We start from the raw sequence: 288,358 nt of genomic DNA, 5'->3' as shown, positions 1-288,358 counted from the left end.
CCTGCTGATGTAAACAATCAGCTCCTTGGTCTTGCTGATACTGAGTGAGAGGTCATCGTTCTGGCACCATAGCCAGATGTTCAATCTCCCTCCTATATGCTGACTCATCACCACCTTTGATTCAACCAATGGCAGTGGTGTCATCAGCAGGCTTAAATGGGGCATTGGAGCAGTGCTTAGATACAGAGAGTAAAATAAGTAGAGCAGAGGGCTAAGCACACAACCCACAACCTTGTGATGAACATGAGCTGATGGAGATCGTGGAGGAGATGCTGTTGCCAGTCAAAACTGACTAGGGTCTGCAAGTGAGGAAATCACAGATCCACTTGACAAGGAGATATTGAGGCCAACTTCTTGAAACTTACTGATTACTTTTGAGGGATGATATTATTGAATGGCAAATTGTAGTTGATAAAGAGCATCCTGAGGTAAGTGTCTTTGTTGTCCAGATGTTCCAGGGTTGAGTGAAGAGCCAATGAAATTACATCTGCTGTGGATCTGTTGTTCTCACATGCAAATTCAGATTAATCCAAGTCACTTCTTGGGCAGGATATGTTTCATCACCAATCTGTCAAAACACTTCACTGCGGATGTAAGTGCTACTAGATGATTGTCATTGAGACAGGTCATCACGTTCTTCTTAGACACTGGTATAATTGAAGCTTGCTTGAAGCAGGTGGATAACTCAGATGAGATTAAAGACCTCAGTGAACATTCCAGCCAGTTGATCAGCACAGGTCTTTAATACTCGGCCTTGTATCCCATCTGGGCCAGATGCTTTTTGATGGTTCACCCTCCAAAAGGATGCTCACACATCAACCTCAGAGATGGAAGTCACCAGGTCATTGGGCGCTGTTGGAGTTTGTGAGTATTGACAGTCAAAGTGAGCCTAAAAGGCGCTGAGCAGATCTGGAAGTGAAGCCCTGTTGTCACCAATGGATTTGGTTTCTCTTTGAGAGAAGTAATGGCATTCAAGCCTGCCACAGATATCAAGCATCCTTCAGTGATTCATGTTTAGTCTGGAATTGTTACTCCGCCACTGTGAAGGCTTTCCTGAGATCATACCTGGACTTTTTGTATCTAACTGAATGCTTCTGATCTGGCCCTTAGCAGTTTTCTCATTGCTCATTCTGAGCTCCTTGTTAGGGAAGACTCTGAATGATTTTGTCAGGACACACTTGTCTATGACTTTTTATAAATGTGTGATGACTGTGGGGTATTCATTCAGACCCACAGATGAGTCCTTCAACACAGCCCAGTCCACCGACTCAAAGCAAACCCATAGACGTTCCTTTGCCTCCCACAACCACCTCTTCATTGTCCTTATTTCTGGGGCCTTACTTTTTAGCCTCTGCTTGTATGCAGTTAAAAAGAGGACAGTCAAGTGATCATATTTCCCAAAATGTGGTCTGAGCATGGAATGGTAGGCATACCATATCATAGTATAGCAGTGGTCTAGGGCGTTGGAACTTGATGCTACAGATGATATGCTGACGGTAACTGGGCAGAAAATTTTTCAAGCAAGCCTGGTTGAAGTCCTCTACTATAATTTGAAATGAGTTGGGGTGGACTGTTTATGGTTTGGTGCCAGCAGCATGCAGTATCTCAAGCACTTGATTATAGTTGGTTGCTTGTGGTATGTTAGCTGTGGTCAGGATCAAGGAAGTTAATTCTCTTGGTAAATAGAATGGTCAGCACTTGATCATTAAGTGTCTCAGATCAGAGGAACACGAGTATGACAAAGCTGCCACATTGGAGCACCACAGACAGTTTATCATGAAACACAGACCCCCACCTTTTACTCAATGTTTTTTACTAAATAATATATACTACTATTTAAGTCAATGTAATTCAAACAACCCATGGGGCCAAAGAGATACAGCACATGGTGGCCTTTGACCACCATCCACATCAACCATAGAGTCATACAGAGCAGAAATCAGCCCTTTGGCCCTACTGATCCATGCTGAGCACAGGATCATCCTGCTAGTCCCAGTTCCCTATATTCAGCCCAAAACTCTCCAAACTCCTCTTCTCCATGAACCTATCCAAATGCTTCCTAAATGTTGTAATGATACCCACCTCGACCACTTTCTCCAGCAGTTCCTTCCAGGTAATCTCTGCTCTCTTTTTGTGTAGAAGTTACCTCTCAGGTTTCTATTAAATTTTTCCCTTTGTATCTTGCACATGTGTCCTCTAGATGTGGATTCTCCAGTCCTGGGGAAAAAGCTATGACTACCCCTCAGGATTTAGGAACTTCTGTGAGGTAACTTCTCACTCTCCTGCACCCCTGGGAATAAAAATCCAATGTGGCCAACCACAAATTTACACTAACTTTGCATTAAACTCAATGCTTTTAGCCTTCCCACATTTTCACCAACAACCCCACACTCCACCTCACAAGCAGATGCACTTACTATACTCTAGTGGCTAATTAACCTACTAGCCTGGTGGGAAACTGCAGCTTCCAAGAGGAACATACAAGGCAATAGGGAGAATATGTAAAACTCCACAATAAGAGGACCCAAGATCAGGATCAAACCCAGGTCTCTGGTGATGTGAGGCCACGGCTCTACTACCTGGACTAGTTGTGTCACCCAAAATGGCCCACAGGTATAGCCAAGCATGTTAGGCAATTAATTACCCATTAATGTGGGTCATATTGAAAATATGGTAAGTTGCAATATAAATGCATGTTCTTCTTTATTTTTGTGGAATTATAGTATGCAATAATCTAATATTCTTTGTTAAAGAGGAAAATAAGAAACAGTTTCTTCCCCCAAGCCATTAAGCTTCTGAGTTTGTATTTGAAGTTAATCTGTTCCATGCCTTACAATATTTAATATTAACATGCTTTAGTTTGTTATTTACTGTATGTGTGATTCTTCTGTAGATTTTATCCTTACCTTCATAAGTTATTATGTGCAAAGTGTGCTACTGTGCTTTACACCCTGGTTCGGAGAAACATCTCATTTCTATTTACGTTATATATGTTATATACATGTATATACTTTGTAATTAAATGACAATAAACTTATCTTGACTTGATCAGTATTATTTCAGTGATGCTGAGAAACAGTAAGTTCTGAACAGTGTTTTAAATGTAATGTGAAAATACTTACCCTTGTAACAAATGGCAATTTTCCTTTAGGACTTCTGAAGATGGAAGTCTCTCCTGCGGTTGTTCATTATAATAAAAATTTTACGGTGAACTGCATCATTAGAGACTTAGCTGAAGAATCAACGTGGTTCATCAAGGCACCAAAAGATGAAAAAAAAGCACCCATTTCTAAACGTCTCTATCAATTTCAGAAAAATGATGAACAATCTACAAGCAGATTTGAAGTGCGTGCAACTTCAATTTGGGAAGGTAAGTTGAATTAACAAAAAGTTTGAATAAAGTCTAAGACTACATAGTAGTTTTCTATGATTGCTCTAGCTTTTGCAGCTTTGGCCAACTGAATGTTATTTTCTTAATAGGGAAGGGTTTTGGCTGTCTTTATTGCAAGATGTTTGCTACAGGTTATTTTTCCAGAAACTTAGGAGAAGTCTTATACAAGAAAACAAAGTGGCATTCACTGAAGTAGTAAATTGACCAGGTATAAATAATGAAAAGAAATAAAATATCAAAAGCTGAAAATCCTAGAGATAAGCAAAAATAAGTATTGAGCAAACTGGGTTTCCTCACTATTTTAGTGAACTTGCAAAAATCTGAATGAAGAGCTCAATCAGAGGCAGGATACTTGGTAGTGTGGAGGAGCAGAGGGATCTGGGGGTACATGTCCACAGATCCCTGAAAGTTGCCTCACAGGTAGACAGGGTAGTTAAGAAAGCTATGGAGTGTTAGCTTTCATAAGTCGAGGGACAGAGTTTAAGAGTCACGGGGTAATGATGCAGCTCTATAAAACTCCAGTTAGGCCACACTTGGAGTACTGTGTCCAGTTCTGGTCGCCTCACTATAGGAAGGATGTGGAAGCATTGGAAAGGGTACAGAGGAGATTTACCAGGATGCTGCCTGGTTTAGAGAGTATGCATTATGATCAGAGATTAAGGGAGCTAGGGCTTTACTCTTTGGAGAGAAGGAGGATGAGAGGAGACATGATAGAGGTGTACAAGATATTAAGAGGAATAGATAGAGTGGACAGCCAGTGCCTCTTCCCCAGGGCACCACTGCTCACTACAAGAGGGCTTTAAGGTAAGGGGAGGGAAGTTCAAGGGGGATATTAGAGGAAGGTTTTTTACTCAGAGAGTGGTTGGTGCATGGAATGCACTGCCTGACTCTGTGGTGGAGGCAAATACGCTAGTGAAATTTAAAAGACTACTAGACAAGTATATGGAGGAATTTAAGATGAGGGGTTATATGGGAGGCAGGGTTTAAGGGTCTACACAACATTGTGGGCCGAAGGGTCTGTACTGTGCTGTACTGTCCTATGTTCTATATGTTCATATACATGATCAAAATAATGATATCAAAAACAGTAAATGAGAATAGTTCTAATGAATATCATAGCCATTACTTCAGGTACTGTATACACAATTTGTTGCTGAGGTGTTATGGAGTTACAGAGTCATAAAAAATTACAGCTCAAAATCAGGACTTATGGCCCATCCAGTCCATGTCAAGCTACTTAAACTGCCTACTCCCATCCACCTGACTGGGACCATAGCCCTCCATACCCCTACCATCCATGCACCTATCCAAACTTCTCTTAAGCATTGAAATCAAGTTTGCTTGCACCACTTGCGCTGGCAGTTCGTTCCACACCCTCATGACCGTCTGCATGAAGAACCACCCTCCATGTTCCCCTTAACCTTTTCACCTTTCACCCATAACCCATGACTTCTATTTCTCATCCCAACTAACATCAGTGGAAAAAGCCTGCTTGCATTTACCCGACTTATGCCCCACATAATTTTGTATACCTCTATCAAATCTCCTCTCAAGCTTCTACGTTCCAAGAAATAAAGTCCTAGCCTATTCAATCTTTCCATATAACTCAGGTCATACAGATCTGGCAACATCCTTGAAATTTTTCTCTGTACCCTTTCAAATTTATTTACATCTTTCTTGTGGATAGGTGACCAAAACTGCACACAATACTCCAAATTAGGCAACAATGTCTTATGCAACCTCAACATAACATCTCCTTTACTCAGTACTCATTTATGAAGGCCAATATGCCAAAAGCTTTATTTGTGACTCCATCAACCTGTGGCATCATTTACAATAAATTTTGGATCTACACTTTGGTGGAAGAAATAAACGGGCAGATTATTATTTAGATGAGGAGAGAATTCAAAATGCAGAGATGCAAAGGGACTTGGGAGACCTTGTGCAAGATACCTGAAAGGTTAACCTCCAGGTTGAGTCAGTTGTGAAGAAGGCAAATGCAATGTTGGCATTCATTTCTAGAGGTACAGAATATAAGAGCAGGGATGTGATGTTGAGGCTCAATAAGGCATTCGTGAGACCACACTTGGAGTATTGCGTGCAGTTTTTGGCTGATTATTTTAGAAAGGATATACTGACATTGGAAAGGGTTCTGAGAAGATTTACGAGAATGATTCCAGGAATGAAAGAGTTACTGTATGGGGAACATCTGGCAGCTCTTGGGCTGTATTCCCTGGAGTTCAGGGGAATGGGGGGAGATCTCATAGAAACATTCAGAATGTTAAAAGGCCTGAACCGTTTAAATATGGCAAAGTTATTTCCCATGGTAGGGGATTCTAGGACAAGAGGGCACGACTTCAAGGTTGAAGGACATCCATTTAGAACAGAGATGCAAAGAAATTTACTTTAGTCAGAGGGTGGTAAAACTGTGGAATTTGTTGCCACAAGTGGCTGTGGAAGCCAAGTCATTGGGTGTATTTAAGGCAGAGATAGATAGGTTCTTGATTAGCCAGGGAATCAAAAGGTATGGGGTGAAAGCAGGGGAGTGGGGATGACTGGAAAAATTGGATTAGCCCATGATAGAATGGTGGAGCAGACTCGAGGGGCCAAATGGCTTACTCTGCTCCTATATCTTATGGTCTTGTGGTATTCCCAGATCCATTTGTTCTACCATGCTTCGCAGTGCCCAACCATTCACTGTGTAAGACCTACCTAGGTTGGTCCTACTGAAGTGCAAAACCTCACTCTTGTCTGCATGAAATTCCATCTGCCATTTTTCAGCCCATTGCTCCAGTTGGTCCAGATCCTGCCACAAGTCATGAAAATCTTCCTCACTGTCCCCTCCACCATCAAATTTGCTGATCCAGTTAACCACATTATCATCCAGATATATATGACAAAATCCAATTTACTAGCTCATCTTGAATGCTCAGTAACTGAACCTTCTTGACCAACCTTCCATGGGGACCCTGTCAAATGCCTTATTAATGTCTGTGTAGACAACATCTATTGCCTTGCCTTCATCAACTTTCCTGGTAATTTCTTCAAAAAACTCTGTAAGCTTGGTTAGACACGGCCTAACACGCACTAAGCCAGGCAGACTATCTTAAATTAGTCTATGTAGAAACATAGAAACACAGAAAAACTACAGCACAATACAGGCCCTTCAGCCCACAATGCTGTGCCAAACATGTACTTGCTTTAGAAATTACCTAGGGTTACTCAGAGCTCTCTATTTTTCTGAGCTCCATGTACCAATCCAGGTGTCTCTTAAAAGACCCTATGATATCCGCTTCCACCTCTGCTGCTGGCAGCCCATTCCACTCACTCGACACTCTCTGCATAAAAAACTTACCCCTGACATCTCTTCTGTACCTACTTCCAAGCACCTTAAAATTGTGACCTCTCGTGATAGCCATTTCAGCCTTGGGAAAAAGCCTCTGGCTATCCACACAATCAATGCCTCTCATCATCTTGTACACTCTATCAGGTCACCTCTCATCCTCCATCGGTCCAAGGAGAAAAGGCTGAGTTCACTCAACCTATTCTCATAAGGCATGCTCCCCAATCCAGGCAACACCCTTGTAAATCTCCTCTGCACCCTTTCCATGGTTTCCACGTCCTTCCTGTAGTGAGGTGACCAGAACTGAGCACAGTACTCCAAGTAGAGTCTGACCAGTGTCCTATATAACATTATCTCTCAGCTCTTAAACTCAATCCCATGATTGAAGCCCAATGCATCGTATGACTTCTTAACCACAGAGTCAACCTGCACAGCTGCTTTGAGAGTCCTATGGACTTGGACCCCAAGATCCCTCTGATTCTCCACACAGCCAAGAGTCTTACCATTAATGCTATATTCTGCCATCATATTTGACCTACCAAAATGAACAACCTCACAATTCTCTGGGTTGAACTCCGTCTGCCACTTCTCAATCCAGTTTTGCATCCTATCAATGTCCCGCTATAACCTCTGACAACCCTCCACACTTACACAACACCTCCAACCCTTGTGTCATCAGCAAACTTAAGAACCCATCCCTCCACTTCCTCATCCAGGTCATTTATAAAAATCACGAAAAGTAGGGGTCCCAGAACAGATCCCTGAGGCACACCACTGGTCACTGGCCTCCACGCAGAATATGACCCATCTACAACCACTTTTTGCCTTTTGTGGGCGAGCCAGTTCTGAATCCACGAAGCAAGGTCTGCTTGGATCCCATACCTCCCTACTTTCTCAATAAGACTTGCATGAGGTACCTTATCAAATGCCTTGCTGAAATCCATATACACTACATCTGCTCCTCTTCCTTCATCAATATAGACTCAATGTGTATGTCTAACCAAATACTCATATACACGGTTCCTTAAGATAACTGCCTATAACTTCCCCAAAAGTTATGTCAGGCTCAGTGACCGATAATTTTCTGGCTTAGTTTTAGAGCCTTTATTAAACAGTGAGATAACATTGGCTATCCTCCAGTCCTCCAGCACCTCACCTGTCGTTAAGGTTTATTCAAATATCTCTGCTAGGGCCCTGATAATTTCTCCCCTTAAATTCCACAGGGTCCGAGGGAACACCCTGGCATATCATTCGGATTTATCCACCGTAATTTGTCTCAAAACAACAAGCACCTCCTCCTCTGGAACCTATAGAGTCCATGGAGTTGATGCCATTTTGCCTTAATTCAGTAGACTCGCTCTGTGTCTCCTGACTAAACAAAGGTGAAAAAATGCATTAAAGATCTTCCCTATCATTTTTTGACTCTATGCATGGATTACCAATCTGATCCTCCAGATGTCCAATCTTGTCCCTTATAATCTTTTGCTCTTAACATATCTGTAGAAAATCCTTCAGGATTTTCATTCACCTTGTCTGCAAGGGCAACTTAAAGCCTTCTTTTAAACCTCCTGATTTATTTCATAAGTGTTCCCTTGCAGTTCTTATACTCCATAAGCACCTCATTAATTCCTATCTGCCTATACCTGCAATGCACCTCTTATTTTCCTAATCAAGGCCTCAAGATTTCTTGAAAATGAAGGCTCCCTAAACCTGTTACCTTTACCTTTTATTCTGATAGGCACATACTTTATATTCTCAAAATTTTATTTTTAAAGGCTTCCGACTTACCAAGTACAACTTTGCCGAAAAACAGCCTATTCTAATCCACATTTACCAAATCCTTGCTGATACCATCAAATTTGGCATTTCTCCAATTTATAATCTCAACCGGTGGATCAGACCCATCTTTTGCATATTTACTTCAAAACCAATAGCATTGTGATCACTAGTGCAAAGTGTTCCCCTACACAAACTTTTGTTACCTGCGCTGCATCATTCCCTACCAAGCAGAACCAGTATCGCACATTCTGTCTTTGGGACTTCTACTTACAGATAAAAGAAACTTTCCTGAACTCATTTGACAAATTCTATCCCATCCTGTCCTTTTACGATATGGGAGTCCTAGTCAATATGTGAAAAGTTAAAACCACCTACTAAAACAACCTTATGTTTCTGGCAACAGTCTAGGATCTCTCTACAAAACTGTTCCTTTAAATCCCTCGGACTGTTATGTGGTCAGTAATATAGCCCCATTAGTGTGGTCATATCTTTCTTCTATCTCAGTTTCACCCATGACGCCTCACTAAAAAGTTCTCTAGTCTGACTGAGCACTGCCATGACATTTTCCTTGACTAGTAACACCACCCTTCCTCCTTTAATCCCTCCCTTGCTGTCACATCTAAAACAACCCTGGATCACTGAGTTACCAGTCCTGCCCCTCCTGCAACCAAGTCTTACTACTGGCTACAGTATCATAATTCTAAGTGTTGATCCATGCCCTGAGATCATCTTTCTTTCCTGCAATACTCCTTGGATGGAAATATACACAGCCCATGACATTAGCCATACTACACTCAAACTTTTGATTCCTAACTTTGTCCAAGATCTGCCTCCACAACCTTGGGCAACGTTACAAAATTTCTCCCCACACCCTCCTTGACAGTCAAAATATAATACACTCTGAATTCTTAATTTCTTTCCGTTCCTTCACTTTTTTTTGTAATTTATTTTTTATTGAAGCTCACCATCAAACAAACATTTCCATAAAATGTATTTCAGATATTGTACATATATATCATAGTCATATATGCCACAGATCTCCACATAATATTTATCTGAGGTATACACTTATAGAAAAGAGAGGAAAGAAAGGACGAGCAAAAGGAGAAAACTATGTACAAGTAGGGAGTGATCTTTTTTTTTACAACATATTCATTGATTTGTGAGGATAAAATCAGGCCTATGAGGTGTTATGTAGTTAAGCCATTTTTCCCAGTATGACTCAAATTGTTCCAACTTATGATTAACAGATGCTGTTATTTTTTCCATTTTGTAAATGTCCATTGTAATTTCCATCCATGCATTTAAGGTTGGGCTCTCCTGTGATAACCACTTCCTAGTAAGAGTCTTTTTACCAGCTACCAGCAGTATATTCATTAAATATTTATCTCTTTTTAAGTATTCTTGAGGTATATACCCAAAATATATAGTCTTACTTTCTAAGGGTATTTCACATTTAAAGATGTCTTGTGTGGCATTGTATATCCCACTCCAATAATCTTTGATAATGGGGCAGTCCCAGAAAATATGATGGGTTGCATTTTGATTTCCACAATTTCTCCAGCAAACAGGGAGGTTACTATCATAATGGGATTTCTGAGAGGGTGTAAGTTTTCGGAAGACAGTCCTCACCCCCTCCAGAAGGGCCTTCCCTTCACTTTCAATGCCATTGATATCTTCCTTGTCCCTACCTACCATCCCCATCCATACCTTTACAGGAATTGGTCCAATTTCATTGTGTTATCCTTGAAGGACAACAGGACATTGCAGCACAAACTTTACTTATGTAGTGCTTTTAACATAAGAATGTAATCAAAGGTCAGGGAGGAGATTTTAATGTGGACATTCTCCTTGGCGAAACAGGTGCTTTTAATGAAGTTTTACAGAAAGAGAAGGTGGGTGGAGCCAAGAAGCTAAGCAGTAAGGTTACAGCAAATTCAACCTAGATAGCTGATGACATCGTCAGTAAGAGTGGGATCGAAGAAAACATTAATACTCAAAAGGCTGGAACTGGAGAAGAGCTGTACAGCTTATTGTTTATAGTTGAATTATAGTTTATTAACTTATTTACAGTGAATATTTTGCCTTCTGTGCTGTTGTGTGGACTGTATTGTGTATCATGGGTGGACTGTGGCCAGAGGAGTGTTTTTTTCATTTGTTTGTATATATATACAGTCAGAGGACAACAAACTTAAACTTGAAGAGAATCAGAAATAACAAAAACTGTTGATAAGGGACTCAGAAGTAGTCGTGCATATGTATACGTTAATGTGTGTAAGGAAGCTGACTGGCACACTTTCAGAAGACGTTGCCATGAGGCAATCAGAGAGTAGAAAATCTTTGCAGGATTTCAGTGTTATGGTGTGGGATAAGGGAAAGAGCAGATATATGCCCAAGCTGTTTTAGCAATGGAATTAAACAGGGAAGGTAAGACCATAAGACATAGGAGTAGAATTAGGCCATTCTGGCCATCAAGCCAGTTCTGCCATTTCATCACGGTTGATCCCAGATCCCACTCAATCCCATACACCTGCCTTCTTGCCATATCGTTTGTTGTCCTGACTGATCAGGAAACGATCAAGTTCCACTTTAAATATACGCACTGACTTGGCCTCCACTGCAGTCTGTGGCAGAGCATTCCACAGTTCACTACTCTCTGGCTAAAAAAATTCCTTCTTACCTCTGTTCTAAAAAGGTCACCCCTCAATTTTGAGGCTGTGCCCTCTAGTACTGGATATGCCCACCATATGAAACATCCTCTCCACATCCACCCTATCTAGTCCTTTCAACATTTGGTAGGTTTCAAAGAGATCCCCGCACAGTCCTCTAAATTCCAGTGAGTACAGGCCCAAAGCTGCCAAATGCTCCTCATTTGTTAACTCCTTCATTCCTGGGAGGTGACTGGAAGGCTTCAGTTTGGAAGAGACAATTTGATGCCATGAAGAGATTTAGAAGAGTCATTATCATCGTTATGTATTGTGTCATATGATGCGGACAATCACGATCTTTGACCTTGATTGTTCTTGGCAAATTCTTTTACAGAAGTGGTTTGCCATTGCCTTCTTCTGGGCAGTGTCTTTACAAGACAGGTGACATCAGCCATGATCAATGCTCTCCCAAGACTGTTTGCCTAACCTCAGTGGTCGCATAACCAGGAATTGTGATATGCCAACCACTCATTCGAGCATCCTCCACTGGCTCCCATGGCTTCACGTGGCCCTGAATTGGGGGGCTAAGTGGGTGCTACACCTTGCCCAAGGGTGACCTGCAACGAATGGAGGGAAGGAGTACCTTACTCCTCCTCTGGTGGAGGCATATCTCCACCCCACTACTCATTTAGAAGACTGGGGGATGTAAAATAGAATAGAGTTCAGGTTTGGAAGCCCAGTGCCAACTGAAAAGTGAATAGTTTTTCTTGACCCCCCCCCCCCACCCCACCACGTACAACAAGGTTTACTTTTCAAACATGTTGATGACAGAAAGCCCAGAGGTTTAGCTATGTAGTGAGGAATAAAGTCTTGAATTGAAACATTGTTCGGCCTATGAGGTATCTTAACTATGGGTGGAAAGGAAAATAAATTTTAAAGGGACCCAAAGGGCAAGTCTTCCCCACAGGGGATGATGAGTATATGGAGTGAGGTGCTGGAGCAAGTAGTGGTAGAGACAGTAATAATTACAACATTTAAAAGATATTTGGCCAGGGACATAAAAAGGCAAAATTTAGAGGCATAAAGGCCAAATGCAAGCAGGTGGGACTGGCTCAGATAGTCACCTTGCCAACGGCACTGTTCCTTGCCCTATGACACTATGATTCTATTACTCTACCCAATGTAAGCTCCAAACAGTCCTTTATTTTTCCTTCAATTTGCATCAAGGTGGATCAATTAGAAAGATGTTCACATTCCTAACCCTTCACGGACGAAGGGTCTTGGCCCAAAACATCGACAGTGCTTCTTCCTATAGATGCTGCCTGGCCTGCTGTGTTCCACCAGCATTTTGTGTCCATTATATTGGAGCCTACATAAGCCTGTAGCTCACTGAAAATGACAATGTAAATCTAAGTTTTGAAGCCCTGTAGTTTCCTATTTTAGTTTCACTTTCAATCTCCTTTGCATGGAACTATGAAGCTTACTTGCAGTTTACAAAATGAAGACCAAATTATTCTCATGTTCTATATATAAATGCACCACTTAGCTTCTAGTCATTCTCAAGTATATTTCTCTTGTGTGTTGTATTATGTAGGAAGTTATACCTGTATGCTGACTTTTGAAAATGGATCAATCACACATGAAGCCAATTCTAATGTAGAAGTCCATCTTCTCCCTGAGGAAATAGTAGTTAAACCATTAAATTACACAGTATTGCAAGAAAGTGGTCCTAAAGAATCTATTAAGTTTCAATGTTGCATCAAGAACGACAGTGAAAGCTATGATGTTTCAGTGAAACAAGATGGTGACACTGATGCAAAAGGTAAGTTTTTATTCATATTTCTGTGGAGTTTAAAGTTCAAATTCAAAGTAAATTTATTATCAATGTACATGCATGTTACCATAAACAAACCTGAGATTCATTCTCTTGTAGGCATTCACAGTAAATGCAAGAAACACAATAGAACTAATGAAAGACTGTCCTCAATGGGACAAACTATCAAAATGCAAAAGGAGTAAAATATTAAGATGATCCATCCCTCTGTAACATTCTGAACTTGCCATAATGCAACCAATTGCATTATTTAAACAATTTGCTCATTGACTAATGTGAATTATGGATGCCTTTTGTTGCTTACTATTATCTGACACACACCTAGAAGTCCATGTCAGGCTCAGACCCCAAACAAACTGAAATGTTGCCAGGGTCCGGTTTAGTTTCTCACTCGACGATTCAGGACAGCTTGTTGCCCACTGCTATCAGATTTCTGAATGGGCATTGAACTCATGAGCACTATCTCACTACATTTTTCCCCTATATTTTGCACTACTTAGTGAATTTAACTATTTAATATAGATAATATACTTACTATAATTCATTTTTCTTTTTTCTCTTTATTATCATGTATTGTATTGTACTGCTGCCGCAAAGTTAACAAATTTCACAACACATATTGGTGATATTAAACCTGATTCTAATTCTGATTCATAAATTAGTTTTATTTACCTTTCGTTCATAGTAGTTTACGGTCAAAGTGGGACACTTGACGGAAACACATGTTGGAGCTTTGAAGTGAATTCAACAGGAAATAATACTGTCTATAAATGCATATTTCAAAATGATGGAAATCAGAGCAAAGATGCAAAATTCTCTATTTATGTCCTAAAACGTAAGTAACGACTTTATTGCTTAGTTACAATTTAAAGTGATAAGACTAAAAGAAGTACTCCAGCACAATGATTTGTAAGATAACCTGTGCATTATCTGCTTCAAGTGCATTTATTTTTGCAATGTCTGTCCTCTTTGTTTCAATTTTGTGGATGAGAAATCTCTCAGATGTGGGAACTGCTGGACACATGACTGTTTCTTCTAAAGGTCTCTTCAGATGGATTCAGCAAGTGTTTGTGGATAATTGTAACAACACAAAAAGCAGGTGATGCCGTTTTTAATGAGATAGAAGTGTTAAAGCTAAGGCTTCAACACTCTTTAACAAGAGTTAAAGTTAACTCTTTTACGGTTATCACTAAATACAATGCATTGCTTGGCCTTTTAAAAAGAACTCACAGATAAACGGCTTTATATAAACGTACCTGTGTGTATGAATCACAGGTTGGTCTCTCTCTCACACACACACACACACACACACACACACACACACTGGTGTGCCTAAGGGATCTGTACTGGGACCCCTCCTGTTTGTGATTTTTATAACTGACCTGGATGAAGAAGTAGAAGGGTGAGTTGGTAGGTTTGCTGATGACACAAAGGATGGGAGTGTTGTGGATAGTCTGGAGGATTGTCAGATGTTACAACGGGACATCGATAGGATGTAGAACTGGGCTGAGAATTGGCAAATGGAGTTCAACCCAAATAGGTGTGAAGTGGTTCATTGCGGTAGGTAAAATTTGAAGACAGTATATAATATTAGTTGTAAGACTCTTGGCAGCATGGAGGATCAGCGAGATCTTGGGGTCCATATCCGTAGGACACTCAAAGCTGCTGAGCAGATTGACAGTGTTGTTAAGAGGGTATACATTGTGTTGGCATTCATCAACTGTGTGATTGATTTCAAGAGCCATGAGGTAATGTTGCAGCTATATAAGACCCTGTTCAGACCCCACTTGGAGTACTGTGCTCAGTTCTAGTCACCTCACTACAGGAAGGATATGGAAACCATAGAAAGGGTGCAGAAGAGGTTTACAAAGATATTGCCTGGATTGGAGAGCATGCCTTAGGAGAATAGGTTGAGTGAACTTGGCCTTTTCTCCTTGGAGCAACAAAGGATGAGAGATGACTTGATAGAGGTGTACAAGATGATGAGAGGCATTGATCGTGTGGATAGTCAGAGGCTATTTCCCAGGGCTGAAATGGCTAACACAAGGGGGCATTGTTTTAAGATGCTTGGAAGTAGATACAAAGGGCTTGTCAAGGATAAGTTTTTCACACAGAGAGTGGTGGGTGTGTGGAATGCACCATCGGTGACAGTGATAGAAGCAGATACAATAGGGTCTTTTAAGAGACTCTTAGATAGGTACATAGAGCTTAGAAAAATAGAGGGCTATGTGGTAGGGAAATTCTAGGCGGTTTCTAGAGTAGGTTACTTGATCGGCAGAACATTGTGGGCCAAAGGGCCTGTAATGTGCTGTAGATTTCTATGTTCTATGTTCTGTTTTCCTTTCTTTGTTGATGATCTCCTTCAAACTCAATACTCGTAACAGAAAAAACAACTGAAGGATTCAATCAAATACTTCTTCTTCAACTGAACCTTGAGCAAAGCAGGTTTCTTGAAGAACAATATTCTCAAGTGGTGCTCTGGGCCTTCCCGATATTGCTTTCAATCTACCTTTGGATTCTATGACTATGCAGTTATTTTTACCTCATGCACTTTGATGGAGCCTAACCCCTTGTGGGTTTTGTTTCCTTTGGTACCTGTGATTTTCATTGTTACTTTGACTGATTTTATAGATGAGAAATCCTGTGAGTTTCTAGAATTTTTACCTTGTTTCTACAGCTTTTATCTGTCATGTTCTTGGTGCTCCCGTAAGCTTTGCATTTAGAGCTCTTTCCTGCTTTGTTAATTTCCATTAGAGTGTTGTCAATCTTACCAGTGGAAAGATCATGATTAGCTTGTCTTGCTGAATCCTATGTCAATATTTTATCCAGGACTTTGCAAATGCAAATTCATTGTTCTCTAGTCATTTTGGATATCCCTGTAACTCTACCCTGTACCTTTAGCGACTTCAGCTGAGTGAAGGCAAACAATTGCAAATCTTTTGTGGCTGATTTCCCAGTATTTTGATTTATGATGCCTCTCTAAGAATATGAGAACAGAGAACTCAGTACAGTGCGGCACAGGAACAGGCCCCTCAGTGCACAATTTTGTGCCAAAGCAAAAAAAAACAATCAAATGGTCAACTAAAGTAATCCCCTCTGCCTACATATCCTTCCATGTTCATCACATTCATGCCTATCTAAATGTCTCTTCCAAGTCCCTAATGTATCTGCCACTAATCAGGTGGTTCCTGGCACACACCACTCTCGGTATTAAAAAAAAACAATTTACCCCCTCTCACTCTAGATGCAGGTCCTCTGATATTAGACGTTTCAACCCTGGAAAAAAAAGATTCTTTCCATGCCTCTCATAATTTTATCAACCTCAATGAGGTCTCCCCTCAGTCTACACCGCTCCAGACAAACCAACCAAAGCTTGCCCAGCCTTTCATGGTAACACATGCCCTTTAATCCAAACAATATCTTCTGCACACTCTCCAAAGCTTCGATATCCTTCATATAATGAGGCGACCAGATCATATACAATACTCCAGATGCAGCCTAATTTGAGTTTGATAAAGCTGCAACATAATTTCCTGACTTTTGAACCCAATGCCTTGACTAATAAAGGCAAACATGCCAAATGCCTTCTTAACCACCCTATCAATCTCTCTAGCCACCTTTAGGGAGCAATGAACTTGGATTCCATGACCCTTCTGTTCATCAACACTGTTAAGGTTCTTGCATCTTGAAGCCTGATATTCTGAAGAAAGATTTCTGCTGATGAATGTACCAGTTGTTTAATACACAAGTATTAATCCCATGTTTACTTCTCCACATTTTACAATAAATAAACTTTTGTTGCCAGCTGAGACAGCAATAATGGACTGAACCTCTTTTGGTTGCAATCTTGTTTCTGAATCATTTTGCTTTCTGATTCAATATACAGGATGCCTTAAAATCCTGGCCCTTTACTAGAAACATGAAATCTAATATTAATAGCATGTTCAAAAAGTTTGAAACATCAAGGATCAAAGACAACTTTCTTTACCACATATATTTATATATAACCATATAACAATTACAGCATGGAAACAGGCCACCTCAGCCCTTCTAGTCTATGCCAAACACTTACTCTCACCTAGTCCCATCGACCTGCACTCAGCCCGTAACTCTCCATTCCTTTCCTGTCCATATACCTATCCAATTTTACTTTAAATGACAATATTGAACCTGCCTCTACCACTTCTATGGGAAGCTCGTTCCACACAGCTACCACTCTCTGAGTAAAGAGGTTCCCCCTCATGTAACCCCTAAACTTTTGCCCCCTAACTCTCAACTCATATCCTCTTGTTTAAATCTCCCCTACTCTACTCTCAATGGAAAAGTTGAGGGGGGACTTGATAGAGGTATTTAAAATTATGAGGGGGATAGATAGAGTTGACGTGGATAGGCTTTTCCATTGAGAGTAGAGAGTAGGGGAGATTTAAACAAGAGGATATGAGTTGAGAGTTAGGGGGCAAAAGTTTAGGGGTAACATGAGGGGGAACTTCTTTACTATATAATATATATATATTAATATTTCTATATAATATATATATATATTAAGAATTTTCTGGGTGCGCTGGTCAGGGTGTAACATGGAAAAAAAACAACATTCAACAACAGCACAGGAAGAAGACCTTTACCCTGTTGGATCCATACCAACCCTAAAACATTCACGTTTACACTAATCCCACACTAACCCATTTTATTCTCCCCATATTCCCATTTATAGAAACATAGAAAACCTAGAGCACAATGCAGGCCTTTTGGCCCCACAAAGCTGTGCCGAACATGTCCTTACCTTAGAAATTACCTAGGGTTACCTATAGCCTTCTAGTTATCTAAGCTTCATGTACCGATCCAAAAGTCTCTTAAAAGACCCTTTTGTATCCACCTCCACCGTTGCCAGCAACCTATTCCATACACTCACCACTCTCTACATAAAAAACTTAGCCCTGACATCTCCTCTGTACCTACTTCCAAGCACCATAAAACTGTGCCCTCTCATGCTAGCCATTTCAGCCCTGGGAAAAAGCCTCTGACTATCCACATGGTCAATGCCTCTCCTCATTTTATACACCCAAGAAATATTACATTATATCATAGCCAAGAAATTCCAGGGGTCTGTTCTCTCCCAGCATTGTGGTGGGTCATCATCTTATACACCCCAGATCTTACTAACACACACAGGACAATTTACAGTGGCCACCAACCAATACATTTCAGTTATGTGGTAGGAAACAGGAACAGCCAGGGGAAACCCAGGTAATCAGAATGAGGATGTGCAAACTCTACTGATGCAGTCAGGTTTGAACTCAGTCACTGGAGCTTGTTCAGTAGATGTAATTTGTGTCATCGTGTATCTTTTTTAGAATGTACTTTATTAAATTAGATATATGTATATTCATTACTCAGTAAAAAAAGGGACTGGATGGAAATATGAGAATACTTATAATAAGCAGAAAGCAGACCAGTGTTGTGATGTAATACATGGGACAACAGAATCATACAGTACAGAAACAGGCCCTGCAGCCCATCCTCTCTACACTGACCATCAAGTGTACATCTATACTAACCTACCCTAATGGGAAAATAGGGAATTGATCATGGTGATTTTAAAAAAAACCAAGCAGACCACCAAGGACAGAAGCTTCCCAGCAAGATGCAGCTCAGATGCAAAACAATTTAGAGATGATCACCAAAGAAGGAAATGCATTGTATAAAAATATGATGCAAAGAGAACCGGTCCTTCACAGGTTACTCAACAATGTCTCTTCCCTTCCTTTGAATATCTCTCTAGAGAATGCTAAAGCATGCATCGAGGGGACGTTGAGTGACTACCATTGGAACCGTAGCAAACCCAACTCGTATATGGAAACTAACGTATCCTGTCCACCAAATACTTCTGGCAAAATATTAAGATTTTGCAAGGAAAATGGCGAATGGGACGAAGTGTTTGAAAATTGCACATCAAATTATTTGCTGAATTTATTGTATATGGCAACGGTATTAGCTTTTAATTCATTTTGATAGAACAGTACTGTTTGTGGGGTTGTTAATAAATTCTGGAAAATTGAATATTATCGTGAAGAAATTCCAGGAGTCTGCTCTCCCCCAGCATTGCAGTGGGTCTCAACTTGTCTCTCTCTGACTCAATTTGTAATTCTGAATATATGTCCAATGAATTGTAGATACGGGAAGCTACGTGCTTCCCCTCCCCCACCCCGTTTCCTCTTTAGAATCCTTGATTATGTTGGAACCATTGAAAACCTCATAATTACTGACAGAGGAGATTTACCAAATGCTGCCTGGATTAGAGAATATGTTTTATGAGGAAAGTTTGAGCAAGGTAGGGCTTTTCTCTATGGAATGGAGGAAGATAAGAGATTCCTTGATATAGGGATGTAAGATTCTAAAAAAGCACAGATAGAATGGACAGACAAATTCTTTTTCCCAGGTGGCAATGGCTAATACCAGAGGGTATCCTTTTTAAGGTGAGTGGAGAAAAGTTTGGAGAAGATGTCAAAGGATTTTTTTTACCATTTCCACATGTGATAGTACAGGTTGATATTTAAGAAACTCTTGAATAGGCATATGGATGAAAGAAAAATGGTGGCTTATGGGTTATGTATGAAGGAAGGTTAGATTGTAACCCTAGTGTTTGTAGTAGTGTTAGGTTGATTGTGGAGTGGGTTAAAAGGTTAGTACATTTTGGTCAAAGACACTATTGTACTGGACTGATCTGTTTTATGTTCTTTTATTTTAATTATCTCCACCTGAGCACTGCAGCAATCATAGAAATAACCTCTACGTCTATAGGTCCATTCTTTTCTAAGTCTGTCTAGAAACATTGATAGAGTTGATCTCACTGTCATCCTCCAAAGCTTCTCCATTGTCACCGCCTGCTTCTATTCAAATCTATCCAGCTGTAGTCCAAGAATTACCTGTAATACCTTCTCTTCCCATTCTCACACTGCTATCTTCAGAGAGGCAAGAACACTTTTGATAGTTACATTGTATTTCTCAAGCATTGATTTTAGAACGATGGGGCTATTGCTATTCAGGTTGGAGGAAGGCCCTTTGGTCCACTAGGCTGACAAAGTTAAATACACAGGATCCAAGATGAGAAAGCAACTTGAATATAGAGGGTGGTGCTGGGTCCTATATATAACTAATCCCCTCATCAAAAATAAATACTAATCAGAGTCTTGACACAACATCTACATTTTGTTGGAGCAAAAATTTTCAGATTTCCTTTCTTTTGTGAGAAGTACGTCTTCCTGATTTCTCTTCTAAGTGACCCAAAACTAATTTAAAGATAATCCCAATGTTTCTGCTATTTTGCAAGAACCAATTTTTACGTATTTGTGCTATTGCATTCTTTGAAATAGCTAAGCTAGATCACTCCATATTCTTTGAAACATAGAATATAGAAATCTGCAGCACATACAGGCCCTTTGGCCCACAATGTTGTGCCAACCATTTAACCTACTCTAGAAATTGCCTAGGAAATTTCCCTACTGCATGCCCCTCTATTTTCTAAGCTCCATGTACATACCTAAGAGACTCTTAAAAGACTCTATTGTACTGTCACTGGCAATGTATTCCATGCACCCACCATTCTGTGTGTGAAACTGAGCTCTGACATCCCCCCTGTACCTACTTCCAATTACCTTAAAACTATGTCCCCAAATGTTAGCCATTCAGCCCTGGGAAAAAGCCTCTGGCTATCCACACAATCAACGCCACTGGTCATTTCTCATCTTCCATCGCTCCAAAGAGAAAAAGCCAAGTTTGCTCAACTTATTCTCAGAAAACATGCTCTCCAATCCAGACAACGTCCTCGTAAATTTCCTCTGCACCCTTTCTATAGTTTTCACATCCTCCCTGCGGTGAGGTGACCAGAACCAAGGACAGTATTTCAAATGGGGTCTGACCAAGGTCTTATATAGCTGTAACATTACCTCAAAGCACTTGAACTCAATCCCATGGTCGATGATGGCTAACACATCATATGTCTTCTTAACTAAACTGACAACCTCCACAGCAGCTTTGAGTGTCCAATGGACAAGGACCCCAAGATCTCTCTGATCCTCTACACTGCCATATTATATTCTGTCTTCAAATTTGACCTACCAAAATGAACCTCTTCACACTTATCTGGGTTGAATTCCATCTGCCACTTCTCAGCCCAGTTTTGCATCCTAGTGATGTCCCACTGTAACCTCTGACAACCCTCCAGACTAACCACAACATCCCCAACTTTTGTATCATCAGTAAAATTACTAACCCACCCTTCTACTTCCTCATCCAGGTCATTTATAAAAATCACAAAGAGGAGGGGTCTCAGAACAGATCCCTGCGGAACACCACTGGTCACCAACCTCCATGCAGAACACGAACCAACTACAACCACCCTTTGCCTTCTAAGGGCCAGCCAGTTCTGGATCCAAAAAGCAAAGTCTCCTTGAATCCCAAGCCTCCTAACTTTCTCAATGAGACTTGCATGGGGAGCCCTGTCAAATGCCTTACTGAACGCCATATACACTGCTCTACCTTCATCAATGTGTTTTGTTACATTCTCAAAGAATTCAATCTGGCTAGTAAGGCATGACATGCCCTTGATAAAGCCATGCTGTCTAACCTTAATGAGATAATGTGTCTCCAAATGCTCATAAATCCTGCCTCTCAAGATCTTCTCCAACAACTTGCCCACCATTGAAGTAAGACTCACTGGTCTATAATTTCCCAGATTATCTCTACTCCCTTTCATGAATAAGGGAACCACATTTGCAAACCTCCAATCTGCTGGTTCTTCTCCCATCCCTATTGATGATGCAAAGATCATTGCTAGTGGCTTGGCAATCTCCTCCCTCACTTCCCACAGTAGCCTGGGGTATATCTCGTCTGGTCCCAGCAACTTATCTAACTTAATATCTTTCAAAAGCTGCAGCACATTCTGCTTCTTAATGTCTATACACTCAAGCATTTCAGTCCGCTATAAGTCAACCCAACAATGGTGACTACTTCAGCAAAATATTTGCTAAGTATTTCCGCTACCTCCTCCAGCTCCATGCTCGTATTTCCACTATCACAACTGATTGGTCCTATTCTCACACGGCTCATCCTCTTGCTCTTCACATACTTGTAGAATGCCTTAGGGTTTTCCTTAATCCTGCTCCCTTAAGCCTTCTCATGGCCCCTTCTAACTCTCCTAATTTCATTCTTAAGCTTCTTCCTGACAACCTTGTAATTTTCTAGAGCTCTAACAGTATCTAGTTTCTTGAACCTTTCTTAAGCTTTTCTTTCCTTCCTAACTAAATTTTCTATATCCTTTGTACACCATGATTCTTTTACCCTTCCATCCTTTCTGTCTCAATGGAACATACCTATGCAAAACACCATGCAAACATTCCCTGAACATTTGCTGCATTTCTGCTGTGCATTTCCCTGAGAACATCTGCTACCAATTTATGCTCCAAATAGCATCATACTTCCCCCTACCCCAATTAAATGTTTTCCCAAATTCTCCTCATTTCCCTTTCCAGTGCTATATTAAAGGAGACAATTTTTGTGATTACTATCTCCAAAATGCTCTCCCGCCAAGAGATCTGATCTGACATCTGACCAGGTTCATTTCTCAATTCCAGATCAAGAACCACCTCTTCTCCAGTTAGCTTATCTACACATTGCATCAGGAAACCTTCCAGAACACACCTAACAACCCCACCCCATCCAAACCCCTTCCCCAAGGGAAATGCCAGTCAATATCAGGAAAGTTAAAATCACCCATCGCAACAACCCTATTATTATTACCAACTCTGCCTCTCTATCTGGTCCTCGATGTCTCTGTTACTATTGGGGGATCTATAAAAAATGTCCAGTCGAGTTCCACCAACACAGACTCAGTAGACAATCCCTCCAAGACTTCCTCCTTTTCTGCAGCCATTATACTATCCCTGATTAGCAATGCCACTCCCCACCCTGACCTTTTTGAAACATCTAAAGCCCGGCACACCCAGAAGCCATTGCTGCCCCTGAGCCATCCAAGTCTCTGAAATGGTCACGTCACAATTTCAAAAATTGATCCATGCTGTAAGTTCATCTGCTTTGTTTATGATACTCCTTGCATTAAAATCGACACATCTCAAACCATCATCTCCCTCTCCTTCCTCACAATCCCTCACAAACTGCCCCATCATCTCACTCTCCTTCCTCACAATCCCCTACAAACTGCCCCATCATCTGCCTCTTCACTTCAGAGCCCACCACATTGCAAATGTAGTTTACATAGAACATAGAATAGTACAACACATTACAGGCCCTTCGGCCCACAATGTTGTGCTGACCCTCAAACCCTGCCTCCCATATAACCCCCCACCTTAAATTCCTCCATATACCTCTCTAGTAGTTACTTCACTAGTGTATCTGCCTCCACTACTGACTCAGGCAATGCATTCCATGCAACAACCACTCTCTGAGTAAAAAACCTTCCTCTAATATCCCCCTTGAACTTCCCTCCCCTTAACTTGTACTCTTGTACTGAGCAGTGGTGCCCTGGGGAAGAGGCGCTGGCTGACCACTCTGTCTATTCCTCTTAATATCTTGTACACCTCTATCATGTCTCCTCTCATCCTCCTTCTCTCCAAAGAGTAAAGCCCTAGCTCCCTTAATCTCTGATCATAATCCGTACTCTCCAAACCAGGCAGCATCCTGGTAAATCTCCTCTGTACACTTTCCAATGCTTCCACATCCTTCCTATAGTGAGGTGACCAGAACTGGACACAGTACTCCAAGAGTGACCTAACTAGAGTTTTATAGAGCTGCATCATTACATCGCATCTCTTAAAATCTATCCCTCAACTTATGAAAGCTAACACCCCATAAGCTTTCTTAACTACCCTATCTACCTGTGAGGCAACTTTCAGGGATCTGTGGACATGTACCCCCAGATCTCTCTGCTCCTCCACACTACCAAGTATCCTGCCATTTACTTTGTACTCTGCCTTGGAGTTTGTCCTTCCAAAGTGTACCACCTCACACTTCTCCGGGTTGAACTCCATCTGCCACTTCTCAGCCCACTTCTGCATCCTATCAATGTCTCTCTGCAATCTTCAACAATCCTCTACACTATCTGCAACACCACCAACTTTTGTGTCATCCGCAAACTTGCCAACCCACCCTTTTACCCCCACTTCCAGGTCGTTAATAAAAATCACAAAAAGTAGAGGTCCCAGAACAGATCCTTGTGGGACACCACTAGTCACAACCCTCCAATCTGAATGTACTCCCTCCACCACGACCCTCTGCCTTCTGCAGGCAAGCCAATTCTGAATCCACCTGGCCAAAAACCTCCCAAAAGCATTAGCAAACCTCTCTCCCAGGATACATGCCTCTCCAGTGCAAGTGCAACCCATCCTACTTGTACAGGTCATCTCTTCCCTAGAAAGCGTTCCAATGATCCAAGAACTTGAAACCCTGCTTCCTTCACCATCTCCTCAGCCACTCGCTCGGCTGTGCTATCTTCCCATTCTGACCTTCCCTAGCTCATTGCACTCATAGGAGTAATCCGGAGATTACCACCTCGAAGGTTCTGCTCTTCAGCCTCCTTCCTAACTCCCTAAACTTACCGCACAGGACCTCTACCCCTCTCCTGCTTATGTCATTGGTACCAAAGTGTAGCATGACCTCTGGCTGCTCAGCTTCTTCTTCAAGAATATTCTGGAACCACTCAGAGACATTCTGGACCCTAGCACTGGGGAGGCAACACACTATCCTGGAGTATCTTTTGCTACAGCAGAATCTCCTATCTGTCCCCCTAACTATCGAGTCCCCTATGACTATTGCTCTGCCTGCCTTCACCCTACCCTTCTGAGACTCAGAGCCGACCACAGTGCTATTGGTCTGGTTGCTGCTGCCTTGCCCAGATAGGTCACCCCCTCGTCAGTATCCAAAGGGGTCTACCTGTTGCTGAGGGGTTTGGCCCCAGGGGACCCTGCACTGGCTTCCTTCTCCCTTCACCTCTCAGTATTCACCCATCTACTCCCTGACTTCTGCTCCCTGGGTGTAACCACATGCTCAAAGGTCTTATTTATCAATTGCTCTGCCTCCCAGATTTTCCTTAGTTCATCCAACTCCAGCTCCTTAATGCGGTCTTTCAGGAGCTGGAGTTGGCTGCATTTCCCACAGGTGTAGACATCAGGGAGACCATCAGACTTAATGATTTCCCACATCCTACAGGAGGAACATACCACTGCCATCCTGCAAGAACTGTACTATGCGCAACCAAGACTAATCAGCAACAACGAAAGGAAAAACCTACCTTCCTTATCTCTTTCTTTGGCTTCAGGCTCTTCTCAATGAAACCCCTTGAGTCAAAGCCTCGAAGTTTCCATTTGGCTCTAGCCCCCACTCTAATGATGGCTGCTCCACGTGCCTTCTGCTGCCGCAGTCAAAGAAGTCTAAATCAAGCTCAACTGGCCATTCTCAGGAATTCAACTCTAATCCCATCTAGTATCCTAATGAATCTACAATTTATTGGTTCTGGATGCAATAGCTTTCCCTGATATTTTGTGCCAATAATTAGACAAGATTCTGGATATAATTTCTGCTTCTCTCTGCATCTGCACTTCTCATCCAGTTTCCTTCCTCCTGCCTGTGTCATTGTTCCTTCATGCTGCTTCTCCTAGCCTTGCATCCCTTTGTCACCTCAATTTCTCCATGATCCTTTTTGTTCCTCTCCCGCTTTCCTTATTGCTTCATCTATTCACTTCATTGAGGCTAATTATATTTTATCTTTCAACTGGATTATTGTGCTTAGCATTGATGCCAAGGTTGTATACTAGAGGCATCAACTGTATTTTAATACAGACTACTTACTTTCATAGAATATTGGAATTTACTTACCAAAGACATTTTTTTAAATCCATTAAAGAAAATGAAATTTTACTTCATTACTCACAGCAAATCATTGACTTTCTTGTGATCTTGGACATGAAATTCATACTCTAATTGCTTAAAAAAAATCACCCTCAGAAAATCCAAAACAGATCTTCAAACAAAAAGGTATAAACTAGAATGTGGACCAATACAGAATGGCTTTAAAAAAATCTAATTTCAGTGGTTTGTGTTATCTCTCAGGAGATCAGGGAAGGACGTGGTGATGTGATAAAAGTGCTGACGGAAGTGCTGACGGAAGTGCTGACAGATATAAAGAATGAAACCAGCAGGTTTGCTAATCCAAACTCTCGAGTTTCTGTTACCATTCTAGATACACTTTCCGAAGCTTTAAAGAGAGAAGATGTTCATGTTTCTAACCAAAATTTTTTAGTAAGTAATTTTATTCAATTTTTAAGAATAAAAATTCTAATTAAAAGTAAAAATTTCAATTAAAAATCCAAATGAAACATTCTGCTGAGTTCATTATTTGAATGCCTGCCTGTGTCCCAGTATAAAAAGATTAGTTCAATATCTCTTTAGAAAATGCAAAGAAATCTGCTGGCAAATACATTATTTGATTGATATTAATAATTTTGATTGAAAAGGAATGGTTACTTTTTGAATTGTTGCAGTCATCCCAGTGAAGATCCCGATTTTAGATGAAAGGTTGGTAAATTAATTCAAGGTCAGGACGGTGACAAGGAGGGGCAGTGTAAGGCAGTGCTCCCATGTGCTCCCTTGCCTTTCTTTGTGGTAGAGATTTAAGGTATGACAGTTGCTGTCAGATTAAATTGAAAAGTAACTACGAGGATTTTGTAGAGGGTATACATTGTGGTCACAGTAGTGGAGAAGGGAATGAATGTTTAGACTGTGAATGGTGTTGGAACCAATTACTCTGTTTTGTTCTGATTCTGTTTCCCAGCGGTAGGATTTGCAGTGGAATTCGTATAAAAATCCAAGCAATGTGATTTCCACACATTCCAGTCTGGCTGTAAACCAAACCAATTTCTTGGCTTACTTTTTTTTAAAGTCATCCTTGCTTAGAAACAGGGCACTAAACCATAAGACCATAAGACATAGGAGCAGAATTAGGCCATTCAGCCCATCGAGTCTGCTCCATCAATCTCATGGCTATTCCACAGATTCACTCGGTCTCCACTGCAGTCTATGGTAGAGCATTCCACAAATTCACTACTTCAAGCTAAAACATTCCTCTTTACCTCTGTTCTAAAGGGTCACCCCTAGTTCTGCCAAGTTTTTGCCCATTCTTCCAATTTGTCTAAGTCCTGCTGCAATTTCCAGCTACACCTACACCTACACCTCCAGCTATCTTCATATCATCTGCAAACTTTGCCACAAAGCCTTCAATTCCATTATCTAAATCAGTAACAAAAATGTTGAAAAGCTGTGGTCCCAATACTGACCCCTGAGGAACACCACTGGTCACCGGCAACTAAGTAGGAAAGGCCCCTTTTATTCCCACTCACCGCCTCTTGCCTGTCAGTCATTCCACTAAATATGCCAATATCTTTGCCGTAACACCACTGGATTTTATCTTGTTAAGCAGCATCTTATGTGGCATCTTATCAAACACCTTTTAAAAATCCAAGTAAATGACATCCACTACCTCCCCTTTGTCCGCCCTGCTTGTTACATCCTTGAAGAGCTCTAACAGATTTGTCAAGCAAAATTTTCCTTTACAGAAACTATGCTGATTTTGACTTATTTTAGCATTAGTCTTCAATTAGCCCGAAACCTTAGTCATCATTAATAATAGATTCCAACACATTCCCAGCCACTGAGGTTAGGCTAACTGGCCTATAATTTCCTTCCTTTGGCGTTCCTCCCTTCTTAAAGTGAGTGACATTTGCAATTTTCCAGTCATCTTGGAGAATGCCGGAAAGATGTGATTCTTGAAAGATCATGACCAATGCATCCGTTATCTCTTCAACCATCTCTCTCAGGACTCTGGGATGTAGTCCATCTGGTCCAGGTGACTTATCCACCTTAAGACCTTTGAGTTTGCCTAGCACTTTTTCCTTTGTGATAGCAATGGTACTCACTCCTGCTCCCTGACACTCACAGACATCTGTTCGTGTCTTCCATAGTGAAGACAGGTGCAAAGTATCTATTAAATTCATCTGCCATTTCTTTGTCCTCTATTACTCCCTCACCAGCATCATTTTCCAGTGGTCCAATACCAACTCCCACCTCATTTTACTCTTTATATAATTGAAAAAAAAACTTCTGGTATCCTACTTTACATTATTGGCTTTTCCCTTCTTATAGCTTTTTTAGTTACCTTTTGTTGGATTTTAAAAGCTTCCCATTCACCCAACCTCCCACTCATTTTTGCTACATTATATGTCCTTTCCTTGGCTTTTATGCAGTCCTTTATAAGCCACAGTTGTAAGCCCGGCCATTTGAGAACTTCTTCCTCTGTGGACATATTTCTTCTGTGCCTTGTGAACTATTCCCTGAAACCTCCATGATTTCTACTCTGCCGTTATCCCAGCCAATATCTCCAATCCAAATGAGCAGGCTCCTCTCTCATATCTCTGTATTTCCCTTTATCCCATTGCAATACTGATAGACGTGACTTATGCTTCTCCCTCTCAAATTGCAGTATGAATTCAATCATATTATGATCACTGCCTCCCAAGGGTTTCTTTATGTTAAGCTCCCTACACAAAACCAAGTCTAAGATAGCCTTTCCCCGAGTAGGCTCAAGCACAAACTGCTCTAAAAAGCCACCTCATAGGCATTCAACAAATTCCCTCTCTTGCAATCTGATACCAATCTGATTTGCTTAATCGCCTTGCATATCGAAGTCCCCCATTACAATTGTGTCATTACCCTTATTACATGCCTGTTCCAGCTACCTTCACAATCTCAAACCAACATCCTGGCTACTATTTGGAGGCCTATATATGATTCCCATAATGTTATTTTCACCCTTGCAATTTCTTAACTCTACCCACAAAGACACAATATTCTCTGACCCTATATCTCTTACCAACTGAACCACACCACCGCCTATGCCTTCCTGCCTGCCCTTTCAATACGAAGTATATTCTTTGGTGTTAAGCTCCCAGCTATGGCCTCCTTTCAGCCACGACTCAGTGATGCCCACAATGTCAAACCGACCAATCTCTAATTGCTCCATGAGTTAATTCACCTTATTCCAAATGCTATGCGCATTTAAATACAGCACCTTCAGTCCTGCATTCTTCTCCCTTTTGAATTTTGCCTCTGTGGTACAATTTAACTCTTTGTGCTGTCTGCATTTGATTGGCTTGTCCTTCCTTACATTCATGTTACTTGTAACATGTAATATTGATACTTCCATCATCTACTTGTAAATCTGCTGGCTCATCGGCAGCTCTATTGCACTGCTTCCCATCCCCCTGCCATATTAGTTTAAACCATTCCCAACAGCTCTAGTAAATCTGCCTGCAAGAATATTGGTCCCCTCGGATTCAAGTGCAACAGATCACACCTGCCCCAGAATAGGTCACAATTATGCCAGTGCGAGAGGGTGCAGTAAGGGATTGTTTCTGAAGAGTACGGGGCATTGTCTGTGAGGATGATTGTCTCAGGCTGTTTTTTTTGATTAATCTGTAGGATGATCCTACCTAGTTGGATACAAGTAAGGTGGACTTTACAAAGTTGACAGTGTGGAGATTGATTTTGCAATGTTGGAGTCCCATGCGTAGACCATTTCTGGGTATAATTATATTGTAGACTTGTAAAAGGAAAAATGCTAGCACACATTACATTGGGTCCCTTGAGACAAAGGATCAGCCTTGATCGAATGGGCCAAATTGCCTAATTCTGCTCCAATGTCTTAAGATCTAAAATGAAAACTTTCTGATCCTGGTTGCTCTGTAAAGGCCCTGTCACTACTTCTGTGCTAGTTCCTCACAGCCTTTAATTCCCTGATTATTCAAAAATTTATCTACTTCCTCTTTATATATTTCCAATGATTGAGACTCCACAGCCTACTGAGATAAAAAGAACTAGACATTCAGAAGGAAGTTCTGTCATGCCACAGTTTCAAATGACACAACCTCACCTCCAACCCTGCCCTAATATTGCAACAATATCCCTTTTTTGAGTTTCTCCCACTGGTGAAACCATAGACCGAACCTTGAGAATTTATACTGGGGAATAAAGTGACAGTGAAATTAAACATACCTTTCATTTATGTCTTTACTGGAGTAACAAGCAAGGAAGGTAAGAGGGCAAGTCCCCAGTTAGTTTGACATAGGGAATAAGGAAAATGTAGAAAAATATTATTATGAAAATGATAACAATTCCCTTCTAACATAATAATAGGACTAAGCAGAGCTGATATGGATTTATGGACAGGAAATCTTGTCAGATAAATCTGTTGTAATTTCTAAAGCTTTAACTAGCAGAATGGATAAGTGAAATGAGATCAGGTGTATTTCAGCTGACCGTTGATAAGGTGCTGCACAAGAAATTGTTAAACAAAACTGGATCACACAGTATCTGGAGTAATATACTGGCATGGACTAAAAATTAGTCAACAGAAAATTAATAAATGAGTCATTTTTGGATTAGGAGGCCATCATCAGTGAAGAGCCACAGGGATCAATTCTGTGGCTCCGGCTATTCAAACAGTATATCAGAGGTGTGTGACAATGTGACAACTGCAACGTATTCATGCCTGATGATTGATACAAAACTAAGTGAAGGGTGAGCTGTGAGGAATATGCAGAGATGCAGGTGTTGTTAATGGTGGAAAATGTGAAATCAATCATTTTGATGGAATTTCACAGTGAAAGCAGTTCAGGTGAGAAACTAAAAGTCTCACTGAAGACAGTCTGACGCCTTGGTCAGTTGTGTTGCTTCTGAAGGTTCTTTTAGAGTATGCTCTTACAGATGGCATGCTTTCCCTTCCTGCACGAGTTTCATGTCCTTACCTTCCTGTGACCACAATGATTCATCCAATACTGGAACTCTGCCAATGACATCAGTACTGAGTTCCACCCAACTTGCCCCATTCAAACACCTGCCATTTTTCACCACCACCATGGGATGTGTACCTCAGTAACTACATGCTGGAGAAGCACTCCATTAGCTGTGACCTCAGAAGATACTTGAACAGCATGTAGTCACTTGTGTCATTATAGAGGCAACTGTCCAGCTTTCATCAGACCCTCTCCTTAAAAAGCAAAGTAAGTGGCAAATCTGAACAAATATGCTTCAGAGACTAATCATCAATTGCAGCCAATTTATGTAAGAGTGGATAAAGTGAGTGTGTTAGATGAATAGTAAAGTCATTGAGAAGGTCCCTAATACCTGGTAAACATCAAGGATGCTAATGTAAATAACGCATGGTAGTGCCTGGCTCACTTTCATTGTGGCAGCAGTTTTATCTCAAAGTGACTGCCAGCACAATCTATTTCGGATTAATTCAATCTTTACATGAATAGAGATTAAAAGTAGGCTCAGATTGATTCAGATACTTGTCTTATATTCACAGTCAAAAGTTAACCATTATAATCCTGATGTGATAGACTTCCCCTGTGTTCTATTATGATGGCACTTGTGCTTTTTTGTTTTTTTTACAGGATTTACTTAACATTTCAGACTTCATTCTTCTTCAGAAAACAAAAAGTACTGACACAGATCTGAACTCCAACACATTACTGATGTCCATTGAAACATTTGCTGCAGCTTTAAAGCCCGGTGCTGATGTCAATAGCACTATGGACCAGATTACAATAAGTACAGAACAGTTTAATACTACTAATCAGGATTATTACTACCAGATGATTTCTAACAGCTCTACCACAATAAATCTGACTGGTTGGACACCACAGGATAATGTCACTTTCCAAGTACTGAGTGTTCTCTATCAAGATTTGAATGAGATTTTAATTCCAAAAGGACAAGAAGCAGAGCAGTCAAAAGAGCAGCTCAAGGCGCAGACCAATATTTTAACAGTAACAATGAATGTCGTTCAAAACAGAAGCCAACTGAAAATACCAAACATTACAATTACATTCCTTCCAAAAAATGCACAAGCTGATCTGAACACTGCAAAGTGTGTGTTTTGGAAACAACAAAGCTGGTCAGACGAAGGCTGTGAGTCCAAGAGGATTGGGGATAAAATACTCTGCACATGTAACCATTTAACATCCTTTGCTGTGCTAATGGCAACAAAGGAAAGAGACATCCCATTTCTTGAAGAACTGACCTACATAGGATTAAGCATTTCCATTCTATCACTATTAATATGGATCAGTATTGAAAAAATTATGTGGCAGGCAATCACTAAAACAAGCATTGCCTATTCCCGGCACATTACTCAGTTTAACACTGCTATTGCTTTGTTACTTGCCCAAATTTCATTTGTAGTTGGTGCAATTGAGCTGGTTAAAAAAGTTAAGTTACTTTGTATAGCGGCAACCATTCTCACTCATTATTTCTTTCTCTCGATGTTCTTTTGGACATTAAATCAAAGTCTAACTCTCCTCCATCAGATTATCTTCGTTTTCCATCACATTAGAAGGGTACCCTTTCTGTCATTTTGTTTCATCCTCGGCTATGGTTGCCCATTGGTAATAGTAATTTCTGCAGCCTCAATATTCCTGAAGAAAAACAATTATAAGCATAAAACTTACTGTTGGCTAGCTGTTACTCCATCCTTCTCATTCATCATTCCAGTTGGATGTATTGTTAGCATCAATATGATTATCCTGACAGTAGTCATTCTGAAACTGCTGAGGCCAAATATTTCGGAAGGATTAATGGAGCAGGACAAAAAAACAATTAAAAAAATCATTAAAGCTGTCCTTATTCTCACTCCATCTTTTGGATTGACCTGGATCATTGGATTTGGCCTGAATGACAAGTCTCATGATTTTCTACATTATACATTTGTCTTGTTAAACACATTGCAGGTAACGGAGAGCATACCATTTCAGTTATGAAACATTCTGAAACTTGACAAATGTATCCTAATGCATTGTATTCATTTTCTCTTCAAGGGTTTCTTTATGTTAGTAACTGCTGGATTCACAGAGGCAAAGGTGAAACCTTTGAACAACATTTTGAAATTTTCAGCATTTGTTGCTGCTTTCGTGCCCAACTGTTTTTAAAACTTACTTATTTCATTATTTTTAGATGCGGGAAACATTCTTTAAAAATTTCAGGTCAATGGTGAGTACAGTTTCTAAATATAAAGTTACATTGCAGATAATAAGATTTACTTGCAATATTATTGGAGAAAAATATCAATTGAGGTCCCACAAGATCTATCAATAAATAAGCCTGTTATCAGGTAACAACTGAACTGAGGTGATAACACTGCCTTCCACTTAACAGGACACTAAACAATGTCCACCACAGTAGCAATGGATGAAATCAAAGTTGGGTTTATTTTCATATTCCTGAATGCAAGTATACACAGATGTAATGAAAAACTTACCTGCAGCAGCATCACAGAGACATAGCAGCAGATTAGCAGAATCCACAAGAAAATCAGAAATGATACTGCCGTCTGGGAAAAGGCTCCGAAGCATTCGGGCTCTTATGACCAGACTTTATAACGGTTTCTTCCCCCAAGCTATCAGACTCCTCAATACCCGAAGCCTGGACTGACACCTTGTCCTACTGTCCTGTTTATTATTTATTGTAATGTCTGCACTGTTTTTGTGCACTTTATGCAGTCCAGTGTAGATCTGTAGTCTGGTATAGCTTTCTCTGTGTTTTTTTTAATTATGTAGTTCAGTCTAGTTTTTTGTACTGTGTCATGTAACACCATGGTCCTGAAAAACATTGTCTCATTTTCACTATGCACTGTACCAGCAATAATGGTTGAAGTAACAATAAAAAATTGACTTGACTTGATTTTACAAGAATGATGCAAGTGAAGCTCAGCAAGTCAAAACAACCTTCTGGAAATTTCGCAGCTCTCACGCAGGGAAATTTGTCTGCTGAACCTGTAACAGATTAAAAAGTGAAGAAAAACATGAATGGAGAGAAATAGACTCAGATTTATTATCACTGACGTGCATGACATGATAGGTGTATAGTGCAAAGCATAAAATTACTCTTAGAAAAGCAAACATAATAGAAATAAATTAAGAACAAGGTAATGTTCCAGAATCTGATGGCAGAGGGGATTCTGAGTTGTTGATTGTAGGCCTTTCAGCTCCTTTACCTCCCTTCTGATGGCAGCAATGAGAAGAGGGTACATCTAGATTGGTGGGGGGGGAATCATTAGTGATAGATGCCACAGTCTTGAGGCACCATCTCTTGAGGATGTCCTTGATGGTGATCATAGTTGTGCCCATGAAGAAGCTGACTTCACTTATAACCCTCTGCAGTCTCTTGCTGTCTGTGCACTGGAGCCTCCACACTGGGCTGTGATGCAACTGGTTGTATTGCTCTCCATTGCATATTTATAGAAAGTTGTAAGTCGTTGATGACATACTGATTCTCCTCCATCTCCTAAAAAAATAACAAGATAAACTGCTGGGAGATAGTTCTGTTAAAATTCCTATTGGATTTAATTAACTTAGTTTCAATGTTAATACTTTAAGTCTATTTGTAGTTTTAGTCTTAAGTTTTTTTAAATTTTTATTTAACATATTTGTAAACAAGGTCCCAATAACTTTAAATGCTTATGAACTTCAAAATTTTCCACAAATATTTTGGATCTACTGTCAGTGTCTCATAGGCTGTCATAATCTGTTGATGGAACCAGCCATTTATGCTGGGAGATTAATTGGCTACAGAGGTAATTTTCTCCAGCCAGTCATGCTACCAGCAAGCTATTAGGATGTGGGAGACACCTGCAGCAGCCACAAGAAACTTGTGCAGTCACAGGGAAAATGGGCAAACTGCCCGCAGACACACCCAAGGTCAGGAAAATAACCAGGTTCAGCAGAAGCATTAAATGCAACATGGCCTTCTCCAATGAGAGGTTTCAAAGAAAATGACACATTTGTACAACTCATAGAATTTTTGAAGCTCTGCTACTTAGCCCCCTGAGTCCATGCCAGATCCTTGCAGAATAATTAATTCTATTTTCTCCAATGCCCGACCAATGATCAAATTGCAATTAGTTTCTGAGCGTCAATACTTGCACTACTATTTCCACCAGCCTTATAGTATTAGTTTCAGATCATAACTACATTGCACAAAAATGTTTTTCCTTACATTCCCCCTCATTCTAGCTTATCAATTTTAATTGGTGTTCCCTGCTCCTCAAACAAACCACCTATGGCTTAGCACTTAGCAATTTGCCAAACATAATCAAATACACCTCCATCGTATCCCCTGTCAGTCTTCTTTGCTTGAAGAAGAACAGCTCCAGCTTCTCCAGTCCAGCCACAGATGGAAGGCATCATCCTTAGAAAACACAAAGTACACTGCAGATGCTGTGGTCGAATCATGACGTACAAACAAGCAGGGTGAACGCAGCAGGTTGAACTTGTGATTCCTGATGAAGGGTCTTAGCCCAAAACGTTGACTGCTCCTTTCAACGGATGCTGCCCGACGCTCTGAGTTCATCCAGCTTGTTTGTACGTCTTGATCATCCCTAGAATCTTTCCATTCAATGTCCTGAACATTGCCCAGCATCTCCACAACTTCCATTAGAAGCAATCACCCAATTTACAAGTCTACATTTTTAGCCTATATCACTGTTTTGTTAAGTTGCAATATAGCTTCCATGCATTATATTCAATGACTATTTATAGAGTCTATGAACATATTTCTGTACAAGTTTTTCCCTCAACATTCCCTGCAACATATAATGAATTGTAAAAATAGATCAAGGGCCCTCAGTTCCTTTAGAGCTGCTCCCATTTAGTTTATACTGTTCTTGTACTATAATCTTTTCATTCCTTTTGCCAGAATGCATCACTTCATATTTCTCTGTAGTAAATTACACGTGTTTCTCAACTGTACATTCTTCTTGGCTGAATATGTTCTTCTCAATGACCAATTTCAGTATCTGCATACAATGAACCACCTAATGCATAAGTTTTATCCCATATGCTCTTATGCAAGTCACTAAAACAATTGCCTGCTGCTGAACATTATGTCATCTTGGGTTTTTTGGGATAAAATGTTGGTATAGGAAGTTACCAATATTTTATCCCAGAAAATCTAACAATATCAGCTGTTCAACGCACCAGAGGAGAAGTAATTAAAATCTATTTTGCTGACAGAGCAATCGTTTTTTTTCTGTTGGTGAGATGTATGCTGTTCATAGTCCTATATTTAAGTTTGAAAGCAAACATTCAGTACCCTCCTGAAGCAGGACCCAAGGAAAGGCTTCAAAATGCCTGCTGCCCAGGCTGGAACATGAAAAAAACCTTAGAAAACGAGTACACAAGGCTATAGTCATTAATATTCTCAAAAGCTTACTACAGTTACCTCCCTTTGCCACCTTTTGCTAGTCTTTCTTTTTAAAGTGATTTTTTAGCTATATCAGCTGGCTTTGTGAATGAGTGGAGAGGCAGCAATCTATTCTTTTTATACTGGAACACAAATCATTGAACATATTCAAAGCAGAGTTTGACAAATGTTTGATCTATAAGGTGGTCAAGGGACAAAGAGAGAACACAGTAATCTCATGCTGAAACCAAGTTACATAAGAACATAAGATCATAAGAAATAGGAGCAGGAGTCGGCCATCTGGCTCATTGAGCCTGCTCCACCATTCAATAAGATCATGGCTGATGTGGCCATGGACTTATTTCCACCTACCTGCCTTTTTCCCATAATACTTAACTCCCCTACTATGCAAAAAATCTATCCAACCTTGTCTTAAGTATATTTACTGAGGTAGCCTCCACTGCTTCATTGGACAGAGAATTCCACAGATTCATCTCTCTGGGAAAAGCAGTTTCTCCTCATCTCCTTCCTAGATCTACTCCCCCTAATCTTGAGGCTATGTCCCCTAATTCTATTCTCATGGACCAGTAAAAACAACTTTCCTGCCTCTATCTTATTTGAAATAGGACTAGGAATTCTTGGCCCTTTCATAATTTTTATTGTTTCTATAAGATCTCTTTTCATTCTTCTGAATTCCAGCGAGTACAGTCCCAGGCGACTGAATCCTTCCTCACAGTCTAACCCCCTCATCTCTGAAATCAACCTGGTCAACCTCTTCTGCACCGCCTCCAAAGCCAGTATATCCTTCCTCAAATAAGGAGACCAGAACTTCATGCAGTACTCCAGGTGCGGCCTCACCAGTACCCTGTACAGTTGCAGCATAACCTCTCTGCTCTTGAATTCAATCCCTGTAGCAATGAAAGCCAACATTTGCCTTGTTGATACCCTGCTGCACCTGCAAACGAACCATTCATGCACAAGCACTCCCAAGTCCTTCTGCACAGCAGCATGCAATAATTTTTTTACTATTTTAATAATAGTAATAATACATCAGACATGACTGGAACTGCATGCTTGAGTGGAAAACTAGCTATCCCTGGTCCTATTTGAAATGCTTTTACGTGTGCTCTTAAAAGAACGGAAAATACACTAGAATGTAAAATAGGGAGATAGTGTCTAAGACATGTCCAGAAAATAAATATTATAAATGGATTAGAAACAATGTTGAAGTTTTAAATCAAGTTGTGTTTATTATCATATGCACAGATAAGGTACAAGTACAATGAAAAACAGTACCCTTATATTTCAGCATCATAGACACATAGATTCAGACAAAATACAGAGCATACTGTAAATACTGTGAAACGCAGACATCTCTTTCTTTCTTATTGGGGGAGGAGGGGGGAGAGAGAGAGAGAGACTGTTATGTCAAATACCAGGTGAACGAGTAGTCTTTGGGGGACAGCAAGTCTGTGTCTTTGCTGTTGCTTTGCTGCACAATTGACTGCTCAGTGGTGCGTGCCGATGCTTTTTTTGCTGGTGAGGGGGAGGGGGATCGTTGCTCGCTGCTGCTTATGTGCGGGAGGGAGGGGAGCTGGGCGTGATCTTTGAGGTTCCTACATTTAACTGTCATTCATTCTTCGGGGGCGCTCTTCTGTTTTCATGGATGGTTGCAGATAAAAAGTATTTTGGGATGTATATTATATACATTTCTCTAACATTAAATCTAACTTTGAAACTTTGAAGCATTTATGCATAAATTATACAAGACAGTTAAGTGCAAAAAAGACTGTACAGAACAAGATATTTGTGCAAAAAAATATGCTCAGAGACAAGTCCATGGTCATGCAAGAGATGGTCTGATGTTTTCTGTTGCTGAAGGAGGATTAGAAACTATAGGTTTCACTATAATGAAATCACAAAGTGAGTTCTTAATAATATACAGGGTCTGGAGAAACAAAGCTACAGAAAGGACCTGGTAATCTGCTTTTTAAAAATGACTTTTTAGGACAAACAATAAGATTCTTTTTTCTTTCAGGTCTCGCGAAGTACATCTGAAGTTGTCACAACAAAGCAATCCTTTCAATCAAGCACAAAGTAAGGCAAGTGAAATTGGTGAGGAAAGGTGCTTTGATTAAGAGTAGGCCATTTGTCAGAGTTGTTTCTCAGTTTGTCAATCTACCATATGTACAGCAGCAAACCCATTTCGGGTGAATTCAGCTTTTAATGAAAAATGTAGGTTTGAGTACATTGAATGAAAATGACGGCCAAATTAGCTGGATCAGAAGGAAATAGGTTCACTGAACTAAATGGAGAAAACATGGAAAGAAAGGACATGATATAACGTGAGCTAAAACGTTTACAGAACAGAAAATCATTATCACAAGAAAACCCAAAAAAAAGATCAAGAGTCAATATTGCAAGATAATGGGAGTCACGAAAACAGAAATTAGATTGGTCCTGATGAAGGGTCTCAGCCTGAAACATCAACTGTTGACTCTTTTCCATAGATGCTGCCTGGCCTGCTGAGTTCCTCCAGCATTTTGAGTGTGTTAGTTGAATAGGTCAGTCAAATGGATGTATAACATTATACATTTTGAAACAATAATAGTTATGAAGGGGTAAAGATAAGATAACTGAATTTGATATATTGCGGAGATTTCAAACTGACCCAGAATTTACAATTAATTTAAACATAAGCTCACTGCTTGATGAATGTAACATTTGGAAAAGGCTGCAGCAATCGCAATAGAAACAATACCTGCTGGAAAGCTCAGATGGCAATTAAGGGTCAATTGCAATCCACAGTATTGAATCTCTGATTGGCTGAAGGGTTGATTAGTCTTTCCTCACACTCTCAAACAAGAGAAAATCTGCAGCTGCTGGAAATCAAAGCGACACAAGGGTGTGTTCCTCACACTCAGTTACTTTACAGTCTTGTACAATTCAGGTAACCATAATGGTACCTGTTAGGATCAAGGTTGCTCCAGGGAATTCTCTGTGGTGACTTGAGTTTGTCATGGAAGTGAAAAAAAATAGGATGAAGGGTTGAGGCAGGAAAAAGAGCCAGGGGTGGGGAGATTAAGAAGGGTTGGGGAGATGAAGGGATAGAAAGCAGGGGGTGGGTGAAATTTGGTGGGGACATAGGGAGTCATAGGGAGTTCAATAGCTTATGAAAGTAGGACAAGTAGGAGAAAGTATCACAATTCAGTCGGGGCAGTGTCTGCACCTTCTGGCATAGGTAGCTGCATTGAGGATCACTGGGCAAAAAGCATATACCTTATTAATTATACAATCAACATCCTAATGATATCAGGGTATTACTAACAGTATATAATTAATGTCACTCACTATTAATGTCCCTCTAAATCATGTTTGATTCAAGACTTCTGGCATGAAATGTCCCTTGTTGAACAGAATGTTAATAATGTGGGCAATTGATTGCAGTTTTCCTACTTATCTGCCATTCAGCCAAGAAAATATACTTCACAACATTCCCAAAGAACCATAGTCATGCAAAATGTATCAGTAAATATGGAAGAAAATAAGTTTTCTCTAATCCAATTTCTAAGATTATCTCTTGCGAGTTATAATTTTCTCTAAGACTTATGAATTCAAGGTGCAAAGTAAATTTATTATCAAACTGCATGTACGTCACCATATACCACACTGGGATTCATCTTCTTGCAGGCATTCACAGTAGAGCCAAGAAGTACAATAGAATCAATGAAAAACTACACAAACAAGAACTGACAACCAATGTGCAAAAGCAGACAAGCTGTGCAAATATAAAAAAGCAAATAAAAATAATAGTAAATAAGTAAATATTACTGAGAACATGAGTTGTAGAGTCTTCGAAAGTGCCTCTTTGTGGAATCAGTTCAGTGTTGAGGTGAGAGTAATTATCTACACTAGTTCAAGTACTTGATAGTTGAAAGGCAATAACTGTTCATGCTTCTGATGATGTGGGACCTAAGGCTTCTGTACTTCAGTCCCAATACAAGCATTGAGAAGAGAGCATAGCCTGGGTGCTTCTTATTTATAGCAGTGCTCTCCTTGCAGATGTGCTAAATGGTGTATTAATATATTACTTTATATCTTAAAGTGCATTACCGTTATTAATTTAAATGAATTACATCCCCAACAGATAATGAAGAATGGAAAACAAGAAATTCTACAGCAAATCATTTACTCAAATCTTTGATGATTATCTTAGTACAGTTCTTAATAAAATTCTTAGCTTCTGTATGTACCAGCCTTCTAATATGGTTTTTGTAAACTATATATTTCAAAACTAGGAACAAAACAAAATGTCAAGCATTAGTTAAATTTGGTTTCTTTAAATACTGTTTCCAAGATGAGATTGAAATTGTTTTGTTTATCTTTCATCATATTCTATATTTAACTGTTATAACTCATTGAGAATAGAATCATAAAATGACTTTAATTACATTATTGGTGTCTGGGGATACATTTATTCCCCACACTAAAATGCACCTGAGAATTTGGTAATTACTCCTTAATCATGTGGATTGAAACAAAACTCAACACTAGTTTTGATTAGTTAAAGCTGTATTAATCTATAAACATTTTCTAGAGTTAGGAATTACCTTTTGATTATTTACTTCATATTTATTTGTCTGATAATAGGATTGGATATTTGCCTCTTTACCTTTTAGAGGATAAAGAGAGGAGAACAAGGTTGTGGTGAAGGATAATAGTTATTGAAATGTGCAATGTTGTACCCAGATCTAATTCAAAATTACAAAAAAAATTACCAATAGCTTTCTTACAATACACAACTTGGTAGCTTTTCCCATTAGGCTTTAAATGGAGTTAAGGATTTTAAATCAGCAAATCACAAGTGATGAAAAACTGAGTTAAAAAATAGATATCCATTCAAATTGCAGTTCATCCTCAAATTCAGCCAAACCTCAATAAGGACTTCCATTTGTGATCTCAAAGGTGCGTTTGAAGCCTACAAAAAATTCAATCATTTGTGAGCCTACACTGAGTTTTGCTGAAAATGGAAATTGGCTGCTTGAACATTTTTCTGCCTATTTTAGAAAAGTAAAAACATATAACACTTTTGTGTACTTTTAGATTGAATAGGAATAGGATTACTGTAACTGATAGAAATGCCTTATGTAATCGTGTGGAGTTGTTTTGGTTGTTATTAATATTCAAATAAAATACCTTCCATTAAAAATTTAATGCAAAGCGTAATGCTTCATTCTTGACATAGAGGATTAAAATAAACAAATAACTTTGTGAGATAATAAACTTACTATGTATTTCTTTTATTATTATTATGCATTGAGCAGAAAGTTCCATTTAAATGCAATATATTAATTTTAAAAAACAGTTGCAAGAAAAACTATCTTCTAAAGGCTGTCATTTTTTTCTACCACACCTTACTATAGCTGATGGAATATTTTCAGTCATGTAGTAGTTATGCCTTTACAGAAATCAGCCTATTATCTAACATCTTAAGCAAATAAAATAACAAAAGAACATACTTGGGAGGAGAAATTTGTCTTTTCCTGATCGTACTGCACAGTTTGGGATCTAATTCTAATCAGCTCCGCACACATGCCATGAACATAATTTTCATATAGTCAAATATATTTGCCACAGCTTTGACTATCTTATCAAGCAACTATCTTATCTGTAATTGAATGCTCCCTTCACACCATTCACAATGGCACCTCTGAACATGACATTGTATCCAATACTGGGTGTCATTCCTTGTTGCATTATAGCAGAATTTTTCCAATTTTTCCACGTGACATAATCTTCCTATTGCAAATTAATGTAGTACTTTGACAATGTCCATGATCAGAAAGAATTGTGGCAGAGGACAATATTGATTTGAACTCAATGTCAGGATCTGAGTCTCGGTCTGAAGTTTCATCTCTCATTCATCCAACTTGTTATTGCCATGTTATGCATTCTGGCCTCTATCTGTAAAGGTGACCATTATTTGGCAAATGATGAACACAAGAGGTACTACAGATGTGGGAAGTCATCAGAAATATATACAAAATGCTGGAGGAATTCCAGTGTTTGGCAAATGTGGTAGAACTGTTACTTTAAACACCCAGCTGCAATTTACCTGGTACTGTAACCATGGGGAAATAGCACAAAACTCTTTAGAACCATAGAACATTACAGCACAGAAACAAGCCTTTTGGCCCTTCTTGGCTGTGCCAAACCATTTTTCTGCCTAATCCCACAGACCTGCACCTGGACCATATCCCTCCATACCCCTCTCATCCATGTACCTGCCCAAGCTTTTCTTAAATGTTAAAAGTGAGCCCACATTTACCACTTCATCTGGCAGCTCATTCCACACTCGCACCACTCTGTGTGTGAAGAAACCCCACTAATATTCCCTTTAAACTTTTCCCCCTTCACCCTTAACCCATGGCCTCTGTTTTTTTTCCTCCCGTAGCCTCAGTGGAAAAAGCCTGCTTGCATTCACTCTATCTATACCCATCATAATTTTATATACCTCTATCAAGTCTCCCCTCATTCTTCTATGCTCTGGGGAATAAAATCCTAATCTATTCAACCTTTCTCTGTAACTCAGTTTCTCAAGTCTCGGCAACATCCTTGTAAACCTTCTCTGCACTCTTTCAACCTTATTAATACCCTTTCTGTAATTAGGAGACCAGAACTGCACACAATACTCTAAATTCGGCCTCAACAACGCCTTATACAACCTCAGCATAACATTCCAACTCTTATACTCAATACTTTGATTTATAAAGGCCAATGTACCAAAAGCTCTCTTTACTACCCTATCTACCTGTGATGCCACTTTTAGGGAATTTTGTATCTGTATCCCAGATTTCTCTGTTCTACTGTACTCGTCAGCACCATAGAACCATAGAACACTACAGCACAGTACAGGCCCTCCATGTTGTGCCGACCCAAATAATCCTTAAAACAAAGTACTAAACCCACACTACCCCATAACCCTCCATTTTTCTTTCATCCATGTGCCTGTCCAAGAGGCTCTTAAATACCCCTAATGTTTTAGCCTCCACCACCATCCCTGGCAAGTCATTCCAGGCACTCACAACCCTCTGTGTAAAAAACTTACCCCGATGTCTCCCCTAAACTTCCCTCCCTTAATTTTGTACATATGCCCTCTGGTGTTTGCTATTGGTGCCTGGGAAACAGGTACTGACTATCCACCCTATCTATGCCTCTCATAATCTTATAGACCTCTATCAAGTCCCCTCTCATTCTTCTATGCCCTACCATTTACCTTGTATGTTCTACCTTGGTTTGACCATCCGAAGTGCAATACCTCACACTTGTCTGTATTAAACTCCATCTGCCATTTTTCAGCCCATTTTTCCAGCTGGTCCAGATCCCTCTGCAAGCTTTGAAAATCTTCCTCACAGTCCACTACACCTCCAATCTTTGTATCATCAGCAAATTTGCTGATCCAATTTACCACATGATCATCCAGATCATTGATATAAATGACAATTAACAATGGACCCAGCACTGATCCCTGTGGCACACCACTAGTCACAGGCCTCCACTCAGAGAAGCAATCCTCCACTACCACTCTCTAGCTTCTTCCATTGAGCCAATGTCTAATCCAATTTACTACCTCACCATGTATACTGTGTATGTGTGTGCGTGAGAGGGAGGAAGGAATGGGGCCTGGTTTGCTGTTGTTCATTTGTTGCTTGTTCTCTTCTGTTTTTCGTGTTCCGTGTTGTCCGGCTGAGCATTGCAGGTACACTACGTTGGCGCCAGAATGTATGGTGACAGTTGAAGACTGCTCCCTACACACCCCTGGGTATTGTTGGTTGTTAACACAAGTTATGCATTTCACCGTGTGTTTCTACATACACATGATAAATATGAGGCACCCTATTCAAGGTTGAAAATTCCAGATCTAAAATTCAAAGTTCAAGGTAAATTGATTATCCAAGTATATATATGTCACCATACACAATCCTGAGACTATTTTTTAATGAATTCATTGAGAATAACTACATACTCAATAAATCCATTTAAAAAAAGTATCTCAGGTTTGTATATGGTGTGTTGACATATATATTAATAAATTTGCTTAGAACTTTGAATTTTGAAGTTCTAACCTTGAATAGGGTGTCTGATTCAGTTATATGACATTGTTCATGCAAGTAAAGTGGCCTACCTGTTGGACCTAAATTAGGCCTCTATGTTGGGGCTGTTAACTTAGAAAATGATGCTGTCATTGGTGTGCTTGTTCTGCTAACTAATTTGGATGATTTGTAGAAAGAAAGTTAGAGATAACTTTCTGTTGCTTTGAGGTACCTCCTGTAAATTAACCAGGTGCACAGAAGCATAAGAATCACTGTTCTCTCATAGATCATTACCTTTTTTCCACCTTTAAGATCTAGATCTTCACTTTAGACCTCCAAACACTGTGCTAATCAATAAAAGAAATAGCAAGTTCATCAGCACTGTGTACCCATTGTTAAAAAGTGGCTCCCATGGAATGGGAAGTGGTCCATGTCTCCCAGAATCTTCCAAAACCCTTTTTTTGTCAAGATGCATTGTTGTACAATTTGACGTAAAGAACTTCTGTTTAAAAAAAATTTTTAAGTGTTATAAACTTTTGATTGGTAAGTTTTAAGTGTTTTAAGTGCAAGGCTTGTCCTCTAGTATGCTTTAGAAATTGATTAATTGATAATTTGGAGCTGCAAATGTGTGAACATGCAAGATTGCCTGTGTACTGCAAGTAAATGACTGGAGTTGGCATAAACTTGCTTCTCAAGTGAAAGTGACATAGATTAAACATTTTTCCCTTTGTCCTGCAGAGTAGATCCACTTCAGGGGAAAACTTATTGGGCAAAGTGGTGAGGAAGACTGAGAACTGTGCTGGGAGAATAACAGAGTTTTCCTTGATACCTGTCTGTAATGAAATAAGATCTTCTTTGGTCCAGTTGATTGGTCCAGCAGGGGAGATTTGATCGAGGTCTACAGAATTATGAGGGGTATGGATAGGGTAAATGCAAGCATTTACCTGAAGTTGGGTGGGACTACAATTAGAGGTCAAGGGTTAAAGGTAAAAGGTGAAAAGTTTAAGGGGAACATGAGAGGAAACTTGTTCACTGAGAGGTCATGAGATGGTGGAACGAGTTGCCAGTACAAGTAGCGCATATGAGCTCAATTTCAATCCTTAAGAGAAATTTGAATAGGTACATGGGTTCTATAAAGGAAAATCTTACCTGACAAATTGTTAGAGTTTTTCAAAGAAGTAATGGGCAGGGTGAACAAAGGAGAGGCAGCGGATGTTATTCACTTGGATTTTCAGAAAGCATTTGATAAGGTGGCTCACAGGAGGCTGTTTAACGAGATAAAATCCTATGGCACTACAGGAAAGATACTGGCATGGAGAGAGGAATGGCTGACAGGCAGGAGGCAGTGAGTGGGAATAAAGGGGGGCCTTTTCTGTTTGGCTGCCAGTGACTAGTGGTGTTCTTCAGGGGTCAGTATCGGGACTGCAACTTTTCACATTGTTTGCCAGTGATTTAGATAATTGAGTTGATAGCTTTGTGACAAAGTTTACAGAGGATATGAAAAAAGTGGGAGGTAATGCTGAGGAAACAATGTGATTGCAGCAGGACTTAGCAAATTGGAAGATTGGGCAAAAAAGTGGCAGATGGAATACAGTGTTGGGAAATGTATGGTAATGCATTTTGGTGAAAGGAATAATAATGCAGACTGTTATCTAAATGGGGAGAAAATTCAAACATAAGAGGTGCAGAGGGATGTAGGAGTCCTCGTGCAATGCTCCCAGGTTGAGTCTCCGGTAAAGAAGGCAAATGCAATGTTGGCATTTATTTCAAAGGGAATAGAATTTAAAAACACACAGGTAATGCTGAGGCTTTTAAGACACTAGTCAGGCCACTGAATGTTGAAAGGACTAGATAAAGTGGATGTGAAGAAGATGTTTCCTATCCAGAATTAGAGGGCGCTGCCTTAGAATTGGGGGGGAGGTGGTGCCTTTTAGAACAGAGGTAAGAAGGAATTTTTTTAGCCAGAGAGTGGTGAAGCTGTGGAAAGCTCAGCCACCGACTGAGGTGGAGGCCAAGTCCATGGGTAAAGTAGAAGTTGATCATTTCCTGATTGATCAGGGCATCAAAGGATATGGGGAGAAGGCAGATGTATGGGGTTGAGTGGGATGTGGGATTAGCCAAGATGAATTGGCAGAGTAGACTCGATGGGCTGAATGGCCTAATTCTGCTCTATGTCTTATGGTACATGGCTGGTAGGGGTATGGAGTTCTGTGGTCCTAGTGCACATTGACAGGAGTAGGCAGTCTAAATGATTAGACACAGAGTAGATGGGATGAATGGCCTGTTTCTGTGCTGTACTTTTCTATGACTATATGACTCTATAGTTAAGATTACAGCAAATTTCTGTGTTCAGTCAATTTTAAGAATGATGTCCCATAGTGTCTAACAACTGACATTGTTAAAGGCTTCTGAATGGTGAAAGAACACTTTACATGGTGGCCAAATGCTCCTTCTGGAATTTCACGCAGCATAATAATGTTATCATGCTGCATAAATAATGTTCAATGTGGGCACGTTCCTGGTTGCTTCCTGAACTTGTCCCCTTGTGGCAAGCTTGTACCTGCAACTGTTGTGACTTACTAGTTCTAACTGACAAACTCTAAATGAGCTGGGTTGGGTGGCATAGCAACCTTACAATGCTATCAAAGTTTCTCACGCATCCCCATCCCTGGCTCCCAAGAATTTTCTGCCAATGTACTTTTTGCACTGATTGGCCTAAAACAAATCATTCATCCCTGAATCTCCACACCCTGAAACTCTATTGCATTCCTTGAGGCATCTCCAGTTCTGTATATACTTTCAAAGTCATATTATGGTGTATTAAGGTACTTTGTTTAAGTATATTATCAATGAATGCATGCAACTTGCAAAGACTACAGAATGTTTACAGGTACAAGGCATGCTTTAATTTACTAATATGATCACTGATCTTCGGGGGCAGAGTAGAGATACGTCTCTACCAGTGAAGGTGTAAGATGCTGCTTCCCTGTAGGTCACCCTTGGGCAATGTGTAGCACCTGCTTACCACCCCGCCCCCCACTGATCAGGGTCTCATGGGAGTAGATGGTGCATCATTGTATGAGTAGCTGGTATATAAGAACATAAGAAATCCTGGTTATGCAACCACTGACGCCAGGCAGACGATCTCTTTAATAATTAATAGTATTAATAATGGCTGGAGTCACCCATATTGAAATGACACTGGCCAGAGGAAAACAATGACAAACCACTTCTGGAATATCTTCCAGGAACAATCATGGTCAAAGATCGTGATCGCCCTCATCATACGACACAGCGCAAGATGATGATGATGACGATGGTGATCTGCCTCTTTTGTGCTTGGCAAAGTTCCAGAAATCCCTGGCGATGTTCGATTAAAGTTACTGCATAAATTCTCAACACCTCTGTTAAAATAGAACACTAACTGTCCTACTCAGCGGCATTAAATTAACTAAAGATGTATAAGACTTCAAAACCCATTTCTCTTTTTTGCACCTTATATGTTTGATTATCATTCCCTCCTTAAGATGTCCCTGGCACAAAAGACAGTGCTCTAAGTCAGTGCTGAATACTTACTGGACCTTCCTATGCTCATTGATCTTTACAAAGTATCTAGTATGTTGTTGATCAACCATTTTTCACAAGTTCTTTTTGCATCTATTTCCTTTTAAATCAGTTTCCTTGTAAGGTGGCTACTAGATTGTTTTCTTACACAGTTCCCCATCTCATCTGAGCTCACTTTCTATAGACCAGGAATCCCTTGTCTGCTTTGTCTGTTAACTCTTGAGTTATGTTAAAGAATAAATTCACACAGAAGGTTCAGGAAATGTGAACAGGTATAATGATTTATTGTAAAGGCTCTACAAAGCAATACTGCAATCCATTGAGTGCTTAACAGGTTGACTCACTTACTTATTATATGCTTTATTACCCATAATACAATTAGAAATAATAGTCATGTTTAATGTGAGGAGATACAAATACGACTAAACTTCATGAAATTACGATTGAACACAAAACTCATGCAAGTTCTTGCAAGACATTTAAAGATTTGTAAACTAGTGAAAATTTCAATTTATAATCTTGCATGGAATGGGCTGCTGGCAACGCTGGTGGAGGCGGATACGATAGGGTCTTTTAAGAGGCTTTTAGATAGGTACATGGAGCTTAGTAAAATAAAGGGCTATAGGTAAGCCTAGTAATTTCTAAGATAGGGATGTGCTTGGCACAGCTTTGTGGGCCAAAGGGCCTGTATAGTGCTGTAGGTTTTCTATGTTTCTATAATCCACCTAAGAGCATTATGATGATTTAATTTCGTTTCCTGGCAATCATGTTAATAACAGCAATAGTCAACACCAGCACACCTGCAATTGCACCAACCAGGACTCCCAGGAGAGTGCCGTGAACCTGTGCTCTTTCACAGCGATCACCAAAGTGCTGATGAGTTTGGGTTGAGGCACACCTAAAATGAAACAACATTGCAGAGTATTACATAATAAAATCGCATAAACAACAGCCTTTCCATCCAACAGTCTAATGCTGGTGCTTACAGTATGTTCCATACAGATCCCCCCATCTAACAGCATCCAAATTCACTAACACATCTATTTACAGCCTTCATGTACGTACCTAGGTTCCCCAGTGAGTAATAGCTCTCTGCCATACCAATAGTGCAAACTATGTAGAGCCATAACAAGCAGGTGTGAGAATGTGTCATCAGATAATGGCCAGGATAAGTTGTCAGGAGCAGTTCACCCAGTTGCCCTGCTCTATATGAGCAACTTATGAAGTTACAATTAATTATTTTTGGTCATACTAATTTCATGTTCTGCATTTTGTTTGAGCTTGATGATGAAATTGGAAAGTGATATAGGACAGCAGGGAGAATGGTAGTTAGGGCTGCGAGGGCTATCCAAACAAAATGGATTGCTTAGTCCTCCCATTTTACTCTTTTCCACAGATGCTACCTGACCTGCTGTATTCCTCCAGCATATTGTGTGTGTTGTTTGGATTTCCAATCTCTGCAGGCTTTATCATGTTTGAATCTTGCCCATCTTCTATCAAACACAAATATAGGGAAAATTCTATTCTTGCTCTGAGTTGCACCTCTCCCTAAAGATTATACTGAGTTACAGGTTGTTGCATGGGACTAATGGGCCAGATAGGCAATATCTATCAATAAAGTTGAACTAATGCTAGCGTTGTGAATTCAACGTGGGCTTGATGACCATCAATATTCTCTTGCCCAGCAGTGTCATGCATTTGTATAATGTTTTGTTACAATGTTTATAATCATGTCATTATTACAGGTATAATTACAATATTTAAAAGATATTTGGACAGCTCCATGGAAACAAAATGATAAGCGGGAAAAGACAAATGCAGGCAAATAGCATTAGCTTAGATGGGCAACTTGGATAGCATAGACAAATTGAGCTGTATGGACTATTTTCATACCGAATAACTCTATCAACTTAGTAGGACATGTGTCCTATTGTCATGTGGTGTAGCAAATTCAAATATTATTGAGGTTGGCTTTCAACAAAAGTAATTTGCATTTCAGAAAAGGGTAGATCAGTTCTTACTAACAAATAGACATCTGTGGTTCTGGAATCAGAGAAATCAGATTTCACAGTGCAAACCGAGATGAAACGTAATCGAAATTTCCTCAGTAAACCCTGCAAAATGACTATTTTGCTCCTTCAAAGTACCGACACATAAGTTGCAGAAGCTTCACCTACCTGCAGCTTGCTTTCCCATTCACAATAACACATATTCCACCATTCAGGCAATAGCCAGGACTGCACTCCTGGTGACTTTGTAGCTGACGCTCTGCTGCGTATCCAGACTGTTCTGCTGCTCGCCGCTCCCTTAATGGAGAACTCTTGGGATTAATCGGCACCTCTGTATAAATCAGTGGAGTCAGATCTTTCAAAAAAAAAAGAATAGTTAAGTTCAGTGATTAATTTTTGCTTTTTGATAATTGTTTCTTTCCTGTTTTCTTCCATAATCTCTGAGTTAATTCCCTTGGTCTTCTCTCCAGAGCCTCTCTCCAGTGTCTTCTTCAAGCATCAGATTAGACATAACTCTGGATATGGAAAGTATGGCATTCAACCACATTCAACCATTTCTGTGCCATTATCCATTAAGTTGTTCATGAGTGTGAGAATTGAGTCTAATCCATCCCTCTCCATCCTAGGACAAGTGCAAAAACCACTTGAGGGTGCATGTGCCCCCAGTCCATAGTTTAAGGACTATGCTACATTGCATATGGCAATTGTTGCTGCTAATGTCACCCCAGTGGCCCTGATTCAGGAACCACATGGTTGCAATTTTAGCACCCAATGAAATTCTCAGTGTAATACAAAATATCCTGGGAGTGATTGTTACCATTTAAAATGAAGGGCAACAATACGTGTTAGGTGTGAGGGTAACAGCATGACCATATAGGATCAGGATGTTCCTTAAAGTGGCAATGCTCCAAAACAGCACATTGCATTGAGCAATATTGAGCAGAGAGTTGCTTTCAGGATCACATTGGGAGTCTGATACTCCCATCAAAGAAACCATTTGCTTTACAAAATTTAGCCAAGTTTCTCATTCATGTGTCCCTGCCACAAGCTCTCCTTATAACTGACTGTTAATCACCTTGTTGACCAATCATATTTATTTCTCTGCGAAAATCCCTAAACAACTTCAAATCACATGAAGTTAACGATAAAGCGCAGAACTCCACTTTCTAAACCCGACTTTGAGTCTGCAATGCAAAAGTAACAACAACACCAAGAGAAAACAGGAGAAGAAACTTTACCATTGAACTCAATAAAAATAATGAGGTCATCATTTTTTAAGAAACTTCTGCGGTGGAGCTGCTTGTGTGATATGAATCCTGCCCATCCCATGGAGGAACTCCGGTAACAGTTACATGCATGATCATATTTTCCAGTTAATGTGGGCTTGTCCCAAAAGTTGTTCTTTTTGCCTGTAATTAAATTCACACAGTAAGTCATTTCAATGCTACCCTAAACATTAAAACAGACTGCAGAATCATATTTGTAGGAAACATGAAGCATATCTATCAACTTAATAGCATAATAACCTCAAATTTAACAATTCCAGTTGAGTTTATTGTCAGGTGCAGAAGGACAGTGAGGTACAGAAACGATGAAAAACTCCTTGCAACTTCATCATAAGTACAAAGGTTTAAACAAATACAGAATAAAAATTCCACATATATAGCAAATCTAATTATACCATGTTTGCTAAAGCAAGACCATAATATCAAAAAGCAAAGGTGCAATAGAAGTCCATGGCAATGCAAGAAGTAATCTACAGCATTCCGCTGCTGAGGTAGGGTTAGGATTGTGCAAGTATATTCAAGAGCCTGATGGTTGTAGGAAAGTAGTTGTTCCTGAACCTCTGGTGTCGGACTTCAGGCTTCTTATCATCTACTTTGATTCGATTGATGTTGACCATGAGGTTGTTATAGTGGTCCCGCTAAACTAGATGCTCTATCTCACTCCTGTATATTCACTCATCACCACAGGTGATCCAGCCAACTGTAGTTGCACCATTGGCAAATTTTTTAGATGATATTGGACCTGTACTTAGAGACAAAGTTATAGACATAAAGAAAATGGTGCAGGGGGCTAAGAATGTCACCTTGAGCTGTATCTGTCTTGATGATCAACAAAGAGGAGATACTGTTAACATACTGATTGGAATCTGCTGATGAGGAAGTCAAGGATCCAGTCGCAAAAGGATCTACAAAAGCCCAGATCTAGAAGCTTGGTGATAAGTTTGGAGAGGATGAAGGTGTTGAACGCCAAACTGTAGTCAAACAACAACAGCATACTAACATGTGCATGACTGTTGTCCAGATGATCTAGTGCTAAGTGATGACCTAATGAAATAGCATCTACTGTTGACCTGTTGTGGCAATAGGCAAACTGACGGGAATTCAGGTCATTTCTGAGTTTAGAGTCAATTTGTGCCAGAAGCAAACTCTTCAATGGGTTTGGCATTATTAAAAAGTCTTATATAAATTTCCGAATGAAAAATATGCTGAACTATTAGGTTCTTCAATAGTGGTTGTTCATGATCTACAGGTTCAAGAACATTATTGCATTGATAGCAGTACATTTTAGTCTTCTGTCCGTAAACTGTATTAGAGAAATAGTAAGTGAAACTAATCTTAGAAAAAGAATACTTTAATTCAATTTGGTATTTTATCTTTTATGACATCCATATTTACTTAGTCCAGATATAGGATCCAGTTACAATAGTTCTCCATATCACTTAGTCTACTAGAGTGCTCTCAACTGCAAAAAAATTATGTTTTCATTGTAAACACTAAATTAGAAAAATCAATTAAAATGGTTAAATACATCTAAAATATTCAAGTAGTTTGTAATATTATAAAGAAATTTTAAAACTAAAGGAATTTATCTTTGAATGTCCTTCCGCTCCTTTGCCCTGAGATCTCCAATGAAATCAAAGCAATGTCAAATCCAGAAGTGAGTCAGCAACATTGCAGAGTAGAGTTCAGGAGCAGAATGAAGGAAGTCAAGTCAAGTCACTTTTATTGTCATTTTGACCATAACTGCTGGTACAGTACATAGTAAAAATGAGACAACAGTTTTTCAGGACCATGGTGTTACATGACACAGTACAAAAATTAGACTGAACTATGTAAAAAAAAACCAAGAGAAAAAAAATACACTAGACTACAGACCTACACGGGACTGTGTAAAGTCACAAAAACAGCGCAGGCATTACATGAAATAACAAACAGGACAATAGGGCAAGGGGTCAGTCCAGGCTATGGGGATTGAGGAGTCTGATAGCTTGGGGGAAGAAACTGTTACATAGTCTAGTTGTGAGAGCCCGAATGCTTTGATGCCTTTTACCAGATGGCAGGAGGGAGAAGAGATTGTATGAGGGGTGCATGGGGTCCTTCATAATGCTATTTCCTTTGCGGATTCAGCATATACTGTAAATGTCTGTGATGGCAGGAAGAGAGACCCTGATTATCTTCTCAGCTGATCTCACTATCCGTTGCAGGGTCTTTCGATCCGAGATGGTGCAATTTCTGAACCAGGCAGTGATGCAGCTGCTCAGGATGCTCTCAATACAACCCCTGTAGAATGAGATGAGGATGGCAGGTGAGAGATGGACTTTTCTCAGCCTTCGCAGAAAGTAGAGACACTGCTGGGCTTTCTTTGCTATGAAGCTGGTGTTGAGGGACCAGATGAGATTCTCCACCAGGTGAACACCAAGAAATTCGGTGCTCTTAATGATCTCTACCGAGGAGCTGTCGATGTTCAGTGGGGAGTGGTCGCTCCGTGCCCTCCTGAAGTCAACAACCATCTTATCTGGGTGTCTGATTAAAGCCAAGATATACTGAATTTTCAATGATGTACCACCTGCAGTTCTATTCCTTGCACTTCTCTCCAGACCCACCTATTGGTTCACTTCCTGATCACTGAGAACAAATTCCCTAAATACCCTAATAATCTCCACCCTAACAAATGGTATTTCTAGGCATGTCTTGATCTCCACTCTCTGCAATGATATTCTGACTAGCAAGTTCCTCTAATCCACATCCTTTATTCACTTGCCCCAATATATTAAATGTGCCAAACCACCTGTATGTTCTTTAACAATATCTCCTCAAACTCAACTTTGATTCTCTGATGGCGCTGCCCCAAAATCCACACCTTATCCAGGCGCCTATCCAATGGGCCCCTGTAACTCCAGGCCACCCCTAATTAGGAAGGCTGCACGAGTCTTTGCTATATAGTGAAATAACGAAGGCATGTAGCAAAGTTTAGTCTGTGGCTTTAGAGACAGAAGGAAGAGTGAAAGTTCAAAGTAAATTTATTGCAAGTACACATATGCTGTATGTTACCATATACCACCTTGAGGTTCATTGAAAGAAGGAATGCGTGAAGTTAGAATGGTAAATAATATTTAGAAGGGACTTCAATTCCCAGGTTTCAAGAGGAAAACAGTACTAAAAACAAACATTAGTAATGATTGTGAAGTTATTTGATTGTTAATAAATACTCACCTACTTCATTAAGGCCCATCTGGGAAAGTGAAACCAATTCTTACCCTGGCCTGCATTGTAGGTGACTTCAGTCCCATAGCAAGGTGTTTGATTCACTATGTAAGTACAGATGGGCAATAGATGGCACCCTCACAGAGTTTGTAAACAAATAAATAACAAAGAGAGACCACTAAGTGGTTAATAGTTTGGGAAATAGGTTAAGAAAAATGGAGATAAGACCCATAGAAACTATGAACATGGTGTGTGTATGGCACTGAGAGATTTAAAACTAGAGAATGAAGAAAAATTCAGATTCTCTGTGAAACAAGCACAAAAGATATTCATATTTCCCGGTATCTAATTATTTTCTCTCATGGGGCACAACTCTCATGTTTATTCACCTGTGTCCATTCTGCATATGGTTTATACTAACTGAAAACAAGGGGAAGCAGTTTGACCAAAGTTCAAGCTCTTTCTTATAGAATCCATTTCAAACAGATGCCAAAATTGTAACAGAGAATGTGCATTTATTTTCTCACCTGGTTTAAAAAGTCTTCCATTTGTAGTGAAGCTTCGAGTAGACGACATTCTAAGTTTCACATCAGGATGCTGGTCCATTATTGTAACGATAGCTTGTCTGTTCCCAGCCGGCCATTCAAGCCTATCATCATTTTCACCACTGCACAGATGGAAAAAGATTCCTGTATAATTTTTCACAAAAGAATGAGGTCTTAAGATTAAGCCATATCTGTATCCTTCTGGGCTAAAGAAGCATGGACTGAATATTTCGTTTCTATCATTGTTCTCAAGCTCTTCGGTGAAGTTCCTCAGGTGCCAGACACCATGAGGACACTTGGTCTCCGTAAGGGTGACATCATCCAGGAAAATACCACCTGAAGAATCACGGGAGTTACCAATTACTCCTTGGAAAACATAACGAAACTTGGCTGTCGCATTGAAGGTCACATGGGCAATGTTCCATGACTGGCTGCCATCCGCTGTAGAGAAAGAAATAAATGATAAAAACATGAAATATTTGTCAAAGTTTTAACAATCAGAATGATTTACCACACAAGGCATGGAATTTAATGTTGTTGATGAAATCTCCAGGTGTACCAGGAGTAAAGCACGTTCAGATGAAGTGAAGTGGAACAAAATGTACCAATCTGAAATGAATAGTTTCATGACTCTTAAACAACTAAACATAAAAGTGTTATTTTCAACCAGCACATCAACATATGCTCAGAGTATTATTTTGTTGTAATTATTTATTGAAAATAGTGACAAATTTGGTTTCTAGGCTACTTGGATAGTTTCTGTTATTAGATTTTAAAGTTTCACCCGCCCTCCAGATCAAAGGTGTCAATATGGAATAAGTAATTGTTATGGATGCTAATTTCACAGAATGTTCTCTTATCCAATGATACTCAGGTTCCTCACACTGATCACTATAGCTGCTGTTTCCTGTTCACACCCTGAAATGGAAATTTACATCAGTTTTACTGGCAATTTCCACTCTATCCTAATTTACACACTGTTCAAATCAGGTTCTTCCTTTCCCTACATTAGCTTCCCCTTCTCTATTTCAGGGATAGATAGGTATTCAACATTTATGAAGAACCAACAATCCCATAACTTTCTTGGCCACACACCCACTCTCACCAGTTCCTGAAAGGAGCATAGTAGTTTCCAATTTCCTCTATCTTTGTCATATCTACTCCAATAATGTTACTTTCCACAACCGTGCTTCTGATTTCCTTCATCAGTGATCATCCTAAATGAGCAGATCTTCGGCTACATCCATCCCATTCACTGCACTTCTCCATTTGCTACTCTCCTGAATCCATACTTTTTGCAAAACACACAAAGTTCTCAGTGAACTCAGCAAGAGCGGCAACATGCCTGAATAGGAATGAAAGGTCAGCATTTTGGGCTAAGACTCTTCATCAGGACTCAAGATCAGGCCTTGTGAAGGGTCTCAGCCTCCATTTGGTTCGAGTTGCTCAAGATTTCTGGCATCTAGAGAACTCGTTTCCCCGTTTAATCATTGTCTTCATTTTCCATATCATCAACTCCACAATTAACACTATCTCTGCCACCTATAGTGTGGCACCACCTCTAAACATATGAACCCCTTAATACCCCAAAATGCTTCTTCAGGACCTGATGAGTCCTGAGGAGTGGTGTCGGCCTGAAAAAGCAACTGCTTACTCTTTACCATAGATGCTGCCTGACCTGCTGAGTTCATCCAGCATTTTATGTGATACGTTTAATATATCCAGTTTGGTGATGATACATAGCAATGTGAGCCATTAGGAGGATGTACTGAAGCTGTAAAGGGATTCAGAAAAGTTGACAGATTGGATCAGACATGTCAGATGGAACACATTGTGGAAATATATGAGATCAAGTGGTTTGGTAGGGAAAACGGAAAGCTAGAGTAATTTTTTTAAACGGTAAGAGATTGAAAGTTGTTGATCTTAAGGGGGATCTGGGCATCCTTATGCACAAAACATTGAAAATTAGCATACAGGTACAGCAAGCAACTAGGATGGCAAACAGTGCATTGAGTTTTTTTGCAGGTAGACTAGAGTACAAGCGAGGAGTAGAGAGCATTAGCTCTGATTATATGCATCACTGATGAAGCTACATTTAAAATATTGTGAACAGGTCTGTGGCTAAAGTGAGTGCAAGCTTGGCATTTGATGAGGGATTAAGAAGACTGGACCAAGAATTGAGAGGGACAACATTAAGAAGTAGGGTACTTGACTGGGTAGATGTGGGATAGATATTTCCCCTGGCTGGGATATCGAGACCAAAGGTCATAATTTTTAAATAAATGCTTTGCCAGACTGGATAGAAATGAGAAGGATATTCTTCACCTAGGGGTACTGAATATTTGGCTCAAGCCCTGAGCATATTCAAGACAGAGATGAATAGATTCTTTGGTATCGATATTAGACTTTTGGACAAATATTATGGATAGGAGAGATTTGAGTTTAAAGTAAATTTTCCCTAGAACCTTGAGGGAAGTTAGTGTAGAAATAGCAAGGGCTCTGACAGAAATATTTCAAATGTCATTAGAAACGGGGATGGTGCCGGAGGATTGGCATCTTACTTACGTGGTTCCATTGTTTAAAAAGGGTTCTAAGTGTAAACCTAGCAATTATAGGCCTGTCAGTTTGATGTCAGTGGTGGGTAAATTAATGGAAAGAATTCTTAGAGATAGTATATATAATTATCTGGATAGACAGGGTCTGATTAGGAACAGTCAACATGGATTTGTGCATGCAAAGTCATGTTTGACAAAACTTATTGAATTTTTTGAAGAGGTTACGAGGAAAATTGACAAGGGTAAAGCTGTGGATGTTGTCTACATGGACTTCAGTAAGGCCTTTGACCAGGTTCCACACGTAAGGTTAGTTAGGAAGGTTCAATCGTTAGGTATTAATATTGAAGTAGTAAAATGGATGGGAGATGCCAGAGAGCAGTGGTGGATAACTGTCAGGTTGGAGGCCGGTGACTAGTGGTGTGCCTCAGGGATCTGTACTGGGTCCAATGTTGTTTGTCATATACATTAATGATCTGGATGATGGGGTGGTAAATTGGATTTACTAAGATGATACTAAGGTATGTGGCATTGTGGATAATGAAGTCGGATTTCAAAGTTTGCAGAGAGATTTAGCCCAGTTAGAAGAGTTGGTTGAATGACGGCAGACAGAGTTTAATGCTGATAAGTGTGAGGTGCTACATTTTGGTAGGACTAATCCAAATAGGACATACATGGTAAATGGTAGGGTTTTGAAGAATGCAGTAGAATGGAGTGATCTAGGAATAATGGTGCATTGTTCCCTGAAGGTGGAATCTCATGTGGATAGGGTGGTGAAGAAAGCTTTCGGTATGTTGGCCTTTATAAATCAGAGCATTGAGTATAGGAGTTGGGATATAATGTTAAAATTGTACAAGGCATTGGTAAGGCCGAATTTGGAGTATTGTGTACAGTTCTGGTCACCGAATTATAGGAAAGATGTCAACAAAATAGAGAGAGTACAGAGAAGATTTACTAGAATGTTACCTGGGTTTCAGCACCTAAGTTACAGGGAGAGATTGAACAAGTTAGGTCTTTATTCTTTGGAGCGTAGAAGGTTGATGGGGGGACTTGATAGAGGTATTTAAAATTATGAGGGGGATAGATAGAGTTGATGTGGATAAGCTTTTTCCATTGAGAGTAGGGGATATTCAAACAAGAGGACATGAGTTGAGAGTTAGGGGGCAAAAGTTAAAAGGTAACACGAGGGAGAATTTCTTTACGCAGAGAGTGGTAGCTGTGTGGAACGAGCTTCCAGTAGAAGTGGTAGACACAGGTTCAGTATTGTCATTTAAAGTAAAATTGGATAGGTATATGGACAGGAAAGGAATGGAGGGTTATGGGCTGAGTGCAGGTCTGTGGGATTAGGTGAGAGTAAGCGTTCAGCACGGACTAGAAGGGCCGAGATGTCCTGCTTCCATGCTGTAATTGTTATATGGTTATATGGTTAAATTGATTATCAAAGTAACACACTCAAAATGCTGGAGGAACTCAACAGGCCAGGCAGCATCGATATAAAGAAGTACAGTTGACATTTCACGCCAAGACCCTTCAGGAGTAAATTACTCTTATCTTTACTCCTACAATCTACTCCTCATCTTCTTATCTCCAGCCCTGCTGAAGGGTCTCGGCCCAAAACATCGACTGTACTTTTTTCCATAGCTGCTACCTGGCCTGCTAAGATTTTCTAGCATTTTGTGTGTGCTGCTCGAATTTCCAGCATCTGCAGTTTTTCCCTTGTTTATTATCAAAGAACTTATTTGTCACTATATACAATCGTGAAATACATCTTCTTGCAGGCATACTCAATAAGTCCAATAAGCATAATCAATGAAAGAGTGCACCAGCAGGTGGTATGTAGCCCACAGAATGTCCTCATAGTTCACCTGTGCCATCATACAGATTTAGAGAGAAATGGACAAAACATAGACAAATGTGACTGTCAATGTTGTATTACTCTACGAATGTATTAAATAAATCAAGGGATATGAGGTTGGTGCTGGGGAATTGTGGTGAAGTAATAGTTTATCAATCTAAAAAGATCATACCTTGAAATGTATGAAGTTTGACTAGTCTTCTGACAGTTCCAGTTCCATCATCTATTTTCATCCATATAACGAGCTTATCCATTGGACTGCCTGTCATCTTATAGAAAAACTGAAGACACTGCTCATTCCTTCTGGGATACAGAATCCTGGACTCCAGAAAAGCACTTTGACCAGTGTTGCCATTCTCAGTATCAAAGTACATGAAATATCCAGCATCTAGAATTTCAAAAATCTGTTAGAAACTGAAGAAAGTGGAATTATTTTTGTACGTAGTGAAAAAAAACCTCAGATTCATTCATTGTTTTAAAACAATGCAACAAATTAAGATGTGGAAATTATGAGTGACAAGAGAAAGAATAATTTTAGTTTCACACATCTATGTCAAATGATAGACTTCAGGATGAAGCATGCTTCAAATCAAACTCTAAGTCTGAAATTAAAGAAGTAACGGAAGATATGATAACCAGTTATTTCTAATTGGATCGAACAAAAAGGATCTTTGATTAAGTTGATGTTTACATAACTGAGTGAAATATAGTGGTAGATGTCTGTCAGCCATTGCTCAGCAATTTAGTGGCTGCTGATTAAACAGTATTCCTGAAATAAGTTTCTGATGTGCCAGTTATATTTTGTTCCAGTCGTGGTTTGTCCATTGATATGTCATTGATAATAAGTTTTGTTTCTTTCTTCTTCCAGCAATGCAATCAATCCCCTTTGGCATCATTCTGTGAACTTTCATTTTTTTCAATAGGTCATTCAAGCTATCACATGTCAGAAGTTACTTGTGTAGCTTTTCACATTTGCCAAGTTCCTTTACTAACATAGAAACATAGAAAACCTACAGCACAATACACACCCTTCAGCCCACAATGCTGTGTTGAACATGCACTTACTTTAAAAATTACCTAGGTTTACCCATTGCCCTCTAATTTTCTAAGCTCCAAGTACCTATCCAAGAGTCTCTTAAAAGACCCTATCGTATCCACCTCCACCACTGTTGCTGGCAGCCCATTCCACGCACTCACCACTCTCTGCATAAAAATGTTACCCCTGACATCTCATCTGTACCTGTTTCCAAGCACCTTAAAACTGTGCCCTTTTGTGTTAGATATTTCAGCCCTGGGAAAAAGCCTCTGATTATCCACATGATCAATGCCTCTCATCATCTTATACACCTCTATCAGGTCACCTCCCATCCTCCATTACTCCAAGGAGAAAAGGCCAAGCTTGCTCAACCTATTCTCATAAGGCTTGCTCCCCCATCCAGGCAACATCCTTGTAAATCTCCTCTGTACCCTTTCTATAGTTTCCACATCCTTCTTGTAGTGAGGTGACCAGAACTGAGCACAATACTCCAAGTGGGGCCTGACCAGGGTCCTTTATTGCTGCAACATTACCTCTCGGCTCTTAAGCTCAATCCCATGATTGATGAAGGCCAATGCACCGTATGCCTTCTTAACCACAGAATTAACCTGCGCAGCAGCTTTAAGTGTCCTATGGACCCCAAGATCCCTCTGATCCTCCATACTGCCAAGGGTCTTACCATTAATACTATACTCTGCCATCATATTTGACCTACCAAAATGAAACACCTCACAATCATCTGGGTTGAACACTATCTGCCACTTCTCAGCCCAGTTTTGCATCCTATCATTGTCCCGCTGTAACCTCTGACAGCCCTCCACACTATCCATAACACCTCCAGCCTTTGTGTCAACCTTATTGGAATCTACAGCAACAGGTACTGGTCATATTCTTCCTATTTTCCATTCAGGTTCCTGGATTAAACAGCTTGTTATATGAAGAACATGTGATGCTCTGGGCCTGTAGTCACTGGAATTTTGAAGACTGAGACATAACCTCATTGAAACCTATCAAATGGTGAAAGGTCTTGATAGAGTGGATGTGGAAAGGATGTTTCCTGTGGTGGACGAGTCTAAGACCAGAGGACACAGCCCCAAAATAGAGGAACATCCATTTAGAATGGAGATGAGGAGGACTTTCTTTAGCCAGAGAGTGGTAAATCTGTGGAATTCATTGCCACAGGCAGCTGTGGAGTCCAAGTCTTCATATATATTTCAGGCAGAGGTTGATAGATTTGTGATTGGTCAGGACATGAAGGGATATGGGGTGGGGGGGAGAGGCAGGAGTTTGGGGCTGAGGGGGAAAATGGATCAGCCAAGATGAAATGGTGGAGCAGACTCATTCGGCCAAATGGCCGAATTCTACTCCTATCTCTTATGGTCTTGTGGTCTTATTACCGCTTCTCTTCATTTATTACAAGGTCAAAAACTTTTCGCTTCAGCAGGAAAGCCATCCATAGTGAATAGAATTCTAAGTCACAGTGCTGTAGAGTTGTCTGTTCTTTGATTTCAATTCTTATTGGACATACTTAGATAAAAATAGTTAAAAACACAGCATCTCAGAACTGTTATATTATGAAACAATTCTTCACACTTTCGCAAAATCTTTAGTCATATTTGGACAAATCAATCTACTGGATTTTCTCTGCAATTCATATCTGAAGCCCAGATGTCATTTGATACCAGGCAAGCAAAAGTAATGTTACCCTATTATCTTAGTGTATGGGCACTTGAAAATATTATGGCTTCACCTAGAATCAAATTCATATTTAATAAGATCCAAACTGTATCATTATGAATGTTGTTACATGCTAAGTATAAAATGTTAACTAATATGCAACAGCATTTCTTAAATAAAACTCAGTCAAAGATAAGAGTTTTAGGGAATTAAAACATTTGATAGCATATGTCAAGAGATATCAATCCAGAACTAAGGGGAAAATTGTTAAATGACAGCTTTCTGATATTTGGCTGTAATATCAGAAAGTTTTTCATCACACTAAAGGTATTGTAAATCTGAAACGCTTTTTCAAACTGCTTTTGAGGAGTAGGCCAAGCTGAAATGTCACAACTGAGATTTCTTTAGTCAAGTTTATTTGAGGTTATGCAAACAAGGCAGGTAAATGTTGTTAAGATCCAGGTCTTCCCCAATTACAGAACTGGCTCAAGGATCGGTATGGTGGATTAGGTGATCGTGGGAAATCGAAAGGACTTGATTGTTCACACTCACCGCTACATTTTCCACTTGTAGTATGATCCTCATTTCCAGGACTGCTCTTCACATGAACCCAATCAGCAACTTCCTGTTCTCCCTGGATCATGCCACAGATATTAAGAAGCTCAAATGCACATTGGTCCAACATTGTGAGAGTGGAATCTGAGATAAAGGTTTATGTGGAAATCAAAATCAATCAATATCCCTGAAGAGGACCATAGTCATCAAGAAATGAATTGAAAACTGAACTTACTGCAATTATACATTCGATTTAACCTTAGCAGATCAAGAGCACTGAAGTCTAATCGCTGTCCAATAATGTCGTTAAACGCTGGTATCTTTGCAGTGATGGTTGGCTCTCTAGCGTTTTTGTTGAAGGAGAATGGTGGATAATGCATCACAGATTCATAATCATATGGAGTATTCAGGTCAGTAATGTGGTCATCACCAAGCAATTTAAAATTATTCGTCTTATCTGAATAGAAGTACAACATTGACATTCAGCAGCAGTTAAGGGTAATTTATTTTCAAAATTAGATTTTATGTCAAATTCATTTAATTAGATTTACAGATTTTATACCAACAATCAAGCAATCCAATTATTCTCTTGTAACTTACAGGTATTGAAGGGTCATTTGAAAGGAATTACAAATACCTGATGTATAATTTGATACTGAAGGGTGCCATTTGGCCCATTGGTTCCCAGTATAGTAATCCAAATAGTCCCTGCATTTCCCTGCATACTTACTCCCCATACACATGCTCATCAATTGCCCTTTGATTCTTCCTACCTTCATGCTACATTCAGAAGTCATTGGCATGAGCTGGTTACTTTACCAGCAAGTTTTTACCATGTGGGAGGAAGCCCATGTGTTCATGGAGAAATCATGCAAACTCCACACAGACAGCATCCTAGAACTGCGTCGATCCCAGATTCCTTCAAATTTGTGTCAGTATGCTCAACTAAACCAATATACCTATGGAATTGTTAACTTGAAACCTTACCAGGAATAATTTCATTCCACCGAATGTTAACATAGTCATCACGGTCTGTTCTTGCTTGCTCATGGTAAAATCCTAGAGCATGCAGAATTTCATGCTCAACAATATTTTTTTTGTCACATTTTTTACCAATGGACAATTCTTGGCCTTTTTGGCTATTACCAACATAAGACCAGCACCTGTTCAATGAAGACAGTATTTCGACAATTACATACAAAGAAGAAAAAATATGGTTGTTTAGAAACTAGTAGATATGCTTGAAATATGGTTATCTTAGCAATGTACAGGACATATTTCCATATTTCCATTGAATAGCCAGGGAGGAGTCATGTTGGTGCTAAATTGTGACTCCTTTGTGTTTGTCTGTGAAAACTTAATTTCTACCTTTCATGTCCCTCCTTTTCCCTTTCAGGGTGGATGGGGTTCTGTTAAAGACCCTGACCTGAAGCTACACACAGATCTCGGTTCTTTGCTGTGGCGGGAACTACTCCCAGGAGCTCACAACCGGCCGCTTTTCGAAATCTCAAGGGCACAGCCTAGAAAACGAGCATGCCTTCAAGGTTTCAAAGTTTTGCAGCCCTGAGGATGGGCTAATTCTAAGCCAGTGCCACAGGCTGAAGCGTGGCGGGAAAGAATGGAGCATCAGGAACAGTGGATCAGCTGTCGGAAGCTGTGTACTCAGCGAGTGGAGGGTGCTGATGTTTATTTTTGCAGAGGTGGGTAGGGGTGGGGGAGGATCATTGCCTCGCTACTGCTTGTACGTGGGAGGGAGAGTGAGGGGGCTTTGGGGTTCTAACTTTTTAACTGACTCTTATTCTTTGGGGGTCCCTTCTGTCTTTGTGGATGTCTGCAAAGAAAAAGAATTTCAGGAAGTATATTTTATTCATCTCTGGTATTAAATGGAATTATTGAACTATATTGCTGATATTAAAATAGGATCAGAGCATTGGTGTTGTTGTTGTGATGTCAATCATAAATAGTGTGCATGTCAAGTTCATGATTAAAATAAGCTGCAGAAATATGCAAGGATTCTTTCCAGGTACCATCAGAACAACCACAAACTCAGCTATACTTCAAATATTTAATTTGACTGTCAATGTATACTGCACAATATTAACAAGACAAGCCTCCAACCATCTCCAAAGGTAGCTTGAAATGAGGTGCAGTGATCTTCTTCCTGATCTTGGTGTAGACAAATCAAGTTATGAACCACATTATACCTTACATTATGGGAAAAAATGAGTAGGATAGGGAGAATAAAGGGAAGGGCTGGGATATGGTGTAGGCCAGGACAGACCAAGTGAGATTAGTAAGTGGTGGTGTGTCAGATCTGTCCTATTTCTCTTTCAGTCCCTCTTCTCTTTTTTTTTGTCAACTTAAACATAATTTCTTTCTAAAATTTCCCAGAGGTTTTCCAAGGATTAACTTAGTTTTTGTCTCCACATTCAGAGTAGATTTTATTTTACTGTCTCTTTTGAACAATATCAACAATATTTCTTCTTTGTACATCATGCTCAATGCAGCAAGGCCAATCAATATATGGAAAGGGATAGAAAGAAAGATAACTCACTTATCTACTATCAATTAACCATAGAGAATTAAATACAGATATTAAGTTTAAATAGTTATGAAAAGAATTTCAGAGTGATCAGATGAGGACTCTTTCAATGAGAGATAGAGATTAATATGCAGAAGATAAATCTGGGAAAATTAAGAATGCAAACGTGGGAAGTTGTTAAAAGAAAAGGTGGAGCAAGGGAAAATCAAAATGTACAAATGCTCGAAATCTAAAGCATTGGTTAACATTTACAGATGAACCTGCTATATTGTTTAATACTTGCAGAGAGAAAGGAGATAAATAATAGTTGGCTCCGTTCTTTCACAGTCACAACAGCACGCAGTTTGTACTATTTTATGAAACTCAGAATCTTTGGTGCTGTCTATATACAAAATATCATTATCAAACTGTGTAGTTTTATACATTACCCTTTTAATTTTTTAAAAGATAGGTAAGATTTCTCTCCTTCGTATGGTTTAAAATCAATGCACGACTTTAAGCGAAACTGCTCAAACGCATGCAAGATGACACCCTTGGCATTTAAATCTGAAAATCAAAATTGAAGCAATTTGTTTCAAATATCTTTACACAATAAACCAACACTAGCAAAATATAACAGATGAAAGAGTTTGACCATCAATCTTTTCACTTGTAATGGTCAGAAGCTACTTAAAATGTGATTTAAAATGATACCCAAATATCTCTACTTCATGCTTATGAGATGATGAGAATGAATTTTGCTAGATTCTCCTGGCAGTTTGCAAAAGCTCCTGGAAATTCTCAGTATAAGTGCCAGTATGTCTTTCAACTCCTGAGCATATGCTCACTGACATGTTTCTGTTGTGCTCTGTGAATGGGCTCTGCATGGAGCCCAGCCACTGAGTGGAAACTTGCTCAGAGTTGTTAGGAATCAAGTTCCAGGAAACAATTAATTTGAGTTTGTTTTGTGCTTCTGTTAGAGAAAAAGGTAACAATATCTTAATTTGATTTTTTAAAATTATTATTTATGTTTATTTTATGCTTTCAAATATTTAAAATGGTTTGAAGAATCAACTTTGTTTTCTATTAAAACATCATTCAGAATTCTGGCAATATTGACCCCTCCTCTGCAAAACACTACAGAGAAATTACAGATGTGCATATTATGCATTTGTCTTTTACCATCCCATGATTTAATTTTGGGAAAGTATATGATTGTCATATGAGCAAAATGATCATCATCTGGGCTACAATACGTGCACTAGTAATTACCTATCATTCTGGGTCAAAAATTATTCTGCTTTGATTTATTTTACAATGAGCAACAACAGTGAATAAATACAATATATTAATCAACACAATAGTGAAAAAGTGCTCTCTTCATTTAGCATTATATTTCACTTTTGAATTCTGATTGCTTATCTTCAATAAGTCACTAAAGTTGTCAATGTAAACATTTCAAATTGCCCTGTTTTGACAAGTTTGTCCACTCTTCTGCAAAATGCTATCAAGAAATTTGAAATGTGCACATTATACATTCGCATAATATTAGATGCTTAAATCAGGATATTAATAATGAGTCTGAAAACCTCCATATTATTAATAATTTATAAATAAAACTTTACCAAGACTATCTGTTAGAATATATGGAACTGGCAATTTCCATCTCCTTGTTGGGTCTTTAAGAGCATTCCGCCGTCGCTGAAACAAAGTAATCAATAGTCCATAAAAGATGAAAGCATGGTACAACAAATGAATCTATTATGAATCAACATAATGTGTATCATACGTACAGCCACTGCAATGTCTCCCTGAACCAAAAAGCTCTGGGATTCTATAAGAAAGGTAAATGGAAAGACATATTATAAGGAATTCTACATGTTGATCAAAGACGCTATGAAAATTTTCAATAATCCAGAGAAATTTAGAAGGATATACTAGTAAATTTAAGAGACTTAAATTTCAAGATAGTAGAGAATGCATTCTTTGACCTAAGTCTTATAAATTACCTGTATTTATTTGTGGGATATCCTCTTCTAAATTCCCAAAATCCACTTCATAATCTAATTAATGAAGAATTAGAAACGAATGCATTAAATATTAAGAAAGACATCGTGTGAAAGGCTTTTAAAGCATGTAACAAAAGAAAGCAACACTTACAATCCTCAGAAGGAACCTTTCCAATCTGGAAAAAGAAATATTTGATTTTAAATGGTAAAAGTATAATCGAAATAATTTGAAAATGAACGTAGTGTATCTTACCAGCAAAGTTTCACAGTATGTCAACAAAACTACTAAAGAAAAGGAATACAATGCAGATGAGTGCATCTTTATTCTACTCAGCAAATGCGTTAGCTGTCGATATATGGACACACTAACATTCAGGTTTCACCATCATGACATTTATAGCATGTTTGGGACATAAATCTACATCACGGGGAATATGAGTGCAATAGTCCAACATCCTTTCTTCTAATAACAGCTTCATGGTACAAGAATGTTACTGTATTCCTAGCCTTGTGTTTTTTTTTGGTAAGTTATTAAGACAATTCAGAAGGATAGTGAATAATTCACTTAAGTCTAATTACTACCTCTCAAAAGAAAATTTGCTGATGTTCAAGGGGTGATTGATAAGCTTGTGACCTAGGGTAGAAGGAGATGAGTTATTAACTTCAAACTTTCTGCATAATCACTCAAAGAGTTGACCTGCATGTGCATGTAATGAGAGCTGTATAACTCATCTCCTTCTACCTTGGGCCACAGACTTATCAATCACCCATCCGTGGACACTTTCTGGAGGTCCAAGATCCGGATGCTCCACGACCACTGGACGAAGTGGGTAAATGTAGGATGGATTATGATGAAAAATAAATGTGCTAGGTTTTCTAAAATTGACTCCTTCTACCTTAGGCCACAAACTTATCAATCACCCCTCATGGGTTTAAATATTGTTTATGAAGTAATACAATTAAGATTCCATATCTGCAACATGAAGAAAACATAAAATTCAGAGTTGGGGCATGGAGCTGATATTTCCATTAACTTTAAAGTAAGTACAGAGATAGGAACAAATTTCTTCACCCAGAAAGTATTGATTCTTTAGCATTCTCTACTCCTAAGAGTATGTGGGCTGACAAGATGCAAGACGGGTGATCAGGGGTTTGGGTCAAGTGTGCAGTTAGCTCTGGGTGAATAAGAGCATGAATAAATTTGTCACGGAAGCCAGGAGACTGGAACGCAGTGAATCAGGTGTAAGGGCAGAGTCAGTAGCCTGGAACATGAACAGTCTCGTGGGCAGAGGCAGGGGTCAGGTGCCTTGCTGGAACTTGGGTTCAGATGTTTAACCAGAGTGAGATGAGAATATAATCAGACGAACTGAGAACCAGGCTAAGGAACGTAGGGAGATGTGTAGCCAAACCCAATTACCTGGAACAGCTTGTCACCATTAACGTCTTCACTAATCAAAATTATCAACTAAATACAGTTTCAAATGCACAGTACTGCTCTCAGTAGTCACTTTTTTAGGTACCTCCTCTCCCTAATAAAGTTGCCACTGACCATATATTCATGGTCTTCTGCTGCTGAAGCCCATCCAGTTCTTCTGCAAGTACATCACGGGACAAATTTGGCTAAGTATGGAGCAGGCTTTCATTTATATTTAAGAAAAGACAAATTCTATACCAAGATCACATTTGTATGAATATTCAAACATGAGGAAATCTGCAGATGCTGGAAATTCAAGCAACACACACAAAATGCTGGTGGAACGCAGCAGGCCAGGCAGCATCTATAGGGAGAAGTGCTGTTGGCGGTTCGGGCCGAGACCCTTCGTCAGGACTAACTGAAAGGAAAGATAGTAAGAGATTTGAAAGTAGGAGGGGGAAGGGGAAATCCAAAATGATAGGAGAAGACAGGAGGGAGAGTGATGAAGTTAAGAGCTGAAAAGGTGATTGGCAAAAGGGATACAGAGCTGGAGAAGGGGGAGTATCATGGGACGGGAGGCCGAGAGAGAAAGAAAGGGGGAGGGGAGCACCAGAGCGAGATGGAGAACAGGCAAAGAGTGATTATGTAAGATGGAAATGTTGTAAATTAAGTCTTTTTTAAATCAATAGTCTTTTATTTAATCAGCTGAAGAATTCAAATATTTCTCCCTTATCCTTCTAAATATTCTGTCAATTGTTTTACTTTGCATTGTTTGCTAATTTTTGTCCTTAGTAATCAAATCTGAACATATTCAATGCAGCACAGAAGTAAAATGTCAGTATAAATAATGTAGATTACTTTTTTTCGAGAACACTGAGTCTCCATTGAGGTCACAATTCAGATTTAGTTGTTTTGTTAGTTTTTAGGGATGATTTTGGGGGTTGAGTGGGAAGTTAGGGGTCAGATTAGGATTTACAAAGATCTGGGGGGAATTGAAGTTTAGGCCAGAGATTTACCTCTGCGACACAGACGATGGACAACTACGGTTGATGTCAGGCCGGCAGACCAGAGTAGACAAGGGTTGGTGACCCCCCCCCCACCCCACCCCAACCTGCAGAGTTAGAGAATTGTCGGAGGGATCAGGAGATAGTGAGATGTAGAAAGGATCAGGAGACAGTGAGGTGTCGGAGGGTTTCAAGCTAGTGAGTTGTTGGAGGGATCTGGAGTTAGTGAGTCGTCAGAGGGATTCAAGTTAGTGAGTCATTGGAGGGATCTGGAGTTAGTGAGTTGTTAAAATATTGCTTAAAATATTAAAAAATGTGCCATCTTTAACTTTATGCCTTTTGGAAATCAGGTCATCTTTTACTCGCTTAGCTATTCAAAGTAACAGAAATTTTGACCGGAGTGCCCAAACTTTTGGATGCCACTATATACTGAGTGAATTGAGAAGTATTTTAAAGCACAAGAAATAGCCAATAAGAAACAAATATCAGTTTTGCTGAGTGTGTTGGGTTTAAAGGCATACAGTTTACTTCGAAGTTTAGTTACTTCATGCAAATAAGCTCTACTGATACTGTGAAAATAATATAAGAACATTTAGAACCAAAACCATTGTTAATTGCAGAACTCTTCATACTCTATAAGTGGAATCAAAAGGAAACCTTTCGGTATATGTTGCTGAATTGAAATGATTGTCTAAGTATTGTCAGTTCAATGAAAGGCTTATATAAAAGAGAGATCATGCAATTTGTGGAACCTTACAAAAAAGCATTCAAAAACAGCTCAAAGCCAAAGCACTATTTACATTTAAAAGAGCTGTTGCTATATCAATGGAAACAGCAGACAGAGATGCAATTGAGTTGCAGTCCGGAATGAAAGTGAGCAAGAACAAAATTGCAACATCTAAAAAGAAAGCGGCCTGGCCAAAGAAGTATTGTTGCCATTGTGGCAGAGACTCACAAACATCTGACCAATGCAGATTTTGAAGGTGAAACTTGCAGAAGATGCAACAAGCAGGACACATACCAAGGCCGTGTTGGGCAGACAAAAATAAATGGACTGCACACGGTTGAGGAAAAGCTGGAAAGTCAAGTTGCAGCTTTGAGAAGAACACGAATTTGTCTGCTGTTGCTGAAAAATCAGATAATGATGAGAGTGACACAGGACTGAATGGCCTTAAGATTTACAATGTGAAAACTAACATTAGCCAGTGATATGGTGGACAGCCGAAGTGAACGGCATATTAATTAAAATGGAATTGGACACTGACTCAACTTTTTCCTCATTTCACAAGATGAATTTGAACCGCATTTCAAAGGTACTGAACTGAAGCCTGCAGATATCCAGTTAAAAATTTATACTGGAGAAATGATAACACCTGTAGGAATGACATTTGTAACAGTGAAATACAATAACCAACCAGCCACGTTGGGCTTGTATGTGGTATAAACAGGAGAGCCAGCATTGTGAGAGTGAGACTGGCTGATCCAACAACAACTTGACTGGAGATCCATCCACCATTTCAGAATCCGACTCAGAATCAGAATCAGAATCAGGCATGTGTCTGAATTTGTTAACTTAGCAGTAGCAGCAGCAGTACAATGCAATGATGATAATATAGAAAGAAAATAAGTAAATAAATACATTACATTAAGTATATATATTTACTGTAATTAATTTACTTATTACTATATATATATTACTATATTTGCACACGTGTGCGCATGTGTGTATGTATGTATTTAAGTAGTTAAATTAAAAATAGTGCAAAAACATAGATAATAAAAGTGAGGTGGTGTTCATAGGTTCAATATCATGTAGGAATCAGATGGCAGAGGGGAAGGAGCTGTCTGTGAATCGCTGAGTGTGTGTCTTCAGGCTTCTGTATCTCCTTGTTGATGGTAAAAATTAGGAGGGTTTGTCCTGGGTGATGGGGGTCCTTAATAATGGATGCAGCTTTTATTAGACACGGTTCCTTGAAGATGTCTTGGACAATATGGAGGATAGTACACAAGAGAGAGCTGACTAATTTTACAGCTTTCTGTAGCTTCTTTCAATCAAGAGCAGTAGAGTCCCCACTCCCACCAGGCAGTGGTGCAACCTGTCAGAATGCTCTCCAACAACACACACACAAAATGCTGGTGGAACACAGCAGGCCAGGCAGCATCTATAGGGAGACGTGCTGTCGACGTTTTGGGCCGAGACCCTTCGTCAGGACTAACCGAAAGGAAAGATAGTAAGAGATTTGAAAGTAGTGGGGGGGGGGGAGAGGGGGAAATGCTAAATGATAGGAGAAGACCGGAGGGGGTGGGATGAAGCTAAGAGCTGGAAAGGTGATTGGCGAAAGTGATACAGAGCTGGAGAAGGGAAAGGATCATGGGACGGGAGGCCTCAGGAGAAAGAAAGGAGTGGGGGGGAGCACCAGAGGGAGATGGAGAACAGGCAAACAACTAAATATGTCGGGGATGGGGTAAGAAGGGGAGGAGGGGCATTAACGGAAGTTAGAGAAATCAATGTTCATGCCATCGGGTTGGAGGCTACCCAGCCGGTATATAAGGTGTTGTTTCTCCAAACTGAGTTTGGATTCATTTTGACAATAGAGGAAGCCATGGATAGACATATCAGAATGGGAATGGGACGTGGAATTAAAACGTGTGGCCACTGGGAGATCCTGCTTTCTCTGGCGTACCGAGCGTAGGTGTTCAGCGAAATGGTCTCCCAGTCTGCGTCGGGTCTCACCAATACATAAAAGGCCACACCGGGAGCACCGGACGCAGTATACCACACCAGCCGACTCACAGGTGAAGTGTCGCCTCACCTGGAAGGACTGTCTGGGGCCCTGAATGGTGGTGAGGGAGGAAGTGTAAGGGTAGGTGTAGCACTTGTTCCGTTTACAAGGATAAGTGCCAGGAGGGAAATCGGTGGGAAGGGATGGGGGGACGAGTGGACAAGGGAGTCGCGTAGGGAGCGATCGCTGCGAAAAGCAGAAAGGGGGGGGAGGGAAAAATGTGTTTGGTAGTGGGATCCCGTTGGAGGTGGCAGAAGTTACGGAGAATTATATGTTGGACCTGGAGGCTGGTGGGGTGGTAGGTAAGGACAAGGGGAACCCTATCCGGAGTGGGGTGGCAGGCGGATGGGGTGAGGGCAGATGTGCGAGATGCGTTTGAGAGCAGAGTTGATGGTGGATGAAGAGAAGCTCTTTTGTTTAAAAAAGGAAGACATCTCCTTCATCTTGGAATGAAAAGCCTCATCCTGAGAGCAGATGCGGCGGAGACGGAGGAATTGTGAGAAGGGGCTAGCCTTTTTGCAAGAGACAGGGTGGGAAGAGGAATAGTCCAGGTAACTGTGAGAGTCTGTAGGCTTATAGTAGATATCAGTAGATAGGCCGTCTCCAGAGATGGAGACAGAAAGATCAAGAAAGGGGAGGGAGGTGTTGGAAATGGACTAGGTAAATTTGAGGGCAGGGTGAAAGTTAGAGGCAAAGTTAATGAAGTCGACGAGCTCAGCTTACTACTTACTTACTCTACTTACCCTTCCCAGCTGAGCCTCAGAGCTGGCCACAGTGCCACTGTCCTGGCTGTGGCTGTTGTACTCTGATAGGTCATCTCCCCCCTCCCCCAGCAGTATCCAGAGGGGCATACTTGCTGCTGAAGGGAATGACCATCAGGGAGCCCTGTGTGACCACCTCATTGAAAGACACACCTGTGAAGTTTTTAGCCCCCAAATGGTCCTGAGTTTATTCAGCTACAGCTCTAGTTCCTTGACCTTTTTCCTTTAGGACCTGAAGTTGTGTACACTTCCTGCAGAGGTAGGTAGTCATCAGGGAGACCGTTAGGTACCCTGGAATCCCCCATCTCACAGGAGGAGCATTCCACTGCCTGAATTATCATCATGCTTACACTTGTTATACCTCTAATTTCTCAAGCTTAAGTTCTGGCCTGTGCTTCTTCTTGCCCAAGCCTATTAAGCCAAAGCCTGACCACTCTAACACTGTCCACTTACAGAATGGCCACTCCAATAATGGCTGCTCTGTTTATACCCACTCCTCTTTATTGACCCTAGTTACTATTAACCCAGCAATCTCCCACACGACAGATAGTCCCAACAAGCCCTGCTCACCTTATAAAACTGGCATGTGGAGTCCACAAGGAGCTGACTCCAACTTACTCTGTGATCTCCCACTCTGCAGGCTCCACTCGCTTTTTCAAACTAGTGCGTACAGTCCACGTGGTGCTGTCTCCAACTCACTCTGGGAACTCCCGCTCCGCAGACTATAGTGTGGTGAAAAGGCATGAAATCCTTCCTATAATGTGCAATACACAGTTTCTAACTGTGCTCTAGTCGCTGTTATAGAAAGTTGTACCCTAACTTCCTTTTTTTTTATAGTCAATTCCTCAGTTAATAAAAGCAAGAATTAACCACCTATTTACCTGTGTTGCCAACTTCGGGGAACTTTGGACACTTGCACTTACTATACCTCTGTTCCTCAAAACTCCCTGATGTCCTACTATACATTATGTATAACTATGCTGGATCCTTTTAACCACACATTTCTCCAAATTACACCCTGCAGTCAGGACTGAGTTACCTTTTATTCTGTATTGGACTGTACCTTCCCATCTGCCACACCATTGTACAAACACCGTGAGTATCATTCCTCTGCCAAATTAGTTTCAAACCTCCTCAAAAGGATGAGGAAATGTCCACACAAGGGAGAAGTCTTATTCCAGTCTAGGTGTAAACTATACAATGTTTTGCTTCTCAAACTGAAAAGTCAATTATGCCATAAGACCATAAGATGTAGGACTAGAATCAGGCAATTTGGCTCATTAAGTCTGCTCCACCATTCCAAGATGGCTGATCCTTTTTTTCCCCCAGCTCAGCCCCATTCTCCTGCCTTCCTGTATCACTTCATGCCTTCACGAATCAAAAATCTATCAACCTCTTCCTTAAATATACAAAAAGACTTTGCTTTCATGCCTATCTGTGGCAAAGAATTCCACAGATTCACCACCCTCTGGTTAAAGAAATTTCTCCTTACCACCATTCTAAAAGGATGCCCCTCTATTCTGAGGCCGTGCCTTCCGATCTGATTCTTGCACCACAGGAAACATCCTCTCCACATCCATTCTATCAAGGCCCCGCCATTTTCCTTAATGTTTTGTCTGTAACTCCAAAACATTAAACTAATTGAAAGGAAAAGATGGGATTGCTACTCTAACTTTGTTTTTACTTTAAGGGAAGTGCATGCGTATGACATGGTGGCATAATGACATATGGCATTTACGTTCTTTTACATATGAAATGCCCTGGTTTCCTTGGCTGCGTAAGTCTAGGGAAGACACTCTCCAGACCTGCCAAACTTGTGAGAGTGAGACGGCTCGTCTCGGTTTGTGTAGATGCTACGTATTGTGCTACCTTGTTACAAATTAGTGCCACGAAATAACAGACAGGACACTGCATATGATTAAAGGAATTATATTTATGAATCTTAGCTAAAGGGTTAGTAAAGAATAACAAAAAGGAAAGGGCTTATTCTAATTAAACAGTCAAAAGTGCCATAACTCATCTAGAACTTCCCTGTCATTCACGGGCTGGGCCCTCGGTCAGCGTGGAAGCTCACACCACCTTCCGAACGACGCTTGCAATCCGTCTCCACGAGGTCGGATCCTCCCACCAGTTCTCCCCAGCGTCTCCTCTCTTCATCTCCCGCCAAACACCAGACCAAGGCCAACCTTATTCCCTCACCGGAGAAACCTCCCCATAATTCAACCACCCTAATCGGATGGCATCTTCAGCAGTAACCCACACAGGCTGAAAACAGAACAGCTAAGTGAAATGCATACAGCATAACAGTAAAAATATGAACCAGGGCATTACACATATAACCTGCAGTGCATTAGGTAATCAGCAAAGAATGCTTAATCAAACAATACGACTGAAATATTAAATACACAACGTTCCTCCCTGCTTAACTATTACTCAATATAGAATGCATTTCAACTCCCAGGGAATCAGATTCAGGTTTAATATCAGTGACATGTGTCTTTGCAGCAGCACATTGCAATACATTGTAATTGAAATGGTAAATTACAATAAGAAATAAAAAATATTAACAATGTTAAATAAGTAGTGCAAAAAGAGAAAAAGCCTATATATATAATATACTGTATATGGCATACTATATAATACAACTATTAGATAGACATCCACAGCATAGCACATTTTACATTGTCCAAATCAGGCCTAAAGCCAACCACTGTGAAGGATTTCTTCCAATATGCTTTCCAAACAGAGGCCCAGAGTTTGGCACCAACACCTGTTTGCCTTCTGTTGGGCAAATATTCATGATGTACAGCATGGAGATGGTTTGGACATCTTTCAGTTCCCTTCTTAATTCGCTTTCAGTTGAACCATTACAGGAAATGTAGCATGCAACACAACGATGAAGGCAAGACAGTGGCTATATTTCATTTGGAGTTTGAACGGATTAGGCTTGTCACCCAAAACACTCTGGAGAGCAAACACGAGGAAATCTGCAGATGCTGGAAATTCAAACAACAACCCACACAAAATGCTGGTGGAACACAGCAGGCCAGGCAGCATCTATAGGGAGACGTGCTGTCGACGTTTCGGGCCAAGACCCTTCGTTAGGACTAACCAAAAGGAAAGATAGTAAGAGATTTGAAAGCAGCTCCTTTGTTTTTGCAACATTGAGGGAGAGGTTGTTTCCTTGACACCATTGTTTCAGGGTGATGACTTCTTCCCTGTAGGCTGCCTTGTTTGAGATTAGGCCAATTGGGGTAGTGTCCTCGGCAAATTTAATTAGCAGATTGGAGCAGCATTCCTCTCTTTTCTTTAGCATTTTTGTCTGATTTTTATGAGTCCATGATCCCTAGCTCGATGCTCAACCCAGCACAGATGGAAAGCATGCAAGGAGACAGCCGAATTCGTACCTGGGACCACTCGCCTCAAAGTCCAGTGAGGATGCATCTACACTGCTGGCTAGAGCTTTTAGGAAGAGCTTAAACTAAGTTGACAGGGGATGGGAACCAAAGTGACAGGACTAAGGATGGAGTAGTTGGTATACAAGTTGATGCAGTGTGTTGTGAGACTGTGAGGAAGGACAGGCAGATTATTGGTCAAAATTGCAGTCAGTGGGATGAGGTGAAGTGTAACATGGGGGCAAAATCGAAAAGGGGGATAAATACAGGACCCGAGGTGTGATACTTCAATGCATGCTGTACACAGAATAAGGTTGATGACCATATAGCACATTAGAGTTTGACAGGCATGATGTTGTTAACATCACTGAGCTATGGCTGAAAGAAGATCATAGTTGGATGCTTATCATCCAAAGATACACATTGCAATGAAAGGACAAGCAGGTAAGCAGAAGGGATAGGGTAGCTTTGTTTGTAGAAAATGAAATCAAATCCTTAGAAAGAGGTGACATAGGATCGGAAGATGTAGAATCCTTGTGGTAGAGTTTTAAAATTGCAAGGTTAAAAAGACTTTGATAGGAGTTATATTCAGGTCATTGTCCAGTAGCCAGGTTCTTGATTGGACACAAAATCAAAGGTTACTGAGAGAAGGCCAGGGAGTGGGGCTGAGGAGGAGAATAAAGGATCAGCCATGATTGCAAGGCGCAGCAGATTCAACAGGCCAAATGACCTAATTCTGCTTCTATGTCTTATGATCTTATGGTCTTACAGAAAGTAATGGCATGTAAACCCTCCCACAGCTGTCGTGCATCCTCTTGTGACTGTGAGCTAGGTCACCGGAGGGATACTGAAGCCAGCGATATAGAAGTTTTATTCATCACGACAAATAGGATTCTTCTAGAGACCCTCTCTGTATGGTGCCACAAACTCAAAGTACATCACAATTTTATACCTTTAGATCAAAGGTAATGCAATACAATTTCAATAGTTACAACATTATTCACTTCAATATATTCGATTGACAATGCTTCATATATACAGTGACAAACACCTCTGAATGTTCAAACACCTTTGCTGGGACAAAGTAATTGACGCAAATAGTCCAAAAACTGGGGACAAGGATCCCAGGCACCCTAAGGTAAAGAATCAGATTCAGAATCAGGTTTATTACCACCGGTATGGGACGTAAAATTTGTTAACTTAGTAGCAGCATTCAATGGAATGCATAATATCGAAGAAAAAAATAAAATAAAATAACAATAAATAAATAAATAAATAAATAAATAAATAGATCTTATTCAGTATATTTTATACAGTATACGTAAATTGAATAGATTAAAAATCATGCAAAAAATAGAAATACTATTTATTTTTTAAAAAGTGAAGTAGTGTCCAAGGTTTCAATGTCCATTTAGGAATCGGATGGCAGAGGAGAAGAAGCTGTTCCTGAATCACTGAGTGTGTGCCTTCAGGCTTCTGTACCTCCTACCTGATGGTAACAGTGAGAAAAGGGCATGCTCCGGGTGCTGGATGTCCTTAATAATGGACACTGGCTTTCTGAGACACTGCTCCTTGAAGCTGTCCTGGGCTAGTACCCAAGATGGAGCTGATAAATTTACAACCCTCTGCGGCTTCTTTCAGTCCTATGCCCTCCCCCCCCCATACCAGACAGTGATACAGCCTGTCAGAATGCTCTCCGTGGTACATCTATAGAAGTTTTTGAGTGTACTTGTTGACATACCAATTCTCTTCAAACTCCCAATAAAGTATAGCTGCTGTCTTGCCTTCTTTATAACTGAATTAATATGTTTGACTATGTTAGATCCTCAGAGATCTTGACACTCAGGAACTTGAAACTGCTCACGCTTTCTCTACTTCTGATCCCTCTATGAGGATTGGTATGTGCTTCTTTGTCTTACCCTTCTTAAAGTCCACAATCAGCTCTTTCGTCTTACTGATGTTGAGTGCCAGGTAGTTGCTGCGGCACCACTCCACCAGTTGGCATATCTCACTCCTGTACGCCCTCTCATCACCACCTGAGATTCTACCAACAATGCTTGTATCGTCAGCAAATTTATAGATGGTATTTGAGCTATGCCTAGCCACTCAGTCATGAGTGTATAGAGAGTAGAGCAGTGGGCTAAGCACACACCCCTGAGGTGCACCAGTGTTGATTATCAGCAAGGAGGAGATGTTATCACCAATCCGCACAGATTGTGATCTTCTGGTTTGGAAGTCAAGGATCCAATCGTAAAGGGAGGTACGGAGGTACTGTAGTAAAGAAGCTTGGGCTGACTCTCTGAGTGCACAAATCTCCCAACTACTGATAGGTCAGCTCTTTGATGTGCTAAGTGACAATATCAGCCTGATCCTCAAGTTTCCTTGAACTTGTTTACAATGCTGCAAATATCTTAGCCCATTGTCTGATTTGATGTAGGCCAATTGACATAACCCCATTGTCTTACATTGCATCTCTTGAGCACCCATCCCCCTACTGTGCTCCACAGACAGTATTGTTCATTTGCAAAAAGCATGCTTTTAACTTGCTTGCAATTTAAAATTTACATTAAGAACTGAAGACTGGTTCTTCTTTGAATTATTATCTGCCATATTCACATATTTCCAAAACAGTCCCTAATACCGCTGACTGGGTCAGTGACTTCACACTAACTTCAGTCTTCAAGCTCTCGTGATGGCTCTCTGGAGGCCATAGCTCGACTTCCTGTAAAGCTCTGGGTTGCTATGCTTGTGTGCCAAGGATCTAGCCCTCAGCAGACTGCTAATCTCCTGTCTTCACTTACTTTCCATAAGGCCTCAACCAAGTACTGACTCCTTCATTATTCTTTTTGCACATTGATCTTTCTATATATCTGGCATATTGCTAATCTGCCATTTTATACAAGTTCCTTTCCCCTCTATTTTTTTTAAATCCAATTTTCTGCTTTGTGGCTTTGAGATTGACTTCTTGCACAATCCCTCAACTCAGCTAAACTGTTTTTCTATAGTCCAGGACTTGCCTAGTTAACCATCCTTGGTGTCTGGTTTGTCTGTTAACTTTGCAGTGGGGGCAGGTTGCTGAATAAAAACACACAAAGTACAGGAACTGCAGACAGGCATAATGATTTATTATAAAGCATCTACAAACAACACTACAAACCACAGTGTGATTAACAAATTAACACAATTACCTTTTATGATCAATACTACAGTTAGAGAATACAGTAGTGTTTAATGTGATTAGATGCAAAATACATTCAAACTTCATGGAATTACTATAAAAAGCAAAACTTATTGTTTTCCAGCAAGTTCTTGCTAAACTTTAAAACATTTGTAAATAAGTGGAAAAGATCAAGGCCTTATAATGCTTTTAGGTTTTAAATTTGTTTTCTGGCAATTATATTAATAACAGCAATAGTCAACACCAGCACACCTGCAATTGCACCAACGAAGACTCCCAGGAGAGTGCCGTGAACCTGTGTTTTCTCACAGCGATCACCAAAGTGCTGACGTATTTGAGTTGAGGCACACCTAAAATGGAACAACAATGCAGAGTATTACATAACAAAATCACACAAACAACAGCCTTTCCATCCAAAAGTTTAATGCTGGTGCTTACAGTATGTTCCATACAGATCCCCCCATCTAACAGCATCCAAATTCACTAACACATCTATTTTACAGCCTTCATGTACGTACCTAGGTTCCCCAGTGAGTAATAGCTCTCTGCCATACCAATAGTGCAAACTATGTAGAGCCATAACAAGCAGGTGTGAGAAGGTGTCATCAGATAATGGCCAGGATAAGTTGACTGGAGCAGTTCACCCAGTTGCCCTGCTCTATATGAGCAACTTATGAAGTTACAATTTATTTTTGATCATATAATTTTCATGTTTTGCATCTTATTTGAACTTGATGATGAAATTGGAAAGGAATATAGGGCAACAGGACAGAGTGGTTATTTGGGAAGGGGAGCTAAGGAACCAAAATGGATCTTGTCCGTATTCTATCAAACACAAATTAAATGGAAAATTCTTAATTATCTATCCTTATGTTATTAACCAATTTCCAAATTGGGCAGGGTAATAGTGGGACAGGAAAAAGACATATTTGAATGTTTTGATATTGCCAATAAAGCTGTGAGCTTTCAGCAACCTAATGTGGTATTCATTTATGGCTGTGAGTGATACTTCTCCCTGAAGATTATACTGTGCTGGAAGTGGATGCAATGGACTAATGAGTCAGTTAGCCAATATCTATCAATGAAGTTAAATTAACACTACCGTGATGAATGTAAGGCAGGTGTGATAACTGCCTGTATTCTTCTTCTTCAACAGTTTCATACATTTGTATGCTTTTATGTAAATTATAACATTTATGATAAACCTGGCATCATTACAATCTTAAAATTATGTAATTATATCAACAATTAAGCTTAGCATATTTATGACTCCTATGAGAGTATCATGAATTTCCAACATCCAGTTACCTATTCTCATCCATCAATCTTCCCATCTTAAACACACACATAAGAATTTTCTTCCTGAATGCATTTCCAGTCTGATTGGCTAAGGAATGTGAGTAATGCTACATTTTCTTTTTCTCTCGAGATATACAAGCAGTAAAGGAGCAATATACTAGTGCCTATGGAGCAAGTTAAAGGCCTGCTTTTGGAACAGTTGGTTCACTGACTGTACTAAATGTGTAGTTTTATTTTTCTCCGACTTTCCCATAAGAATATGCCTGGACTCTATTCATCATCCATGCATAATCATAACTAGAAGAATATCAGTTTTCATTGCCACATTGTAAGGAGTATGTGACTAAGTTAGAGAGAGTGTCGAAAAGATTCAGAGCAATGTTGCCTGTACTGGAGGTTTTGAGTTATAAGGAAAGATTAGTTCGACCAGGACTGCTTTTCCTGGAGACAGGATGGTTGAGGGGAGGGGGCATAATTACAGTATTCAAAAAGACATTTGGATGATGGAATTGATGGTTTTGTGGCTAAATTTCTGAATGAAACAAAGATTGGTGGAGGGAGAGGAAATGTTGAGGAAGCAGGGAATCTGCAGATGGACTTGGGCAGATTAGGAAAATTAGCAAAGAAATGGCAGATGGAACACCATGTAGGGAACTGTGTAAGGTCATCACAGGAGAATGAATTTGAGAGGGATAATAAATCAGCCATGGTCAAATGGTGCAGCAGAAATTATGGACTGAATGGCCTAATTCTGCTCCTATGTGTTATGGTCTTATTGTCTTATAGCTGTCTTTTTCCCAATATTCATGCCAGAGTTCCATAATTCAAACCCACTTCTCCCACACCAATCTTTAAGCCTGGCTTTTAACTTGGTGCCAATTTGCATGTGGCTCAGTAACAATCCTGAGATTATTACCTTTTTGGGTTTGTGTTTTAATTTAGTTCCTAGCTGCTCAAATTTCCTCAGCAGAACCTCTTTCCTTGTTCATCCTAAGTCATTGATACCCACATGGATCACAACATCCAGATCTTCCTCCCCCCATCCACCCCACCCAACTCCAAATCGCTCTGCTGAGTTGTTCCAAACCCAGACACCGGGCGGACAGCCCTCAGTTCTCTCAATCCTTACGGCAGAGAACTGTGTCTATTCCCCTAACTATACTATCTCCAACTGCAACGACATTTCTATTCTCTCCCTCCACCCTGTTGAATGGATCCCTAAACCATGGTGCTATGGTTTTCTTGCTTGTCCTTCCTATAGCCCCCACTCTCATCCTCACAGGGAGTAACAATCTCAGAACTGTTGGGCAAGCTCAAAGGCTGAAACTCCTCTGGCACAACCTCTTGGATACCCCTACCTGCCTCACTCACAGTCACACCCTCATGTCGCCGTCCACAGACCGAATTTGGTCCCAATATTCCCAATGCTAACGGGTGTACTATTCCTGAAGCACAGTATCCGGGAAACTCTCCCCCTCTCTGGTGCAGCGCAGTGTTTGAAGTGTAGATTCCAGGTCATCAGCTTTAAGCCTGACTTCCTCAAGCAGCTAACACTTGCTGCTAATATGATCACCAGGAAACACCAGGTCTGCCAGCCCCCACTTCATACAGACACAACATACCATCTGATCCTGCATCCCTATTTTATTTAATTAATTTGGTATCAGGTGCAGTATATTCAAATATTATTGAGAGAGGCTTTCAACAAGAAATAATTTGTGATTCAGTAAAGAGCAGATCAGTTCTAAGCAATAATTGTATCCTCAGTGGCTCTGTATACCATAAGTCAGAGTGTCAAATACCAAACTGCGTACTGAGACAAAAATAGTAACTGAGTTGCCTCAATAAACACTGCAAATTAACCGATGCACTACACTCCAGTGAGATGATAAGTACCCAAACTTAAGTTGCAGAAGCTTCACCTACCTGCAGCTTGCTTTCCCATTCACAATAACACATATTCCACCATTCAGGCAATAGCCAGGACTGCACTCCTCTCTGAGACCGTGTGGCTGGCGTCCTGCTGAGAATCTAGTCTCTTCCACTGCTCGCCGATGCCTTAAGGGAGAGCTTGTAGGATGGATCGGCACTTCTGTATAAATCAGTGGAGTCAGATCTTTCAAAAAACAAGATTAGTTAAGTTCACTGGTTGATTTATGCATTTTGATAATTATTCCCATTTCCTGTTTCCTTCACTGCTCTCTGAGTTAATCTTTTTGGCTTTCTCCCAATCATTCATAGCCTCTCTCCAGTGTCTTCTTCAAACATCAAATTACACCATACTCTGGATATGAAAAGTATGGCATGGATCATTTCCAAGCATTACTCTGCCATTAATCAATATGCAAATCCATCAGGAGACTGAGGATTATGAACTGTGCCTAATCCATCCCTCCCCATCCTAGGACAAGTTCAACAAGCACATAGAGGTGCTCTCTGTTCCATGGCTTGCAGGGCTACATTGCATATGGCAATTTTTGCTGCCAAAGTCACCCTAGTGCCTCTGATGCAGAAACCATACGGTTGCAAGTGTGGCAAACAGCACTGGCACCCAGTCAAACTCTCGATGCTGTACAAAGGCCTGGAAATGGTTGTTACTGCTTCATTTTGGAAAAAAAATATAATTACCGGTACTTTATTTTATGCTGAAAATAGCAGTATTATGACATAAGAGTCAACAATCAGGAATGCATGATGAAAATTTTGTAGGATTACTTTTTAACTGTAACTAATTTCAGTGTCAGGATTTACAAGATCATATTTTCCTGTATTTTACTGACTATGGCATTGCTCGCCAATAGCAACGAACAAGTTTGTGTATTGTGCCATTACAATATCTTGACAACATTTATGAATTCCCTTCTGAGTGTGCATCTTTATCATTATTTGCTTATGCTGGTCTCTTCAAAGACTTTATTCATTAGCTTATGCCTGTATGCCTCTGTTTTGCTGTTGCTTTCCATGCAACATTTTGGTAATTGTGTTGAACTACGGTCTTCAGATGCAACAAACTCCTCTTTTGGAGGCACTCAGCAGATGGAGCAGCTTCTGTGGGAGGAAAGGAATTGTAAAGGTTTTTGGGTCGAAATCCTGCATAAGGATATGCCCATTTAATGTTATTAATTAGTACTGAATTAATACTTTTTACAGAATATGCTTCTCACAAGTGATAACATTTGCTTCACATATTACAAACAATGGTCTACACATTTATCAACGCTAGCTTTAGAGCATTTATATGTTGACTCCCTGATACTGTCTCAAAAAGCTCCTAAAAATTGTGAAGTTCATTAGGAGTTGAAAAATAATGTTGTTGAGCTGTTGTACGCAATGCAACACTGCCCAGGAACAATACACATCACTGGTCCAACTTCTCAGTCCTGCCAGCACTTAGATTTGCATAAGAACTCATCATCTAGACCTCAATGGCAGACTTAGTCTTCCAGATTAGAAGACCATTGCTCATTTCAACATGACTGCACCATTGACTCCTGAGGGTGGGACCCTGCTCTAGAATTACTGAGAGAGATCTTTAGAGGATCATGGATCTCATTGCCTGCAGCAGAAATGACTTCTCTTCAGGGAAGTCTCAGAGCCCTGAGCACCCAACACTGCATTCTGGCAAATGGTTTTTGATCTACCATGTTAATCCTGCTTCTCTCTCCACCGACATGATGAGTGTTTCAAGCATGTTCTGTTCCACTTATAGATTTTCAGTAAGAGCTGTTTTCTTTATTATTTATGATAACATCAATACTTCTGTGAAGAAGTGCAACATTCCTGTTGAGTCCTGAGCCATGACAAAGAGGAGAGGGTGCATTCAGGATTGTAATCAGAGTGTTAAAGTCTTGTATGAGGAGTACTCAAAAGTCCTGGTGTAAGAAGAGGAAGAACCACATAATACTACACTCCTCATCAGCCATCTGCTATCTCACATGTCTGTAGTTCCCTATTATCTCATTAGCCACCTCAGAGGTAGTAGAAGTCCTAAAGGGACTGAATATGAAGAAGCAAAGATTTCCCTAAGGGCTGCTGAGATATCTCTTATCATCATGTCATCAGTGAAAAGGATTGGTGACATGAGAGAGACTGCCGATTCTGGAAATTTGGAGCAACACATGCAAAATGCTGGAGAAACCTAACAGGATTAACAGCATCTATACAGGGAAATAGGGTTGACATTCACCATGCCCCCCCACACCCTTTTATTCTGGTGTCTTTCTTTTCAGTCCTGATGAAGAGTCTCAGCCTGAAATGTTGACTGATCATTTCCTTCTGTAGATGATGCCTGACACATTGAATCCTTCGAATATTTTGTGTGTATTGCTGCAAGAAGATTGTGATCAAGATAAAATGGGTGATCTTTGATTGGCATGAAGTGTTTAAAAGCAGAATCCAAGATCATTGTATGCAGCAAACTGATTATAATTACAATTTGGTGTGATTGGAACTATAAAGAATCTTCAGCTTCAAAAAAAGTTAATTCTTCATTGAGTGAACAGCAGTTTCCATATTGCATGAAAACAGGCAAACGTTTTAACAACTGGAATTAAGGCATCTTATCTTTCAAGGCGATATTAATGAAATTTGTAACTTTGAGGGATTGTTTCTTTAAGGAGACATGCTGCCAGTTTTCTAAGCTCTTGTTCCTATTTGACCCTGCTTTCTTTTCAATATCTCTACTCTTCAGTCATAGTTGACAGACAGACAGACATACTTTATTGATCCCAAGGGAAACTGGAATTTGTTACAGTCGCACCAACCAAGAATGGTGTAGAAACATAGCAATATAAAACCATAATTAAATAATAATAGGTAAATGGGTTCACACCTTGCACAGATTGCTGTTCTTCATTTTTAACTTCCATAGTTGAAGATTGCCTGAGTCTTATGAGTCAATTTAGGCCAAAAGCTAACCAAAGGATTGGATTTGCAATGCACTAATGACGTTAGTTAATTAGTAATAACTTAGTAAAATACCCACCTATTAATATTTATTAGGCAACATCTTTGAATAAATAACTTCACAGAGAATTTAGGCTGACTCCACGACCAAAGCACAGAGAGCTGCCCACCACTTGTTTCTCTGGAACGCTCTGCATTTCTTTATAATTCGGTCTAATGAAAGTGGCCAGATTTCAAAAAGTACTGTAAATCATTTAGAAACTTTCTAATGTAGTGGAAGTGACAACATCTACAGGTACTTGGATTCTTGACAATGCAACCTCTTTTATACGTTGACTATTCTCATCTGATGAAAAAATAACACTTGCATATCCTTACCCATTTAGAGGTATCAGAATTTACCATAATGTCATTGGTGCCCATTAGAAAACTGGCCATTTTATTGGCATCCAATATTACTGTTATTTATCCAGGAAACCTTGAAAACAATTCTCCAATCTGCAAATTCTATCTGATGGCCAAGGCAATAGATGGGAGAATTGAAGGTCAGTGTCAAGTGCTTGTAATTTTGCACTGATTCATTTTAATAGAACAGTTCTCCAATCCATACTTCCATCTGACAATACCATTTGCTTTATAAAATATACCCAAGTTTCTCATTCATGTGTTCCTGGCATGAGCTCATCTTATTGACCAATAACATTTATTGGTTTCAAATGTACCAAATTTCCCTGCAAGAATATCTCAACAACTTTAAATCAAATGAGTGATTTCTCACTGTTAATAATGAAGCACAGACCCAAGCTTTGACATCGGGAAGGAAATTTAACAACCAAACTAAGAGAAAATAAGTGAAGAAACTTTACCATTGAACTCAATAAAAATAATGAGGTCATCATCTTTTAAGAAACTTCGGCGGTGGAGCTGCTTGTGTGATATGAATCCTGCCCATCCCATGGAGACACTCCGGTAACAATCGCATGCATGATCGTAGTATCCAGTTGATGTAGGCTTGTCCCAAAAGAATGTATCATTTCTGTCTGTAATTAAATTCACACAACATTATATGTTGTAAATCAGTTTCATGCTACCTTAAGCATTATAGCAAAGTGTAGAAACCTATGTGCATGAAACTAGAAGCAAATGAAGCAACTGGCTGTGTCACTGTCTGGTATGAGAGGGAGGTGGGGCACTTCACAGGATCAAAGTAAGCTGCAGAGAGTTGTAAGGACAGTCATCGCCCTCAAGAGCACTAGCCTTCCCAGCATCCAGGGCACCGTCAAGGAGTGATGTCTCAAAAGGCGGCATCCATCATTAAGGACCCTCATCACTCAGAACATGCCCTCTTCTCAGCCTCCATCAGGGAAGAGGTACAGGAGCCTGCAGACATATACTGAATGATTCACCCCTCTTCTCTGCCATCAGATTTCTGAATGGACATTGAACCCATGAACACTACCTCACTAATTTTCTGCACTATTTATTTAACTATATACATATTTACTGTAATTCACAGTTTTTATTACTATGTATTGCAATGTACTGCTGTCACGTAACAACAAGTTTCATGACATATGACAGGACTGTCAAACCTGATTCTGATTCAGTCCCATAGTGGTGTTTGATTCAGTGTGTAAGTACAGATGGGCAATAGATGATGCCCTTGCAGAGTCTGTAAACAAATAAATAACAAGGAGAGACCACTAAGTGGTTAATAGTTTGGGAAATAGGTTAAGGAAGATGGAGATAAGTCCCATAGAAACTATGAACATAGTGTATGTATGGCATTGAGGTTTAAAACAGGAGAATGGGGGAAAATTCAGATTCTCTGTGAAACGAGCACAGAAGTTATTTTGTTTCATATTTCCTGGTGTTGTCTGATTATTTTCACTCATGGAGCACCAAATTTATCTTTTGTTTATTCACCTAGTGTCCATTATGCATACATTTTATACTAACTGAAATCAAGGAGAAATAGTTTGACCAAAGATCAAGCCCTTTCTTACAGAATCCATTTCAAACAGATGCTTAAGTTGTAACAGAGAATGTGCATTTATTTATTCACCTTGTATAACTAAACTTCCATTTGTAGTGAAGCTTCAAGTAGATGACATTCTAAGTTTCACATCAGGATGCTGGTCCATTACTGAAATGATAGCTTGTCTGTTCCCAGCCGGCCATTCAAGCATATCATCATTTTCACCACTGCACAGGTGGAAAAAGATCCCTGTATAATTTTCATAACGAGAATGAGGTTTTAAATTTAAACCATATCTATATCCTTCCGGGCTACAGAAACATGGGCTCAATATGTCCTTGCTATAATTGTTTTGAAGCATTTCGGTGAAGTTCCTCAGGTGCCAGACACCATGAGGACACTTGGTCTCCGTAAGCGTGACATCATCCAGGAAAATACCACCTGAAGAGTCACTGGAGTTACCAATTACTCCTTGGAAAACGTAACGGAACTTGGCTGTCGCAGGGATGGTCACATGAGCAATGTTCCATGAATGGCTGCCATCCACTGTAGAGAAAGAAGTAAATGATAAAAACATGAAATATTTGCCAAAGTTTTAATCAGAATTATTTATCATACAATAGAGCTGAAGGCAAGGAATTTAACGTTGTTGAAACTTCAAAGGAGTAAAACGTGTTCAGATAAAATGAAGTGAAAGTTAATGTACCACTCTGAAAATAAATAGCTTCATGACTCCTAAACAACAAAACTTTAAAATATTATTTCCAACCAGCTCTTAAGCATATGCTCAGAGTATTATTTTAATTGGGATTATTTATTGAGTAAGAAACTTAATTTCTACTCTACTTGGATGGCTTCTGTTATTACATTGTAAAATTTCCCTTGCCTTCCAGATCAAAGGAGCCTCAGAAACTCGTAGGAATTCTATTTTTTGCAGAAAATTCTCTTAACCATGTTTCTCACTAATCTCCCTCCCAACACATTGATTATTGCTGCCATTTCCTGATCAGATTCCAAAATGAAAAACTACATCAGGTTAGCCAGCAATTTCTACTCTGCCCTCAATTTCACGGAGCACAGATCAGGTTCCTCCTTTCCCTTCTTCAGTTTCCCCTTCTCCATTTCAGAGATAGACTGGTATTCCACATTCAGGAAAAGCCAACAATCCCATAGTTGCCTTGACTACACTTCCTTTCACCCCAGTTTACTTAAAGGACGATATTCATTTCCTATTCTCTCCATCTTTGTCCTATCAGCTCCAGTTCTGCTACTTTCCACACCTGTGCTTCTGATTTGACTTCACTTTTCCTTCATTAATGATAATTCTTAATGAACAGATCTTTAGCTGCATTCAATATATTCACTGCGCCTCTGCATTTGATACATTCTCCTAATTCTGCGAGAGTTTTTTCTTTGTCCACACTTTATATACAATCAGCTTCCATGTCAACCTTGTCCCTGCCACCTATAGTGTGGTACCACTTACACATTTATCAATGTTGCCCTATAATAAAGTTGCTTATTTTTAAAGTTGCTTTAATTGAATTTAATTTTTCCTGAATTTTCCTGAATTCAAATGATTATCTTTTCATAATTTCCTACTATCTCCTTACTTTTCCATTTTTTCCCAGTTTATCTCCTTTATTTACTCCATCAATTCCTTCAATTTCTTGTCTTAATAATATCCCATAGACATGTAGTCAGACAGCTTACCCACCAAGTGACAGAAACAAATTTTGGATTCACTGTAAAATTATGTCTTTTTTTTCCCCTCCGTATTTAGCTTTCAGTAGTTTACATTAGTTTTATATGGTAACTCAGTATAAGTGATATCAAGGAAATTAGCACATGAAAAATCAATGGAGTTTCCTGTTACATCATTGAATTTGACTGTGGTATGAAAATTATTTTGTGGAGGCTACAAAGGACATTGTATTTCCATTCCCCTTCCCTTTTCTTCTCTTCTAAATACATTCGACTGAATTTTGTCAGCTGATACCTGCAGTCCAAATTAGAACCACTGGCATTCAGCCTTGTTACCATTAAATCCGATTTGTGGATAGGGTGGGAGTCTGGGGCTTTCTCGGTGGTATAAGGGGCTGAATCTATCAGCAAACTTTGGGATTCTCCAGTGTTACACTAGGTTTCAAAGGCTACCGAGTTAGTGAACAGCACACATTCACTGTACATGGACATGATAGATATGTCCTATATATGTGAAAGGCTTAGCTTGTAGTGTATAACTATTTAAATCTAAGACTCCATGACTAGGAATCATCACTCCAGTCCACTGAGAGGTCAGATTTAGCACAGGAAGTTAAATTCCATTTATTTCAATAGGGATTCTAGCCTTGGGTTTAGCTATGCATTACCTTAATGTTTTAATTATTTCTAAATGTTTTTAAGAACTTCAATATATTTTTTGATTTAAGTAGTTGCTAAAGGTCTCCAAATGTCATGTAAAAGCTCTTAAGTTCAATAATACTTTTCACAAAAGGTTAACTCTTTTAGTAATTATAATACTTTTAATGTCTGTAACTTTTGGTTTTCTAAGTTGTTCTTATTTATTCCTGTAATTTGTGCTTTGGACTCCTATCCAGAGAATTTGTCAGGCTAATAGTTTCTTGTAGTTCCATTTCAAGCTGTTATCAGTGTAACACATGATTTACAGACCTAGTCACGCTTTTCACCTTCTCCCTGGTGTTTGCCTGGTTCTGTTGCAATCCAGTTTAGCTTCTTCCTATGAAATTGGTGTTTCTATACCATTTCTTTACTCATGTACTGCCTTTCATGATCTTTTCTTTCCAATGTCAATTGCCACAGATTTGTGTAATAACCTCAAGATTGTACAACCAAAATAAATCCATTTTTTCAATTTAATATGAAGCCTTTGATTTTCTTTCACTTGAACCTCTTCCCCCAATTTTCCTATCCTAGTATTACCAAAATTTAGAACAACAATTGAATGCCTCTTTCCAATTCCAGATTTCTTTTCTCTAATTTCCGGATATGCTTCTCCTGAATCTGAATGGACATTTGGACCAACCTTCCTCACATCTTTTCCCTTTCAGGGCTTTCAATTCTGACAAAATGATAATTGCATCTAAACATATAATAAAGAAATATCCAATAAACAGTAACTTGTTGCTTGGCACTTCCTTCCCATTGGACAGTTCTATGCACAACAGTACCATGGTTGACATTCTGCCTCTCATTGATAGTCTTTTTCCTTATTCTCAAAGTTATTGTATCCACTTGGCAAGACAAAACATTGACTACTTATTCATTTCACAATCTGTCTTATATTCCATTTAACCAACTGAGCTATGACTAAGCTATGAAAAAAATAATGAGATCAATCAAAATTAATGTGAAGCCCTCACTGACTGAGACGGGAATAAGGGAATCAAAGAGAAATTAGATAAATACTTTGTATCTACCTTAACAGAAGATGAGAAAATCTCTCTGAAATTTGTAGCACTACTGGTCCAGGTTAAATAAAAAACTCAGGGTCATTATTAGCAAATGAGTCATCAGTAAAAGTTATTATTGTTGATCTTGGGGGGGGGGGGGGGGGGCTCAATGGCTACAGGCTCCCAAGGCATAAAAATCTGCAACTTTGTATTTAGAAACTGGTGGCTATGGAGGTACAGGCTATCATTTTCAAAAATTCTATAAATTTGGGAATAGTTTCCACAGATAAGAAGATAGCAAAAGTAAATTGCTTCCTAGTAGTTACCAAGTGAAAGAGAAAACAAGGAACAATATGTAATTAATCTAATATCAGAAAGTAAAAATAATGCTGGAAAAGCTGGACGAGATAAGGATAAAATAAATATAATCCAAGGTAATGGTCTGTTCAAGAACTTAATGACAGCGGGGAAGAAAGCTGCTTAGTGTACACAAGGTACTTAGAAAATAGATGTGGCTGGAATAAAGATAAACTTATGACAGCTAAAAACGTTTGATTAATCTGTTAGAGCTACTTGAGATGGGAGTTAGCAAAATAAGTAAGAACAAGCTAGCTAATGCAGTGCATTTGGCTTTCTAAATCGGCTGCCACATTAAGAGATAATTAAACAAAATGAAAGTGAATGCACATGGGAACAATAGCTTGCATGGACTGAGGATTACTTAATCAACAGTAAACAGATTACTTTCTAGCTTGAAATGATGTGGAGAGTGGTTGACCACAGGGAATGCTGCTGTGCCTCCAGATGTTCACAATGTATACCAATGAAACGGACGAAGGCAATAAGTGTAATATATCCAGTTTGGTGATGATACAAAGCTAGGCGGCAGTGTGGGCTGTCAGGGGACTGCAATGAAGCTGTAGAGGGATATAGAAAAGGTGACAGATTGGATTAGACATGTCAGATGGAAAATATTATGGAAATGTATGAGATCAATTAGTTTGGTAGGGAAAACAGAAAGCTGGAGTGTCTTTTTTTTAAGTGGTGAGAGATTGAAAATTGGTGGTGTTAAGGGGGATCTGGACATCCTTACCCTTAGACATTGAAAATAAATGTACAGGTACAGCATACAACTGGGAAGGCAGACAGTGCATTGCCTTTAATTGCAAGTGGAGTAGAGTACAAGAATGGAAAGGTTTTGCTCCAATTACATTGACCCTGGTGAGACTACATTTGAAATATTATGTACAGATCTGTGACAAAGCAAGAGGAATAAAAGTGAACCAGATATGGCATTTAATGAGAGATTAAGAAGTGGTGTAGTGGCATCAGCGCCGGGCTTCAGGGTGAGAGGTCCCGAGTTCGAATCCAACCAGCTCCCTTGCACGCTTTCCATCCATGCTGGGTTGAGCGCTGAGCTAGCAACTTGTCCTTGTAAAAAAAGAAATGCTAAAGAAACACCATATGATGAGCAATCACCAAATGAGCGGTGCAAAAAGCTTGTTCTGATGGCACCTCGCCCCATCAGGAGGAGTTAAGGGGTCCCCCCCTTTTAAGAAGACTAGACCAATGATTGATAGTGACGACATTAAGAAGCATAGAACTTGACTAGGTAGATGTTGGAAAGATATTTCCCCTGGCTGGGATGTCTAGAACCAAAGGTAATAATTTTAAAATAACTATTTGGCCAGACAGGCCAGAAAAGAGGAGAAATTTCTTCAACTGGATGTAGTAAATTTCAGCTCAATCCCTGAGTCTATTCAAGTCAGAGATTAATAGACGGTTAGATATTAAACATTCAGACACTAAGGTAACTAGATAGATGGGGGGTATTTAAAAGGTTATGGGCCAAATGCAGGCAAATAGGACTAAATTGGAAAGCACCATGGGCAGCCCATTTCCTTTTTGTATTTCTCTAGGTCTCTAAATGTGAGGTTGGTGTCGGGTAATAGTGGTGAAGTAAAAAATTGCAGTCTCATTAACCTCAAAAGTTCATACCTTGTAATGTATGAATTTTAACTAGTTTTCTAACATTTCCAGTTCCATCATCCATTTTCATCCATATAACGAGCTTATCCATTGGACTGCCGGTCATCTTATAGAAAAACTGAAGACACTGCTCATGCCTTCTGGGATACAGAATCCTGGACTCCAGAATAGCACTTTGACCAGTGTTGCCATTCTTAGTATCAAAGTACATGTAGTATCCAGCATCTAAATTGAGAATAATTTGTTAGAATGTGGAATTACTTTGAATGTAGTAAAAAAAAACACTCTATTTGATGAATCTGCAGCAATTTGACGAATTAGGATGTACAAAGTGCAAATAACAAAAAAAGTATAATTTTTAGTTTGACACATCTAAGTCAAATCAAGTTTGAGGTTGAAGCATGTTTCAGATTAAGTAATTAAATAAACAATTGAAGATTATACTGATTAGTTGTTTCTCACTGGACAGCACTGGATAAAACAGGAGCTCTGCTTAAGTTAATAATATTTATATAACTCAACTTAAAAATGTGGCAAATGCCCATTAGCAATCAGTTGACCATTTAGGGACTGCTAATGTTAGATCAATACAGAAATAAGTGTTTGTATACCAGTTATATCTTTGTTCCACTCCTGGCTTGTCCATTGATGTGCCACTGCAAGCAAGTCTTTCTCTCTCTCTCTCTCTCTCTCTCTCTTTTACTCTTTTTTCTCTTTCTTTCTCCAGCAGTGCAATCAATCCCCTTTAGAGTTACCCTGTTAATTCTTTACTTCTTTTTTTCAAACTAGGCCAACAGGGATAGATGACCTTCTTCCTATATTTTTCTTCAGCCTCTGAATAATCCAGTGGAGTTCTCTGCTCAACTTCTCACTGCTATGGGCAGAAGTTCCCACTTGTTTCCAAAAGGCAACAATTATACCAGTGTCTAAGAAGAATAATGTGAGTTGCCCTAATGACTATCACCCAGTAGCACTCACATTGACAGTGACAAAATGCTTTGAGAAGTTGGTCATGACTAGACTGAACTCCTGCCTCAGCAAGGACCTGAACCCATTGTAAATTGTCTATTGCCACAATAGGTCAACAGCAGATGCAATCTTAGTGGCTCTCCACACAGCTTTAGACCACCTGGACAACACAAACACCTATGTCAGGATGCGGTTCATTGACTATAGCTCAGCATTTAATACCATCATTCCCACAATTCTGATTGAGAAATTGCAGAACCTGGGCCTCTGTACCTCCCTCTACAATTGGATCCTCAACTTTCTAATCAAAAGACCACAGTCTGTGTGGATTGGTGATAATATCTCTTCTCTCTGGCGATCAACACTGGTGCACCTCAGGTGTGTGTTCTTAGCCCACTGCTCTACTCTCTATATACTTGTGACTGTGTGGCTAGGCACAGGTCAAATACCATCTATAAATTTGCTGACGATACAACCATTGTTGGTAGAATCTCAGATGGTGACGAGAGGGCGTACAGGAGTGAGAAATGCCAAAGAGTGGAATGGTGCTGCAGCAACAACCTGGCACTCAATGTCAGTAAGATGCAAGAGCTGATTGTGGACTTCAGGAAGGGTAAGACGAAGGAACACAAACCAATCCTCAGAGACAGATCAGAGGAGGAGAGAGTGAGCAGCTTCAAATTCCTGGGTATCAGGATCTCTGACATATTGAGGCAGTTATAAAGAAAGCAACAGAGCAACTGTACTTCATTAGGAGTTTGAAGAGATTTGGCACATCAACAAGTACACTCAAAAGCTTCTATAGATGTACCATGGAGAACATCCTGACAGGCAGCATCACTGTCTGGTATGGGGGGGAGGGGCTATTGCACAGGACCGAAAGAAGCTGCAGAGGGTTGTAAATCTAGTCAGCTCCATCTTGAGTACTCATCTACAAAATACACAGGACATCTTTAGGGAACGGTGTCTCAGAAAGGCAGTGTCCATTATTAAGGACCTTCAGCACCCAGGGCATGCCCTTTTCTCACTGTAACCATCAGGTAGGAGATACAAAAGCCTGAAGGCACACACTCAGCAATTCAGGAACAGCTTCTTCCCCTCTGTCATCCGATTCCTAAATGGACAATGAACCTTTGGACACAACCTCACTTTTTTTTAATATACAGTATTTCTTTTTTTTTGCATATTTCTTAATCTATTCAATATAAGTATATTGTAATTGATTTATTTATGTTTTATTATTATTTTATTTTATTTATCATTTTTTCCTCTTCTATATTATGTATGGCATTGAACCACTGCTGCTAAGTTAACAAATTTCACGTTGTGATGGTGATAATAAACCCAATTCTGATTCTGCTGCATTGTAGAGTTTTCCCTGGACCTCAACATTATTGCATTGCTTTTTCCAGCCATTTGATCTGTGGATGGCCACTGCTGCTGGAAATCCAAACACTAGTAACCTCAATCTGTCCATCTGGCCTTCACTATGCTGCTCTTGGCTTGACATGGGCTGTTTATGCTCAAACTTCATGCAGCTCTGGGATTTATTCTTCACGTCCTGCCTTCGCACCTTGCCAAATGCTGCATACTCAGTTAAAAGAATACCTCAGACTCTTCAATAAAATTAGAACAAACAGGCTAACTCAGCAGCAGATTCAAGTTTAGCCAATGTCACAAATATTCTTTGACTGTCTCCAAGTAAGAAAGGGTCCAAAGAGGACACATGAATTAAGTGTAATGAAAGGACAGCTATGCAATACATTACAACTTCACTATTTTGCTTTCAAAATAATAAAAAGATCACTTCAGCATGAAATCAATCAACGGAAAATTCAATTCTAAGTCAGAAAGTGACAAGCTTCAGACCCAGGATATAGGGTCAGCTCACTGGCTATTTGGGAGTAAGGCCAGCCACTCAAGGTCAGAAATGACCTCTAATCTGACGGAGGTGATCTCTGGTTGGAATAAACTGTGTGCTCCAAATGTCCTGCAGCTTGTGAACACAGTAATATGTCATCATAATATTTACCCCAGAATTTTCACTACCCTTCCCAATAGTGCTGAGTCTATAGACTCAAAGATGTGCTCAGCAAAATAGATCAAAGATTTTTTTTCCAATTTCTGTTCCATTAAAAAATAAGTCACCAATTAAACAGAGTTAACCCAATACCCTTAGCTCATCATTAAAAATAAAACAGTATCCAGGAAGTCTTTATATTGTTAATAAAGCATATCAAAGACTCAGTCTTCCCCATGTGGGGTTCAGAGATCTGATGCTTGGGAGGATGAACCAAGTAAAATGCTGACTCGTGAGGACAATGTTCAAGGACCTTTTAAAAGATTAACATAATTCAACAAAGTTAATGAGTAAACTATTTTTGTTTTACTTTAATGCTATATATGATTGAAAATACAACCACATTTCAGAACTTCCATAGTTTTTATTTTAACACAGAACAATTCTTCAGTCTTTTGCTAACCTTTTTATTTATAATTGACAAAATACTTAATAATCAGTATTCTGGGTTTTCTCTATCTCCTATTCATATCTGGTCTAGATGTCATTTGTAATCATGCAAGATAATTTGATAAAACCTTATCATTTTGGTGTTGGGGCACAATGATATGATGGCATCACCTTGAATCAAATCCATATTTTACAAAATTCAGCATTTATCTTCATGACTGCTGCTATGTGTTCAGTATCAAACAACTAGTTGTAACTCATATGCGACCACAGTTCTCAAAGTAAAACTCAATCATAGATAAGACATGCAGGCAATTAAAGTATTTTTTATAAGACAGGTAAACAGATATTAGGGTTTCCATCATGAAATCCAGAACTAAGAAATGCAAGCTTGCCCATTTGGCTGTAATATCAGAAAGCTCTTCAGCACACTGTAAATCTGAAACTCTTTCTCAAACTGCTTTTGAGGAGTAGGCCAATCTGAAATGATGCAACTGAGATTTCTTTAGTCAAGTTTATTTGTGGTTATGCAAACAAGGCAGGTAAACATTATTAAGATCCAGGTCAGTCATTATCTTCCCCGATGATAGAACTGGCTCAAGGATCGGTATGGTGGATTAGGTGATCGTGGGAAATCGAAAGGACTTGATGGTTCACACTCACCTCTGCATTTTCCACTTGTAGTATGATCCTCATTTCCAGGACTGCTCTTCACATGAACCCAATCTGCAACTTCCCGTTCTCCCTGGATCATGCCACAGATATTATTGACCTCAAAAGCACATTGGTCCAACAATGTGAGAGTGGAAGCTATAAAAACGTTTAACTAAAAATCAATTTATTAAATCAATACAGAACCTCCAGAAGAGGCCACTGTCATAAATAGAAAAACAGAAACTGAACTTACTGCAATTATACATTCGATTTAACCTTAGCAGATCAAGAGCACTGAAGTCTAATCGCTGTCCAATAATGTCATTAAACGCTGGTATCTTTGCAGTGATGGTTGGCACACTATCGTTTTTGTTGAAGGAGAATGGTTCATAATGCATCACAGATTCATAATCATATGGAGTATTCTGGTCAGTAATGTAGTCATCACCATACACAACAAAATTATGCTCTTTACCTGAATAAAAGAACAACATTTGACATTCAGCTGCAGTGAAGGACAATTTATTTCAAAATTAGATTAAAAGTCAAATTTATTTCAACATCTTGGTCATTATACCAGCAACCAGGCAATCCAATTCTTCCCTTACAATTTTCAGGTATTAAAGGATCATTTGAAAAGAACTTATCTTATGTGTAAATTGATACTGAAGGATGCCAGTTGGCCCATTGGCTCCAGATATAGTTATCCCAATTGTCCCATCAACTCTCTACTTCCCTGCATACTTACTCCCCATACACATGCTCATCAAATTGCCTTTTGATTCTTCTTACCTTCACCCTACCTTCAGAAGTAATTGGCACGTGCTAATTACTTTATCAGCAAGTTTTTGCTATGTGGGAGGAAGCCCATTTGTTCATGGAGAAATCATACAAACTCCACACAGACAGCATCCTAGAACAGCATCAATCCCAGATTCCTTCAAATTTGTGTCAATCTGCTCATCTGGAGCAATATATCAATGAGATTGTTAATTTGAATTCTTACCAGGAATAATTTCATCCCACCATATATTAACATAGTCATCACGGTCTGTTCTTGATTGCTCGTGGTAAAATCCTAGTGCATGCAGAATTTCATGCTCAACAATAGCTTTTGTGTCACACCTTTCACCAATGGACAATTCTTGGCCATTGTGATTATCACCAACATAAGACCAGCACCTGTTCAATGAAGGCAATATTTTGACAATTACATACAAAGAAAAAAATATAGCTAAGAATCTAAAATTACAAAATGCTGGCAGAACTCAGCAGGCCAGACAGCATCTATGGGAGGAGGCAGTGACAACATTTCGGGCCGAAACCCTTCATCAGGAGTGATCCGATGAAGGGTTTCGGCCTGAAACGCCATCACTACCTCCTCCCATAGATGCCTCCTCCCATAGATCAGAACAGCCACAAACTCAGCTATTGCTCGCATACTTAATCTGACTGACAATGTATACTTTACAATGCTAAAAAGAAGAACCTCCAAACATCTTCAAAGGTAGCTTGCCATGTGGAGTACAGAGATCTTCTTCTCGATCCTGATGTAGGGAAATCAAGTTACAAACCACACTATACCTTATGTTATGGGAAAAATGAGAATAAGGAGAATTAAGGGAAGGTCTGAGACTTGCTGTAGGCCAGGAAAGGCTGAGTGATATTAATAGTGGTGGTATGTCAGATCTTTCTATTTCTCACTCAGTGCCTATCCCCTGTCTCCATAACTTGATACTTATTTTCATTCAAATATTTCCCAGAGGTTTTCCAAAGATTAAATCAGCCTTTACCTAAATCTTTAGATAAAATGTTTAAAAGTAAGTTGCTGTTACTTTTGAGCAATTTCAACAGAATTCCTTTGTTATATGCTAACTTTAACATAGAAAGCTCATCAAAGCATAGAGAGCATAGAGGAGAACTGTAACTCATATATCTTCTAACAACTAATCATTTAAAAAAGTTAGAGAAGGTGACACAAAGAGTTAGATACGTAGACTAGATTTAGATAGTTGAGAAGAGAATTTCAGTGTGATCAGCACAATACTAGCTGAAGGGTCTGTTCCTGAGAGATAAACATGCAGTAATTTAGATTTAGGATAATTAAGAATGCAAACTTATGAAGATAACAGGATGATGTTGCAGATAAATGCCTGGCTGAGGAACTGGTGCCTTTGGCAGAGGTTCATATTTCTGGATTATTGGGATTTCTTCTGGGGAAGGAACAACCTGTACAAAAGGGATGGGTTACACCTGAACCCAGGGGGGACCAATATCCATGTGGTCAGGTTTGCTCGAGCTGTTCAGGATGGTTTAAACTAATTTGGCAGGAGAATGGCAACCAGAGTGATAGAGCTGAGACTGGGACAGTTAGCTTACAAATAAATGCAGTGTGTCGTGAGACTGCTAGAAAGGACTGGCTGATTTTAGGGCAAAATTGTGGTCAATAGGATGAGTTGTAATGCAAATGGGGGCAAATCGAAAAAGGTGATGAATACAGGATTGAAGGTGTTATATTTTAATACACACAGAATACAGAATAAGGTAGATAAAATTGTAGCACAGTTACAGATTGTCAGGTATGATGCTGTGGGTACCATTGAATCATGGGTGAAAGAAGATTATAGTTGGGAGCTTAATGTCCAAGGATACACATTGTATTGAAAGGCCCACTTCTTCATTCAGGTCATTTATAAAAATCATGAAGAGTAGGGGTCCCAGAACAGATCCCTGAGGCACACCACTAGTCACCGATCTCCATGCAGAATATGACCTGTCTACAACCACTCTTTGCCTTCTGTGGGAAAGCCAGTTCTGGATCCACAAAGCAATGTCCCCTTGGATCCCTTGCCGCCTTATTTTCTCAATAAGCCTTCCATGGGGTACCTTATCAAATACCTTGCTGAAATCCATATACACTACATCTACTGCTCTTCCTTCATCAATGTGTTTAGCCACATCCTCAAAAAATTTGATCAGGCTCGTAAGGCACGACCTGCTCTCGACAAAGCCATGCTGACTACTCCTAATCATATTATACCTCTCCAAATATTCTATTCCCCTTGAAAGAAAGTAGTGTCTTCTTTGCTCAACCTGTAAATTAACCTTCTCGGAGTCTTGCACAAGTCCCTAAATCCCTCTGCACCTCTGCTGTTTGAATTTTCTCCCCATTTTAGATAACAGAAGGCACTATTATTTATTTTACCAAAATGCATTATCATACATTTCCCAATTGTATGGTACTCCATCTGCCACTTTTTTGCTTATTCTTCCAATTCGTCTAAGTCTTGCTGCAATCGCATTGCTTCCTCAGCACTACCTACCCCTCCACCTATCTTCATATCATCTTGTGGTGAACTACATATACCTGCCTGGACACACCCCGCCCCCCTGCTGACTGCTCCTGTGGCTCCTCCCACAGACCCCTGTATAAAGGCAATTGGAGACACAGCCCCTTCCTCAGTCTCCAGGATGTAGTGTGGTGGTCAATTGCTGCTTGTTCTTTCTTCCAGCCAATAAAAGCCTATATCTCGCCTCACGTCTCCGAGAGTTACTGATGGTGCATCACATCTACAAACTTTGTCACAAAGCCATCAATTCCATTATTTAAATCATTTACAAACAATGTGAAAAGTAGCAGTTCTAATACTAACCCCCGAGGAACATCACTAGTCACTGGCAGCCAACCAGAAAAGGCCCCTATTATTCCCACTCACTGCTTCCTGACTGTCAACCATTCCTCTTCCCATGCTAGTATCTTTCCTGAAATGCCATAGGATTTTATTTTGTTAAGCAGCCTCGTGTGTGGCACCTTATCAAACGCCTTCTGATAATCCAAGTAAATGACATCCACAGCTTCTTTCTTGTCCACCCTGCTTGTTAATTCCTTGAAGAATTCTAACAGAGTTGTCAGGCAAGATTTCCCTTCACAGAAACCATACTGACTTTGACTTATTTTTTCATTAGTCTCCGAAAACTCATCCATAATAATGAACACATTCCCAAACACTGAGGTTAGGCTCACTGGCCTATAATTTCCTTTCTTTTGCCTTCCTCCCTTCTTAAAGAGCAGAGTGACATTTGCAATTTTCCAGTCCTCTGGGACCAAGCGGGAATCAAAGTGATTCTTGAAAGATTATGACTAATGCATCTATTATCTCTTCAGCAATCTCTCTCAGGACTCTGGAATGTAGTCCATCTGGTCCAGGTAACTTATCCACCTTAAGACCTTTGAGTTTGCCTAGCACTTTTTTCTTTGTAATAGCAATGGCACTCACTCCAGCTCCCTGACACTCATGAACCTCTGGCACACTGCTAGTGTCTTCCACAGTGAAGACAGATGCAAGGTACCCATGAAGAACATCTGCCTTTTCTTTGTCCCCCATTAGTACCTCACCAGCCTCATTTTACAGTGGTCCAACTCGCCACTGACTTTTGCTACCTTATATGCTCATTCCTTGGCTTTTACACAGCTCTTACCCTTGTCAGCCACAGTTGCCTACCCCTGCCATTTAAGAATTTCTTCTGTGGGCCATATCTACCCTGCACCTTGTGAATTGTTCCGAAAAACGTCAGCCATCTCTGTTCTGCGCTATCCCTGCCAGTACCTCCAATCCACCTGGGCAAGCTTCTCTCTCATGTCTCTGTAATTCCCTTTATTTCACTATGATACTAAGTCAAAGCAAACATAAAAGATTAGTGGGAAGTTAAAGGATTGGGAAGCTTTTAAAAACCAGTAGATGACAACCAGAAAGTCCATAAAGAAGAAAAAGAGAGAATACAAAGGTAAGCTAGCCAATAATATTAAAGAGGATACCAATCGTTCCTTCAAATATATAAAGTGTAAAAGAAAGGTGAGAGTGGATATCGTACTGCTGGAAAATGATGCTAGACATGTAGTAACAGGGGTGTGGAAGTGATGGATGAACTGAGTTAGTATTTTGCATCAGCCTTTACTGTGGAAGATATTAGCAGTATGATGCAAGTTTGAGAGTGTCGGGGGAAGAAGGAAGTGAAGTTGCCATTACTAGGGACAAGGTGCTTGGAAAACTGAAAGGTCTGAGGGGGAATAAGTCACCTGGACTAGATGGACTACACACCAGGGTTCTGAAAGAGGTGGCTGAAGAGATTGTGGAAGCATTCATAATGATTTTTAAGTATCAGTAGAGTCCGCCATGGTTCTGGAGACTGAAAATGTCACTCCACTCTTCAAGAAGGGAGAATGACAGCAGAAAGGAATTTTCTTGGCCAGTTAGTCTGATCTCTGTGGTTCAGAAGATATTGGAGTTGTATGTTAAGGATGTAGTTTCAGACTAGTGGTGTTCCACAGGGGTCTGTGTTGTACCTCTTCTGTTTATGTCATATGTCAATGATTTGGATGATGGAATTGATGGTTTTGTGGCCAAATTTTCAGATGTTACAAAGACAGACGGAGGGGCAGGTAGTGTTGAGGAAACAGCAAGGCTACAGAAAGATTTGGACAAGGGGCAAAGAAGTGGAAGAAGGAATACAGTTGTGAGAAGTGAACGGTTATGCGCTTTGGTGGAAGAAGCAATAGTATAGACTATTTTCTAAATGGAGAGAAAATTCAAAACTCTGAGGTGCAAACAGACTTAGGATTCACAAAAGTTTAATTTGCAGGTTGAGTCAGTGGTGAGAATGCAAATGCAATGTTAGCAGTCATTTTGAGAGCACTAGAATATAAAAGCAAGGATGTAATGCTGAGGCTTTATAAGGAAGTGACAATGCCTCACTTGGAGTATTGTGAGCAGTTTTGGCCTCCTTGTTTAAGAAAGGATATGTCGACATTGGAGAGGATTAAAAGGAGATGCATGAAAATGATTTCAGGATTTAAAGGCTTGTTGTATGAGAAGGGTTTGATGGTTCTGGGCCTGTACTTACTGGAATTTGGAAGAATGAGGGACAAAATTATTGAAGCCTATCGAATGTTGAAAGGCCTCAATTGAGTGGATTTAGTGAGGATACTTCCTATGGTGGGGCAGTCTAAGACCAAAGGACACGGTTTCACAATAGAGGGATGTCCACTTAGAATGGAGATAAGGAGGAATTTCTTCAGCCAGTGAGTGGTGATTCTATGGAATTCGTTACCAAAGGTGGTTGTGGAGGCCAAGTCACTGGGTGTATCTTAGAGAGAGGTTGATAGAATCCTGATTGGTCAGGGCATGTAGAGATATGGGGAGAAGGCAGAAGATTGGGGCTGAGAGGAAAATAGATCAGCCATGATGAGATGGTGGAGCAGACTTGATAGGCCTAAGGACTCAATTCTGTTCTTATATCGTCTGGTCTTATGGTCTAAGTTAAGGTAAAAGACAATGGGGATCAAGGAAAAATCAAAATGCTGGAGATGCTAGAAATATTAAATTTACACTATGGATCTGTCATATTTCCAACATTACTAATGGGAGAAATAATGTTTGCGTCTCTGTTTTCACAAACACCAAGTACTTTGCACAACATTCCCATCTGCAGATTAATAGTGCACAAAATAAATTTGTCTTTGTGTATAAAGTACATCAGTTTTTTTAATTTACTTTCAAAATGTAGTACAATTGTTTGATTTTATACATACCCATCTAACTTTTTGAAAGATAGGAAAGTTGTCTCTCCTTCATACGGTTTAAAATCAACACATGACTTTAAACGATACTGCTCAAATGCATGTAAGATGACACCCTTGGCATTTAGCTCTGAAAATCAAAACTGAAACAATTCATTTGAAATAATTTCACACAATAAAACAACACTAATTACATTTCCCAAATGAAGAACTATGAATCTCTCAGTCTGTAGAGGTTAAAAGCAATGCAAAATGTACCTGAAAATGCATAATGCCCAACACTACTATGGTATGCTTATGAGATCTTGAGCAAAATTTTGCTGGATTTTCCTAACAGTTGCATACTGGAGGAATTTCTCAGTAAGAGACCGCAGTGTCTTTTGATTCCTGAGCATATGCTGAAATAAACTCACTGACATTTTATATCTGGTTGTGCTCTGTGACTGGGCTCTGCAGACAGCCCAGCAACTGGAAAGAAGCTTACTGAGCCTCACCCTCACTCATTGGGACATTCCCTCTTCTCATTGTTAATTATGAATTAAAATTGGACATTGCAGTTATGATGTTGTGGGCATCACTGAGTCATGGCTGAAAGAAGATCATAGTTGGGAGCTTAACATCTAAGAATACACTTAACATCAAAAGGACAGGTAGGTAGGCAGAGGAAGTGGGGTAGCTCTGTAGGTAAAAAATATAATCAAATCCTGAGAAAGAGGTGACGTAGGATCTGAAAGTGTTGAATCCTTGTGAGTAGAGTTAAGAAACTGCAGGTGTAAAAGAGCCTGATTTACAGGCCTCCAAATAGTAGCCAGGATGTGGCATACAAATTACATGGAAGATACAAAAGGTATGTAAAGGGGCAATATTTTGATAGTAATGAGGGATTTTCAATATGCTGGTAGATTAGTAAAATCAAGTTGGTGCTGGATTCCAAGAGACGGAATTTATAGAATGCCTATGAGATAGCATTTTAGAACAACTTGTGGTTCAGCCCACTAGTGTGAAAGGCAATTCTTGATTGGGTGTTGTGTAATAAACCAAATCTGACTTGGGAGCTTAACGTAAAATAACTATTTGGAAGCAGTGATCATAATATGTTAGAATTCACCCCACAATTTGAGTGGGAAAGATATGGTCAGCTTTATCAGCACAACAGTGGACTAAAGGGAATTACAGAGGCGTGAGAGAGAAGCTGAACAAAGTTGATTGGAAGGAGATACCAGCAGGGATGACAGCAGAACAACAGTGGCTGGAGTTTCCGGAAACAATTCAGAAATGCAGGATAGATATATCCCAAAGCTGAAGAAGCATTTTAACAGGAGGATGAGGCAATCATGTCTGACAAGGAAAGTCAAAGACAGCACCAAAGCTAAAGAGGGGGCATAGAATTTAGCAAAAGTTAGTGGGAAGTTAGAGGATTGGGAAGCTTTTAAAAACCAAAAAAGCCATAAGGAGAGAAAAGATGAAATACGAAGGGAAGCTAGTTAATATAAAACAGGATACCAAAAGCTTTTTCAAATAAGAGTAACAAAGAGACAAGAGTGGATATTGGACTGCTGTAAAATGATGCTGCAGAGATAGTAATGGATGATAAAGAAATGGCAGAAGAACTGAGGAATAGTAAGGCAAAAGGACCCAAATGGGTGTTGTCTATAGGCCACCAAACATTAGCATGGATATTGGGTGCAAGTTGAATAGGGAGTTAACATTGGCATGTGGCAAAGGTAATGTCGCAGTAGTTATGGGGGATTTCAACATGCAAGTGAACTGGGAGAATCAGGTTGGTGCTGGACCACAGGATAGGGAGTTTGTAGAGTGCCTACGGGATGCATTCTTGGAACAGCTTGTACGAGAGCCGACTAGGGACAAGACTATTCTGGATTTAGTGTTATGTAATGAACAGGATTTGATAAGCGATCTTGCAGTAAAGGAGCCATTAGGAGGTAGTGATCATAATATGATAAGTTTTTATCTGCAATTTGAGAAGGATAAGGGCAGCTCGGGGGTGTCAGTGTTGCAGTTGAACAGGGGAAACTATGGAGCCATGAGGGAGGAGCTGGCCAAAGTTGACTGGACGGATAGCCTAGCAAAAAAGACAGTGGAACAGCAATGGCAGGTATTCTTGGGAATAATGCACAAGGTGCAAAATTAGTTCATCCCCCAGGGAAGGAAGGATTCAAAGGGGGGAAAGGGGCCACAGTGCCAAAGGGCCAAAGGAAGTCAGAGATTGCATAGCATTAAGAAAAGGAAGTATGACAGAGCTAAGGTGAGTGGGAGGACAGATGATTGGGAAGTTTTTAAGGAACAACAGAACTTAACTAAAAAGACAATACAGGGAGAAAAAATGAGGTACGAACGCAAGCTAGCCAGGAATATAAAGGAAGATAGCAAAAGCCTTTTTAGGTATGTGAAGAAAAAGAAGATAGTTAAGAACAATGTTGGGCCCTTGAAGAATGAATTGGGTGAAATTGTTATGGGAAACAGAGAAACAGCAGAAGAATTTAATGAGTACTTTAGATCTGTTTTCACTAAGGAAGACACAAGCAATCTCCCAGAAGTATGGATGGGCCAAGGACATAGGGTAACAGAGGAAATGAAACAGATTGACATTAGGAAGGAAATGGTGATGAGAAAACTGATGGGACTGAAGGCTGACAAATCCCCAGGTCCAGGTGGTCTGCATCCTAGGGTACTAAGGGAGGTGGCCCTGGAAATTGCGGATGCATTGGTAATCATTTTCCAATGTTCCTTAGATTCAGGATCAGTTCCAGAGGATTGGAGAATGGCTAATGTTATCCCACTTTTTAAGAAAGGAGGGAGGGAGAAAACAGAGAACAATTGACCTGTCAGCCTGACATTGGTGGTGGGGAAGATGCTAGAGTCCATTATTAAGGATGAAATAGTGGCATATCTAGATAGCAGTGATAGGATTGGGCCGAGCCAGCATGGATTTACCAAGGGTAAATCATGCTTGACTAATCTGTTGGAGTTTTTCGAGGATGTAATCAGGAAGTTAGATGGGGGAGATCCAGTGGATGTAATGTACCTCGATTTTCAGAAGGCATTTGATAAGGTCCCACATAGGAGATTGGTGGGTAAAATCAAGCTCAGGGCATCGGGGGGAAGACATTGATATGGATAGAAAACTGGTTTGCAGGTAGAAAGCAAAGGGTAGCGGTGAATGGGTGTTTCTCGGAATGGCAGGTGGTGACTAGTGGGGTGCCACAGGGCTCGGTATTGGGACCACAGCTGTTTACGATTTACGTCAATGATTTGGATGAAGGCATTGAAAATAACATCAGCAAATTTGCGGATGATACTAAGCTGGGTGGCAGTGTGACATGTGATGAGGATGTTAGGAGAATTCAGGGTGACTTGGATAGGCTGGGTGAGTGGGCAGATACTTGGCAGATGACGTTTAATGTAAATAAGTGTGAGGTTATCCACTTTGGGAGTAAGAATAGGAAGGCAGATTATTATCTGAACGGTGTAGAGTTAGGTAAGGGAGAAATACAAAGAGATCTAGGAGTCCTTGTTCATCAGTCACTGAAGGTGAATGAGCAAGTGCAGCAGGCAGTGAAGAAGGCTAATGGAATGTTGGCCTTTATTACAAAGGGAATTGAGTACAAGAGCAAGGAAATCCTCTTGCATTTGTACAGAGCCTGTTGAGACCACACCTGGAGTACTGTGTACAGTTTTGGTCTCCAGGGTAAAGGAAGGACATCCTGGCTGCAGAGGAAGTGCAGCGTAGATTCACGAGGTTAATTCCTGGGATGTCTGGACTGTCTTACGCAGAGAGGTTAGCAAGAGTGGGCTTGTACATGCTGGAATTAAGGAGATTGAGAGGAGATCTGATTGAAACATATAAGATTATTAAGGGATTGAACAAGATAGAGGCAGGAAATATGTTCCAGATGCTGGGAGAGTCCAGTACCAGAGGGCATGGTTTGAGAATACGGGCTAGGTCATTTAGGACAGAGTTAAGGAAAAACTTCTTCTCCCAGAGAGTTGTGGAGGTGTGGAATGCACTGCCTCGGAAGGTAGTGGAGGCCAATTCTCTGGATGCTTTCAAGAAGGAGCTAGATAGATATCTTATGGATAGGGGAATCAAGGGATATGGGGACAAGGCAGGAATGGGGTATTGATAGTAGTTGATCAGCCATGATCTCAAAATGGCGGTGCAGGCTAAAAGGGCCAAATGGTCTACTTCTGCACCTATTGTCTATTGTCGATTGTTTAAGAACTTGAGTATTTTGTGTCCTGGAGGGACTTGTTCTGGAGCAGCTCCAGACTATGGTTAGGCCACACTTAGTCCCCCTCCAGTTCGCCTACCAGCCCCGACTAGGAGTTGAGGATGCCATTGTCTACCCGCTGAACCGTGTCTACGCCCACCTGGACAAGCCGGCGAGCACTGTGAGGGTCATGTTTTTTGACTTCTCCAATGCGTTCAACACCATCCGCCCTGCTCTTCTGGGTGAGAAGCTGACAGTGATGCAGGTGGATGCTTCCCTGGTGTCATGGATTATTGATTACCTGACTAGCAGACCACAGTATGTGCGCTTGCAACACTGTGTGTCAGACAGAGTGGTCAGCAGCACTGGGGCTCCACAGGGAACTGTCCTGTCTCCCTTTCTCTTCACCATCTACACCTCGGACTTCAACGACTGCACAGAGTCTTGCCATCTTCAGAAGTTTTCTGATGACTCTGCCATAGTTGGATGCATCAGCAAGGGAGATGAGGCTGAGTACAGGGCTACGGTGGGAAACTTTGTCACATGGTGTGAGCAGAATCATCTGCAGCTTAATGTGAAAAAGACTAGGGAGCTGGTGGTGGACCTGAGGAGAGTTAAGGCACCGGTGACCCCTGTTTCCATCCAAGGGGTCAGTGTGGACATGGTGGAAGATTACAGATACCTGGGGATACAAATTGACAATAACTGGACTGGTCAAAGAACACTGAGGCTGTCTACAAGAAGGGTCAGAGCCGTCTCTACTTCCTGAGGAGAATGAGGTCCTTTAACATCTGCCGGATGATGCTGAGGATGTTTTACGAGTCTGTGGTGGCCAGTGCTATCATGTTTGCTGTTGTGTGCTGGGGCAGCAGGCTGAGGGTAGCAGATACCAACAAACTCATTCGTAAGGCCAGTGATGTTGTGGGGGTGGAACTGGACTCTCTGATGGTGGTGTCTGAAAAGAGGATGCTGTCCAAGTTGCATGCCATCTTGGACAATGTCTCCCATCCACTCCATAATGTACTGGTTAGACACAGGAGTACATTCAGCCAGAGACTCATTCCACCTAGATGTAACACTGAGCATCATAGGAAGTCATTCCTGCCTGTGGCCATCAAACTTTACAACTCCTCCCTCGGAGTGTCAGACACCCTGAACCAATAGGCTGGTCCTGGACTTATTTCCACCTGGCATGATTAACTTTTTATTATTTAATTATTTATGGTTTTATATTGCTATATTTCTACACTTCGTTGGCTATAACGAAACCCAGTTTCCCTTGGGAACAATAAAGTATGTCTATCTGTCTGTCTGTCTTCACTATGGAAGACACTAGGAGAATGCAAGAAATTCGAGAATGTCAGGGCGCACAAGTAAATATTGTTGTTTTTACTAAGGAGAAGGTACTTGGGAACCTGAAAGGTCTGAAGGAAGGTAAATCACCTAGACCATTTGGACTAAAACCCAGGCTTTTGAAAGAGATAGTGGAGGCACTAGTAATGATTTTTCAAGAATTACTAGATTCTGGAATGTTTTAGCAGGACTGAAACATTGCATTCCATCTGCCCTGCTCTTCTGAGTGAGAAGCAGAGCAATGTGTGGTTAAGTCCCCTGCTCAAAGACACAATGCACTGACTTAGCTGAGGCTCGAACTAGCGACCTTCAGATCACTAGATCAACGCCTTAACCACATGAGTGGGAAGGTGGACAGGTGGTGGTGGGGGGAATGAAATAAGAAGCTAAGAGGGGATAGGTAATAGAGGTAAAGACTGAAGAAGAAGAAATTTAACAGGAGAGTTCCGTGGACCATGGAAGAAAGGGAAGAAGGGGGGGGAATCAGAGGGAAGTGATGGGCAGGTGTGGAGATGTGAAGAGTTGAGAGGGTAAATAGAGTGGGGAATGGAAAAAGAGAGGAGGAGGGAGGGGGGAGAATTCAATGCTGGTGCCATCCAGTTGAAGCTTCCCAAGCAGAATATGAGGTTTTGCTCCTCAAACTTGACTTTGCTCTCATCATGACAGTAGAGGAAGCCATGAACAGACATGTCAGAACGGGAACGCGAGGTCAAATTAAAATGGGACTCCACTGGGAGATCAAGTTTATTCATCTCCTTCGGTACCACCTGATTTGCTGAAGTCAGCAAAATGACCAGCATTTTGTATGTATTGCTCAAGATATCCAGTTTCTACAGAATATCTTGTGTTTATGATTCTGATTCTGTTAAGGAAAAGCATAAGGATAAGGTAAACTGCCCTCTTGTGAATTATTTATGTTTGTTCTAACGTTTTCAATTACTTTAAAATGTTCTGAGTTTGATCTGATTTTCTTTTGAGACTACATGCAGGATTCTGGCTGAAATTTGAATGTAGAATAAATGGTGGAAATGTTTACTAGGCCAGGTAGCATCCACATAGTGATACATTGTTCTGAACTGAAACTTTGATGTTGTTTCATTCTTGCTGAGACTTTCCAGATTTTTGATTTTTCAATATGAAGTCATATGCTTTAGATTTCTTGGAATATTTCTAGAATAACTTTTATAGTTTATGTTATATAATTAGCAAATGTTTTCAAACACTGGATTTCAAACCAATGGATTATCTGTCCTTTTAGTGAGGAATACCAGCTCTAAAAAATGAATAGACATGTGCACGATGGAAATCTGATCAGACAAAAAGAAAATCAGCACTTGATGAACTTGGGCTTTGAAAGTAAAGTGTGCACCTCCTCCTGTTTTGTGGCAGGTGTAAAAAAAACACTTTCCTGAAAATAGCATGGAGGATTTTCAAATGAGCATATTAAGCTTGGTTGGTTGTAATCCTATAATTCAATGTAACTAAATGCAGTTAATAAACCCAAATGATTGCCCACTAGTCTAAGGCATGTCCTCTAGTAGTTCCCTTTCACTCTAGGTCAAAAAATTATTCCACTATAAATGCTTATAGTAAACAACATTGAATATATAAATGTTAAATGACCATAAAGTTAAAAGATGCACTGTTCATCTGTTCATTGAACAATATTTGACTTTTGATTTCAAATAGCTTATCCAATATAAGTCATTAAAGTCATCAATGAAAACATTTCAAAGTGTCATGTTTCAAACCATATGCATTATCAAGATAATGATGACACAATAATATGCTTGAATCAAGACATTAACCGTAGAGTTGAAATACCTTCAGATTATTCAATAATTTTATAAACAAAATGTTACCAAGGCTATCCGTCAGAATATATGGAATAGGGAATGTCCATCTCATTGTTGTATCTGTAATGGCATTCCGTTTTTGCTGAAATGGATTGAGGAAATCAATAGTCCATGAAAGATGAAAGCACAGAACTAGAAATCAACCTATTTTGAAAGAACTTAATGTTTGTCATACTTACATCCACTGCAATGTCTCCTTGAAACAAAAACCTCTGGGATTCTATCAGAAACATAACATAAAAAACATATTATAAGATAGTCTGCACGCTGAATGACGATGACACATGAAGAAACAAAGCATACAATTTACAATTATCCAGAGTAATTCAGCAGGATATACTCAGTAAATTTAAAACACTTAACTTGAAAAATGCTCGAAGATGTAATAGTTCTTAAAACTTACTTTCATTTATTTGTAGGATGTCCTCTCTCAAATCCTCAGCATCTGCTTCATATTCTGATTAATGGGTTAGAAATGAATACATTAAATTTTAACAAAACAACATGTTCTTGAATAAGTTGTAATGAAATAGGATAAAGTATCATAATACTTACCATTTTTAGAAGGAACCTCTTTGATCTGGAAGAAGAAAGAGTTGTTTAAGTGGTGAAAGAACAATAAAAGCTATTTGACTATGACAGTAGTGTATTCTTACCAGCAAAGTGTCACAATTTGCAAACAAAACTACTAAACAAAAGGTTAAGAATCCAGTAGTGTTCATTTTGCAGACAGCAAATGTGTTAGTTGTCTGGCGGTTGAGTTATATGGACACATTAAAATGCAGTTTTCAATATCATGAACTTTGTATAGTTAATTGAACTTTATGACACTTTGGTTCATAAATCACAGTGCCAGCAATATGAGAGCAAACAGCTTCATGGTTCAAGAATGTTATTGTGTTCTCAGCCTTTGGTTAGTAAATTATTAAAACAATTCAGAAGAATAGTGAATAATTCACTCTGAAAAGTAGTTACTATCTCTCCAAAGAAAACTTGCTGACATTCAGTTTATGGCCAATTGACTGTAAGATTTGAATATTGATCATGAAGTAATTCAGATGTGACTAAAATGTATTTATTTCCATATCTGCTACATGATGAAAACATACAAAATTTTGAGTGGGGATGTAGAGATGGTGTGTGTGTGTGTGTGTGTGTGTGTGTGTGTGTGTGTGTGTGTGTGTGTGTGTGTGTGTGTGTTTGTGTGTGTGTGTGTGTGTGTGTGTGTGTGTGTGTGTGTGTGTGTGTTTGTGTGTGTGTGTGTGTGTGTGTGTGTGTGTGTGTGTGTGTGTGTGAGAGAGAGAGAGAGAGATGGAGATGGAGATGGACCGGGGTGCAACATACAAAATTCTGACAGGGTTTCCCTGCTTGAGTTTGGGGGGAGTGAGAGACTTGGGATACTGAATAAGACATTTAGAACTGTGATAAGGGGAAGTTGCTTCAGAGTGTGGTGAACCTGGGGCATTCTGCTGCATTGGCCAAATCATTGGATTTACTTGCGATAGTTCTCTAGACACAAAAGGTATCAGTAATTAGAGGGAGAGTACATGAATATGGTATTTTGATAGAAGATCAACGTGATTATCTTGAATAGTGATGCAGGCCTGAAGGATGGTGGCTCGCTCCTGCTTCTATTTTAATGTTTCTATGAGTTTTGATAGAAGGAGATTCAATGGGTGTAAGGACTGATGGTGAAGACCGGTGGTGGAGTGGCATCAGCACTGGACTTGGAGGCAGATGGTCCTGAGTTCAAATCTGGCCGAGTCCCAAACTGGGTAGCGGCAGTATCTACGTAGGAGGCTACTTCCATAACTTGCCACGAAAATACCATGGACAACTACACTATCCATATGGTGACCAAGAGTTAACTACACTCAACAATAAAGATCAAAGGTGGCCAGTGAGGAATTAGTGGTTGAGGCACACACCATTTTGTCTTACGTGTGAGCTGACAGGCAATTGTGTACACACTCCTGAATGCCCATGTAGCAGCATCTGGTCACTACAGATCTCCATTCCACTGAACAAAGACTGAAGTTCAAACTTTCAGTAGCTTGTGTGCAATTGTCATTGCTTATTACACCGCAGCAACTTGTACTCAGTATGAAGATTGCGACCTAGAACACAACTGTTCTCATGGTCAAATCTGTTCAGATTCACGAGAATGGACTGAACATTACTCTGCTTTCAAGCCCATGATCTTAAGCCATGATACAGACATTAAGCCATGATACAGAGTGTCTACTCATTGAGCATGACAACCTTTTGAAAAGGCACACTGAAAGACAAATGCTATCAGCAAGGGGTAGATTCCACCAGCAAAAATGATTCAGCAACTCTGTCTGTGGAATAAATAATCTTCATGCGATCCTTACACTCACTCAAATACACAATCAAGCTTTAATAGCACTGGGACAAATGACTTCAACTCTCCATCCCAAAACACACAACATCATTGACATATTTGTCTTCAGGAGTAAAAAAAATCCTTTTCAGTAAATATCAGCTGAAGTCCCTGTTTTTTGGTTCATCAAGATGATGTCAAATATTCCATTGTTTCCCACCTTAAAGATCTTGCAGTATTTACATTTTGATTTCAGGTTGCTTTTTTGTTGGTCATGTTTTAAACAGGTTTTTTAAAATCTATGTCCCCTTATAGTATACAGAATATATTTTCACAATATAAAGATATTGAAATATTTTCCCCACCATAGAAATGTCAATAATTTATCAAGAAATTGTAACAGCCCATTGAGTCCTTGTCTGCTCCTTGGAGAACCAGACATTTTCTAGTCCCCTGTTCTTTGTGCTTTGCCCAGAAAATCTTACCTCTACTAGTTCCCCTTTAACACCCTTGATTGACTCTGTTTTTATGGGCAGTGGATTCCAGTTTTGTCCATTACTTTGAATATGATCCTCTGATCTCCGAATCATGGACTACAGACAGACAGATATACCTTATTGATCCTGAGGGAAATTGGGTTTTGTTACAGTCACACCAACCAAGAATAGTGTAGAAATATAGCAATATAAAACCATAAATAATTAAATAATAATCAGTAAACTATGCCAAGTAGAAATAAGTCCAGGACCAGCCTATTGGCTCAGGGTGTCTGACACTCCGAGGGAGGAGTTGTAAAGTTTGATGGCCACAGGCAGGAATGACTTCCTATGACGCTCAGTGTTGCATCTCAGTGGAAAGAGTCTCTGGCTGAATGTACTCCTGTGTCTAACCAGTACATTATAGAGTGGATGGGAGACATTGTCCAAGATGGCATGCAACTTGGACAGCATCCTCTTCTCAGACAACACCATCAGAAAGTCCAGTTCCACCCCCACAACATCACTGGCCTTACGAATGAGTTTGTTGATTCTGTTGGTGTCTGCTACCCTCAGCCTGCTGCCCCAGCACACAACAGCAAACATGATAGCACTGGCCACCACAGACTCGTAGAACATCCTCAGCATCGTTCGGCAGATGTTAAAGGATCTCAGTCTCCTCAGGAAATAGAGACGGCTCTGACCCTTCTTGTAGACAGCCTCAGTGTTCTTTGACCAGTTCAGTTTATTGTCAATTTGTATCCCCAGGTATTTGTAATCCTCCACCCTGTCCACACTGACCCCTTGGATGGAAACAGGGAGTCACCAGTGCCTTAGCCCTCCTCAGGTCCACCACCAGCTCCTTAGTCTTTTTCACATTAAGCTGTAGATGATTCTGCTCACACCATGTGACAAAGTTTCCCACCGTAGCCCTGTACTCAGCCTCATCTCCCTTGCTGATGCATCCAACTATGGCAGAGTCATCAGAAAACTACTGAAGATGGCAAGACTCTGTGCAGTAGTTGAAGTCCGAGGTGTAGGTGGTGAAGAGAAAAGGAGACAGGACAGTCCCCTGTGGAGCCCCAGTGCTGCTGACCACTCTGTCTGACACATAGTGTTGCAGGCGCAGGTACTATGGTCTGCCAGTCAGGTAATCAATAATCCATGACACCAGGGAAGCATCCACCTGCATCACTGTCAGCTTCTCACCCAGCAGAGCAGATGGTGTTGAACGCACAGGAGAAGTCAAAAAACATGACCCTCACAGTGCTCGCCAGCTTGTCCAGGTGGGTGTAGACACGGTTCAGCAGGTAGACGATGGCATCCTCAACTCCTAGTCGGGGCTGGTAGGCGAACTGTAGGGGGACTAAGTGTGGCCTAACCATAGGCTGGAGCTGCTCTAGAACAAGTCCCTCCAGGGTCTTCATGATGTGGGAGGTCAATGCCACCAGTCTGTAGTCATTGGAGCCTCTGGGGCTCCTATGGGAACCATTTCCCTCCATGTACTCTAATTAAACTCCTCAGTACACTTTGAAATTTCTCTCAACTTACACTGCTGCAAGTAGAACATTATCCACCTCTCCAATTCAACCTTAAAGTCGAAACCTCTCATTCTTGAAACAATTCTAGGGAACTGCTCCTGCAACTTGTTTAGAAGCTCCAAGGATGTTTGAATGCATAAACACATTATATGCAAACATTGTTTATTTTATTGTTGCAGGATTTAAAAAAATCCAGTATGGTGTTGCTCAAAATAGATCTCAAAATAATCACATATATTCATATTTTAATAAACAATCACCTTTAGTTTTTGATTTCCCAACCCTTGGAAAAAGCTCTTTGCTTTATCAACACAGCTTGTAATTTGATGTACCTCTATAAAAACACACCTCATTTTCACATGGTCCAATGATAAAATCCAACTCTGCTTAACCTTTCTCCACAACTCAGTCCTTCACGTCATGGTAACATCCTCCAAATGGTCAATAATATCTCGTACAACTGCAACATAACATCAATGTATCATAAGAAATGTCTTTGATCTGAAAAGAGTTTTACTGGTGAAAGAATCATAAAATTTATCTGAAAATCAAAGTAGTACATCACTAATGTGTTACAATTTGTGAACAAAAAACTAAGTCAAAGGAAAACAATTCAGAAGTTTTCATTTTATTGTAGACAGAAAGTCCATTAGCAACCTAGCTTTTGAATTATATGGATGCATTAAAATTTAGTTTTCGGCATTTTATCCTTTGTATAGTTAATTTATGTTTATGGCATGTTTCGGACAAAGAATCTGCAGTACTAATGATTTGAGAGCTATAGTCCAACAGCCTTTCCTCTAATAGCTTCATGGTTCAATAACATCACTTTAACCCTAGCCTTTTCTTTTGGTGAGTTATTCAGACAATTCAGAAGGGTAGTAAATAATTCACTCAAAGATATAATAACTATCTTTCCAAACAAAACCTGCTAACGTAAGATCTAAATATTGTTCATAAAATAATTCAGATATGATCAAAATATATTCTATTCCAAATCAGCGACACAATGAACACATCCATTCAGATGTTAAGAATGAGGAGCAACTCTGATGGGCAGAAAGGTGCAAAGTCGCCTCCCCCTTTTTGAGAATCGCTATTATTTCGGGTCTGATACCAAGGAAGTGAGAGACAACGCAGAGATACGCAAAAGTGGAATGTCTCCTCCTAACAAAAGCGGAACGGAACCACTGATTACTGTTATTGTCTCTTGGAGAAGGATTGTGTATTGAGTACTGGTCTATTCATTGAAACTCCACAGGGGGCAACCGGAGTGGTCTGGTTGATGGGTTGCATCATCCCAATCTGATTGACACCTGAGACCCCGTGAGTGAGGATAAAAGTAAAGTCTGGGGAACACCCCTCAGATGCACCAGGAGAAACACTACGAGACCGGTGGGGGCTTGTGTGTGTGTCCACCCTTGCCTGGGTGATGAGTCCTCCACAGAAGAACGGTCTAGCTAAAGGACGGAGGGGTCATATATGAATGGCCACAACAACAACGCATCAACGGATCAAGATCGTAAAGGAAAGTCAGCAAGTCAATAGCTGTTACTCTCCCTCTCTCTCCCCAACAATTGCAACACAGCGACCAACAAACTACCGCAGCCTGCATGAACTGAACTGAACTTTATACTTCCATTGGACAATTCATTATCCCCTAGACAACGATAGAGCTTATTTCTTATTGATTATTATTATACCTGCACTTTTAGGTTTAGTATTGATGATGTATATTATCTGTATATTTGCATTGATATTATTTTTGTGCATTTTTACTAATAAATACTGTTAAAAATAGTATCATCAGACTTCAACAGATACTCCTATCTTTGCTGGTAAGATACCCAGTTACGGGGTTCGTAACACAGAGTAACCATATAGCCATATAAAATTACAGCATGGAAACAGGCCATGCCACTTGGCCCTTCTAGTCCGTGCCAAATGCTTACTCTCACCTAGTCCCACTGACCCACACTCAGCCCATAACCCTCCATTCCTTTCCTGTCCATATACCTATCCAATTTTACTTTAAATGACAATACCGAACCTGCCACTACTACTTCTACTGGAAGCTCGTTCCGCACAGCTACCACTCTCTGAGTAAAGAAATTACCCCTCGTGTTACCCTTAAACTTTTGCCCCCTAACTCTCAACTCATGTCCTCTTGTTTGAATCTCCCTTACTCTCAATGGAAAAAGCTTATCCACGTCAACTCTATCTATCCCCCTCATAATTTTAAATACCTCTATCAAGTCCCCCCTCAACCTTCTACGCTCCAAAGAATAAAGACCTAACTTGTTCAACCTTTCCCTGTAACTTAGGTGCTGAAACCCAGGTAACATTCTAGTAAATCTTCTCTGTACTCTCTCTATTTTGTTGACATCTTTCCTATAATTCAGCAACCAGAACTGTACACAATACTGTTTGGCCTTACCAATGCCTTGTACAATTTTAACATTATATCCCAACTCCTATACTCAATGCTCTGATTTATAAAGGCCAACATACCAAAAGCTTTCTTCATCACTCTATCCACATGAGATTCCACCTTCAGGGAACTATGCACCATTATTCCTAGATCACTCTGTTCTACTGCATTCTTCAATGCCCTACCATTTACCATGTATGTCCTATTTGGATTATTCCTACCAAAATGTAGCACCTCACACTTATCAGCATTAAACTCCATCTGCCATAGTTCAGCCCATTCTCCTAACTGGTCTAAATCTTTCTGCAAGCTTTGAAAACCTACTTCATTATCCACAATGCTACTTACCTTAGTATCATCTGCATACTTACTAATCCAATTTACTAATCCAATCATCTAGATCATAGAGTTCCTAACCAGTAAAGTTCCTATTTCTCCTGGCTTTTGTACACAGCACCAAGCATCACAGATTCAGAGTAAGGGCACAGACAGGGACAGTACTAAATCTTTAGCACTCTCCACTTCTAAGGGCTGTGAAGGCTCAATGGATGAGTATGTTCACAATAAGTTATAAGGAGCTTGGACTATGTGTGTAGTAGGCCCTGGGGTTTAGGTGCATGGTAAATGTGTCAGAGTAGGCAAGAGTCAGGATCAAAGTGTAAGGCCAGAGTGATGGATCTAGAATATGCACGGTGTTATGGTCAGGGTCAGAGGTTGGAGTGTGGGTCAGACAAACAAGGCTGGAACAAGGAGTTAGAGGTGTAGCCAGGCGCGCAGATAAAGCTAGCTACTAGGCGTATTGGCAAAATCAGAATCTGGAGGCTGTAAGCATGGGCTCCTGTGACCATGTTTGTGTATATGGGTGATGGCCACCAAGGTATGAGCATGATTGGCAAAGAAACTGTAAATAAGGATAACTCAAATGCTTGGAGTGTGGTATTGGAATTACTAACACACTGTTTCTTTCTTTTTAAGTCTTTTTATTAATTTTCAAACATAGGCATAATAACAATAGTAATGCAGAGAGACTGAGAATACATATTTAATAAACAGTATATACAAGCATAAGCTATAGATAACACAAATGTATTAAGCCTCCCAAACTCTTGATGTAGTTAACATGATGGAAAAAATATGCAAAAAAAATCAAATTAGAAATAAAAAAAACTAAACTAAGCAAACCTAAACAAAGTTGGGCTATTATATTGCAACAGATATAATCAATAGTGTCAATAACTCTGCTCCTCTATCCAAATATTTAAGGATAATAAAAATGATTCAGAAAAGGTCAAGTTACATCATATGAAAGTAATCAATAAATGGTCTCCAAATTTGTTTGAATTTAACTGAAGGGTCAAAAATGACACTTCTGATTTTTTTCTAAATTTAAACACAAACACCCTGTTTCATGGAGGAACATTAATATCAAAGCATAGCCACTTGTTAGATTATAGCATTGACTATGTCAGTGACTATAAAGATGTTCACACTATGAATGCCGTGACAAGCAGTGATTATCAATGGAGTAATCAACATCTAATCTAATCTACTCCATCAACCTGGCTCTAAAACACTTGTGTCAAATATTGTTGCAAGAAAGTTTATAACAGCTATCAACAAAGGCAGCTGTTCTCGACAGGAGGCTACAGAAAGCCCGTCAATTCCCAGCCAACTGGAGTCACAGGTCATCCACAGATTATGGACTGCTCTGAAGGCCTCCATAACTGGCATCAATTAAGACATTTTATGCTATGTTATCAAGAACTAGAAATGGTCTGATGAGAATAAACAGAAGTTCAAGGACATACTTAACCAAAAACATAAGAAATATTTCTGCATTGAAAGCTTTACCATTCCTCAGGAAAACGAAACAGTTCCAACCAGCAGAAAACTGCCAGCCGAAACAATGGATCATCAGTGAGAGAGTTCTGGAAGATGACTCATTCTCTGGCATTCATACATGCGCTGGCTCTTCAATGCTATTAGAATAAAAGTCAGCTTTATAATTACTGACATACATCCTGTAATTTGGTATTTTTGTGTACAGTGCAAGACATAAAAATTACAAAGAGTTGCAATAAATGAAATAAATAGTGCAAAAGAGTAATAGTTAGGTAGAGTTCATGAATTCATTTTCTGTTCAGAAATTTAATGGCAGTGGGAGAAAAGCTGCTCCTAAAATGTTGTGTGTGCTAAGGGTTGTGTTCCTGTACCTCCTCCCTGATGGTATTAACAGCAAGAGGGCATGTCCTGGAATGTGAAGGTATGTAGTAATGGATGATGCCTTCTTGATGCACTTACTGCCTTTTGAAGATGCCCCAAAGGGTGGAGAGGCTTGTGCCGATGAACTCTTTGCAACCTCATTACATTGGAGCCTCCATACCAAATGCTGATGCAAACAGTCAGAAAGTTTTTCAGAAGCCAGAAAAGTAGAGATTTGTTCAGAGAGTGATGCATCACAGCCAATTATGCTATTAGGTTTTGCCTTATGGGGAAGCAAACTCTGCCACAGTTATCATGCATCTAACTTCATATGGAATTGTCTTTTCACTCTTACAATGGCCTTCCTTGGGCTCAAATATCCATGGCTCCACCCCATCAATAGGCAAAGATAAAGGTCAACTTAACCAGGGACTTAGACACAGTCAACACATGCCAGAAGAAACAATGACTCTTTGATGTGAACATTCTTGACTTCATCCCACAACAATGAATTAAGTCCACCTTGCTGCCAGGCAAAAAGCCAGATCCCAACTAAAATGCAAAGTCTCTACTGTATTTCTTTTGAAGTTCTAAAACACAGTAGAGTTTCAGTCAGAAATCAGTCTGATTGTCCACATCTGAGAAGATGAGTAATTGCCATATTCTAGCCATGGCAACCTTCAAAAAAAAAAGAGAAAAGAAGCAAATAGTAGGGTACAAGGGAGAAAGAATGGGAGGCAGGCTAAGATAAGGCTTAATCAGAGCAAGGTGCAACATATATACAAAATTCTGACAGGGTGTGACAGGCTGAATGGAGGGAAGGTGTTTTTTTTCTGCTTGGGGTGGGGGGTGGTTAAGGCACAATCGTAGGATATAGGGATATAGGATAAGATATTTAAATCTGTGATGTCTTTTTCAGATTGTGTTGAGGCTGTGAAATTCTCCACAGAAATCTGCATCAGCCAAGTCACTGAATACATCTGAGATAAATTTCTAGACACAAAAAACATAAATATAGGGAGAGATGGTATCACAGAAGATCAAACTGATCATATTGAATGGTGATTAAGGCCCATTTTGGCAAGGTGAGGCCAAGTATTCCATTGTTTGCCACTCTTAAAGTCCTTGTAGTGTTGGTACAAAGTTCAAAGTAAATTTATTATTAAAGTACATACATGTCACCATAAACAACCTTGAGATTCATTGTCTTGCGGGTATTCCATAACGGAATAATAGCCATAATAGAATCAAAAAAAGACTGGGCTAACTTGGACATTCAACCAGTGTGCAAAATACTACAAACTGTGCAAAATACAAAATAAAAGAAATTATAATAATAAATAAATAGGCAATAAATATCAAGAATGTGAGATAAAGAGTCCTTCAAAGTAAGTCCATAGGTTATGGGAACATTTCAATGATGGGGAAAGTGAAGTTGGTTCAAGAGCCTGATGATTGAGGGGTGGTGAAAAAAGCTTTTGGTATGCTGGCCTTTATAAATCAAAGCATTGAGTATAGGAACAACACACACAAAATGCTGGTGGAACACAGCAGGCCAGGCAGCATCTATAAGGAGAAGCACTTCGTCCTGACAAAAGGTCTCAGCCCGAAATGTCAACGGTGCTTCTCCTTTTAGATGCTGCCTGGCCTGTTGTGTCCCACCAGCATTTTGTGTGTGTTGGTTGAATTTCCAGCATCTGCAGATTTCCTCGTGTTTGCTCAATGAGTATAGGAGTTGGGATGTAATGTTAAAATTGTACAAGGCATTGGTAAGGCCAAAAATTTGGAGTATTGTGTACAGTTCTGGTCACCGAATTATAGGAAAGATGTCAACAAAATAGAGAGAGTACAGAGGAGATTTACTAGAATGTTACCTGGGTTTCAACACCTAAGTTACAGGGAAAGGTTGAACAAGTTAGGTCTTTATTCTTTGGAGCGTAGAAGGTCGAGGGAGGACTTGATAGATGTATTTAAAATTATGAGGGGGATAGATAGAGTTGACGTGGATAGGCTTTTTCCACTGAGAGTAGGGGAGATTCAAACAAGAGGACATGAGTTGAGAGTTAGGGGGCAAAAATTTAAGGGTAACAAGAGGGGGTATTTCTTTACTCAGAGAGTGGTAGCTGTGTGGAACGAGCCTCCAGTAGAAGTGGTAGAGGAAGGTTCGGCATTGTCATTTAAAGTAAAATTGGATAGGTATATGGACAGGAAAGGAATGGAGAGTTATGGGCTGAGTGTGGGTCAGTGGAACTAGGTGAGAGTAAGCGTTCGTCACAGACTAGAAGGGCCGAGATGGCCTGTTTCCATGCTATAATTGTTATATGGTTATAACTGTTCCTGAAACTGGTAGAATGAATCCTGGGCCCCTGTAACTTCTGCCTGATGACAGCAGTGAGAAGAGAACACGTCTAAAGTGGTGGGCATCCCTGATGATGGATGTTGCTTTCCTGCAACAATGCTCTATATATATGTGTTCAATGGGGAGGTTCTTTACCCATAATGGACTTGGCCATATCCACTAAATATTTGTAGGGCATTGGTGTTTCCAGAACAGGCTATGATATACTCTCCACTGCACATTTGTAGAAGTCTGTCAAGTTTTGGATATCATACCAAATCTTAGCAAACTCCTAAGGAAGTAGAGGCATTGCCATAAGTTCTTCATAATTGCACTTACATACTGGTTCAAGACAGGTTCCTCCAGATAATAACACCGAGGAATTTAAATTGCAGACCCTCGTATGAGCACTGGCTTATGGACCTTTGGTCTCCTCCATCTGAAGTCAATAATCAGCTCCTTGGTCTTGCTGACACTGAATAAGAGGTTGTTGTTGTGGCACCACTCAGCCAGATTTTCAATTTCCCTCCTATATGCTGATTTATCACTGCCTTCGATTCGCCCTGTGACTGTAGAGTCATCAGCGAACTTAAATATGGCATTGGCGCTGTGCTTAGCCATGCAGACATTAGTGTAAAGCAGATAGTAGAGCAGGGGTCTAAGCACACAGCCTTATGATGCATCAGTGCTGATGGAGATCATGGAGATGACGTTGCCAATCCGAACTGACTGGGGTCTGCAAGTAAGGAAATCAAGGATCTAAAACAAGAGAAAATCTGTAGATGCTGGAAATACAAGCAACACACACAAAATGCTGGATGAACTTAGCTGGCCAGGCAGCATATATGGAAAAAAGTACAGTCGACGTTTCAGGCCGAGACCCTTTGGCAGGACTTTGCCTAAAACATTGACTGTACTTTGTTCCAAAAATGCTGCCTGGCCTGCCAAGAAACTCCAGCATTTTGTGTGTGTTGCTGCAAAATCAAGTATCTAAATGCACAAGGAGGTATTGAGGCCAAGGTCTTGAAGCTTATTGATTAGTTTACATTTCTTTCCAGCATTTAAGGTATTTAGTTTTTGTTAGTCATGTTTCAAACAGATTTTCCTTCATGTTCTCTGATAAATTACTTCACCATGGAAACTTCAACAATTCTATCAAGAATTTGCATCAACACATCAAATGTTTATCAGCTCTGTATAGAACCAACTAGACAATTCCTCATCTGCTGCCCTTAGAGTGTTGCCCAGCAAATCTTAACTCTACTGCTACCAGTCCTCTTTTAACACCCTTGATTGGCTACTTTTATTGGCAGTGGATTCCAGCTTTGCAGTGAAATTGATCTTTTGGTCTTTGAAGCTGAAACCTTCCATTCCTGCAACAATCCCAAGCCATTGCCTTGCAGTTCATTTAGGATATTGATTAGTTAGGACATCAAAGCATATGGGGTGAAAGCAGGGCAGTGGGGATGACTGGAAGAATTGGATCAGCCCATGATTGAATGGCGGAGCAGACCCGATGGGCCGAATGGTCTACATCTGCTCCTCTATCTTATGGTCTTATGGTCTTCTATTAAAATTCTCAGGATTGCTTTCATATATCAACATGCTACATGAAAACCTTATTTATTTTATCACTACAAGATAACTAAAAATATACTTTTGTCCAAAATAGACCTGGAAATAACAGATATTCATATTTTGTTGAACAATGCAGCAAAGAATTTGAATTTATTGTTAAAATGCATATAAGAAAAACAGAATGCTTGAATCAAAAATCAGAATCACAATTCAAAACTAGCGTCCCTAAATAACTTCACATATTTTGTCTTTAATCATTTAAAAAAAAGAAAATGTTCAATATGTCACCTTTAAAACTATTAACAAGTACTACATAATCCATAACTTCACAAATACATTTTAGTAATTTAATTTGTTACGTACTCGTGACACATGACAGTGGAGGCCTTGTCATGTGACTGGGGTTGAAGCTGTACTGGACTTGAGGAGATGGTCTTGTGATGGTGGAATGACGTCATTTTCCCACCAGTAGAGATCATGTGACGGGTTTTTTTTTTACAGGTTATAAAAGGTAGACCCCACCCTGTGAGGAGGGGCAGTTCGTGGCTGGATTTGCCAGGTTGACTTCATGCCACTGCGTGTTTTACGTGATGACGCAGTTTAGTTGAAGGATGAAGTTTTTATTTAATGCCTAAAGTTTAAGAGGTCATTGCCAGCAGGTTCTTTACGATCCTGTTAGTTCGAGACAGTGGAGAGTGAAGATTGGAAGTTGGAAGTTAAAGATCGAGGAGAATCGCTTTCTACGGTGAAACGGGGGTGACCTTTGTTTGATCCTTATTTGGAAGGATTTCGTTGACTATCTTCGTGTTAATCCCTAGGTTTAACTAGAAAGGATTGAAGGTAGTGGAGAAGGAAAGGTCAGTGCTTTTAAGCCGTTCTGTTTCGTAAATTCTTTGTGAGAAGTTCGACGTCGGGGATTGAAGCAAGCGACGTGAAAGAGAACCTAAATCGTCCTATAAAGTCTCTCCTTTTTTTAAATGGACTGTGAGCATATCGAACCTTTGGCAATATCACTTTAAGAACTGTTTTTGGAATATCACTTTAAGAACTGTATTTGGAATATCACTTTAAGAACTGTTTGGGCTGCCGCTCAGCAGCTGTTTCCGGTTACGGTAGTGTTTGTTTACTTTTGGGGGGTTTGTTTTCTGTGTTTAATAAACGTGTTGTTTGTTATAAGAAACCCTTGCCGAACTCATATATTTATTGTTGCCTGAATATGTAACATTAAATATGGGGGCTCGTCCGGGATTGAATCATTTGAGTTTAAATGCTTGCTAACTTTCAAATCGGTGTTTTGGAAACGGGGATTACTCGGTTCTTTTGTTTGGCTTGTTGTGGTATTCGGCAGCAATGAATATTGATGAGTTTCTGGCTTCGCCAGCTGCGGAGGTGTTGGCGAAGGCGAAAAAAACTGAGGTGTTTGAGATAGCTAGCAGATTGCGCCTTAAAGGTATTTTGCAGACTACATCTAAGGCTGTAATACAGAGAAAAATCGCGTCACACTATGTGGATTCGGGTGTTTTTGATTAATCGATTTTAGAGTTGTTTCAAATAAGTAATCTGGAGATGCAGTTGCAAATCGAACAAATGAAATTGGAACAAAGTAAAGCTGATTTGGAGAGGTGTAAATTGGAGATGGAACAAAAGAAGAGAGAATTTGCATATGCAATAGAGGAATTAAGGTCTGGAAATCAGACTTCTGGTTCTAAAAAACCGTTTGTTGCTAGTCAAGAAATTAAATTGGTTCCTCCATTTAGTGAAACAGAAGTGGAAAGGTATTTTCAACATTTTGAAACTATTGCTCGGATGTCAGAGTGGCCAAAAGATAAATGGTCAGTGTTGTTACAGAGTGTAATTAAAGGCAAAGCACAACAAGTTTACACAGCTTTAACAGCTGTGCAAGCACTTGATTATGATATTGTAAAGACGCATATCTTAAATGCATATGAGTTAGTCCCAGAAGCATATAGGGAAAGATTCAGAAGTTTGAAAAAGTCTGTGGAAAAAACTTATGTGGAATTTGCCTATGATAAAGCTATGTGTTTTGAGAGATGGGTTTCTTCTAAAAATGTAAATGGGGACTATGATACATTGAGAGAGCTGATTTTAATGGAGGAATTTAAAAGAAGCATTCCTGTTGAAGTAAGGACCTACTTAAATGAGAAGGATACTGGTAAATTGCAGGACTGTGCTAGATTAGCTGATGAGTATGTTTTGATCCATAAGATTAAATTTCCTCAGGGCAGAAATTTTAAGAGGAAAAATAACATGGAGACTCCAGGTAAATCTGAAATTAAATCAGAGGTTAATGAGAAAGTTGATGAGAAAGGAAAGCCTGTGAAGGAAAGACAGTTTGGTCTTACTTGTAACTATTGTAAGAAGCCTGGCCATGTAATAGCTAACTGTTTCAAATTGAAAAAGAAAGAGAAGGAAGCAGTTCCAGATGCTTGTGTGCAACATACTGAAGCATCTGTAAAGTTACAGGGTTTGATAAAAACCAATGAGGCTTTGTTAGAGTCTGACCAAGTTAGAAAGGGATATGATCATTTTATAACTGAAGGGTTTGTATCCTTGAAGGAAGGATCTACTCTGGTGCCAATAAAAATCCTTAGGGATACTGGTGCTTCTCAATCACTGATGTTAAACAGTGTGTTGAAGTTTAATGAAGAGTCTGATACTGGTGAGGTAAATTACATAAGAGGTGTTGGAAGTGATTTTATGCCTGTACATTTACATAAAATAAATTTAAAGTCAGGGTTAGTTACAGGATTTGTTAAAGTAGGATTACAGCATAGCTTACCTGTGAAGGGTATTTCTTTATTGTTAGGTAATAACTTGGCAGGTGGACAAGTTTTTCCTGAAGTGCATTTGACAATGGAGTCAGAGGAACCAGAGTTGAATTCTAACACAGATTCTTCCTGTGTTGTGACTAGAGCTATGGCTAAAAAGATTGATGCGCAGAATGAGGTTGTTATTCAGGACTGTTCAACTCAGGATTTGAGTTTTGAGGATGTGTCAGAGACTTTCTTATCTTCGTTGCTTGAACAAGATTCTTGGAGTAAGTCTGACTATAAAGATTTATCTTTGTCTCGGAAGGAGATGATAGCAGAGCAGAACAGAGACTCTGAGATTATAAAATTAAGAGAGCAGGTTTTACTAGATAGTGAAATTGCGAAGGTGCCAGTAGGATATTACTTGGAAAAAGGAGTGTTGATGAGGAAGTGGAGATCCCCTACAATTCCTGCAAGTGAGGATTGGAATGTTGTTTACCAGGTAGTTGTTTATCGAAATGAGATTTTGACTTTAGCTCATAGTGTGCCTTTAGGTGGACATCAAGGGGCAAGGAAAACTGTGGACAAGATTTTTAAAACATTTTTACTGGCCTGGTCTAAGAAAAGATGTGGCGATGTTTTGTAAAACGTGCCGTACTTGTCAAATTGTGGGTAAACCAAATCAGGTTACACCAGTAGCTCCATTACAACCTATCCCAGCATTTGGTGAACCATTTTCTAAAGTTATTGTAGATTGTGTTGGTCCATTACCAAAGACAAAAACTGGTTATCAGTATTTGTTGACTATCATGTGTACTTCTTCTAGGTTTCCAGAGGCAGTACCACTTAGGAATATAAAAGCTAAGACAAAGGCCCTTATAATTTTTTTTACTTCTTTTGGATTACCTAAGGAGATACAAACTGATCAAGGCAGTAATTTTATGTCTGGATTGTTTCAACAGATAGCTTATAAATTGGGAGCTAAGCAAATCACTTCATCTGCATACCATCCAGAATTGCAGGGTGCCTTGGAGAGGTTTCATTCTACCCTCAAGAATATGATTAGGACATTTTGTGTGGAAAATGAAAGTGACTGGAATGAGGGTATAAACTTACTTTTATTTGCAGTAAAGGAATCGGTACAGGAATCTTTAGGTTTTAGTCCATTTGAACTTGTGTTTGGGCATAGAGTTAGAGGACCTTTAGCTTTATTGAGAGAACAGTGGATTAATAAGGAAGTACACACTAATTTGTTGGACTATGTGTTGAAATTTAAGGACAGGTTACATAAAGCTTGTCGCTTAGCTAAGGAAAATTTAAAGTTGGCTCAGGAGAAAATGAAGACTTGGTATGATAAAGAAGCTAGGATGAGGATGTTTAAGCCTGGAGATAAGGTGTTGGTTCTTTTCCCAGTGCAGACAAATCCTTTACAAGCTAGATTTCATGGTCCTTATGAAATTGTGTCTAAAATCAATGATGTGGATTACGTGGTAAAAACTCCAGATCGTAGAAGGTCAACACAACTTTGCCATATAAATATGTTTAAACCATATTTTGAGAAACAATCTGATACTGTGACTGTTGTGGTTAGTGAGAGTGAGTTTGATTTAACTAAGAACATGGTAGATGATTCATTTGACTTTCATTCTAAATCCAACGTTGTTTCTGTTAGGTTACCAAATTCAACCATTCTGGAAAATATTGATGAAAAATTTGCACATTTACAGTTAGAGCAGAGACAACAGATGAAGGAGTTGATTTTTAAGTATAGGGAGTTGTTTCCAGATGTTCCGAGAAGGACTACTATAGCTTCACATGATGTAGATGTTGGAGATGCCAAACCTATTAAACAACATCCATATAGGATGAACATGGAAAAATGTGAACTTGCTGAGAAAGAAATTGAATATATGTTAGAGAATAATATTATTAGACATTCTAACTCGAATTGGAGTTCGCCATGTGTAATGGTGCCAAAACCAGATGGTAGTATTAGGTTTTGTACGGATTATAGGAAGGTGAATGCTGTAACAAAAACAGATGCATATCCAATTCCTAGAGTAGATGATTGTGTAGATAAAGTTGGAAAAGCAAAGTTCCTTACAAAGATTGATTTATTGAAGGGGTATTGGTGTGTTCCATTAATGGACAGAGGTAGAGAGATTTCTGCATTTGTAACTCCATCTGGGTTATATGAGTATAATGTTCTTCCGTTTGGGATAAAGAATGCCCCAGGTACTTTCCAGAGGATGATTAACTTTGTGATTCAGGGATTGAAAGATACTGATGCTTATATTGATGATTTAGTGACAGGAAATGATACTTGGGAAGCACACATTATTGCAATGGAGAAATTGTTTGAAAGGCTTTCAAAAGCTAACTTAACTATTAATTTAGCTAAGAGTGAATTTGGACATGCCACTATGACTTACCTTGGTTATGTTGTGGGTCAAGGTAAGGTAGCTCCTGTTCAGGCAAAAGTTCAGGCAATTTTAAAGATTCCCACTCCAACGGGGAAAAAGACTCTCAGAAGGTTTTTGGGAATGGTAGGATATTATCGGAAATTTTGTAAGAATTTTGCTAATGTTGCCCTTCCATTAACTAACCTTCTGCGGAAGAATGAGAAGTTTGTATGGACGGTGCCTTGTCAAGAAGCATTTGAAAAATTGAAAACAATGATATGTCAACAACCTGTGCTTAAGGCACCTGACTTTGGAAAACCTTTTTCATTGGCTGTGGATGCTAGTGATGAGGCTGCAGGAGCAGTATTAATGCAAAGGAATGAGGGTGATGAGGTTGATCATCCAGTAGCTTACTTTTCTAAGAAATTTAATAAGCATCAAAGAAATTATTCGACAATAGAGAAAGAATTGTTATCTCTTGTTTTAGCTTTGGAATATTTTGAGGTATATGTTAGTACAACTCAAAAACCACTTATTGTTTACACTGATCATAATCCGTTAGTTTTCCTGAGTAAGATGAAAAATAAAAACAGAAGATTATTAAATTGGAGTTTGATGTTATAAGAGTACAATATTATGATGACTCATATTAAAGGTAAAGATAATGTGGTTGCTGATTGTCTATCTCGATGTTGAATGTACACTGTAATTTTTTTATGGAGTGTTTTTTTTCAATTGTAACACTCCTACTGTATTGTGAGTTACAAGCTGTTATATGATGGTATTGTATATTGTGTGTTATAAAATTTATACCTTTGTTTTTCTTGTAAGCAATTGTTAAAAATTTTTGTTCTTGTCAGACCAAAAATGTTTTTTTGGAGGGAGGTGTTACATACTCGTGACACATGACAGTGGAGCCCTTGTCATGTGACTGGGGTTGAAGCTGTACTGGACTTGAGGTGATGGTCTTGTGATGGTGGAATGACGTCATTTTCCCGCCAGTAGAGATCATGTGACGGGTTTTTTTTACAGGTTATAAAAGGTAGACCCCACCCTGTGAAGAGGGGCAGTTCATGGCTGGATTTGCCAGGTTGACTTCATGCCACTGCGTGTTTTAAGTGATGACGCAGTTTAGTTGAAGGATGAAGTTTTTATTTAATGCCTAAAGTTTAAGAGGTCATTGCCAGCAGGTTCTTTATGATCCTGTTAGTTCGAGACAGTGGAGAGTGAAGATTGGAAGTTGGAAGTTAAAGATCGAGGAGAATCGCTTTCTACAGTGAAACGGGGGTGACCTTTGTTTGATCCTTATTTGGAAGGATTTCGTTGACTATCTTCGTGTTAATCCCTAGGTTTAACTAGAAAGGATTGAAGGTAGTGGAGAAGGAAAGGTCAGTGCCTTTAAGCCGTTCTGTTTCGTAAATTCTTCGTGAGAAGTTCAACGTCAGGGATCGAAGCAAGCGACGTGAAAGAGAACCTAAATCGTCCTATAAAGTCTCTCCTTTTTTTAAATGGACTGTGAGCATATCGAACCTTTGGCAATATCACTTTAAGAACTGTTTTTGGAATATCACTTTAAGAACTGTATTTGGAATATCACTTTAAGAACTGTTTGGGCTGCCGCTCAGCAGCTGTTTCCGGTTACGGTAGTGTTTGTTTACTTTTGGGGGGTTTGTTTTCTGTGTTTAATAAACGTGTTGTTTGTTATAAGAAACCCTTGCTGAACTCATATATTTATTGTTGCCTGAATACGTAACAAATTGAATGTAAAAATCAAAGTCCCACCATCAGAACATAATAAAAAGCAATATTCAATTACACCAACAACAACAAAGGCAACACGAGTGAATCTGCAGATGCTGGAAATACATAAAAACACAAAATGCTGGCAGAACTGAGCAGGCCAGACAGCATCCTCCCATAGATGCTGTCTGGCCTGCTGAGTTCTGCCAGCATTTCGTGTTTTTATTTAATTACACCACCAGATTAAAATACAAATTGCAGCAGAAAGAGTTTGAAATTTTTGTTGCTAAATATCAAATATAAAGTACAGTATATGAGTGTTAATTTTTCAGTTATTAGACTGGGTGAAGAAGTAATAAGTTATGAACTGACAATACATTTTGCCAAGTGTATTACAGTTAAAATTATTTATTGTAGTTATAAACAAAGATTAAAGTTTATGTTATGATTGAACACTTCTATCAAGAGGAGCAAAATGTCACTGTAATATTCAAAGAAACATATTTGATAGTCCTCACCACCAAGTTATCAGTCTTAATTGCACAAAATACTGTGTATCTACTTGGTAGACGTGGTTCTGTAACTAAAGGAAACATTCATTTTACAGCAACAAGACTGTGGCAGTTCACAGGCTGTAAAAACATGTAGGTTGAGATTAATTCAAACCCAAGAAAGTATCAGCTTTGAAATCCACTTTTCCATCAAGGCCTATGAGAGATTTTTTAAAGATATAGTTATGCCAACATGTAGCTGAAAAAAAAGATTAACTTGTTAAGGGTAGTAACAAAAGAGAAAATTAATACCCCTTTGGCAACATTTGTGCCTGAAAGTCACTATTGAGATCTTTGCTATTCAAAATTACCAACCAATCTAATATAGTTTCACATGAATAGTACTGGACAACGGTACAACTGAAGTCCATCTATCACTTCTATCTGCTATGGTTACTTCAGAACAATGTGCTTCTGTTGCACTGACCTCCTCCACTTCCAATGTAAAGCAGATTAGGAGTTAGTACATTGAAAAGCTCAGTCCTCCAGCTTGGTCCTCTCCATGAAGCAAATTTATCAAGGGTCCAGTATGGTTAAGTATAAAGCAAACCTCGATTTATAAATAAGAAAGCAGATTGTGGAAGAAAATTATGTAGCAGGCTTCCATAACCAGAAATCACAAATGAGGGACCAATGTTTGCAACAATACGCTATATTCAAAAATGCATTGAAGATACAGTACAGTTCTTTTGCTATTTAATAAAGTTTCCTAGAAAATTCCAGGCTGATGTCAACCTGCAACAGTAGATGTGCAGCCTTGGCACACCTTATATCAAGTGCGTGTTTCTGCAGGAATATAAAATCACTTATCAGTCTGTGCCTTTGGACATTGGTCTTGAGTCAATCTAAATCAAGTTTTCAGTTTAAGCAATTTGAAGTAATAAGGCTGCATGACTTTTCTGACTTGAAGATAATTTTATTTTACAGGTTGGGTACCCCCTTATCCAAAATGCTTGGGGCTGGAAGTGTCTCAGCTTTTGAAATACATAAGATAGCTTGTGATTGCCATCATTTCTGACTCTGAATTTACGTGCTACCAGTAAGCAGTCTTTGTTTTATACTTGTTCATCACACATACAGTACTTAACAGTAAGTATTTTTACATACCATTAATACAATGAAAATGTAATGCGTGCAGGGTAACAAAAACAGCACAGCAACATAGGGAAAATACCTGAATCAGCTGTTGAATGACGACAAACAATGGCAAGCTTTCAATCTCTATCTACGATGCTGTCTCTTGATTAAAAGGTCACAATACACTGTGTTTATATTCTACTTTTTTTAGGTTTTACGTAAAGTATAAAAACAATCAGCATTGTCCGGTGTTAGATTTTCATCAATGACTATCTTTGAAAACTCATCCATGAATTTCCCTGTTGCCTCGCGATCAGCAAACACTTACTTTATCATTTAAGTTTTATAAATCATTAAAAATATAATGCCACGCTTTCTCTTAAATTTCAGTTTGTCATGATGGATCTTTGCTTGCTTCATGATCAGCATACCATTAAATTTCATATGTTCACTTCATTCTTTCAATACATGATCCAAGATCATTTTTTGCTTTATGCAGTGCTTTTCCATTTTTCATCAACTTCTGTTTATTATAAATGTGAGTCACCTCTTAAACTATCTGTGATGCGCAGAGAACTGCATTATCGCCTAGGAACCTTCCTCACGCCTTGTGGAATTCTTCATTTGAAACGTCATATCAGCATTTAGAAATACTTTGGATTTCAGAGGTTTTTGGATTTTGGAATTTCAGATAAGGGGTATTCAACTTGTACTTCTTTTTTGCAAACTTTGTTTATTTTTGGTAATTTTCCTTTTTTAGGCACTTTATTCACCTGTGTCTGAAGCTTACATGTAATGATACTCTTACTGACAGTTTCCCTTTTTTCAGCTGTTTTGCTTTCCTTCTGACTTTCCCACTCTTCATCTGTGTCATCTAATAAAATACCTTTCATCTCAGCAGCCCTTCTGTAATTGGAACACTCTTGCTCTGCTCTGAAAGAAAAGGGAAATTTTAATTAATGTATATTTTTAAATGAATAATTAGTTCTAATAATTTGGGAACTTTAAAATGAATAATAGAATATCATTATTACCAATAAGATATGCTACTTAGAGAGCTTGTGGGATGCAATTCCTATTAAGCTCGGGCATACCTTGCATTTGATCTTGCAAGATATTCAAAAACACATGTATCACGGTTCCAAATGTACCACAGCCTTGGTGCTGCAATAATTCTGTAAGCTGTAATGGACTGTGACTTACAATCTAGCACCAACCAAGGGAAGTTATGGCCCTGCCCATGGACTGCCAGACTGCCCAAGTAGCTTTCTCACAGCTTGTACTGTCAGGCCTTTCCACCATTCCAGAACATCTTTGACAATTTGTAAATTATTTAAAAAATTCAATTTTCTAAAAAAACGAATGCATTCAATTACACATAAAACACGTAAATTAAAGTTAAAAGAAAGAAACACCTCGATTTTAATGAGGTGAGATCGTTCAAATGAATGAACCCAAGAGACAAGATTTGAATCCTTCCCCTCAGGTTAGTGCACTGCAAATGCCTTCTGACCTGCGCATTCTGTCCTTATGTACTACAGTGCACAGACACAGAAAGCCGTTAAGTGCAGATGTGTGCATTCCTGGACAGATGTGCCATCTAGCTGTTAATGCCCCACAGTGGATTTAACACTTATTTCCTTGGTAGTACAACCTAATTACTGTATTCATTCAATTTCTTACACTTTTTAAAAATGTTTCCCATCTGCCATTCAATGGCTAATCAAATCATTTTACGATTGGCTGAAGAAAATGTTAAGTTCTATCATCACAAACATTGCAAAACTTATTTATAATACCTTGGGCAACTACTCACACTTCGAGAAATTTAACGCAGTCTCCCTGACCGTATATCTCTGCCATTCTTCTGGGGGTGTCCCCATACAGGTCTGCTTTGTCAACAGGAGCATGTAGTGAATGCAGCATTTTAAGGACAGACAGCTTTCCAGATTCTGCAGCAAAATGTGCTGGAGTCCATCCAGTGGTTGTTCTCAAGCAGGGACGTGACCCACTTGTTATGAGGAGCTTAACCATGTCTGCATTCCCTGTCAAAATTTCCAAATTAGTATTTTACATAAAGCATAGAAATCTTCATATTATGTTCAAAACTGAAGAACATCTGAATTTAATTCAAGTAGGATAGGCAATCTGTACTATCATTACAGATACCTGATCAGAAGCAAAATCAGAATATAACTAAGAGTCCAACATTTTTATTTCAAAATAAGCTTGGTTATAAAGTATTTGGCTTTTGATTAGTAAATGGAAAAAAGATCGAAAAGCCTTACTTTGGTGCATGCCTAGAAAAGATTTGGAATGAGAATAATTTAGAATATTTCAAGTACACATGAGGGCATAACTTTAAAGTGATTGGAGAAAAATACAGATGGGATATCAGAAGTTAAGTTTTTCACGCAGAGTGGGGGGTGCATGGAACGCAGATATAGAGGCAGATATATTAGGGACACTTAAGAGACTCTTGGATAGGCACATGGATGAAAGAAAAATAGAGGATTATGTGGGAGGGAAGCATGAGATTGATCTTGGAGTAAGTTAAAAGATTGGCACATAGTGGTCAAAGGATGTATACCATAAGGTACCGTTCTAATGAAGTATTCATTGCAATTATGTATGTACAAATTTCATACATGAGAAAACATGGTAGCATTATGGCTGGTGTGTTACTTTACAGCACCAGCAACTGCGGTCCAATTCTCAGTCACGACCTGTAACGAGCATCTACATTCTCCCTGTAACCAGATGCTCTGCTTTCTTCCCATATTTCACAGATATAGAGATGAGTTAGTAAGGGTCAGTACGTTGGTGCCAGAAGAATGGCCACACTTATGGGCTGCCCCCAACACATCCTCGGACTGCATTGATTGGTGATGCAAACAACGCATTTCCCTGTACGTTTCGATGCACACATTACAAATATAAAGCTAATCTTTATCTTTATAAAACTAATCTGTCATCTCATTATCTCACACTGGCTAAAAACTAATGAGCAAAGTAGATTTAAACCTGGTTAAGAAACATCTGAAGGTATGAAGATCCTCAAATCTCTGCCACACAGTACTGGAATAAATATAAAAAAATTGCATGGCAAGAGAGCACCCTAGTGGTTTACAAAGCAATTACACTGTGTAGATTTCCGCAAAGCCACGTGATAAATTGCTAATTTTACTTCAAAGGCCACTTAAATATTTTTGTAAGGCCTGCATGACCATGCATGAATCCCACCACAAGCCCTGAAGTAATCCAAACAGCTAGACTGACATCTTATTTCTGAATCATATTGAATATGTTTAGATTTGGTTACCAAGGAACAAGGAAAACATCCAAAATTATCAGATAATACCAAAAAAGCACAATTGAGAGTGTATTAAATTAGAAGGAAAAGGGCAGAAAATATGAATTTTTCAAGCAATTAAATATTAGATTATGCTGATAAAAGTGCATGTTATTATACTTGCATGATATATTGCTGGAAAATAAACAGATGCATAAATTAAACTTGAAAAATATTAGGAACCATTGATGTCAAAGTCTAACACATACCTGGAATGGGACATCTGGAAAGATTAAACAAACTAAAAAAATGTTAATATGTGATTAGGGGAGGGGGGAGGGGGGAGGGAGGAGAGAGGGGGAGGGGGAGAGAGGGGGAGAGGGGGGAGGGAGGAGAGAGGGGGAGGGAGGAGAGAGGGGGAGGGGAGGGGGAGGGGGAGGGGAGGGGGAGGGGGAGGGGAGGGGGAGGGGAGAGGGGGGAGGGGGGAGAGAGGGAGTAAGCGGAGGGTAGAGGGAAGGGGGTAGGGGAGAGGGAAGGGGAGAGGGAGAGAGAAAGAGGGATGAGGGAGAGGAGAGAGGGGAGAGATGGGGAGGGGGGAGGGTGGAGGCAGAGAGGTGAGAGTGGGGAGAGAGGGAAAAGGAGGAGGGGACAGGGAGAAGAGTCAGGATGTGGGGGAGGGAGGAGAGTGAGTGGAGGTATTACAACTAAGGGAAAAACCAGAGGTTGGAACAGAATGTATATCATGTCCTGTGCAGTAGAATAGGTCCATTTGACTCATAATCACCTGGAAACAACGCACACATTTACACACACAGGTTTAGCAGGTCAAACATTAATTAATAGATGGACAAGCCAGTGAAACCAATTAATTACGTGATGTCACATGACAGACCAATAAAGAGTCACGTGGTGATTAAGACATCTCTCCACCCGAAAGTTTTTAGGTGAAACCAGCCTGATAATATTTCACCGATTTTCTGCTCTGATCTGACAATCCAGAAACCCCAGAATCGAGTGCTGGTCCAGATTCACTGCTTTCAACTGGGGATTCTGCATCAATAAGTTGTGGTGCTAACCCGTCTTATCCACCAGCTAGTTCTGGAATGAGAGATTCACTTGGCTGTCTCCTGATGTGGTCTAGATGTCGGCAGCAAACACTACCATCTTCAAGTGCTGAAGTAACTCGATGACCCTCTTTCACTACAACTTTTCCTTTTGTCCATCTTCGGGCTCTCAGGGTTCAGGTGAACATAAACTAGATCTTCCACCTCAATGCTTCCATGTTCTGTATTTGAATCGTACCGTACTTTCATTGTCTTTTGTCTGTCTCTTACTCGGTCCTCCAGCAATGGGCGCAATAAATTCTATTGGGAACGCAACCTACGGCCCATCAATAGCTCAAATGGAGAGAAACACATGCTAGTAACTCCCCTGTAATTCCATGGGCTCTTAGCTTGCTAAGCAGACTCGTGTGCGGCACCTTGTCAAAGGCCTTCTGAAAATCCAAGTACAGCACATCTGCATCTCCTTTATCTACCCTGCTCATAACTTCCTCAAAAAATTGCAGTAGGTTAGTCAGGCAGGATTTTCCTTTCAGGAAACCATGCTGGCTTTGGCCTATCTTGTCATGTGCCTCCAGGTATTCCGTAATCTCATCCCTAACAATCGATTCCAACAACTTCCCAACCACTGATGTCAGGCTAACAGGTCTATAGTTTCCTTTCTGCTGCCTCCCATCCTTCTTAAATAGCGGAATAATATTTGCAATTTTCCAGTCATCCGGTACAATGCCAGAGTCTCTCCAACTACTTCCTTCAGAACCTGAGGGTGCATTCCATCAGGTCCAGGTGATTTATCCATCCTCAGACCGTGAAGCTTCCTGAGCACCTTCTCAGTCGTAATGTTCAATGCATCTACTTCACTTCCCTGACACTTTTGAATGTCTAGTATACTGCAGATGTCTTCCACTGTGAAGACAGATGCAAAGTATGAATTCAGTTCCTCTGCCATCTATGCATCTCTCATTACAATATCTCCAGCATTGTTTTCTACTGGTCCTATATTTACCTTTTACCCTTTATATACTTAAAAAAGTTTTTAGTATCTTCTTTAATATTAGTCACCAGCTCCCTCTCATAATTCATCTTTTCCTACTGAACGACTTTCTTAAGTTTCCTTCTGTGAGTTTTTAAAAGCTTTCCGATCCTCTATCTTCCCTCATGCTCTGGCTTCCTTGTATGCCCTCTTTTTTGCCTTTACTTTGGCTCTGACTTCACTTGTCAGCCACGGTAGTGTCCTTCTTCTGTTTGAAAATTTCTTCTTACTTGTAATATAAGAATGACATGTGTAACAGGATTGGCCAGTTCTTGTTCAGGTACTGAATAATCCCATAAACTCGCTCAGTTTCTTCTTGTACCTGAGAAATGATGATCAGAAATGTCTTGAACCAGTCCGTCAGTAGTACCAGTTTGCTTAGGAGTTCTGACTTGCAAGGATATTCATGTAACAGAAGACGAATTAAGCCATCTACGGTGTAATTGTTTCTCCCAGAAACATTAGATATCGTATACCCATGTGCAGAGAGGCATACCAGTGTTTCCTTGGTGGTGCCATCTCCAGCATGGTCTCGATCTCACCAAGCAATCCCACCAATGGCCTGTGGTCCGTATGAATCTCGAAACACTGGCCGTACAGGCAATGGTGAAAACACATGACCCCAAAAACAAATGCCAATGCTTCCTTGTCCAACTGTACGTAGTTTAATTTGGCTGAGTTAAGGGTGCTTGACGCAAGAGCGACAAGCTTTTCATCGCCGTATATATTCTCCTGGGTTAGCATGGCAACAATACCATACAGGGAGTCATCACAGTACAAAACCATTGGCACTCTGGGTCTGACGTGCATTAACGCTTGGGATTGAGTCAGCACTTGTTCAGCTCTCTGAAGAGCTGATTCCACTCCCTCCACCACCTCACAGCTTTCTTCAACAAACCATTAAACAGAGCAAAAAGTGTGTCTGTAAAAGGCAAAATCTGGCATAATGATTGAACATGCCCAAAGAAGAGCAAAGCTCATGGATATTCCGTGGTGCTGGGACTTCAGGAACGGAGCAAAGCTTTTCTTTGAGTGGATGTACACCTTTGGAACACAAACAAAACCCTCGATCTGCCAGAAGGATGCATTTCTCGTGTTTTAGTCATGGACCAAGTTGTATCAGTCAGGAGAAGGTTTTATCAACGTTATTCAGATCTTTTAAGGTCGAGGCGGTAATCAGAATATTATCAAATTAAGCTATTGTGTTGGGCACAATTTTAATGCAGGATTTGATGGTAAGTTGGAACATTTGCTGGAGGTGAATTTATGCTGTATACCAGGAGCCTCGTATACTGGGACAAGCCTTTGCAGGTTGCAATAATAGTGAGAGGCTCCAAGGCTGCTCTTCCAGCTCAAGCTGTTGAAATGCACATGCAAGGTCAAATTTAGTGAAGAACTTTCAGCCTCTTAGTGTTGTGTTCCATCTTTGGAATCAGGTTTGTCTTGGTGGGTAGGCATGAATTCACTGTGACCTTGTAATCTCCACATATTTTTATGCTTCCATCACTCTTGACCACTGGCACACTAGAGGTTGCCCAGTGTGAAAATCTTGCAGTGTCAATTATCCCATTTTCTTATAACTGCATAAGCTCCGCCTCAATGTTGGGGAGAAGCATGTACAGCAGGGAACATGCCTTGAAGAACTTTGGTTTGGTTGTGTCCGATTCTGGAAAATGTACTTTGGTATCCTTGAGCTTACCTTCATCAGGATTGCTGAAAAAAAGTTTATACTGCTTGAGTAAGCTGTTGACTGACATGTCGGTTTTCATCTGACACACAACTAAGTAAGTAAGTAATCACACGCAAGTAAGGTCACTACAGCTTCCTCAGTCACTGGTTGTTGGTGATTGACTTTCATGCTCAAGAAGAACCCTGTCACAACCAAGCGTCTGTAACTGATCCCCCGTGTAAGTCTGCAGTCTGTAATATGGTGATCGAAGTGTCTTCAAAGAGTCTTTTCACCACAAAGAGTAATAACACACTCGGTGTCAAGGTGCTCCACACACCGTCCTTACTCTCCTGGAGAAGAGGGATGCTTAGGTGAGAATGCTGTTCTTGGACTAATTTGGCACTCAACACCATAATTCCCTCCGGGTTTGACAAGAAGCTCCGAGACCTTGGCCTTCACCCTGCCTTGCGCAACTGGATCCTGGATTTCCTGTCAGATCACCGGCAGGTGGCAAGAGTGGGCTCCCTCACCTCTGCCCTCTGACCCTCAACATAGGAGCCCCCCCCCCCAGGGCTGTGTCCTAAGCCCCCTCCTTTTCTCTCTGTATACTCATGACTGTGTCACCACCCACAGCTACAATCTGCTATTTAAGCTTGCTGACGACCCTACACTGATTGGCCTAATCTCAAATAATAATGAGGCAGCCTACAGAGAAGTCCTCACTCAGACACAGTGGTGTCAAGAAAACAACCTCTCCCTCAGTGTCGCAAAAACAAAGGAGCTGGTTGTAGACTACAGGAGGAATGGAGACAGACTAACCTCTATTGACATCAATGAGTCTGGAGTTGAGAGGGTGAACAGCTTTAAGTTCCTCGGGATACACATCACTGAGGATCTGACGTGGTCTGTACATACTGGCCGTATGGCAAAAAAGGCACCACAGCACCTCTTTCACCTCAGACGGTTGAAGAAGTTTGGCATGGGTCCCCAAATCCTATGGACTTTCTACAGGGGCACAAGTGAGAGCATCCTGACTAGCTGCATCACTGCCTGGTATGGGAACTGTACTCCCCTCAATTGCAGGGCTCTGCAGAGAGTGGTGCGGACAGCCTAACATATTTGTAGGTGTGAACTTCCCACTATTCAGGACATTTACAGAGACAGGTGCATAAAAGAGGCCTGAATAATCACTGCGGACCCATGTCACCCCAACCACAAATTATTCCAGCTGCAACCATCCAGGAAATGGTCCCGCAGCATTAAAGCCAGGACCAACAGGCTCTGGGACAGCTTCTTCACACTGATACAATTGTATTTCTTGGCTATATTGACTGTCCTGTTGTACATACTGTTATGATCCCAGCCCCCTCCTTTGTGAGAATCGCAAGAGCACCCGTTGAGGGGGGGGGGGGGGGTCAGTAGACCCAGGAAGTGAGAGAGAGAGAAACGTGAAAAATTGCACGTCCCACCAGGGATACAGAATAAGATGCCAGCAACTATTGTCTCATGAAGACCACGTGAAAAGCCCTCGGGCAAGGTGGGCTGGTTGAGAGAGAGATTGCATCATCCCAACCTGATTGACACCTGCGACCCCGTGAGGAAGTATAAAGGAGAGTCTCAGGGGGACAGCCCCTCAGACGCACCCAGAAGACACGAGAGAGTGGTCCCGCAGCAGCGGGATGCCATTCTGAAGGAAGCCACGTGCGTTAGATTCCGGGATTGGAATCTGTGGCTGGAATCACAGAAAACCGCTTTTAACTCACATCGGGGAGAGAAAACCAACGCTCCCCCGATTTCACGGAAGATTCATCAAGACTCAGCAAGTTCTTTCTCTTCTCCCTCCAATCTCTCTCTCTCTGTCGCCCCACGCAAAACCCAGTGATTTTCAAAGGGCTGAGGCCCGCAGACTTTCAGAGTGACTTTTATATTTTCCAACGGACAATCTATTAACCCCTAGACACCAGCAGAGCTCACTCCTTAATGATGATTATTACTATACCCGCGCTTTAGATTGAATGTTGACGATGTGCACTATCTGAATGTATGTATTAACCCTACTTTTGTGTCCCTTTATAAATAAAAACGTTTGAAAATAGTGACAACAGACTTCAACAGACCTCTCTATCTTTGCTGGTAAGTTATCCAGTTACAGGAGACGTAACAATACTATTTATTAGAAACTACTAGGAATTGCACATTGCACATTCAGATGGAGATGTAACGTAAAGATTTTTACTCCTCATGTACGTGATGTAAGAAATAAAGTCAATTCAATTCAATTCAATTCAAAGGGAATGGATGTTGTTAATCTTTAAAGCCATCAACATAGGGGAACTGGCCCTAAACCATCTGAGTGTCTTACAAATCCATCCAGCTCCGTAACCACGTACTGTGCTGCAGTGAAACGTTCTGGTTTGAATAGAGGCCAAGATCGGTAAACTCTTGCCAAGTATGGCAGATGGAGTCTCATTGTCGACAGTCAATAGGCTTCTGGTGATATTCATTGCAATGGTACGTCGGAATCCTAGAGTGTTCCTTTATTCTTACCTCGGGACACCTTGTTAAGGTCAGTATAATCTGTAGGTGGTGGGATGTCACTTCTCCTTGTACTTTGCACTGACACAGCAGAAGTACGTTCTTATCCCCATGCCATTTGCAATTTCAATGGCTGACTTGAGTGTTCTACCAGTAGGTGACATTGAATGCGAACATCACGCACCCAGAACGGCCAAGCCATCGCGTATCATACCTCCTCGAACAGTACCAAAATCACAGAATTCAGCAACAAACGTTGCCACTGATTCATTTCCTAACTGGATACGAGTGTAGAATCTAAAGCATTGCACTGGAACTAATGGTTTAGGATTGTAATGAGACCAAATTAATCTCACAAATTTCCCATAAGATTTCAAAGTGGGAAAATCGGGACTCAACAAACTTCAGACGATGTCATAGATGTCATACACAGAGCAAGATACTGGCTTTGTTTTGGGATCACTGATGTCGTTTGCCATGAAGAAAACAATTCAAACATTTGACATAAACATTCCATAAAACAGTAAGACACAGGAGCAGAATTACGCCATTTGGCCCACCGAGTCTATCAAGAATCCTTCTATCTCTGCCTTAAATACACCCAACGATCTGGCCTCCACAGCTGCATGTGGCAACAAATTCCACAAATTCACCACCCTCTGGCTAAAGATATTTCTCAACATCTCTGTTTTGAAAGGGCACCCCTCTATCCTGAGGCTGTGCCCTCTTGTCCTAGACTCTCCTACCATGGGAAACATCCTTTCCACATCTACTCTGTCCAGGCTTTTCAACATTCGAAAGGTTTCAATGAAAAATCCCCTTCATTGTTCTGAATTCCAGTGAGTACAGACCCAGAGCTATCAAACATTCCTCGTATGATAACTTTTTCATTCCTGGAATCATCCTTGTGAACCTCCTCGGGACCCTCTCCAATGCGAGCACATCTTTTCTAAGATGAGGGGTCCAAAACTGTTCACAATACTCAAGGTGAGGCCTCACCAGTGCTTTATAAAGACTCAGCATCACATCCTTGCTCCTGTATTCCAGGAGTACTGTGGATCACACTATTTCTCAAATTTCCAATTGTTCAAATGTGAGCATGCATTCCAAAAAAAGGGAGTGCCACAGACTTAATCCTCATCACCACCATTACAATTCAGAAAAACTATGCGGTTGGAACAGAACACTTATCGTGTCCAAATAGGGCTGCTTGATCCATAGCCACCCAGAAACAACGAACACATTTACACACACAGGTTTAGCAGGTCAAACATTAATTAATAGATGGACAAGCCGGTGAAATCGATCAATCACGTGATGTCACATGACAGACCGAAAAACAGCCACATGGTGGACAGGACAGGAATTTGGAAAAACGAGGAGAGGGGTTGGGAGGTGGTACAGAGAGGGGTTGGGAGAGTGCAGAGAGGGGTTGGGAGGTGGTACAGAGAGGGGTTGGGAGGTGGTACAGAGAGGGGTTGGGAGAGTGCAGAGAGGGGTTGGGAGGTGGTACAGAGAGGGGTTGGGAGATGATACAGAGAGGGGTTGGGAGAGTGCAGAGAGGGGTTGGGAGGTGGTACAGAGAGGGGTTGGGAGAGTGCAGAGAGGGGTTGGGAGGTGGTACAGAGAGGGGTTGGGAGGTGGTACAGAGAGGGGTTGGGAGGTGGTACAGAGAGGGGTTGGGAGGGTGGAGAGAGGGGTTGGGAGGTGGTACAGAGAGGGGTTGGGAGAGTGCAGAGAGGGGTTGGGAGGTGGTACAGAGAGGGGTTGGGAGGTGGTACAGAGAGGGGTTGGGAGGGTGGAGAGAGGGGTTGGGAGGTGGTACAGAGAGGGGTTGGGAGAGTGCAGAGAGGGGTTGGGAGGTGGTACAGAAAGTGGTTGGGAGGTGGTACAGAAAGTGGTTGGGAGGGTGGAGGGAGAGGGGTTGGGAGAGTGCAGAGAGGGGTTGGGAGGTGGTGCAGAGAGGGGGTGGGAGGGTGGAGAGAGGGGGAGGTGGTACAGAGAGGGGTTCGGAGGGTGGAGAGAGAGGTTGGGAGGGTGGAGAGAGAGGTTGGGAGGTGGTACAGAGAGGGGTTGGGAGGGTGGAGAGAGAGGGGTTGGGAGGGTGGAGAGAGAGGGGTTGGGAGGGTGGAGAGAGAGGGGTTGGGAGGTGGTACAGAGAGGGGTTGGGAGGTGGTACAGAGAAGGGTTGGGAGGGTGGAGGGGGAGGTGGTACAGAGAGGGGTTGGGAGGGTGGAGACAGAGGGGTTGGGAGGGTGCAGAGAGTGGTTGGGAGGGTGGAGAGAGGGGTTGGGAGGGTGGAGAGAGGGGTTGGGAGGGTGGAGAGAGGGGTTGGGAGGTGGTACAGAGAGGGGTTGGGAGGGTGGAGAGAGGAGTTGGGAGGGTGGAGAGAGGGGTTGGGAGGTAGTACAGAGAGGGGTTGGGAGGTAGTACAGAGAGGGGTTGGGAGGGTGCAGAGAGGGGTTGGGAGGGTGCAGAGAGGGGTTGGGAGGGTGGAGAGTGGAGTTGGGAGGGTGGAGAGAGGGGTTGGGAGGTAGTACAGAGAGGGGTTGGGAGGTAGTACAGAGAGGGGTTGGGAGGGTGCAGAGAGGGGTTGGGAGGGTGCAGAGAGGGGTTGGGAGGTGGTACAGAGAGGGGTTGGCAGAGTGCAGTGAGGGGTTGGGAGGGTGCAGAGAGTGGTTGGGAGATGGTACAGAGAGGGGTTGGGAGGGTACAGAGAGGGGTTGGGAGGGTGCAGAGAGGGGTTGGGAGGGTGCAGAGAGGGGTTGGGAGGTGGTACAGAGAGGGGTTGGGAGGTGGTACAGAGAGGGGTTGGGAGGGTGGAGAGAGGGATTGGGAGGTAGTACAGAGAGGGGTTGGGAGAGTGCAGAGAGGGGTTGGGAGGTGGTACAGAGAGAGGTTGGGAGGGTGGAGAGAGAGGGGTTGGGAGAGTGCAGAGAGGGGTTGGGAGGTGGTACAGAGAGGGGTTGGGAGGGTGGAGAGAGAGGGGTTGGGAGGGTGCAGAGAGTGGCTGGGTGGAGAGAGAGGTTGGGAGGGTGGAGAGAGGGGTTGGGAAGGTGGAGAGAGGGGTTGGGAGGTGGTACAGAGAGGGGTTGGGAGGGTGGAGAAAGAGGGGTTGGGTGGAGAGAGGGGTTGGGAGGGTGGAGAGAGAGGTTGGGAGGTGGTACAGAGAGGGGTTGGGAGGGTGGAGAGAGAGGGGTTGGGAGGGTGGAGAGAGAGGGGTTGGGAGGTGGTACAGAGAGGGGTTGGGAGGTGGTACAGAGAGGGGTTGGGAGGGTGGAGGGGGAGGTGGTACAGAGAGGGGTTGGGAGGGTGGAGACAGAGGGGTTGGGAGGGTGCAGAGAGTGGTTGGGAGGGTGGAGAGAGGGGTTGGGAGGGTGGAGAGAGGGGTTGGGAGGTGGTACAGAGAGGGGTTGGGAGGGTGGAGAGAGGAGTTGGGAGGGTGGAGAGAGGGGTTGGGAGGTAGTACAGAGAGGGGTTGGGAGGTAGTACAGAGAGGGGTTGGGAGGGTGCAGAGAGGGGTTGGGAGGGTGCAGAGAGGGGTTGGGAGGGTGGAGAGAGGAGTTGGGAGGGTGGAGAGAGGGGTTGGGAGGTAGTACAGAGAGGGGTTGGGAGGTAGTACAGAGAGGGGTTGGGAGGGTGCAGAGAGGGGTTGGGAGGGTGCAGAGGGGTTGGGAGGTGGTACAGAGAGGGGTTGGCAGAGTGCAGAGAGGGGTTGGGAGGGTGCAGAGAGTGGTTGGGAGATGGTACAGAGAGGGGTTGGGAGGGTGCAGAGAGGGGTTGGGAGGGTGCAGAGAGGGGTTGGGAGGTGGTACAGAGAGGGGTTGGGAGGTGGTACAGAGAGGGGTTGGGAGGGTGGAGAGAGGGATTGGGAGGTAGTACAGAGAGGGGTTGGGAGAGTGCAGAGAGGGGTTGGGAGGTGGTACAGAGAGAGGTTGGGAGGGTGGAGAGAGAGGGGTTGGGAGAGTGCAGAGAGGGGTTGGGAGGTGGTACAGAGAGGGGTTGGGAGGTAGTACAGAGAGGGGTTGGGAGGGTGCAGAGAGGGGTTGGGAGGGTGCAGAGAGGGGTTGGGAGGGTGGAGAGTGGAGTTGGGAGGGTGGAGAGAGGGGTTGGGAGGTAGTACAGAGAGGGGTTGGGAGGTAGTACAGAGAGGGGTTGGGAGGGTGCAGAGAGGGGTTGGGAGGGTGCAGAGAGGGGTTGGGAGGTGGTACAGAGAGGGGTTGGCAGAGTGCAGTGAGGGGTTGGGAGGGTGCAGAGAGTGGTTGGGAGATGGTACAGAGAGGGGTTGGGAGGGTACAGAGAGGGGTTGGGAGGGTGCAGAGAGGGGTTGGGAGGGTGCAGAGAGGGGTTGGGAGGTGGTACAGAGAGGGGTTGGGAGGTGGTACAGAGAGGGGTTGGGAGGGTGGAGAGAGGGATTGGGAGGTAGTACAGAGAGGGGTTGGGAGAGTGCAGAGAGGGGTTGGGAGGTGGTACAGAGAGAGGTTGGGAGGGTGGAGAGAGAGGGGTTGGGAGAGTGCAGAGAGGGGTTGGGAGGTGGTACAGAGAGGGGTTGGGAGGGTGGAGAGAGAGGGGTTGGGAGGGTGCAGAGAGTGGCTGGGTGGAGAGAGAGGTTGGGAGGGTGGAGAGAGGGGTTGGGAAGGTGGAGAGAGGGGTTGGGAGGTGGTACAGAGAGGGGTTGGGAGGGTGGAGAAAGAGGGGTTGGGTGGAGAGAGGGGTTGGGAGGGTGGAGAGAGAGGTTGGGAGGTGGTACAGAGAGGGGTTGGGAGGGTGGAGAGAGAGGGGTTGGGAGGGTGGAGAGAGAGGGGTTGGGAGGTGGTACAGAGAGGGGTTGGGAGGTGGTACAGAGAGGGGTTGGGAGGGTGGAGGGGGAGGTGGTACAGAGAGGGGTTGGGAGGGTGGAGACAGAGGGGTTGGGAGGGTGCAGAGAGTGGTTGGGAGGGTGGAGAGAGGGGTTGGGAGGGTGGAGAGAGGGGTTGGGAGGTGGTACAGAGAGGGGTTGGGAGGGTGGAGAGAGGAGTTGGGAGGGTGGAGAGAGGGGTTGGGAGGTAGTACAGAGAGGGGTTGGGAGGTAGTACAGAGAGGGGTTGGGAGGGTGCAGAGAGGGGTTGGGAGGGTGCAGAGAGGGGTTGGGAGGGTGGAGAGAGGAGTTGGGAGGGTGGAGAGAGGGGTTGGGAGGTAGTACAGAGAGGGGTTGGGAGGTAGTACAGAGAGGGGTTGGGAGGGTGCAGAGAGGGGTTGGGAGGGTGCAGAGGGGTTGGGAGGTGGTACAGAGAGGGGTTGGCAGAGTGCAGAGAGGGGTTGGGAGGGTGCAGAGAGTGGTTGGGAGATGGTACAGAGAGGGGTTGGGAGGGTGCAGAGAGGGGTTGGGAGGGTGCAGAGAGGGGTTGGGAGGTGGTACAGAGAGGGGTTGGGAGGTGGTACAGAGAGGGGTTGGGAGGGTGGAGAGAGGGATTGGGAGGTAGTACAGAGAGGGGTTGGGAGAGTGCAGAGAGGGGTTGGGAGGTGGTACAGAGAGAGGTTGGGAGGGTGGAGAGAGAGGGGTTGGGAGAGTGCAGAGAGGGGTTGGGAGGTGGTACAGAGAGGGGTTGGGAGGGTGGAGAGAGAGGGGTTGGGAGGGTGCAGAGAGTGGCTGGGTGGAGAGAGAGGTTGGGAGGGTGGAGAGAGGGGTTGGGAAGGTGGAGAGAGGGGTTGGGAGGTGGTACAGAGAGGGGTTGGGAGGGTGGAGAAAGAGGGGTTGGGTGGAGAGAGGGGTTGGGAGGTGGTACAGAGAGGGGTTGGGAGGGTGGAGAAAGAGGGGTTGGGTGCAGAGAGGGGTTGGGAGGTGGTACAGAGAGGGGTTGGGAGAGTGCAGAGAGGGGTTGGGAGAGTGCAGAGAGGGGTTGGGAGGTGGTACAGAGAGGGGTTGGGAGGGTGGAGAGAGAGGGTTGGGAGAGTGCAGAGAGGGGTTGGGAGGGTGGAGAGAGAGGGGTTGGGAGGGTGCAGAGAGTGGTTGGGAGGGTGGAGAGAGGGGTTGGGAGGGTGGAGAGAGGGGTTGGGAGGTGGTACAGAGAGGGGTTGGGAGGTGGTACAGAGAGGGGTTGGGAGGGTGGAGAGAGAGGGGTTGGGTGGAGAGAGGGGTTGGGAGGTGGTACAGAGAGGGGTTGGGAGGTGGTACAGAGAGGGGTTGGAAGGGTGGAGAGAGAGGTTGGGAGGGTGGAGAGGGAGGAGGTGGTACAGAGAGGGGTTGGGAGGGTGGAGAGAGAGGGGTTGGGAGGGTGCAGAGAGTGGTTGGGAGGGTGCAGAGAGGGGTTGGGAGGGTGGAGAGAGGGGTTGGGAGGTGGTACAGAGAGGGGTTGGGAGGGTGGAGAGGGTGGAGAGAGGGGTTGGGAGGTGGTACAGAGAGGGGTTGGGAGGTGGTACAGAGAGGGGTTGGGAGGGTGCAGAGAGGGGTTGGGAGATGGTACAGAGAGTGGTTGGGTGGGTGCAGAGTGTGGTTGGGAGGTGGTACAGAGAGGGGTTGGGAGGTGGTGCAGAGAGGGGTTGGGAGGTGGTACAGAGAGGGGTTGGGAGGGTGGAGAGAGAGGGGTTGGGAGGGTGGAGAGAGAGGGGTTGGGAGAGTGCAGAGAGGGGTTGGGAGGTGGTACAGAGAGGGGTTGGGAGGGTGGAGAGAGAGGGGTTGGGAGGGTGCAGAGAGTGGTTGGGAGGGTGGAGAGAGAGGTTGGGAGGGTGGAGAGAGAGGTTGGGAGGGTGGGGAGAGGGGTTGGGAGGTGGTACAGAGAGGGGTTGGGAGGGTGGAGAGAGAGGGGTTGGGTGGAGAGAGGGGTTGGGAGGTGGTACAGAGAGGGGTTGGGAGGGTGCAGAGAGGGGTTGGGAGGGTGCAGAGAGGGGTTGGGAGGGTGCAGAGGGGTTGGGAGGGTGCAGAGAGGGGTTGGGAGATGGTACAGAGAGTGGTTGGGAGGGTGCAGAGAGGGGTTGGGAGATGGTGCAGAGAGGGGTTGGGAGGGTGCAGAGAGGGGTTGGGAGATGGTACAGAGAGTGGTTGGGTGGGTGCAGAGAGTGGTTCGGTGGGTGCAGAGAGTGGTTGGGAGGTGGTACAGAGAGGGGTTGGGAGGTGGTGCAGAGAGTGGTTGGGAGGTGGTACAGAGAGGGGTTGGGAGGGTGGAGAGAGAGGGGTTGGGAGGGTGGAGAGAGAGGGGTTGGGAGAGTGCAGAGAGGGGTTGGGAGGTGGTACAGAGAGGGGTTGGGAGGGTGGAGAGAGAGGGGTTGGGAGGGTGGAGAGAGAGGGGTTGGGAGGGTGCAGAGAGTGGTTGGGAGGGTGGAGAGAGAGGTTGGGAGGGTGGAGAGAGAGGTTGGGAGGGTGGAGAGAGAGGTTGGGAGGGTGGGGAGAGGGGTTGGGAGGTGGTACAGAGAGGGGTTGGGAGGGTGGAGAGAGAGGGGTTGGGTGGAGAGAGGGGTTGGGAGAGTGCAGAGAGGGGTTGGGAGGTGGTACAGAGAGGGGTTGGGAGGGTGGAGAGAGAGGGGTTGGGAGGGTGGAGAGAGAGGGGTTGGGTGGAGAGAGGGGTTGGGAGGTGGTACAGAGAGGGGTTGGGAGGGTGGACAGAGAGGGGTTGGGAGGGTGGAGGTGGTACAGAGGGGTTGGGAGGGTGGAGAGAGAGGGGTTGGGAGGGTGCAGAGAGTGGTTGGGAGGGTGGAGAGAGAGGTTGGGAGGATGCAGAGAGTGGTTGGGAGGGTGGAGAGAGAGGTTGGGAGGGTGCAGAGAGGGGTTGGGAGGTGGTACAGAGAGGGGTTGGGAGGTAGTACAGAGAGGGGTTGGGAGGTGGTACAGAGAGGGGTTGGCAGAGTGCAGAGAGGGATTGGGAGGGTGCAGAGAGTGGTTGGGAGATGGTACAGAGAGGGGTTGGCAGAGTGCAGAGAGGGGTTGGGATGGTGCAGAGAGGGGTTGGGAGGTGGTACAGAGAGGGGTTGGGAGGTGGTACAGAGAGAGGTTGGGAGGTGGTACAGAGAGGGGTTGGGAGGGTGCAGAGAGGGGTTGGGAGGTGGGAGAGAGAGAAGGAGTGAAGGAGGGCAGAGAAAAGGGGGTAGCGGGGAGAGGGAGAGGGGTGTGGGAGGGAGGGATCGGAAGGGGAGGGGGAGGGAGGGGAGAGAGGGAAGGCAAGAGCGTGAGAGGGAGGGAAGGGAGAGAGGGAGGAGAGATAGATATTCCAAAGTTGCGGATGTGACAAAACGAGCTGGGAAGTGGGAGTGATGCTGGTTACTGGCATGGGGGGCGTCTATTGTTTCGGGAAAAAAAGAGAAGGATTGCAAATGACTCTCTGGGTTGGGGATTGTAATGTATTGTGTGAGTATTCGTAGGTCAGAGTGCGTATGAAGTCAGGACGGGAGTTAAGAAAAATGGAAGTCTGTTGAATAAACATGGTTGTTCAATCTACAGCTATGTCCAAGTCACATCAATACTACATGGCGTCAGAAGAAATGGCGAAAAAAAAGGAAAAGACACGTAAAAGATGTCACAGTTACAGCCACCGTCAAGTTTAAGCCTACAAGGTAATCTTGCTGAAAACTGGAAAATATGGATCCAGAAGTTTGAGCTGTTTTGCACCACTAGCGGCGTAGATGACAAGACGACGTTTCTGCATGTGGCGGGGGAAGAGGCAATAAAGGTTTGCAACACGTTTGTCTTCCAAGATGATGAGCAAGATAAAATTGAAGTGTTGAAGAAAAAGTTTCAAGCTTACTGTGAGCCGAGAAAAAACCTACCGTACATCTGACACATATTTTTTACGAGGGCTCAAGAACCGACAGAGACCATAGATGCCTATGTAACAGATTTGAAGAACAAGGCAAAAGACTGTGAGTTCAGACAACTGCATGATTCTTTACTACGCGACAGGATTGTATGCGGCATGCAAGATGATCAAGTGCGAGGCAGGCTGTTGGGAGAGGCGGAGCTTACATTAGAAAAGGCGATTAATGTTTGCCGTGCCAGCGAGATCACGTCAAGTCAGCTTAAAGTGCTCAATGAAGAGATTGAAGTGTACAAAATCAAAACTGTGAAAACTGACAAGAATAGGACAAAGCCAGCTCCAAAGGATGATCAAAAGGAAGTTAACTGCAACAGATGTGGTTATAAACATGGATACAGAAAATGTCCAGCCTTTGGTCAGACATGCAAGTTATGCTAGAAATCACTTTGCAAAGATGTGCAAATCACAGGAGCAAGCAAGGAAAATGCATGCTGTGTAATAGAGTGAGAGCAACAGTGACATGTTCATTGGCACAGTCGAAGTGGAACAGGAGGTATGCATCAAGAATATTCACAATGCAGACATGGAGGATGAAGCTGATTGGACTCAAGATCTGATAATAAACAGGAGGAATGTGACATTTAAGCTTGACACTGGGGCAAAGTGCAATGTCATGTTAGCAGAAACATTCAACTCTCTGGACATCAGAGGAAGACGGAGAGAATCCACCTGGAAGCTTGTTGCATATTTTGGCCACAAGATGGCGCATTGGGAAAGAAAACACTCACCTGTCTGTACAAAGGACAAAAACACAAGATAAGAGTTTGAGATGGTACAGCAACATGTTCCAGCAATACTGGGCAAAGCAACATGCACAAAGCTAGGCCTGGTGAAGTGAATCTATGGTGTTGTAAAAGAAAATGACATTCTCAAAGACTTTGCTGACTTGTTTTCTGGACTAGGATGTTTACCAGGGAAACACCATATCCAGATTGATCCAACTATTGCACCAGTCATGCATGCCCCAAGAAAGATTCCAGTAGCTCCCAGGGATCAAGTAGTGGAGGAGCTACACAGAATGAAACAGATGGGAGTCATAACGAGACAAATAGAACCGACCAACTGGGTGAATGGTATGGTGACAGTGGTCACAGAAAAAAAGATGAGGATTTGCATGGATCCACAAGATCTAAACCGAGCCATCAAAAGAGAGCACTATCCGCTGCTCAAGGTTGAAGAGGTTGTCTCCCGCATGTGTTACGAATGATGAACAACTCTGATGGGCAGAAGGGTACAAAATCGCCAATGCCCCCCCCCCCCCCCCGGAGAATCGCAAATCGCTACTATTCCGATGCTGTTATCAAGGAAGTGAGAGAGAGACAGGACTCTGCCAGGACAGTTGTTATTGATAACGGCTCATGAAAAATTAAGGAGAGAGAGACAGCTCAGAGATACACAAAGTGGAATGTCTCATCCTAACAAAAGAGGAACGGATCCATTGATTACTGCTATTGTCTTTTGGAGAAGGTTTGTGTATTTGGTACTGTTCTATTCATCGAAACCCCTCAGGGGGCAACAAGAGTGGGCTGGTTTGATGGGTTGCAGCATCCCAACCTGACTGACACCTGAGACCCCGTGAGTGGGGATAAAAGCAAGGTCTGGGGAACACCCCCCAGACGCACCAGGAGAAACGCTACGAGACCGGTGGGGGCTTGTGTGTATGTCCACCCTTGCCTGGGTGACGAGTCCACCATGGAAGAACAGTCTAGCTAAAGGACGGAGGGTTCATACGTGAATGGCCACAACAACAACGCATCGATGGATCAAGATCATAAAGGAAAGTCAGCAAGTCAATAGCTGTTACTCTCTCTCTCTCTCTCCAACAATTGCAACACAGCGACCAACAACTACCGCAGCCTGCATGAACTGAACTGAACTTTATATTTCCATCTGACAATCCATTATCCCCTAGACAATGATAGAGCTTATTTCTTATTGATTATTATTATACCCGCACTTTTAGGTTTCGTATTGATGACGTATATTATCTGTATATTTGCATTGATATTATTTTTGTGTATTTTTACTAATAAATACTGTTGAAAATAGTATCTTAAGACTTCAACGGACACTCCTATCTTTGCTGGTAAGACACCCAGTTACGGGGTTCGTAACACATGCCTAATGCGAAACACTTTTCAGTATTAGACGCAAATCAAGGTTTCTGGCAGATCAAGCAGGATGAGGAAAGTTCCAAATTATGCACTTTCAACACACCCATAGGGAGATATCATTTCCTGCATCTACCCTTCGGATTTCTTCTGCATCGGAGGTATTCCAGAGGTCAGTAGCACAAATGATTGAAGGCCTGGATGGGGTGGTCAACATCATTGATGATTTGCTGATATGGGGTGACACCATTGAGGAGCATGATCAGAGATTGAGGAAGCTTCTAGAGAGCACACGCGAGTACAACCTAAAACTGAACAAAAGTAAATGTAAGATCAGAACTACAGAGATCAAATACATAGGTCACGTACCCAGCGCTGATGGGCTAAAACCAGATAATGAAAAGGTCAGGGCTGTGGTACAGCTACCACCACCCGAAGACAAGCAAGGACTTTTGAGGTTCATGGGCATGATACAGTATCTTGCCAAGTTCATTCCCAACTTATCGGAGGTCAGTGCTCCACTTCGAAAGCTACTAGAGAGCAATACTGAATGGCATTGGGAAGATGAACAAAAGAAAAGTTTTGACACATTGAAGCAGTTGGTTACCAATGCACCAGCACTCAAGTTCTATGAAGTCAATAAACTGGTGACGATGTCTGTGGATGCCAGTTCGGAAGGAATAGGAGCTGTTACACTGCAGGATGGGAGGCCTGTGGCGTATGGATCATGAGCACTTATAGACTGTCAACGCCGATATGCTCAAATCGAGAAGAAATTACTCGCCATAGTTTATGGGTGCGAGAAGTTCCACCAGTATGTATATAGCAAAGAAATCCAGGTTGAGAGTGATCACAAACCACTTGAGAGCATCTTCAAAAAGCCACTTCACCAAGCTCCTATGAGGCTGCAAAGGATGCTTCTAAGGCGACAGAGGTACACTCTCACAGTCACCTATAAGCCAGGAAAAGAACTGTACAATACTGACGCTTTGAGCCTTTATCTCAAAGAGCAAAAGGAAGTTGCTAGGAACAGAGCTGGAGGTCAACTGGGTTACACCTCAGCTACCCATCTCTAAGGAGAAGTTGAACATGTTCAGGAAAGCAACTGCAGAAGATCCTGAAATGCAAATGCTAAGAGACATTACAATGAATGGATGGCCAACAGAAAGAACAGATGTTCCAAAGGAAATGCAGAAATACTGGACATTTAAAGAGGAAATCAGCTATGCATCAGGACTAATGTTCAAAGCGGCAAAACTCATCGTACCAAACCGAATGAGACAGGAAATGCTCAACAGAATTCATGAGTCACACCTAGGGATAGTGAAATGTAAAGAAAGAGTAAGGGACATTCTCTATTGGCCAGGCAACTGAGATAGAGGACATTGTGTCTCAGTGTGCTGTCTGTAATGAAAACAAAAACAGCAATCCAAGAGAGCAAACACGAGGAAATCTGCAGATGCTGGAAATTCAAACAACAACACACACAAAATGCTGGTGGAACACAGCAGGCCAGGCAACATCTATAGGAAGAAGCACTGTCAAAGTTTCAGGCCGAGACCCTTCGTCAGGACTAGAATCCAGGACAGCCTCTGCTTCCCCACCCACTACCAGGAAGACCATGGGAGGAGATTGGCACAGATCTCTTTCACTACAATGATGCAGAATATCTGCTTTGTGTGGACTACCATTCAAAATATCCGGAAATCACCAAGTTCAGTGACACTGTGCAATTAATGACATTGTGTCATTACCACAATGAAGTCGACATTCGCAAGACATGGTATTCCAGATATTGTTGTCAGTGACAATGGTCCACAATATGCCAGTGGTGAGGTTGGAGGGTTCTCATAAAGCTGGGAACTTCAACGTTACTTCCAGTCCAGGGCACGCTCAGTCTAATAGACAAGCAGAAAGAACTGTACAAACTTTCAAGAACATGCTCCAGAAGGCTCAAAGCAGCAACAGTGACCCGTACGTTGCTCTGCTCGAATACCGCAACACACCGATTGAGGGTGTGTGGTTCTCTCCTGCACTGCTGTTGATGGGACGTTGTCTGAAGTCCAAACCCCCAACATCCACAACTCTACTGACTCCCGAAGGTAATGTTCAAGTACATGACAAGCAAAAGTACAAGCAAAAAAAGCAAAACAGCTACTATGACAGACATACAAGACAGTTAGCAGATCTGCATACAGGTGAAAATGTCAGAATACAGAGAGGAGACACTTGGCAACCAGCTGTGGTTGCGACAGACATCAGCAACCAAGATCCTTCATAGTTTGCACGCTGGATGGAAGAGTCTACAGGAGGAACAGGAAGCATCTGCTGAAGACAGGCCAGAGGGAGTTCCCACATACAAACGCACAGATAGAGACATGGAAATAAACAACACCGAGAGTGAGGGGCGTGACAAATTCACACAGCGCAATGAAGGTGAAGGTTCGGTGCAGACCGACCGAGGGGGGAATGCAGACTGCAAAGACACAGAGGTCACTCGAGACTGACTCAGATGAATGACAAGCACGGTCACAGTTGTATTGCACACGGTCTGGGAGACAAGTTAAACTTTCAGCTAGATACAGAGACTAGATCTACCTACAGTCTCACACAGTTTGAGGCAAAGTCTGGGTCAGGGATTGGAAGCGACTGTCTGGGTCGGAGATTGGAAGCGAATCTCTGGGTCGGGGATTGGAGGCGACTGTCTGGGTTGGGGATTGGAAGCGACTGTCTGGGTTGGCCCTTACTCCTGCTGGGAGTGGAGATGGCTACCGGACCGGGGCGAAGGTTCGCGCTGCAGACACCCCGCCACCCGACCTTTAGCTGCCGCCCAGTGTAGCGGGGTCCGATCGCCCCAGTCCGGATCCTTCATGCTCGGGTCGCACGACCCTTTTTGCAGGATCTGCTCCAGCAGATCAGCGTCGCCCGCCGCCGCCGCCTCGTGCAGCTCCGACATCCCCGGCGTCACCCAGGCAACCCGTCCAACAGGGCGGGTCGCGCGCACGCACGCACGCACAGGACGCGCCGGGAGCGCGCGAACCGCTCGGGCCGGGGTCGCGGTAAATTCTGAGAGTAATCCTCCAAAGCAGTGGAGAAAGAAATGGGCGACCACCAGATAGCGGAAAGGAAGCGGGGAATGCTTCCGTTCGCAAACCATTTTTCTTGTTGAAACATTGTGGGGCGATATGTTTGGGCAGCCAAGACACTGCAAGTGATTCAGCAGGACAAATGGGACGGAGTGAGGGCAGTGCCTTGAAAAAGAATTCAGCCCCCACAACTATTTTCCCATTTTACTGCCCCACACACACGCGCGCACATACCGGGGGTGATTGATAAATTCGTGGCCTGGGTCCATTTTCTTACTTGCAATTTCCGATTATCTGAAACAGAAATACCACCAGACTTTCTGCATAATCACTCAAAGAGTTGAACTGCACGTGCATGTAATGAAAGCTCCAATCACCCCTGTTAAAATGTTGGAGTGAACTCAGCATGTCAGGCAGCATCTATGGAAATGAATAAACAGTCGACGTTTCAGGTTGGAAAAAATAGATGAAGTGAAATAGTAAGGTGGGGAGACGGGAGGAAGAAGTGTAAAGAAGTAAAGAGCTGGGAAGTCAATCGGTGAAAGAGATAAAGGGCTGGAGAAGGGGGGGGGGATCTGATAGGAGAAGGTAGAGGACTAATATCTCTTTCTAGCCAGCAGAGTGTCCTCCCAGATCCTGAAGGCATAACTGACATCCAATGTTCCCTCCATTTGTAATAACCAGTGTACGCAAAAATCTTGTGCAACTTTTTGCATCTTCTTGTGTGCACTGAATATGTCTTCAATAAAAACAGTATAAATAAGCCCAATCTGAAATCTGCAGATAAATCATAGCAAATTCCACACTGTCAACACCGTCTGCATCAGAAACCAAAAAAGGAAATGTGATTGTGTACAGTCATGAAACATATTGAACATGCCAGTAAGATAGAGTGCACAGTTTAAATTCCTTTGTGTGCAAGTAGCAAAAGATGTGTGCACGCACACACCTTAGAAGGATCATTGTTGACATCCCTTTCTGGCTACCAGAGTAATCCTAAAGTTCAAAGTACATTTTCTATCAAAGTATCTATACAGAATACAACCTTGAGTTTCATCTTCTTGCTGGCAGCCTCAAAACAAAGAAAAACCCACACAACAAAGAACATCAGACCCCCAATGTGTGAGAAAAGAACAAAATGTGCAAACAATAAAAAAGGGAAACAAGTAACACACATAACATTTACCATATAGTCACCAAAAGTGAGTCCACAGCCACGGGACCGGTTCAGCACTGAGGTCATCAGCATTGGTTGCAGGCAACGACCGCAGAGTCAGTTCAGCGCTGAAGCGAGTAAACCTCCTGGAGTAGTGGGCTGAGCACCAGTTCATCCTTCGTCCTCAGCTTTGATGCCTTGATCAAATTGCACAAGTAGTTAAAAAAAACATGAAAAATGCATTGTAGAGTCCCTGAAAATGAGTCCACAGCTGTGGCTCAGCAGTGTGCGTACAGTACTTGAAACACCACAGCAGTGAAGTGCTGGGAAATGGCATTAGTGCAAGTCGATACTAGGCAGTCAGCATGGACACAGTGGAACAAAGGTCCTGTTCCCATACTGTATGTCTATAACTTTGAGGTTAACTAAAAACTAAAATATTGCAGAGGCTGGAAATCTGAATTAAAAAAGGAAAATGTTTGAAAAGTCAGTAGACAAAGCAGCATCTGTAGAAGGAGAAGCAGATTTAATATTACAAATCAGTGAAATGCTACCTGATCAGCTGATTTCCAAATTTCCAACTTTCTACTTTTTAAATTAGATTTCCAGAAACTGTTGTGGTTACAGTTTCAGCATTATTCTCTGCCTAACTGTGCTTTCTCTATTTACACTTCTCCAGACAGATTGGATATGATTAAAAAGCATTCATTTCACTCTCACTAATGGCATGAAATGCAACAGTGTCACCAAGACAACCTTGATCTTCAAATGTACGTAGATAATTTATAATTATATTAAGGGGAAGAAGACAACTAGGGAAAGAGTAGGGCCCATTAGAGACTGAAATAGCAATCTGTTTTTGGAGAGTGCATGAGATTTTAAATGTACATTCCTTATCTATTTTCCAGTTGTTCTTTCCATCAGTCCACTTGAGCTCAGTAGTTGGGAAGATGTTGGAGTAGATGATTGTGGATGCACATGATAAAATAGGCCGTAGTCTGCATGATTTTCTCAAGAGAAAATCTTCCCTAACAAATCTGTTGGAATTCTTTGAAGAAATAACAAGCTGGATAGATAAAGGAGAATTAGTTAATGTTGTGTACTTGGATTTTCAAAAGGCTTTTGACAAGGTGTCACCATTGCTTAACAAGCTATGAGGCCATGGCATTACAGGGAAGATTCTAGCATGGATCAAACAGTGGCAGGAGACAAAAGAGTGGGAATAAAGGGAGCTTTTTCTGACTGGCCGCTGGTGACTAATGGCGTTCCACAGGGTCTATGTAGGGACTGATTCTTTTTATGTTAAATGTCAATGATTTGGTTCTGGTAGTCAATCACAAAAAGAGAAAATTTGCAGATGCCAGAAATCCAAGCCAAACGCACAAAATGCAGGAGGAACTCAGTAGGCCAGGCAGCATCTATAGAAAAGAGTACGGTTGATGTTTCAGGCCGAGACCCTTCATACCCAACATACAGTAAATTGTGAGAACATGTTCTTGAGCACCTCCACTCCATCTGCTAAAGACATAATTTTCCTGATGGCCAATCATTTTAATTCCTATCCCCATTTCCTCTCTGATTTGGAGGTCCGTGGCCTCCTATTCTGACATGATGATGTGGTGCTCCTCCACTTGCAGGACGGAGAAGCAACACTTCAATTTCTATCTGGAGTAGTCTCCAAGCTGATGGCATGAAAATTGATTTCTTCTTCAATTATTTTTTTTTCTTTTTTCTCTTTTTTTCCCTTTCCCCTTTGCTCTTCTTCTATTCCCCACTCTGGCCTCTTACTCTCCTATCACCTCTCCTCAGTGCCCCTTCTTATTCCCTTTTATCTTTCCCACCCACATGGCTTCACCTATCGCCTTCTAGCTTGTCCTCCTTCCCCACCCCTCCACTTCTCCTCCCTTCCTTTCCAGTCCTGATGAAGGGTCTCGGCCCAAAACCATTGACCATTTATTCATTTCCTTAGATGCTGCTTGACTTACTGAGTTCCTCCAGCATTTTGTGCATGTTGCTCTAGATCTACAGTATCTGTGTTTATGATTTGCTGATAAATGTGGCTGATAAGTTCCCAGATATATTCTTTACATAAAATTGGACAGCATCTGTGAAAAGAGAAATTGTTAGCCTTTCAGATCTATGACTTCTCATTTGAAATAGAAAATCACGAGTACAGGTGCATTTAAATTTCAGACTAGCCTATAGTTTTTTTTCTGCTTCCCTCCCTTCTTGAACAGTGGAGTGACATTTGAAATTTTCCAGTCTTCCAGAACCATTCCAGAACCTAGTGATTCTTGAAAGACCATTACTAATGCCTCCATGATCTCTTCAGCCACCTCTGTCAGAACTCAGGTATACAGGTGACTTATCTACCTTCAGACCTTTCAGTTTCCCAAGAACTTGCTCTCTAGTTGTGGTAACTTCAGCATGCTTCATGAATCCTCTACCACGGGAAAAGTCTGCACATTCGCTCTATCTTAATGAGGGGTGATCTTAAAGAGGTATATAAAATTATGCACCTTATAATTTTATAAAGATCAGCCTTCATTGTAAGTTTCAATGAAAAATGTCCAAACCTGCTCTCTCTGTAACTCAGCCCCTTGGGTCCCAGCAGCTCTAGTAAATCTCATCTGCACTTTTTCCAGTTTAATAGCATGTTCCTAAAGCAGAGTTATCAAAACTGGACATAATATTCTCTCTAGTAATCGACATTTCAACCCTGGGAAAAAAATGATACTGCCCATGCCCTCTAAGCTAGGCAACATCTCATCTGCACCCTCTCCAGTCTTCATACCCCTCATATAGAAGTGCGATCAGAATTGAACGCAATCCTACAAATGCAGCCTGACTGGAGATTTACATAACTTCCTGAATTCTTGAACTCAATGCCCTGGCTGTTAAAGGCATGCATACCCATATGACTTTCAACCCGTGGAGCTATTAACCTGCATCCCAAGCTCCCTTGGTGCATAAACATCAAGCCTCAATGCACACTCCCTGTACATTCGATCTCCCAAAATGCCACAGCTAACATTTTGCCAGATTATATCCAATCTGTTATCTCTCTGCCTGTATCTGTAACAGATCTATGTTTCACAATCACGAGGAAATCTGCAGATGCTGGAAATTCAAACAACAACACACACAAAATGCTGGTAGTACACAGCAAGCTAGGCAGCATCTATAGGGAGAAGCGATGCCGACGTTTCGGGCCCAGACCCTTTGTCAGGACTAACCGAAAGGAAAGATAGTAAGAGATTTGAAAGTAGAGGGGGGAGGGGGAAATACGAAATGATAGAAGACCGGAGGGGGTGGGATGAAGCTAAGAGCTGGAAAGGTGATTAGCGAAAGTGATACAGAGCTGGAGAAGGAAAAGGATCATGGGACGGGGAGACCTCGGGAGAAAGAAGTGGGGGGGGGGGGGAGCACCAGAGGGAGATGGAGAACAGGCAAACAACTAAATATGTCGGGGATGGGGTAAGAAGGGGAGGAGGGGCATTAACAGAAGTTAGAGAAGTCAATATAAGGTGTTGTTCCTCCAACCTGATTTTGGATTCATTTTGACAATAGAGGAGGCCATGGATAGACATATCAGAATGGGAATGGGACGGGGAATTAAAATGTGTGGCCACTGGGAGATCCTGCTTTTTCTGGCGGACCGAGCGTAGGTGTTCCACGAAACGGTCTCCCAGTCTGCGTCGGGTCTCGCCGATATATAAAAGGCCACACCGGGAGCACCGGACACAGTATACCACACCAGCCGACTCACAGGTGAAGTGTCGCCTCACCTGGAAGGACTGTCTGGGGCCCTGAACGGTGGTGAGGGAGGAAGTGTAAAGGTAGGTGTAGCACTTGTTCCGTTTACAAGGATAAGTGCCAGGAGGGAGATCGATGGGAAGGGATGGGGGGGGACGAGTGGACAAGGAAGTCGCGTAGGGAGCGATCCCTGAGAAAAGCAGAAAGAGGGGGGAGGGAAAAATGTGTTTGGTAGTGGGATCCCATTGGAGGTGGCAGAAGTTATGGAGAATTATATGTTGGACCTGGAGGCTGGTGGGGTGGTAGGTAAGGACAGTCGTCGATGTAGCGAAGGAAAAGAGGGGGATGGATACCGGCATAGCCTTGGAACATGGACTGTTCCACAAAGCCAACAAAATGGCAGGCATAACTGGGACCCATACAGGTGCCCATGGCTACACCCTTGGTTTGGAGGAAGTAGAAGGAGCCAAAGGAGAAATTATTGAGAGTAAGAACTCAATCCGCTAGACGGAGGAGAGTGGTGGTAGAGGGGATTTGGTTAGGTCTGGAATCCAAAAAAAACTGAAGAGCTTCGAGACCATCTCGGTGGGGGATGGAGGTATATAGGGACTGGAAGTCCATGGTGAAAATTAGACGGAGGGGGCCAGGGAACTTAAAATCATTGAAAAGATTCAAAGCATGAGAAGTGTCACGAACATAGGTAGGAAGAGATTGAACAAGGGGGGATAAGACAGTGTCAAGGTATGCAGAAATGAGTTCAGTGGGGCAGGAGCAAGCTAAGACAATAGGTCTACCTGGACAGGCAGGTTTGTGGCTCTTGGGTAGGAGGTAGAAACGGGAAGTGCGGTGTGTGGGAACTATGAGGTTGGTGGCAGTGGATGTGAGATACCCAGAGATAATAAGGTTATTATATAAGGCTAATAACCTTATTAGAGTGTTTGTGGGTTCACTCTCCTCCGAAACCAAGGGTGTAGCCATGGGCACCTGTATGGGTCCCAGTTATGCCTGCCATTTTGTTGGCTTTGTGGAACAGTCCATGTTCCAAGGCTATACCAGTATCCATCCGCCTCTTTTCCTTCGCTACATCGACGACTGTCCTTACCTACCACCCCACCAGCCTCCAGGTCCAACATATAATTCTCCATAACTTCTGCCACCTCCAATGGGATCCCACTACCAAACACATTTTTTCCTCCCCCCCCCTTCTGCTTTTTGCAGGGATCGCTCCCTCTGCGACTCCCTTGTCCACTCGTTCCCCCCCCCCCATCCCTTCCCACCGATCTCCCTCCTGGCACTTATCCTTGTAAATGGAACAAGTGCTATACCTGCCCTTACACTTCCTCCCTCACCACCATTCAGTCCTTCCAGGTGAGGCGACACTTCACCTGTGAGTCGGCTGGTGTGGTATATTGCGTCCGGTGCTCCCGGTGTGGCCTTTTATATATTGGTGAGACCCGACGCAGACTGGAGATCGTTTCGCTGAACACCTATGCTCGGTCCGCCAGAAAAAGCAGGATCTCCCAGTGGCCACACATTTTAATTCCACGTCCCATTCCCATTCTGATATGTCTATCCATGGCCTCCTCTATTGTCAAAATCAATCCAAACTCAGGTTGGAGGAACAACACCTTACATACCGGCTAGGTAGCCTCCAACCTGATGACATGAACATTGACTTCTCTAACTTACGTTAATGCCCCTCCTCCCCTTCTTACCCCATCCCTGACATATTTAGTTGTTTGCCTGTTCTCCATCTCCCTCTGGTGCTTCCCCCTTTCTTTCTCCTGAGGCCTCCCGTCCCCTGATCCTTTCCCTTCTCCAGCTCTGTATCACTTTCGCCAATCACCTTTCCAGCTCTCAGCTTCATCCGACCCCCTCCGGTCTTCTCCTATCATTTCGCATTTCCCCCTCCCCCCTCTACTTTCAAATCTTTTACTATCTTTCCTTTCAGTTAGTCCTGACGAAGGGTCTCGGCCCAAAACGTTGACATCGCTTCTCCCTGTAGATGCTGCCTGGCCTGCTGTGTTCCACCAGCATTTTGTGTGTGTTTATGTTTCACAATGTCGTCTACACTATCTACAACACTGTCCGTCTTTGAATCATTTTGGCCGATAAGTGAAGACTGCAACTCAGCGAAAGCATTACTAAACGTTGCCCCTCCCCCAGTACATTTAGAAAACTCCGGATTGGCATTAGATTATATCAGCAAATTACAATCACCCAATGTATTGCAATGGAATGAGGAACCCAGAGTGGATTTTTGAGATTAGGGTTAGCAGAATCTCCCTTACCAGCATCCACTTTAACTAAAATGTATCTTTTAAACTTCAGAACCAGGTTTAATATCACCGGCATATGTCGTGAAATTTGATAACTTTACGGCAGCAGTATAATGCAATACATAATATAGAAAAAAATAAGTAAATAAATTACAGTATGTATACGTATACTAAATGGTTAAATTAAAATAGTGCAAAATCAGAAACAGTATGTGTTTTTAAGTGAGGCAGTGTTCGTGGGTTCAATGTCCATTTAGGAATCGTATGGCGGAGGGGAAGAAGCTGTTCCTGAATCGCTGAGTGCGTGTCTTCAAGCTACTGTACGTCCCTCCTGATGGTAACAGTGAGTAGGGGGCATGTCCTGGGTGATGGGCGCCGCCTTAATGAGGCACCGCTCCTTGAAGATGTCTTGGACACGGCGGAGGCTCGCATCCAAGATGCAGCTGACTAAATTTACACCTTTCTGTAGCTGCTTTCGGTCCTGTGCAGTAGCCTCCTCCATAGCGGAGAGTGATGCAGCCTGTCAGAATGCTCTCCACGGTAAATCAACTGAGGCAAATAACATTCCACTTAACGGCGCAAACACCCACACGCACATCACTGCGCAAACTTCTTTGTTTCCAAACCTAGAACTAACAAAGGAAGTAGCCCTTTAACAATCACAGTGCTTACAGTGAACATTATCCAATACACAGCTGGCCTGTAAAACCGATGATCCTATTGTAAATAAGTAGAGGCTACGTGCGCATGTGGAAGATACCACTATAATTCCACGGGGTGGGGAATAGCTTTTTTAATTGGCGTTGAAGGACACACGTCAAATGTTAGTTTCCTATAGGGCATCAAGGAATTTACAAAATTCTCAGCTTGAGCCTAACAATTGTTTGATGTGTTCTACCTTAGATTAGTCAATGTTGCGGCCAGTTCCATACTGTAACCGCTTAGTTCTGATTTGTCACCCGATTCCCTAGCTGAATTTACTAGCTTAACATTTACTGATTTCCACACTTTCCTAATTAATTACCCCGCTGTCAGGCCGGTACCCTTCAACAATCATGGGTTTGTGGACTCGGGTAATGATAGTCTTAATTTACCAAATTTGATGAGTTAGTTCTTTAAGTGTTATGCCCCCTTGATATTTTTAGATGGTGGACCAAAGGGCAAGCCGCGGCCTCGGAGTTCAGAGAGCATTACAGACGACAGCGAAAGGTCTCGGCCCGAAAAGTCAACTGTCCTTTTTTCCCATAGATACTGCCTGGCCTGCTGAGCTCCTCCAGCATTTTGTGTGTGTTGTTTGGATTTCCAGCGTCTGCGGATTTTCTGTTTGCACTTTCTCGACGTTGTTATTGAACGCAAGCACCGGACTCCTTCCCGAGTGGGGAAGTATTTTTTGTGTTTTCCTTCCGTAGTCATTGCGGAGAGCGGCCAAACAGGGAGAGCCCGAACAGGCGGCAAAGTACTAGGTGTGCCGCCAATTGTGAGATCTGATTGCATTGGTTAACTGACACTTGACGAAGAACCGAACTGAGATAGAGGGGAGAGGGCTTCTGTGGAGCGTTCCCGGCTCGTTCATTAGGACGCTGTCTCGTCAGCTCCGGATCCAGCTGCTAAGCGTGAAGCGGTAAGAAGTGTTGAATTTATTAAAGCGTGTACTACTGCCAGGGCGGACGAGCACAATAATACAGTAGAAATGAAAGCAAGACAAAAAGACGCTTTTTCACACAGTGACAACTAAGTGGGCCTGAACGAAGAAGGGATTGGGGAAGTGGTGATAAAGGCAACAAACGGGCTCGTGCAAAGTCCCAGTCTGGAAAAGGGGGAAGAGCAGTGTGTGGTGTTGCAAACAATGAGATATACACTTTCAGGAAAAGTGTCATTGCTTACTATGTGATTCCAAGACTTAATCGGTGTGGACATTCAGGCTAGCACCGATTTGGTGCCGGCGAGGCTCCCTGGGAAGGACAGTGCTTGAGATGTCTCAATTCAGAGGGCAATGTATCAACTTAATTTTCAGACGCTTCAATTAACAACAGATTTGAGAAGATCGCGAAACCGATGAGCGAGACGAAGGCGATTAGGAATTCATCAAAACGAGTTGGCTGAAATCTGTGCAGTCATATCAGATTATAATTACGAAGGTATGTGTGAAGAATGTGTATGCGTGACAAGTACTTTGTGAAAGTTGTCAAAATAGGGGAGCTGAAGATGCAGGTAACACGATGCAACTACAGCAGGCGGTGAAGAAAGCTGATGGCATGTTGGCCCGGAGTTGAGTGCAGGAGTAAAGAGGTCCTTCTGCAGTTGTACAGGGCCCTGGTGAGACCACACCTGGAGTATTGTGTTCAGTTTTGGTCTCCAAATTTGAGGAAGGACATTCTTGCTATTGAGGGAGTGCAGTGTAGGTACACAAGGTTAATTCCCGGAATGGCGGGACTGTCATATGTTGAAAGATTGGAGTGACTGGGCTTGTATACACTGGAATTTAGAAGGATGAGAGAGGATCTGATTGAAACCTATAAGATTATTAAGGGATTGGACACACTAGAGGCAGGAAACATGTTCCTGATGTTGGGGGAGTCCAGAACCAGAGACCCCAGTTTAAGAATAAGGGGTAGGCCATTTAGAACGGTTGAGGAAAAGCTTTTTCACCCAGAGAGTTGTGGATCTATGGAATGCTCTGCCTCAGAAGGCGGTGGAGGCCAATTCTCTGGATGCTTTCAAGAGAGAGTTAGATAGAGCTCTTAAAGATTACGGAGTCAAGAGATACGGGGAGAGGGCAGGAACGGGGTGCTGATTGTGTTTGATCAGCCATGATCACATTGAATGGCGGTACTGACTCGAAGGGCCGAATGGCCTACTCCTGCACCTATTGTCTATTATCTACTGTCTATTGAAATAACAAAAGTTTAGTTATTTGGGCAATTAGAAGACCGAGCAAAGCTTTTACGGTGGTTCTGATGAAAGGTTATCATCCTGAAGTGTCAACTCTCTTTAGAAAAACAGTGCTGCTGCCTGATCTGCTGCGTCTTTTTGCCATTTCCAGTTTTCACTTCAATAGACATGTTTGAACAAAACTTGCTGTGTGGTAGTGAGCTACATTCTGGGTATTGCACCCTGTTTGGGTGACGAGCCCAGGGTGTATGTAGGGAGGGGCTATTGAAGAGTAGAGAAAACCTTTTAAAACTCCCGATCTAGGATTTTAGGAAGCTAGATACAAGTTTGTGAACAATGAAGGAAAGACTAATTTAAACAACCACTTAAAAACAGGATAGGTGGAGGAGATTTAAACTGAAAGCTATAAATAGATAAACATACTGAATGCAAACCAGAGTAGGAAAGTCTTTGGGGTTATTTGGGATTATTTCACAGTTGAATACCGTGAGAGGAATACTATAACTGCTACTCATGTGCCCAGTATAGTTCTTTGTTGGAGACACAAGAGACTGCCTTTTATGCTCGTATTGACCGTCAAAACATGGAGGAACTATCATGAACTACTACAACCCACCAATGACCCTATGATTTCAGTCTCTGAGGCCAACGTGCCAACTTGAATCCATTCCAATTTTCCTACCGGAGCAACAGGTCCACAGCAGATACCATCTCATTGGCTCTTCACTCAACTCTGGAACATCTGGACAGCGAAGATGCTGACATCATCATCAGCATCAGGATGCTCTTTATCGACTACAGCTCAGCATTCAATATCATCATTTCCTCAAAGCTAGTCAATAAGCTTCACAACCTTGGCCGCAATACCTCCTCATGCAATTGGGTCCTCAATTTCCTCACTTGCAGATCCCAATCAATTCAGGTTGGCAACATCTCCACAGTCTCCATCAGCACAGGTGCCTTACAAGACTGTGTGCCTAGCCCCCTTCTCTACTCACTTTACACTTACGACTGTGTTGCTAAGCATTGCTCCAATGCCACATTCAAGTTTGTTGACAACACCACTGTGGTAGGTCGAATCAAAGGTGGTGATGAATCAGCTTATAGGAGGGAGATTGAAAATCTGGCTGAGTGGTGCCTGAACACCACCCCTTGTCAGTAAAACCAAGGAGCTGATTGTTAACTTCAGGAGGAAGAAACCTGTGGTCCGTGATCCTGTCTTCATTGAAGGATCAGAGGTGGAGAGGGTCAGCAGCTTTAAATTCCTCGGTGTTATCATTTCAGAGGAACTGTCCTGGGCCCAGTATGTGTGGAATTATGAAGAAAACACTGCAATGTCTCTAATTCCTTTGGAGCTTGTGAAAATTCGGCATGACGTCTAAAACTTGGACAAACTTCTATAGTTGTAGGAGGAAGAGCTTAGGAGAACAATGGAGCCTAACAGTAACTCCTTTGCTTGAAGCTGTATTTCCATCTTTAATATTTCTATTTTTCCCTTTCAGGGTTCTTTTGGAGACCCTGACCTGGAGTTCCATGCTAACTTTGGTTCTTTGTGGGAGTGGGACATGCTCTTGGGGTCTCACGATGGGCCACTGTTCAATATACCAAGGTCGTGGCCTGGAAAACCAGCGTGCCTTCATGGCTGTGGAGGTTGATGCTGCTGCAGGGAACTAGTGTGTCGTGGGAGACAGAAGATAGAAATCAGCAAGCTGGCTGCTGGCTTTGTGCCCAGAGACCCCAGTTCTTAGGGCACAGAACTCGGAAGAAACAGCGCAACAGATTTTTAACATCATAAATCAGCAAGTTATTTGTTATGTCTTCCCTCTCTCAGATCCCGATCTGAAACGGGAACACCTCTTTTTCCCTTATTTGAGAGAGAGAGAGCTGTGCTGTGTCAAGTTACTGGGTGAGCGAGTAGTCTTTGGTGTTCAGCAAAATTTTTACCTTTATTAATGCTTTGCTGCACCAATAGTGCTTGTGTAGGGGGGGGAGTCATTGCTTTGCTGTTGCTTTTGCGTGGGAGGGGTGAGCTTTTAACATTTAACTGTCATTCATTCTTCAGGGCACTCTGTTTTCGTGGATGTTTGCGAAGAAGAAGCATTTCATGATGTATATTCTATACGTTTCTCTGACATAAAATGTACCTTTGAAATCGTTGGGATGTGTGGTGGATAGTATATTGACTGACTGCTTCACAGCCTGGAATAGAAACACTAATGTCCTTGAATGAAAAACTTATAAAAGTAGTGGATATGGCCTAGTCCATCACAGGTAAAGTCCTCCCCACCACTGAGCACTCCTACATGAACCATTTTATCACTAGAAAGCAGCATCCATCATCAGGAACCCCTACCACACAGGTCATGCTCTCTTCTCACTGCTATAATCAGGAAGAAGGTACAGAAACCTCATGACTCACCAGCAGGTTCAGGAACAGTTCTTGCCCCTCAAACATGATGCCTTTGAACTACTGAACTTAATTTGCCCCATCATTGAAAAGTTCCCACAACCTATGGACTGACTTTCAAGGACTCTTTTCTTCATATTTATTGTTTATTTGTTTTCTTTTGTATTTGCACAGTTCATTGTTTTTCTGCACACTGTTTGAATGCCCAAGTTGGCATGGCCTTTCATTGATTCTGTTATAGGGACTATTAGGGACCAATTGAGTATATGAACCTCAGGGTTTTATATGATATACTGTATATGTAATTTGATAATAAACTTGCTTTGATCTTTGGAACATATTGGAATCTCAACATATAATAAGCTGCTGGAAGAATTCGTTGGGCCAAGCAGCACCTATGGAGGCAAAGGGATGATATAATTGGAAGTTGTCAAACTGGTAGAGAACATGAGAGGTGCAATAGATGTAGGTGAGAAGGGATTGGACAAAAGATGGGTTGGGTATCGAAGTATGAAGAGGTGAGCCTGATGGAACTAGAGCAGGCTGAAACAACAGGACTACTAGGGCAGTCCTGTTTGTAGAAAATGTGTTAGAGATTAAAGTGGGCAGTGTAGTTTGGGATACTTTGATAGCAAGGCTAGATATCCTGATGTACTGAGATTTTTAATTGTCTGAGAGATGGTGGCCTGGTGTTTTTTGATGGGGTCATGGTCTAAGGGGGAGGTATGAGGAAATATCAACTGTCTCCTGGCCTCTACAAGGTACTGTAGTAATCTGCACCAGACAACGCCCACCACCTTCTGCGGATTGGTGCAAAGTGAATATTGAAAGGGGCTAAAGTTGGAATGGGTAATTGGATTGGGAAAGTTCATGCCATGTTGGCAATTAGAAATGGAAAAAGGTCAAAAGAGGGTAAGAGGCCAGAAGGAGGTGTACAAATGGAGGGCAAGTGCTGGAAATGTGTCACCAGTGGGGAGATGGATTCCCTGCTGAAGAAGTGGCCTCAGTGGTGAAGAATATAGAAGAAGAGCTCTGTCATGTTGGTTCTGGAATTTTTTGAGGTTTGTGCACGATGGTACAAAAGTGTGGCTGTGCTGAGAGCTGACAGCATGGTGTTAGAGAGAGGGAGTTTGTGGGGGGGGGAGGTGATGATACGTGTGGTGCTGGGGTGAGGGGCAAGGCCAAAGGACCATCACTTTACCTTAATGGATGATGCTTGTCTTGTTCTTCCAGCAGCTTAATTTTTCTTACATTTCCTTATTTGTGTCCCATCTTTTAATCTTTAAGACCATAATACATAGGAGCTGAATTAGGCCATTTGGCCCATCAAATCAGCTCTGCCATTCCATCATGGGTGATTTATTATTCCTCTCAATCCCATTCTCTTGACTTTTCCTTGTAACCTTTGACATCCTGACTAATCAAGAACCTATCAAACTCTGCTTTACATATATTCAATGACTTGGTCTCCACACCCACCTGTATTAATGAATTCCACAGATTCACTACCCTCTGGCTAAAGAAATTCCTCCTCATCTCTGTTCTAAATGAACATCTCTCTATTCTTAAGCTGTGCCCTTTGGTCCTTGATTCTTATTATTGGAAACCATCCTACCTCTATCCCGACTTTTAGATATAATCAAGGTGACTATACCCTTACAGCTGGTTTGCTCATTCTGTGGTGGACTGCTATGTAGGATTATAGAGTTATAAAATAGTACCACACAGTAAAAGGCCCTTTGGCCCATCTAGTCCATGCTGACTATAAATAGTCCCTTTGGCCTGCATCTGAACCATAGCCCTCCATAACTTAATGTTTTCACTTAAGAATGCAAAAAAAAAACTAATTTTATTAGGTGAAAGTGGAAAGTATCCTGCTCAATTTTCAGTGTGAATGGCATAATCTGTCAGAAGAATCATTGAATGATACAATTGTTTTAGCTTGTAACTTGGGTGTTTATTTGATCTGTGATTAACATTAACACTAACTAAAGCGAAGTTATTTTGATCTTGGGACCATTATGGCTATGTGTAATCTGAACAAGCTCTCACCATAGTGATAGCTTCAAGGATTTTTTTAATTATTAGAACATAAAACATAGAAATCTACAACACCTTACAGGCCCCTTCAGCCCACAATGTTGTGCTGACCATGTAACCTACTCGAGAAACTCCCTAGAATTTCCCTAGTGCATAGCCCCCTATTTTTTTAAGCTCCATATACCTATCTAAGAGGCTCTAAAAAGACCCATTGTATCCACTCCACCACCCCTCTCTGTGTAAAAAAAAAACCTTAACCCTGACATCTCCTTGGTACCTATTTCCAAGCACCTTAAAACTATGACACCTCTTGTTAGCCATTTCAGCCTTGGGAAAAAGCCTCTGGCTATCCTCACGATCAATGCCCATTATCTTATACATTCAATCAGGTCACCTCTCATCCTTTGTTGCTCCAAGGAGAAAAGGCAAGATCACTCAACCTGTTCTCATAAGGTACTCTCTCCAATCCAGGCAACATCCTTGTAAATCTCCTCTGCACTCTCTCTATAGTATCCACATCCTTCCTGTAGTGAAGTGACCAGAACTGACACAGTACCCCAAGTGGAGTCTGACCGAGGTCTTATATAGCTGTAACATTCCCTCATGGCTCTTGAACTCAATCCTACGACCGATGCATAGTCAACCTGTGCAGCAGCTTTGAGTGTCCAATAGGCATGTACCCCAAGATCTCTCATATCCTCAGCACTGCCAAGAATCTTACCATCAATATTATATTCTGTCTTCAAGTTTGACCTACCAGAATGAACCACTTCACACTTATCTGGGTTAAAGTCCATTTGCCACTTCTCAGCCCAGTTCTGCATCCTATTGATGTCCCACTGTAACCTCTGACAACCCTCCACACTATCCACAACACCCCCAACCTCCAGCCTTTGTGTCATCAACAATTCTGAATAACACAATACTGAATAAATCTGCAGGTCTTTTAAATACTTAAATTGTTACTGTATATACCCACAGGCCAATTTATTGGTAATTCTACTTCTAACTACCATTGAAACCAGACAGACATTTCTTACTCCTCTTTGAATAATGGTGTGGTATCTTTTAATCTATCTAAAATGTGCTCTGTAAATTAGTCAGGGTAGTTGGAGAGAGAGGAAAAACAAATAATGGAGATGTTGTGAGATTCTGCTGTTGCTGGAAATCTTGAGCAACACATACAAATGATGGAGGAATTCAGCAAGTCAGGTAGCATCTATGGAGGGAACTAAGCAGTCAATGTTTCAGGCTGAGACCCTTAAGGACTGGAAAAGAAGGGGCCTCGTGCCAGAATAAGGGGGAGGGGAGGAAGTTCAAGTTGGCAGATGACAGGTGAAGAGGGAAGTGGATGGGTGAGGGAGGAGTGAATACAGAGAGAGAAGCATATTAAGGGTATGCTTCTGAGTAATGAGTAGCATATTAAGGGTGTCTGTGGATGTAGAACAATGCAGATATATCCTTTGTCCTATCTATTTCATCCCCAGTCTCTACAACTAAGTTGTTCTTTTCACATCTCAAGTTCTGTTGAACTGGACAATCAACTGCATATTTTTCTCCATAGGTGCTGCCTGACCTGGTGAGCATTTCCAGAATTTTGCTTTTATACCAGCAATTGCTGTTTGAGGAAGAATTTTCCAAGCATTTTATGCATATAGAAGCCTTTCCTAATTTCACTCCTGAAAAATCAGGTTCTCATTTTTTTAAACTACCCTCATTAATCTTTGACTCCAACTTGATCTTCTAATGTTTTCTAATTTTTTCAGCATTTTCAGTATTTTGTTTCTTGTTGTAGTAGAAATTGTTCTTTCTATCTGCCTTATTTTTCACCTTTGCAAACTTAAATTGACTTTGATGTTACAAATTGCAGCAAATACTTTTCTGGTTTATTATATTCTTGTTATTTTTGGAATTTGGATATCATTTTGGTAAGTCTGCAATGTACCATCTTCCAAGACCAGTCTAGCTTTCCTCAAATGTTGTACCTAGCATTGTTTCTTTTTTTTGTTTTGCAATAACATTAAAATAATCTATTCTTTCTATCTTGTCATTTAGAACATACACAACTTAATTCGTTTTTCAAGTCAGAAGTACAGAGGCTTAAATTTGTCAACCTGTGAGTTTCTCTCTCTCTCAAAAACATGGCCTCTTTTTAAAGAAAGCAGTGAACTACTGATTTGTTAATCTAACATTGGTGGACTAGAAAACAATGGAGCATATAATAAAAGATGTGTTATCAAGATACTTGGAAAATGATTGGAAAAAAGATACTCTGAATCATATTTAACTATTGGGGTCTTGAAGGAGTAATTGGTAGAAAAATGAGGGGGAATCCTAATTGTATTTGGAATGTCGGAAAGCTTATTGTAAGGTTCTGTATGTGGTTGAATTTGGAGACCTGACAGTAATCAAAGAGTAGAAATTAACAGTTCTTCTTAAATAGTTCCTATCATTAGTGGGTACTGTAGAAATCAGTGATTGAGTTCCAGCTGTTCGCAATCTTGGTTAATATATTGTCTTGACTTTGGCTTCCAAATTTTCTGATGGCACAAAATTAACTGAATGCAAAGAGCTTCAAGCAAAATGACAGGGCAGCAACATTGAAGAGGGAGTATTAAATGAGATAAAAATGTGAGATTATGCCCGGGAGGAAAATCAGAAGTACTGAACGTTTTTTAAATTGGAAATTTTGATAGTCAAATTGACATGGGTGTCTTTGTAAGCAACTATTGGCACAGCAGGCAATTATGAAGGCAAATTAAACATCACTCACATACTTAAAATCATGGAATAAAGACTAAAGGTCTTACTACAATTGTGTAAGATCTTTATAGAACCACGAGAGGATTATTGTATGCAATTTTGGTGTTTTTAACATAAAAAAGGATTATTTACATCTTGGGTTGGTGGTCTGTCACCTGCAGTAAGCTTTAAGTAGACCATGCTTCTACTTGCCAGAGCTTAGAACATGACCTCTTAGGAGCATTGAAATAATTTATAGGGCTCCTGATGCTAGATATTGGGAGGAGGTTTTTCATCGTTGACAGATATCGAGAACCAGGGTTTACAATATCCAAGTAAATGATACGCTATTCCAGACTGAAATGAGAAATTTCACTGTGTGATAATGTTTTTTCACATTCTCTACTCCCAGAAGTTTATAAAAATGAGCTTGTTGTTTACATGGGAGATTTCTGGATAATAAAAGAATCAAGGCGTGAGAGAATAATGTAGGAAAGTGGAGCTGAAGTTGAAGATCAGCCCTTGTCTGATTGGCTGGCAGAGCAAACTCGAGGGATTGAATGGACTGTTCCTTCTCCTATTATCAGTCCCTTGTGCTATTGAAGGTTAAATCAATAACTGGAATTTGCTCTCTAAATGAGTGGGTTTTGTCCCATTAACTGCTTCTGTTAAGCAGTTAATGGGACAAAACCATTTTCTGCTTCCATTTCAGATTCCCAGCATCTTCTGCATAATTTTCAGCTTTTCCTTTATTTTGATAACTAGATCAATTTCAACAATGAGCTGTGCTATTATCAACCTACGCTGCATTTTTCCTTTCCCTCCTGTGGGAATGTCACTCTCATATTTTAGTGACCTGATGGCTTCTGAGATCCTTGTGGCCCTCTAGAGCAGCATCTTGTTTATAGGCAGTGCAACCAGAGATCCCCTCTCATGAAGTACCCTGGTAGGCCTTTGACAAGTTTTGCCATCAGAAGGTCTTGGCCAGTATTTCTAAATGCCCCTGACCAGAATTATTTTTTAAAAACGGCTGATATCTACCTAACAGAAAACATCAAAATTAAACATTGTTTGTGATTTCAAATTCACTTTTTTAAAAAAAACAATCATTTGTTCAATAGCCTTATTCAAATGACAAGGCTGGTGCTTGTTTATTGGCTGTTAGTGGCCCTTCACATAACAGGTTTATCCATCTCCTCATTTGTAGGGTTAGGAATTCTTTCTGGACTTAGTGCTGGCCTCCCATACATTCTATAATTTTCTGCTCTAGTGTGTAGGTGAATGACTTGTCTCCTGACACTAGAGCCTTTTCAGCATGACAAAGCATGCCTCAGGAATGTGATGGAGTGCATCCATTATCTCAATGAAAACAACTCGAGAACCTCAACACTTTTGAAGATCCTACATATTCATTCCCTCTACTACCAGTGCACCATCTACAAAATACCACCAGGAAGTAAAACGGCTTCAGGCATATGGGATCACAAACTGCAGATTGCCCCCTAAGCTGTATACTATCAGCACCTGGAAATTTATTGTTGGTCCTTCATTGTCATTGGATCTACAGTAAATTCTGGAACTGCTTTCTCAAGGCCGCTATGAAAGTCCCTTCAACAGGTGGACTGCAGCAGTTCAAGGAAGTGACTTAATGCCACCTTCCCAAGGTCAGCAAATGCTGGTCTTGCCAGTAATGTTCAGACTGAAAAATGAAAAGAATTCAGAGCAGCTTTCTATGCAGCTGCTACTAATCATTAGAGCAGTATGATCTATTGATAAACTTAATCAGAAAAATTTGCCGCCTTTTAGTGATCAAGTTAATGAATGTCGGCTATGTAAATGTTGTCAAGGTAATCAGTCAGAAGAGCTGTGGTTTTAGAGGGGATCTGAGAGGGAAATTTTTCATGCAGACGATGATTGAAGAATGGAATGCAATTAGCAGCATAACTAGTGAATCTAATTCAAAAATATTTTTCTTACAGATTTTATAGTTAAGCAGAATATGGGTCATGGTGGCAGCCATTGCCTTGGGATCCCTGCTGGAAAAGGACCACATCTTGTTGGATGTATAGATATTATGTCTGATCACACAATTCAGGTGAGGAGCTACGTTACATGTAAAATCCAAATAAGCACAAAGCTGTCTCAAAACACAAACCAAAAAAACACTTTTGTCAGTTGCTGAAAAGAATATTATCATGTGTAGGAAATGAATAGTAAGGACATATTTAATGTTATTAAACTTGGAGTCATAGAAAAGTACAGCACAGAAACAGCCCCTTCAGCCCATCTAGTCTATGCCAAAACATTTAAATAGCCATCGATCTGTACTGGGGCCATAGCCCTCTATACCCCTACTATCCATGTACCTATCCATATTTCTCTTAAATATTGAAATCAAGTTTATATGCACCACTTGCACTGGCAGCTCATTCCACACTCTCACAACCTTCTGAATGAAGAAGTTTCCCCTCATGTTCCCCTTAAACTTTTCTACCATTACCCTTAACCCATGGCCTCTGGTTGTAGTCCCACTCAACCACAGTGGAAAAAAATATGCTTGTATTTACCCTATCTATACCCTTCATAATATGTATATCTCTATCACATCTTCCCACAATCTTCAACATTCCAAGGAATAAAGTCCTTCATTCATTTAATTTTGTCTTCAATGGTTGATGTAATGAATTCTCAAAAAGCTTTAATTCTAAATGAATGTAATCAATAAAGAAATACCTAATTCACAAGATCACAAGACAAAGGAGCAGAAGCAGGCCATTCGGCCCGTCGAATCCACTCCACCACTCCACCATGAGCTAAACTATTCTCCCATCTAGTTCCAATTTCAGGCTTTTTTCCCCATTTCCCTTGATACCCTGACTAATTAGATACCTGTCAATCTCCTCCTTAAAAACCCTCAATGATTGGGCCTCCACAGCTGTATGTGGCAACGTATTCCATAAATCCATGACCCTCTGTCTAAAAAAAATTCTCCTCATCTGTTTTAAATGGGTACCCTCTAATTCTTTTTTTTTTGGTAATTTATTTTTTTTATTGAAGTTCATCATCAAACAAACATTTCCATAAGATGTAGTTCAGACATTGTGCATATATATCATATAATCATATATATCACAAATCTCCTCAAAGTATTTATCGGAGGTATACACTATAGAAAAGAGTGGAAAGAAAAAACAAGCAAAAGGAAAGAACTATGTACAAGTAGGGAGTGATTTTTTTTACAGCAGATTCATTGATTTGTGAGAATAAAATCAGGCCTATGAGGCATTATGTAGTTAAACCATTTTTCCCAGTATGAATCAAATTGTTCCAGCCTATGATTAACAGACGCTGTTATCTTCTCCATTTTGTAAATGTCCATTGTAATTTCCATCCATGTTCTTAAAGTTGGGCTCTCCTGTGATAACCATTTGCTCGAAAGAGTCTTTTTACCAGCAACCAACAATATATTCATTAAATATTTATCTCTTTTCAACCATTCTTGAGGTATATATCCAAAATAAATGGTCTTACTCTCTAAGGGTATTTCACATTTAAAGATGTCTTGTAGGGCATTGTGTATTCCCCTCCAATAGTTTTTGATAACAGAGCAGTCCCAAAAATATGATAATGATTTGCAATTTGATTTCAACAATTTCTCCAGCAAACAGGGAGGTTACTATCATAATGGGATTTCTGAGAGGGTGTAATAAAATATCTCATCAAGTTTTTCCATGCAAACTCCCTCCATTTCTGTGAACTGGTACACTTCCATTGATATCTCCATATTGTTGTCCATTCTTCCTCAGATATAATTATCCCTCCTTCCTTCTCCCATTTTGTTTTCATGTATGAAGTCGAATGTGTCTTAAGATTTGACAACCCCTTATACATGCTTGAAATGATTCTATTACCATTATCTGAATTATATGCTTTTCTAAAGAGCTCTATCAAGCATGTATTTGCCTTGATTACATTTTTAAACGTCTTGTTAACATATTGTCGCATCTGTAAATACCGATAAAAATCTTGTTTTTCTAATAAGTGTTTCTCTTTAAGCATTTCAAAACTGAACAGTGTTCCTTCTTTCATTATGTTGCAAAGAACAGTTATTCCTTTAGCTGTACAGTACCCTCTAATTAGGGTACACTCTAATTCTAAGACTGTGACCTTTTTTCCTGGACTCACCCACCAAGGGAAACAGCCTTTCCACATCTACTCTGTCCAACCCTTTCAACATTCAAAATGTTACTATGAGATCCCCTCTCATTCTTCTATACTCTAATGAATACAATCCAAGAGCCGATAAAAGCTCCTCATATGTTAGTCATAACTAAAGTTATGAGCTCAGCTTAATGGGGCATTGAGGGTTTTAGTTAATGTACAATAACTTAATTTTCAGAAGGCTTTTGACTAAGTGCTACATGAGAAATTATTATGAAAAATATAAGATGTTGGTGTGGGAATTAACCAATTAGTGTAAATAGGAGATTGCCCGGAGAACAAAAACCTTGATGGGCATAAATGGTTTCTTCCCAGTTGATGAAGGGTAATAAGTAGAATGCCCTGACAATCAGTGCTAAATCTTCACCTTCCAGATAATAAGCTATGAAGAGAACATAAACTACAAAGTGATGTAGATTGGTTGAGTGGACAAAGATCTGGTAAATGAAAGATCCATCAACCTAGTATTCTGACACAACAAGTAGTTGGTAAACTTAACACAATATTATCATTTATTGCTAGAAAAATGATATTGTAAAACTCTATAGAGCAAAGAAAGTTAATAAGAGAGTTAAAATGTTAGCTTCTTCAGTCTAATCCTGCTGTTGAAATGTGTTTATTCCTGGAATTTTCTCAGAGTTCATGTCTGCTCTCAAGTGCCATTACGAGAATTTGATGTAGTACTTCATATGGGATCTAACCTACTGCTGTATTCTACTCTCGTATCTTTGCGATAACCAAAAAATTTCTCCACCTGCCCCCGCCACCCCCACTTTGTGTTAAAAGAATCGTACTGCCGTACAGCACAGAAACAAACTCATTGGTTCACTGTATCCATACCACCCACCTATCAAGTGCCCACTTATTGGAATTTCATCTTGCATTTTGCACCCCTTTCAATTCAGTCCCCCAATTCCCCGCCTACCCAGTGAGACAAGACGCAATTTGATATAACAAATTATGTAGCAAATTAATCTACCAATCATCAAGTCATTTGCATGTGAAAGGAAACCAGAATGTACTTAGTGGTGAGAGAAAAGAGGGGAATGGGCAAACTATCACAGACAGGATCAGTATCAGACAGGTCACTGGATCTGTGAAGCAACAGTATTTCCTGTTGTTCAGGTCTTTGACAATTGTTTGAATCTTTTCTAAAATCAAAAGTAATGAAGTGTGCGAATTAGTCCAGGTTAATGATGTACATAGTCAATCCAACTGAGCTGTTATGTAATAAAGATCGAAAAGGGTAGCCCATAAATTTTTTTTGCTGGGACATTATTGTGATACCATTTGTATATCCGTAATGTCAATTATAAATCAATAATTCATACAACATTAAATCGTCCTCATTACAAATCAATCAATGGTAGTCTTAAAATTCAAGACAGCATTGCTAATGCATTGAAAATGAAAGAATGAGAGATCTCTGGGCCAGTTTGGTAGAGGAGGTTATAACCTACACTAAGCTAATAATTATTCTTTGAATATTATGTTACAGAGTAATAGAATTGCACAACAAGTAAACAGGCCCTTTGATCTACCACACCTATGCCAACCAGCATACTTAATAATATGCTGTATTACTTAATAGTAATCCCACGTGCCTGCATTAATTCTGCATACCTCTTACCCTGCCCATTCAAGAACCTGTTAGGATGCCTCCTTTATGGGTGTAATACAATGTCCTTAAGCTGTATTTATTTTCCCTTTTTTTCCTTATTGTGTTACTGTATTGTCAAACTATTTTTCCCCCAAATAGGGATGCTTATTACGCCTGTACTATCCTTGTAATAAGGGTGAGAAGAGTCAACAGCCATTGTGGATTCCCAGGGATGAATATTATGATGGACTTGCTGATTTTCTTAAATACAACAGAAAAGCTGTGGAATATATTTTAAAGTATATGTATGGTAAGAAATATTCTCATTGTATTCTATTTATATCTATGGTTCTTGAACATTAGTTGTTGGATATAAAGTTTTCAAGATGACTGGCACTTCACATGGATTGCCTATTACTAAGGGTCTAAATCTGAGCTACATATGGTGAGAGTTCCTAAAATGTCAACTGTTTACTCTTTTCCTAGGATGCTGAGTGGCCTGCTGAGTTTCTCCAGCATTTTATGTAGTGTTGTTTGGTGAGAGTAATCTAGATTGGCTGAAATCCCCTCTTGACTTTTTTTTACACACCACATTCTTTGGTAAACATTTACAGCATTTTAAATTCAAGTTTATTGTCATTCAATCATGCACACATATACAACTAAATGAAACATTGTTCCTCTGTTGCCAACGTGCAAAACCAAGTACACATGATATATTCACACACAGCACATGTAGCTACAATCCAGCATGTACAATCACAAAATAGTTAGCACAAGACTCTGAGAGGCATGGCCTGAAGATGACAGGTTGACATAAAGTGAATGTTTATACAAGACAATTTAATATTTCTGACACTATCATTATAAAACAAGCAGTCATATCAATAACTAAAACAAATAGTCATATTAATAGCAATAAAAGATTAAATGTGACCATTACAGGTTGAGAATGTGTCTGTGAGTTGGAGAGAGGGCAGGGTATTCAAACAGTGTGTACATGTTAGTTTGGATTATTTAATTTCTTATCAAATAGTTCAAAGTAAGTTTATCAAAATGCATATATGTCACAATATACAACCCTAAGATTCATTGATATTTATTAGTTTTGTAAGCAGCCCGCTACGTGCCAGTGTTTCACCAGTACCATTCCTGCCAAAGCAAGGTAATGTTACTTAGAAAAAATGCTAAGTATTCTTACTTAGATGCCAGAATACTAATAGATTGGACACGTCTGTGCTATTTCACTAAGGCTCAATGATATTTACGTTGTTAAGTTCAAAGCTTTCATTTGCTGCAGTTGGTGTAAATTCTCCTACGTCTGGTTGTGAAATAGTGTGAGCTTGCTACATGACAACCACCTGACTCCTTCAGTATTATAATGACAGGATAATTAAGCCAAAGTGAGTTGGGTGCTTAGGTTTGCATGAATGTATGGATTTCATGGTGCACCAGAGCATTGTTTCCCTTCTCATCACCAGACTATAGGAAGAGGGCAGAGGAGATTTGCCAAGGTGTTGCTGAGATTGAAGCACTCCAATGGAAAGGAGAGGATGGATAGGCTGGGCTTGTTTTCCCTAGTTACCTACAGAATGATGAAAGATAAAGGCTACTAATAAAAATCTTTATAGAGGGGATCTGAGAGGGCAATTTTTCATGCAGAGGGTGGTTGGATTCTGGAATACACAGCTTGAGATGTGGTGGAACCAGATACTCTCTCAACATTTATGACAAGGTTGTTATTCACTTAATGGAGGGCCAAACAAAAAAGATTTAGAGAATAAATGAAAATATGTTGGTTCCTCCAGAAATTCCATCATAGAAACATAGAAAACTTACAGCACAATACAGGCCCTTCGGCCCACATGTCCCTACCTTAGAAATTACTAGACTTTCTAAGCTCCATGTACCTATCTAAAAGTTTCTTAAAAGACCCTATCATATCCACCTCCACCACTGTTACCGGCAGCCCATTCCACGCACTCACCACTCTCTGAGTAAAAAACTTACCCCTGACATCTCCTCTGTACCTACTCCCCAGCCCCTTAAACCTGTGTCCTCTTGTGGCAACCATTTCAGCCCTGGGAAAAAGCCTCTGACTATCCACACAATCAACGCCTCTCAACACCATATACACCTCTACCAGGTCACCTCTCATCCTCCGTTGCTCCAAGTAGAAAAGGCCGGTTCATTCAACCTATTTTCATAAGGCATGCTCTCCAATCCAGGCAACATCCTGGTAAATCTCCTCTGCACCCTTTCTATGGCTTCCACATCCTTCCTATAGTGAGGTGACCAGAACTGAGCACAGTACTCCAAGAGGGGTCAGACCAGGGTCCTATTTAGCTGCAACATTACCTCTCGACTCCTAAATTCAATTCCATGATTGATGAAGGCCAATACACTGTACACCCTCTTAATCACAGATTCAACCTGCACAGCTGCTTTGAGCGTCCTATGGACTCCGACCCCAAGATCCCTCTGATCCTCCACACAGCCAAGAGTCTTACCATTAATGCTATATTCTGCCATCATATTTGACCTACCAAAATGAACCACTTCACACTTATCTGGGTTGAACTCCATCTGCCACTTCTCAGCCCAGTTTTGCATCTAATCAATGTCCCGTTGTAACCTCTGACAGCCCTCCACACTATCCACAACACCTCCAACCTTTGTGTCATCAGCAAACTTACTAACTCATCCTTCCACTTCCTCATCCAGGTCATGTATAAAAATCACGAAGAGTAGGGGTCCCAGAACAGATCCCTGAGGCACTCCACTGGTGACTGACCTCCATGCAGAATATGACCCGTCTACAACTACTCTTTGCTTTCTGTGGGCAAGCCAGTTCTAGATCCACAAAGTAATGTCCCCTTAGATCCCATGCCTACCCTCTAGTCACCTTCCTGTTTCTCACATACATGTAGAACTCCTTGATGTTTTCCTTAATCCAACTCACCAACATCTTTACATGCCCCCTTCTAGCTTTCTTACGTCCTTTCTTCAGTTCCCTCTTGGCTATTTCGTAACTTACTAAAACTTTGTCTCATCCTTGTTTCCTAAGCCTTAATTGTTTTTTCTCTTTCTCTTAATGGGATGTTCCACATCTTTTGCCAACTGTGGGTCCTTCACCCTACCACCTTTTCCATGCCTCAATGAGACAAACCTATCCAGAACCCCTTTAAGTACTCTCTAAACAACCTCCGCGTTTTCATTGTGTATTTCCCTGAGTACATCTGTTCCCAATTTGTGCTCCCAAGTTGCTGCCTAATAGCATCATAATTTCCCTTTCTCTCCACCCCACCCCCACCAATTAAATACATTCCCATATCATCTGCTCCTATCTCTGTCTAAGGCTATAATAAAGATCAGGGAGTTGACATCACTGTCTCCAAAACACTCACCCACTGAGAGATCTGATATCTGACCTGGTTCATTGCTTAACGAATTCCACCCTATCTAAACCATTTGCTCTGAGCTGGTAATCAGTATTAGGGAAGATGACAATTCCAAAACCTCCTGATCTGTTCCTTGGTGCTTCCGTTACAATTGGAAAGTCTATAGAAATCTCTGGGTGCCATGGTAGAGTAGTGGTTAACGTGACACTATTACAGCTCAGGGTGCCGGATTCCATTCCAGCATTATCTGTAAGGGCTCTGCACGTGGGTTTTCTCCGGCACTCCAGTTTCCTCCCACAGTCTGAAGACGTACCTGTTAGGCTAATTGGTCATTGTGATATAGGTTAGGGTTCGATTGGAGTTGTTGAGGTGGTGTTGCTTGTAGGGCCTATTCTGCACTGTATCTCTAAATAAATAAACTCTCAACAGAGGAAGGCTGCCTTTCTGTTTCTGACTTGCTCTCACCAACTCGATAGTCAACCCTCCTTCCCTGTCCCTTTTTTAAACATTGAAACCCCAGAACATCCAGCAGCCATTCCTGCCATGTCTCTGTGATGGTTCACAGTTCCATGTATTGACCATCAGATCATTTCAATCCATTCTTACTTAAAGTTGAAATTATTTGAAAAATCAACTAAATTACGTTTTGCTGTACATCAAGCCACTGATACTTGCTTTCTAACAAATATTTTAATTGGCTTTTGTAGAGAAGGAGAATATACATCTTTCATAATACTGAGTTAAAACACAGAGTTCTAATTCCAGTCTTATTCTCAGTAATTGAAATTTTTCAAAAATTGTTTTCACTTGTATTCAAGCAAATGAAGTGACTTATTTCTTACGCTATGTTCTTATGTTATGACTTGGCAGCACATTTCAGCTCCACCTTTATCTTATTTTGGTTGGCTGATGGCGCAGTGACATCAGCGCCAGACTCCGGAATGGAGGTTCCCGGGTTTGAATCCAGTCGGGCCGTTCCCGAGTACTCTTTCCATCTGTGCCAGGTTGAGTGTTGAGCCTGCAACTCGACCTCGTAAAATAAAGAAAAAGTACTGTGAAAACATCTGTGTGAGGAGTGGTGCGCCGCACAGTCTTTCGTTCTGCTCCTTGTAAGGCATGAAAATGCCCGACGCTGGCCTCTCAGGGCTGAGTCGATGTCATCATCATTTATCTTAGCAATCCAGTTGAAGTATTTTGATTTCTTGCCAGGGTCATACAGAGTTCCTGCTGAGTGGGACGCCCCATTTAAATCAGATGGAAAATATCCCCTAGTCATCTTTTCCCATGGCCTCGGAGCTTTCAGGTAAAACAATGCAGATTTTCAGATAATCAATAATCGCTGTTGCTTCTTTGCAGAGTTTCAACCATTCAGTGCCAGGGAAGCAATAATTCTGAGAGTAATTACATCTTCATTTACAATTACATATACCAACAATATAGGTAAAAAATGGGATGAGGTCCTACAAGGTGAATTTAGGGAGTTAAGAGATAAACTAAAAAGTAGGACCACAAAGGTAATAATCTCTGGATTACTACCAGTGCCACGTGCTAGTCAGAGTAGAAATAGGGGGATATTTCAGATGAATACGTGGCTTGAAAAATGGTGCAAGGGGGAGGGATTCAAATTTCTGGGACATTGGAACCAGTTCTGGGGGAGGTGGGACCGATATAAACAGGACGTTCTGCACCTGGGCTGGACTGGAACCAATGTCCTAGGGGGAGTGTTTGCTACTGCTGTTCAGGAGGCTTTAAACTAATGTGGTGGGGGATGGGAACAAGTGCAGAGAAACAGAGGGGTGTAAAATGAGGGTAGAAGCAAAAATTAGTAAGGTGAAAAGTAAAAGTGACAGGCAGGCAAATCCAGGGCAAAGAGCAATAAGAGCCACTTTTCAACATAATTGTATAAGGGCTAAGAGTGTTGTAAAAAACAAGCCTGAAGGCTTTGTGTGTCAGTGCGAGGAGCATTCATAACAAAGTGGATGAATTGAATGTGCTGATAGTTATTAATGAATATGATATAGTTGGGATCACAGAGACATGGCTCCAGGGTGACCAAGGATGGGAGCTGAACATTCAGGGATATTCAATATTCAGGAGGGATAGACAGGAAAGAAAAGGAGGTGGGGTAGCATTGCTGGTTAGAGGGGAGATTAACGCAATAGAAAGGAAGGACATTAGCCTGGAGGATGTGGAATCGATATGGGTAGAGCTGCATAACACTAAGGGGCAGAAAACGCTAGTGGGAGTTGTGTACAGGCCACCTAACAGTAGTAGTGAGGTTGGGGATGACATTAAACAGGAAATTAGAAATACGTGCAATAAAGGAACAGTAGTTATAATGGGTGACTTCAGTCTACATATAGATTGGGTAAACCAAATTGGTAAGGGTGCTGAGGAAGAGGATTTCTTGGAATGTATGCGGGATGGTTTTCTGAACCAACATGTCGAGGAACCAACTAGACAGCAGGCCATTCTAGATTGGGTATTGAGCAATGAGGAAGGGTTAGTTAGCAATCTTGTTGTGCGAAGCCCCTTGGGTAAGAGTGACCATAATATGATGGAATTCTTCATTAAGTTGGAGAGTGACATAGTTAATTCAGAAACAAAGGTTCTGAACTTAAAGAGGGGTAACTTTGAAGGTATGAGACGTGAATTAGCTAAGATAGACTGGCAGATGATACTTAAAGGGTTGACGGTGGATATGCAATGGCAAGCATTTAAAGATCACATTGATGAACTACAACAATTGTTCATCCCAGTTTGGCAAAAGAATAAACCAGGAAAGGTAGTGCACCCGTGGCTGACAAGGGAAATTAGGGATAGTATCAAGTCCAAAGAAGAAACATATAAATTAGCAAAAGAAAGCGGCACACCTGAGGACTGGGAGAAATTCAGAGACTAGCAGAGGAGGACAAAGGGCTTAATTAGGAAAGGGAAAAAAGATTATGAGAGAAAGCTGGCAGGGAACAAAAAAACTGACTGTAAAAGCTTTTATAGATACTTGAAAAGAAAAAGATTGGTCAACTCAAATGTAGGTCCTTTACAGTCAGAAACAGGTGAATTGATCATAGGGAACAAAGACATGGCAGAACAATTGAATAACTACTTTGGTTCTGTCTTCACTAAGGAGGACATAAATAATCTTCCAGAAATAGTAAGGGACCGAGGGTCTAGTGAGATGGAGGAACTGAGGGAAATGCATGTTAGTAGGGAAGTGGTGTTAGGTAAATTGAAGGGACTAAAGGCAGATAAATCCCCAGGGCCAGATGGTCTGCATCCCAGAGTGCTTAAGGAAGTAGCCCAAGAAATAGTGGATGCATTAATGATAATTTTTCAAAACTCCTTAAACTCTGGATTAGTGCCTGAGGATTGGAGGGTGGCTAATGTAACCCCACCTTTTAAAAAAGGAGGAAGAGAGAAACCGGGGAACTATAGACCAGTTAGTCTGACATTGGTGTTGGGGAAAATGCTGGAGTCGGTTATCAAAGATGTGATAACAGCACATTTGGAAAGAGGTGAAATCATCGGACAAAGTCAGCATGGATTTGTGAAAGGAAAATCATATCTAACGAATCTTATAGGATTTTTTGCAGATGTAACTGGTAGAGTGGATAGGGGAGAGCCAGTGGATGTGGTATATTTAGATTTTCAAAAGGCTTTTGACAAGGTCCCACACAGGATATTAGTGTGCAAACTTAAAGCACACGGTATTGGGGGTATGGTATTGGTGTGGATAGAGAATTGCCTGGCAGCCAGGAAGCAAAGAGTGGGAGTAAACAGGACCTTTTCAGAATGGCAGGCAGTGACTAGTGTGGTACCCCAAGGCTCAGTGCTGGGACCCCAGCTGTTTACAATATATATTAATGATTTAGATGAGGGAATTAAATGCAGCATCTCCAAGTTTGCAGATGACACGAAGCTGGGCAGCGGTGTTAGCTGTGAGGAGGATGCTAAGAGGATGCAGGGTGACTTGGATAGGTTAGGTGAGTGGGCAAATTCATGGCAGATGCAATTTAATGTGGATAAATGTGAGGTTATCCACTTTGGTTGCAAGAACAGGAAAACAGATTATTATCTGAACGGTGGCCGATTAGGAAAAGGGGAGATGCAACGAGACCTGGGTGTCATTGTACACCAGTCATTGAAGGTGGACATGCAGGTACAGCAGGTGGTGAAAAAGGAAAATGGTATGTTGGCATTCATAGCAAAAGGATTTGAGTACAGGAGCAGGGAGGTTCTACTGCAGTAGTACAAGGCCTTGGTGAGACCGCACCTAGAATATTGTGTGCAGTTTTGGTCCCCTAATCTGAGGAAAGACATTCTTGCCATAGAGGGAGTACAGAGAAGGCTCACCAGATTGATTCCTGGGATGGCAGGACTTTCATATGAAGAAAGACTGGATCGACTAGGCTTATACTCACTGGAATTTAGAAGATTGAAGGGGGGGTCTTATTGAAACGTATGAAATTCTAAAGGGATTGGACAGGCTAGATGCAGGAAGATTGTTTCCGATGTTGGGGAAGTCCAGAACGAGGGGGTCACAGTTTAAGGATAATGGGGAAGCCTTTTAGGACCGAGATGAGGAAAAACTTCTTCACACAGAATGTGGTGAATCTGTGGAATTCTCTGCCACAAAAAACAGTTGAGGCCGGTTCATTGGCTATATTTAAGAGGAAATTAGATATGGCCCTTATGGCTAAAGGGATCAGGGGGTATGGAGAGAAAGCAGGTACAGGGTTCTGAGTTGGATGATCAGCCATGATCATACTGAATGGCGGTGCAGGCTCGAAGGGCCAAATGGCCTACTCCTGCACCTATTTTCTATGTTTCTAATTCACATAATGATCTGTAGCTAATACCCTGACACAGATATAATCACAGTTTTAAAACGTTAAATTGTGATTCACTTTCATCAATATCTTTAAAATCCTCTTTTATTTGCACTGAAGCTATTTTTGACTTTTATTTTCAATATTCATCATTGTGAGCTGTAATCTTGTTAGCTTTTCTACTGCACGTGTTCATGTACACCTTTAGTAAGCCTTTCCACTTAACTGTAGCTAAAAGAAAATTATTCTCCTGCTCAGAAGACACAAGACTGCAGATGCTAGAATCCGGAGCAACAAACAACCTTAAGTCAACATCAGTGAAAGGAAATTGTCAACTTTTGCGTCAAATCTCTGCATCAGGATTGAGAGTGGGTGTGGGTTGGGAGGTGAGATGGCCAACATAGAATGGACAGGCAAGATCGAATTCCAATATACATGAGACTGCCTTCGGACTCCCTCTCTTTACCTGGCTTTACTTTGTTTTTCCCTTTCTTGTTTGCCACCATCTATCATTCACCTACACAGTCTTCCAGCAACTTCCCCAACAACCCCCCCCCCCACCCCCACAACCCTGTCAATACCAGCCTGTTATTTTTCACCCCTTCTCAATCCTCCAGTTGCCTGAGAATCTTTCCTTGCTACCTCCCTTCTCTGTGCTGGCCACTTTGCCTCTCTGATGTCAGTCCTGTTGCAGGGATTCGACCTGAAACACGAACAACTTATTTCCTCCCACCAATGCTGCTCGACCCACTGAGTTCCTCCAGAAGTTTGTTGTTCTGCTGCTTAGGAAAGTTGTTATCAGTAAACTCCACTCACTGTATATTCCATGCTTTGCTCTGAGCAGCATCAATTTAAATTTACTTGTGTCTCTGTATAATTTATATTTGCCTGATTTCTTGGGGGGGGGGGGAGGGGAAACAAAGGGGAAAAATTGTCCTTCCTAATTCATACAATTTCAGGACTACATCCATGAAGCAATCTATTTTAAATGTTTTATCTGCCATGACGGTGAAGGCAATATAATTTTGGTTTTCACTAGCTATCTTATTCTTACAGCAAGCGCCTGCAGAATCATAGGGTAGACCAATTTCCTTCAGTGTTGCTATTCTAAGAACCATGGGGGAGGGGAGAGGATGATTCTAACTAGTTCTCAGCAGAGCTTGTTGCTAGTCCACTGTAAATGCCACATGAATTCTTAACACGAAGAAACAATGAAAGCCTTTGGGTTAAGATCAATTAATGCAACTTCAATTCTGTTCAGCACTTGCATGTTGCAAAAGTGTTGCTCATATAGATTAGTGTCACACTTCCATGTTGCAGTATCCCAATGACCACCTTAATGTTCTGGAGTTTTTGAGAACTTTGCTAGCTGAGCATTAAGTTTCAAGATCAGTGCATAAAATGTTGTTTACTTGTTAATAAATCTTGTCCTGTTTTTGACTTTCCTTTCAACCTGTCCGGAATCTTTGAATGCTACATTTCAATCCACAGAATTCAACTTTTTCCCATCGTTGCATCTAAGTTTGGCCATTGTTATTCCCAATTTCATTTTATCCTTGTGTCAAAATTCTGATTTGCTTATAAATATTACTGATAATCAGGATATTGTCCAAGATGCTACTAGAATTCTAAATCAGCCAAGCTAGGCCCTGCTATACAATCGGCTCTCCTCATCCGCGGGTTCCACATGTGCGGATTCAACCAACCGCGGACCGGAAAAACCCGGAAGTTCTCTCTCCAGCACACGTTGTTTGAACATGTACAGACTATTTCTTCTTGTCATTATTCCTTAAACAATACAGTATAACAACTATTTATATAGCATTTACATTGTATTAGGTATTATAAGCAATCTGGAGATGATTTAAAAGTACAGGCAGTCCCCAGGTTATGAACAAGTACAATTCCTGAGTCCGTCTTTAAGTTGGATTTGAAGTCGGAACAGGTACATCCGGTATTATTAACCGTCAGTTAGTCAAATGTTTGTCTAAGTATATAGTATATATTTTACCTTTCTATGCATATAAAACACTTAAGAACCGTATGTACTTCAATAATTAAACCACTGCGTTGCTTAGAAATAATCGTAGCTTTCATCGGGGCAGTGCCTTTCACATGCTCCAGGAAAATTGTTCCGATCGTTGACTGACTGTAGCCTAACGCTTTTCCAATGACCGATGGCATTTTGCCTCTTTCCGATCGCTTTATTACTTCCACTTTATTTTCAATCGCGATCGTGATTACTTTCGTGAACAGAAACACTGCAGATTCAGAGCTGTGCCGGGTCCTAATGTCCACCGCACCGAGACCAGTTAAATAAGGTCCAGGATTCTGCTGGGTCCTAAAATCCACCACACTGCGACAGGTCAAATAAGGGACTTGAGCATCTGCATTTTTTGGTATCCGCAGGGGGTCCTGGAACCAATCCCCCGTGGATAAGGAGGGCGGACTATACATGTTTAGATCAGCAGCCAACCTCAGATCTAAACTGATACTAGCAAGTAAACTTTTCTGTGGTGTATTTAAGGGGGTAAAATTACAAATGATCCACAAGAATTTAATGAAGTACCTTGTATTGAAATCAGTTGCCCACCTCATTGCACTGAGTTTAATTTCTTTTCCTAAGCATTTTCTTTCGTGATACAATGTTTCATGGATCTTCAGTAATTTCTCATTTACTTTAGAAATAAGTGGGATAGGTAGTAAAGCAACATTTTGTATTTATGCTGCTTTATTATCAGGAACCCTCCTTCCCCCATGCCACCTCAATTCAGAAACAGAAACAGGTTTAATATCACTAGCATATGTCATGATATTTTTGTTTTTGGCAGCAATACATTGTAAACCATAATAGAAACTGTGAATACTGTGCATGTGTGTATATACACAGACACTCACGCATAAGTAAGCAGAGCAGGAAAAAAAGAAGTGAGATGGTGGTCATGGGTTCAATGCTCATACAGAGGGGAAGAAGCTGTTCCTGAATCGAGTGCGTCATTTCTGAGGACAGTGGGAATGATAACATAAACTCTTAGATTAGAACACCCAAGTTGGCATGATTAAGTGTTATTAAAGAAACATTCTTTTCTTAGGAATATATTAGTTTATCTGGATATTCTGACGGCTGACAAGCTAAATTTAAATGCTGTTGACAGTGTTACATAGCCTGCATTTCACTTCTTGTACCTGAGCACCAAACAACACTCCCTTCTGTGGAAAGAATGGTTCCCATGGCAATTATCATTTTATTCAGTACTTGGGCAATTTAAGCCTGGCTGTAATGAATCTTTTTGTTTATTCTAAATTCCTACTCTTAAGATCTCCTCAAACCTGTTCCCCCAGAGCCAGGATATGTTGTAATTCTTGCCATGCTAAACCGCCAGTTAGAAATACAATTATGGAACATTTGTATCACTGGTCTAGAGATTCTTGTTAATGGCTGAACTCGGGAAATTCATGTTATTTATTGTAGGTGAAAAGAGGTTTTCATGCAGTAAAAACAAATTTTATCTCTGGCAGTTTGCTTTTTCAGCAGAACCACACTATTCTTGCCAGGAGGGTGGAGCAGGAATGAAGTATTTTTAAACTGCAGCTGTATTATGAATTTCAGAAGTCTTACAGAAAAAGGCTGTCATGAAAGAATGCGAGAACAAAATGAGTAAATATTCTCAGTTAGCAAGAATTATGCAGTTTCGATGAATGATAGCCACAGAAAATAGGAATAGAGTTCTGTCCTTTAAACCTACTCCATCTTTCAACACACATATTGGTATATCATTTCCCTTCTCATTTTTCTCACTTCCCTTGATCCCACTAGTAATAAGGAATAAACCTTTAGAAACAGGTCAATGACGTGGCCTCCTCCCTCCTGTAGTATAATTTTTTACAGGTTTTTCAGCCCCTGGGTGAAGAAATTTTCTCCTGATTTAAATCCAAATGGTATACCCTCCTACTTGTAAAGAGCATTGAAACTGGCCCTCCAATCTACTAAATCCATGCTAAACCTTAACCACCCACTTTCACTAATCCTAATTAATTCCATTTTTTGATTTGCTCTGTGTGCTCAACTATTCCCCCCCCCCCCACCCTTTACTGCCCCCAGATTCTACCACTTACCCTTTTGGATGGGGGAGGATACCAGAGCACTGGGACAAAATCCATGCAGTCACAGGGAAAGCTTGCAAACCACACACAAAGTGTGCATTATGTCAGACTGAACCCAGGTATCTGGCACTGAGGCCGCAGCTCTACTAGCTGTGCCCCTGTGCTCTGTAAACTGCAGATGTGACCCTTGCTTCTGGCCACTCCACCCATCGAGAAGATCTTCCCTCTATCTAAAGTGCTCAATCCTATTCGAATTTTAAAGTATTTCATGAAATCACATTCTTCTATACAATAGTGAATTTAGTCCAAACTGACACAGTCCTGCCATTCCTGTTACACTCCCTGCTATAGCAAAGTCAATCTTAGACAAAATTCCAGGTCAGGTCTCACCAAGGCCCTAGGCAACTTCAGTAACACATCCTTGTTCCTGTACTCAACTTGTGGCATTGAAGATTAATGTACCATTTGTCTTCCTAGAAAGCTTGATTTCAGTCACTGGTTTATAAGGATGCCCAGGCTTCTTGCACCTTCCATTGTTCCCAATCCCCAGTCAGATAATATTCTGACTTGGGATTCAAAAAAATGTAGAATCTGGAAATCATATATTAAAACAGAAAATGTTAGAAATACTCACCAGTTCAGCAGCATCTCTTGGAAGAGAAATAGGAGTTTTAGGTCAAAAATTGCTTCAGAAGACCTGTTTGGGTCAGTTATAGACCATAAGATATAATAGGAGTTATTTGGAGTTGATTTCTTTTTTAACACGACCCCCTTTACCATTCAGGGATCAATCGGTCCCTAACTTAAATACATCGATTGACTAGGATTCCGCTGCCTTCTGCTATGACTTTGATAGATTCACTATACACTGGCTGAAGAAATTCCTCATTTGTTTTAAAGGAATGTGTCTTTATTCTGAGGCTGTGTCTCAGTTCTGATTATGTGTCTTCAGACTGAAATGTTAACTTCTGTTTCTCTTTCCACTGATGAGTAGGTTACTTGGTCAGCACAACATTGTGGGCTGAAGGGTCAGTAATGTGCTGTAGATTTCTATGTTCTATAATGCTGCAAGATCTGTTGTTTCAGCATTTTCCGTTTTTATCATAATCATTCTTTCTGTTTTTAGAACCAAAAGAGAGTGGCCTCGCGTCTCAATCATTCACCATGTACTGCCTCCTTATCTTTTAGCACAATGGAGTCACAGAACACTACAGCACAGAAAGGGGCCCTTCAGCCCATCTAGTCCATGCCAAATTATTAATCTGCTTAGCTCCATCAACCTGCACCTGGACCACAGCCCTCCATTTCCCCTCCCATCCAAGTACCTTTCTAAATTTCTCTTAAATGTTGAAATCAACCCCACAACCACCGCTTCTACTGGCAGCTCGTTCCACGTTCTCCCTATCACTGAGTGAAGATGTTCCTACTCATGTTCCCCTTAAACATTTCACCTTTCACCCCTAAACCATGACCACTGGTTATAGTCTCCCCAATCTCAGTGGAAAAAGCCTGCTTGCATTTATCCTATCTATACCCTCGTAATTTTGTTTAGCTCTATCCAACCATATTATTTTTAAAGCATAAGTCTTTTGTCTCTGCTAAGGTATCGCTAATAGGGTTTTATTCTGAGGATAGAAAACATGAGTAGAAGCTTATTTTCCAGTGATCCCATGTTGCCAAATATCTGTCTATACTCTGAAAATCCCTGATAAGCCGGTGGGTATAGCATGGAGAATTATCCAATGGCCAGTCTTATTTTTCCTGTCCCAGCCAACTTGTCCAGCATTGAAAGTAAGAAGTGTTAATTTGGGGAAGAATTAGTAGTATGAAGCAAGCATTTAGAAACATGTTAAATCTACAGCACAATACAGGCCCTTCAGCCCACAATGCTGTGCCGAACATGTACTTACTTTAGAAATTACCTAGGGTTACCCATAACCCTCTATTTTTCTAAGCTCCAAGTACCTATCTAGGAGTTTCTTAAAAGACCCTATGGTATCTGCCTCCACCATCACCGCTGTCAGCCCATTCCATGCACTCACCACTCTGCGATTTTAAAAAAACTTACCTCCGCTATCTCCTCCGTACCTAATTCCAACCATCTTAAAACTATGCCCTCTCAGGTTAGCCATTTAAGCACTGGGGAAAAGCCTCTGACAATCCACATGATCAATACCTCTCATCATCTTGTACATCTCTATCAGGTCACTTTCATTCTCCATCACTCCAAGGAGAAAAGGCCGAGTACACTCAACTTATTCTCATATGGCATTCTCCTCAATCCAGGCAACATCCTTGTAAACCTCCTCTGCACCCTTTCTATAGTTTCCACATTATTACTGTTGTGCGGTGACCAGAACTGAGCACAGTACTCCAAGTGGGGTCTGACCAGGGTCCTTTATTGCTGCAACATTACCTCTTGGCTCCTAAAAATCCCATGATTGATGAAGGCCAATGCACCATATGCCTTCTTAACCACAGAGTCAACCTGTGCAGCAGCTTTGAGTGTCCTCTGGACTCGGACCCCGAGATCCCTCTCATCCTCCACACTGCCAAGAGTCTTACCATTAATACTATTTTCTGCCATCATATTTGACCTACCAAAATGAACCACTTCACACTTATCTAGGTTGAACTCCATCTGCCACTTCTCAGCCCAGTTTTGCATCTTATCAATGTTCCGCTGTAACCTCTGACAGCCCTCCGCACTATCTACAACACCCCCGACCTTTGTGTCATCAGCAAATTTACTAACCCATCCCTCCACTATCTCAGGTCATATTAAAAAATCACAAAGAGAAGGGGTCCCAGAACAGATCCCTGAGGCACACCACTGGTCACTAACCTCCATACTGACCCATCTACAACCACTCTTTGCCTTCTGTGGGCAAGCCAGTTCTGGATCCTTGAAGAAAGGTCCCCTTGGATCCCAGGCCTCCTTACTTTCTCAATAAGCCTTGCACAGGGTACCTTATCAAATACCTTGCTGAAATCCATATACACTACATCTACTGCTTTACCTTCATCAATGTGTTTAGTCACATCCTCAAAAAATACAATCAGGATCATAAGGCACGACCTACCTTTGACACAGCCATGCTTGACTATTCCTAATCATATTATGCCTCTCCAAATGTTCATAAATCCTGCCTCTCAGGATCTTTTCACTAACTTACCAACCACTGAAGTATGACTCACTGGTCTGTAATTTCCTAGGCTATCTCTACTCCCTTTCTTGAATAAGGGAAAAACATCTGCAACACTCCAATCCTCCAGAGCCTCCCCCATTCCCATTGATGATGCAAAGATCATAGCCAGAGGCTCAGCACTCTCCTCCCTCACCTCCCACAGTAGCCTACGGTACATCTCATCCAGTCCAGGAGACGTATCCAAGTTGATGCTTTCTTACTGTCTATGTGCTCAAGCTTTTCAATATTCTGTAAGTCATGCTACAATTGCCAAGATCCTTTTCTGTAGTAAATACTGAAGCAAAGTATTCTTTAAGTACCTCAGCTATCTTCTCCGGTTCCATACACACTTTTCCACTGTCACACCACCCTATTCTCTCTCTTGCTCTTCACATACTTGTAGAATGCCTTGGGGATTTCTTTAATCCTGTTCACCAAGGCCTTCTCATGGCCCCTTCTGGTGCTCCTAATTGCATTCTTAAGCTCCTTCCTGCTAGCCTTATAATCTAAATTTCTATCATTATCTAGTTTTTTTGAACTTTTCAGAAACTTTTCTTTTCTCCTTGACTAGATTTTCAACAGCCTTTGCACACCACAGTTCCTCTACCCTACCATCCTTTCCCTGTCTCATTGGAACATACCCTATGCAGAACACTACACAAATACCCCCTGAACATTTGCCACATTTCTGTCACATATTTCCCTGAGAACGTCTGTTCACAGTTTATGATTCCAAGTTCCTGCCTGATAGCTTCATATTTCCCCTTACTCCAATTAAACATTTCCCTAACTTGTCTGTTCCCATCCTTCTCCAATGCTATGGTAAAGAAGATAGAATTGTAATAACTATCTCCAAAATGCTCTCCCACTGAGAGACCTGACACCTGACCAGGTTCATTTCCCAATACCAGATCAAGTACAGCCTCTTTTCTTGTAGGCTTATCTACGTATTGTGTCAGGAAACCTTCCTGAACACATGTAACAAACTCCACCCCATCTAAACCCCTTGCTCTAGGGAGATGCCAATCAATATTCGGGAAATTAAAATCTTCTACCACGCCAACCCTGTTATTACTACACCTTTCCAGAACCTGTCTCCCTCTCTGCCCCTCGACATCTCTGTTACTATTGGGTGGTTGATTTCTTGATTGGATAGCTAAGGTGTAGAGTAGATGAACTGGTCTGTTGAAGGAATGGCATACCAGTTACCAGTCTAGGGACATAATGAGGAGAGTGGGCAGAAGATGAACAGCGCTCTCCTCTTTCCCATTTCCTCCACCCTGCTAAAATAATAACTGAGCATAAATGTATTTGTGTTTGTTTAAGAAAGCCTTCCAAAAAGGTCAAATTTAGATTAGAATCATAGTCTACAGTGAAGAAACAGACCCTTCAGTCAACTGGTCCGTTCTGACCATGCTGCCCCTCCAAGCTAGTCCTATTTGCCTGCATTAGGTCCACACATGTATACATTTCTTTTAAAAGTTCTTACTGTATCTGCAGATGTTTCTGTAAGAGCAACCACTTCCTCTGGATCTTATTCACATAATCTATCATGTTGTGTCTCTCTTGTAAAAAAAAATTCCCTCTCAAGTTTCCACTATATCTTCCCCCATTGTGCTACCTAGTTCTTGATTCCCCCATCCTGGGAAAAAGATTGAGTGCATTCACCCGAACTGCCACTCATGATTTTGTATACCTACAGAAGATCACCTTTCATTCTCCTATACTCCAAGGGAAAAAGAGCTAGCCTGGTTAATAATACTTGTAAATCTTCCTTATAATTCATCTTCAAATTATGGCGGCACGACGCAGCTTGCAGCGGCCACTCCGGAGCTGATTGTCTGTTATTTGTTAAGTGGGGTGCCGTGCGCAATCATAATCGATTGAAGACGGATGTGGGAGCATGAAGGAACATCTGGAAATCTCCAGGAAGACCTTCTTCATTGCTGCTGTTGCTGTGAGGTCCGGGTCTCTGCTGGAAAGAACAGGCCCCCAGTCCTCGGGGTCACATTGCCGATGGCCGTTGGCGGGGCTGTCTTAATACGTTCAGCAGTGAATGGTGCTCGGAGAAGCTGTGCTGGAGGGGATGGTCGTCAGCTCGGAGGTTCGACGGACTCGGAGTCCACTGCGGTCAGGTCGCTTTCGGTGTGTGCTGCGTCTGCGAGGCTGGGTTCGATGGAGCTTTCGGTGTGTGCTGTGTCTGCAAGGCTGAGTCAGGCAGCGCCATGGAAGTCCATAGCGGGGGTATTCCCTTCTGCCACCGGCAAGGGATGGCGAGTCTGTCGGGACCCTGGGGACTTGTGGAAACTGTGTGGTGATTTCTTTTGAACTTATAATCCTTTAACATCTTTGGACTATTTTTACTGTGCCCATAGTCTGCTTTTTATCAATTACACTATTGTTTGCACTGTTCTAACTATATGTTGTAACTATGTGGTTTTGTGCAGGTCTTGTAGCTTTAGTTTTTGGTCTTGTTTGTCTGGTGGATTTGGAGCTCCTTTCCGGGGAATGCGCTAAGACGGTAGCGCGATATTAATACACAGCAGCCTCTCCAGACATGGATTGGGGATTGCCAAACGTTACATGGATTTTCTGGTGTAGTCTGTTTTGTCATGTGCTTTTCTGATATCATTGTGGAGGAACGTTGTCTCATTTTTTAACTGCATTGTATTTGTGGTTTCTAAATGACAAAAAACTGAATCTGAATCTGAATAAACATCTTGTACAACTGAATAAATAATTCAAACTTGTACACTTATTGCCCTGAATGATGAAAACCAAAAGCCTTTCCACCCCACTGTCAACCTGTGATTCCACTTTCAAGGAACCATGTACCTGAACTCCAAGGTCCCTCTGTTCAACAACATTTCCCAAGGCCCTACCATTCGCTCTGAAAATGTTACCTTGATTATTTTTTATTTTGCCTACATGCAATGAGCTAAATCTCTTCTTTGGTCTGGATACACTATTAGTGGGTTGTATTCTGCTGTTGAAGTCAGTGGAATGAATCTTAGAGACAAAGTGCAATGTGTTGCACCAACTGAGGGTGACTTTCCAGTTGTGCCCGCGTTGGTGGTCAAAAATTATATCAGCACTACACATCTTGAAGAATACCTGCTAATCTACTAATTGACCTCAATTATCCATGGAGTTTCCTGTGCTGGGTAGAGATTGCTGGGTTAAAATATCATAGATCAAGGCACTTTTAATCTGAATGTATTCTCTCTATAGGACTCTTTATTCAGCCATCTGCATTGAAATAGCTTCTCGGGGATTTGTAGTAGCGTCTGTGGAACACAGGTAAGGAATTCATTTGCTAAAATCTAATAAAATGAATGTGAACAATCTTGCAATCAGATTTTTCAAAAGAAGCGTAGCATAACGTAGAATAGTTTTGCTTGGTTAATCGTGCACTAATAAAGTTTAATGGCTGTAGTAGTTAATGGTCCTTCTTACTTGCCAGCGTGTTTGAAGATTTTGACAAAATTTCATGGTAAGAAACGAATCAAAGAACTGGGAAATAAATTTAAGGAATATTATTTGAATATGATTCTGCTTTACAGTATCCAGCTTCTATTCCTTATCAGTTGCAAGTTTTCAGTTTCTGTTTTACTGAGTTGATGAGTAAACTCAGTTTACGGAGTTTCCCCCGCTATTTGAAGGTAGAGCATTCCTGTGAAATGGTTCGTAAGCCGGAATGTCGTAAAGTGAAGAAGCAATTACCATTTATTTATATGGGAAAAATTTGTGAGCATTCACAGACCCAAAAAATAACCTACTGAATCATGCCAAATAACACATAAACCCTAAAATAACAGGAACATATAGTAAAAGCAGGAATGATCTGATAAATACACAGCCTATATAATGTAGGAATACTTTTCTACAATTTTTGCAGTACTGTCCACCGCAGTGAAAAGCACTCTCAGCAGCACTCGTGGCAAAAACACACTCCAAATCTGGCAATAAAACAATTGTCCTTTTCTCAATTTTTCCTGACCAGGAAGCTTGGCCTCTGTATGTTGAAGACCTCTACAGAAGATTTCAAAAGTTGCATTAATTTCAGAGAATGGATTTGTCACAAATTCACCCAAGCTGTCTCTTTTGAGCTGGGAAGGCTGGAAGCAATTGATATTGAATTTGTGAACTTAAGTATTTTTATTTTCCCATGCATTCCTCTGGATTAAAATTGACTCCTTAGTAAAATTTCTACCATGATCCACTGAAAGGGTTTGATAGCCTGCAATTGCTCCTGGATCTTTAGTAAGAGTGGATGCTGGAAGGGCAGAGAGTGAGTAGCAAAAGCTGCTATTGCAAACTTGCTATGGCTGCATGGAGATTACACAGCTTGTTGTGAGAATGAATCCTAGAGGAATCTGAATGTCAGGTAGCTAATAAAGATGACCCTGTTTAATTGAGGGGCAATGTCATCTCACCATTACTTGGAGATTGGAGCAATGGACAGCATCCAGTGGTATCCAGAAGGTAAGGATGCAGGCAAAGTAGGAGAAATCAGTTAAAAAAATTCATGAAATTTGTGATCCAAGAGGATAGACTCGTCAACATGTCAAAATTAGTGGACAGTTCAAGGTGAAATATAGACAGTGAACCATAGTTTCACTATTACATTTGTACTTTTGGCCACAAATTTGGGTCATTCTCCAGAATAATTTTTTTTTATCTAATCAATCAGAAAATGGAAAACAACATTGTCGTTGTGCATGTAATAAGATTTTGTCTGCTGTAAGAAAAGAGGACCAAAAAATTGTATTCCAAAGTCCTCAAACAGTGCTTAAAATAGTTTTCTTATAGATACAGTTTTCTTTCTAGAATAATAGATAGCAAGTGCATCAAGACAATAAAATTCCAGCATCATCAATTTGAGGCAATGCTGGTGCAGCACACAATAATTAAAACTGTGTGTATACTAACTGGAATATAAAGCACTTTGCAGTTGGGTATTTGTTTAATGCCTGCCTTTAAACATTTTCTGAACCTTTGTGCAGAAAACGTAACTGTTCTACTCTTGTCCTTTTGTGCGGGCCTTTTGTACAGGGAACTCCCATGTTACAACTGTTTGGGTAAGGGAAATTCACACTGAGAGAATTCACAAATCTCAAATTTTTGAGTAGTGATGTGTGATAAAATGTATTCTCATAGAATTCGTGGGAGAGCAGTAAGGCTGGTTTGGATAAACTTCTATTAGATGGAAATAAGGACTTCAGTCAGGGACGTAGTCAGAGTGGAGGGGATCTTCAAAGTATCCCATCCGGTGGGTACTGACCAGGTGCCTATCACTGAAAAGTTCACCTCTTCACAATAGGATGAGTCATTGGGTATTTGAGCCACGGATGGCCTTGACAACAACAAATAATTTGCTGATTTTGTGTTGTCATTGAGTTGCTAAACTTCCTCTACCCATGTTACTTAGTTGCTGGTTTTCTATTGGGCTTCCTTAAGCTTGTAGCAATGACAGAGCATCCATATAATTAAACTTAAGCCAGAAGGTATTACAGTGGAGTAGAGGGAGTTACAGAGGCATGAGAGAGGAGTTGGCCAGAATTGATTGGAAAAGAACACTGGCAGGAATTACAACCGAGCAGCAATGGCTGGAATTTCTGGAAGCAATTCGGAAGGCACAGGATATATACATTCCAAAGAGGAAGAAGTACTCTAAAGGCAAGATGACACGACCATAGCTAATAAAAGAAGTCAAGGCCAACAGAAAAGCCAAAGAGAGGGCATATAATAGAGCAAAAATTACTGTGAAGTTAGAAGATTGGGAAGCTTTTAAAAACCAACAGAAGGCAACTAAAAAAAATCATTAAGAAGGTAAAGATAGAATACGAAAGTAAGCTAGCCAATAATATTAACAAGGATAATAAAAGTTTCTTTGGATACATAAAGTGTAATAGAGAGGTGAGAGTGGATATCAGACCATTAGAAAACAATGCTGGAGAAGTAGTAATGAGGGACAAGGAAATGGCAGATGAATAAGTATTTTGCATCAGGCTTCACCGTGAAGTCACTAGCAGTATGGTGGAAGTTCCAGGTGTCAGGGGTCATGAAGTCTGTGAAATTACCATAACTAGAGAGAATGTTCTTGGGAAACTGAAAAGTCTGAAGGTAGATAAGTCACCTGGACCAGATGGTGTACAGCCCAGGGTTCTGAAAGTGGTGGTTGAAGAGATCGTGGAGGCATTAGTAATGATCTTTCAAGAATCACTAGATTCTGGAATGATTCTAGAAAACTGGAAAATTGCAAATGTCAAAGTTTCTGACAAGCCAAGTACATGGCATTGATATTTTGTGGTACTACCATCACCTTATGTCTGTGTTGCAACTTCTAATTAGACTTGCCAATGACACAGAAATAACTAAAATCCATATATCTCTGCAATTTGGACACTTTCCTTTATTTATTTTAGATTTTCATCACTGTATTTTGGAATCAAGAAAGGGAGAGAGACAAGAAACTATGGGCTAGTTAGTCTAAGCTCAGTGGTTGGGCAGATATTGGAGTTGATTATTAAGGAGGGTACTTGAAGGTGCGTGATAGAATAGGCCGTAGGTAGCATTGTTCCCTCAAGGGAAAATCATGCCTGACAAATCTGTTAAAATTCTTTGAAGAAGTAACAAGCAGGATAGACAAAGGAGAGTCAGTTAATGTTGTATGCTTGGATTTTCAGAAGGCCTTTGACAAGGCGCCACACATGATGCAGCATAACAAGCTACAAGGTTTACAGAAAGATCATAGCATGGATAAATCAGTGGCTGATAGTCAGGAGGCAAAGAGTGGGAATAAGGGGAGCCTTTTCTGACTGGCTGCCAGTGACTAGTGGTGTTCCACAGGGGTTTGTGTTGAGACCGATTCTTTTTATGTTATGTGTCTATTATTTGGATGATGGAATTGATGGCTTTGTTGCAAAGTTTGCAATTGGTATGAAGATAGGTGGAGAAGAAGGTAGTTTTAAGGAATTAGGCTACAGGAGGACAGACAGATTAGGAGAATGTACAAAGAAGTGGCAAATGGAACGCAGAGTTGGGAAGTGTATGGTCATGCACTTTGGTAAAAGAAATGAAAGAGTTAACTATTTTCAAAATGGATACAAAGCATTAAAAAAACTGAGGTGCAAAGGGACTTGGGAGTCCCTGTGTAGAATTCCCTAAAGGTTAATTTGCAAGTTGAGTCTGTGGTGAGGAAGGCAAATGTGATGTTAGCATTCATTTCCAGAAGACTAGAATATCAAAGCGAGGCTGTAATGTTGAGACTTTATAAAGCACTGGTGAGGCCTTACTTGGAGTATAGTGAGCAGTTTTGTGTCCTTTATCTAAGAAAAGATCTGCTGAAACTGGAGAGGATTCAAAGGAGGTTCACGATAATGATTCCAGGATTGAATGGCTCGACATATGAAGAGTGTTTGATGGCTCTGGCCCTGTATTCACTGGAATTCAGAATAAGGGGTGTTTCCTATGCTAGGGGCATCTAAGACAAGAGTACACAGCCTCAGAATAGAAGGGCATCCTTTTTGAAAAGAGATGAGGAATTTATTCAGCCAGAGAGTGGTGAATCTGTGGAATTCTTTGCTACAGGCAGCTGTGGAGACCGAGTCTTTATGCATATTTAAGTTGAGAGATTCTTGATTGGACAGAGCATGAAGGCATACAGGGAGAAAACAGGAAATTGCAGCTGACAGGAAAATTGGATCAGCCGTATTGAAATAGCAGAGCCAACCTGATGGGCCAAATGTCCAAATTTGGCTTGTATATCTCATGGTCTTGTTATTTAAGGTTTATCTATGTAGACAAAGACAGAGGTTCCCAACCATTTCTATGCCATGGACTAATACCATTAAGCAAAAGACCTGTGGATTCCAGGTTGGGAACCCTTGGGCTAAATCAAAAAATAACGCTATTGTCCTCCAACTATCATTGCTATCAACTAGTTACCCCTCTCACCAACTTTTCTATGAAAACCTTTAATGCTTTATTTTCAAGTTTCAATGTTTAGGACAAACCAAGTACATGGCATTAATATTTTGTGGTACTACCATCACCTTATGTCTGTGTTGCAACTTCTAATTAGACTTGCCAATGACACAGAAATAACTAAAATCCACATATCTCTGCAACTTGCATTTTCATCACACCATTTTGGAATGTGAGTGCATATTGTTCCAGCAGCACTAATACGAATTGCAGGAAACTCTGGACACTGCATTCAAAGGTCAATCTTAACGTCTTTAAAAAAAAAGGTGCAGTAATTTAAAGTCAAATTAAGCACAGAGAACAAAATAGTGAAGAAAAGGAAGTATATAAAAAGAACAAACAGAAGAACAAGATTTGTATCCAATTGAATGTTGAGATTGTTGTATTTGACTGTAAGTAATCAATAATGAAGAACTGTAATGTGCTTAATGTACAATACTTTAAATTATATCCTGAAAAAAAATCTAGAACATAGAACAATACAGCACAAGATCAGGCCCTTTGAAGCATGATGTCTGTGTCGATCATGATACCATTTTAAACTAATCCTATCTGCCTGAATATAATCTATACACCTTCATTCCTTGCCTGTTTATGTATGTTTCAAAATGGCTCTTAAACATTGCTATCATTTTTGCCTCCACCCTCTCCCCTGAAGCTCATTTAAAGTACCTCCCACTCTCGGCATGTTAAAACTCACAGCCACCTTAAAATTTTTTCCTTATCTTAAATCTGTGCCCTTTAGTATTTAATACTTACTTGCTGGGAATATGATTCTTACTGTCTATGCCTCTCTCAGGTTGGCTTCCAGCCCCTAACATCCAGAAAAAAAAGTTCTAAATTTGTACATCCTCTCATAGCTAATGCTCTCTAATCCAGGCAACCACATCTGCATCTTTTGAAGATCATATCCTTCCTCTAGTGCAGCAACCAGAATTACATGCAATACTCCAAATGTGGCCTAACAGCCTCAATAAGGTTTTCCCATCGTTTACACTCAATGTCCTGATCGATAAAAGCGTATTGTATGTTTCCATGAGCAACCTGTGTTGCCATTTTCAGGGAACTATGGACATGCATTCCAACATTGCTCTATACATTGATACTCCAGCGATTCTTGACAATTACAATATACTTTCCTCCTGTATTTACCTTCCCAAAGTTCGACGCTTCATACATGTCCAGATTAAAAGTCATCTGCTGAATCTCTGCCCACATTTGCAGTTGATCTATAATCTGCTTTATCCTTTGACAACTTTCCTCACTATCCAAAACTCTGCCAATAATAATGTCTGCAGGCTTAATAATTAGCCTACTTAGAATTTCATAAAACATGTCCCATCTCTAATATCTCTAGAATACCACTAGTTACAGGTCTCCAGTCAGAATAACACCCATGAATGTCTTCTATGCCCAAGTATTTTTAAATTAAATCTACCAAGTCTCTGTAGATTCCATCAACACACACAAAATGCTGGAGGAACTCAGCAGGTTAGGCTGAGGAAGAAGTGTTCTAAAGGCAAGATGACACAATCATGGCTAACAAGAGAAGTCAAAGCCAGCATAAAAGCTAAAGACGAGACATATAATAGAGCAAAAATTAGAAGGCAGTTAGAAGATTGGAAAACTTTTAAAAACCGACAGAAGGCAACTAAAAAAGTCATTAAGAAGCTAAAGATGGAATACGAAAGTAAGCTAGCCAACACCATTAACAAGGATACCAAGTTTCGTCAGATACATAAAGTGAAATAGAGAGGTGAGAGTGGATATTGGACCACTGGAAAACACTGGTGGAGAAGTAGTAATGAGGGACAAGGAAATAGCAGATGAATTGAATAAGTATTTTGCATCAGGGTTCACTGTGAAGTCACTAGCAGTATGGTGGAAGTTCCAGGTGTCAGGGGTCGTGAAGTGTGTGAAATTACCATAACTAGAGAGAATGTTCTTGGGGAGATAAGCAGATAAGGCAGATGGTGTACAGCCCAGGGTTCTGAAAGTGGTGGTTGAAGAGATCGTGGAGGCATTAGTATTGATCTTTCAAGGATGGAAATGAACAAAGGCTGAGACCCTTTTTAAGGACTGGAAAGAAAGGGGGAAAGATGCCAGACTAAGAAGGTGGAAAAAGGTTACAAGCTTGAAGGTGATAGGTGAAGCCAAGTGGATAGGGGAGGGAACATGAAGTAAAAAAACAAGGAGGTGACAGGTTGAAAAGATAAAAGATTAGATAAGAGACCAGAGTGGCCCATAGGGGAAAGGGAAAGAGGAGGGGCACTGGGGGAGTGATAAGTAGGTGAGGTGAAGAGTTAAGGGGCCTGATTGGGGAACTGAAGTAGACAAAAGCAGGAAGGGGAAAAATTACTAAAAGTTGGAGAAATCGATGTTTATGACATCAGATTGAAGGCTACCTAGACTGAGTATGAGCTGTTTCTCTTCCAATTTGAGGGTGGCCATATTGTGACAGAAGGGGAAACCATGGACTGACATGTCAGAACAGGAATAGAGATAGGAATTAAAATGATTGGGCACTGAGAAATTGTGTTTTTTTGCAATCGGCCAACAATGTCCACTGTTTGTACATTTCCATAGATGCTGCCTAACTTACTGAGTACCTCCAGCATTTTGTGTGTGTTGCTCTGGATTTGCAGCATCTGCAGAATCTCTTGTGCTTATAATCTACAAATCCCATTCCCCTTTACCTTCTGAATCAGTCAAAAGTCAGTGCAGAAAACATTTCAATAGCTTTATTAAAAATCTATTAAAATAGCTTCACATTTCAAAAATATATTCTTCAAACTTACAATTATAGATGATTGACACAAAATTTATTAAAAGCACATTAAAGTTCAAATATTCTTGACAAATTTGCCACACTATTCTCAATGCACTGGAGTATCAAGGTAGAGTTTGTATATCAGGCCAATCAATCACATCATTCATGAAATACTTACAATAACAATGGAATACTTCTTTCAGTTACCACAGTGAAAATATTTGTTTATTTGCCTTGAAATTTACTTCCCTTGATGTACAATATAGTTCATACATAACCTTGTCCAGCGTTGCAAAAGATGTTTGTTTATGCGATGAATGGAAAACTCAAGGAAACAGGCCTCAACTCAGCGGAACTGGCCAGTTATTTGTGTCTTTTGTTCGGTTCCACTAAAGTTGTTACAGAAGATAAGCCCTGCACAAATTTCAGGCAAATCTGAACTCCTTTAAACTAATCCAATTTGAAATTGTTTTAGTTAATTATCTGCTCGAATAGTAATATTATTTGCTACAACAATATTTTTTTTGTCTGGATCACAGAGAGTGGAGTGAATGTGCTAAAACATTGACTTCTCTAAGTTCAAAGTACATTATTATCAAAATATGTACACAATATACAAAACAATGAAATCTAATTGAACCTATTTTAAAGAAGTCTGTCAAACACCCAAAGTACAGAAAAAAAGACCATGCAAACAATAAAAATAAGCAAATGACATTCAGAACTGAAGTTCACAGAAGTGGGTCTACAGCCAGGAAGCCAGTCATGGGAATCCAGGAACTGACCAGCCTCAGGTCGGTGCAGAAGTGAGTAAACCTCACGGAGCAGCGGCCCATCCCTCGCCTCTAGCCTTGACACCCTTGCCTTTACAATCTAGCCTGGTGCTTATATCAGCTAAACAGTGGGTCATTCCTCGATGCAAACAAGGTTGAAAGAAAATTTACAAGGATGCTGTTAGGCATGGAAGACCAGAGTTACAAGGAAAGATTGAATAGTTAGGACTGTATTCTTTAGAATGTAGAAGATTGAGAGGAGATTTGATAGAGGTATACAAAATTATGAGGGGTATAGATAGAGTAAATGTAAACAAACTTTTCCCACTGACTACAGCCAGAGGTCATGGGTTAAGAGTGAAAGGTGAACAGCTTAAGGGAAAGTTCTCCGCTCAGAGGGTTGTGAGAATGTGGAATGAGCTGCCAGCACAAGTGGTACATTCGAGCTCAATTTCAAGTTTTAAGAGAAGCATAGGTAGTAGGAAAATGGAGGTCTATGGTCCTGATGCAGGTCGATGGAAGTAGGCAGTCTATGGTTCCAGCATGGAATAGATGGGTCGAAGGGCCTGGTTGCGTGCTGTAAGTCTCGATGACTTATATAATAAAGAATATATTTGGTGTTGTTTGTATATCAGTATTAAAAAAAAAGGATTCCAGTAAGATTGTGCACATCTGGCCACGTTGTGACTGAGTGCATTACTTTCTTTAGGCAAAGAGCAGTTTGATTAAATAGTATTTCTGCTTTCAATGGAACTATGAAGATGAAAGATCACCCAGAATATGAAAACATAAATCTTGGTTTTTTTTAGTGAAATTGCTGAAAGAACTATGATCAGTGTTCATTTTTAGGGATGGATCAGCATCAGCAACTTTCTACTACGAAGAGAAAATAAGAACAGGAAATGAAGTAGAACAGGACGCCTCCTGCACAAGCTCAGCACCTACTCTGGATCATTTGGAGGAGAAGTGGTGTTACTATCAGCCGCACAAACCAGGAGAACAAGAATTCCTATTTCGAAATGTCCAGGTAAAGAAATATGAAATATGCTTGGAATCAAATGGAATTTTTTGTAGTTGAGAAGAGATTAAAGAGTTCTAAGGCAAACAATTTAAAACTTAAATAAACAGGTTGACACCTTGTAGGGCATTTAGTACTGCAGCATGAAATATGGCTTGTGGATTCAGGCTGCTTTGTCAGTATTTCCATAATCACTTCAGGAAATACTAACAGAATTATTATTTTAATATGTAGAGTAATCAGCAGATTCACTGTATCATTAAGTGAAAGCAAATTCATGGCTTTCAGCGGCAGAGTATTAATAAAATATGAATGCTAATTATTCATGCATGTTTTTAGTTGGAATATTCAACAGAAATCCAGAAAGGGCTGAAAAAGAATAGATACGTCTTGACATTTTTATCCCTAAATTTCTTTGAAGAATAAGAAATTTAAAAAATTGATCAGGAAAACTTGACATAATCGTTCTTTTCAAAACTCAGATGATATTTTGTGGTCTTAAAGTCCATTACTTTAACCTTCACTTGGAGAAGAAATGTGTTAAACATAAAACTTTAAATCTTTAAAAGTGTCCCACCTGTAATTTGCCATTTCCACACAAGTTTCAATGGTTAAGGAAAGATTAGCTTTATTTGTCAAGTGTGCATCAAAACAGTGAAATGTTGCCTTTGTTGCAAAGGCAACTATGCTGGGGGCAGCCCCCAAGTGGCCCCACACTTCTGACACCAACATAGCGTGCCCACAACTTACTAACCCTGTGGTGAACTACATATACCTGTCTGGCCACGCCCCCTGCTGACTGCTCCTGTAGCTCCTCCCACAGACCCCTGTATAAAGGCGATCAAGGCCTGAGCCCGGCCTCTCAGTCTCCAGGATGTAGTATGGTGGTCACTCACTGCTTGTTCCTTCTTCCAGTCAATAAAAGCCGATATCTTGCCTTACGTCTCAGAGTGAGTTATTGATGGTGCAACAAACCCTAACCCAAACATCTTTGCAATGTGGGAGGAATCCACACGGTCATGGAGAGAACATATAAACTCCTTACAGACAGTGGTGGGAATTGAACCCCAAATGGTGATTGTTGGTATTGCAAAGCATTGTGCTACATACTACACTACTCTGCCATTTCTTGTCTTTTGAATGATGCAGCAGCAACCTAAATAAACTAAATGTTGCAGATGAAATATGCAGTCATTTGAAGGGTAGTCATTGTGTATGTGCCTGCTGAGGAGGAACAGCTGTGTGAAGAAAAATCCTGTGTGCTTTGAAGACTCAACTTGTTTTACTTAAATATAATAATGAGGAACCAAAGAGAGGAGCTCGGAAGCTGGAGGCAAATCTCATTTACTAATCAGCAACAGTCCTCATAGGTAGAAAATGCAGCTTACCTGCTGGAGAACCCACAAGATGTCACCTACTTTAGTATAGATTATATACCAGAATTGGTGCAGTAAGTTGCAAATTCTCATTTTACAACCCGTAAATACAGGTCCTGTAATATTTGACACATTTTCTGGCTATAACGTCAAGACTCATCCTAACATTTGGTCTTGCTGTGCTCAGTGGGAATTGGAGAAATCTTCTGCAACATAATCACATTTGTATGAGTTTCAATTTTGTTTTGTACAAAGGATATCTGATGATGTCTGAAGATATGTTACGACCATTATCCCTTGCCATATTTTCTCTCCCTTAAACTGAGATAGCAAATTTGCAAACCCCGCCAATCTGATAAATGCGGAGAAAAATAAGATTGTTCTCACTGGTGTGGAAGAAGCTGAGAGGAGACCTTTGAAAGGTTTATAAAATTATGACAAACATGGGTAGAGTACATAGTTTTTAGCCAAGATTAGGAAAACTAGAGACCATAGGTTTTAGGTGACAGAGGAAACACTTAAAGGAGATCCAAAGGGCAAGTTTTTAAGACTTATTTGGAATAACACTTCACACCTAGATGGTGTTATATAATTACAGCATTTAAAAAAAACATTGGACAGATGTGGGTATAGGAAAGGAATAGAGAGATATGGACCAAATGCAGAAAAACAGGATTAGCATAGATGGGCATCTCAGTCAGCACGGACGTCCGATCTGTTTCAGTAGATTCAAATTTCAAAAAAGTAAAATTTATTATCAGAGTACATACATCTCACCACATACAACCTGAGATTCTTTTTTCCAGCAGGCATGCTTAGCAAATCTACAGAACACCAACTGTAAACAGGATCAATGAACAACAAACTCCAAATGCAAATATAACTAAATAGCAATAAATAGCAAGTATGAAATAACATGAAATCAGGATTGTGGTAATGATGATGTTGAATACTGAGCAAAAGTTGATGAACAGCATCCTGACATAACTGACATAGGACAATCAAGAGGCTGACAGCCAGTGCTCACCTTTCGCATTCGCCTCATTGCTTTGATCAGTGGAAGCTTTAACTGGCGCCCCATCCCACGGTTTCCTCACCACATGGCTCACACTCGCTGTCTTTACTCCCAAAATCCTCCTGGAGACTGCAAATTGCTGGATCACCCAGTATCTTTAAACTGCAAATCACAGTCTCCAACAGTTCCAGACTCACATTCAAGGCAAAAAACAGACACAAGTGACACAAAAGAAGTGAAATAAATAGGTTAATGGTCTGATCTGAAAGCATTTACCATAGGAGCATTGTACACAGGTGCCATCCTGGCCAGAAGGGGATTGTACATCCCCAACTTCTATGAAACTCAACAGGGGCATATTGCACTTAGCACTCACAAATTTACGAGGTGCTTTGGAATACTGTTTTCTGAGACCTGAAATTCATCTGCTACTGTTATAGTGATCTAATTAGACCCACCATTTTAAGGTACTGTGCAAGAAGTATAGATGTTGAGGATTAATTTACTTCCCTCTCTAACTCTCTAATGTTGTTGACTATTGTGTGTTTTGTCAAAAACTGACATTTATTCGGTATCATCGGGTGACTAATGAAAAATAGGATAACTTCTGAAGTCAAAACATATAGCTGTGCCTTTCATTAGGTTTAACCACTTTAACTCGATAGTTCCATTCAGTAAATGATAGCTTGAATTAGGTTAATCATTGGCTATTTCATCATCATGGGTTTTCCTGCTTCACTTGATAACTTTTTTTAATGGTCTGCAACAATTTAAAAACTGCTTTTCTCTTTATTTGTTTGTTATTTTCAGGTACAGCAGCGAGCAGAAGAATGTACCAGGGCCTTAAATCTGCTTACTGACATAAATAAGGGGAAATCTGTCCATAATGTATTCCCACTAGACTTTGATTTCACTAAAATGAAGGTATGGCCAGTTCATAGTATTGATAAATATAACAAATATGTGTTGGAGTTCCACCAAAGTACTTCAAGAATTTGATGTCAGTTTTAAAAAATAATTCAAATCATTATGATGTCGAGTCTCATCTTGGATCATGTCTACACTTTAGAGAAAGGAACTCATTGACCTTACCCAATCTGGTCTGTATGTAGTTCCATCCCTTCCAATGTCACTGTACATTAAAATAGCAGAACTGCTCAGTTGCAGAAAGAAGACATTTTTTTCCACAGTGTTCAAATAGGCCCACAAACTCATTATATTGACATTATATATCAGCACACAAACGGAACACTCAGCCCTGTAGGGCAGTTAATACTGCACAGATCCTATTACCTCGAAATTCCAGAGCACCCATTCTCATTCCACAAAATCCATCAGACAAACTCTGCAAGTTAAATAATAAATTCCACTTGTCAACTCGCCAATGACTGGAAAATTCTGAAAACATGCAGACTTAAAACTATTTTGCCTGTGTACTTTGAGCTGAAGCTTTTGAAATTTACTATTTAAATTCATAACATTTCCAAAGAACACTTCAGTGCAACTTTCCCTAACCCAGAAAGCCGTGAGTTCTAAAGAAGAATATCAAAATAAAATATTGATGCCAGAAGGCTAACAACAGAAAATACTTTCAATACTCAGTCGTGGAGGGAGAAACAGTTAATATTTCATTAGATGGTTACTAAACCTGAAGCATTGATTCTGTTTCTCTTTCCACAGATGCAGCCTGATCTCTGAATGTTTCTAGCATTTTCTATTTTTATTTCACAATTCTGAAAATGGTTCATCAATCCCAGAGACTGGCTGAACTGATGAATATTTCCATCATTTTTTTTAGTTAAACCACAAGAGCATAGTATTTGCTTCTTTTGCCATAAGAGATAGCAGCAGAATTTGTCCCATTAAGGCAGCTCTGCCATCTTCTGTCATTTTTCACTTAGCAGTATTTTTACAATATTTATTGTTCATACAAAATAATACTTAAAATACCACACATTCAGACTAATAAAGAAATTACAAGTTGCAGAAAATAATAAACATCAGTTAGTCTTCTACATGTTGGCAAGATGTAACGTGGGAATTAAACTTTAATGATTTGCATGGAAGTACAAAGTTGTTGTTGAACTTGCTAATAACATGAAGATATGTATTAGGTTATGAAGATAACAAAAAGACAATGGAATATTGATTAGCTGAGTGAGCAAGGGTCTGGCAAATAGAGTATTATGTGAGAAAATTACTATAGTATAGACTCTATAGTTAGGGGGTCAGACAGACGATTCTGTGGACGCAGGAAAGAAACTCGGATGGTAGTTTGCCTCCTAGGTGCTAGGATCCGGGACGTTTCAGATTGCATCCAAGATATCCTGCAGTGTGAGGGAGAACAGCCAGAGGTCATGGTATATATTGGTACCAATGACATAGGTAGGAAAAGGGAAGAGGTCTTGAAAAAAGACTACAGGGAGTTGAGAAGGAACTCTCAAGGAAGTTGAGAAGCAGGACTGCAAAGGCAGTACTCTCGGGACTACTGCCTGTGCCACGTGACAGTGAGAATAGGAATAGAATGAGGTGGAGGATAAATGTGTGGCTGAGGGATTGGAGCAGGGGGCAGGGAGTCAGATTTCTGAATCATTCGGACAGGTGTGACCTGTACAAAAAAGATAGCTTTCACTTGAACCCCAAGGGGACGAATATCCTGGCGGGGAGGTTTGCTAAGGCTACAAGGGAGAGTTTAAACTAGAATTATTGGAGAGTGGGAACTGAACTTAAGAGACGGGAAGAGACAGTTGGCTCACAAATAGAGAAAGCTTTGGAGACAGTCTGTGAGGGATATGGGCAGGTGATAGAGAAGGGATGCGCTCAGACGGATGGTTTGAGATGTGTCTATTTTAACACAAGGAGTATTGTAAGCAAAATGGATGAGCTTAGAGCGTGGATCAGTACTTGGAGCTATGATGTGGTGGCCATTACAGAGACTTGGATGGCTCAGGGACAGGGATGGTTACTTCAAGTGCCGGGTTTTAGATGTTTCAGAAAGGACAGGGAGGGAAGCAAAAGAGGTGGGGTGTGGCACTGTTGATCAGAGATAGTGTCACGGCTGAAGAAAAAGGAGGAAGTCATGGAGGGGTTGTCTGTGGAGTCCCTGTGGGTGGAGGTTAGGAACAGGATGGGGTCAATAACCTCACTGGGTGTTTTTTATAGGCCACCCAATAGTAACAGGGATATCGAAGATCAGATAGGGAAACAGATCCTCAAAAGGTGTAATAATAACAGAGTTGTCGTGATGGGAGATTTTAATTTCCCAAATATCGATTGGCATCTCCCTAGAGCAAGGGGTTTAGATGGGGTGGAGTTTGTTAGGTGAGTTCAGGAAGGTTTCTTGACATAGCCTACAAGAGGAGAGGCAGTGCTTGATTTGGTATTGGGAAAAAACCTGGTCAGATGTCAGATCTCTAAATGGGAGAGCATTTTGGAAGTAGTGATCACAATTCGATCTCCTTTACAATAGCTTTGGAGAGAAATAGGAACAGACAAGTTAGAAAAGCATTTAGTTGGAGTAAGGGGAGTTATGAGGCTATCAGGCAGAAAATTGGAAGCTTAAATTGGAAACAGATGTTCTCAGGGAAAAGTACAGAAGAAATGTGGCAAATGTTCAGGGGATATTTGTGTGGAGTTCTGCAAAGGTACGTTACAATGAAACAGGGAAGTTATGGTAAGGTACAGGAATTGTGGAGTACAAAGGCTGTAATAAATCCTGTCAAGAAGATAAGAAAAGCTTACAAAAGGTTCAGAGAGCTAGGTAATGTTAGAGATCTAGAAGATTATAAGGCTAACAGGAAGGAGCTTAAAAATGAAATTAGGAGAGCCAGAAGGAGCCATGAGAAAGCCTTAGCAGGCAAGATTAAGGAAAACCCCAAGGCATTCTACAAGTACGTGAAGAGCAAGAAGATAAGACATGAAAGAACAGGACCTATCAAGTGTGACAGTGGGAAAGTGTGTTTGGAACCAGAGGAAATAGCAGAGGTACTTAATGAATTCTTTACTTCAGTATTCACTATGGAAAAGGATCTTGGTGATTGTAGTGCTGACGTGTAGCAGACTGAAAAGCATGAGCATGTAGATATTAAGAAAGAGGATGTGCTGGAAAACATCGTTGGATATGTCACTGGGACCAGATGAAATGTATCCCAGGCTACTGTGGGAGGTGAGGGAGGAGATTGCTGAGCCACTGGCGATAATCTTTGCATCATCAATGGGGAAGGGAGAGGTTCCAGAGGGTTGGAGGATTGCATTTGATGTTCCTTTATTCAAGAAAGGGAGTAGAAATAGCCTAGGAAATTATAGACCAGTGATTCATACTTCAGTGGTTGGTAAGTTGATGGAGAAGATCCTGAGAGGCAGGATTTATGAACATTTGGAGAGGTATAATATGATTAGGAATAGTCAGCATGGCTTTGTCAAAGGCAGGTCGTGCCTCATGAGCCTGATTGAATTTTTTGAGAATGTGACTAAACACATTGATGAAGGAAGAACAGTAGATGTAGTGTATATGGATTTCAGCAAGGCATTTGATAAGGTACCTCATGAAAGGCTTATTGAGAAAGTAAGGAGGCATGGGATCCAAGGGGATATTGCTTTGTGGATTCAGAACTGGCTTGCCAACAGAAGGCAAAGAGTGGTTGTAGGTGGGTCATATTTTGCATGGAGGTCAGTGACCAGTGCGGTGCCTCAGGGATCTGTTCTGGGACCCTCACTCTTCATGATTTTTATAATTGACCTGGATGAGGAAGTGGAGGGATGGGTTAGTAAGTTTGCTGATGACACAAAGGCTGGAGGTGTTGTGGATAGTGTGGAGGGCTGTCAGAGGTTACAACGGGACATTGATAGGATATAAAACTGGGCTGAGAAGTGGCAGATGGAGTTCAACCCAGATAAGTGTGAAGTGGTTCATTTTGGTAGGTTAAATATGATGGCAGAATATAGTATTAATGGCAAGACTCTTGGTTGTGTGGAGGATGAGAGGGATCTTGGAGTCCGATTCCATAGGACACTCAAAGCAGCTGCACAGGTTGACTCTGTAGTTAAGAAGGCATATGGTGTAATTGGCCTTCATGAATCTTGGAATTGAATTTAGGAGCCGAGAGATAATGTTGCAGCTATATAGGACCATGGTTGGGCCCCACTTGGAGTACTGTGCTCAGTTCTGGTTGCCTCACTACAGGAAGGATGTGGAAGCCATAGAAAGGGTGCAGAGGAGATTTACAAGGATGTTGCCTGGATTGGGGAGCATGCCTTATGAAAATAGGTTGAGTGAACTCGGCCTTTTCTACTTGGAGCAACGGAGGATGAGAGGTGACCTGATAGAGGTGTATAAGATGATGAGAGGCATTGATCATGTGGATAGTCAGAGGCTTTTTCCCAGGGCTGAAATGGCTAACGTGAGAGGACGCAGGTTTAAGGTGCTGGGGTGGAGGTACTGAGGAGATGTCAGGGGTAAATATTTTACTCAGAGAGTGGTGAATGCATGGAATGGGCTGCCGGTAATGGTGGTGGAGGTGGATACAATAGGGTCTTTTAAGAGACTTTTGGATAGGTACATGAAGCTTAGAAAAATAGAGAGCTATGGGTAAGCCTAGTAATTTCTAAAGTAGGGACATGCTCGACACAACTTTCTGGGCTGAAGGATTCGATTACATAGAGCATTTGTGAGACTACATCTTTGGATAACTTGCATTTCCAGCATCTATAGCATCTCCTGTGTTTATGATGTGTTATTTTAATATTTTTAAGGCAGAGTTGGATAGCAAGATGACAGGTTACCGTTAGTAGGCAGGAATGCAATTAGGGTTGGTAAGATCAGCCTTGAAGGTTTGAGAGCAGGTTGATTTTCACCATTCAAAATTGATTGTATGATTTCAGTACACTTGTTCTCTGTACCACATCTACCCAGATATATTTTCCTGGACAGACAAATTTATTTTCTTTCACGCCTCATTGTTCAACAGTCTCATTGCAGAGTGTTGCTGAATATTCGCTTGTTCCCATACAGTTGGGAATTTATTTTGAACCAACTTGCTGATTCCTGCCGTTACTCCCCTCTTGGCTGCTGCTAGTCATTTTGCACTAGAATATCTCATGATTATTCCCTTGCCCAATAACTTTGTTCTACTCTCTCCACTTCCCCCTGTGATCTGCAAACAAACTCCACTGTCACATTTTTAGATTTGGTAAATAGGAGAAACATCAAGAACCAGCAGTATGCTAAAAAAAAACATTAAATTATACTTTTAGTTAAAAATGCACACTTTATTATCTCAAGTTCATATGAAATTACCTTTCAATTCATATTCATGTGGACTAGTAATAATTTTGAAATATCTGTCGAGAGCTAGTAAAATATGATCTGAGAAAGAGCAAGATAAAGTCTAAGCATGGTACTTTTGGTTCAAACACATTGTTAGGTTGGGAAAAAAAGCTCTCAGAGCTGCAGAGATTAGTAAGGTTCGACAGTTGCCCTCTTCTAGGCTTCTAAGATACGAAAACGATAGATTAATTCAACATTTAAAACAATGTGAACCAGTAATAGGAGTTGGCTCATGTCCTGTAAAAAAGAAGTTCCTTTTTACCCTCACCTATATAACAGCTGAGAAATTAGACTAAATTGCGTGTTTTGTCCATAGATTATAAATATACAGATTCAAAATAAGGTCAATTCAAAAAAAATATTGGTTATTTCAAAGTAAAATGTAATAATTATTCTGCTTTAACATTGTCCTACTTTTTTTGTAGGATTGCCTTGATCTGTGTAAGGTAGCTATTATGGGCCACTCATTTGGTGGTGCTACAGTTGTTGAATCACTTAGCAAGGAGCTTCGGTTTGGGTAAGTCTCATTGAATTGGAGACAGTACACAGTGAAAATTATTTGTAGAAGAGTGCAAAAAACTGAGCACAGATCTCCATGTTAATTTGTGCTATGGCTATGCTTTATAAAATTTATAGAAACTAAAATGCCCAATGCTTAACCTATAATTTTCTTATTCATTTTATAGAATTTTTTTGTTTAGTAAATGAGAATGCATCAGTAACCTGATGTAAACAAGAATGCTCTAATTATGCCTATGATTGATTTATTCATTTAAAAGCAAAACTTCCCTCATTTCATTTTAACATACTAAGATTACATGTCACCACTTACAACCCTGTGATTCTTTTTCTAAGTACGTCCACAGAAAAAGAACCTCAGGGTTGTGCTTAGTGACGTGTGGGTAGTCTGATAATCAATTTTACTTTGAACTTTAGTATTACATGTTGTCACAGAAAATGGTAGAGGAACTCAGCAGGTCAGGCAGCATCTATGGAGAGGAATAAATAAGTCAACATTTAAAGGCAAGACCATTCTCAGAATCTACAACTTCTAGCTAGAAGAAGTATATTCAGCACTTTTAAACATTGTATATGATAGTGAAATCATCATATCTTGAGTATCTTTAAAAAATACAACAGGTTCTACTTCTTGTATATGTAGATTTCCTCAAAACACATGTTATAGATGTTAGAAGGCTGGAATGAAGGAAAAATCACCAAGCAGTTCAAGTACTATCTTTAGTGAGAAGGAAATAGGATTAATATTTTCAGGCAATAACTATTAAGGTATCTCCCCGAAAGTCCCAATGATTTAAGATGGTGTAAATGTGCCTGAGAAATAAATGATAACTTTCAGAAAATAAATGTGTGTAACGTTCATATGATTTTTATCCTTACTCAGTTGTTATCTTTACTCTTCAGGATGTTCACATCTGGTGTAACTCCTGTCTCCTAAAATCATCTTCATCAACCTATGAGACCAAGTTCACCAAGCATCAATCAGTTATTGTGATGAGATCGTTGGACCCAGACGAAGGAAGCAAAATGAATAGAAATATGCAAAGCAAAGAATATGGAGGGGAAAAAGAATTATAGTTATTGACAATTATGTCAATTAACCTTGACCAACCACTGGCATTACTATTAAGGTGCTTGACAAAAGCCTTTTTAAAGGAAAAGGGCAGACTAATTATTTCCATTACAAACACGAGGACATCTGCAGATGCTGGAAATTCAAGCAAAACACACAAAATGCTGGTGGAACGCAGCAGGCCAGATAGCATCTATAAGGAGAAGCGCTGTCGACGGTTCGGGCCGAGACCCTTCATCAGGTCTCTGCCCGAAACGTCGATTGTGCTTCTTTCTATAGATGCTGCCTGGCCTGCTGCGTTCCACCAGCATTTTGTGTGTGTTAATTATTTCCATTGCTGTCTCTGGCAGACCCTTCCACACTTAATGCTGCAAGTCTCGTGGTGGACATGATACTTCTCCAACACACCATGCAGCCCACCACTCTATTACTTTAGTTGCAATTCCTCTAACGAGGAACTGAAAATAGTCCCTGCTTTGTCACCACAGATGTCTGATAATAGTGTTCCATTTGAATAATAATGTATTACAGAATATACATAAATTCATTGCAGTCTCTGGCACGCCTGTCCTGTTGCTTTAAGCTGCAAGTCTAGTGCTGGACTTGATAATTCTCCAACACACCATGCGGACAACCAGTTTATTACTTTAGGTGCTGTTCCTCTAACAAGGAACTGAAAATAGTTTCTGTTTTGTCACTGCAGGTCTCTAATGTTGCTGTTCCATACGAATAATAATACAGAATGCTCACATCTTAATTCCTCTACTTTACAAATTGAGCCAATTAGCACTCACTTAGATTCACTTATCAATCTTCTCATTCTTGAAAAAATGATAGTGATCAAGAGCTGTTAAATTGCCCCAGACTCCAGTGGTTAGTGCAATGCCAACAACCCAGGTTCAGTTCGCGGCTGTCGGTAAGGAGTGTGTACATCCTTCCCGACCGTGTGAGTTTCCCCTGAGTGCTCTGGTTTCCAAAAGATGTACGGATTAGTAGCTTAATTGATCTCGTGCAGGCTCGTTGGGCCAGAAGTGCTTGTTACTGTGCTGTAGGTTCTGAGGTGGCTACTAAACTCCATGCAGGGTCCACAATTCTGCCTCAGTTGGGGTAGGTCAGTATTGGATGGGGAGATGGGTAAATTGTATGCAATGTCATGCACTTCTTCCACTCTATGCTCTTGCCATCCATGTGTTTCCGTTGTAGAGAGTGATGATGTGTCCTTCCTGGAAGTTTCCTCACCATTTGAGTGGTCAAAAACTAAGAATTGAAGGAGTTGTTTATTGTCATTCAACCGTATATAAGAATACCGCCAACTGAAACAGCATTCCTCCGGCCCAAGGTGCACAACATAGTGCATATAACTCACGCACGATGCATAAAGAAATATTACCACAAATACATTTATAAATAATAAGGTGCAGTTACAACATAAATTAAAAAGTAAACAGTAAAACGCAACTGGCACTTCATAAGTGATAGGACCTGGGTGATGGCAGGAAGTTTAGTAAACTCACAACCTGAGGAAGTAACTGTTTCCCATCCTTGCCCTGATGCTGTAGTACCACCTGCCTGATGGTGGGGGGGTGGGGGAGGTCAAAGAGATTGTTGTACGGATGGGAAGGATCATTGTCAATGTTAAGGGTCCTGTGTACCTAGCACACCCAATAAATATCTCAGATTAGGTAGAAGAGAGACCCCGATGATTCTCTAGTAGAGCTCGTAATCCTTTGCAGGGTCTCGTGGTGAAATGCCTTGCAATTTCTGTAACAGGTGGTGATGGAGCTGGTCAGGACACAGTGGTGCTCCTATAAAAATTGGTTAGAATGGGAGGGGGGTGTGCCTCACTTGCCTCAGTCTCCTCAGGAAGTGGAGATGCTGCTGTGCTTTCTTGACTGCAGGTGGTGTTGAGGGACCAGGTGAGATCCTCCATTATTTGCACTCCCAGAAACTTGGTCTTCCCAACTCTCTCAACAGTGGAGTCGTTTATGTGCAGTGAGAAGTGGTCAGCCTGCACCTTCCTAAAGTTCACAATCATCTCTTTAGTCTTGTCCACGTTGAGACTCAAGTTGTTGCACTCCCACCATTCTACCAAACTGCTCCACCTGCTCTCTGTACGCCACCTCATCATCGTTGATGAGCCAGCCACTCTTGTGTCATCAGCAAACTTGATGAATTTGGTTTGAAATGGATCTAGCAGTTTAGTCGTGCATCAGCACCGTGAACAGCAGCAGACTGAGCACACGGCCCTAGGGTCACCGGTGCTCAGTGTGATGGAGCTAGAGTTGTTGCTGTCATCGCATACTGACTGGGGTCTTTCTGTCAAAAAGTCCAAGATCCAATTACAAAGAAAGGTGCTGACATCCAACAAGGACAGTTCACCCACCAGCTCCTGAGAGATTATGTAGTAAATGCCATGTTGAAGTTGATAAACAGCATCTTAGCATATGAGGCATTATTTTCCAGGTGGTACTGGACAGGATGGGAAGCATTCTCTCTGACTCTAGGAAATATCTTGCAGTGGAATGCTTGCATTGGCAGTCTGGTAGGTGAATAATAGAGTCTGGTCATTACAGCTTGGTATCATACTGGAGGTAGTCATTTGGGAGAGGACTCTGATGATAGACAAATATATGTTAGTGAACTTGAAACGTTTGCCAAAAGAGGCTTGTTATTATTTATTTTAAGTGCTTTGAGGCACGTACCATGGGTAGTGATCACTGATGCTTGGCAGACTGAGCTTAGTCTGCCAAGTTTGAGATCCTAGTCTTTGAACATTCTTTTCCTTGGTCTGTGATGGTGGACAGGAGGCACTGCTGAATTTCATCATTGATATTCGCCTTCACTGAGAAGTAGTTGCTAAAATGGAAAGAATCTTCACTGTGAAGAGTCTTGCGCTGCAGAAGCAGGTTGAGAGAGGACTTTTCTCTCCATATGTTTAATGCATTCTTTCAAGTGCTTTATTAAAGGTATCAGCAATGACATTTAACACTGTCTTGGAGTGTGTACACATACCGGCATTGTCTGCATGGTGGAACTCCATGACACATTAATGGCATATAAATTTACATCAATAGACATATTTATTTGGATTATAAAATAAGCAAAGAGACCAACATGAATAATTCCACAGAAAATGGGAAGTGAGTAAACCAAGGGAAACATGTAGTTTAATTAAAGATAGCAAAGGTTGAAGGTGAAGGATAAGGAGTTTCATTATACATTAATACATGTTTCTATGTTCTAACATAAAAGCAGACCATTCAGAGCATCACATTACTCTTGACTTTTTGTTAAGAAATCCAGCCAGTTTCATTCCCCTGAACTATTTCCATAGCTCTACAAATTATTTTCTCTTGAGTATGTTATACTTTACCCTCCTTGACTGTTTTCACCAACCTTGAAGTAATTGAGTTCCAGCTCATAACCACTGTCAATTTAAAAACAAATATCCAGTATCTTTCTTTATTCATCACTATAAATCTCTGTCCCTGGCCCTTGATCATCTACTAATGGAACAGTTTGTCTAGTCAATCAAAATATACCTACTAAGATCTTGTATATCTCTCAAATTTTCTCCTGCACCATGAGCCCGTCCTCATCTATGGATCTGAAGTGGAGAGGGTCAGCAACTTTAAATTTCTCGGAGTTATCATTTCAGAGGATTTGTCCTGAGTACAGCACGTAAGTGCCATTACAAAGAAAACATGGCAGCACCTCTACTATCTTAAAAATTTGTGAAGATTCAGCATGTCATTAAAACTTTGACAGACTTTAACATGTGTGGTGAAGAATATACTGACTACTTGCATCATGGCCAGGAATGAAACACCAGTGCCCTTGAACAGAGAAGCCTGCAAAAAGCTATGGACACAGCCCTGTCCATCACAGGAAGAGCCTTCCCCAGCATTGAGCACATCTACAAAGACAGCTATTGCAGAAAGCAGCATCCATCATCAAGGACCACACACCCCCACCCCCACCCTAGGCCATGCTCTCTTTTCACTATTGACATCAGGAGAGGTGCTAGAGTCTCAGGAACCACACCCCCTAGGCTTAGGAACAGTTATTATCTCTCAACCATCAGGAACTAGAAGGGATAATTTCACTCACCCAATACTAAACTGTTTCCACAGCCTCTGGACTCTCTTAAAGGACTCTTCATCTCATGTTCTTGATAATTATGGCTTATTTATTATTATTATTATTATTATTATTATTATTATTATTATTTTGTTTATTTTCTTATTGTATTTGCACCTTGGTTGTTTCCTTTTACACCTTGGTTGTTTGTCCATCTTGTATGAGTTTTTTCTTGACTATACTGGGTTTTATTGCATTTACTTTGAATGCATGCCAGAGAATGAATCTCAGGGTAATATGTGCTGACATGTATGTACTTTGTTAATAAATCTACTTTGAACTTTGACATCCTTCCCAAAGCAAAAACTGGAAGAAATACTCCAGTTGTGACCCAATAGCTTTCATTAGATTCAACGTAAACTGCTTTATTTTTGTGCTCTCTACTTCTAGCCTATTTTAATTATGACTAGTTTATCAACGAATATAAGTAGAAGTTAATGATTTATTTTACATGAAGTAGTCAGAATCTAATAAGAGGAAGTTATCATATACAATGAAAGTGCAGTAAGAGAATTACTAAGTGATGAGTTTTAACCAAGGAATGGCCTATCTCTTCCATCTGAGTTGCTCCATAAAATAATTTAATTTCTTTCAGTTGGTTAGAAGAGATACCTTGATTGATCAGTTGATCAAAAGAGGTATCTAGTGACAAATAGCTATTTAACATTAAATTGTTTTATAAATGACTGCCAAATATGTACATCAAAGAGTATTTATTAATTGAATTGCATTGCACTTTTCTTCTATACACAGTTGTGGAGTGGCATTAGACACTTGGATGTTCCCTCTAGAAGATGAGATTCATGAAAAGGTACAGAAGCCAATATTGTTCATCAACTCTGAAAAATTCCAGTGGCTTGCAAATATTCTGAAAATTAAACAACTTGATTCGAACACCGTACAACGAAAGATGATAACTATCATGTGAGTAACTGTAAGTATAGGTAAATTAAGCAAATCAGTGAACTATATTAACTATGAGTTGATTATATCTGCTAAATAGTTTCTAATTATTTATAGAATGCATGGATGGTTGAAAATTATTGTCAAAAGCAGTCAAATATTTGAACAAAATAATCTTTACTGGTTTACACAAACAAGCATTGTCATCTATAATTTCAAATTGAGAAGATCCTAGTTGGAGGAAGTTTGGTAGAACATATTCTTTTTAAATATCTGCTTTTTCTGAAGAACACATTAATCCAACACCACGTATAAAACTAATCCTAAACAAATAAAAAGTTTCCCAATTTCTTGATATCCAGGGCCATGTACTTAGCATTCCCTTCACAAGTTTTCAGTTTTGTATGCAGAAGTGCAAGTTTCAATTTGGTTTCAAAATAACAGCGATCTAAGTCAAACTCCAGAATTTTAAGCTCAAGCCCAAAAGCCCAGGTTTTGTGATCAGAAATGAAGTGGACACGTGCTATTCGTTAGGCTTACAAGCATCTGTAGAATGCTGCTGGAATCTTAGGCAGCATCTTAGTCACGGGAATCGGTCATGTTCTTCACAGATCCTGCTCAGTGAACATTACCAGTAGTAGTGGAATTCCTCAATTAATCAGATTGGAAGGTCTACAGTGCCGGTAGGGAGGGAATGTTTCTAGAAGAGGATGGTGAGTGACTTGGAGGGGGTTTTCAAATTGGTGGTGTTCCCAGGTATCTGCTGTTCTTGTCCTTCTCGATTAGAGTAGTTGTGGGACTGGAAGGTGCTGCCTTAGGAACTTTGGTGTGTTGTTGCAGTGCATCTTGTAGATAGTACACACTGCTGCAACTGTTTGATGGTGGGGGGGATTGGATGCTTGTGGAAAGGGTACCAGTCAAGTGACTGCCTTGTACTGGATGGTGTCAAGCTTCTTGAGTTGCTGATGAAGCTACTGTCATCCAGGTGAGTGCTGAGTATTCCATTACACTCCTGAGCTGAGCCTTGTTGATGGTGGACTAAAGCTTTAGGGAGTCAGGAGGTGAGTTACACCCTGCAGGATTCCTAGTCTTTGACCTGCTTTGGTAGCCACAGTGTTTATATGGCTAGATCACTTCAGTTTCCTGTCAACGGTAACCCCCAGGATGTTGATAGTAGGAGATTCAGTGATGGCGATGCCACTAAATGTCAAGGGATGATGGTTAGAGCCTCTCTTGTTGGAGATGGTCATTGCCTGGCTCGAATTTTACTCGTCACTTGTCAACTCAAGCCTGGTTATTATCTCAGGCCTGCTGCATTTGGGTATGAACTGCTTCACTATCTGAGGAGTCATGAATAGTGCAGAACATTGTGCAATCGTCTGTGAACATCCCCACTTTTGACTTTATGATGGAAGGAAGGTCATTGAAGTAGCAGCTGAAGATGGTTGGTCCTAGGAGTCTTCCCTGAGGAACTCCTGCAGTGATGTCCTGAGGATGAAATGATTGACATTCAACCACCACAACCATCTTCCTTTGCGTCAGGTATGATTCCAACCAGTGGAGCGCTTTCCCCCAATTCCCATTGACTCCATTTTATTCAGGGCACCTTGATGCCATGCTTAGTCAAATGCTGCCTTGATGTCAAAGGCTATCATTCTCACCTCACCTCATTAACAGAGGAATAGGTAAACCAAAGAGCAACTTTGTGATTAAATGTGCACAGACACCAGTTTATAAAATCAGAATCAGGTTTAGTATCATTCTCGTTTCGAAATTTGTTGTTTCGTGTCAACAGTACAGTGCAATGACAAAATTACTAAAAATTTCTAAGTACATGTTAAAGGGAATACTGTATTGAGATTGTGTCATGGGCTCATCCAGAAATCTGATAGCTAAAAGGAAAAAGATGTTTTTATAGCATTAATCTCATTTCAAGATGACGGCGCGATGCAGCTTGCAGCGGCCACTCCAGAGCTGATATGTTATTCGTTAAGCGGGCTGCCTTGCACAATCCTAATCTAATGAAAAATAGACGTGGGAGCGTGGAGGAACATCTGGAAATCTCCAGGATGGCCTTATTCGTTGCTGCTGCTGCAGCTGTGAGGTCCAGGTCTCTGCTGAGAAGAACAGGTCCCCAGTCCTCGGGGTTGCGTTGCCAATGGCCATTGGCGGGGGCGTCTTAATATGCTTGGCAGAGAATGGTGCTCGGAGAAGCTGTGCCGGAGGGGATGGTCGGAGGCTCGGAGGTTCGACGGACTCAGAGTCCGCTGCGGTCAGGTCGCCTTCAGTGTGTGCTGTGTCTGCGAGGCTGGGTTCGACGGAGCTTTCATTGTGTGCTGCGCCTGCGAGGCTGAGTTGGCCGGCACAGTAGAAGTCCATAGCAGGGGTATTCCCTTCCGTCGCCGGCGTGGGATGGCGAGTCTATCAGGACCCTGAGGACTTGTCAAAACTGTGTGGTGGTTTCTTTCGAACTTAGAGTCTTTTAACATCTTTGGTCTATTTTTACCATGCCCATAGTCTGTTTTTTATCAAATTATGGTATTGTTTGCACTGTTGTAACATTTATGGTTTTGTGCAGGTCTTGTAGCTTTAGTTTTTGGTCTTGTTTGTCTGGTGGATTTGGTGCTCCTTTCCAGAGAACGCGCTAAGATGGTAGCGTAATATTAATACGCAGCAGCCTCTCCAGACTCTGGACTGGGGATTGCCAAACGTTGTGTGGATTTTCTGGTGTAGTCTATTTTGTGATGTGCTTTGTTGATATCTTTCTGGAGGAACGTTGTCTCATTTTTTAACTGCATTGCACTTGTGGTTTTTAAATGACAATTATCTGAATCTGAATTGAGTGTAGGCCTTCAGACTCCTGTATCCTCTCACCAGCGGTGGTAATGAGAAGAGGGTATGCCGCAGAGAGAAGGTTGTTTTTCTTTTAACAGCTCGGGAAAAAGAGGCTAGACTGCACAGGTGCAAACGTAGCATGCCAAGGTTTAAAAGGGAGAGAAAAACTTTCAACCGTCTCTTCAATCGAAGCAAGAGGCTGAGAGTGGAAGACTGAAGGCATTGCGGAGAGGTCGTTTTTCTTTAACAGCTCGGGGTAAAGAGGCTAGACTGTGTAGGCGCATGACGTAGCGCGCCAAGGTTTAAAAGAAAGACCGCCATATACAGCGGCCATCGTTGGAGTGGACTGAGTCGGAGTGGGACGGCCTTGGCTCAATCAGGCTTCGGCGAGAAACAGGCAGAGGCGAGGGTAGGTTCCAGTAAGTTTCTGATTTTCTTTTTTTTTTGTTCAGACTAGAGAATATGCCAAGCCGGATGTTGGAATGCTCCTCTTGCAGGATGTGGGAAGTCAGGGAGACCTCAGGTGTCCCTGACAACAATACCTGCAAGAAGTGCATCCAGCTGCAGCTCCTAACAGACCACGTTAGGGAACTGGAGCAGGAGCTGGATGACCTCCGGATCATTCGGGAGACTGAACAGTTTATAGATAGTAGCTTCTGGGAGGTAGTTACACCTAAGAAACAGGGCACAAGTAATTGGATTACCGTCAGGTGAGGGAAGGGGAAAGGGCAGGTAGTACAGGGTTCCCCGTGACCATTCCCCTCCAAAACAGATATACCGATTTGGATACTGTTGGTGGGGGGGGGAGGGGGGCGGGGAATGGTTTACCTGGGACAAGCTGCAGCAGCCGGATCTCTGGCACTGAGTCTGGTTCTGCAGTGCAGAAGGGAGGGAGGAAGAAGAGGAGAGCAGTAGTGATAGGGGACTTCATAGTCAGGGAGATTCTGTGGTCATGACAGAGACTCCTGGATGGTTTGTTGCCTCCCAGGTGCCAGGGTCAGGGATGTCTCTGATTGCGTACACAGCATTCTGAGGTGGGAGGGTGATCAGCCAGATGTCGTGGTACACATCTGTACCAATGACATAGGTAGAAAGAGTCAGGAGGTCCTGAAGAATGAGTACAGAGAGCTTGGTTGGAAGTTGAAAAGCAGGACCTCGAGGGTAGTAATCTCAGATTGCTGCCTGTGCCACGTGCCAGTGAGGGTAAGAGTAGGATGCTCTGGCAGACGAATACATGGCTGAGAAACTGGTGTAGGGGGCAGGGTTTCAGATTTCTAGATCATTGGGACCTCTTCTGGGGCAGGTGGGACCTGTACAAGAGAGACGGGTTACACCTGAACTACAAGGGGACCAATATACTTGCAGGGAGGTTTGCTAGTGTTATTGGGGAGGGTTTAAACTAGATTTGCAGGGGGATGGGAACCAGAGTGCCAGAGCAGATTGTGGAATGGGGGTAAAAATAAATGATGTGAGTAGTTCATGCAAAGTCACAAATAGTAAGATTGTGTGTGGTGGTAATAATCTTCTGAGGTGTTGTATATTTCAATGTGAGGAGTATTGTGGGAAAGGCAGACGAGCTGAGGACCTGGATTGACACGTGGAATTACGACATCATAGCCATTACTGAAACTTAGCTACAGGAGGGGCAGGACTGGCAGCTCAATTTTCCAGGGTTCCGATGTTTCAGACGTGATAAGAGGGAGAGGGATGAAGGGTGGAGGGGGGAGGCTTTGCAACAGTGCTTCGGCAGGACAGATTAGAGGGCTTGTCTACTGAGGCCATATGGATGGAGCTGAGAAACAGGAAAGGTATGACCACATTAATAGGGTTGTATTATAGACCACCCAATAGTCAGCGAGAATTGGAGGAGCAAATCTGCAGAGAGATAACAGACAACTGCAGGAGACAGAAAGTTGTGATTGTAGGGGATTTTAATTTTCCACACATTGATTGGGACTCCCATACTGTTAAAGGTCTAGATGGGTTAGAGTTTGTAAAATATGTTCAGGAAAGGTTTCTAAATCAATATATAGATGTACCAACTAGGGAGGATGCAGTATTAGATCTCCTATTAGGAAATGAGTTAGGGCAGGTGACGGAAGTGTGTGTAGGAGAACACTTTGGTTCCAGTGATCATAACGTCGTTAGTTTCAACTTGATCATGGATAAAGATAGATCTGGTCCTTGGATTGAAGTTCTAAACTGGAAAAAGGCCAGATTTGAAGAAATGAGAAAGGATCTAAAAAGCATAGATTGGGACAGGTTGTTCTCTGGCAAGGATGTGATTGGTAAGTGGGAGGCCTTCAAAGGAGAAATTTTGAGACTGTAGTGTTTGTATGTTCCTGTCAGGGTTAAAGGCAAAATTAAAAAGAATAAGGAACCTTGGTTCTCGAGGGATATTGGAACTCTGATAAAGAAGAAGAGAGAGATATATAACATGTATAGGCAACAGGGAGGAAATAAGATGGTTGAGGAGTATAAAAAGAGTAAGAAAATACTTAAGCAATCAGGAGGGCTAAAAGAAGACATGAAGTTGCTTTGGCAATCAGGGTGAAGGATAATCCTAAGAGCTTCTACAAGTATGTTAACAGCAAAAGGATAGTAAGGGATAAAATTGGTCCTCTTGAAGATCAGAGTGGTCGGCTATGTATGGAACCAAAAGAAATGGAAGAGATATTAAATGGGTTTTTTGCATCTGTATTTACTAAGGAAACTGGAATGGAGTTTATGGAAACAAGGCAAACAAGTAGGGAGGTCATGGAACTTATACAGATTAAAGAGGAGGAGGTGCTTGCCGTCTTGAGGCAAATCAGAGTAGATAAATCCCCAGGACCTGACAGGGTATTCCCTCGGACCTTGAAGGAGACTAGTGTTGAAATTGCAGGGACCCTGGCAGAAATACTTAAAATGTCGATATCCACGGGTCAGGTGCCAGAGGATTGGAGGATAGCTCATGTAGTTCCATTGTTTAAAAAAGGCTCAAAAAGTAAGCCGGGAAATTATAAGCCGGTAAGTTTGACATCGGTAGTAGGTAAATTGGAAGGAATACTAAGAGATAGGATCTACAAGTATTTGGGTAGACAGGGACTTATTAGAAAAAGTCAGCATGGCTTTGTGCATGGCAGGTCATGTTTAACCAATCTATTAGAGTTTTTCGAGGAAGTTACCAGGAAAGCGGATGAAGGGAAAGCAGTGGATGTTGTATACATGGACTTCAGTAAGGCCTTTGACAAGGTCCTGCATGGGAGGTTAGTTAGGAAGATTCAGTCACTAGGTATACATGGAGAGGTAGAAGTAGTAAATTCCATTGGCTCAATGGAAGAAGCCAGAGAGTGGTAGTGGAGGATTGCTACTCTGAGTGGAGGACTGTGACTAGTGGTGTGCCACAGGGATCAGTGCTGGGTCCGTTGTTATTTGTCATCTATATCAATGATCTGGATGATGTGGCAAATTGGATCAGCAAATTTGCTGATGATACAAAGATTGGAGGTCTAGTGGACAGTTAGGAAGGTTTTCAAAGCTTGCAGAGGGATTTGGACCAGTTGGAGGAATGGGCTGAAAAATGGCAGATGGAGTTTAAAGCGGACAAGTGTGAGGTATTGCACTTCGGATGGTCAAACCAAGGTAGAACATACAAGGTAAATGGTAGGACACTGAGGAGTGCAGTAGAAGAGGGATCTGGGAGTACAGATACATAATTCCCTAAAAGTGGTGTCACAAGTAGATAGGGTCATAGAGAGCTTTTGGTACATTGGCCTTTATAAATCAAAGTATTGAGTATAAGAGTTGGAATGTAATGGTGAGGTAGTATAAGACATTGGTGAGATCGAATTTGGAGTATTGTGTGCAGTTTTGGTCTCCTAATTACAGGAAGTACATTATTAAGGTTGAAAGAGTGTAGAGAAGGTTTACAAGGATGTTGCTGGGACTTGAGAAACTGAGTTACAGAGAAAGGTTGAATAGGTTAGGACTTTATTCACTGGAGCGTAGGAGAATGAGGGATGATCTGATAGAGGTGTATAAAATTATGATGGGTATAGATAAGAGTGAATGCAAGCAGACTTTTTCCACGGAGGCTAGGGGAGAAAAAAAAAGGTCATGGGTTAAGGGTGAAGGGGGGAAAGTTTAAAGGGAACATTGGTGGGGCTTCTTCATGCAGAGTGGTGGGAGTGTGGAATGAGCTGCCAGATGAAGTGGTGAATGCGGGCTCACTTTTGACATTTAAGAAAAATTTGGGACAGGTATATGGATGAGAGAGGTTTGGAGGGATGTGGCCCAGGTGCAGGTCAGTGGGACTAGACAGAAAAATGGTTCAGCACAGCCAAGAAGGGCCAAAAGGCCTGTTTCTGTGCTGTAATGTTCTATGGTTTTCTATGTCCCAGATGATGGCATCCCTTAAGGAGAAGGCACCCCTCATTAAGACACTACCTCTTGAAGATGTTCATGATGATGAGGAGGATTGTGCCCATGATACCACGGTGGCCTCAAGAATGCGTACTTAGCCCACTGCTCTGTGATTGTGGCTAGACACGGGTCAATCACTGTCTGTAAATTTGCTGACAACACAACTTATGACAAAATTTAAGATGGGGATGAGGAGGCATCCAGGATTGAGATGGATTGGCTGGTTGAGTGGTGTCTTAACAATAACCTCAACATTAGTAAAACCAAGGAACTGTGGACTTCAGGCAGGGATGTCAAGGGATCAGAAGTGGAAAGGGTGAGCAGTTTCAAGTTCCTGGGTGTCAACATCTCAGGATCTCTCCTGAGCCTAACATATTGATGTAATTACAAAGAAGGAATGACAGCCACTATATTTAAGTTGGAATTTGAGGAGAATTGGTATATCACCAAAGACACTCAAATTTCTACAATTTAACTGTAGAGAGCATTCCAACTGCTTGCATCAGCATCTGGTACAGAGGAGTCATTGCACAGGATCAGAAAAAGCTGCAGAAAGTTGTATGCTCTGCCAGCTCCATCATGAGCACTGGCCTCCCTGACATTCAGGACATCTTCAAAAGGTTTTGCCTCAAATAGGCAGTATTCACCATCATGGACCCCCAGCAGAGATGTTACAGGAGCCTGAAGACACACACTTAATATTTCAGGAATAGCTTCTTCCACTCTGCTATTAGATTTCAGAATGGACAATGTACACATGAACAGTACCTCAGTGATTCCCCCACCCCCTCCTTGACTACTTAATTTTCTTTTTAATATGGGATATACTTATTGTAACTTGTAGTTTTTATTATGTATTGCAAGGTACTACCAAACAAACCTGACTCTGATTTAAATGTAGTTAGCCTAATAGTCTTACTGTAAGTCTGGCTAATAACTGGAATTACTGTTTCACCTAGAACTAAGCCAAATCCACACTGTTAGAGGCAAAGTCCATTTCAATGAAACCCAGTGGCATGAAGGATGCCACGTTATTCAATAGCATAAATGCAGATTTGTTTTATGAGTGCCTTGACCATAGTTAACCCTCAACCAACACCTCTAAAATCAAATCATCTGGTATATCTGGGTATTTGGCACACATATTTAAACAATGCTATTTCTTTTTATACATCGATACAACTGACAACAACATAACACTTCGAGATGTAACCTGGTTTATATTAATAAATTCAGATCGAGTAGTGGAGAACTTGAGCAATATCCACTGCATCCACTTAGCAGCAAACAACAAACTGCTGGAGCATCACAGCAAGGTGGGATAAATATGTGAGGAAAAAGGAATTGTTAGCATTTCAGATGAAGACCTTATAGTAGAAGAGAATAGAGAGACAGTAGCCAGTATAAAGAAAGGTGAGATAGTGACTTGAAGTTGTTAAGTGTATGAAGAGAAGCAAGGAATGATAGGCAAATGGAGCCAGGTGATGAGGGAAAATTGGAACTGGGGGAAGGAGGCAACTGGATGAAAGATGGAAGCAGACAATTCCTTTCCCTCTGATGATACTGCCAAATCCATTGAGTTCCTTCATCAGTTTGTTTATTGCTTCAGATTACGGCATCTGCAGTCTCTTGTGCTTCCTTATGATGAATTATAGTATTTTTTTAAATCTGTTCATTCATTAAGCAATCATTGAATCTGTTTGAGAGATTTTAAGGGGTAACCAAATGCTTAGTCGGAGGTAAATTTTGAGTTCAACTGGGGAGAGAATTTCAGGAGATGGGACCAAAGCGGATGAAGGTGCTGCCAATGAGACAAAAAAAAAACTGTTCAAAGGAGTAGATTTTTAAATGAGGTGGAGCAAGATGAACAATGATAGTGACAAATGAATTTTAACTCTGGCACTGAGAATTTAGGCCAGCGAAAATAACAGTAAAAATTAGGACTTCGCTTCTTTGCAGAAGCAAAAAAAAGCTGCTTATAGCAAGTTTCTGTAAAGTCAAGACATCCTGCTTTCTATGGAATTTTGTTTTATTCTGTGGATGGGTGAAACTTGATTTTGCTCAGAAGTGAACAAGTGCCCATATAACCCAATTTTGTTCTGTATTTTGATATAAATTACCCCACAACTGAGAGGCAGGTGGCCTATATTTACTGGACTTCCACCTATCGTAAAATTAGATAAAGTATCAGATTTGAAAATTACCCATGTTCTTGTGCCACATCCATTTTCAAGCCTCTACAGTTGCCACCCTTGCTCCTTTAGTAATCTAAGATGGTAATTCAGTAATCTTTATGGACTGAGTGACATACTTGCATTGAGTACTGCCAGTCTTTTAAGAATGTTTACACTCCTACATTTGTACTCACAATTACATTTCTTTCAAGATCAGTTGTTTGTTTCTTTATGCATGTTATTTACCTTACACCATCAGTCCTGTGGTGTAACCTCAGACTTTTCCCTTTTGTTCTTTCCTCTCCCTTTGCACTTTACAACTTGAACATTCTAATCTCTGGAAAAAAATGCTTCACTCTCCAATGATCCTGTTTAAACTGCTGAAGTTTCAGCTATTATTTTTCTTTGTGTGGCATTTTGCATAGACTAAACAACTCAAAACTTACTTTTTGTTTCCTCCTTATTGTCAATCTAAATCTGTTACTTGTTCCCAATCAATATTTTTTAAAAATTCAATGGAGCAATAACTTTGAAAGCCCATTTGGTTTGTACACAACTTTATAATCTTGTTAATTTTTCACCTTCCACTTTTTGAAAATTTAATATTCAATATCCCAGATCACATTTTTGCATAAGCAGATACTCTATCACCTGGGCTACATTGGAATTGGTATATTGTTACATGTACCAAGATGAAGTAAAAATCTTGTCTTGCATTCTGTCACAGGGTCATAGAGCACTGCATAACAAACAGACCCTTCAGCCCATCCCAGCATGGTCACTTAACCACTTTCAGTTCCTGGGCCCTGGTTGCCTCATTTTGTTCTGTCCCTACATTCTTCTATCCTTTAATCGATAATGCTTCTCTTGTTTTCAGACATCAGCTCTAACCAGTTCCACTCCTCCACCACCACCCTCCTCCGGTGGAGCTAGTCCTCACTCCCAATAATTTCACTTTTGGCTCCTTTATTTGAAACCAATGAGAAGCCATGGCACCCACAGGGACTCCAGTTACAAATCCAGTATTACTTCCCAACTTTCTGCACTACACTGACAACTGCATTGGTACTACTTCCTGCACCTATGCTGAGTTTGTTATCAACTTTGCCTTCAAATTTACATGGTCTGCATCTCTCTTCCCTTTCTCAATCTCCAGCAATGGAGACACTGTCCACTGGTATCTTTTATAGATCTACTGACTTTCACAGCTTGAGTAGACCTCTTCCCTCCCTGACACTTGTAAGAATGCTATTCCTTTTTTCAATTCCTACATCTCTACTGCATCTATTTTTAGGATGAGGGTTTCCATTCCAAAACATCTGAAACGTCCTTCTTCAAAGAACGGATTTGCCTTCCTCTGTCATCAATTCTACTGCCACCTGCATCTCCTTCATTTTCTGGACATCCATCCACCCTCAATTTGTATTTCCATCATCACAAGTATAAAGATCCCCTTGTCCTTATCATCCCACGAGACTCCACATCCAGCAAATCATTCTCTGTAACTTCCATCATCTTCAATAGGAGCCCACCACATCTTTCCCTCTTAGGTTGGAAGAGCAACAACTCACATTCCAACTTGATGGCATGAATGTTGAATGAGTTCTCTTCTCTCTCTCTCTCCCCTCCCCTCCCCTTCTATTTTGCTATGCTGGCTTCATTACCCTTTTTTCTTCACTTCTGGCTTCTTCCCTCTTCCTTTCCTGGCTGTGGCCTCTACATGGTTGGACGAGGACAGGGTATCTCACTCCTGACAAAGTTCTCCAACATCAACATCGCTCGTAGACACAAATATATCCACCAGCATCTTTCCTGAAGTAAATGGTCAGTTCTTCCAAGGTAGTTCAAGGTTAAAAAATGTCAATTACTTTTTAAAGTCATTCCCTATATCAGATTAAATAGGATCATATATACAGTGCTTTCCAGTTAATTGTGGGACACATGGGACCAGTACTTTTTAGCTCAAGTAGCTGCCTCAATTTCATGGAAATAGTTTTCAGTATAAAAAACTGAGTAATAGATTACACACTGAAATGAAATACAGAACAAATTAGACCACCACCAATATAGTACTAAAAAAACTATTACTTCTCAAGTTAGAGGAATTTGTTAAGTGTATGCCATGTTCTTTTGACTGTAAATGGACAAAATTGGTATTTTGTCCCTGCAGACCCACCACCTTATTTATGTTGTATAGGCATAGATAATAAAAGTAGTGTTGACAACTTTCTGAACAAATCATTAGGGGTCAAATAAAGTTACAATAATTCCTTTTGTTTACTATTTTATGAACACAAATTCTGCTTTAGGATTGATAGGTAGCATCATTTAGTTTCCTTTTGCATTTGATATGGTCACAAAATTTTTTTAGAAATTAGTGACTGCATTCACTATGGCTTGTCAGAGTGCTGGTATTTATTAAGCCATCTTAAACAGAAAACCAATCCTCATTTCTCTAAAGCTATTTCAGAAAAAATACCTGTTCCACAGTATGAGTTTCTTCATGCATCCTAAAATTCAAAATCAACTTTTTATAGAAACCTTTAATAATTTTCTTTCAGTATATTTTGAATTATTTGAGAAGGTTGCTTGCTTGCTGTAGAAAAATGGTGAAGGCCATCCTGAAGATGTAATGTTCACCAGTGGTTCTCATTCAGCTGCAACTTTATCAAGTCACTTGCACAATACTTAACTTACAGTGAACAGTATTAAGCACTACAGAGGATTACAAATTATTAGCTTTGAGTTTAAATGCATTTGAGAACTACAAATTTACAAACTTTGCTATTTTCTGTTTCCTACATAGAACACACAAGTAATGCATTTATAGACCTTAATTCACTTCATTTTCTTTATTTTTCATAGGGGAACAGTTCATCAAAGCTTTCCCGATTTTACATTTCTGACTGGCCACTTCCTTGGAAAGATATTTGGACTGAAAGGAACTATAGATCCCCATATAGCAATCGATATAAGCAATAAGGCTGCTTTAGCATTCATGCAAAGACACTTGAGTAAGTAAATAAGACATTTAATATTGAAATATATAACTAAGGAACCATTTTAGTTTTATAATTCTAGGTGTTAGCTAACTAGCTATTTTATGGATAATGGGGAGACAAAATAATAGGATTTCTGCGATCAAAAAACTGCAGGGAAAACATTTTTTGTGGTTTGCATATGTGGTCATTGATCGTGCATGAATGAAATTTATCTTTTAAATACAGGTATCCCCCACTTTACAAATGTTCACTTTATGCTACTTTGCTGTTACTAAAGACCTGTATTAGTAACCTGTTCTTGCATTACAAAGAAAATTTTTGCTTTTACAAAAATTTTTCCCATATAAATTAATGGCTCTTCGCTTTACGCCATTTCAGCTTACAAAGGTTTCATGGGAATGCTCTACCTTTGTGGGGGTGGGGGGGAAGACACCTGTACCTTAAATTTTTCCTGATTGAAATACCACACATGCAAATCAGTGGCATTAAATTTAATACCATAATATGCAAAGGAAACATTATCTGGGATCATAACAAGAGCATCTGTGTAAAGGGAATTTCCCAGTTTAAATGATGAAGTCCATTCCTTAATTATTTCCCTTTGTTACAAAGATTCAAAATTCTATCTTGAATAATTGATTCTAAATTAATCTGAACACCAAATTTTATTTTCCAGGTCTTCAGCAAGATTTTGATCAATGGAATTCTCTTATTGATGGGAAAGGAGAACATATCATACCTGGCACGAACATTCCTCTGGATCAATTAAATTTGAAATCCAAACAATGACTCTGCCATTTTGAAGTGCACAACAGTAATTGTAGATCTACCTAATATTCACAGTTGTGCAATGCAGTTGCCAGTTTTAACATATTCAAATATCATCAGCCATACAACATTACCTCCATAATTTTGTTTCATTTTGATGATTGTAGATCCATGTTTCAGATTATGTGATAATATTCAAATCATCCAATTACTCTCGTATTAGGACAGTGGGATGCAAGTGAGAATTACCTAAATATTTGTATTTTAAGTGAACATTTTTATATCCTGAGTTTCCACAGCTTGTCAGATGATGGAATATTGCACTCAGTATTTGATAATGCACTCAGTTATTTATAATATAATACACATCTTCTATCTGTTAATAGCACCACAGTTCTGAAGTTTAATTTCATCCTTAACAGGACTTTACCAATCTTTTAAGTGTGTAATTTAGGTTTCTGGAGAGTGAATTTATTTTTACTCTACATTGTTTTCTAAACTTCAGACTTAATTCAATGCATCTCATTACCTTCTAATAGAAATTCTAATTAGATTTGGGTCACTCCTTGCATATCAACAAAGCTTTGTTCAGCTGGTTGGTTAAAAAATTAAACTTTCCTTTTCACTAAATGTGTCCAAGGCAACCTCCTCAGATTCCTTGGTTCATTTGAAACAGACTGCAGTGACACTAATGATAATGACAGTCTAGAGTCAAAATATTTATCTTTTGCACTGGACCCACATATAACATGAACATTCCATAGGACCTGTTTATGGGGAGTTGAAATACGAAGCAAAGCACAATTTTATATTCTTGAAGATGCCTTATTATATTAAAAAAATAAAAGGACTGGGATTTTCACTTCCACTAGCTCTGAGTCAGTTACAAATTTTCAAATTAAATAGAATGCAAATCATTTGGTTCCAATGAAATTGGCCAGTTTACTTTTAATCACTGTGCAGGCTAAGATGAATTAAATCCCCCTCTGAGATTTACCAGAACTTTACAAAGTTTACTGGTTAAAGTAAACTCGTCTTTTCTCTTAGAATTAGTTTGCAACTTTATCCACTCAACTCTACCCAGTACACGATATATTGGCAGTTTTCAAGTCATGTCAGTAGAGAGTTTGCCATAAAACCCCAAGTTTCCTACATGTGAACAGGGATTTGCGTTATAGTATCTCTCCAACTGGCAGTAACTGTAATGACAAAGTCAATCAGATCAGTGGCTTTGTCCTACAGTCAGAACTGAGCACTAGTTACATCACCCTTGCTCCTTAAATCAAGTGAAAAATTAACAAAAATTCTACACCAGCATATTAAACTGCAATGAGAGCTTATGCATTTGAAATTGGGGAAATATTTTTCATCACATTCTTGTACAGGGAAGTCAGCTTCTGAGGGTATAGTAAATTTCTTGTGGGTTCTTCAACTGATGTCTGAAAAGTTCATGTTAGTTTCATTTCAGAATCAGGTTATACCAGCATAGGTTGTGAAATTTCTTTTGTGGCAGCAGTACATACCAAAACTAAAAATTACAATAGATAAAAACAGTGCAAAGAAAGGAGACTTTGAGTGTTCATGGGTTCATTGTCCAATCAAAAATCTGATGGCAGGAGGAAAAAGCTGTTCCTGAAATGTTGAGTGTCTTCCAGGTTCCTGTACCTTCTCTTTGATAGTAGCAATGAGAAGAGGGGATGTCCTGTATGACTGAGATCCTTAATGACGGATGCCACCTTTTTGAGGCAGCACCTTTCGAAGGAGTCCTGGATGCTGGTGGAGCTAGTGGCCATGGAGCTGGCACCATGCAGTGGCACCATCATTGGAGCCAGTAATACAACCAGTTAGAAGGTACATTTGTAGAAATCTGTGAGTGCCTTTGCTAGCTTACCAACTCACTTCGAACTAACTGAAATGTAGCCACTGTTGTTCCTTCTTTGTAATTTTATATGTTGAACCTAGGATAGATCCTCAGACGTTGAAACCCAGGAACTTGAAACTGCTTGGGTTCCTTACCCACTACTGACCATAAGGAGTTTGTCTGTTCACCCAGTGACACATGGGTTCCCTCCCACAATTCAAAGACATCATTGTAAATGGTCCCATAATTAGGATAAGATTAAATCAGTGGAATTGCCGGGCAGTGCTACTCCAAGGGCCTGTTCTGTGCTGTAACTCAATAATAACACTTCTTGCTTACCTGAATGATTGCCACTGCACCAAGACTGCCTGCTTGACTAGCATACACTCACCATCCTACACATTCATTCCCTCCATCTTCACAGAGCCAGGAAATCAGCAATGGACAACATTGTCAATGACACCCAAATCCCCAAAAATGGAATAAATTTAAAAACACCATTCTGCAGCTAATCTGATTGCAAGATGAAAACAAAAGTTGCCATACTTCTGCTTTAAATAATCATAAAGGAGACCGAAAACAAATTGAAACAATAGCACCAAAAGTTAATTTGAGTAAATGTCTACCCTGCTCCAACTATAGCTGTAACACAAATACTATTCAGCCTTGTATATCCAAAGTGGCCTTGCACAAGAACTATCCAGTTAGCCCCACTCCATTTTCGCCAGAGACTGAACATTCTCCTGGTGAATAATCAGTTCTTTTTGGAATACTACAATTTGCTTCTACCACCACCCTAGAAGTGCATTCTGAATCTTAAATCAGTGCTATGTGATCCTGTAGCACATTTAGTTCTATGTGAATATCCTGTATTCTACCTCTTTACCACTCCAAAAGGGAGGTTTCATTATATACAAAGTGATATACAAGTAACATGTTTGAAATAAAACATTTGGAACATTGCTCAAAGCCAAAGACACATACAAAAATCATTTGTAGAAATATCAGGAGTTCTGACATGAACGAAGGGAAAAATTAGGAAGTATAAAAGGGGTTGAAATTTCAACTACTACCGTGAAATTAAGCGTGTATTTGTCAAATAAGGAATAATCAAACAGTTTTGTTTGCAAGAAAATTGAACATTTTAGTTCCAGAATAAAATTACCTGAAACAACTTCTTTGGTACAACACTGCAGTTTAACTTTCATTAGCCCTCAAGCATTGATAAATAAGCTTTATTTGTCACTTTAATTGAACACACTTTTAAAAACATGCAGTGTACAGGTATTTTGATGCTGAGTGTTGCAAGCATCCTTTTGGATTTTAATCTGAAGTTGACTTGCATTATAATCCATCATTTAGAATTTCTAAAAAGGATTTTTTCCAGAAACTCTGGGTAATTACTTTTCTTGGCTGTAGTATACATACAGAAACAATTTAAAGGCATTGACATTCTTGAATACTGATCAGGTTTTGGCAAGATATTCTGTATTCAATATCTGCTTTATAAATTATTTTTAATAACTAAGTTTCTGTTCATCACTATAGATGAAATGTGCTATTTTTCCAACAGACTGGTACCAGCAGTAACCAAAAAATTGCACACAACAGGCTATATACCCATCACTAAGTCTCTTGCTCTTTCCCTTACTCACAACTGAAGCATTTTCATGAAAAGTAAAAAAAAACTGCTGCATCAAGTGAAACTGAATGCATGTTTGAATCCCAAACTTAAACATTCCATAGGATGAAATAGATTAATCTCTTTTCTAGTTTTCTAATCAACTGTCAAAAAGTACCAGAGCAGTATTTTGTTTCATTAGACTACAGCATCCTTTAAATTTACTTTTTAAAAGGAGTAGAGCCATACCAGGGAGTAAATGAAAAATACTACTTATTTACCGGTATTGTAGCTGTAGTATTTTAACAAAAACTTCAGAAGCAGGAATCACTATTTACGTTTGCATCTTCCTTCAAGACTGATAACCATTAAAGGAGTAAATCCACAGATTTGCCTTCGACTATGATGCAGACATTAGCTTCTAAATTTGTGTCAGGTGAATTCTCAAACTTATTTTCTGATGCTAAGTGTGTAGCAAAAGGAATCTATCGAAGTCTGGGTTTTTAATCTTCAAAGTGCTCAAGCAATGCAACATCCGATTTAGTAGAAGAAAACACAACGTCTGTAACTTCAGTACTGGTCCCATGGATCAATTGTTCTTCATCCAGTTCAATGACAGTGCTAGAAGGCACAGTTTGACCATCACCTTTCTCACAATTAACTTCAGAGACAACCATTTCTTTCTCAGAGACAGAAGTACTGTAATTAAAGGAGCTTGACTTAGTGTCCTGATGTTCATTCTCATATTGATGCAAATGGTGAGAAAATTCGGATTCAGGCCGAAGCATCAATGAAGATGATTCTAAGTTCAAAAAACAAGGCATTAGCAGTAGAACAGAACCTTCTTTCAACAAAAATAATAATCAGCAAATCAGGCAGTATTTGTGGAGAGGACAGTTAATGTCCATCAGAACTGGAAAAGACAAACCAAATTACTTGCAAGCTAGAGAAGTTGGAGGGACACGGATAGGACAATCTCTGAAAATTTGAGGCCAGGGATGCTGTGGAGCGATTACAGAGGTCTGCTGGTCGACCGGGGAGTTACAAAATAGAAACGAGCAAACACTATGAAATGTAAGCAGAGGGGGGAAAAAGCAAGGAATAGAAAAGTTACAAAATTGCAAAATGCACTAACAAGGGACAGAGGAAAGCTGAGATAATACCATACTAAAATGCCCCATTCTAAAACAGACAATAGAAAATTAACTGATGTTTGTGCAATTATTACTGAGCCCATTATACTGCAATACAACTATATGGAAGATGGTGTTGCCCCTTCAAACCATAATTCAGCCTTATTGTAAACAAATCCGGAGGCCACAATGACAGCGAAATGGAAAGTTTAAGAGACAGACAACAGGAAGCTCCAAATCACTCCTCACCATACAGCATGCACTGCAAACTTTTAAAGAGCAGAAACACATGCAGTGCTCCAGAGTGGAAGTGCAAGTGAATCACTGCTTTGGTAAAGACTCTGGGTCCCTTATGGCAGCAAGTAATAAAGGGAACAAGAGTTCATAATGGAAAGCACCAAAAGGTGAGAGATGCTGTATTTGGTGAGACAAATCAGTGTTGGACTTTCAGTGAATGGTAGAGCCTTGGGGAGTGTTCTCTGTTAATTACTACAAAGGCAGAACCATAGCACAATAAAACATGGAAACAAGACCTTCAGCTCAACTCATCCAGTACTACAGTGTGCTAAAATGATTATGTTGTTACTGGGCCTATAAGGTTTAGGTTATTCAGAAATGCTAAATAAGTGCGAGATGCTGAGGGATGACCTTAGGTTTATAAAATTATGAGGGGCATAGATAGGGCAATTAGCCAAAGCATCTTTCCTTGGGTTGGGGAGCTCAAAACTTTTGCAATAGGTTCAAAGGGAAAGGCGAAAAATTTGAGAATCCAAGAGTAAAGTTCTTTTAGAGAAGGGGTTCCCAACCCTTTTTTAATGCCATAGACCCCTACCATTAACTGAGAGGCCTGTGGACCTCAGGCTGGGAAACCCTGTAGAGGGCGATGATTACATCAATCAAACTACCAGAGGAAGTGGTAGATCCAAATAGAACTACATTTTAAAAACAGTTACATGGATAGAAAAGGTTTAGGGACTATCTCAGTTAGGCTGTTTGTCAGCTTTATTGCACTATGATTCTATCTTGTTTTAATAAGTTGTTAGTAATAATTAACCAAGAATTATAATCAATTTGAAATGCAGCTCAAAGTGAATGTTCGAAGTATCAAATGCTTCAACGTCATTAAATCAAGGTCATGATTCAATAGTACAATTCTAGAAACACATCCAACAAAGCTTCAATTTCTCCAAAATACTTAGCTAAGACTTGCAATTCATTACATCATACATATCTAGTCAATTTCATACCAGTCCTTCCAGAACATTGTAGCTTTTGCTTTACAGCTACTCAACCAGACCAATAAGAAAGGTAGCTCTTATCTAGCTGTGACTACCAATCAGTCAGTTTCAAAAAGAAGCTAGCATTCAACCATACTTTTTAATCCTAAATTTACATGAGGCAAAACTAAATTTCCAACAAGCTGGCAATAAGTGCTTGTTCCTTCACTGGTTTCCATTTGAAATTCAGCAGCATATCTGGATATGTCCAGTCTCTACATTTTGTTGTTGCAATTCAACAATAGCCAAATCTAGTATATGATAGAAGTTCCTGGAGGAGAAAATTGCAATTTTGTGTTTTATAAATCTATGATGCTAATTTAAACTTTGAAAAAATGTATTTTTAAATTCACTTTTATCCTTAACGTGTTAGGACAGCAGAGCAGTTCAACCAATGAAGTTTGTGCATCACACCTGCAACTCACATAATCTTAACCTTCTGTGCTATTTATGTGAAGTCTTTCACTTGATGATGTGTAAAATGAGTCAGTATGACCACTATGAAATAATAGGCCACTGGAGGGATGGGGGGGGCAGATGGAGAAACAAGAATGTGGCATAGAATCAATGGGCAAATACGCCCTTCTACGTTAAGGAAATATAAATAAAACCTCAACTATTGAGAGGCAAAGCTCCACACAACTTTTGTTTACTTCAGAAATACTTTACAGATACTTCACTTATGTCCCAGTCAATACCAAAGTCTTATTTCAAGACTGCAATGGACATTACCCAGGTGCAAGCCAAGTTGCTTGGACCTTTTACACTTGAAGGCAAATTTAGATATACAAATCCAATACAGTTCCATTAATTTGGCAGATGTAACCAAACATAGGTTCAGAAGGAAGCTGAGAAGCAGGACCTCAAAGGTAGTAATCTCGGGATTACTACCTACAGCTATAGGGGAAACTTTAAACTAGAATTGCTGGGGGGTGGTGGGAACCGAACTGAAGAGACTGAGGAAGAAGCAGTAGGCTCACAATTAGAGAAAGCCTGTAGACAGTGCGAGAGGGAGGATAGGAAGGTAATAGAGAAGGGATGCGCTCAGACCGATTTTAATGCAAGGAGTATTATAAAGAGGATGAGCTAAGAGTGTGGATCAGTACTTGGCGCTCTGATGTTGTGGCCGTTACAGAGACTTGGCTAGCTCAGGGGCAGGAATGGTTACTTAGAGTGCCAAGCTATAGATGTTTCAGAAAGAACAGGGAGGGAGGCAGAAGAAGTGGGAGTATGCCACTGATGATCAGAGATAGTGTCACAGCTGCAGAAAAGGAGGAAGTCATGGAGGGATTGTCTATGGAGTCTCTGTGGGTGGAAGTTAGGAACAGGAAGGGGTCAATAACACGACTGGGTGTTTTTTTTTAATAAAATGGACCACCCAATAGTAACAGGAACATTGAGGAGCAGATAGGGAGACAGATTCTGGAAGGGTGTAATAATAACAGGGTTGTCTTGATGGGAGATTTTAACTTCCCAAATATTGATTGGCATCTCCCGAGAGCAAGGGGTTTTAGATGGCGTGGAGCTTGTTAGGTGTGTCCAGTAAAGTTTCTTGACACAATATGTAGATAAGCCTATAAGAGGAGAGGCTGTACTTGATGTGGTATTGGGAGATAACCTGGTCAGGTGTCAGATCTCTCAGTGGGAGAGCATTTTGGAAATAATGATCACAATTCTATCTCCTTTACCATAGCACTGGAGAGAGATAGGAAAAGACAAGTTAGGGAAGTGTTTAAATGGAGTAAGGGGAAATATGAGGCTATCAGGCAGGAACTTGGAAGCATAAATTGGGAAGAGATGTTCTCAGGGAAATGTAAGGCAGAAATGTGGCAAATGTTCAGGGGATATTTGCGTGGGGTTCTGCATAGGTACGTTCCAATGAGACAGGGAAAGGATGGTAGGGTACAGGAACCATGGTGTACAAAGGCTATTGTAAATCTAGTCAAGAAGAAAAGTTAACAAAAGGTTCAAAAAACTAGGTAATAATAGAGATCTAGAAGATTATAAGGCTAGCAGGAAGGAGCTTAAGAAAGAAATCAGAAGAGCCAGAAGGAGCCATGAGAAGGCCTTGGTGGACAAGATTAAGGAAAACCCTTGGAAAGTAAAATGGCAAGTTTGGAAAACACGTTTACCACGAAAATGTCTGAACTTGAAGGAGCTGTTAAATCGCTTGATACTAAGTTTCAGTCGCAGGCATCGGTTATTCAGCGGCATGAAGATAAGTTGGCGACTCTTGAAAAATTAATTGTTGAAAAAGTACGTACAATTGAAGTGTTGGATAAGAAGGTACAATCGACTCTTAAGACTGTAGATCAGTATAAGTTTAAAATTTCTGATCTCGAAAATCGATCTCACAGACAGAACTTGCGTATTATCGGGTTTCCCGAAAAAGTTGAGTCCGGTGATTTAACTGAATTTTTCTCTAATTTACTATGGGAAATTTTCGGTGATGAAGGTTTGCAAACTAAACCTGTTATCGACCGCGCTCACAGAGTTGCGAGGTTTTCGTCTGTGCCTGATAAACCACGAGCGGTGATTGTTCGCCTTCATTATCCTCGTGAGAAAGAGCTTCTAATTCGATTAGCTCGTAAAAAAGGTATGATTTCCTACAAAAACTTTCAGTTTCGAATAGTCGAGGATTATTCTTTTGAAGTAATGAGAGCCAGGATCGCTTTTAAACCAGTGATGGCAGAGATTCATTCGATCGGACTTAAACAAGCTTTAATGTATCCAGCGAAGCTTAGAATTGTGCTGCCCGACAACAGTCAACGATTTTTCAACACTCTGGAAGAAGCGAAGAAATTTGTTGGAGAATTTCGATCTTCTACTGCAACTTGAACTATGTGTTATGTGGAAGATTTTTCGGAGAGAGGATATCTTTCTATTTTAAGTTTTAACCTATGAAGTTGGGTTATAACTTTTTATTTTTTGATCTATGGGTTCGGTTTTTCTTTACTAGCTTCATTGTTTATAGATGTTTTTTTTTTAATTTTGATAATATTCTTTTTTTTCTTTCTGTTTTGGTTATATACGTTTATATTTTGCATTAATGATTTATCTTTTTTTTTAAGTTGTTTATTTTTCCCGTAAGATTCTGTTTTTTACAAGCATTTATCTGTTTGCCTGTACTCAGATATGGGACGAATGTTTTGGACTTTTAGTTTTTTTTATATATATGCTGTACTGTACTATATCCCTTTCTTTTTAAATGTTATTTTGTCTTTTAACAGATTGCTGAACTCACATTTGTATTTAGTAATATGGTTTTTTCAAAATGGCGTTTCTTCTTCCCATAAGTCTTTGCTCTTGAAACGTCATCTTGTATTTGAATATGGGATTTTTTTTTAAAGGTATACTACACTTTTAAATTTTGACGTTTATACCTTTTTTTTATTAATGATTGTTGTATTATATTAGTTTTTTTTTATTATTCTGATTGATATATATATTTTTTTTTGCAACTCTATATTTTAATTTGGGTGATATATAGTTTTCTTCTAATCTTTTTTTTTATAGAGCTGCCATCTTGAAATGGGGGTAATATTAGTATTAGATTATGCGCCTGCCGCTTGGCTTTTTTTCGAAGGGTGGGGGAGGGGGTAGGGATCTTTTTTCACGCTTTTGCTTTTTATTTTTTTGCTTTTAGTTTATGGGCCGACTTTAAATTACTAATATTGTTGAGGTGTCATGTTCTCCGGCTGCTCCTGAATCAATTTTCCTCCTTCCTGAATTGTGGGTTATGTGTCTTTTTAACCTTTTATGATACACACAATTAATATTGGTATGATGGATAGATCTGTTAACTTTATCTCCTGGAATACTAATGGTTTAAATCATCCGATTAAACGCAAAAAAATATTTAAAGTATTCCATAGACTGAATGCTAATATTATCTTTGCACAGGAGACCCATATCAGGAGGGAGGATAATCAACATTTTTTTAGGTTCTGGAAGGGTCAACAATTTCATTCGAATTGTACCGCCAAAATTAGGGGTGTGTCTATTTTTATAGATCCCTCAATATCGTTTACACATCATGAAATTATCTCTGACCCACAGGGTAGATTTTTGTTGATAACTGGTTTACTTTTCCATCGGAAAGTTGTTCTAGTTAATATTTATGCTCCAAACTTTGATTGCCCTGAATTTTTTAGACGTTTATTTACCTCTCTTCCTAATCTAGATGAATATATGTTGATAATGGGTGGAGATTTTAATTGTTGTTTGAATCCTTCGATGGATAGATCTAAACCTATTCGCACTCTTCCGAATAGATCAGCCCTACTTATTAATTCATTTTTGGTTGACTCGGGAATTACAGAAATATGGCGGTTTTTGAACCCTAAAGATAAAGAATTTTCTTTTTTTTCACATGTATATCATAGCTACTCTAGAATTGACTATTTTCTTATTGATCATCGGTTATTAACGGATGTTATTGATTGTAAATATGATTCTATTACTATTTTGGATCATGCACCTTTGAAGTTATCTATTAAGATTTCGGACTATTTCAATAACACCAGATCTTGGAGACTTAACGCTACTTTGCTTCAAGACCCAGAATTTATTACTTATATAAAACAGCAAATTGACTTGTTCTTTTCTACAAACTGTACTGAAGAAATCGACAGAGGAATACTTTGGGACTCTTTTAAGGCTTTTATTCGTGGTCAAATTATCTCATATTCTGTTGGTAAAAGAAAACAAAGATATTTAGATATTGCTTTATTGGTGGATAAAATTAAGGAAATTGATAAGATTTATTCCGTGACTCCTACCAAAGAACTTTATAAGAAGAGAGTTGAGCTTCAAATGGAACATAGTTTACTATTATCTTCTTCAATTGAAAATCAATTAATTAGGACCAGGGCTCAATTTTATATTCATAGTGACCGTACTGGTAAACTGTTAGCTAATCAATTAAAGGCTATCTCGACTAAGCGACAAATTATTAAAATTCGCAAATCAGACGGTAATTTAACTACTGATCATAAAGAAATTAATAATACCTTTCAAGATTTTTATAAATCTTTATATCATTCAGAATTTGATGGTGACCAGTCCATGATAGATAATTTTTTTAACAATTTGAATATTCCTAAACTGACTGATGAAGATCATAGTCTGTTAGATGCTCCTATTTCTATAGTGGAAATAGGAGAGGCTATTTCATCAATGAACTCAGGGAAAGCTCCTGGTCCTGATGGTTATATAGTAGAATTTTTTAAAACTTTTTCTTCTTTGCTTTCTCCTTGGTTATGTGAAATTTTTAATGATGCGTTTGCTAAGAAGAGATTACCTCAATCTTTTTATGAAGCTAATATTTCTCTAATTCTTAAAAAAGATAAAGATCCTACTTTATGTACATCTTATCGCCCTATATCATTATTAAATGTAGATTCTAAGATTCTTACAAAAATTTTAGCTATTAGATTAGAAAAAGTACTGTCTCAGATTATTTCAGAAGATCAAACTGGTTTTATGAGGAATCGGTATTCCTTTTTTAATATTAGAAAATTGATTAATATAATTCATACTTCACCACCCACAATCCCAGAATGTGTTATTTCATTAGATGCTGAAAAAGCTTTTGATAGAGTTGAATGGATATATTTATTTAATACATTGAGAAATTTTAATTTTAGTCCTAATTTTATATCATGGATTAAATTAATATATCATAAACCTGTTGCTTCTGTTTTTACGAATAACCACAGATCCTCTTTTTTTCAATTATCTCGTGGTACGAGACAAGGTTGTCCCTTAAGTCCTTTATTATTTAATATTGCATTAGAACCTTTAGCTATTGCTATTCGTGAATCTCCTAATATTTTTGGTATTACCCGTAATGAGAAGTTATATAAATTATCTCTTTATGCTGATGATTTGCTGTTATATATTTCTGACCCTGATAGGTCTATTCCTGCTATTTTATCCTTGTTGGTTCAATTTGGTACTTTTTCTGGTTATAAACTAAATTTAGATAAGAGTGAATTATTTCCTTTAAATGCACAAACTTTATTGACTGATAGGACACCATTTAAAGTTGTTACTGATAACTTCACTTATCTAGGTATAAAAATTACCAAGAAATATAAAGATTTATTTAGAATGAATTTTTTACCTATGCTTCATCAAATTCATCAACTTACTACAAGATGGTCTCCCTTGTTTTTATCATTAATTGGTCGGATTAATGCTGTCAAAATGATGATTTTACCGAAATTTTTATATTTATTTCAAGCCCTACCAGTTTTTATTCCTAAATCTTTTTTTGATAACATTGATTCAAAAATTTCTTCATTTGTGTGGCAAAATAAAAACCCTAGGTTAAGTAAAAAGCAATTACAAAAATCAAAAAAAGATGGTGGTTTAGCTTTACCTAATTTTAGATTTTATTATTGGGCAAATAATATTCGTAATTTATTGTATTGGAAATTAGATTTGGATTCACCACTGTGCCCACAGTGGGTAAATTTGGAATGTAATGAGGTAAAGGGATATTCTCTATTCTCTGTTCTTGGTTCTTGTCTTCCTGCGGATTTAGTTAAATTTAATAAACAAATATTTAATCCTGTTATTAAACATACATTACGAATTTGGTTTCAATTTCGTAAGTTTTTTATTTTGAAAAACTTTGTTCTTGATAGCCCTATCTTATTTAATTTCTTTTTCAAACCTTCCTGGACAGATCAAGCTTTTAACATATGGAAAAGGAAAGGTATAAAATGTTTTCGTGATCTCTTTTTTGAAGATACTTTGATGTCATTTGATCAACTTTCTAATAAATTTGAATTACCTAAATCTAATTTTTTCAGATATTTACAAATTAGAAATTTTTTACATAAAGTTTTACCATCTTTTCCTAATTCAACTTTGATGGACACTACAGATTTGATCTTTACCTTAAATCCTTGTCAGAAGGGATTAGTAGCTTTTATTTATAATATGATTATGAAGATACAACCAGAAATATCAGTTAGAATTAAACAAGAATGGGAAAAAGAACTTCAATACAACATATCAACAGATAAATGGGAAAAAATTTTGCAAATGGTTAATTCTTCTTCTATATGTGCTAAACATGCTTTAATACAATTTAAAATTGTACATAGAGCTCATATGTCTAAAGATAAACTTGCTCGATTCTATTCTCATATTAACCCTCTATGTGACAGATGTCATTTAGCAGTGGCCTCATTGACCCATATGTTTTGGTCATGTCCCACTTTACATAATTATTGGAAGGATATATTTACTACTATTTCCTCAATTTGGAATATAGATTTACAACCTCATTTTATTACTGCAATTTTTGGCATACCAAATGAAGATGGCAATCAGTTTTCCCCCTCAATCAGATGAATGATTGCTTTTGTAACATTAATGGCCAGAAGGTCTATACTACAAAATTGGAAAGAAGTAAATCCTCCTACTACATTTCAGTGGCTTTCTCAAACTATTTCTTATCTGAGTTTGGAAAAAATTAGAAGCACTATTTTTGACTCATCAATTAAATTTGAAGAAACTTGGAGACCGTTTATTCGACATTTTCATATGAATTAATTTGGCCTTTTCCAGACCTTTCTGCTTATTCATGTTCAGGTATGGAGTTCCGGAGTTCTTTGACACTATCTTATACTTGTAAACTGTTATTATTGCCTATGTTAGTTTAGTTTAGTGTTTTATTTTTTTTTAATATATATTTTTTCTCACATATTTTTTAATATTTTTTTTTTCTTTTTTAATGGTTATTTGTTTTTTTTTCATATAATCATGTGGACTTGATTAAGGTATTTTCTTTTGTTGATGTTTAGTAGGATATTATTATCTTATTATCAATGTGATTTCAAGTCTATTGTATTTATAATTTACTTATTACTATGTTATTTTTTTTTGTGTATATGTGAAAATCAATAAAAAGATTGAAAAAGAAAGATTAAGGAAAACCCTAAGGCATTGTACAAGTATGTGAAGAGCAAGAGGACAAGAGAGAATAGGAGCAATCAAGAGACAGTGGAAAAGTGTGTATGGAACCAGAGGAGATAGCTGAGGTACTTAATGAATACTTTGCTTCAGTACTCACTACAGAAAAGAATCTTGGCAATTATAGTGGACTAAAAAGCTTGAACACACAGATATTAAGAAGGAGGATGTGCTGGAGCTTTTGGAAAGCATCAAGTTGGATAAGTCACCAGGTCCAGATGAAATATACCCCAGGCTACTGTGGGAGCCTCTAGCAATAATCTTTGCATCATCAATGGGGACAGGATAGGTTCTAGGAACCCAACCCGTCGATCTTTGAGACTTTCCCAGTAGATCGCGAAAAAAAGTAAAATAGAAACACAAATACTGTTGAGAGATTGTTTTCGGGTTGCTCAGTTTTACTTCCATTCTTTCTGCCCAGTGCACATGCGTCTAGCACGCCCGCCCTACACAGTGTACTTCAGTGGTCCTCAACCACCGGGCCAGGAGGAAACAATGAGTCAGCTGCATTCTTCCTCACTCCCTGTCACGGCCACTGTTGAACTTGAACCCACGCGAGGTCATCAGTTGCCTAAACACAGTGATACCCTCGCGCCGGGGATAACTGGTTGGCCTCGGGCAGAAAGTGGGAAGCACCATTGCTAATGGCCTGAAGCGCTGCCTCCAAGCCTGTTTAGCACACCGAATGTTTGTGGGGAACCCAGTGCTAAAATATTCACAGACGACCTAATTCGGACGCACCATTTCGCAAGTATCAGAGCAGTTACCTCGCTGCAATCTACTGAAACAAACTTCTGTTGGCCGATAGATCCTATAGTGGGGGGGGGGGGGGGGGCCGCTCCGTTACACTCCTCGCTCGCTCTCTTCGGATTGCTACCGCCACCCCCCCCCCCCCCACCCGTATGGGGACCACCTGCCCTTGACCTTGTCCTTTCACCCGACCCACGACCAACCGCACCTGGCAAAGGCGTCTGGCGGGTGGGAGGCTGACGAGGCAATGAAGCCCTCAAAACTGCTTCAGTACCTTGAGTCAAAGCACCCAGCACTTAAAGACAAAAGCGTTGAGTTTTGTGAGCAGCGCAGGACAGAAGCTAAATGCCGAGTGCCACGAAATTGCGGAATAGACTGGACATAAGGAACCTGCTTCGAGTATCGCTGTATTCCTGTCATGTTTAACACCCCCCCCTCCCACACCATTGGCCGGTCTGCAAGAATATTGTCAATATTAAACCGGTCCACAGTGCATAAAAGGGTGGGGACCCCTGGTGTTCATACATTATTTCTATTTCCAGGTTGCGGGGTTTTACTTCCAGTCTTTTCTGCTCTGGTGCACATGCATGTAACTAATTGCTCTGGGGTCGATTTTGCCTTGAACTAAGGCCGAGGTAGGGGATCTTGGGCTTAAAAAGGTTGGTGACCAATATTCTAGAGGATTGGAGGGCTGCAGATGTTGTTCCCTTATTCAAGAAAGGGAGTAGAGATAGCCCAGGACATTACAGACCAGTGAGTTTTACTGGAAAAGGAAACGATCCTGAGAAGCAGGATTTATGAGCATTTGGACAGGCATAATATCATTAGGAATAGTCAGCACAGCTTTGTCAAAGGCAGGTCGTACCTTGGGAGCCTGATTGAATTTTTTGAGGATGTGACTAAACATATTGACGAGGATAGAGCAGTAGATTTAGTGTATATGGATTTCAGCAAGACATGTGATAAGATACCCCATCATGCAAGGCTTATTAAGAAAGTAAGGAGGCATGGGATCCAAGGGGACATTGCTTTGTGGATCTAGAATTAGCTTGCTTTGTGGATCCAGAAAGCAAAGAGTGGGTGTAGATGGTCATATTCTGCATGGAGGGCAGTGACCAGTGGAGTGCCTCAGGGATCTTTTCTGCAACCCTTACTTTTTGTGATTTTTATAAATGACAGGATGAGGAAGTGCAGGGATGGGTTAGTAAATTTGCTGACGACACAAACGTCGAGGTATTGTGGCTGGTGTGGAGATTTGTCAGAGGTTACAGCAGGACATCAATAGGATGCAAAACTGGGCTGAGAAGTGGCAGATGGAGTTCAACCCAGATAAGTGTGAGGGGATTCATTTTGCTGGGTTAAACATGATGCAAGAATATAGTATTAATGGCAAGACACTTGGCAGTGTGGAGGATCAGAGGGATCTTGGAGTCTGAGTCCACTGAACTCTCAAAGTTACTACGCAGGTTGACTCTATGGTTAAGGCATCATACAGTCCATTAGCCTTTATCAATCGTGGGATTGAGTTTAGGAGCCAAGAGTTAATGTTGCTGCTATACAGGACCCTGGTCAGACCCCACTTGGGAGTACTGTACTCAGTTCTAGTCACCTCACTACAGGAAGGATATGGAAACCATAGAAAGGGTGCAGAGGAGATTCACGAGGATGTAGCCTGCATTGGGAAACATACCTTATGAGAATAACCATATAGCAATCACAGCACGGAAACAGGCCATCTTAGCCCTCCTAGTCCGTGCTGAACTCTTAATCTCACCCAGTCCCACCTACCTGCACTCAGCCCATAACCCTCCACTCCTTTCCTGTCCATATACCTATCCAATTTTACCTTAAATGACACAACTGAACTGGCCTCTACTACTTCTACAGGAAGCTCATTCCACACAGCTATCACTCTCTGAGTAAAGAAATACCCCGTGTTTCCCTTAAACTTCTGCCCCCAACTCTCAAATCATGTCCTCTCGTTTGAATCTCCCCTACTCTCAATGGAAACAACCTATTCACGTCAACTCTATCTATCCCTCTCAAAATTTTAAATACCTCGATCAAATCCCCCCTCAACCTTCTACGCTCCAATGAATAGAGACCTAACTTGTTCAACCTTTCTCTGTAACTTAAGTGCTGAAACCCAGGTAACATCCTAGTAAATCGTCTTTGCACTCTCTCTAATTTATTGATATCTTTCCTATAATTCGGTGACCAGAACTGTACACAATATTCCAAATTTGGCCTTATCAATGCCTTGTACAATTTTAACATTACATCCCAACTTCTGTACTCAATGGTCTGATTTATAAAGGCCAGCGTTCCAAAAGCCTTCTTCACCACCCTATCTACATGAGACTCCACCTTCAGGGAACTATGCACTGTTATTCCTAGATCTCTCTGTTCCACTGCATTCCTCAATGCCCTACCATTTACCCTGTATGTTCTATTTGGATTATTCCTGCCAAAATGTAGAACCTCACACTTCTCAGCATTAAACCCCATCTGCCAACGTTCAGCCCATTCTTCTAACCGGCATAAATCTCCCTGCAAGCTTTGAAAACCCACCTCATTATCCACAACACCTCCTACCTTAGTATCATCGGCATACTTACTAATCCAATTTACCACCCCATCATCCAGATCATTTATGTACATTACAAACAACATTGGGCCCAGAACAGATCCCTGAGGCACCCCGCTAGTCACTGGCCTCCATCCCGATAAACAATTATCCACCACTACTCCCTGGCATCTCCCATCTAGCCTCTGTTGAATCCATTTTATTACTCCAGCATTAACACCCAACGACTGAACCTTCTTAATTAACCTTTCATGTGGAACTTTGTCAAAGGCCTTGCTGAAGTCCATATAGACTACATCCACTGCCTTACCCTCGTCAACATTCCTCGTAACTTCTTCAAAAAATTCACTAAGATTTGTCAAACATGACCTTCCACGCACAAATCCATGCTGGCTACTCCTAATCAGATCCTGTCTATCCAGATAATTATAAATACTATCTCTAAGAATACTTTCCATTAATTTACCCACCACTGATGTCAAACTGACAGGTCTATAATTGCTAGGCTTACTTCTAGAACCCTTTTTAAACAATGGAACCACATGAGCAATACGCCAATCGTCTGGCACAATCCCTGTTTCTAATGACATCTGAAAGATCTCCATCAGAGCTCCTGCTATCTCTACACAAACTTCCCTCAAGGTCCTGGGGAATATCCTGTCAGGACCCGGAGATTTATCCACTTTTAAATTTCTTAAAAGTGCTAGTACTTCCACCTCTTTAATTATCATAGGTTGAGTGGACTTGGCCTTTTCTCCTTGGAGCAACAGAGCATGAGGTAACCAGATAGAGGTGTACAAGATCATGAGAGGCATTCATTGTGTGGATAGTCAGAGGCCCCCCCCCCCCCCACCCAAGGCTGAAGTGGCTAACACGAAAGGGCACATTTTTAAAGATGCCTGGAAGTAGATACAGAGGAGATGTCAGGGTTAAGTTGTTTTTTTAAAGAAAGTGTTGAGTGCATGGAATGGGCTGTTGGCAATGGTGGTGGAAGCAGATATGATAGGGTCTTTTAAGAATCTCCTGGACAGGTACACGGAGCTTAGAGAAATAGAGGGCTATGGATAACCCTAGGTAATTTATACAGTGAGGACATATTAGACACAGCTTTGTGGGTCAAAGGGCCTGTATTGTGCTGTAGGCTTTCTATGTTTCTACAACAAAAAGATATGGGAGAATACAGCTTGGTGGGTTTTTAAACCAAATTAATGCCAAAGCCAATGGAATTGAAATATCTTTGTCTCTACCAGAAATACTGAAACAATGTTGAAACAAACAGCTTTTTTAAAATCAGCATTTTTGTAGATAACTGAATTATCTTCTAACACAAGATCAACACTGGATACAGCCAAGATCAATTTATTTGAGAAAATGTGAAGAATGAAATTAACCATACAGACCTTTCCTGAACCGAAGTACTGCCAAATTCAGGCAGAATGGATACAATTATCGCACTAAGTCATTTCCCAATTTCAACAGCTATCTCAAATATCACATCAGAACAAGATCAAGTTTCCTACCTTCTCTGCCAAAGGTCTCTTTTGCAATATTTGGAAAAAATTTATAAGATTAAGATATAACAAAAGCTGGAATGGAAAAATGTTTAAAAACTCCTTAATATTTAAAAACAATTTTCAAATAAGATCACGACTTATAATTTACCAAAATATACATACAGTACAATGACAAGTTACATTTCATTACAATACATACAAGAAATGTTTCATACCTTGTACAGTGTTGCTATCACCTGTTGCAGATAAAGGATCATCTAACAGAATACTTTTGTTCTCATTTTTTTCAAAATCTTTGTGTTTTCCTGCAAAAAAAAGCACCATGTGAACAAGTACCCATGTACTCTACAACATGAATAGATCCTTGAGAATGTTTAAATAAATTCTACCAACTTTACGATAAATGCTGCACACCCAAAATACAACTGTGGTGTAAACACAAGCTTAAAAATCAACTGTAGTACAAAATATCTCCAGTGATGTTGTCAACAGAACAGACAAACTGCCCAGATCCATTACTGTTATGTCTAAAATCCTAACAATGATCTCTTAACAATTAATCTGATTCAGTAAATATAAAGCAATTTATTCATGCTTTTACCAGATCTGACTTGTACTTTATTTTAAACTGTCATATCTTAAACTTCCAGTTTTCCACAGGGTCATGAAGTTATATACCTTCATTCATCACTTCAAGACTTTCACCAGATAGAATTTTGCTTTCTTCTTCCAAGCAGATATTCATCCCAATGTCTGTTAAAATGATGAAAAACTATTTCTTATATCCTTCACATACAAGTAAAAATCTTCACATTACATCTCCATCTAAATGTGCAATCACAGTATTTACAATGAACAATCAATATAACATAGAATACACTCAATTCAGCATGGGTTAATCAGAATGATGGCCTGGTGGAAGAAGCTGTCCCAGAGCCTTTTGGTCCTGGCTTTTATGCTGTGGTACCATTTCCAAGATAGTAGCAGCTGCAATAGATCGTGGTTGGAGTGACGTGGGTCCCCAATGATCCTTCACGCCCATTTTACACACCTGACTTTCTGAATGTCCTGAATCATGGGAAGTTCACAACTACAGATGTGTTGGGCTGTCCACACCACTCTCTGCAGAATTCTGTGATTAAGGGAGGTACAGTTCCCATACCAGGCAGTGATGCAGCCAGTCAGGTATTTTCAATTCAGTAATCCATTTGTGTAAAGTCATACCAAGTCTGAAAACTTGAACCTCACTATCATGGGTTCAGATCTTCAAACTCCACACACTTCAGGTTGATAATTCAATACAGACAACTAGAAATTTCAAGGAAACCAAGTTAGAGAAACAAACAAAAAAACTGGTAAAGGTAAAGATGATGAAGCATTGATCATGTGGATAGTCAGAGGTTTTTCCCCCTAGGGTGGAAATGACCATCACAAAAGGGCATAGTTTTAAGGTGCTTGGAGGCAGGTGCACAGGAGATGTCAGGGTTAATTTTTTTTTTAAAACAGCGTGACGAGTGCATGGAATGGGCTGCCGGCGATGGTGGTGGAGGCAGATAGTCTTTTTAAGAGACTTATGGATAGGTATATGGAGCTTAGAAAAATAAAGGGCTACGGGTAACCCAAGGTAATTTCTGAAGTACAGGTAGACCCCGAGTTATGAACATCCTACTTATGGACGACTCGTACTTATAAACCGAAGGAGAACATCATCCGCCATTTTAATTCTGATCACAACGCCATCCAGCATTTTAATTCGTTGCTGTTGACACAGTGTTAAGTGTGTCACTTTATGTTTAGCTTAAAATTTTCTTAGCAAGATTCACCCTGACCCCACCCCCCGTTCCAGTCAGCTGGTGGCACAGTGAGATCAGCACTGGGCTCGAGAACAGAGGTTCCCGAGTTCAATCCAGTGACAAACCACTCCCGTGCCGGGTTGATGTCGATCCAGTGACTCCCATACTATCCGTGCCGGGTTGATGTCGAGCTCGCAACTCGACCTCGTAAAAAACACCGCCACCTCCAGTTTAAGTTCCCATGCGGAATATTGTGGAAGATCAAATACCCAAACCCAACACAGCCCCCACTTGTCCCATTTAACCTTAGTGTGGTGGACTTCAGGACACGGGGAATTTAGTGCGGTGGTCCTTAGGACCCAGCGGACCTCAGGAGCTGGCGAAGGTCGGGACCCGACACCTGCAGTGTTTCTGTTCCGTTGACAGGAAGCGATCATGATTAAAAATAAAGTGGAAATAATTAAGCGTCTGGAAAGAGGTGAAACATCATCAGTCATTGGAAAAGTGCTAGGCTACAGTCGGTCAATGATCAGAACAATTTTAAAGGATAAAGTGAGAATAATGGAGCATGTGAAAGGCCCTGCCCTGATGAAAGCTACAATTATTAATAAGCAACTCAGTGGCTTAATTATTAGAATACATACAAAGTACATTTCTTAAGTGTTTTATATTTATAGAAAGGTAAACTATACTATATACTAAGGCAAACGTTTGACTAACGCACGCTAAATAATACCGGATGTACTTGTTCCGACTTACGTACAAATCTGACTTAAAGACGGACTCAGGAACTGAACTTGTTCGTAACCCAGGGACTGCCTGTGCAAGTTCAGCACAGCACTGTAGGCCAAAGGGCCTGGTCTGTGCTGTAGTTTTTCTATGTTTCGATGAAAACACAAGACGGTGCTATTTAAAGACAACAGGGCTTATATGGCAATGAGATAAAAAGCAAAAACTAAGTGTTTTGACATCTGTTAACATCAGATCAAATGATTGACACAAATCAAATATTAATTCAAACAATCAAAAACTGCATGTTTAACTTTAAAGATAATTGTTACCATTATCACAATCAACACAGCAATTGATAGTGACCTGTACAATTGGGGAGATTTCTACTATGGTAGAACCCAAAATACCATGGCCTCAATGTTTTTCAAAATAGTGGGTGGGATTAAGAAGAAATTGAGAAATGTCAGGATTTCTTGATTACATGGAACTTTGAAAATCAGTCTCCCAAGAATTCCTAAATAGATGACTTAACTGATTAGGAAACCAACAATCCTGAACTCTGACTGACCTAATTCCTGATAGTATGTCTTTGGCCTAATTTTAAAATGTTAGTATTAGCAATATCACCTACCTTTTCATGAAAGCTCTGTGTACTGAATATAAAATTCTAAACTATAATCAACAGTCGTAGAACAGTGCAGTACAGACCCTTCAAATCACAATTTTATGTCAACTTTTAATCTCTACGCCATGATCTATATAATCCTTCCCTCCCACACATGTCCATCTAAGATTCTCTTCAATGTCCCAGTGTGTCTGTTTATAACATCACCTCAGCATATTCCATGCACTAAAATAGTTGCACAGTGATATTCCCCCCCCCCCAATCAACCCTACACATTCCTCCAATTAGGCCCACTCTCATAATAGCCATCTCTACCCAGAGAAGTCTCAGACTGACCACTATCTATGCCTTTTATCATCTTGTACACCTTTATTAACCACCTCTCATTCACCTTCATTTGAACAGAAAATCATAGCTCATTCAACTTTGCTCAAATCACACGCTCTGATGTGGGCAGCTTCCTGGTTAATCGCCACTGTACTCCTAAAATTTTCAGATCCTTCATGCAATGAGCTGACAGAATTGAACAATATGCCAAATGAGGTCTAACCAGAGCTAACAGAGCTCTACATCCAGAACTGGCTTGCCCACAGAAGGCAAAGAGTGGTTGTAGGTGTGTCATATTCTTCATGGAGGTCGGTCACCAGTGGGGTGCCCCAGGGATCTGTTCTGGGACCCTTACTCTTAGTGATTTTTATAAATGACCTGGATGAGGAAGTGCAGGGATAGGTTAGTAAATTTGCTGATGACAAAGGCTGGGGGTGTTGTGGATAGTGTGGAGGGCAGTCAGAGGTTACAGCAGGATAGCGATAGGATATGAAACTGGGCCAAGTGGCGGCAGATGGAGTTCAACCCAGATAAGTATGAGCTGGTTCATTCTGGTAGGTCAAATATGATGGCAGAATAGTAATGGTAAGACTCTTGGCAGTGAGATCAGAAGGATCTTGGGGTCCAAGTTAGTAGGACACTCAAAGCTATTGTGCAGGTTAACTTTGTGGTTAAGGTGGCATACGGAGCATTGGCCTTTATCAGTCGTGGGATTGAGTTTAGGAGCTGAGAGGTAAAGTTGCAGCTATATAGGACACTGGTCAGATCCCACTTGGAGTACTGTGCTCAGTTCTGGTCATCTCACTACAGGGAGGATGCAGAAGCCATAGAAAGGGTGCAGATGAGATTTACCAGGATGTGGCCTGGATTGGGGAGCATGTCATATGAGAATAGGTTGAGTGAACTCTGCCTTTTTTCCTTGGAGTGACAGAGGATGAGAGGTGTATAAGGTAAGAAACATTGATCGTGTGGATAGTCAGAGGCTTTTCTCCAGGGCTGAAATGGCTAACACGAGACAACACATTTTTAAAGGTGCTTGAAAGTAGGTACAGAGATGTCAGGGGTAAGTTGTTATAAGCAGGGTGGTGAGTGCGTGGAATGGGCTGCCAGCGATGGTGCTGGAGGCGGATACAAAAGGGTCTTTTAAGAGACTCCTGGATAGGTACATGGAGCTAGAAAAATAGAGGGCTATGGGTAACCCTAGGTAATTTCTATAGTAAGGACATGTTCAGCACAGCTTTGTGGGCTGAAGGGCCTGTATTTTTCAATGTTCAATGTGCTGTAGGTTTTCAATGTTTCTAGAGCTGCAACATCATCTCGCGGTCAAACTCAATTCCCTGACTAATGAAGGCTAACACACCATACGACTTCTTAATCAACCTACCAACTTGTGCGGCAGCTTTGAGGGATCTATTAAATGTGAACACCAAGACTCCTTTGTTCCTACAATTAAAAATCCTGCCCTTAACCCTGTAATGTCTTCAAGTTTGGCCTTCCAAAATGTATCACTTCATTTTTCAAGATTGAACTCCAATAGCTACTTCTCAGCCCAGCTCTGCATCCTAGATTTTATTACCAAGACAATCAGGATTGCCTCACAGATAAGTTTTAGAGATCATCTAATTACAGAATTCAATTTTCCACCAGCTTTCAGTCACATCTTCCAATTCCCTTTCAGCATTTCAAAAGGCACTTTTATCTGTAACTCAATCAACACACACAAAATGCTGGTAGAACACAGCAGGCTAGGCAGCATGTATAGGGAGAAGCACTGTCGACGTTTCGGGCCTAGACCCTTTGTCAGGACTAACTGAAAGGAAAGATAGTAAGGGATTTGAAAGTCGTGGGGGGAGGGGAAAATGCAAAATAATAGGAGAAGACCAGAGGGGGTGGGATGAAGCTAAGAGCTGGAAAGGTGATTGGCAAAAGTGATACAGAGCTGGAGGAGGGAAAGGATCATGGGACAGGAAGCCTCAGGAGAAAGAAAGGAGGGGGGGAGCACCAGAGGGAGATGAAGAACAGGCAAACAACTAAATATGTCAGGGATGGGGTAAGAAGGGGAGGAGGGGCATTAACGGAAGATAGAGAAGTCGATGTTCATGCCGTCAGGTTGGAGGCTACCCAGCCGGTATATAAGGTGTTGTTCCTCCAACCTGAGTTTGGATTCATTTTGACAATAGAGGAGGCCATGGATAGACATATCAGAATGGGAATGGGATGTGGAATTAAAATGTGTGGCCACTGGGAGATCCTGCTTTTCTGGCGGACCAAGCATAGGTGTTCAGCGAAATGGTCTCCCAGTCTGCGTCCGGTCTCACCTATAAAAGGCCACACCGGGAACACCAGACACAGTATACCACACCAGCCGACTCACAGGTGAAGTGTTGCCTTACCTGGAAGGACTGTCTGGGGCCCTGAATGGTGGTGAGGGAGGAAGTGTAAGGGCAGGTGTAGCACTTGTTCCGTTTACAAGGATAAGTGCCAGGAGGGAGATCGGTGGGAAGGGATGGGGGTGGGAGGGGAACGAGTGGACAAGGGAGTCGTGTAGGGAGCGATTCCTGCAAAAAGCAGAAAGAGGGGGGAGGGAAAAATGTGTTTGGTAGAGGGATCCCGTTGGAGGTGGCGGAAGTTACAGAGAATTATATGTTGGACCTGGAGGCTGGTGGGGTGGTAGGTAAGGGGAGGAATTGTGAGAAGGGGATAGCCTTTTGCAAGAAACAGGGTGGGAAGAGGAATAATCCAGGTAGCTGTGAGAGTCTGTAGGTTTATAGTAGATATCAGAAGATAGGCCGTCTCCAGAGATGGAGACAGAAAGATCAAGAAAGGGGAGGGAGGTGTCGGAAATGGACCGGGTAAATTTGAGGGCAGGGTGAAAGTTGGAGGCAAAGTTAATGAAGTCGACAAGCTCAGCACACGTGCAAGAGGCAGCGCCAATGCAGTCGTCGATGTAGCGAAGGAAAAGAGGGGGATGGATACCGGCATAGCCTTGGAACATGGACTGTTCCACAAAGCCAACAAAAAGGCAGGCATAACTGGGACCCATACGGGTGCCCATGGCTACACCCTTGGTTTGGAGGAAGTGGGAGGAGCCAAAGGAGAAATTATTGAGAGTAAGAACTCAATCCGCTAGACGGAGGAGAGTGGTGGTAGAGGGGATTTGGTTAGGTCTGGAATCCAAAAAAAACTGAAGAGCTTCGAGACCATCTCGGTGGGGGATGGAGGTATATAGGGACTGGACGTCCATGGTGAAAATAAGACGGAGGGGGCCAGGGAACTTAAAATCATTGAAAAGATTCAAAGCATGAGAAGTGTCACAAACATAGGTGGGAAGAGATTGAACAAGGGGGATAAGGCAGTGTCAAGGTATGCAGAAATGAGTTCAGTGGGGCAAGAGCAAGCTGAGACAATAGATCTACCTGGACAGGCAGGTTTGTGGATTTTGGGTAGGAGGTAGAAACGGGAAGTGCGGGGTGTGGGAACTATGAGGTTTGTGGCAGTGGATGGGAGATCCCCAGCGCTAATAAGGTTGGTGATGGTATAGGAGACAATGGCCTGGTGCTCCTTAGTGGGGTCATGATCAAGGGGTAAATAAGAGGAGGTATCAGAGAGTTGTCGCTGTGCCTCGGCCAGGTAGAGGTCAGTACGCCAGACAACAGCAGCTCCCCCACCTTATCAGCAAGTTTTATAGTGAGGTTGGGATTGGTGCGGAGGGAGCGGAGAGCAGAGCATTCGGAAGGAGTGAGGTTGGAATTGGAACAGAGTGTGGTGAAGTCAAGATGGTTGATGTCCCGTCGGCAATTAGCAATAAAGAGATCCAGAGCAGGTAGAAGACCAGAGCGGGTGTCCATGAAGAGGAGGAGGGTTGAAGACGGGAGAAGCGGTCATCGGTGGGTGTAGGAGAGTCCTTGTCAAAGAAGTAAACTCGGAGACAGAGCCAGCAGAAGAAGAGTTCAGCGTCATGACGTACGCAGAACTCACTGAGGTGTGGGTGAAGGGGGACAAAGGCGAGGCCCTTAATGAGGACAGAGCGCCCTGCCTCAGAGAGTTGAAGGTCGGAGGGAATGGTAAAGACCCGGCATGGATGAGAGATGGAAACATTGACTTCTCTAACTTTCTTTAATGCCCCTCCTCCCCTTCTTACCCCATCCCTGACATACTTAGTTGTTTGCCTGTTCTCCATCTCCCTCTGGTGCTCCCCCCCACTTCTTTCTCGAGGCCTCCCGTCCCATGATCCTTTCCCTTCTCCAGCTCTGTATCACTTTCGCCAATCACCTTTCCAGCTCTTAGCTTCATCCCACCCCCTCCGGTCTTCTCCTATCATTTCACATTTCCCCCTCCCCCCACGACTTTCAAATCTCTTACTATCTTTCCTTTCGGTTAGTCCTGACGAAGGGTCTCGGCCTGAAACGTCAACAGCGTTTCTCCCTATAGATGCTGCCTAGTCTGCTGTGTTCTACCAGCATTTTGTGTGTTGTTTGAATTTCCAGCATCTGCAGATTTCCTCGTGTTTATTTGTAACTCCCTTGTCCATGAGCCACAACTACTGTCCTTATAGTACTTACACCATGCAATTGAAAATGTAACACCAATCTTTATACCTCCTCCCTTCCTTCTCAAACTGTTCTTCCAGACAATGCAGCAGTTAGTTAACCTACAGCTCTTCCAACCCAACACACTGCATTTTTGTTTAAATAATAGTCCCAGAAAGGGCGAGAAACTTCTTGAAGGATCCCACCAACCTCACTCATGGGTCGTCAGGGAGAAAGCTAAGTAGCATACACACCAGGATTAAACTCAAAAAGTTACTTTCCCAAAGGAGTAAGGCTGATCAACACTTGTACCCATTAACTCCACCACTACTTTATACATCATTAGTCACCTTATGTACAGCCTAGGCCCTTTGGCCTATCTGGTCCACCCCAAACCATATAAACTACCAGAATGGGAAGATTTAGCCAAAACTGATTTGAAGAAAAAAAAACGGCACGTACACGCATATGCACACACCTGCCCATGCAAGGCTTCACTGTCATGGTAGTCTTTCTTGGGGTAAAGACCAGTTTAAAGTGGGTGCTTTTTTTTGTAAAAGTGAAGGTCCTCTTCGGAATTCTTTCGGTTAGCAAAAACAGGTACTAACGTAGGTCTCTCGTAAAAGTGAAGTAGCGTAAAACAAACTTACATAAAACCTGGGTACCTCCAGTTGTGGTCTCACAAACCTCAGCGGAAAAAGCCTGCTTGCATTTACCCCATTTATACCCCTCAATTTTGTATACCTCTATCAAATATCCCCTCAATCTTCTTCCTTCTAGGGAATAAAGTTCTAACCTATTGAATCTTTCCTTACTTCAGGATAACTTGGGCATAAAGAAAAGTACCACTCTTAATTCTCTATGCCATTCCCACACTGGCCCATTTTGGCTTTCTGCACCATTATAATTGCCCATACCAAAAAGAAACAGCACTTTATTTTCTGTCTAGGCACATTGTAGCCTTCCTATTGACCTGGCTTCACATTGTTCGATATTTTCCCTCAGATACTCAAACCTTCTCCACAAACTCAATTGTTACCTCTTTCCCAATTTTGAGGAGGCTTCAAAAGCATCTAAAGCAGGGGTTCCCAACCTTTTTTATACCATGGACCTCCACCATTAACAGAGGGGTTCGTAGACCCCAGGTTGGGAACCCTTGATCTAAAGGAGTAAAGATTATCTACACATGCAAATAATTCCCATTCGTACATTTCCAGCTTTGCTTTGTAGAATTACTCCTAATGCCACCTTCAGAATTTTAGTAAAGTCACATATTACTTTTAAGTTTTAAAGTCATACTTCTAAGCTTTATAGTCTACAGTAAACTTTGAAATTTTACTTTCTTACTGCTTTCTTACCCACCTGTCACAAACTGGTCCTCTATTAAGCTGCTGTTGACTTGGGCTTCAGGCAAGTTTTGATCTTCATAGTAGTCCTCATCATCATCATGAGATATGAGAATACGGGTCATAGAATCATCACCAATCTCCTCAGTAAGAAGCTGATCACTGTGGCATTTAAAAATCTCTTCATACAGATCAATAGACTGCACTGAACCCTGCAAATCTTCACACACTTTGATTGGTTCTTCTTCTGAGAGTGGCTTCTTAAGATCTGCATCTTCAGGTTGCTGGTTTGAAGTGTTTCCATTCACACAGTTCAGTACTGAAGACATTTCATTGGTAGAGCTTAAATGGACATTTTTAGTATTGCCCTCAGCCATAACTGAACACTGCTCAAAAGGTTCACTCATCTTTGATGTATGTAGCGCTTCTATTCCATTGGTCATACTATCCACTACTGGAGACAACTCAATACACTGAACATTAATTATGCAATCTCCCTCCTTTATGTGTACAGGTAGAATTTTAGAGTTTACTTTTTCCTCGTTTTCATTTTGTGTAAAAATGATAGTGCTGTCTTTATTTGATCCCTTCAAATGTGTAGGCCACATGAAGTTATCTTCGTCATTCTGGATCCCAGCAGTTGACTGCACAGGAGTTAACAGCTCAGCACTTAATGAATTGTCACATACCTGATCGCTTCCATGATGAGGAATCCATAAGTCTCTCAAAACATCATTAATTATGCCGCCAGCATATTGGACTTGGACATGTGATAAAAATGAGGCATTTCCTTTTCCACGCTCATTTTCTATCACAGAAATATTTAACAAATGATTTGAAAATTCAACAAGTACATCCATTGCACCATCTTTCCAGCAGCCTTTTGACAAATCATACCCAAACAGGGAACATGGAAAACACTGGGTAGGAATCTTCAGCAGCTCCTTGGGTATCCTTTTAACCTGCTCTAGTTCAACATCATCTTCATTCCCATAGTCGACATATTGCAATGTTAGCATGTTGCCATTTATATTTTTTACTTCAGCCCTGTACCAGAGGTCATCTTCAGAATATTTACAAGCACAACTGTCACCAATTGAGATGGTGGAAAATAATTCTTTATCTGTAATACCAAATACTCCAACTTCACGCATCTTTTCAGAAAGCATCCGAATTTCAGGCATTGAATATTGGCACCAGAAATAGCTAGGACTTTCCACTGCTGTGATATATCCTTCAATAGCTTGTCCCATTAAAGGCATTTTTCTGATGTAACGTCCAAAGTTGATAGTGTTAGGCAAACTCTCATTCAATTTCTCAACACCTAGCCCTGAAGCAGTTAATTTGTTTCTCATGATATTTTCCAAGTTCTCATATATAGCAACTTCTAATACATTATCCTCTGAAACACTGATTACTTTCACAGTTACAGTTTTGTGCAAAACTGAAGTTTTAAAGAGTTCAGTGGCTTGTTCAGACCAGCTATTCCCATCAACTGGAACCAAACCATACAATTTACATTCATAAGTCAATGCAAATTTAGGTGTTATTTCTTTTAGGTCTTCATATTTCACAACTTCCTTAATGCCCTCCTTCAGAAAGAGTACTTCAACAGTTCCAGAAAGAACTTGCACTATTTCACAAGTAGCCCAGTTATGGTGAGTTTTACTTTTTACCATACATAGATTCCCAGCCTTGACAGCCAAGTCATTTTTTAATTGACCTTCATGTTCACATTTGTTCCTTTCAAGTGATTCAATAAAAACACCATCCTCTGTTGTCTTAAACTGACACCAAAATTGCTGGGGAGAATTAACTGAAAGAACATATGCCTTGAACTTTGAAGCAGGCCTAACATCAAATACAGGACATTCAGTTAATTGCTGAGAGTATTGCAATTCACTTTTATATAAAGAATCTTTCAAACTATCAGCCAACAATCCCTGTTTGTCATAGAGGTGAATCTCCCACAATTGTCCAAACTGTTGGATAAATTCACATTGTAGCTGTGTTTTATTTGTTCTCTTTGTAAACTCAGATAGAATAACTTTGCTTTCTCTAAAATTTGCATTCCGAAATCCAGCAAGAGAACAAGGTATGCTAAGTCGCTGAACTTCCAAGCAATCAACTGGAAGAGGGAAGATTTTTGAGGCATCGACAGTTGCTGTGTTACCATAATCTATATATTCCACTGAAAACTTATCGTTGTGAGCTTCAGTTATTATAGCCCTATATGGAGAGCCATCTTCAGGGAACACTGCACACACATCTCCCATCTTAAAGCTTCCAACATTTCTACAATTTATAACACATACATTCAACTTTTTTTCCATTATTTTTATCCTATCTTCATTTTCCGAAAGCTGAACAAAAAAATGAGATGGACTGATAATGTGTGAAACATATACTCCACTTTTAAATCCAGGATTTAGTAATGGAGGAACATGCATCACCTTAGGCCATGTTGTAATTAAGTTAGTGCTTTCAACAGACCCTCCAAATTTATGTTTCCCCATTTCTCCATTGGACCCTATATCTGAAGATTCTTTTGTCTGCATTGCAGCTATTTTGTTGGCAATACATTTTTTTAATCTTGTTTCATCAGTCTGTGAAGTGACTTCAGCCCTATTCTTCCATCTGCCCTGCTTGCAAACAGATCCAGTTAACTTTTCAATTTCACAGTCTTCATTTTGATCTTCAACTATGCAGCTTTTGAGAGCCTCATGATCACTCTTTGCCAAATAAGGAGAGCTTGACTTTTCACTCTTATTTTTTTGCCTTCCTGAATTTCCATTTACTTTTGTTTCATTAGTACCCTGTAGGCAAAGCTGTTCTTTAATTTTTGCATTAATTTGCATGTTCCCATCATATAGTTCAACGATCAGTTTTCCATCCGTCTCCTTTGCAACTACTACAGCTTTTAAAGGTTTATCCATCACAGCTTTTTTAAACCACATAACATCAAGGGCTAAGTCAGCTGGTATGTCTGATAAACCACACTTAATTGCTTGCATGGGTAAGAATTTAACATCTTTTGCACTGTTGGGTATAGGAAGCAAATCATTCTTATCAACATCTAGTTTGTTCCCGTAGTCCACGAATGAAACCCGAATCCGGTTTTGTACAGGCCACGCTAAAGCACGATACCACCGATTATCTGTGTATTTTGCAAGACAGATAGGGTCTATACCATGTGTAAAATTATAGCCTTGCATCTTAGCAGACAGTTTATTAACTTTCTCTGTAAGTTTATCTAGAATACCCAGGTTTCTACCAAGAAGACAGTAGAAATTTGTTGGATTTACAACATGACTCACATACATTTCTTCTTCACTACCAATTTTCACATCATGAGTTGAATAATAGTAAGTGTAAAGACTTACAGAAGGGGCAAGAATACTAGGTGATCCTACAAACTTGGCTAAGCCACGCTCGATTAATAATTGACAAGCACTTTGGAATGGGGTGTTCAAATCCACAATATTACAGAGTCCTTTATCTTCTACAATAGTCAATGCATACACTGTGCATTTCAGCTCCATGTACAAGCTTAAAGCATTATCAATAAATTCATGGAACGCAGCAATTGAATCTTCATTCCACATGAATGGATCAGGACCCATGGGTTGAATTATGTTATACAGACTGCACCTAAATGCCTGACCCTTGAGAAGGAGAAACTCTGGTCTTATTGCACGTAGATCACTAATGGATACTCTCTCTCTATTTCCATAATCAATATACAACACATCCACTTCCATTAAAACCATTTTTCCCAGTATTAACGCTCTATACCATCTGCCATCCTCGGGATACTTTACTATACAAGCAGATTGATCAGGCTGAAACTGATCATCATGTGTGTTGTAATATTCCTGTATTTTACTCATCAGCATCTTCAATTCATGTGTGTTTTTAGTCATCTGACACCAAAAGTCACCAGGCTCATCAATGAAAGAAACTTGTACATCTACTGTACTTCCCACTTTAAGATATTCTTGTTTATAAGGAGATTCTGTAATTATTTCTGCTCTATCATTACCTTCAAATTCTTCCTGGCCAGATAGCAGTGAGATTAGAGAATCACTTGACTCCAATTCAGCTGTATCACCATAATCTGTGAATGACTCAGCTGCATCAAGAGTCACTGGGCTTTGTTCAAATTTGTCTATTTTGTTTCCGCCAAACATAGGAAACATTTCTCCAGATGAAAACGGAATGTGCCAGTGGCCCAATACATCTAAATTCTTTGAACTTATGTTTGAGATCCTATGGACTTGGTGATCAGCATAGCCTGCTTTAAAAATTAACTTGTTTATACTAGGTTCCCCTTCATCTTCCACATCCAACAGTTCAATCAAATATTTATCCATCTCCTTCTCCAAGACGTGAACTACAAGATGTTTTTCGAACACTGCTTTTTCAAAATAGTCAACAGCTTCTCTACTCCAAGTTCCTTCTTTAGGAAAGAGGTCAGCAAGGCAGCATTTAATTGCTAAGGCAGGAAGTTTTCGATATTCTGGAAGTAAGGCCTTAACATCATGCCAACTCACGACTTCCATATTTCCATAATCAATGAAGAAAACCCTGAATTGACCATCAAGAATCTCTGTAATAACAGCTCTGTAAAACAAGTTGTCAGCCTTAAATTTAGCACAACATAATAAACCAGGCTCAGGCTTTTTTATCAACCCTTCATTTCGACCTAATTGTCCATAGTTTTTGGCAATGTTATTCATTAGATTTTCAAACTCACGGGCTGTTTCCATGGTTCGAATCCAAAATTCTGAAGGATCTTTCACAAATTCAACCAGAGCATCATAAAATGCATTTAGTTTCAGATTTGCATTCTTGAGTACAGAAACACGTTCTTTGACTTTGGAGACTCCTATCCTTTTGTCCTCAGCGAGATAGTCACCGCCACATTGCAGAGCATTCAGTTTCTGGCAGCCATTTCCTATTCCCCTATCTTGGGTGCAATACCCAGAAAGTAGTCTTTCTGCTTGGGCACAAAAAGCTGCATTGATGGTGGGGCCATCCTCCTGGTAAAGGGTGACCAGGTATACGTTTTCCACTGCGTTGTAGAACTCCACCTTGGCCTGCAGCACCTTACGCAGGATCAGCGATTTGAGCAGTTCGACGTGATGCACGGTCCAGCCGCGGCCGTAGTCCGAGACGTCGCGCAGAGCGAATGGGTAGGTGACAACGGGCATCTTGAAGTAACCGGGGCTGAGGCGGCGTACGGCTCGGGCCGGCACCACCTCACGGTCACCATAATCAACATAGAAAACTTCCAACACGCCGTCGGCCAGCGTGTGCTGGATGATAGCGCGGTACCAGCGGCCATCAGTGCTCTTGGTGGCGCATGGAGTGCCCAGCTTACGAGGCGCTTCGGTTCCGCGCCCGCTCTCGTAGAAACGGTGCATGCTGTCTTGCAGCCGCTCCAGCTCGGGGCAGTGGCACCTCAGCTGGCAGAAGAAGCGGTCGGGGTAACGGACGTGGGTGACCCTCACCGCCACCGTTTCGCCGAGTTGCAGCAGCGGGTAGAAGTAGTTGAGGCCGTAGTCCACCTCGCCGGGCGGCTGCAGGGCCTCGGTCCCGCCCGGGGCCTGACCGAGGGCGGCGGAGGAAGGCGGGGGCAGCAGGCTGAGGCACTCCTTGCGGAGCGCGGCGCTGGGCCGCGATGTGGACACCTCTACCAGCAGGCGGAAGGAGGCGGCGTCGATGGTGCGCGCCAGGCCCAGCTCACACAGCTGCCTCGACACCCGCGCCACCTCCACCAGCACCAAGCGGTTGGGCAATACAGCCTCCACCTGCGCGTCCAGCGTACGCCCTTGCAGGCCGCGGAAGAAGGACAACGCGCCAGGCGGCCAGGAGGAGGCCTTGCCCGCCCGGGGCCTGGCGCCCGCGTCGCGCTCCTCCTCCCACTCGCCGCCGATAACCCCTTCGCTCGCTCGCAGCCGCGACTCCTCCCCGTCGCCGTCCTGCGGCGGTAGTTGTGGCTGCCTCTGCTCCTCCTGGATGAAGATTCCTGGGTCTTTGGACGGCACCAAGTTGGCCAAAATGCAGCAGACCGCCTCGGGCGGCAAGTGGAAAAACTCCTTCTTACCTCGGTCCAGGTTGCGGGCCCGGACCGGCAGCGCCCGGCCTTCATCCAGCATGAAGACGGTATAGTCGTCGTCCACCCGGCTCAGCACCCGGACCCGGTGCCACTCGCCGCAGATCTCAGCCAAGCAGCGCTCGTTGGCTTCCAGCGGAGGGGCGGGCACTCCGCGCTCGGCACCGTCGCCCAGCCGCACCGCCTTGGCCCAACTCTGGACCTCCGTGTGCATCCGCTGGTAGTCGGGCTGCCTTTCGCGCTGCTGGAAACGGCCCCACAGCCTGACCAGTACCGAGCTGGGTCGGGGTGGGTCCACTCGAGTGACCCGGAGCGCAAGGCACACGCCCGTAGGCGGCAGCCCGCCCGTCGACCCCATCGCAGGCAGCCGCTGCCCGTGCTGCGCGGCTCTCCTGTGCCGGCTCGCTGGCGCTGATTGCCCGCAGGCGGCCGTTGGCATTTGAATGGCGTTCCACGGTTAGCGCGTCGACAATCAGAAACGAACGGGCCGTTTAACCGCCCTTTTTAACCGATCGCTGCGCATGCGCCGGTTGGTCGCGCTCACTGAAACTGCCGGGGGGGGGGGGAGAGAAATCGAAAATAGCAGACACAGAGACACTGTTCATCACGTTCTAGCTTTTAGCCTTTCGCTGCGTTTCTTTATTTTGAAAATTTTCAGAGTGGAAAGTGGTATTTCACCAGCGATTCAGTGGAAGGCTGTTCAGAATCGAATTAGTCGAATGCCCCGGCTGCCGGTATTTCCCCGGCGTTTGATGTTTGCGCATGCGCGGCTTGGGCCCGCTCCTGTCATGGGACTGATCTTCTCAAGAGTTGGTTAGTATTAATCTGCGGAAAGAAGGAATGCCTTGTGCTGCCGATTGTTAAACCTGGGAGGCATCCGACAGGCCTATTGCTCTCACTTTACCCTATATAAAATAATGAAGAAAATTATAATAATAGGCTGACGTTTGTCTTGGAGAAGAGACAGTTGCTGATTCGCTGCCAATGTTGGGTTTCGTAAAGGTAGACCTACTTATGATGCCCATGATACTGGGAAATAATATTCTGAAAGCTTTTACTGTAAAAGAATAAGTAGTAGCGTTTTTGGACATTGAAAAAGTTTATGATTTGCTATAGAGGGAGGGGCTTTTAATTAAACTCAGTGGTGGCTTTTGCACCTGGCTATTGGACTTTTTTTGTTTAGTTGGTCGTTTAGAGTGAGAATGGGTGAAGAAGTGTAATCAGAGTTTGCGGTGGATAACAGGGCCCTTTCCCGGATAGAGTTGTTAGTCCAATATATTTAATCTGATAATAATATTGTCTGTCCTGAGTTCCTCCGGCATTTTGTGTGTGTTGTTCAAGAATTAATAATGCTTTATTGATCCCGAGTGGGAAATTATTTTGTTAAGTACAACAGCAACATTTCAAAACACACTTACCAATAATAATATTATGCCAACTAATAATAAATATAATATTAGCTAAAAGGTGCACAATAATAATATACACAATAATTTACCAACATACAGTAATATATGAAATACAGCAGAGACTAATGGCGTTTGCACTCTACTTTGCAAGCTTGGGAATGGGTGGTGTGATTTTTGTAATATCCTAGAGATAGAACATGGGATCATGGTGCGCCACAGATATTTGTTAGAATGTAGGAAGCTGTTTAGGCAGTTATTGGGTAGATCTCAGGTGCCTAGTTTGCAGGTTGTTCTAGCATCAGAGGCAAAGATGATTAAGTCATTTAGTGCTGTGGTGAACTTTTTAATTAAAACAGGTTTGGGGGGGGGGGCGGTAGGATCTGATCCCCATCATGGCTCCTTTCATTCTCCATTACAAAAGGTGGCGGTAATGCACTTTCCTGATAGGTGCGAGCCGCCATTAGCACAAAAGAAGAAGAAGACCACTTTTTTTTTGCTTATGTGTTAGCCTCACCAGTGGGTTTGAGTTGAGGCTGGAAGTATTGAAGACACAGATTGAAGACTGATTGGGATTAGAACAAAGGGCTGAAACTGCTGTTGGGAAATTTCTCTCAGGACGAGAACGAGGCAGTAGGAAGCGAGGGAGAAGACGGAGGCTGCAAACAGGAAGTGGCATTGGATGATCGGAGTTGTATGGAGAAAGGCGAATGGCAGGTTTCTGGGAAATGGAATAATAAGTGGCTGAGGGCTGTAGAGGCTTATCATTCAGCCATGAAGGCAGGAGACGGGATTTAAATAAAAGATGGAAGGGAGAGTAAGTTTTTATTGAGTTTTGAATGTGGACCTGTTTCTGGTATCAATCCAATTAGACTAACCAAGTATTTGGGGGGAGGGAAGCATTAGGAGATATTGTGGGTTCAGAACCTTTGAGGTGGTCACTCTTATCATTTTGTAAAGATAGCAATCTGAGAAATCTTGGGGGTTAGAAACTAGCAGGAAGGAAAATAATACCAATATAGACAGTTCTTAGAAAAATAGAGGGCTATGGATAACCCTAGGTAATTTCTAAGGTGCAGACATGTTTGGCACAGCTTTGTGGGCCAAAAGGCCTGTGTTGTGCTGCAGGTTTTCTGTGTTTCTATATTATTTTGTACAACAGTGGCTTTGGGGAGTAATCTCTGGACTGCCTTCAGATACATGCATGGACTAAGTTAAAGTAATTTAGCTGGGGAAAAGTTGTGGATGTTAAATATTTAAAAGTAGTTAGAACAAATAGCTTGTCAGTGTTGATTAAATTTGATGGAAAAAAGTTGTTGGATAGGGTTAATTTAGATTATGAGTTATATGGTTCAAGTCTATATGTGTTTGCATATAGATGCTTTCAATGCCAGAAGTTTGGTCATGTAGCAGCTGTGTGTAAGGGTAAAAAGTGATGTGGTAGATGTAGTGGAGAACATGGTTGTGGTAATTGTGGAGAAGGTGTCAAGCTAAATTGCAGCAACTGTGGAGGAGAACATTGCTTATGCAGGCTGTCCTGTATATAAGAAGGCTATGGAAGTGCACCATGTTGGGGTGGAAATGGGTATATCATATGCAGAGGGTCTGCAGAAAGTACAGAAAACAGACCTACTAATATCCAGAATACAGATAGTTTAAAGACAGTGTGTAAAGTGCATAATTCTCCACTACTTTCCACAAAATAAGAAAGCCTTGCTATAACCATTTGTTCCATTATCTTGCATACATGTGAAGTTAGTGAAATTTGTCTGTAACTAGTAGGATCTGATTAACCCATACCACTTTTCAATATAGGGATAACCACCGCTGATTTCCAGGAAGAAGGAATTTGCCCATCAATCCATATTGTACTAAAGAATTTAAAACCAACACAAGTTTTGAGTCCAATAGCTATATAGACATATTATAACAAACATCATCTTTCCCAGATGATGTCTGACGAGCACCATTTATCAAAGGATTCTCTGTTTATCAACTAAAGTTTGTGACTTCCATGGCAGATGTGCTAAGTTATACAGCACTAACTAAAAGTAGGATATAAGAATTTTAATTATATTTAAAAACTCCAGAAAAGCATCTAGAAATAAAAGACTGGACTTTAGAAGTTATTAGTGATGCCTCACAAGGACTTCAAAGGAGGGTTGTTAATGGTTTCCTTAATCTTACAATATAATGCTAAAAGACTGTTAGCTAATGGTTAAGAGGAGAAATTTATTGAAGATTCATCAAATTATCCTTTTAATACAAAATAAAAGAGCTCATGCTATAGTTTGAAAAGTAATGACAAGGGCAAAGAAAATGTATTGGACAATGTACTGTGATAGCATAGGGAAAGAGATCCAGGTAGGGGAAGTTTGAGGTATGATACAGAAAATGGGGAAGTTAGAAAACTTTATGCATTACTAGTTTTGTATGAAAGGGAGAAGGTTGTAGTTACTGGCTCTGAAAAGGCAGAGTTAATTAGCAAAAACATATGTCGGTGTACATAGTTCAGCCAATTTAAGTAAAGAAGAGAAGTCTTATAGGGAAATAGTTTTGTCAAGCGATCCACAGATTGCAGAGGGAAAAAACAGTATGTTCAAGTACCTGCTTAGATGTCGAATTTACGTTTTCTGAAAAAGTGCTATTAATGTTGCTGGTCAGACATCATCTGGGAAAGATGATGTTTGTTATATTATGTTTACATAGTTATTGGACTCAAAACTTGTGTTGGTTTTTAAATTCTTATATACAATATGGATTGATGGGCAGCTTCTTTCTTCCTGGTTGTTATCCCTATATTGAAACATGGTATGGGTTAGTTACAGACCTTCTGGTTACAGACCTATTTCACTAACTTCACATGTATGCAAGATAATGGAACAAATGGTTATAGCAAGGCTTTCTCATTTTGTGTAAAGTAGTGGAGAATTAGCTGTATACCAATCTCGATTTCGTAAAGGGAGATTTGCCTTGGACTCTGTTAAGTTTGGAATCTGATGAGTTAATAAAGAGTCAGTAGTAGTCATTTTCTTTGATGTAGAGAAAATGTCTAATATGTTACAACCATAAGGTTTGCTGATTAAACTGGAAAAGATGGAAATGGTGGTAGAATGTTCAATTGGATTCAAGATTTTATGCAATAGAAAAATACAAATTGGGGTGGGAACAACATTCATGAAGGAGTATGAGATGGAATGGGACTCCACAGGGGAGTATGTGTAGCCACTTCTTTTTAATAATATGATTAATGATTTTTTTTTAATGTTGTCTCAGACATTTCCAAATCATTACATGCTGATGTGGAAGAGAGGGTAGAATATAAATTATATAGTTGGGAAAATGCAGGCAGCTATTAATGAAGTATGAGGAATGGGAACATCAGTGGGGGTTTAATTTTTCTGTTGCAAAGACTCCAGTATTTGTTTTTCCAAAAGGAATATTACACCCACAATTGATCTCCAGTTTTATGGTAAATCTCTTAAACAAGAGTCGGTGGTAAAGTTTCTGGGCATGTGGGTGTGCATGTAAATAAAATTCTAGAGAAGTGTGGGGAAAAAAACCCTTAAATGTGTTTAGGTGGCAAACACTAGGAAATCTGCAGATGCTAGAAATTGAAGCAACACGGGTCTCGGCTCGAAACGTCGACAGTGCTTCTCCCTATAGATGCTGCCTGGCCTGCTGCATTCCACCAGCATTTTGTGTAATGTGCTTAGTTGGGTGCGAGTGGAGTGTGAGTTGGAGGTGACTTAAACAAATGTATATTGCTTGAATCAGATCTGGTTTTGATTATGCATGCATTGGTTATGGGTCAGCCTTGCCAGTGTAGATAAAGTTCAAGCTCAAGCATTGAGATTATCTTGTGGTGCTATTAAATCATATCTAAATTTGGCATTACTGATTAGAAATGGGTGAAATACCTTTACATCTACACAGGTTACAGTTAGTGGTGTTTTTTGGGTTAACATAGGGGACATAAAGGTTGGTTGTCCAATATTGGTAACATTAGTAGAAGGTTGGGAGCATTGTGTTTGTAAAGTCTTCAGTTTTGGGTGAGTTGGCACAGAATCTTATGTTGTTTAATGTGGGTGGTGGCATAGTGGCATCAGCATTGGACTTCGGAGTGAAGGCTTCAGAGTTCGAATCCAGCCAGCTCCAAAAACCTGGAGAGGGATGGGCTTCGCCAGGTTTCAGATGCCCAAGACACGCCGTATGATGAGCAATGACCAAAAAGATCAGGAAGGTACAGGAAGTTCAGCAGTAAATGCAAGGCAGATATCATGGATTCTTGCATATCTATATAGATAGTTCAAAAGATCCAGTGACCAGTCATACAGGTGTTTCTGTTTGTGTTCCAAAGTTTCAGTTAACTATTAAGAAAAGATTATTAGACAAAGTATGTCTGAGATGGTGGAATGGATTGAAGAAGTACACCCTGATTATGTACTTATATGCTCTGGTTCATTCTCAGTCTTGACATCTGTAAAAACAGATAATTCAAATTGTAAACCAGACATTCTTCTTGAGATTGGACAACATCTGTTGAGGCTGCAGGATCTAGGCCTGTGTATACATCTCATATGAGTTCCCGCCCATGTTGGGGTTGAAGGAAACAAGGTGGCCGACATTCTCCAATAGGATTCCATCACTAAGCTCATCTTCCCACCCCACCCCTTCCACTTTCCGCTGGGATTGCTTCATACACGACTCGCTTGTCCATTCATCCCTCCCCAATAATCTTCCTCCTAGTACTTATCCTTGCAAGTGGAACAAATGCTACATCTGCTCCTACACCTCCTCCCTTATTACTATTCAGAGCCCCAAGCAGTCCTTCCAGGTGAGGTGTTGGGGTCGTATACTGTGTCCGGTGTGGCTTCCTGCATATTGGTGAGACCTGATGTAGATTGTGAGACTTTCACCAAGCAGCTATGCTCCATCCACCGGGAGAAGTGGGATCTCCCAGTGGCCACCCATTTTAATTCCACTTCCCATTCCAATATGTCTATCCATGGCCTCCTCTACTGTCACTGTAAGGCCACACTCAGATTGGAGGTACAACACCTTGTATTCCGTCTGGGTAGCCTCCAACCTGATGGCATGAACATCAGTTTCTCCAGCTTCCGGTAATGGCCCAACCCTCTCTCCTTCACTATTCCCCATCCCCTTTTCCCTCTCTCACCTTATCCCCTTCCCTGCTCATTGCCTCCCTCTGGTGCTCCTCCCCCCTTTTCTTTCTTCCACTGCTTTCTGTTCTCTCCTATCAGACTTCCTCTTCTCTCCTATCAGACTTCCTCTTCTCTCCTATCAGACTTCCTCTTCTCTCCTATCAGACTTCCTCTTCTCCAGCCCTGTATCTCTTTCAGCAATCAACTTCCTGGCTCTTTACTTCATCCCTCCCCCTCATGGTTTCACCTATCACTTTGTGTTTCACGCTTCCCTCCCCCACCTTTTAAGTCTAGTCCTCACATTTTTTTCTCCAGTTCTGCAGAAGGGTCTCTGCCAGAAACATTGACTGTACTTTTTTCCATAGCTGCCTGGCCTGCTGAGTTCTGCCAGCAATTTGTGTGCGATTCCTTTCCGAATGATCACTTAAAATTAAGGATATAAATGTAGTGGTGCCTTTGCACTAGGGGGAGGTGAAAGCCATTATTAATAGGTCTATTGTGGCAACTGTGGCAACAAAATTGGGATAAGGAAAAGAAAGGCCAACATTGTTATTAAATTCAGAGGATGGTGGGAATGCAACTGGTAGATGGGTATAAAAGGAGAGAAATTATTCTTGTATTGTTTACATATTGGATATGTGTATACAAGTATACAATGTTAAATAATTCCTTGTTCAGAATGAATATGCATGATACAGGCATTTGTAGGGAGTGTACTTGTCAAAAACAGTGCTTCATATATTGTTTGGAGTTCCTAGGAGATGCAAAGGAAACATCTAATTGCAAAATTGAGATCTTTGGGACAGACACGGTTTAAAATTGAAAGTTCGTTAGGATATCACTGCCATCATAATGTATATAAATTAGTATTTGACTTTCTGAGAGGGGTGATTTAGTCAGTATACTTCCTGTCTCTTTGCTCCACATTCCTACTCAGTAGGTGGTGGTAATGAACCTGATGTTGATCTGCCAAATGCCATTAAACTTTGCAACAAATACTGCTGTTTTTTTTAAATGATGGATGTGCCTCTCCTGTGGTCTTAAAGCCACTAGATTAAGCTTAAGTATTGAGATTGTGCTATGATGCTATTAACTCATCCCCACTTTCTGCATTACCGGTAGAAATGGGTGAATTGCCTTTGAATCTACACAGGCTGTTAGCATTAGTTTATTGGGTTAATGTAAGAGGGCATAAAGTAGGTTATCCAAATATTGGGAGCACTTTATTTATAAGGTTTTCAATTTTGGGTGGATGGGAAATGAATGAGCACAAAATCATGAGTTGTTTAATGTGGACTATGATTCCAATCTACCTCTTTTTACCACTTCTCCCTTTGCCTGTAGTTGATTTAAGCCTTCAAGGAAAGATTAAGATGAAGATTGATTGTATATCAGTGGAACAAATAGTTCAGCAGTATACAGAAGTCAGGTAGTATGGTTTCTTAGATAGCTGTACAGATGGTTCAAAAGATCCAGTGACAGTTCACGTGTTTCTATTTATGTTTCTAAGTTTCAGGTAACTATCAAGAAAAGATGACTAAAGTATCAGTGTTCACATCTGAGATGGTTGCTATCATTTTAGGTTTAAAATGGGTCAAAGTATTCCCTGATTATGTAATTCTGTGTTCCAGTTTGTTCCCGGTTTTGATATTTATTAAAATTAAAATTACTAAATTGAAATATTTTGGACAGGCTCAGTTTAACATGGATTGGTTAGGATATCACTGCCATTGTTGTAAAGTATTAAGGTGCAAATTTGACTTTCTGAAAGGCATTAGACAGTTTGATGTTATTTGAGGTATTTTTGGAGGAGGGAGAAATAGAAGTGAGCGTACTTCCTTGCTCTTTGCTCGACACTCCTGCTCAGTAGGTGGCAGTAGTGCACCTTCTGTTGGTCTGCCAGCTGCTTTTGCCCCAAGTATAATGCAAGAAGCTTTTGCTTTGTTGGTTGAAATTAATATTGTTTAACTTCAAATATTGCAAAAAATATGGTAATTGTCTTTCTAATAAAGCGTACTTTGGGGGGGGTGTGTTTGCACACTGAAATTGCCAGGCATTTAAAATTACATCTCGGTGTTGAGATGCAAACTATTTAGCAGGCATTTCAATATCACTGGCGTAAAATTATACCATTATGTGGTCCTTCCAGTTTGCAAAGTAATTTGTGTAAATTGAAGAAAATGGAAGTATGGCTTCCCCATCAAGACTCCTCTGGGAAGTTAGATGGACAAGACTTAACTATTTGATATAAAACTCCCCTATAAACAAGACATTCCTGGATTGAAGTGTATGCTGCACTCATTTTGCTTGTAATAATTGGTAAAGGATGTACAATGTATTTGTGATATTGCTATCATTATCAATGACAGGTTTCCAAAAATTGGGGAAATGATCTTCAGGTCTATTCACCTGGAAGTTACAATGTACTAGTGGTGAAATGAGTAATGATTTTTTTTCCCACTGAGCTACATTGAAAAACTACCATTTTGGCAGAGAAGCTACAATACTTACTCATTTAAGGTAACTGAATGAATTGCACGAAGGTTAAGGAACCTGTGGATTTATGGCTGAAGATTACATTTTACTCTAATTTTAATAATTAAAGTGTGTTTTAAAGCATGCCTCTGACACTTTAGTATGTGATGACATAAAACGTCTAGGCTTGCATATCCGAGTTCACAACTGGTACAACATATCAAGGGGAAAAGTAAACTGTATCTGTGGTTGGAAATGGAGCAAAATTATAACAATGGGGTTTTGAACTGAAGATTGGAGATGTAGATTGATTCTGCTACATCTGGAGTCACATTGAGGAAGTTTTCTGGAATTACGAGATGTGCAGCCACATTAAGAGGAAACCACATCAACTGCCTTTTCCAAATGAGAAGGCCTGCTGAGTTCCTCCAAAATTTTGTGTGTGTTGCCCAATTGCCTTTCCACTTATTTATTACTGAAGCACTGCACTACAGACCATCAATGGAAGCAAATCTTGTTTCTATTCTGTTCAGACAGAATGTGATAGATTCCTGGAAGTGATTTTCAATAATACCATTAACACAATCAGAGAAAAAATTATTACTCCTTTCACCTTTATTGCATTGGACCTTCCCATCCCTGTTTTTGGAAACCTGTCAAAGATAACTACACTAATATCAGAAATATGACATTGCATTCTTTACCAATTATTACAAGCAAAAAAATGAGAAAAAATCTTTCTACATCAATACCAATATTAAACAATTTCCCTTGGGTCACTAACTCACAGCCAGTACAGAAGAATCATGTGATCACCTTGCCCTGATCTTTCCTCCTTCCCTGCATTTCAATTTTACTGATTAAGAACTACTTGATATGCTTTCCCTGGAATGCTAGATCCACTTTGAGATCTTGGGCAGGTATTAGGATCTATGCAATCTGCATTGAATTGATAGGATTAAATGCCACTTAACCATGATAAACTAAAGGGATAAAAAGGACTAAGATTTGTAAAGACTGGAAAGATTGAGGCAATATGTGTGTTATGTAATTTTACAAATCTTATTGTAACAAAGATAGAAATGCACTATTCAGTAACTACTATCGCCTTTGTTCTTACTTTTTATGTTCAAAGTAAAGTTTTTCTAGTAGTTGCAATATTTATATAGAGTCAACATCCTATAAGGAAAAGGAACAGGATTAATTTAGCTAACCTGATTATTATGACTATTTCAATACATGTCTCAGTCATAAGTAGTAGGCTTGCTTATTTTTTCTGAGCCTGTTCCTCTGCCTTCAGAACTCTGATAATATGGGCCTTATCAATCAAATGACAAAATAGTTTCTTCCATGGCAAGGTAATCCTTTTTATTTGGTAACAATACCATAGCTCAATAATTCATGTTCAGTCTCAGACCTTTTCTAATTACATATAATAAGACATCATTTCTTCTGTACTTAATTCTGAAAGGCCAAGATAAAATTTGTTTTCATAATTGATTGGTGTATCTGCATGTTAGCTTTCAGTGATTTGTGTCCATTTAAATGTCAACATTTCCATGTCTTACATGTTTCCCCATTATGTTCCATTTGCTATGATCTCATCTATTCATTTATTTATCTCTCCTTGAAGCATTTTCACACTCTTCTCTCTCCTCTGTATCATCACAAAAACTTGGAAATATGACATTAGGTCCCATCAGCCAAATCATTGATATAACTAAGGTGAGAACAGGTCAAGCAGGTTTAAGATGATGGGTAGAAGGTGATTTCACTTCTGTCTGTATTCTACCATGGTTGTAGATATGCCAAGTGGGCCAGAATGTACTAATAAAGTGCTAAAAATAAAAACTAAGTTAATATTATCCATGACACATTTTAAATACAGCACACCTGGGGAAAAAGTGGGGAAAAGGCATTGAAAGAATCATGGAACAAAGATATGGCTGGTGAAGCAGGTTGGTATAAGGAAATCAAAAGACAGTAACAGAAATAAATGGAATCAGAGCCTCTAGGGACATGATGGAGTGACATCTTGTCTGAATGAGTTAGGACAGACTCCTCCATGTAGGTGCATGGAAGACTTTCCAAAGGAATTGGCAGCTAGGGTGAGTATAGGTGTATAATACCCATAGAATAAGTGATCAAGTATAGGTGAAGTTAAACTTTTTTTAAATGAAAAGTTTTAGTTTGTGTAGTTTTGCCACCCGTCTGTTAAACCATTGAAAAAGTAAGGGAAAAATTACTTTAGGCTTTCCACAAGCTTGGCTATTGTTATCTTTCTGATTGTTTTCTCACGTTAATTTATGCACAGAAATTCACAAGGTTATCAGAATATTTCATTGAATTTTAGTAAATTAAGTGTGAAGTAAAACATTTTAGTAGAAGTTGATAGGTGGCCAAGAATCATGAAAATTAAATATATTAATGGCAATGAGGGCAATTGGGTCTGTATGTATAAAATGCACAAGACACCAGAAATAGCTAAAGTATCAAACATTACTGGAGTAATTGTAACAGCCAAGGTTAATTAGCCAGCAGCTAAAATGTCTGTAGTTAATTGGTTCTTTAATTAGTATTGATGGAAGTCCTTTCTGCTGCTGAATTTACTGTGTTCAAGTACTTGAGACCAGCTATGGCATTAAGCTAAAAAAATGTATAAAATCAGTATTGCATTCTGTTTAAAGTCATGCCCTAATTTACAGCAGACTTTTATTGTATGTGTTTCAATATCATCATTACTATGATGTCTGAGACAATTAGCTTCATAAATGTGCTTTTAGGTTTTATTACTGCATCTGTAAGCAAAGGGCATGTTAACAATAAGTAGACATGACATTTGATATATATTCACCACAGGAGGGCAGTGTCTATCAGCCCAGGCAACAATATTCAATCCTATTCTATCTAATATCTTGGGTTATAACAATACAAAAAGAGAGTATTTTCTCAGGGGTCCATGCCTGCTTCCATGGGAACAATCCCATTAATCGTATTTTTTATTTCCCTTGCTGCTTCAGCTTAATTTCTCTCGCATACCAGCTTATCAACTTTCCTGTGAATCCTTTTGCAATTAACCTATATTTTTGGTGATTTACAGCAGCTGGTTAACCTACGACATGCCTTTGGAGGAAACTCACAGAACAATGGAAACAGGCACCAGCCGAGGCCAGGATTGAACCCTGGTTCCTGGAGCTGTGACGCAGCGTCACTAATTGCTGTGGCATTTTGCTAACTGGATCTTCTGCTAAACGATAACCAGATTTTGGATCCATATAGCTAAACATTGCAGATGTTTGAGTATTTTGGGTTCCTGTTTAATCGATAGTTTATCTTATTACTTTTATGGTTAATGTGGAAGAGTTGGTTTGAAGAGTCTGTTTCCGTGCTCTATTACTCTATGGCTGCGATTCTATATATAAAAATTGTCCTTTAATCATTGAATAACTGGTGTAATAGTTCAGAGTAACAAATTCGGATTAGTAGATCTTTAACTATGCGCAGTCAATGTTAGGGCCCTGCTTTAGTCAGGAGTGGTTTCTTAGATCTTGTGCAGTGAGATCTAGCTTAGAATTCAGAACTCCTTTGGTTTCAGTAGAGATTCCAGAAAAGGAAGCAAAGGGGGTGATAATTTCGGAGATAACTTTGTCTTAGTTTACTATTTTTTAATTGAGAGTTTTCATTTACAGGCAACTACTGAGTAAAGTAAGGGTTCTGTTTCTGAGAACTGTGTGTAAACCAATTTCTCTGAAAGTCACGTGTGCCCATCTTCAATAGTGACCCATATCAAATCACTCTATATGTGTTTGCTGTAATTCTTTTATTTCACCCTTTTGTGATCTGTAAGTAACATAATGGAATATATGCTGTATTCAATCATTAATAAATACAATGAAATGTATTATCACTTGTGAAAAATACTTTACAATGTATGGGAGCATCTGCATAATATTGCATTCTTGTAAGTCAAACTTGGATTTTAGTTAACTTTATAATTTAAAAAATATTTTCTTCACTTTTAATCATTTTAAATGCATTTGAACTATAAAAAAATCTGTTATAACTCTGTCAAAAATGAGATCTCTTGGCAGCAACCTGACTCAGTAAGCATAGACATGGTGACAGTTCCAGTGGATGTTCACAAGAAGATTTGGCCTGTTGTTTTAAGGAAATGAATAAAAGCAGTAAATACAGTGGTTATTATCTTGTAAAACTGGCTGTTAACAATTGAGCCTTCCTTCCTGGTCTTTGGGAATCTGAAACAGAATGTAGAGAAAAAATTCCCTTGCATGATAATATATAAACTTCAACATCAGAGATTGCAGTATTGGAATTATTCAATTATCCATGCTACAAAGGATCCTCACACTGATTGGAGGCAAGCTGTCTACTCTGAATAATAGAGACTTCAGTTCAGAATTCAATCTTCTGCAATAAGAGAAAGTGTTTCTTCTGTATTAAATGAAGCTCACTTGTTGTTATTCAGTAATTGCCCCCAATTTTAGAGTCATAGAATACTATTGCACAGAAACAGGCCCTTTAGCAAATCATTAATTTGCCTAGTACCATTGACTTTCACCAGGACCATAACCTTCTGTACCCCTCCCATTCAAGATCTTGAAAATCTTAAGCCCATAAGATAAAGGAGCAGAAGTAGGCCATTCAGCTCATTGAGTCTGCTCCCCCATTTAATCATGTGCTGATCCACTTTTTCCAGTCATCCCCACTCCCCTGCCTTCTCCCCATACCCTTTGATGTCCTGGCTATTCAAGAACCTATCTGTCTCTGCCTTAAATACACCCAATGACTTGGCCTCCACAGCCGCTCATGGCAACAAATTCCACAGATTTACCACCCTCTGACTAAAGTAATTTCTCCACATCTCTTTTCTAAATGAACATCCTTCGATCCTGAAGTTGTACCCTCTTGTCCTAGACTACCCTACCATGGGAAATAACTTTGCCATATCTAATCTGTTCAGGCCTTTTAACATTCGGAATGTTTCTGTGAAATCCCCCCTCATTTTTCTGAACTCCAGGGAATACAGCCCAAGAACTGCCAGAGGTTCCTCATATGGTAACCCTATCATTGCTGGAATCATTCTTGTGAATCTTCTCTGAACCCTTTCCAATGTCAATATATCCTTTCTAAAATTATGAGCCCAAAACTGCACACAATACTCCAAGTGTGGTCTCACAACTGCCTTAAAGAGCCTCAACATCACATCCCTGCTCTTATATTCTGAACCTCCAGAAATGAATGCCAAAATTGTATTCGCTGCCTTCACCACCAATTCAACCTGAAGGTTAACCTTTAGGGTATCCTACTTAAGAACTCCGAAGCCCCTTTGCATCTTTGCATTTTGACTCCTCTCCCCAGCTAAATAATAGTCTGCCCATTTATTTCATCCACCAAAGTGCATAACCATGCACTTTCCAACATTGTATTTGATTTGCCACTTCTTTGCCCATTCCCCTAAACTATCTAAGTCCCTCTGCAGGCTCTCTGTTTCCTCAACACTACCCACTCTTCCACCTATCTTTGTATCATTGGTAAATTTAACCACAAATCCATTAATCCCATAGTCCAACCTTAAGTGTTGAAATCAAACCCATATCCAACACTTGCGCTAACAGCTCATTATATGTTTGCATCACCCTCTGAGTAAAGAAGTTCCCCCTCATGTTCCCCTTAAACTTTTCACTTTAACCCATTATTTCTAGTTGTAGTGTCACCCAATCTCAGTGGAAAAAGCCTGCTTGCATTTACCCTATGTATAGCCCTCATAGTTTTGCATATTTCTATCAAATCTCCTCTCAATCTTCTATGTTCTAGGGGGTAAAGTCCTAACTTACTCAACCTTTCCCTATAACTCAGATCCTTTAGACCTGGCAACATCCTTGGAATGTAAATTGTCTCTGCCGTCTTTCAAGCTTATTTGCATCTCTCCTATAGATTGGTGACCAAAACTGCACCCAATACTCCAAATTAGGTCACAACGGTGTCTCATACAACTTCAACATAACATCCCAATTCCTGTTTGCAATGCATTGATTTATGAAGGCTAAAGTGGCAAAAGCTTTTTTTATGCTCCCATCTATGCCACCACTTCCAATGAATTATGGGCCATTATTCCCAGATCCCTTTGTTCTCCCACACTTCTCATTGCTCTGCCTTTCACTGTGGAAGACTGACCTGGTTGGTAATACCAAAGTGCAACACTTCACATTAGTCTGCATTAAATTCCATCTGCTATTTTTAAGCCCATTTTTCTAGATCCTATTGCAAGCTTTGACAGTCTTTCTCTCAATCCATTACACCACAAACTTGGTGTCATCTGCAAATGTACTAACCCAGTTTACCACATTATCATCCAGATCGTTGATAGAGATGACGAACAATGACAGCCGCAAACCATGCAGCACACCACTAGTCACACCTCCAGTCAGAGAGGCAAACTTTTACAACCGCTGCGATGCTAATGTCTAATCCAGTTTACTACCTCATCTTGAATGCCAAGCAACTGAAATTTCTTGACCAACCTCCCACTTGGGACCTTGTCAAATACCTTGTTAAAGTCCATGTAGACAACATCCACTGCCTTGCGTTCATCAATTTTCCCGGAAACTTCCTTGAAAAACTCTTGTAACACTCGCTTCACCTAGTGGCTGAACATAAGGGGTGATAACCCCCCCCCCCCCAAACCGCCTGGCCAAACTTAAGAAACCTCATTTCGGTGGATACAGAGCTATGTGTCCCCTGTTACAAATCAGTACCTCGAAATAAACAGTACACAATATGTGATTATATGATTAAGCTTTATAACTCTTACTCTGACTATATGGTTAGTAGAGAAACAAAATATTTTTAAAAAGGGCCCAAATCTTATTAAACAGTCTGTGTACAAACTTGGAGCTCACTCATAAGCCAATCGGTCCCCATTGACCTCCTCCAGTCATTGCTGCCCTTCGGACCCTCGCTCCAAGTCCACTCCTTCTTGCAGTTTACCAAATCTTTCCATTCACATCTCTCTCTTTCCCTCTCTCTAGCAAAAGCCCATGAAAGCGACTGCTTCCAGATTCACAAGACAGAGCAACAAAATCCTGATTGGCTAACATGCATCCACAGTCCTGTTATCTCCAGCCATAACCCAAACATTGCTGCTACTGAGAAACTGTTACTTCAGCAGTGAATGTTACAAAACAAACCCAATACATTAGCAGTGAAACCTTACAGCGTGTTACACTCTAAGATTAGTTAGGTATGACTTGCCATTAACAAAGTCATATTGACTATCCCTAATCAGTCCTTATCTATCCAAATACTGTTGTATCAGTTCCCTTAGAATACTTTCCAATATTCACTATCCACTACTGATTGTCAGACTCACTGGCTGATAATTTCCTGGCTGCTTTGTAGAGTCTTTTTTAAACAGCAATGTCTGAGGGAGCACCTTAGCAGGCCCTGAAGATTTATCTATCCTAACTTGCCTCAAGACATCATACACTTACTCCAGTGTAACCTGTATAGGATACATGGCCTTGCTCCTGCATTGCCTCACATCTGTAGACTCCTGTAGAGTTTTTCAAGGAAGTTATAGCCAGGGTGGTAATAGGGACAAGCTCCCTATTAAATGCTCCCAAAGGCATGCGCCTTAAATAGCCAGTGAACACTAAGTCCAGCTCCTGGCCTCCAAGTGTGGCAGAACTATTTCTCCTGTGAGGAGAAGGGGCAAAGACGGGAGACTGGTTCCTTAAAACCAGTCACTTCGGGCAGATGGGGCTCATCAGCCTTGGAGAAGAAAAACTAATCTCAAACCTATACCCACTCAGGAAAGGCTTTAGGAGTAAGCCCAAGGGAAAATCTGGAGTTGGAGTCCCTAAGGCAGTCCTACGTTGAGCTCAATGTTGGTTGGCAACTCCTGTGACGCTGCTGATACCAAACTGTATCAGTCTCTGCCGTTCCTTTGGGTTCATTAGATGTGTGGAGAGCGGAAGCTTACTCTCCATAGCGTATTGCCCAAGCTTGCACATTTAGACAGCTAGGACGCAATATCCATGGTCAACGTAGGGACATGTTCGGCACAACTTTGTGGCCGAAGGGCCTGTATTGTGCTGTAGGTTTTCTACGTTTAACTTTGACTGGCAGAGGCCTGGCTCAGATAGAATCTTATGTCCATCTTCTGAGTAAGTACAGATGCAAAAAATCCAATTAAGATCTCCCTTATTTCTTTTGGATCCATGCATAGATTACCAACTTGATATGCCAGAGGACTAATTTAGTCCCTTGCTATCCTTTTGCTCTTAATATATCAATAGAAGCTATTGGTATTCTCTGTTTTCTAGCCCTCCTGATTTCCTTAAGTATTCTCTCACATTTCTTGTGCTCCTCAAATACCTCATTTGTTCTTGCATGCATATACCTGCTGTGCCCCTCCTTTTTCTTAACCAGGGCCTCAATATCTCTGGAAAACCAAGATTCCATAAACCTGTTATCTTTGCCTCTTATTCTGACAGGAACATACAAACTCTGTACTCTCAAAATTTTGCTTTTGAAGTCCTCATATTTATCAAGTATACCTTTGCAAGTAAACAAGCTATCCCAATCCATATTTGCCAGATCCTTTCTAATACCATCAAATTTGCCCTGTTCCAATTTAGAATCTCAATCCAAAGACCTGACTTTTTCCATAATTATCTTAAAACTAATGGTATTATGATCACTAGATGCACAAGTTCACTACATAAACTTATGTCACCTGCCCTGTTTCTTTCCCTAATGGAATAACTAGTTTTGTACTCACTCTAGTTGAGACTTATATGTACTAATTAAGGAAATTTACCTGAACTCATTTGACAAACTCTTTCCCATCTGGCCCTTTTACAGTGTGGGAGACAGTCAATACAATACAATACAAATACTTTATTGTCATCAAACAATTGATACTAGAGCGTAC

At 40.8% G+C, this 288,358-nt stretch overlaps 6 protein-coding genes across 26 annotated transcripts; 2 read left to right on the top strand and 4 right to left on the bottom strand.

Annotated features, from left to right (window-relative positions):
- Window positions 1–3,162: 3,162 nt before the first annotated feature.
- On the top strand, window positions 3,163–38,400 carry LOC132401316 (adhesion G-protein coupled receptor F1-like). The gene is made up of 8 exons (XM_059983449.1): window positions 3,163–3,370; window positions 12,756–12,983; window positions 18,778–18,983; window positions 26,118–26,306; window positions 31,517–32,851; window positions 32,939–32,980; window positions 33,075–33,110; window positions 38,338–38,400. The coding sequence occupies exons 1-8, from the start codon at window positions 3,163–3,165 to the stop codon at window positions 38,398–38,400; spliced, it is 2,307 nt and encodes a 768-aa protein (XP_059839432.1).
- Window positions 38,401–48,222: 9,822 nt separating this feature from the next.
- Window positions 48,223–67,574, bottom strand: LOC132400651 (meprin A subunit alpha-like). The gene is made up of 14 exons (XM_059981832.1): window positions 67,459–67,574; window positions 67,357–67,381; window positions 67,206–67,259; window positions 66,990–67,030; window positions 66,822–66,897; window positions 65,646–65,763; window positions 63,663–63,838; window positions 62,911–63,132; window positions 62,673–62,819; window positions 59,580–59,795; window positions 54,983–55,441; window positions 51,204–51,374; window positions 50,134–50,320; window positions 48,223–48,854 (listed from the first exon to the last, which is right to left on the bottom strand). Exons 1-14 carry the CDS (start codon window positions 67,522–67,524, stop codon window positions 48,701–48,703), a joined length of 2,112 nt encoding a protein of 703 aa, XP_059837815.1. The 5' UTR covers window positions 67,525–67,574; the 3' UTR covers window positions 48,223–48,700.
- A 12,092-nt stretch (window positions 67,575–79,666) lies between these two features.
- Window positions 79,667–112,230, bottom strand: LOC132400650 (meprin A subunit alpha-like). The gene is made up of 14 exons (XM_059981831.1): window positions 112,092–112,230; window positions 111,991–112,015; window positions 111,839–111,892; window positions 111,615–111,655; window positions 111,442–111,517; window positions 104,007–104,124; window positions 98,424–98,599; window positions 97,671–97,892; window positions 97,427–97,573; window positions 93,334–93,549; window positions 88,010–88,468; window positions 86,811–86,984; window positions 82,966–83,155; window positions 79,667–80,090 (listed from the first exon to the last, which is right to left on the bottom strand). The coding sequence occupies exons 1-11, from the start codon at window positions 112,155–112,157 to the stop codon at window positions 88,044–88,046; spliced, it is 1,566 nt and encodes a 521-aa protein (XP_059837814.1). The 5' UTR covers window positions 112,158–112,230; the 3' UTR covers window positions 79,667–80,090; window positions 82,966–83,155; window positions 86,811–86,984; window positions 88,010–88,043.
- Window positions 112,231–130,938: 18,708 nt separating this feature from the next.
- LOC132400649 (ankyrin repeat domain-containing protein 66) lies at window positions 130,939–156,464 on the bottom strand. The gene is made up of 3 exons (XM_059981830.1): window positions 156,188–156,464; window positions 134,703–134,931; window positions 130,939–133,819 (listed from the first exon to the last, which is right to left on the bottom strand). The coding sequence occupies exons 1-3, from the start codon at window positions 156,324–156,326 to the stop codon at window positions 133,549–133,551; spliced, it is 639 nt and encodes a 212-aa protein (XP_059837813.1). The 5' UTR covers window positions 156,327–156,464; the 3' UTR covers window positions 130,939–133,548.
- A 7,281-nt stretch (window positions 156,465–163,745) lies between these two features.
- Window positions 163,746–239,470, top strand: pla2g7 (phospholipase A2, group VII (platelet-activating factor acetylhydrolase, plasma)). Of its 21 annotated transcripts, none has more exons than XM_059981839.1 (14): window positions 164,422–165,268; window positions 165,681–165,785; window positions 168,602–168,810; window positions 173,042–173,102; window positions 175,708–175,823; window positions 179,709–179,859; window positions 184,160–184,253; window positions 198,303–198,371; window positions 207,453–207,630; window positions 210,823–210,936; window positions 216,763–216,854; window positions 222,822–222,992; window positions 235,250–235,398; window positions 236,063–239,467. In XM_059981839.1, the coding sequence occupies exons 5-14, from the start codon at window positions 175,728–175,730 to the stop codon at window positions 236,173–236,175; spliced, it is 1,227 nt and encodes a 408-aa protein (XP_059837822.1). In that variant the 5' UTR covers window positions 164,422–165,268; window positions 165,681–165,785; window positions 168,602–168,810; window positions 173,042–173,102; window positions 175,708–175,727; the 3' UTR covers window positions 236,176–239,467. The 21 variants fall into 21 exon arrangements, with proteins under 21 accessions (XP_059837836.1, XP_059837838.1, XP_059837832.1 ...); XM_059981840.1 differs by having other exon boundaries at window positions 165,662–165,785; XM_059981843.1 differs by lacking the exon at window positions 165,681–165,785.
- Window positions 239,471–240,129: 659 nt separating this feature from the next.
- On the bottom strand, window positions 240,130–270,803 carry tdrd6 (tudor domain containing 6). Its single transcript, XM_059981833.1, has 4 exons — window positions 264,255–270,803; window positions 255,565–255,639; window positions 255,102–255,191; window positions 240,130–240,438 (listed from the first exon to the last, which is right to left on the bottom strand). The coding sequence occupies exons 1-4, from the start codon at window positions 270,793–270,795 to the stop codon at window positions 240,140–240,142; spliced, it is 7,005 nt and encodes a 2,334-aa protein (XP_059837816.1). The 5' UTR covers window positions 270,796–270,803; the 3' UTR covers window positions 240,130–240,139.
- Between the last annotated feature and the right edge of the window lie 17,555 nt (window positions 270,804–288,358).

The sequence above is a fragment of the Hypanus sabinus genome, chromosome 10 (genome assembly GCF_030144855.1).
Source record: "Hypanus sabinus isolate sHypSab1 chromosome 10, sHypSab1.hap1, whole genome shotgun sequence".
NCBI lineage: Eukaryota > Metazoa > Chordata > Chondrichthyes > Myliobatiformes > Dasyatidae > Hypanus > Hypanus sabinus.
The sequence above is the reverse complement of the archived record's forward strand: the minus strand, read 5'-3'. Positions and strand labels throughout refer to the sequence as shown.

What these genes read in the sequence shown, in the direction of transcription:
- pla2g7 (XM_059981834.1), top strand. An exon ending in TGTCTGATCACACAATTCAG is followed by an intron (nt 175,824 to 179,708) that starts GTGAGGAGCTAC and finishes TCCCCCAAATAG; the next exon opens with GGATGCTTATTACGCCTGTA. An exon ending in TTGATTTCACTAAAATGAAG is followed by an intron (nt 210,937 to 216,762) that starts GTATGGCCAGTT and finishes CTTTTTTTGTAG; the next exon opens with GATTGCCTTGATCTGTGTAA.
- LOC132400650 (XM_059981831.1), bottom strand. Translation starts at nt 112,157, where the DNA reads ATGAACACTACTGGATTCTTAACCTTTTGTTTAGTAGTTTTGTTTGCA. An exon ending in AAGGAGACATTGCAGTGGAT is followed by an intron (nt 111,518 to 111,614) that starts GTAAGTATGACA and finishes AATCCATTTCAG; the next exon opens with CAAAAACGGAATGCCATTAC. An exon ending in TCTTTCAAAAAGTTAGATGG is followed by an intron (nt 98,600 to 104,006) that starts GTATGTATAAAA and finishes TTCATTGAACAG; the next exon opens with GTGCTGGTCTTATGTTGGTG.
- LOC132400649 (XM_059981830.1), bottom strand. Translation starts at nt 156,326, where the DNA reads ATGTCGGAGCTGCACGAGGCGGCGGCGGCGGGCGACGCTGATCTGCTG. An exon ending in ACACTGGGCGGCAGCTAAAG is followed by an intron (nt 134,932 to 156,187) that starts GTCGGGTGGCGG and finishes AAATTTTGACAG; the next exon opens with GGAATGCAGACATGGTTAAG. An exon ending in TGCGTTAAATTTCTCGAAGT is followed by an intron (nt 133,820 to 134,702) that starts GTGAGTAGTTGC and finishes CTTTTCTTTCAG; the next exon opens with AGCAGAGCAAGAGTGTTCCA.
- LOC132400651 (XM_059981832.1), bottom strand. Translation starts at nt 67,524, where the DNA reads ATGCACTCATCTGCATTGTATTCCTTTTCTTTAGTAGTTTTGTTGACA. An exon ending in AAAGGTTCCTTCTGAGGATT is followed by an intron (nt 67,260 to 67,356) that starts GTAAGTGTTGCT and finishes TTCATTAATTAG; the next exon opens with ATTATGAAGTGGATTTTGGG. An exon ending in TACAAGTGGAAAATGTAGCG is followed by an intron (nt 59,796 to 62,672) that starts GTGAGTGTGAAC and finishes TTGAAATTCTAG; the next exon opens with ATGCTGGATATTTCATGTAC.
- LOC132401316 (XM_059983449.1), top strand. Translation starts at nt 3,163, where the DNA reads ATGGAAGTCTCTCCTGCGGTTGTTCATTATAATAAAAATTTTACGGTG. An exon ending in TGCAACTTCAATTTGGGAAG is followed by an intron (nt 3,371 to 12,755) that starts GTAAGTTGAATT and finishes TGTATTATGTAG; the next exon opens with GAAGTTATACCTGTATGCTG. An exon ending in CTGGATTCACAGAGGCAAAG is followed by an intron (nt 32,981 to 33,074) that starts GTGAAACCTTTG and finishes CATTATTTTTAG; the next exon opens with ATGCGGGAAACATTCTTTAA.
- tdrd6 (XM_059981833.1), bottom strand. Translation starts at nt 270,795, where the DNA reads ATGCCAACGGCCGCCTGCGGGCAATCAGCGCCAGCGAGCCGGCACAGG. An exon ending in AGAGGACCAGTTTGTGACAG is followed by an intron (nt 255,640 to 264,254) that starts GTGGGTAAGAAA and finishes TCATTTTAACAG; the next exon opens with ACATTGGGATGAATATCTGC. An exon ending in TCTTGAAGTGATGAATGAAG is followed by an intron (nt 255,192 to 255,564) that starts GTATATAACTTC and finishes TTTTTTTTGCAG; the next exon opens with GAAAACACAAAGATTTTGAA.